General features: G+C 42.4%; 7 protein-coding genes and 2 non-coding genes across 16 annotated transcripts; 4 read left to right on the top strand and 5 right to left on the bottom strand.

The window, feature by feature from the left end:
* Nucleotides 1-650: 650 nt before the first annotated feature.
* MAS1 (MAS1 proto-oncogene, G protein-coupled receptor) lies at nucleotides 651-18,791 on the bottom strand. 3 transcript variants are annotated; one of them, XM_074333772.1, is made up of 2 exons: nucleotides 18,307-18,791; nucleotides 651-8,284 (listed from the first exon to the last, which is right to left on the bottom strand). In XM_074333772.1, exon 2 carries the CDS (start codon nucleotides 8,246-8,248, stop codon nucleotides 7,271-7,273), a length of 978 nt encoding a protein of 325 aa, XP_074189873.1. In that variant the 5' UTR covers nucleotides 8,249-8,284; nucleotides 18,307-18,791; the 3' UTR covers nucleotides 651-7,270. The 3 variants fall into 3 exon arrangements, with proteins under 3 accessions (XP_074189873.1, XP_019605236.2, XP_074189874.1); XM_019749677.2 differs by having other exon boundaries at nucleotides 18,357-18,790; XM_074333773.1 differs by lacking the exon at nucleotides 18,307-18,791 and adding an exon at nucleotides 11,578-11,728.
* A 14,378-nt stretch (nucleotides 18,792-33,169) lies between these two features.
* Nucleotides 33,170-48,876, bottom strand: PNLDC1 (PARN like ribonuclease domain containing exonuclease 1). The gene is made up of 19 exons (XM_019749650.2): nucleotides 48,801-48,876; nucleotides 48,323-48,380; nucleotides 47,960-48,033; nucleotides 46,408-46,447; nucleotides 45,696-45,819; nucleotides 45,439-45,527; nucleotides 44,059-44,159; nucleotides 42,477-42,553; nucleotides 42,182-42,325; nucleotides 41,590-41,659; nucleotides 39,840-39,925; nucleotides 38,555-38,610; nucleotides 37,688-37,752; nucleotides 37,142-37,195; nucleotides 36,913-36,955; nucleotides 35,230-35,329; nucleotides 34,736-34,911; nucleotides 34,505-34,603; nucleotides 33,170-33,414 (listed from the first exon to the last, which is right to left on the bottom strand). Exons 1-19 carry the CDS (start codon nucleotides 48,874-48,876, stop codon nucleotides 33,351-33,353), a joined length of 1,596 nt encoding a protein of 531 aa, XP_019605209.2. The 3' UTR covers nucleotides 33,170-33,350.
* A 1,561-nt stretch (nucleotides 48,877-50,437) lies between these two features.
* Nucleotides 50,438-57,088, bottom strand: MRPL18 (mitochondrial ribosomal protein L18). Of its 2 annotated transcripts, XM_019749636.2 has the most exons (5): nucleotides 56,971-57,088; nucleotides 56,386-56,797; nucleotides 55,913-56,099; nucleotides 51,301-51,532; nucleotides 50,438-50,814 (listed from the first exon to the last, which is right to left on the bottom strand). In XM_019749636.2, exons 2-5 carry the CDS (start codon nucleotides 56,558-56,560, stop codon nucleotides 50,743-50,745), a joined length of 666 nt encoding a protein of 221 aa, XP_019605195.2. In that variant the 5' UTR covers nucleotides 56,561-56,797; nucleotides 56,971-57,088; the 3' UTR covers nucleotides 50,438-50,742. The 2 variants fall into 2 exon arrangements, with proteins under 2 accessions (XP_019605195.2, XP_074189872.1); XM_074333771.1 differs by lacking the exon at nucleotides 56,971-57,088 and having other exon boundaries at nucleotides 50,610-50,814; nucleotides 51,450-51,532; nucleotides 56,386-56,685.
* TCP1 (t-complex 1) lies at nucleotides 57,089-64,941 on the top strand. The gene is made up of 12 exons (XM_019749625.2): nucleotides 57,089-57,342; nucleotides 58,350-58,435; nucleotides 58,642-58,770; nucleotides 60,137-60,234; nucleotides 60,597-60,707; nucleotides 60,985-61,166; nucleotides 61,561-61,687; nucleotides 62,784-62,959; nucleotides 63,359-63,482; nucleotides 63,790-63,982; nucleotides 64,088-64,251; nucleotides 64,640-64,941. Exons 1-12 carry the CDS (start codon nucleotides 57,279-57,281, stop codon nucleotides 64,854-64,856), a joined length of 1,671 nt encoding a protein of 556 aa, XP_019605184.1. The 5' UTR covers nucleotides 57,089-57,278; the 3' UTR covers nucleotides 64,857-64,941.
* On the top strand, nucleotides 60,388-60,527 carry LOC141571981 (small nucleolar RNA SNORA29). The gene has a single exon (XR_012497015.1). It is a non-coding gene; the product is annotated as a small nucleolar RNA SNORA29 (small nucleolar RNA).
* On the top strand, nucleotides 63,543-63,672 carry LOC141571975 (small nucleolar RNA SNORA20). Its single transcript, XR_012497009.1, has one exon. It is a non-coding gene; the product is annotated as a small nucleolar RNA SNORA20 (small nucleolar RNA).
* Nucleotides 64,850-75,723, bottom strand: ACAT2 (acetyl-CoA acetyltransferase 2). Its single transcript, XM_074333770.1, has 9 exons — nucleotides 75,566-75,723; nucleotides 74,778-74,912; nucleotides 71,336-71,517; nucleotides 69,775-69,892; nucleotides 68,164-68,307; nucleotides 67,318-67,440; nucleotides 66,577-66,731; nucleotides 65,688-65,798; nucleotides 64,850-65,249 (listed from the first exon to the last, which is right to left on the bottom strand). The coding sequence occupies exons 1-9, from the start codon at nucleotides 75,618-75,620 to the stop codon at nucleotides 65,079-65,081; spliced, it is 1,194 nt and encodes a 397-aa protein (XP_074189871.1). The 5' UTR covers nucleotides 75,621-75,723; the 3' UTR covers nucleotides 64,850-65,078.
* Nucleotides 75,724-84,415: 8,692 nt separating this feature from the next.
* WTAP (WT1 associated protein) lies at nucleotides 84,416-109,365 on the bottom strand. 5 transcript variants are annotated; one of them, XM_019749584.2, is made up of 9 exons: nucleotides 109,078-109,238; nucleotides 106,799-106,932; nucleotides 101,741-101,778; nucleotides 99,476-99,531; nucleotides 96,783-96,841; nucleotides 95,580-95,707; nucleotides 92,173-92,351; nucleotides 86,862-87,016; nucleotides 84,416-85,660 (listed from the first exon to the last, which is right to left on the bottom strand). In XM_019749584.2, exons 2-9 carry the CDS (start codon nucleotides 106,809-106,811, stop codon nucleotides 85,077-85,079), a joined length of 1,212 nt encoding a protein of 403 aa, XP_019605143.1. In that variant the 5' UTR covers nucleotides 106,812-106,932; nucleotides 109,078-109,238; the 3' UTR covers nucleotides 84,416-85,076. The 5 variants fall into 5 exon arrangements, with proteins under 5 accessions (XP_019605143.1, XP_019605136.1, XP_019605155.1 ...); XM_019749577.2 differs by lacking the exon at nucleotides 109,078-109,238 and adding an exon at nucleotides 108,769-108,957; XM_019749596.2 differs by lacking the exon at nucleotides 106,799-106,932 and having other exon boundaries at nucleotides 109,078-109,365.
* A 20,720-nt stretch (nucleotides 109,366-130,085) lies between these two features.
* SOD2 (superoxide dismutase 2) lies at nucleotides 130,086-143,285 on the top strand. Its single transcript, XM_019749569.2, has 5 exons — nucleotides 130,086-130,246; nucleotides 130,656-130,858; nucleotides 134,166-134,282; nucleotides 138,310-138,489; nucleotides 140,448-143,285. The coding sequence occupies exons 1-5, from the start codon at nucleotides 130,224-130,226 to the stop codon at nucleotides 140,591-140,593; spliced, it is 669 nt and encodes a 222-aa protein (XP_019605128.1). The 5' UTR covers nucleotides 130,086-130,223; the 3' UTR covers nucleotides 140,594-143,285.
* Nucleotides 143,286-243,793: the final 100,508 nt, after the last annotated feature.

Here is a 243,793-nt window from a genome sequence, read left to right as displayed (position 1 = left end):
TACTCAGGGAACTAGTCCTATTTTCAGCAGTATATACCTGACCTGTCAGGGTTGCTTATTGGAAATAAATTTGGAATTTATAGTAGACTGATGGGGTGTGGCAGACTAGAGAACGGGGAGTAGTCACACACACGTTTTCTACCTGCGTAATACAGAGTATAAAACAGAGGGGCCCCAAAACTAACCGGCTTCCTTCGAGAACAATGTCTGCCTACATTGCTCAAAACTCACCAGTCAATCTGAAAAACTGAACAATGTTCTCATGTTCTCATGTTCTCATGCAGAAGGGGACATTTTGGAAACTGCATCTCAGCTTTGGGCTCCTCCAGAAAAGAATGTCTCATTGGTGCCTGCATTTGCCTGTGTCATTTGAATCATTAGCTTTCTGTCGGGTACAATCTATAATTCACATTGAATCTGCTTTGGCAATTCAACCTTTTGTGTTAACACTCATACATACACACTTAAAGATAATAATTAGTGTGAGAGGATCTCCTTATCTAAGGACGGATAGTTTTAGTAAACATCTGTTAAAAGAGAATCTTGTTAAAATGAGGACCAAAATTTTCACAGTAAACCCTGAAAGAAAGAAAGAAAGAAAGAAAGAAAGAAAGAAAGAAAGAAAGAAAGAAAGAAAGAAAGAAAGAAAGAAAAAGACCTTAGTACATTATCTTGAAAAGTAAAATTAAAATTATCAAAAAAATGTTTTAGTTTGCCTTTATCAAAATGTATTGCAATTTCAACCACATGCTAATTCTTTTGAAAAAGTGAGAAACTGGTGGTTGATTTGGGGCCTTTTGGAAAAATTCATTCACAACTCTACTGTTTTCAGGAAGGTGCCTCTCAGACGCAGTTGTGTTGAAAGCAACTAGGCTCAACGAGAGGCCATGTGTAGGAACGCTGATGGCCTCTCCAGCCAGGCCCCCGAACCAGGCGAGGGCGCCATCTTGGTGTCCCACCCAGTCCAGCCTTCAGATCACCACTGCCTCAGTCAACATCTGACTGCGATGCAAGAGACCCCAAACGAGAAGCATCCAGCTGAGCTCAATTAATTCACAGAACCTTGAAAAATAACGATACATTGTTGTTATGTATATATATCATTATATACACGAAAAGAGTTAATGTTTGGCATATTTTTTCTGTCAAAATTGTGCAATATAATATGATGTTCTTTATTTCATAGTGATTTTTCCTGAATATCAAAACAATGGATAATTTTTGTAAAAATACCTGAGGACTTCATTAGCTTTTCTAAGAGCATCCTTCAACATTTGATATTAAAATACTGCTATTTAGAAGCTCTCACCCCACCACCATCCTTGTTTATTTTCCTCTGATTCAACTGCTAACAGGTACAACTCTGCCCGCATGCTCTTTTGTCAATAGTTTGCAGCAGTTATTGCAGCAGTTCTCTGACACCTCTCTTACCAACTTCAGGGAATCCTGAATATTTTGCAAACAGGGAGGGAGGCTTGGTGGGAACCAAATTTATAAGTGATACATTTGGTACTTAATGTTTTCATGTTTTGAGGACTTTTATTTTCCACACATCCTCGTAATGTTAGAGTCAAATGCGAAACAAAAAGAAGCTTCCTGTATGCGGTATCCAGAGATTAGTACTTTATGGCTCCCTCATCCTCCTTTCTGCACCCCTGTCCCCCACCCCACCCCTGATTCAGCAGCCTTAACACTTGGGTATCTAGCCTTGTAATGCTCCCTCCACAAGGAAAAGCACTGGAAGAGCGATATGTGATTTGGTGTGTTTTCCCTTCCAGGGAAGATTTCTAATTGTACAAGAGTTGAGTGAAACGTCAAACTTAACCTAAAGGGATTATTTCATGAGTGGTTAAATTGTAGGAACCCCATAAGGCATCTGCTAGGTGTTCCTCACACAACTCCATGAAGGCAACTAACTATTCCAAGAATGTCTACATTGGGCAGCAAGATGGTGACAAATGAGTGACATGGGAAGGCTGGGGCTCTCCAGCTGTTACCTCATGGATACAGTGTTGTATACAGAAAAACAACAGGCACACATTGTGGGGGCAGGTAGTCCAGGCCAATGAGACAGTTCACCAACCCTCCCCCATCCAGCTTCTTGAAAATCTGTCCTCTCTTGGTCTGGACTAAAACCGATGATGCAGAACAAAGAAGGGAGAATTACTGGAGAAATGTCCTTGGGCAGGAACCAGGGGGAGGGAGCTGGAGCACAGGTGTGGGCGTTCACCTCAGCCAGGAGCACACTGAGTTCCACCAGCGTAAGAAGGGGAGATGCCTCTATGCAGAGAAATGCAGCTGATCAGTGGATAGGATGTTGGTAATGTATGGAACATTTCTTCTGGTTGCTTCCCTTCTTGTGAAAAGGGATGAAAGCCATCAGCTGAGAGCGAGGGCGACAAAGAGCTGTTGAAAGACTAGAAGAGAAGGTGTGAGATGGTCATTCCAGGAAGGCACTCCTGAGACGCCGACTCTGAGCTGGATGTAGAAGGATAGCATTTGTTAGATTAAAAAGAGGGAAGGGCAATCTGTGCCAAGGGTCACATCGTTTGGGTGACAGGGTGACTAGCGGTGTCATTCACTGAGAAAAGAATAGAGGAGAAATGGTGGGCAACCGGACGGGTTGCATTTGAAGTGTTGGCAGGGCATCAGTCCATGCAGGAGACACAGCGCAGCAACAGGTTCTGGTCAGTATAGTTCTGAGGGTCACTAATACATGAGTGATCATAGATCAGCACACCCAGGGGGAGGGTGGCGAAGGAGAGTGCAGAGGCCCAGCCCCTGAAGCCACAAAACATGGCCATTGAAGGGATGAGCCAAAGAGCAATGAAAGAGGAAAGACTCTGAGAAGGCAGGACGGGATTCAGATGGGAGCAGAGGGAAATGGCTAACTAGAATCAAGAAAGGCACATTGTCAAGAAGAGTGGTTGCCGTGTCAAGGGCCACCGAAGGTAACAGTAGGGAAGAACCCATAGGATGTGGTGATGCAGAAGTCACTCGTATTCCTAGCTGTGCCAATTTCAATGCGGTGGGAGGGTCGCCAGCCAGCTGGCTGGGCGTGGAGGGGTGAATTGCAATGGAGAAAGTATGGACAATGAGTGTGGGAGAAGCTTTCCGGAAGGCTGTTCTGTGAAGGGAGGGAGAGATGGGACAGGAGCTGAATAGGACTGTAGGGAACGGTTTTAGTTTGTTGCCTGTGTTAAGAGGGGAGCAATTTAAGCCTGTGTATATGTGGAAAAGAACTCTCCCAGAGAGGGGACAAGTGGACCCATCACTGCAGCACAGAAGGAGCATCTACTCTTCCAGGGGCTAGGACCACAGCCAGGAGCAAAGGACAGTCTCTGCACTCCAGGAGCTTATCCTCTAGAATGACAAATCCATGTGTAACATGAGGGTGTGATGAGCACGGAGGAGAAACGGGGGTGGTGGCTGGGTGTGAGGGGACAGTGAGAGCCTCCCTATTGAGCTGACATCTGATCAGAAGCCTGAGGGAAGGGAGGAGAGGAGCACAGACCTGGGGGAGTCACTCCAGGTAGAAGGAAGTTGAAAGCCCAGAAGTAGGAGTGCACTTAGCACGTTCGAAGAATTGCAAGGACGCAGGAGTGGCTGGAGGAGTGAGCCATGCCAACCCTGGAGGCCATAGGGGGTGCCAAGAGTTCCACAGGGGCCAGGTCACCTAGAACCTTGTAGCCCACTGTGAGGACCTGGTTTTTACTTTAAACACACACACCCTTTGGTTGCTAATACAGCAGTAAGATTATTGACTGGGAGGCCGGTGGACAGGAAAATTGGGAAGAGAAGTCTTCAGACAGGAGAAGAGGAGGAAAGCAATGGTGTTGAATGGGGTTCTCCTAGATGGTAGGGAGGACCTGACAGTTGTCGCCTTGTAGCCTTGGTGCTATTTCGTTTCTTCAGTGATCTATGAAGCAAGCTAGTGAGGAGATAAGGCCAGTGAGGGAAAAGGTGCCAGATAGAGAGTTTGAGGAGAGAAAGGGAGTTTGGAAGAGCTGCCCAGGGGAGGGAGAACAGGTTTCTGGGGCCATCATGAGAGACCAGCTGTTAAAACCATGACTGCAGGAGCCCTAATCTGATGGCCGTGAGAGCTCTCTGCACTGCACAGAAGGCTGTTTGGTGGCAGAGGCAGACCAGGAGGGCAGGATGAGAGGGCAAGGGGGCAAGAGCATCAAGGAGCATGGTGAGAGTGCCTGGACCAGGGACGACAGGGGTCTGACTGACAGGGACAGAGATGCCACAGAAGGGACTCACCGATGTGGCAAACTCAACGGTGAGAGACAAGAGGTCTCAGTGGTGTAGAAATCCAGGGGCAGTGGAGGTAAGAAAGTGAATGATGTGAAGGACAGGAGATCACAGTCAGACGGGACTGAGGAATTCTAGTTTTCAGAAGTAGATTGGTTTGAGATGCACCAAGGCTCAGAGTGCAGCTCAGAAAGGAGAGGAGCTGAGGTTACTTGAGTTGACACAGAGATGGAGGCCAGGGCAGGACTTGTGGAGATAAGAACGGTCACTACAGCAAGGCTGGGTGATGAGAGTGGATGTGGACAGAAGGCCTGGCAGCCATACTTCAAGGAAGTTGAAGAACGTGGGGCCAGAGGACAAAGATAACAACAGCAAAGCAAGGGCAGGGGTGGTGAGCAGGAACACGAGGGTCTCCAAGGGTCTCTTCTCCAGCCAATCCACAGAAGTGAAGTGACTGGACTTTTCCCGAACCCTCGAATCCTTGCCTGTCGTCTGCCTGGAATCCCCTCCCTCTGGCCTTTTAAAATCCTACCTGCCTTCAAACAACCCAAGGGCACCACCATGAAACATTCCTTTACTGCTGAACATATGATTTCACCTTCCTCTTGACTGCCACACAATTTTGTTTATAATGCTCTCCTGACATTGATTTGTGTGCAGCTTGGAGCTGCATTGATTTGTGTGTGGCTTCTTCTGCCCCAGACCCCAGAGGCTCCCACTTGCTCCTCTGGGCCTTGCTCACATCATGGAGTTTGGTGGAGAAGGCCATCCATGAATATTTGTAGCATGAATGTTACAAACCCTTCCTCTTTGTCAAGGAGAGGCATCATGCCCAACACCCTGCTCCCCACACCCAGGGAATTCTCAGAAATGGCACCTCCTAACCTACGGTGACTTACGCATATTGTCAACGGGTATTTAGTTTACGCTCCATTTGTGCATATGTTCTTAGATCTTGTTTTCATTTTTACCTTATGCTTTACTTTGGGGGATGAATCTAGGTGAAGAAAGAGAGGAATTTGTCCTTACAACACTGCCAAAGCCTGAATCCTACCTCTTTGCAAGTCACGACTCTTTAAAACATTAGAAGAACTTTTATATTCATTAAGACATTCAATTCCGCCACTTTATCTGAAGAAAGGCAATTAATGGGAGCTTCCAATTAGTTCACTATATTTTCCTTGGGTGAAAATTCCTTGTTTCTAAGAGTCTTAAAGTTTCTCTTCAAGACCAGCCTCCCTTTGAGACAAGAGGAGGTTGATCCTATTTTCACTGACCAAGAGACCAGCGCAGCATCTGGGAGATGACAGCAAACAGAGGAGGGCCACTCTGACCTCCAGGTTCTCTTCTTTCCCAGTGAAGATGCTCTGTTTTCAATCAAAAATAAGATCGTTCTGAATGTCATCTCTCCACACCCATCTGGGGCTCCTCAAAGCAAGCTGCCTCATTTCTGAATCAGATGTCATCACCCACTGAAAAGCCGTCTGTATCCAAGCAGGAGAGAGTGGCACGTCTCCCGCAGCGAAGCTGCCCCCATGCTTACAGGCAACTGTCTTTCGAAAAGGAGAGGATGGAAAAAAAACAGGAGGCAACAGAGAACCTTTTCATCACACCTTCTCTGACCCTTTGAGACAGTTAAAATCAATACTAATCGGCGTGAACACTTGACTCCCCACAGAGCCACATGAAGCACTGCCATTTTCGTGGGGTGCCTGGAAGAGGCAGAAGGAAACTAAACCTAATGTAGTCTAGAGGCCATGACGGGTGTCCAGGCTCAAACCTGGGGTGTGCTGTCTGAAGACCCAGACACAAGTCACAGCAGGTGAGCAGCAGAGCACCAAGATGCTGAGGAATTCCTGCCAAGGTTCCTCCAAGATGTGGCCACCCTCTCAGCAGCCCCTGCCAACGAGCCTCCTTCCAGGAATGACACCCACAAATGCTCAGAAGGCGGGAAGGCCCAGAGGTGCAGAAACCCGTGCCTGCCTATAGGTGAGAACTCTGTGGTTATAAATAAATAACCCACTGCTTCATGGGGAGAGGGCCTCCAAAAGCACACTCACCCTCATGAACTTGTGAATTAAATTCCATTCATGAAAATTTATGTCAAGCAAAGGATGTCAAAACAGACTTCCCCTGCATCAAGCATTCCCACAGAGGGAAGGGAAGTCATGAGAAACCCCTCTACTGGTGGCCAAATGTCTGTCTTCACAACCTGAAATGATGCTGTAACACAGAGCTGGTTGGATGTGGTAACATCTGCAGACGTTTTCAATAGCGGTGCTGTACCATGAAAAGCTTTCATATTGCAAGCAGAGAGAAGACCTTTGTAAATTTATGTTCAACACTTAAAAACACATAATGATATTTGTATGACAGAGCTGTGTGTGTACTTTACAGCACAGAAATACGTATTTCTTCTTCCATTTAAAGGAGGGAGGAGAGACTGACATTTGTTGAACATTCCAATGTGCCAAGTGCTTGGCACACGTTATCAGCCCATTTCATCCTCACCACAAGCCCAGGAGGTATGGACGATCACTGTCAAACATTTTATAAGTGAAGAAACAAGGTTCTGAGAGGTTAACCCACTTGCCTGAGGTCACACAGCCAGCAAATGCCAAAACCAACCTGAGTCCAACACCCGTCTTCTTCCCGCGACATGCCTCCACCTCCTCAAGTTCCAACAAATATTTTTGTTACCTTTTCCTGTACACATCTGCAGCCTTTCCTGCTAGAATAAATTTTATAGTTCATGGGAAAATGCCACTGGAAGGGCTGAGGAGGAAGAGAAAGTGCTTTTTTGATAGGTATGGATATGACAGAGGTACGACACATATTTAGGCATTTCCAAAAGACAGAGTACAAGAGTACAGTCTCGTGGTTAATTAGCATCTCATGCATAGAGGATGGGGGGTCCTTCTATATTACTTAGGAGACAGTTAAGTTGTCTTTCGAGCACAAGCTACAAATGACCTGTGTCCCACCATTTCTGCCGACTGTTCCCCCACCATCCTCAGACGACCGTCTCGATGGCAGCGGGATTGCCATTGCTTTCCTGGTGCCTGGGCTGCATTTCATCTTTGAAAGCCCTCGTGAGAACCACCTTTAAGGACTCCTTGAACCGCTTCTTCCGACTGCTGCCCACAAAGAAGTAAATAAAAGGGTTGGCACTGCTATTGATTGTGGAGAAGAGGAGAGAAATGTGATGCAGGTTCCCAAACGTTGACCAATTCTCATGGTACAGCAGGTAGAAGAGTCTCGTGGGCATGACGAAAATGAGGAAAATGACAATGGTGACCGTGATGATGATGTACAGCTTCGAGGAATGGGACGTCCGTGTGTTCTTCCGGATCTTAACCACCAGGACGGTGCTGGACGCCACCATGAGTGGGGTGAAGAGCAGGAAGTTCAGGATGGCGATGAAGATGATCACCGCCTGGCAGTCACTTTGCGAGGGACTCCGCCCTTCACTGTCAATGCACATGACATATTCCATGGTGGTCACTAAGCAAGAGAGTGCCCACAGGAGGGTGCACACAAATGCCGACTGGTGCTTGGGGCGATGACATCGGTACCAGATGGGGTACAGCACGGACAGGCACCGCTCCACACTAATGGCGGTCAGCAGATAGAGGCCCATATTGTAGCCAAACAGAAACGTCACCAACAATGTGACAGTTGTGTAGTAATAGCCAGAAGAGAGCTCATAATCTGAAGCATAGTCGACAGTCAGAGTAAAAATACAAAAAAGCAACGAGATGTCCGCGATAGACAAGTGGGTGATGTAGACCGTGAAGGGATTTCTTCTCATCCGGAAGCAGAGGAACCAGAGGAGAATTCCATTTTCAACAAACCCCAGAGGGGAGATGCTCATAATCACCCAGGACAAGACTGGGATCTTCTGATGTGTATCCCCAGAGGAGGTGTTCCTGCTGGCTGAGGAGTTCGCGGACTCCTCAACAACAAAGGAGGTCACGTTTGACTCATCCATGAGGACGCCTCAGGCTAGGGCTCTTCAGGTAATTTTCTGTAAGTAAGTTAAAAAAATAAATGGACATTGATGAACTCGAGTAAAAAGGAGAATATCAGCTATGGATCACAGCCTTCGTGTTACGATCACACAAAAGTTATGATCATATAAAAGGTTGCATACATGTAACTTTATACAAAAAAATGTTTAATAGACTGTACAATTTTCTTTTTAATGATGATAAAATTGGACAATTTCACAGAGAGAGAACTGATTTAATAACATTTTTGATCCCCCCCTAAAGCCCTTAATTATGTATTATTATTTGATTGTGCCCAGGTGCCAAAGGATCCAGCAAAGAGGGTCCACCAAAGAGAATCCTTTCCTGGCTCCGCTTCCGTTCTGGCCCAAGCTTTCTGAATGGTGTTTTGAAAATCATCTCATCTTCTGTACCTCCAGCTCCTGGCCCAAGGAACTTGGCACATTGTCAATGTTCAACCATTAAAATGCAATGACGATATACATGTTTGGGCAATGTTGTTGCTGTCATTTTTTAAGGCACAAAGTGCCATAAGTGTTAGGTAAATGAGAGTGGATGGCTGGCAAAATTATGTTCAATAGTGTACCAATATATGCGAAAGGGTGAACAATCAGAAAGCATTTCTTTTATGTGGTCTCAGGATCTGTGACAAAGATGGGCACCTCCTCAGGCTAGGTGTGCTGTGCAAACCAACCCTCTACGGTAGATGGTGAGCTTTTACGAGATGTCATCACACCCCCCATACCACAGGCCAGACCCACGCAGGAGAACACTACTGACAGACATTAAACAAAGCCCTAACCCGAAACCAACAGAAGCGCTGAATATTTTAGACTGCAAAGCAAAGATTCTCAGAGACTTTCCTTCATACTTTCTGAATTGCAAAATAAATATTTGCACGGTCCCCACCCTCTTCCTCTTAAATAACAAATATATATAAGTCACTTATACCACAGGAGAAAGACTGGGAGGCAGCCCATGGCGATTATCTCCCTTGGGGTGCTAAAATATTGATTTTTGCTTTTTGAAATTTGTCCTTGCAGACCAGGACCCCCACATGTGCAAATAATTAACCTTTAGGAAGTTGATCAAAACAATATTTTAAGTTAGCAGATACCTGCCTTTTGCTCAGAGCAGGACATCCATGTGGTATTTTGTGTGGTAAATGGTCTGATACTAGACATTTCCGGGATGGAGTCAGCAGAACCCCAGCATTGGCAGGGCTCCGAGTTTGGGTCTCAGTGCCGCTGTTACCCCTCCCCAGTGGTGTGATGCAGAAACCCAGAGCGGTCCCTGCCTCCACTGTCCTGACCCCACATTCCCACTAACACTTCCCTCAGCCATTCCGATGGGGTACTGGACATTGTTCTCACTGGGGCAGAGTCTTCTTTCATTTTATGAGACAGAAGCTATATCTCAGGACCCCAACACCTCAGGAGCCCCACACAAGAACCAGAGTCCACAATACTATGGCATGGCTGACCAAAGACTTGTGTAGAGACCAGCTTTGTTAGAAGTGTGTAGGTACGACAGCCCTGTTCCCAAATTCACCCATCACGTATTTATTCAGTGCCCACTTCCTGCCAGGCACTGTTCCGGGCACTGGGATACAACAGTGAACGGGGTTTGAAGAGTCTGGCAGACCTTGGGTGGAGGTCTGACTACCCAGCCAGGGAGGAAGTGAACGGCTGGACTGAAGCATGAAAGCAAAGCCTGGTTATGATACTTTGTGAAATGTCAAGTTTATTCTACAAGCCATGCTTATCCAATTTTAGAGCTTAAAAATTACCTGGGGTTGCTTATAAAGAATGAAAATTCCAGGGCCCCCCTATTTCAGAAAGCCTGGGATGGGGCCCTGGAATCTGAATTTTCATAGTCCAGGGGATTCTAACGCAGGTAGTTCATGGGCCATGGTTTGGAAAACACTGCCATTTGCACTAGGGAGCTGTTAAAGGTTTTCAGGCAGGGCTGCAGTATCACTTGAACTGTGTGTCTGAGAAAGTTTACCCTGGTTGTGGTCTAAAGGCTGGGTGGGAGGGGATGATGGATGGAGCTATGAAGCCAGTCAAGGGCTGTGGAAATATTCCTGGGGACAAATAATAACGAGCATAATGGCTGAAGGAGAGAATGGATTCCAGAGACATTTCAGAGAACACTGGTCAGGCCTCAGTGACCGTGAGGGGAAGGGACAGGAGGAGTCAGAGGGCTGTTTTCCACTCGAGGAGGCTGTGTAGATGAAGTACTGGCTGAGACCAAGCACAGGAGGGCAGGGGCTGGGAGAGTGGAGAGCCAGGGGTCAGTGTGCGGTGCGTTGAGAATGAAGCCTCAGGATCGCGTGGGTGAGGATCAGATCCCAGGTGTGCTTGACTTTGTGCGTCCTGCTCTCAAGGGTCTGCATTTTGTAATAAGCCGAACTTAATAAAACAAAGAATATAGACACACACATGAGATCTTTAGAACATTCCTTCTTGTAGAGTTAAAATGATACCTCCCCCACTAAACAGCAAACTCCTCGAAGACAGGACTTTATCTCACTCATGCCTGGGTCTCCAGCACTTGGTGCAGACATTCAATAAACACTTACTGAATTATTCCACGAAATAAAGCCCATCACTACAGTCCTGACAAGCACTCTGGTCACCTGTGAGAGAAAACCACTGCCCCAAAAACCCATGCTATTGCAGCTAATTAAAAAGTTCTCTAATGATTGTTAGAGTAGAACTCATGAATCACACATTAGGCAGATTTTGATCATAATGTAATTGGAAAGCAAATAAAAATCCCATTAAACTAATCTCATTAAAAACTAATGATAACTCTCCAAGCCGTTTTGTTATAGTGGTGTTTCATTTAAATGAACACATTGTAAAAGTCACATTCCCAGTCTTACTGGACCAAATCGAACTTCAGCCCCTTAAGTGCAACAGAGGATGGCAAGAAGCGCCTAGAACGCAGCTGGTCCCACCTGCTCACCACCCGCCGAACCCTTTCCTCCTCTGGGCTCCTCAGTCATTTTGCAAATTCTTCATCTTCATGGGTGGATGACTAGAATATTTGAGGTTGGGAAGGGTAGGAGAATAGAAGGGCAATTGCTGCTAGCTGACAAAACAGTCTAGCTCCGAATAATTTCGTTTTGGCTTGAACACAGTGAGTGGTCAGTGACAACGAGAGGAAGCAATTGTTCTATGGAACTAACCATTGTGGGAACCTCACCTTCCTGTCAACCCAGTTCTAGTACCGTGAGCTCTCTGCCCAGACAAGCAAAGCTCTGTGTTTAGACAGCAATCCTATCTGCGGGGATGCATGTTACCTGGCAGTGACAGTCCAGGGTGGAAGGGAGCTCCTCCTAGCAGCCCTCTAGGCCCCTGATGTGGTCAGTAACACAGCAACATGGCAGAGGAAACAGCTGAGAACAGAGAAGACGAAGGAGAGTAGGTGATGGCACCACTGCTGTAAGCACCACTGGCAGCCTCATAGGGCATCTGCCCATCCTCGTTTCCTTCTCATAACAGGAGCCCTGTGGAGGAAGCAATACCCTGGAGCACGAGAAGGTGGCTGTGTAGGACTTTAGAGCCCCAGCACCTACCCTCCCTGCCAGCTTTGCATCCTCCAGCCAGCTTGGAAGGCTGATAAGGAAGGTGTTACTGCTCCCACTTTATAGAGGAGAAACTAAGGACTGACAAGCAGGCCAAGTTCAGAGCCACTGGGTCACTGAACTCCTGGGGTCCCCCACCCCCGTCCTTCACCGTGTCTGGTGCGGCCTGGTCCCTGCAGGGTGTCAGGACCCAAACACTCACAGGGATCCTGACCACAGAGCCAGCTAGCAGGAATACAGGTCCCCACTTCTCACTGAGAGCTGAGCCAGTCTCCCACTTGGAAAAAGTCTGAAACCGCTGGTCTAATCAAACACCCCACTTCCCCGACCACTGCGTGGAAGCCAGAGACACTCAAAGAGAGGCCAGCATTCACAAGTGCTTGGAGGGAGCCGGGAGCCGGGTGCTCCTCGCTCCAGAGACCTTCGCACTCTGCCCTGGGGCCTAATCCTATTTTTAAGACCTTACCTTTTATAGCCTCTCAGTTACATGTTTTCCAATCTAGTTTGCCTCTGTTGCTTCCTACTTAAGGAATTGAAGGCACGATATTCCCTGATGTTATAGGGAATTTTTTCTTCCCCAAAGGCTTGTTTAATTTCTATCTGTGACTTTGCCAGCATAAGCATTTAAATTCCACTGGGAATAAAGTAGCCGTAGGTACTGACTAAATGGCCCTGCTGTACACAAGGGCTCGCCTCTGAAAACATTGCTCACCCAATAGGGTCCTTTCACAGTTTGTGTAATCTGAACATCAAATGGGTATTTTTATTGCCTTGTTTTCTTTATTTCCCCCCCCTTTTTCAGCCTCCCTCCCCCCACTCCGGTTCAAGCCATTGTTTCTCAGTCTAGTTAGTTGTGTAGGACACAGCTCCCTGGCCCATGCTGGTATTATGAATCTTGCACTCCCCCCGAGTCGGTCGCCAGTTGTTGGTCGGCCACTCACGGCGGCTCACTCCAGCTCTCACCCGCTGCCGGCCATGGCCATTGGCAGCTCCTGGCAGCACACAGTAGCCCACAGCAGCACATGGCAACTCAAGCCAACCTCCAGCTGTTCACGGCAGCCCAGCTCCAGGGAGAGCTGTTATTCACAATCTTAGCTGTAGAGGGCGCAGCTCATTGGCCCATGTGGGAATCGAACTGGTGACCTCGGCGTTAGGAGCACAGTGCTCCAACCACCTGAGCCACCGGGCCGTCCCCGAGATTGCATTTTTATAACCTGCTTTTGTTCACTCTATCATATTATAAACATGTTCTTTGTCAGTATATACTTTAACAACATGACTTTAACAGTCACTATTTGGATGTACCGTAACTTATTTTTAATCGTCTTCTAATCTTGAACATACCAGTTGCTTGTGATTTTCACTTTTTTTTTTTTTAAAGCAAAGCACTATAATGAACATTTCTTAGATTTTGTGCACATGTTTAATTATTTCCGTAGGACACAGTTCTAGAAATGGAATGGCTGGATCAAAGGGTATAAATATTTTTCAAGATTTTAAAGCATAGGCTGGCCCGGTGGCTCAGGCAGTTGGAGCTCCGTGTTCCTAACTCGGAAGGCTGCGGGTTCGATTCCCACATGGGCCAGTGGGCTCTCAAACACAAGGCTGCCAGTTCAATTCCTTGAGTCCCACAAGGGATGGTGGGCAGCGCCCCCTGCAACTAAGATTGAACATGGCACCTTGAGCTGAGCTGCCTCCTGGATGGCCCAGTTGGTTGGAGCACGGGTTCTCAACCACAAGGTTGCCCGTTCAATTCCTCCACTCCCACAACTGCGCCCCCTGCAACTAAGATTGAAAGGACAACAACTTGACTTGGAAAAAGTCCTGGAAGTACACACTGTTCCCCAATAAAGTCCTGTTCCCCTTCTCTAACAAAATCTTTAAAAAAAAATTTTTTTTAAAGCATATTAACAAATTGTCTTCCAAAAAACTGTACCAATTATACTGATATCAACAGTACACAGATTTTGTTTTTCACAGCACATATATGCTTTTTCCCCCACCACTCCATTTTTTTTAAATTTCCAAAGTTATGGTGATATAAAAATTTTCATGTTCTAATCTGCATTTATTTGAGTGCTAATGAATTGAGATGACCTTTCGTGTTAATGGTCACTTGTATTTCTTCTATGATTGATTATTTTTCATGTTTTTTGCCCATTTCTTTTATTGAGTTGCAAGAATTCTTCATAAATATAACACTTGGTCATGTTACAAATTGTTTTTCCCCAGAAACTGGGGTATTTTTATAGAGGATGTAAGAGCATGCAGCTTGGAGTCTTTTAAAAACCTCTTCCTGATAGTTAAAGCCTGCCTGGACGCCGCTGGTGCTTGTGGTTTAGAGGTTGAAGGAATCACGTAGACACTGCAAACCACGCTTAATTTTACAGGTGAGGAAGTTAACACACAACCAGCCGAGCTTTCATATGTAGTTCACAGCAAAGCCAGAACCGAGCCTAGATTGCCCACATGGGCACTATTTCTACTCCTCACACTAGTCCTCTGTCAACAGTCACTTATACGTGAAGTCACCCATGCATGTGACTAGAACTTTTGGGACATTTAACAATGGCTTTACTGTCACCAGAAGCCATTTCCACAATCAACTTGATTGTCACTAATGATAATTATTGAAAGCTTCAAAGAATGGCCTTTTGTTTATTAAAGAATGAGTATCATTTATTAGAGGACAGATTTTTATTTATTAAAGAACCATCTACCCAAGGTCAAAGCCATAACAACAATATACACAAACAGAAATGAGTTGTCTTCAGTCTCTTTTGATCTTCTGTGAAATGGAGTGACCCACAGTCATCACCTCTGTTGAAAATATTAGAAATGAGCTGGTCCACTCGTCATGTACTTTCAGACAAGTCCTCCGACAGGCAGGAAAATGCGGTCTTGTTCTCCCCTCCCCAAGTATATTATGGAATGCTATTCCATCTCTTCCATCTCCCCTCACTGCCATCTCTGAGATGACACCATTGCCTACACATGCTTTCTCCTCTGCAGCTCTCGTCCTGCCTTTCTGCAGTTTCTTCTCTGTCTCCTTTCCTGGATCTCTGTGTACACTGCCCTTTGGGCCTCCAGGCTCCATTCCTGGCCCTCTTCCCTTCTCACTCCATAGTCTCTTCCTGGGTGGCCTCATCCAACCCCCTCATTTCAACTACCACCATATACCGATGAAATTCAAATCTATAGCTAAAACTCAGACATCTCTCCAAAATATCAGACCCTGCAACCAGAAGCCCTGGACATCTCCAACTGGGCCTCTCATGACAGCACACTAGCCTCAGCTGATTCAAAACAGAAATGAGACCGTCCCTGCTTTTCCATGCTTCCGCTGGTATTCCCAGTCTTCCAAGGCAAAAAACTGGATGTTTTACCAGGCACTACTCATCTTGTATGTTCGCCGCCTCAGTCCCTAGAATCACCATTTCTCCAAGCAGTAGAGAAGGGTATGTAGAAGCCAAGATCTGGGTGCTGGGTGTCCCCTTTGCTATCAGGGCGTCACTGCTCCCAGGCCTCCTCAGTAGATGGAGCTAAGGAACATATGTATATAAATACATATATACAGTCATACATACACACATGAAGATCTGTATTCCTATGTCTTTCTATATGTACAGTTGACCCTTGCACAACCCAGGTTTGAACTGCGTGGTTCCACTTACACAGAGATTTTTTTCCAATAAATACTATAAACGTATTTCTCTTCCTCGTGATTTTCTTAATAACATTTTCTTAAAGTGTATAGCTTACTTTATTGTAAGAATACAGTATACAATACATGTAACACACAAAATACATGTTAATCAACTATTTATGCTATCAGTAAAGCTTGTGGTCAACAGTAGGCTATTAGCAGTTCAGTTGGGGGGAAGTCAAAAGTTCTATGTGGATTTTTGACTGTGTAGGGGCCGGTACCCCTAACTATGGATTGTCCAGGGTCAACTGTGTATATTGAATGCCAATGAATTCACACCAATATCTCCAATTTTGATCCCACACCAGTGAGCTCAGTTTAGTTTTCTCTCCCTCCAAATCTGTAACTCCCTTCTCTGATGGTGAGAAACCTGACCCCAATAGCCTCAATGTATTTACTTATTTGATCAATCCACCCATAGATACACAATCTCCTATGTCATCACTGCCTGTTCCCCGTCCTTGCACAGATGTCCTTCTCACTTTATGGGGCTCTGTCACCACATGTCAGCCCACTGCAGCCACTGCCCCCCGCCCTGGGACACATTCCTCACCTAGCAGAAACCCTGAACCTGGCACCAGGTCTCTGCGGCCCCCCATGAAGACTCTTCCATGTCATCACCACCAGCTTCACCCCAGCTGGACTGCCCCCATGTGGGTTTTTTTCACCCACTCAGGCTCCAGTGCCTCACACAAGCCATGGCGAGGCCGGCTGACTATAGTATGAGGTATACTTAACAGCCACCACCCTCCCGCAAAACTCAACAGAACTGTAGGCAGCACGGCATCTGAATGCAGAAGAGCGGTTTGGCATTGTTCAAGTTATGCTGCAGAGGGGACTGCAGTTCTGCCGGTGCCTGAGGCTGCTTTGCCTGGAAGCCACTCTTTCCATCAAACGGCCCACTTGATGTGAGTCCTAAGCGAAGCAGTGGGGCCCCTCGGACCTCAGCTCCTTCACATAGTTGGCAGCTTAACGCATTTCTGGAAGGCTGGGGGGTAAGAAAAGCTAGAGACTGAACAGCACTTAGGCAATACGAGTCTCATGGAAATGTCAAACTGAGATAATGAATCAGCAAGCAGGGAAACAAGTACGGTGGTTTCGCAGATGTGTACGGATGCGGGCTTGGCAAAGCCTGTGTCTTGGCCGGGCTCCTCAGGATTGCTGCCTGCATTTCCCTCTCAACAAAAGTGAGAAGATGGGAAAGTAAGGAGAATCAAAGAAGGCAGAGTTAGTTGTAGTGTTTGTTCAGCTTTATTGAGGTATAATGCAGAGAGTTTTAAATACTACACATTTGTGTTTGCTCAAGTTTTCTCTAGGGATCTAAGAAATGAATATCCCCTTCCACATTCTTGTTTAGTTGGCCATAGTCCACCCATGATTCTGGATTCCCAGGCCAGCACATCATTCTTAGAAGGAAGGAGGGAAGGAAGAAAGGAAAGGAGGGAGGAAAAAACAAGAAAGGGAGGGAGGGAGGGAGAAGGGAAGGAAAGAAAGAAGGAAGGGAAGGGAGAAAAGCCAACAAAACTAGGGTTTCAGGTCGGGCCATCTGAGACCTTATCTTGCTCCTAGGCAACCGAAAAAGAGAGGCCTGACCCTAGGCTGGACCTTCCAGGTGTGCAGGTCCAGAGAAAAGGGCAAATTCTTCTGTGTGTGTGTGTGCAGTGACCTGGACAAACAGAAACCCATATGTGAGCTGGAATGTCCATGGTCGGCAAAAGAGCTGACGGGAATGTGCAGGGCAGGGACATCTGCCCTGGCACTAAAGGCCTCGTTCACATCTTCCTAACACTTGAGCCACCAGCATGGAGAAGCAGAAACTTCTCACTGCCTTTCCAAGTGTACAGTCAGATCAGCTTAGAGCACTGGTCTCAAAAAAGGCAGGGGCTGTGTGTGATCTTTGTGCCCAGGAGACATTTGGCACGTCTGGAGATTTTGATTGTCACAACTGAGAGGAAGGGGTTCCTGGCACCTAGTGGGTCAAAGCCCGCGATGCTGCTAAATGCTCTGCAATACGCAGAACAGCCGCCACAACAAAGACTTGTCTGGCCCAACGTGTCACGGTGCCGAGGGTGAGAAACCCTGCTCTGGAGGAAGGCTTGTTTCCACCTTCTCATTGCTGCCTACAGAGCAATTGAACAACATTTTACACATTCTCTCCCCAGTTTCCCCCCACCCACCCTGCCTGGGAAACATCGCCAAGATACATCAAAGATCAGGAGATTCCTTGTAACAGACACCTGGCCACCCAAGCACCGCACACCTGACTTTAAAAGCAACAGAAGCCAGTACTATACCCACTAAGGAAAGGCAAAGAAAAATCAATCCAACTTGCCTCCGGCCCTGCCCAGCTGCTTTTAATCAAGCGATTTCCCCAGAGGAATCAAATATGGTAACTACCCTTTCAAACCCCAACTCCTTTATTATTCATAACATCTAATTAAACAACCTTGAACACATCCAGGTCCACATCAGATCCACGAATTGATCTGAAGATCCTTGCCCACCTCACCCCCACCATGAGTCAAAAAAAGAAAAAACTAATGCAGGAGTTTCAACCCTGAAGTTGAAAAGCAATGTTTGGGGACAGTTAACCCAGCAAAGAAGCCAATTTTCCAAAACAAAGGCAGGAGGAGACAAAGGTCTTTGCCAACACACACCAAACATCTAACACGCTGTAAAAACAACCAGCACAGAAAGAGTTGCCCAGGCAATAGCTTTCTGAAGAGGGAAAATCTTACTTGGGCAGTCAAGGGCAGCTGAACAATGAAAAAGTGGGGTGCAGACTCACTAGCTCCATTCGCTCAGGAGGGTCAGAGGTGGTAGCAGGGAGGCTGTCCCTTCGCATCCTGGGGCACCGCTGCCCCACCAGCCTGCAGGGTCTCTGGTCCCAACGTCTTCTCCAAGGATGGCTGCAGCCTCCCTTCTCTGAACAAATCAGTGCTGCTCTCCCACTGCTGAAAATATTTGAGATGTGTCAAGCAGATGGTCCCACGCTTATCAGCAGAAGCCGTGTTCAAATGGCATCGTTCAGTGACACACTCCAGTAAAAATCTTCACGCTGATCTAGAGTGGGAACAGGCTGGTGATATGGAGGTGGCTGACCCCTTAGGGCCAGACAGGGCTAAGGAGAGAGATGGCCCAGAGAAAGGCTCTATGGAAGCACAAAATCACGTGTATCGGAAGGATGGAACCAGCTCAGATTCCTGACTCGGCCTGCAACCAGCCATGCGGGCTCTGCCAAAGCTCAGTTTTGTCACCTGTAAAATGGAGCCAATCATATGACCGCAAAAAGTTGCAATGATTACCTTCAATAATGGATGAACAAAGATTTATCCACATCACCATTTTTTTGTAATGGCAAAACACCCCACCAAGTTGCACTGATTCAATGAGACGTCTGTATACACCTTCATAATGAGGGTCACACTGCTCAATAATTAAATATTCGTTCTCTCCCTACAACGCATTTTCAGAGTCTCGTGCACATCAATGTGTAAGTACAATGAACAGAGGAGAGGGAGAAAGCCCGGGACCAAGTTCCAGGACTGGAGGGACGCTGTCGGCGTTGCCCAGGTGGGATCTCAGCCTCAGTGACTGCTGCTGGGAGCAGCTGTGTCTGGTAGGTGCACATCCCCCCCCCCCCATGCAGTCAAGAAGTGACTTTCCCCCTGACCCCTGTTGCCATTTTCAACAGACCCAACATGAAGGCGCAAAAGCCGAGCAGGAGAACTCTGGATGGTTTGACTAGCCAAGCCCTGTGGTGAAGACCACCCCCCCCCCCCCCGCCATCATGGCAGCAGTTCCTCATTTTCAAAAGTATTCCTTCATGGTTAACTGTGTCAAAGTAGTAACAGACCCCTGGGACCGATTAGATCAAAACAGGGTGAGAAGGCAATTTCAGACTCTGTGGGAAAGCAGACTTGGGAACCTGAATATGAAGCTTTCCTCAGACTGTTTTCATAAGCAGCAAGACCAAAGGCCAGCCAAACGCTCCTGTGGGAAGCCTGACCTGTGGGAAGCAGAAAGGGGAGACCCGGGGGGTCCACCTAAAGACCTTCAGCCACAGGCAAAACAAAGTGAGGACCGTGGCATCTGCCAGGTCGGCAGGGGCTGAGCAGCAGATCAAAAAATCAGGTGACCTCAGTCCCGAAAAGCTGGAGGTACGTTTTTGTTACCTGGTTATGGTGTTCCAAGGGAGGAGAAGGTCAGCCTCCTGAAGAACTTTACAATCCCCAGAGGATAATCAGAAACTGAAAAGAAAACCAGAACCATCTGCAGCAAGCTGCGAGGCAGAAATGAAGGAGCACTTAGTGGAAAGGGAGTCAGACGCACGGCAGCTAATATGAGGAGGACAGAAAGAACGGGCTGGCGGAGATGGCCCCAAAGTCACAGTCGGGAAGGAAGTGCTCCCCCCGGGAGAAAGGAGGAATGAAAAAGAACAAGGTGCAATGGCAGGACTTGCCCTGCTCTTCTGCTCCACATTTGCTGCTTCTCAGAAGCTCAGGGACTGTCCAGATTTGATGAACGTTTCACCCTGTCCCTACGGGGCTGTGAAACCCTGAGCAGAATGACCAACTGGAAGGAAGACTCCAACGTCACTATTTAAGTCAACAGGACAGAGGGCCTCACCAATTTGCTTTTTCCAGCTCCTGACAGAACAGAGAAGTCTGCGCATTAATACTGGCAGAGAACAAGTCACCCAGTTTGGAAATTGATAGTAGTCACAAGGTGAATGAGGACCGAGCCGCCAGGAAGCTGGAGTGGCCAGATGGTGTACAGGTAGACGGGGGGGCAATGGCTAGGCAGGGGGGGCCTGGGAGAGACCGCGCTCTCTTCCTCCAGATTGAGGGGGCAGTAGAAGATGCCAATTGTTTTGTGACTAACTGGCACCACTAACAAAAGCAGGAACTATTGCAGATGGAGCTGGAGTTTCATTTGTGATAGATAAATGAGTTACACTGAGAGGAAATATAGCAATTCTCTGTAAAAATAAAACTGCTTGCATTTAAGCCACAAATAGGTGGGCTATGTCTGTGCCTGGCTTGTCTTTGTGAGTAATCCTTCTCCTGGAGAGGTAAAGACAGTTGGGGCGAGGGAGGTGTATAGAGCCAGCGGAAGTGAAGTGTGGTCGTCAAAGTCCCATGTGGAGGAAGTTCTAGATTCACCTCCACAAGTCAAGTCCCACCTTCCAAAGTTTCCTAGAGAGACATCCGTCTTTCTCTCATAAAACAACAAGGAAATATGGTGGAGGAGGCCTGGGAAAGGACCTTATGGGAGCAAGGAAGGAAGTTTAGTAACCCAGAAGGCTGTAGACCCGTAAGTGGTAGATCCCACCAGTTGGTGGAACAATACGTACTAGACCTCATCAGTGGCAGAATTCTTTTCTTCCATCAGGAGTTTACTCTTAGGTTCCAAACTCTCTCAATGCCATGGGGGCTTTGCTCAGGGCTAACCCCAGGGAAGCAAAGTGAATTCCATTCGCAGACTATAACATATGCCTCATCTGGAAGGAACTCTGCTTTCCCCTAGATGCTGAGCTGTTAGGGACAAAGCCATTAATTACGACTTCACAAACCCCAGTACTACCCTTGGTGTCAGAAAGAAGAGACTTCGAGAGCAAGGGGCTGGGCCACCCCTGGAGAGAACGGGAATGGGTGGGGCAGGTGGGAGTGTCCCTTCTCATAGCAAGATGACAGGCTCCAGAGTAAGGGCTGGGAAACAGCAGGTATGCTAGAAATTTGGACTTGCCAGCTTGACTAGAGTGATGAGTGATTCTTTATCCCATCCATTTGATTGACAGGATCTCAGAGCAGGGCTGGCCCCGCCCTCTGCCCTCCAGTCCTGCAAGAGACTTCAGATCTCACTGGTCAGATAAAAGTCCAAGATAAAACCCTGAGAACATAACTCTCCCAGGCTCATCTGAATCCCATCAGCCTTGGGGAATCTTCTCCAGGCTTCTCATAGCCTACCCTATCCTGGGATTTGTTGGGTCTCTCCCAAGTAACCATCTTTACTTTCAGTGCACTTTTCTTAAACAACAAATCTTAAAGAGAAATGGCATTTTCTCCCCCATGTCATTTGTTTTCTACCAACTAAACAGGCCCATCTGCTGATGCAAAAACCACAGCAGGTACGACAACAGGAGAAAGCAAACCCACGAGGAAGTTAAGAGAGCTGATAAACTTCTGAATAAACCCTGAGAAAGGTCCAAAACAGACTGCGGCTGCAGATTAAACCCAGCTGTGGGAAGCTGGGTCTCCAACCCTGAGTCTCCCCCAACTTCCCCTCCCCCCATTTGGAATCTGCTAGAAAGGAGACTCTTCCTGTCTTTGCCGAGTGATGAGGAGAATGTGAAATGACCCAAAATGAGGCCAGCAGTGCTTCATCAAAGACAGCTGGCTCTCCGTGCCAAGGGGCAGTGAGAGCACGCATGGCAGTCATCCTTATAGACACAAGTACTGAGCAGGTTCCCTCGCTTTAATAAATGAAATGTCTCCTTGCCCTGTGAATCAGCACCTAATCAGCTATACAGACACTGTGCCCTCTGGATTCCCTACCTAGATTGTAATCGTGTGCTCTCCCTTGTCCAAACACCACGAAAACATGCAGTTGTGAGAAAGAATATTTTTGGAGCATTGCCTTGGGACATGGAGTCTATCCATTCCTCTAGCTGTTCTAAATATTACCCTGGGTTCAGCCTCGCATACTTGGCCAGCACTGTGTTGGCTCTTCATAAGACTGTAATTTCTAAATTATCCTTTGGAGATATTCATCAGCTAGCATTTAGAGGCTTTAAAAAAGAGTCATAAAAAGATCAAAACTGCGTCCCTGTAGGAATTGGCTAGAACACTTCCCACCCCACCTAGTCTCGAGACTCTTGGAGATTTCTACACCAGGAGGAGCTGAGTTTCTCCTGAGCCGCAAGCAGCCAATGTTTGTGCCAACAGAACACCAAAAAGTGTGTCGACGTTTTTTGTTTTGTTTTTTTTCTTTTCCTGCCAGGAAGCCTGAAGACACATATTTAACCTGCTTTTGGAAATAGACCACATGGTTACTTAAAAGAAAAATGTTTGAAATTACTAATTTAGTCAAAGATCAAATCTGGGCACCATTAAACATGTATTCATTGTTTTTTCTGCCACGACTCTGAGTTTTGGCAAACAATGTTTTTTCACCTACCATATCCTCAAGGAGACTAAAAACAATAAGTCACCTCTAAATGATAGCAACTTACACATTGGGACTACTACAATTGGCTAACTTAAACAGCAGTGACTCTGGGTCCATGAGAAAAGAGTCCTCTAAATTCTATGACAGCACGTATTAAATTATATTATTAGTTACTTGTTTGTGTCTGTTTTCCCCACAAAACACAGCTCCTTGAGGCAGAGGCATTGTCCCATCACATTTAGTAGTGGCCAAGCAAAAGGATACGTTGGATAAATCCACTATGTTTAGAATCGGCACCACAATTTTCAATATTGGTTGTTTTCCCATGTTTCTTCAGTGTTACTCTGATTTCCCCAATTAAACTGAAAGTCATATGGGGAGAAAAACAGCATCTACACATCCTTGTGTGGCCTTGTACGGTGCTGAGAAGACGCGGGGCTGAACACTGATAGATGGTTTGATAAACGCCTGGCTCCACGTAATGGAGAGCAGACCTACTAGCGCCCTAGGCTGGCGTGTCGCTGAACCAAGCTGTCCCAATTGACCATAAGTGGCCCCTAGTAAACCCTCGCATGCATATAACACGGTATCACACTGATGGCTCGTATTTGTTTTGGGTGTGTGGGGAACCTCTGTCATTACTGCCTGTTGTATTTTAGAGGGTAAAAGCTTGTTAACTCTTGTAAAACCAGAGTGTCTTATCGTGGTCTAATATGCACTTACTAGACGATTTTGATGGCAGATTACAAAGATGAAAATGTACCCAACTAGTTGTCTGAAAGCAACCTGTACAACCTGAATTCCATCAACGGGGCTCATTCTTGGTAAGTCAATATCCACACGGCGCCCTAAGGAGGAACACTCAGCATCTGTAGCCAAGAAAATAATAGCTGGGTTTCTGGCAACTGTAGCTACGTTAGAGCTACCCAGTTACCCTCTGCTTAGTTACACAAATTTTATCAGGAAAAAATAAAAATATTCAGCCTACAACAGTGTAAATTAGGCAAAATAAATAAAATCAACCTTCTTAATTTTGTCCCAACTTGAATCACTGCTCAGGATAAAGAGGAAAGTCCAGTCAACTTCCAGTGGGTCAGTATGGACCACTCGGTGTGGCCCTCCCAGTCCTTGACCTGGTCTTTCAGTGTTTGTTCATTCCTCATTTCCACAGACCCACCGCTATGTAAAGGTGAGCCAAAAAAACAAGATGGGTAAGCCCGCCATATTCGTGTTCTTCTTAGAGAATGTGCTGGAGAGGAGGGTTGTACTATTGGCCAAAATGAGATTGAGGGATTTTCAATATTTTCCATTGAACATTTTCTCCTTGTGCTCTGCTGACACGGATGTGTTAGGTCACCTCACGTCACCATCCTGCGTCAGAAGATCTGACCACTATATGTCTTCCAAGCCCTGAGGTGAGGGGGAGCGGGAAGGGGGACTGTGGTACAGAAGTAGATTCCTAAGTGCTGAGAAGGAGAGGATGATGAAGAAAGAAGGCCTCCATGAACAAGGTAAAAGCGAGTGGCCCCTGGGATGTGTACTTCCAACCCTCAGGGAACCCCCGGAATCCACAGGGAAAGGTGACGTGTAGTGGGCAGAGACCTATTGATATAGGGCAAGCTAAGCCCAGCCTCAGTTGATGTCATCATTAATCAGAGTTACACTCACATCCCTTACAGTATTCTGATACCCTGGAACTGTAAAGGAATAATCTGCAGTGAAAGTTCTAGAATAGCAACGTTCTAGGATCAGAAGTCTTTCCTGACTGACTCCTCAGGCACGGTCCTCCAGCCGTATGTTCTCCCTGACCTGGGTGCACAGCGTCAATGAGAGGCCATGTCATCCAACTCAGTGCTTCTCTGATGAAGGCGCCCTGCCCCCACCCCGGGAGCTGCCCTGCTAGAAGACTAAATTTGAGAGATTCTTCTCCCCATCAGTACATCAGGGAGCCTTGGAACAGGATATCTGACTGCCTGCTGCTACCAGAAGGTGGGTCTTTAAGTGCTGCTTGGGCCATTTATACCTCAAACTGCACTGGGACAATCCAGTCACACATATGGGCAAGCCTGTTCCCCATGTTCACCCCGGAGCAGACCTTCACACCGTGAGGTCCTGTGGACAAGGTAGGGACTCAGAAGGAAAGGGGGAGGCAGGGGGACGAGGGGGCCCACAGAACACGACAGGCTTTGTGCTCGCACGGCCCAGGGTTTCAATCCCAATCCCACTTAACCACTGTCGACCTTGAGCCAGTTAATCAAGTTCGCAAAACCTCAGATTCTTCATCTGTGAAATGGGGACAATGCCACACACCTAAGGATGTGTGAGAATTAGCCGGGGAGAGGTAGGAAGGTCGCATAGTAAGTACTCAGGAGTCCTAGCTTTGTTTTGCTGTTGCTGCTTCTGCTGCTATAGTGGGGTGTTCCAGTGTGGCCCAGAGAATGTGTCACCTGAAATTCGGTCTATATTTTCAATAAGTCATTCAGTTGTTTTTATAATACATGCAGTAAAAAAAAAACCCAAAAAAACAGGGCTCAACAAATTCTTCTTGGCTGGTGGGATAGAGACAGCAGAATGGGACTGCGTTGTGGGTGGCATGATGTGTGTACTGTATCAGTTTCCTGGGGCTGCCGCAACCAAGTCCACAGGCTGGGCAGCTTAAAACACCAGGCATGGATTCTCTCACAGTTCTGGAGTCCAGAAGTCCAAAATCAAGGTGTCTTGCAGCTAAGGGTTGCCCAGGCAGCCCCTGCACTCCCAGTACCCCCAGCACATGCCCCCAACTCCCTGGTCCATGTGGTTCTACTTGTGCTTCTTCCCAGCCTGTTACCATTTATCCAGCCACTGTCAGTGGAAAAATTGCTCTGCAAATATGCGCCTGATCTTTCCATCTTGGGAAATTGCAGCCTTTTTTTCCGCCTGTAATACCAGTAGATAATTATGTTGAGCAATGCGGGCTGTGGAGGAGCCTTCAGGGGAATATTAGAAAATCTTTTTGTCCTATCCCAGCTTTCCCCAACGAGAGAGGAGCTGCGACACGTCCCCAAACTCTTTCTCCAGAGCTGTTTTCCCGTGTCCCAGCACACACCAGCAAGAGGCTGTGTGAGCCCTTCCGCTCGTGCCCACCCTGAGCCCACCCTGTGCTGTGCCCAGGGGCTCAGTCCTGCCCGTGGCCCACATGCACTCTGGCTTCCTGATGCAAAGGTCAGCGCTCCCTCCCTCCCCACTGTGGCCGACCACTGCCCACCCCCAGACTCCCCAGGGAGGAGCAGAAGCTGAGACCTTCTGGGAAAGCTGTCAGGACCTCTGAATGGCCGACCCGATCTGACTGGCATGCACCAAGGATGCCCCTAACGGGCAGGTTCTTTTCTGCGGATTATGATATTTTGCCCTATTTTACTCTCCTCCCCTACTTTGCATGGGTATATTCATTTGATGGGGCAGCTATAACGAAGTACCACAGACTGGGTGGCTGAAAGAACAGCAGTTTTTTTCTCACAGTCCTGGAGGCTAGAAGTATGACACAAGGTGTCAGCAGGGTTGGCTCCTTCTGTGGCCTCTCTCCTTGGCGTGTAGACGGCTGGCTTCTCTGTCCTTCTGCGTGTGTCTGTGTCCTGATCTCCTCTTCTTATAAGGACACCAGTCATACTGGATTAGGCCACCCCGATGGCTTCATTTTAATTTAATCACTTTTTTAAAGGCCCAGTCTCCAAATACAGTCCTATTCTGAGGTGCTGGGGCTTAGGGCTTCAACATATGAATCTGCGGGGGGCACAATTCAGTCATAACAATGGCCAGTTAGGGTAAGGACCTAAACTGTTCCGAGACAAGACCAAGGGGTTTCAGCAGATGGCCGTTTTGACCAAGCCCTGGGCTCCCAGCAGCTCGCTGCCCTTCAACAGCACCAAAGCCTTCATCCGTCATCCAGCCGGTGCCTCTTCCAGTCTGACGTGCTCCACGGTATGTCAGTGGCTATTCGTGGCAGTTCGTGTGTTTCTGAAATCAGCAGCCACTGCATCATGTTTCCTGTGTCTTGGCTCTTTCCAGACAGACATGGGCAGCCTAGTTCCCCAACACGAGAAGTCTTGTGGCATTGCCTCCAGAGACATATGGACATGCTAATGCCCAACATTTGTAGAAGTTCAGTTAGATCTCCCCAGTTGAGGTTACCTTGGGAGTGTCGAGTGGACGGTTCTAGATTTCTGCCCTTCGCCAGCTGAGGTACGTGCCCTGTCCAGCACCTGAATGGGAGAGGATTCCATACTGTGAAATGTTGGAATTCTGGACCAGGGTGAATGCACGACAGGCGACCTGGGCAGACACCAACGCATGCCCCAGGGACGAGGGTCTGGGCACAGCAACGCCCCTCACATCCTGCTCTGAAGAGCCTACAGCCAAGTGGCGCCGCGGTCAATCCTACTTGTCTACGAACAGCAGGCCCTATGTGCTCAGAGTGGCCACAGCCTAGCATCTTGTACCAAACGTGTGCTTTCCCAGAAGTCCACAGTCGTCATTTGAGGCCTCTAGAAGCGTGAATGTTTCTCAAGAGGAAAAACTAGTTGTTTGCCACCCACCTGGCACCCGGTTCAGAAGTGCCCAGGTCAACACTGCATTCTACTTAGTTCCACAGTAATACTTTGAGGCCCTTGGAGACAAAGCTTTGCTCTTTGTTTGGTGACTCCCTCGGCGCAGGACCACCCACCGGCGCCGGCGCCATTTCCTGTCCTGCCTGGTGCGTGGAGTTTTCAGCCGTGACTCCTCAGTCAGGCTGCAGCAGGAATATCTGCGGGCCCGCGGCCCAGCTGGAGCCCTTCCCGGGGAGGTGTCAGTGATCCATACATGAGACCTGCGGGAGCGGCACCCGTTCACCGCGGCAGCTCCGTCACACTGAATCCTGGGCTCAGGCAGGTAACGTGGCCGCCCGCCTTGGACCGCGAGCACCTGTTCTGGCCCACTGAGCAGCTATGTAAAGGGCCCTCTATCATCCTCACCACAAAGATGACCCCATTCTCCTATCCTGCACCCCGTTTATATAAGGGATGACTTGAGCGCTGGGAAATCTAATTTGATATAGGGTTCAAGTCTTGCTCTCAGACAGACTCTGATACACAAAACTGTCCTTTGGAGGACTTTTTTTTTGCATGTAATTACTTATGTTAAAATATATATACCATAACATTTACCATTTTAACCATTTTTAAGTGTACAGTTTAGCAGCACTAAGTACAAGCACATTGCTGTGCAACCATTGCCACCATCCGTCTCCAGACCCTTTTCACCTTCCCAAACTGAAACTCTGTCCCCATTAAACACCAACTCCCCATTCCTCCCTCCCCAGCCCCTGGAAGCCTCCAATCTGCTCTCTGTCCCTACAGTGTTGACTACTCTAGGTCCCTCATGCAAGTGGAGTCATGTAAGATTTGTCCTTCTGTGTCTGGCTGATAGCACTTCACATGATGCCTCCAAGGTTCCCCGATGTCACAGCCTGTGTCAGAGCTCTGTGCCTTTTAAAGGCTGAGTATCGTTCTATGGTATGGAGTGGAATGGGTCTGTCCCACATTTGTTCCTCCATTCGTCCACTGGTGGACACCTGGGTTGTTGGAGGACGTCACTTCTACGAATGCTCCACTAGGGGGCAGGCTCATCAAGCAACGCCCAAACACCCTTCTTCCCATCGAGTTTTCCGGGACGCTTTTGGAGTCAATAGTGTGGTGTATACTTCACCTAAAACTGCAGAGAAGGTACTTTGCAGATACTTCTGGCCCTAAACGCTACTTGTGCCAAGGGACCTGTACCAGTTGGGGTTAATTACAAACAACAAAAATAGGCTCCAGTTAATTTGAGTAGAAAGGGGATTTATTAAAAGAATATCAGCTAGCTCACAGAGTCTCCAGGACAGAAAAATCCAGCCTAAGTCAGGGTGCCAAAAACAACTGCATGATGCTAAAATTGTGCAGAATTGGTTCCGTCAAGACGCTGCAGATGCCTCGGCCAAGCCACGGGTGACTCAGTTGCTCCCCCACGGCCACCGGCACCCAGAGCCCAATGCACTGTTAGCGCCAGTCCTGCTGCCCTGGGCTCTCAGTCTCCCGAATCCCACCCCCGCCAGAGAGGACTCTGTGTCTTCTCCCTGGTCACCAGCAGCTGAGGCAGTCAGACACAGACAAATATGGCCGGCCATGCCAACATCAAATGCCCACAGCCCACAGGAAGCGAGGTCAGGAACGTGAGCCTATCATGTGGCGGGGAATCCACACCCCATGCCAACCGTGTGTGAAGACGTCCAGGTTCTGGGTGACCAACAGGAGAGACAAAGATCCATGCCAGGTTTTAAGGGCCTCTCCAGCCCCACCGCAATCCTTAGCACAGATAGCATGTGCCCCTAGCTATTCAATACTGCACAAGGCCTGATTAAGTGGGGCCCCTGCCCTGTGCCCTATACTTGAAAGACCCGCAATGGCCCACCTCCATCACGTCCCACCCACAGGTCCGTGGGATGCAGACCACGGGCCTGCCTGCACGCTGTGGCCCTCCACAGCTCTGGGTGCCGGACGTCATGCTCTGGGTGCCCGGGACCCTGGTTCTCTGGACCGAACACACGGAGCTGCTCCCAGGGCCTGTACAGAACGTGGCCCTGGGCCGCCCTCGGTGGTGATTACGCTGCCCGTAGGTCCACCTGAGCCGAGGGGCGGCTATTCGCAGAGGATGTGCACGCAACTCAGATGTGCAACAGGGGCACCCACACGTGTGGCTGAGGCCCCTCATGGGGACAGCCAGGGCCAAATGCAGGAAGAGAAGAGGGCTGCACAAGGGCCAGGGCCAGCTCTCAAGTGTGGCCGTGTTCCAGCACAGAAGTCCACGCAGTCCAAGCATTCGAAACTTGCACCTGCTCTTCCAGTCATTACAAAAGTGTCTTTGTCAAGGCAGAAGGCGAGAACATGTTTTATATAACAGTTCGATAGCTTGTATATATTTTACCACCAAAGAAACCCCATAAAATTTACCATTTTAACCATTCTTTAACTGTATAGTTCAGTGGTATTAAGTACAATCACAGTATTGAGCAAACGTCACCACCATCCATCTCCAGGCCTTTTGCAGCTTCCCAACTCTCCATTCCTCCCTCCCCAGGCCCTGGGAACCTCAAATCTGCTTTCTGTCCCTACAAGTTCACTGCGCTATGCACCTCATGTAAGTGGAATCATGCAGTACTTGTCCTATGTCTGGCTTATGGGACCTCATGGCTTTAGGGGGTGTGTGAGCCAGTCCCTAGGAGTCCAACACAAGGTAGGGGTGACATGCAAGCACAGGACTGCGGGCAACACCTGTGGGAGAGAACGGACGAGAGCAGCAGGCCAGGAGAGCAGATCTGACACTGTGCGAAGGGACAGGAAGGATGGCTGGTGGACGGGTCCTGGCCTGCGTGCAGACGAGGAAGGGTCAGCAAGGCTGATGGGACACCCCTGAGCCCAAGTGGGCTGTCAGCAGAGTCCCATTTGCCCAGCATCCCGCAGCTCAGCCTGGGCTGGGAACCGCACCTAGGAAGCAAGACTTCAGGGCACCTGTGGGGGCGGATTACCTGCCACTGCCACTGCCCTCCCCAAAGCTGGCACCCAGCTGCCGGCCTCTGGCCTCTGCAGCACCCTCCCAACGTGGCTGGAGGACATCTTGCTCCATCCCACCTCCATCCCCAGCAGTAACCTAAGTGCTTCTCAGCCCTGCACAAGGCAGGAGGCCATCCCAGGCTGCTGAGGGACACACGACGGCACTGCCTGGCCCACCTCTGCCACCCCTGGTACTGCACAGGGCGCCCCCGGACCCCTCCACCCAGGGTCCCAGGCAGGAAGCAAAGCAGGGCCACCTCTCCTGGGCTATCCACGCCCTGGGGTTTAAACATGGTGCCAAGTGTCTCACATTCCTGCCCCCTTCCCTCCCCAGGCCGTACGCCCAGCTCATCTCCATAGAGACTTCATGGCCTCCACGCCACAGTCTGTCTGAAAACAGACACTCCACGTCTCAGCCCTCCAGGTCAGACCTACGGACATTTACAGCTCTGCCTTCAAGAACAAGGAAAACCTCTTAATTGTCGCAGCGATCATTGTTTAAACTGTTTTAAACTGCAGCCTGGGCAAAGAGGTCTGTCCCAGGCAGGGGAAGAGAGTCAAGGACAAGCTCTCCCAAGAACTAAACAAACACAGTTCACAAAATAGCATGCGTCCCTCATATCCGGGGAGAATGGAGTTTTAAATGACGCCACCAGGAGGCGAGCAGAAGCCCTTTGGGTTTCTTATTGTTTGGTGCCATCAAGTGGTGATTTAGGTTTTCAAAACATGGACATTCTTCCAGTGATTATTTTTATTCTACTGTCTCCCTGCTTCTACAGGAAGTTGGATTTTTGTTATCTCTTGAATTATTATTTTAGGGGAATTTGCTCCCAAAAACCAGGGAAGATTCCTTTACCTTGGCAGACCCCAAATTAGTTAAATAGGCTATTTTAAAAAGTCAGTGACTCAATCGGTAACCACAAGATTGATACGAGGATACGAAAGTCAATTTGGGAACTGTAATCAATAATGTTGTAAAGATTTTGTAGGGCATCCGATAGACACTTGTCTCGTTAGGGAGACCACCTCAGGGATGATGTAGATGCCTTATCACTGCACTATACACCTGAAGTGGAAACTGAATATTAATGAATGTCAACTACAATTATATATATATATATATAGTCACAAGAAGTGGAGTACAGCATTAGGAATAGAGACAGTGGAAATGTAATAGCTGTGAGCGATGGCAGAGGGGTAGTGGATGGGGGAGGGGGGTTATCACAGTGTGAGGGATATAAATGATAAATGTCTATTACATTGTTTTGTACACCTGAAACTAATACACAAAAAAAAACAAAATTAAAAAAAAAAGTCAGTGACTAAGAAACTGAATTTCTTAGAGGCCATGCTCAAATGGGATTTTTAATAAAGTCCCTTTGTTTTCTACTCAGGGTAACATGACAGTGTTCAGATCTCACTCACACTGCTTCCTACACCCTCTCATCCATATTTCAACTTGAGTTGTCCAAAGGTCCAAGCAGATATCGGAGTGCTGCCCACTTTACCAGGGTAGACAAAGGTGGACCCAGCCCAGCCACTGCTCCTCTCCCATGAGGTGACTTGTCTCCCTCTTTTAAGCCCCAAGATGACTGACAATGATAACATCCAATTACAATGTCCCTTTCTCCCTTTGGGGGGACTGAGACGTGGGCTTGTCCTCTATCACTTCAGAGACCTGACAAAAGGGCAAGCTGAAGTTATCATGATGTAAAGAGAGCTCTGAAAACTGAAGCACACCTTATATTCTTGTTCCGTTTCATCTTGTCTTTGGAGTTCCCAAGGAAGATCTCCAGGGCACAGCACAAACAAAGCCTTGTGGGGCCCAGCTCTCCAGGGAGCAGAGAACACAGGAGGAGGTTCTGTCACGTGGCCCGTGAAGCCCCAGCTTGCCTCCCACCAGGAACATCTGTGGTAACTGAAAAATTCAGAATGACCCTCGAGACGTCCACAGGTCCTGAGACTGGGGATGCCAAGTGACTTAAACAAAATACTAGACAAAATTGCTTAAAATTTCACACACACAAAGTAAACGCTCATATTTATCTATATTGCATTTTGTCAATGCATTTCTCAGGCAGAAAACACAAAAGCAGAGTATCTGGTTCAAAACTAGAGACTGGCAATCCTGAAGGTGAAATGACCCGTATCTTCCAGGAGTGGGAGGTAAGCCCTCAGGCAAACAGGACTCCCCACATGGCCAAATAAGCGCAGGGTTCCTGACGGTCCCCCTCCTTTCCCTTCCCCACCTACCACAGGGACACCCTTCTGCCCAGACCAGTAGGAATATTAGTCCTGTACCCACAGCAGTTAAATCGCTACAAGGAAAGGAAGGGGTAGCCTAGAGATGCAGTTGCAAGAAATGTCCATCCATAAATATTTATTTTCTACTTTGTTTTGACCCTTAATTACACAAGACATTTGAGATGACGTAAATGAATGCTTATAATAAATGATGTAGGTGAAATTAAGATTTGATAATATAGTAAAACAATATGATTATACCTCGACTTTATGGTATGGGTAATTTTGTTGTTTCTAAAGTGAATATTGACATTTTATGGTTTAGAACATTTATCAAAAGCATCACCAATGCACATGGACACTTGGCTTCACTTTCTTTCTTTACTAAACTTGGGCCACTTCTCAGGCCTAATCCTCTACCAGCTGCTGGCCATTAATTTCTCTCCCAGAAACAACGTAGCCCTTTGTGCATTTGCTGTCCAGCTCCTACAATGTCTGTTTGTAAGACACTCTGGAACATTCAATTCCCAGATGTGGGGACTGCTCCCCAATCAGCGATAGAAAAAAAAAGTTTCGGCCACAAAGGTACCAGAGCCAAGGATTTCTTTATCATTGATAATATTTACAGAATTTCTCATTCAAAACACAACAAAATTCCTTGTAAGGACCATACAGTTCCGTCTGCAAGTAGGAGTCACACAAACCACCCAGGACGGCCGTCCCAGAGAGGCGCGGAGATGGGACCTAGCTGTAGACGCCTCGCCGCATCAGGGGCTAGGTCTTCCCAGAAGAAACGCCACAAGGGCCCAGGCGGTGACTATGCCACAGACTCTGCAAGACAACAACAATGTCAGTTGGCCTGGGGGTGCGGGCCGGCTGTGTGCCCACCACGCCGGTTTGAAAGATTTGACACACAGCCTCACCCCTCTTTCTTCCTGACTTTGTTCACCCCAATGCTAATTTCTTCCATGGTTCTCTCAGCACCAACAGCGAACTCCTGCCTCCCGAGGCCAGAATGGCTCTGGGACACACGTCAGTCATTTGTCCTAGTGATTTACAGTCGAGGTTGACAAAGGACTGCATAGCAGCCAAGTGTTTTTCTTCAACAACACTGTGTTCTGTAGCTCTGGCTTCAAACCAGAAGCCAAAATCTTTATAAAGCACATCAACAGCAACTCCATCTTTCCAGTTGCTCAGGCCAAAAACTCTGCATTCAAACTTGACTGTGCTCCACTCTGCCAGTGACCCCACTGTCACCACCCCCACTCTGCCACCAAGCAATCCAAGCCACACCGAACTGTGACCCGGTGACTTGGCTTCCCGACTTCCTCCCCCACCCTGTGTCCTCCATAGTCTCAACACAGAGCCAGGGGTCACCCCTCTGCTAAAAACCTCTGACGACCTGCGGTTTCTCCTGCGTCCTTCCCCACGGCCCTCCACGCGGTCGGGACCCACTGACTCCTTTAGCCTCCTCTCCTTGCTCGTTCACTCCTGTCACAGTGGCCTTCTCACCCGGCAGCTCCCCTCGACATAGGGCCCCCCATCTTCTCCTTTAACCAGCAGTCTCCCCCCAGGCACTCTTCCACTCCTACTTCCTGACCTGCTCTCACTTTTAATAAACACTTGTCACCTAAAAGGTCATGCAGTTCACTCATTTACTTATTGTTACCTCCCACTGGAGACTGAGCTCTGTAAGAACAGGAATGTTTGTTTTACTCACTGCCGAGGCCCTAGAACCTGCGACAGTGCCCAGTACAGCAGATGCTCAATAAACATTTGTCAAACGTTACTGAATAACGTGCAGGTCACCACACTTGTCAGCACGACTCCTTTACAACACACACCAGCTACTGAGCCGTGCGTGGCTCAGAGCAAACGGGGAGCCCAGGACAGCAGGACGAGCTCAGTCCCAGTCACTTACTGTAACAAGCAGTTGACATTCGGCGAGTGTCTCCAGTGCCGATACAGGGCGACCTGCAGGGTAGGGTGGGATTTGTACTCCTTCAGGATACTCCGAGCACTGCCGAAAGAAGTGTTCTCAGCTCAGGCACGTGAGCCTCAGACCTACTGCTCCACGTAGGCGCCAGTGGCTGGGGGCCAAGAGATGGGGTGGCTGGGAGGCGACAGGATGGTTTAGAAGCAGGACACCTACTCCTTAAACTTATTGGTCAAGAGCAGGAACTGGCTCCGTGTGAGTCGCCGGACATCGAATTTGCAGAAATTCTGGAACTCACGGTATACTTGCTGCTCACTGACCCCAGGCCACCTCCTGACACTGAGGATGAGGATGGGAGGTCGGATACTGGGATAATCTGGACCCGAAAAATTCTAGAGGACAGGGAGAAGAACAGAAGAGATTTTCCTCCATTCCTACTGACAACCTACCCGCTTTTCAAACCCTGAGAGATAAACTAGGAAAGGCTGTGTCTGGGGTTGGGAGAGGGAGGAGAAAGGAAGGAGGGCGAAGAGCCACGTTGGTTTTGGCGGGAAGACACAAGAAAAAATAACAAGCTCAGTAGGACGTGAGTGCCCTCTTCAGCCTTGGTTTCATTATTACCGGAACACCCCTAAGATACCCCAGAGAACCAGGCCGCTTCCTGGCGCAGCCACTGAATAGGCAAGAGAAGCAAAATGAAGGCTACTCACGATCTTAGGGACGCCAGCTCGTATCAGATTCACCTGGTTCACATAGGGAGCCAGCACGTCGAGGTACAGGGGGAAGGAGGGCTCAGGTATGGAGCCAGCACTACACGGAGAGAAGCCCAAAGCACTCAGCACCCAGGCGTCAGGCCCCGCACGTGTCCTCGGCCCAAGCCAAGGCTCTGGGCACGGAACAGGAGAGCTGCGGCCTCCGACCGCTCTCCCTTCCTCCCGCCCCACGTCCGGGGCTCAGGTCAGTGTGCTTCCCCGACGACCGATCGCAAAATGCTCCCCCAGGGGCCCAAGCCAAAGCAGAGCTTCCAAGCAGTGACCATCTGGTGACAGTTTGGTGAAGAGCCCATCCTCTGACGAACATTAGCAACAGGCCCAGAGAATTAGTGAGAGGCCACGGTGCAGTGGAAGGTCCCCTTTACCACTCCTTGACATGACATCACCCTTGACTCCAATGGCCGTCCCTCAGCCACAGCCTTTTTCTACCACCAGCCCCGCCTCCATCCAGACACCGCCACATACCCCAGCGCAGGCCATGAAAAGGCACAGGCTTGGAGCCAGGCAGGCCGGGGCCGCTGCGGAACTTCGCTAAACCTAGGAGGGTTTTTAAGTCGAGAAGATTAAAAGGAATAAAGGGTGCAAGGCCCAGGCGCCAGAGCACTGAGGGGCTCCACAGCTGTTAGCGCCTTCACAGTCTGGCACATGCCCCTCCCAGTGGGCACTCAGATGCCATCGAGGCACGGGAAAAAGGGAGCTGGGGCGGCAGAGTTCTTATTTAAGTTGTAAGCCTCTCATCAGTGTGTCATCGACTATTGGTGCATAGTATCCATTACTCATACAGACAAATACAGGCCGTGCCCAATTTAACAAATTCTTATCCACACCTGTTTCCAAGTCAGCCTCAAAGGACACACGACAACAAGCCCCTTCGCCTGGCCTGAGTCCTACTGAATTGTGTCCCCAAGGACGGCGCTGTAGACGGCGCACTTCAGGAGTGCAGTCAGTGCCTGTGAGCCGAGGTGAGCACCCGGATGACACTGCCACGGGGAAATGTAGTTACGGTTCCAACCTGGCGTTTAAGAGCCTCTCCCGTGTGCCTGGTGCCAACTCGCCACCCTTGCCCCCACCTGACTGTGGACCCCCCGCCAGTGGCTGGGGGCCAAGAGATGGGGCGGTTGGGAGGCGACAGGATGGCTTAGAAGTAGGACACCTACTCCTTAAACTTATTGGTCAAGAGCAGGAACTGGCTCCGTGTGAGTCGCCGGACATCAAATTTGCGTCGTTTACTGACCCGTACACTCTGTCCTCCTACCTCGATGGGACTTACATGGTTATGAGAAATGTGGTGACAGGCAGAGCATGCGTACCTCTCTGGGCAGCACTGCAGCGGACGTGAGAACCTAAGCCTGACCCCACTGTGCTGGTCTCCTGACACGTGGATTTTCCCAACGCCACCAAGACAGGAGGCAATGGGCCAGGACCAGCACGGGGCAGGGGAGCAGGGCAGGCCATCCTCGGGAGGAAGCTGCTGCCCGGTCAGGGACTGTATTTACTCAATGTCACTCTGCGTTCTCCCTCCTCTGGGAGAGCGTGGGAGCCCCGAGGTCTGGGCTGGCAGCGAGGGCTGAACAAATCCTGACCACAGAGTGATCACAGGATGAAACAAGGAACACTCACCCGTGGACTCTCCATAGAAGCAAGTGTGCCACTTTCAAAAGAACTGGAAGAAAGAAGCTAGAGAAGTAATAGACAGCAAGGCTCAACCTGATCACCTTATCAAAACGCACAAACTCACACTTTATTCCCATTATGTGTAACCCACCCGGACATAAACGGAGAGCCTAGGGATGGTGGGGGATTACCACAAATAAAACACCAGTCTCCTTTTAAAAGGACAGCCTCTCACCTGATCCACAGAGGAAGGCATCGTACGCTGCTTCATGAGGGTACTTGGTCTCAACTGAGACATTGTTCCAGAAGCAGGAGAGAGAGTCAAGCCGTGATTAGAACGCGAACTGGGAAAGAAGCCTCGCCCCCACGCTAGTGCCACACGCACAGGCTGTGCACACAGCACCATCCCCACCTGGGTTCCATACCCCATAGCCATGCACACACAACCACCAACCCTCGTCCCTCCAGAAAGCCCCTCCCACCCACACCCCATCTTCACCTCGATCCTCCCCACAGCGGCATGAGCACCACGGGAGGAGGACGCAGAGAGCTGAGTTTCCCGACACACTAACCACCACGGCCAAGACAGCAGATGCCCCCTCTCCCCAGGACCTCCAAGGCCTCTGGTATCGCTCTTTCTGAGGGAGGGGGCTATGGGGACTTTGGCACAGGAAAACGGTGGAGGGAAACCCACACACCTGCCGCCCGGGGCGACGGGCCTTAGCTCCAGCACCTCAGTGCTTTGCCAACTGTGGAGGAGCACGCACTCGTGGGCACGTACCGTATTTTTCACACTTGCTTGCATGAATAATCACGGGCCCAGAATTCTTGGTGGGATTCAAGTCACTATTAGAGAAATGAAATAGAGACATATCACTGAAAACAATCTTCTTTGTTTTCTCTTCATACTCTTAGGTTCATATAAACAAAAATATCCTCAGTTCTGGGACATCTTTAAAAAAAAAAAGAAGTAGGGATCTAGGCCTGGGCAGACCAGGTCTGGTAACCAGGCCACAGGACAGGTGAAAGAGAACGGCAAGCATGGGGCTCGTCCGGGTGGCTCTGAGCATCTATCGGATGCATGACTCAAGCCCGGGCACCTGGGTGAATGATGTCAGCTGTGCCCTCAGGTCTGCTGTCCAGCGGTCTGAAGGACAGAGAGATGAAAGTGCCTGCATCCTAGAAATGCAGTGACGGAGGTGCGTTCCAAAGGTCAGGGACGCACCTAGGTAATGGCATCATTCATTCACACAAATGTTTAATGTGTACCTACTACACCTGGCACTGCTGGAGGCCCCAGAGAAGCATCAAAAGAAAAAAGAAACAAAAGACAACCCTGTTCCCATGGAGCTCATCACTCCAATAATCGGAAACAGATCAAAAGAAAAATAAAACCCCGCTGACAGAAATACCACATCATTAAACCCTCCCCTTTTGAACAGGGTTTCTCAACCTCAGCACCAGTAGCAATTTGGGCTCGAGAATTGTGTGTTGGGGACTGCCCTGTGCATCCTGGCCTCTACTCACTAGATGCCAGTATCACCTGCAGTTCTAATGACCAAAAGGCATTGCAAATGTGTCTTGGGAGCAAACCCGCCCGATAGGGAATCCCTGCTCTACAAGCAGCTCCAAATGACAGCTTCCTTACCTGTTTAGGACTTCATAAACTTCGGAAAGATTGTAAACCCTTGGGAAATTCAGTTCCTATAATTATGGAAAACAAATTGGGGAGAATAAAATGCTTTTATTTATTACCCGCTTTAGGAATTATCAAATGGCCATTAAAATGACCTGGAAAATGCTAACTCACACAACCTCTTCTTTCTCTTCAAGCAGGGCCTATCCTCATTCCTTATTTATGATGCCAGGATACCTACTGTCCTTGGATTGGGTCCCTAGAAGGGACTCAAATGACCCAGGCTAGAAACAGCTGCTGCAAACGCAGTTCATACCATCTTCCTTCAAAGACAAGCGTTTAAGGAGCTCTGGAAACACAGAACTCCAAGGTGCCAGCCCCAGGCCAAGGACACAGGGGTAGGACAGCAGACATTCTAAAGATCAGAGGGCCTTGGAAAATGCCAGGTCACCATATCCTCGAGTTCATCTCATCTTGTGTGGAAGGGAACACCACTGATTTCCTCACATCAGCCCCCACGCCCCTCCCCCTTCGCCCCAGGACTCAGTTACGTGGAGATGAGGAGCAGCACACAACACCATCAGAGCTGGAAATGTGTGAAGTACCAAGAGTACATTTCTGGGCCAAGATGTACCAGGCAGCCCCAACTCATTTTTTGTGGCTCCCGTACTGAATAATTAACTTTAAGTGATCAGCGTAAGGCTTTAAAACGTTGACCCAATTCCCCTTTCTCTGTTCCTCAGTTTAACTTCTAAACAGCCTTTAAACCAGTTGGGTGCTTCCCTTTTCCATGTGTGGTGCACAACAGAAGTCACCTGTGAGCTTCAGGTACCACCCGCTGCCCCTCTAAACCACAGAAGCCAACAGTCTGGCCCAGGTGTCAGTACTTAGCTTCCCAGGTGATTCTAACAGGCTCTCAAGGTTGAAAACCCAGGACCTTAAGTTAAGGCTCAGATATTTTCTCAAGAGAGGGCCCCCTACCCCGACAGTCTTGAAGCATGTTGGAAATACTTACTAGGTATGTTTCAAGCTCTAGAACAACTTCTGTTGTCCCAGCTAAATAAGCACATGAACTATACACAAGTAAGTCAAAGCACGAGCACTTGAAAGAGGGAAAGGACAAAAACATATATAAGCTAATAAGACCCAGCGGTGCTGAGACAGAAAAGAAAACCGATACTGGTTATAAAATATGAGAAAAGAGTACAAGGAATAATTTTTTTAAGAGCGAGAGAGAAAGCTAAGTGTTACTGGGACAAACAAAGCATTCCTTACCCAAAGCAATTTCATTCGTTACCTTCCAGATATCCTTTGTCACATTCTTGGTATCGAAGAGGACAGGAAACAGGTTATGGATATTCAGCTTAAACTGATCGTAGCTTTCTGAGGGGAAAGGCCCAGTTAGTCAGAAGGGAGTTTGTGGGTAAATATGGGAAGGTCAGTTCTCCAACCCAGCTTGTCAATAACCGGTTAATAAATAAAGCAAATAAAATAGGAACGGAAACATCCTTACTCCTAATCATGAAGGATTTCTAAAATCCAACCTTCCACCATCATTTGTAACAGTAAAAGCCAAATGGTTTTCCATTAAATTCAGGATACTGTTATTGCCAATATTAACATAGTTTGCAAAGTTCTAGCCAATGGAAAAAGGAGAAAGAGGTGTTATTGGAAAGGCAGATATGAAATCATCATTTGTAAATGACTGTTCAAGAGAAAAATCAACTAAAAGTCATTATAATGAAAGCCAAGTGCCCTGATTAAAAAAAATATCTTTAACTACTAATTGGTATATTTATCAGAATTATACCTGCATGTAGTTGAAAAAGATTTATTGCAAAAACGAACTGGAAAACCCCTGCTATCCTCTCACTACACTCCCTTTCCTATTCCCCAAAGGCAACTGCTTTCACTTGTTTTCTTTGGGTGTTTATCCTCACATCTCTAAACCACACATTGTTGCGGACAGGAGATTCTTCCAGTTTTGGGCATTTAACTACTGACTTCCCACCATGTAAAATGACAACTACCTTTCATTCCACCGCCAGCATTTCGTCACTGCACCACCCGCACCACCAGCATGTTATTCACAGGAGCCGTGCAGGAGTCTCCAGCAACTTTTTCTTTTTTGCACAGCGTTTGTTCTCCCAGCAAATTTTTTGTTTTGCAGTTTGGTTTTGCTGTTTGCTTAGTGTTTTAGTAAGTGCTTATAATTATTAATTTTCCCTCTAATTCTCCCCCAGTTCTCTCAAGATGCTCAAACTAAGGTGTTTTATCAATTCATTTCTTGGGGAAATCTCTCCTAGAACCTTCTCATCCGTTTGAATCTAGACCAGTGTTCTCTGTACATTAGTTCATTTAATCTCAAACAACTCTATGATATTGTTGCCATTACTTCCCTCCCACACACTTTAGAGGCAAGGAAACTGAGATGGGTATGTTAATGTAACTTGCTGGAGAGCACACATGTTACACGGATGAGGACTCAAGCGTGGCTCCTAACTGCTGCACCACACTGCCGTATGTCCAACAATGGCATCAGTTGTTCAACGATGGCAACGGAAAGCTATGCTACAGCCATAACACAGGGCCACACAGCCATTAAAAGCACGTGCATTAGGTTAATGACACAAACGCTTTTGGTAAGTGAAAAATAGCCAAACAAAAAATCAAATACACAGTGTGATCAAATATGTAAAAACGCACAACAGAGGAAAAGCAGTGTCAGGATTATAGCTGACAGTACAGGTGGCTTGTCTCCTTCACACATTTCTGATTTTGCCAAGTTTTATACAAGGAGACTAAACACTTCTGTGATGTAGGGAGGAGTAGCAATTTAACGGTAAGTTTTCTCCCTGAGAAAGTCCCCTGGTCTTCTACTTGGGGAAAATGGTAAATGGCACAGATCTGCCGGACCCCCCAGAAACGTACAGACCGTGGGGAGCGGTGTGCACGTAGGGCTACTTCAGGTACATGACTCTGGGCCAGTCCCCTTGCCAGATGGCCAACTAAGATCAAAGGAAGGAGACTGACAGGTCTGACCCTACCTGGGAGAGGTCTGAAGAGCTTGTCATGGAGATGCAGCAGGTCCATCATCATATTATGTCCCACTAAGGGCTACTTGGAAGAAATTGACAGGTGCAAGAAATGAAATTTTAAAAAGAATATAGACAGCATAGACTAGCAATCTCTTGCCAAGTGTGTAGCTTTAGAACCCACTGCCATTCTGACCACATGGTAAGTCCATCCCCTCATTCCATCCCCATGAAAAGTAGCCCAATTGCTTAAATTCCAGCAAAGACGAAAAGCAGTGTGTAGGAGGGACTTGAGGCCAGGGCCACAGTGGGAATCTGAACTGTGAAGCAGACACACTCAGTTCCCCAAGTAGTTTTAGGTCAATTCGTATTGGAAAGCCTATGTGCCTGAAAGGAACAAAGAAATAGTAATATTTCATATGGACAGTCTTTCCCCAAATTAATCTATTACAATTTGGTGAAAGCCAAGTTAGATCCATAAGGCTAGTTACCAATAAGAAGGAATCACTTATCTCAAGGAATTTTATTGTTGGCAGTCCCATCAGTATTATAGCCAGAAATACAAAAGACTGCTAAAGACCAAGAAAAGAGATATTTTTCCTACCTTCTGGGCTTTCACCAGCATCTGGAAAAACACAGAAAAACCCCTCGCAGAGAGAAGAATCTTCTCCTTCCAGCAGCTCTCTCGATCACAAGAGTTGTTCTCCAGGTACCAGCGATGTTGTTTACTCACTTTCTTCACTATCACCTGAAATGAAAAGTAAAGACCAGTTCCCTGAGTCCTGGGAATGAAGCCCAAGTGGTTCTTCATCTCACAGAGAAAGGGGAGTGGGGAGGGGGCAGGTGGAGACAGAGAGGTGGCCGAATGAGAGAGAAATGCTGTCTAGGTGACGACTCACTCCTTGGTCTCGCAGCACCGTCCAGATGTCGGGGAGGGCCTGCCGCAGCAGTAGCTGGACCTCGAAGGCCTGGAAGCCTACAGCAAGGAAACACAAGGCTGGCACAGAGCCACCGCAGACCCTGGAACGGCAGGCAGTCTGCCTTCCCCTCAAGAGAAGCCTGACAGGAATAGAAGCTGAGGGATGGATGGATCAAGTGGAAAAGCAGCTCGCAGGTGTGCCTAAGTCCACGTGGCAGGAATGGCACAGACTGTCACGGCGTGATCTAGGGCAGCGTTCTCGAAGTCTACCTCAGGGCTACTCTTAAATTGAGGACCCCGAAGAGTCTTCTTGTGTGGGGGTTATACTGATTGATATAGACCATATTAGCAAGTAAAACTATACATTAAATTTAAAATTGGAAAGTTTTCTTTCAAAATAATAAACCCATTCTACTTTTGCCCAGGATTTTGTAACATCATACACTGGTAATTGGAAAACAGTGGTTTGCCGAGTTACGCAGATTGTCCAGTGTTCACACATTTCCTTGTACAATACCAACAAAAAACACTTGTAAACATGGCCTCTGACCTCATTGGAAAGGGCTCAGTACTGGGAAGTCGTCGAGCTTATGGGGCAGACTCAAGTTTTCCAAAATGCCAGTTTCTGATTGCAAGGTCCCATTTCATCACTAGCAAATACTGGGAGTTATCCTCCTTGAAGTGACAGGCTTACTTTTTTTATTTGAGAAAATGACTGAAAATACTCAAGTCAAAATAACCAGTCAGTTCCTTTAAGTAAAAATAATATTCCATGAAAAACAAGAAGCTAATTCAGCTCTCAACTCAAAAACTTGCACGAGTGCTTTTCCTCAAGACAAGCCCTGTACTTTGGTAAGCAGCAGCGTTTTATGCATATTTATTTTTTTACATAGTCATTTTGATACATAAGATCGTTAAAAGATGAACAAAGGTAGAGATTTAATAAAATTAAGAATTATTACTCCTCACCAACGAGGTTCTTAAATTGGTTTTTTTTTTAACTGAGAGAAGTGGCAAGAATCCAGTGACGAACAGCGTGGTTTGACGCAATGCCTTAATCTGTGCCAAGGTGCTGACAGGCTTACCACCAGCGTTTCAGTACCATCAGTGCAAATGGCACAGTGACTATGGCAATGAAAGTCGAGTGATATTTTGACAATAGCTTTGACCTCATGGACGCCTTGGAAAGGGTCTCAGAGACGCCTGGGGCCCACAGACCAGGCCTGACAACCACTAATCTAGGGTGTGTTCACTGTGAGTCCACATTGCACCATGGGAAAAACTCAGGGGTTAACGAAAGCAAATAAAAGTACACAGGACACTCAGGATTGGGATAAAAGGATGGTTCTGAATGGAACTTCAGTTCCTCAACCTTAAAATTCAGAACAGGTCAAAAAGCTTTCAGCTTCTGAATTGAGAGCAGAGCTGTATCTCCCGCAAGGACCACACATCTGCTGAGCCAATGCCCAGATCCACGGAAGGAGAAGGGATTGCCCCTGAGCCCTGGTACGTGACAGTGACGGGTTCCAACACTCCCAGGTCAGGCAAGCAGCCTCCTTTACCAGCGATACCAGGGAGAGTCATCCAGTCGCCTTCCTCTGCCAGGTCCAGCCACCGCGTTACCTTATCAATCACCACCTTGATTTGGTCTTTATCCAGAGAACTGAAAATGGGCACACAAAAGGGGAAATGTTGGAGAAAACCAGCAGAACCGTGACAAGGTTAGCACTGTCTCCAGTTTTAACACTGTGGTGTTGGCAAGAAAATGGACCCCAAAAAGACCATTTATTTTCCAAGTTTTGTTAAACAATAAGAAGCCAAGCACTTGGCCTATTCTCTCCCGTATGTCACAGGAGAACGTTCCATCCCTTTCTGCTTCATAAGGACGTGTGGAGGGAAAGGTACTGGGAGGCAGCCAGCACTACGCATTACTATCAGGCCTGTCTTCCTAATTGAGCTCTCAGAGGTGCAAAAACACCATCTGGTGAAAATAAGGAAAAGACAGGAACTTTGGTAAGTACATCTTCTCCTGTGTCAGAAATATAAGAACATGATGTTATTTTGAGATACAGAAGGACTTTTCTCCAGCATCCAAAAATAACAGAAGGTTAAAAATTCAAATTGTTTTTTTTCCCCTTACAAAAAGCTACACTTTTATGTGAAAACCACAAATGAGGATTAAGAAGAATACCCCCCAAAACTCCAACATGACATAAGATAATGATCTGGACCAGATAATTAATCATAACATTCCAGAGTTAAAAGCAGTCTCATTTAACCCCCTTCCTGATAAAGACAAAGAATCTAAAGCCCAAATTGCTTAAACAACTTGTTCAGAACCACACGGGGCCTGCAGGACAGGGCGGCCTGCTCCTTCTAGCACACAATGCTCCACTCACTGCATCCCTCCTGGCCCCGCTCTAGGGGAGGACAGGGTTTCAAGTAGACAACTGGCACCAGGGGTCAAAGGAAAACAAAGGAAGAAATCCTGCCCTCAGGGAACACAGCAGGACCAAGCACAGGAGGTGACATGTTCAACATGAGGCATGTGACTTGCATGGTCAAGGTTACCCGTGATTTACTCCTGAAATCCCTAAATCGCACTGAAGGCCAACATAACATCTCACAGCCATCTCTCACCTTAGCACTGGAGTGGACTTCCTGCTTCTCTGAGTACCAAATTAACAGTCCGTTCTTTTTCTTTTCTCCCTTCATTTTCCAACACTGAAATCACCCTCAATGCAGTGAGTGGTTTCTCCACTCAGGTGCAGGATGGAAGCACCAGCACTTGTTTGGCTGAGTACATGCCGCAGAAGCCACCCCAGTTAAAGGTGATGGTGCGAGATCACCACACTCTGGAGGGAGCACGCCTACCCACAGGACATGCAGAAAAACACCAGTGACAAAGAAACCCCCCAAGCACTGGGAGAAACAGGCTTTACCCGCGAACTTTCCAGTTCCCAGTCAGGATGTTGTGTTTAATTTTCTTCTCCTGTTCTTCATTCATATATGGGATTCCATTTTTGAGAAACTAAAGACAGGAAGAGAGCAAGGAAGTCTCGTAATGTGGTCTGTGCCGGGGAGCAGAGTAAAAAGAAGGCTTCCTTGTCAGGTTTCACGTGAAAGGGGAAGGTAATGGGACTCCAGCTGGATAAGGCAACCTTTAAAACCGCCCCACGTCCCTCTTCCAGTGCCATACCTTGTTATAGTCAAAGCCATACTGATTCAAAAATTGAACACTAGAAGCCTGGAAAGAGAATTCTGAATCCAAAATCCCAAACGTTGTAGGGAAGAGAAAGAAGTTACACGAATGGGCTACGTACCTATAAAAAACAAGAAACATAAGGAGAAAAAGCCAAAACCACTTTTAAAACTCTGGCTCAGAGAGTAAGCTTCAGGGCGGGCTCTTCCTTTCACTTGAGAAGTATTTGAATGTCAGTTGCTTCCAGTACTGTGACTGGCCCTGGGGGGCAATGAAAAAAAGGCAGAGGTCCCGTCCTGCAAGAACAGAGTCTGCCCCCCTGTGGTGAGCCCAGTGGGACTGCCATCCAACATCCTCTCTGCTGGGCCTGGGCCCACATCAGCCTTGGGCATAACACTGTGTTCACTGCTATTCTAAAGAAGCACATAGAAGACACTGGAAATGGGGAAAGGAACGCCTAAGGGCCAAGGCAGGATGTCAGGAAAGGCCACCCCCCCCACCCACCCCCACGAAAAGGTGTTGCTTCAGAGACTTGAAGGACAGCCCGAGTCTGCAGGGGAGAGAGCAAGTGCACAGGCACAGAAGCAGGAGAGAGTGTGGAGCATCCAGGGCCAAAGTGGGTCAGAGCCTGACGCAGACTCTGGGGGGAGCAAGTGGAGAAGATAAATGGGCAAGAGCCATGGGTTATGCAAAAGGTGTTTATACATACTTGTTTGACTCTCCTTCGATACTGGAAAACACGGACAATCCTAGAAGAATGACAGGAGGGGGAATGAGGACCGAAGTAGAGCAGCCAGAAGTTAACTACTAAAACAAAACATTTTGAACGGTATTTTGCATCCAAAGATACGGTGTGGGCTTTAGAAGATGAACTCTTAGAAAGAAGAGGGGAGAGGGAGGAAGGGAAGGAAGAGGAACAGGAAGATTAGAAACACGAGAACTGTCAATCTGTAACTCACACTGAAATTACTGAAATATAATTGTGGATGGCTCTTCAAACACAGAAGTAAAATTCAATGGACATTTTTATAGTTTTAAAAGTATCCAGAAAAAAACACCACCAAAAACCAAGATTAATAGATTTAATTGCTTTAAAATGTCTGCATTGCAAAAAAGACCACACATAAAGTGAAAAAGAATTCTCAGTAGGGGGAAAAAATAGAAACATATCTAAGTGCTGTTTCCCGTAGTTTTGAAAGAGGTCTTACAATCAAGAAAAACAACCACAATAGCAAAGGACAAGTATAGACAGCAAAACACACACAGATCTTCACTACCATTTATAAGAAAAGCAAGGGTCAGTAAAATCCGTCTCATGGCCTGTTTTTATAAATAAAGTTGTACTGGAATACAGCCATGCTCATTTATTATGTACTATCTATGGCTAATTTCCCATTAAACAATGGCAGAATTGAGTAGTTGTAACAGAGACCATGTGGCCTGCAAAACCTAAAATATTTAATGTCTAGCCTTTTACAGAAAAAATGTGCTGACCTTGTATTAAAAACGTAACTCAGAAAAAAAAAAAGTAACTCAGAATAACAATTAGATCATTTTTCCCCTACTAGGGTGGGCAAAACATTTAAGACTGATAATAGCCAGTGTGAGTGAAGGAAAGGCATGATCATTGCTGTTGGTGTGGGTCCCTCCTTGCCAGCTTTGTGGAGGGGTGTTAGGAGGAGGGATAGTTTGGCAACACAAAGCAATACTTCAACACATATATTCTCCCGCTCTGCAATTCCACTGCTAGAAGTACACCAAACACATACTCACAAAAGTACAGTGATGTGTCAATACTAATATAGTCAATGCAACCTCGTTTTATCACACACAAATGGTAACCAAAGGATGCATCATTACAACACTGAGTCAATAGATACATTCAATTTGAAATACTATACAACTGTCAAAAATGAACAAAAAGATCTCTAAACCCCATGAGTGAAAAAAACAAGATGTAAAACAATACGTGTGTGGAATCACCCTATTTGTCTAAGTTTTCTCTAAATGAAAATCACACACACACATTTTTCCTTGAAAGATGGTACAGGTTCCTTAACGTTGATTTATTCAGGCATGGAGACAATGCTGCTAATTGTTTCTGCTTGTCCCACAGGCATAGCATGGCTAAAACCCAAACAAGTATGCAAAATGACAGCCAGGTTCTTTGAGAGGCGTCAAAGTTGTTTGACCAGTAGGAAACAAAAACAACACAAATATCTCTCAGTAACTCATGACAAACAGCTGAAGATCAGACTCACCAATTTGACAGATTGTGAATTGCTGAACACTCTGACGGGTCTTTAGATACCACTCTGATGGCAAGTCAAAGAGACTGTGAAAAAACAGGCATCTCACTTCATAGGCAATGAGATGGCGTGGAGGCGCCCAGCCTCCAAGCTGAATCGGCACCTCTCAGCCAGTATTCCTTGTCACAACTGGGGAGCACTACCAGCGTTTAATGGACAAAGGCCAGGTCCCTAGACCCCCACCCAAAACGTTGACGTGCCAGCCCAGGGCCAACAGGGTGCTTTCTGAGAAACAATGCTGGCGTGGCCAGGATGCCACCCAGAGGGACACAGGTGAGCCTCTCCATCTCAGTTCTAAGGCAGCTTTAGCTTTACCTGATCTGCTGCGGCCTGGACAGGTTAGAACGAAGGCCGGTGAACTCTATGTCCAGACCTGCGGGGGAGGCAAAAGAGACAAGAGTGCCCAGATGCAGACCATTGCCACGGCTCTTCACGCTGTAAATGCCGCAGGTGGCACACCTACGGCTCACCTCCTTGGTGCTCAAGTGGCCAGGTGAGATCAAGAGGGGAAGACGGAGGCAGCCAGAGCAGGGACAACGCCGCCACCCCCTTCAGTCGGCTCGGCTTCTCCCGGGCCACAGCAGAGCCAAGGGGGTAACCGCTGCTTACCGGCCCCCTGCCCAGGCAGGGAAGGAATCTCCCTGCCCTTCGGAGGGCCGCTTTGAGCCCCCCGCAGACAGGCGACCCTCGAGGCTGGGCCTCACCTCTCTGCCCTGTCCTAGCCGCGCCACACCCTCCGCAGGATGGTCCGGCCAGGGGCTCGGGCGACAAGGCCCGGAATCCGGGGTCTTACCCACGAAGTCCGCGCCCAGCACGAGCTCCTGCAGCAGAGGCAGGCTCTGCTCGAACTCGTCGGCGCCCACATCCATAGCCACGCAGCTCGGCCGAGAGCGCCCAGTGAGGCCACGTGCCGCCACGCACTTCCGCCGCTGACCTTAAAGGGCTCGCGCGGAGAAAACCGGCCGCCTCCGCGCCTCCAGCAGTCCCGGGAGCCTCCAGATTGGGCCTGGGCTGCTGGCTGCGCACCACCCGCCCGCCCACAGGTGTTTAGTTTCACACCTTCCGGCCAGGGTGAAGGGCTGCTTAGACTCCACCTTTGCAATCAAAGCCCATTTACCTTGCTCCGCGGCAATTTCTTTGCAGTCCCTACAAGGTGAGCATGTCATATACGTAGACATAGGATATTAAGAGGCATGGACGGACAAAGTAGAGCCTGGAAAACGGTAAAACTAGACCATAAACAGCACCTGAAGGATTGCAGTAAGCAGGTACCACAGGTGCAGCGTGGGAAGAGGCACACGTTTCCTAAATCACTTCTTCCCGACTTCACCATTCTTGCCAGTATTGGTCTGTCCCCATCCCCTTCCCAACACCTCGTCTGTTCCTCGCTTTACTTTGTCTGCATCATAGCTGTCTTCAATGCCTTGTATCAAATGCCACACAAAGCCTCACGAATTGCCTATCAATCTGAAGGAATCCTTGGTGCATAATGATCTAGGAGTCACACTCCTTGCAGAAAAAATCCGACCTACAGCATCACTTTCAGGTGAACTGCTCTGTCAATTTCCAAAGTTACTAGTCCAGTCCATCTTCTTCCTCCCTTGAATTCTAGATTTGTTTCAGTAGCCTTCTAGAACTGTGGTTTTCAAAGTGAGATGCTCCGACCAATCTTTAAGATGAGGGAATATTAGAACTATACTATATACTTTTAAATGTCTCCACTGGGGTATTTATTATTCAAAAGGGAACTACTAAGCCATTGCATTCTGAATCACTCATACATTTTAAAAATGTTGGTGCATACATGTTACCTTTAAAAATAACATTTACTCAGATTGACAGTAACGTTATTTCACTTCTATATAAGCATATAATTGAGTACACATTTAATAATTGGGGGTAAAATGCTCTCGATGCCACTTTTAACTGCTTACAGGTTCTTCCTCTTCACACTGTAAACAGCCAGAAATGGCTAACTCACATTGACTTAATCAACTCGTTTAAAGAGAACTGCCATGATTTCCATCTACCGTAGCTTCAATTTTAAATTAACTTGAATGCACTTCAAGTTTCATCTCCTGTCTAACAAATTTTCACTTCATGCAAACTTAGCATACACTAACACTGTCCCTTTCCACTTCTATTTGCAGCTCTTCGTTGCATTCCTTTCTCCTTTCAAATCTGCTTCTTCCTGTTGGGATCAGGAGCCCAAATGAGGTTAGAATTTGTCCCTTTTACCTTCACATTACTGTTTATAATAAATTGATTTTCCTATTTTAAAAAAACACCACCCTCCCTGAGCAGCAACAGCTGTCATTTACTGAGATCACCCACTATAGGCTAGACACAGTAACAAGTGCTTTGCATAAACCTCATGTGTACTTCTGCTACAGTGAGCTCAAAGGCAAAGAAATTTAATATAACCAGAAATCAAAGAGTTCGTAAAATGCCTTTATTCTTTACTTATAAACATTTAATTTATCCTTCAAGTTAATTATAATTGGTGACAGTTTTTCTCAGATACTTCTCTCATGTCCAATGGAGGGGAAGAATTTAGCCCTTGACTAAATAAAAAAACAGAAAAAAACGGAAGGATGGGATGCCCTTAACTACTAACAACATTCCGCAGTTACATTATTGCATAAAACTTCCAAGCTGGCTGTGCTTCCAGATGCTCTCTTCTGATGGAGGTAACAGCTGGCAGCTTTACATTTGTTCCAAACAATGCTGCTATTTCATTCATAGATCCTCCGTGGCTCCTGTAGTGTCACGCCACCTTCTGTCATAGCATTCTGTAGTCGTTTCATCTGGTTTTAACGATCAGAAAAAAAGGGAAAGATTAAGTCAAGATCACAAGTAAGCTGGCAATAAACAGTTCACTTACCAAGAAAGAAAAATAAACAACTGACTTGCTTTTTGCTAACTTCCCAGCCTACACTGGTTTTACAGAAAGTGATCTTAATAATGACATAGATAAGAAAAACGAGAATGAAGAGTTGCCAAGGATTAGTAGCATTTTAAAGTATCACCCAGAGAAGATGAAGCAGCCTGGTTGACATCGTTGCTGTGGATCATTTGCCGTGGGTTTGAAACCTGCCCCACACTGACTCTGGGCAGGTTACTTATATACACAACAGGGAACACTAGTCCTGACCCTTGGGCTGCTGTGAGGATGAAATCAGGCAATGTACCTCAGAGGCTGACCCATGAAAAGAACTATTATTATTATGTAGGTACCTAATGTCAAGAATTAACACAATACCTTTCAAACAAGTACATGAAAACAAAAATACCGAGTCTGAGGCTGCCTCCCAAGGAGTTGGTTGATAGACCATGAAGTTGATTCCGGCCTCTAAGCATCGTTCTGCCAGCACTCGGCCTACACTCTCACAAGCCACTACGTTTTTAGTGCTGTAAAGGTGCTTTTTAATAGCCCATTCACGAGTGGATGCCGAAACCACAACCTGGCCGCTGCGATGCTCAACAAGCGCTTCTACGTGATGCTGAGTCCGTACAACTCGCAACCTAAATGAGGTGAGAAGAGAAAAAAATCATAAAAGAATCGTAACGGTAAGTGACCTCAGGTGAATAAATGCTTAAATATTTCGTTCATTTACTTCAATGTACTTAACCTGGAAAGGTGTTTTTCCTCTGCCTTTATAAGGGTGTTCTCAACAATAAATAAACCAAACATTCCCACTTAACCTCAAATATCCAAGAGAAATTTGGTATTTCTGAGAGCTGAGACTTATTTACACAGCATCTGCTTCAAAAAGGATTTAAGGAGGCAGAGCTAAGTTACTGACCCTATAATAGGTAAATACTTACTCTATGCTTTTATTGTCCAGCTAACACCAAAATAAATGTAAGATGGATCAAACACTTAAATGTAAAAACAGAAATCTGGAGTACTAGAAGACAACATGGGAGAAATTTTTTATAATCTAAAGAAGGGTAAGCCTATTTAAATATGACAAGGAACAATGTCATATGGCTTTTGTAGAAGATTGACCAAGTTTTCTACACGGTAAAATACAAAAACTAAACCCTTAAAAGGAAGTCAAAACACAAGCAATGAAACAAAAAATATTTTAAACTCAAATACTGTTCAAAGGGCTAATTACTGTCATATGTAAAAAGCCTCCTATAATCAAAGAGAAAATAACCACTAACTTAATAGGCAAAGGATTTGAACAGACTATTTACAGAAAAGTATTAACTTAAGTCCATAAAAATATACCCAATCTCACTGATAAAATGCATACAATTCATTGCAACATTGTTTGAAATCATAAAAGATAACCATCAATAGGGAGCCAGTTACCTGAAAAACCCATGCAATGGTATTCTATACAGTTACTAAAAAGAATGAAATAGCACTTTATGATGATGCTAACATTTACTGAACACTTACTGTGCCAGGCACTGTGATAACTGTTTACAAGTATAACTCATATTAATCCCATTTCTTTTCTTTCTTTTTGGCTGCAGAAACAGGCACAAACATTTAAGTAACTTTAGCAAGATTACAAGTAATGGTAAGTAATGGAGTTAGGATTTAAGTCCAGGAGTCTGGCTCCAGAGCCAATGTCCTTAACCAATCAAAGGATTTCCAAAATGTATCGTGCGTGCGTGTGTGTGTGTGCACGTGTGTGTGTGTGTGTTGGAGGGGAGATGCAAAACAGTGTGCATGGTGTGCTAAGATTTATAATTTAAAAAACTACAGTTTATACTTACGTGCATAGACTCTCTAGAAGGCTACACAAGAAACTGTATTTCTTTTTGGATTTTATAACACATGCACCATGTTTCCCCGAAAATAAGACCTAGCCAGACCATTAGCTCTAATGCATCTTTTGGAGCGAAACTTAATATAAGACTCAGTATTATTATATTACATTAATTGTAATATATTTATATATTATACTATATCATATTATATATTACATTATAGACCCAGTTTTATATTGTATTAAAATAAGACTGGGTCTTACATTAATTTTTGCTCCAAAAGACGCATTAGAACTGATAGTCTGGCTAGGTCTTATTTTCGGGGAAATGTAGTATATATTACACATTTAAAAATTAGGCTCATGTTAAAGAAAACACCAAAATTACAGATTACACTGAGATTCTTAGTGTGAAAAAGCACTAGATTTAGAGACATGGGTTCTACTCGCGGTTTTGCTGGGAGCCCTAGTAAAAATTACAATCTCTTAATCCAGGGGTCAACAGACATTTTCTGCAAATAGTCAGATGGTAAATGTTTTAGGCTTTGTAGGCCATATGGTCTCTGTCACAACTGCTTAAATTAATTTAGCGATACTAGAACAGCCAGTTGAGAACGAGTGATGGTTATGTTCCAATAAAACTTTCTTTGTGGATAATGAGATTTGAATTTTATATACGAGGTGTGATAAAAAAAAATACAGTAAATGTTTAAATCAAAAAAACTTATTACTATAAAAGTCACATTGCCATTAACCTCCCTCAAAATACTCCCTCTCACTTTTAACACCCTTATCCCATCATTCTTACCACTTTTTGAAGCAGTTCTGGAAGTCCCCTTTCGTGAGTGTCTTTAGTTGCACTGTTGTGGCTACCTCGATGTCCGGAATCAATTCAAAACATTTATCTTTCATGGTCATTTTGACTTTGGGGAAGAGCCACAAGCTGCACGGTGCCAGATCTGGTGAATAAGGTGGATGAGGACACACCGTAATGTTTTTGTTTGACTTTAATTACTTAAATGACCCAAAAATTACTATATGAGAATCGATGTGACACGGAGCATTGTCATGATGGAGGATGAAACCGCCTGCCCACTTCATGTTAATGCGTTGCTCATGATCCATGATTTACAGCACTTTAAAACACACCTTCTCTCAACCGTAGCTCACACCCAATTGACTGCACCAAATAAGTTGAAAGTTGTCACACAACTTTCACACAAGTTTTCACACAAGTTGAAAGCGCCACTTCCCGTATTGAAGACCCCCGCCTTTCCACTGGATGGCACTCGGCAGCAGCATTCACCATAGTTTTTTATCATAATGGAAAGGCTCTGTGTCATACATCACTTCTGGTACGGCAATTTCTGTCAAATAAAAAATTATGGTGTGTCCTCATCCACCTTATTCATGGGATCTGGTACCGCACGACTTCTGGCTCTTCCCCAAAGTCAAAATGATTCAGGGCATTGAGGCAGCCACGACAGCTCAACTAAAGACACTCATGAAAGAGGACTTCCAGAGCTGCTTCAGAAAGTGGCAAGAATGATGGGATAAGTGTGTGAGAGGGAATATTTTGAGGGGGATTCATGGCAATGTGTTTTTTACTATAAATTTTTTTATATTTAAACATTCACTGCATTGTTTGTTCCCACCTTGTAATTTTCACGTCACAAAATGTTATTCTTTGGATTTTTTCTAACCTTTTTAAAAAACATACAAATGTTCAACTTGCAAACAACGTTGGCCCATGAGCCAGTCTGCTGATCCTTGTCTTAACCCATCTGTTCAACAAACGGGTAAAGTCACTTCCTACTACATTATGCCAAAATTCTATACTGATAATACCATGAACAGAGCAGATAGAGAAAAATATGGAAAAATAGACTTTAATTACTTAAATGATCCAAATATTAAGTGACAGTAATTGGTTGTTTCAAAAAATTTTAGATTTAAGATCCCGATTATTTCAAAATGGAACTGCTTACTCCCTTTGACTCCTCCCTGTACACACTAAATAAAAATGCATCATAACAACTGTAACACTTTATTATTCCTATCCCATGTTCCACTATGAAACTGTTAAGACTTTTGCTGACAGGGATGACAACTACCTTATCTTTGCATTTCCTGCATCTAGCACAATGCCGAAGAGGTAATACAGGACTAATGTTTGCTGAATGAATATATCACACAGTTATGATTTCTGACTTGCTTTTATAACTTTGTATAGTCCTTAAGAAATATTCTATTTTTAACAAATCCTCACCAAGTAGATACCGTGTTTCCCTGAAAATAAGACCTAGCAGGACAATCAGCTCTCATGCGTCTTTTGGAGGAAAAATTAATATAAGACTCAGTCTTACTAGGTCTTATTTTCGGGGAAACACGGTAAGAGTCCTGGCTCTTGGGTCAGACAAAATATGTTTGAATCTTAGCTCTGGTGCTTACTAACCCTATGTCCCTAAGCCTCAATTCTCCTGCTTCTGTAAAATGGGGGACATTACTGAACATGCTTAGTAAGGTAGTTTTAAGGATTAAAGCAACTAGCATAGTTCCTGGCAAATAGAAAGTGTTCAATAAATAACCACCTTTATAACAGACTCCTAACTGATCTTCTCACTTCCACCCTTGCCCCTTAAAAATGTGTTCTCCTGAAAGCAACCAGAATGAGCTTTAATTCAAGCTCAAGCTTTAAATCCTCTGATAGTTTCTCACTGCAGTGAAAATAGTCTCAAGTGCTTACTTTGACTTACAAAGCTAATAATCTGTATCCTGCCTACCTGTCCATTTTCATCTTACACCATTCACTCCTTTGCCCACTGAGATCCAGGTAGACAGGCCTCTTAGTTCCTCAAAGACACCAAGCTCTTACCCCCACCCAGTTTCCTCTGCTGGCAATGCTTTCCTTGGCAGACAGTTTGGCTTCTTCCTATCGCTCAGCGGGGCCTTAAGAGACACCCAGTTCCCCATTCAAACACCACCCTCTTTACATTTTCTCCCTGACACATGCTGTTTGTTTGTTTGTTTCAGACCGCCTCCTTCCGTTAACCCCTCCTCTACCCTCTGCACCTCAGCTTCCTGAGAGTCCCCAGCAGCATCCGGCACGTTCCTTGAATGAATTGATGAAAACAATTTGTGCATTGGTCTTGCAATAACTAGCAGACTTAGTTACCTGTGCCAGAACTCACGGGAGGGCCACACTGTCCTCCAACCTCGCTCTTTCCTCGCTACGGCTAAGAGCTCCAGGTTCCGGGGGTTCCGGTTGGTGAACTCTGGGGCAACAGCTTCATTTTCCAGAGGGTGCACTTCAGGCTTCACCTCTGGCTTCGAACTGGTTGAGAGCGCAGCGACCCCACACCCTAAGAATAAAACCATCGCAAACGGATCTTTAAAAATGACGAATACGTTCAAAACAGGAATATTCCCATCCACTCCCCCAATCTCTTCGCCTGGAAGGGGAACAAAAGGTATGTTTAGTCACAGGGTGTAGTCATCACAGACCCCAGTCCTTAATTTTCTACGATTGTCATCGCAATGCTCGTTTACTCTTCAGCTGGGGTATGTTGACTATAATGTAAGAAATGCAAACGCACATTTACTGTGCAGGCCCCGGGGAGTAATGAGAGAAGTGGAGAGATTAATTACCGGGGTTCCTGCAAACCGACAACAACTCCCAAAACCGCGACCGAAGCGCCATCGTTGAGAGGATCACCCGCAAAGCCTCGGAAAAGCCTCGCCTCCTTTCCTCACCGGCGTCCCTGCGACTCGCCGGCCGCGGCCATGTCAACTCAGGGAAAAGCCTTAGGGTCGCGTAGGTCATCGACACTTCGACCCGGAACTAACAAGTTCACTGCCACTGAGTGGCTGAGAGGACAACCTGTTATCTCCGCTCCTCCAATCATCGCTTACGCTGGGATGCACGCAGCCGCCGGAGTCCACCAACCACCTCGCAGTACCGCACTTGGGGTGGGGCGTGACCCGTTAGCCTGTGCAATGGTCTTTTTGCAATTTTTTGCTGGGGTCCGCTGAAGGCACCGGGGACTCTCCGAGCAAGTTCCTACATTTAAGGAAAACAATTACTGTATAAGCTATTGCGCAAGACTGACTCAGAACCGCAACTCTACCTCCCTCGCACCGTATGCCAAGCTCCACCCTACGGCACCACCTTTTCTAGAAGGCGCTAGAAAGTGCAAACGCGCACGCGCAGCCCGTACCTTGCGGGAAGCTTACCCGAGCGCTTTCTCCCTCCAGAGGTCTAAGAGCCTGACTTCCGTTCTCTTACCCTCGCGTCCCTTTCATTCGCTAATTGGGCGAAAGTACTGAACCCTCTTCCGGCTTCGCACTTCCTATAGTTCTCGCCTCGTCCCATTCTTTCCCGCCCTGCCCCGCGAGGAGCGGCGTTCCCAGCAGCCCCTGTGGCGGCGCTTAGGCCCGTTCCACGCTGTCGCTGCCGCTGGTGTGGCCGCCTCCCGGCCCAGAGACCGAGACGCCAGTTGTCCGCCGTGTGAGTGAAACTCGACGTGTTCCCTGCCGCGAAGATGGAGGGGCCTTTGTCCGTGTTCGGCGACCGCAGCACTGGGGAGGCGATCCGCTCCCAGAACGGTGAGTGCGGGCAAGGCCTGTGTCGGGCCGACTGCGGTGCGGCCCCCCCCAACCCCCGCCCATCCTGCTCGGGCCGTGGCTACAATCCTTGCGTTTCTTTCTCCCCAAAAAAGGGTCTGAGGGGTGGGGTGCGTGTCCGACCCCCGGCGGCCTGGCCACTGCTAGGCGGACCGGCAGCGCCCTCTCCCGGTAGGGAACGAACGCCAGCGAGCGCCGCACGTTTTTCAGAGCAGCGCCGGAGGGACGTGGTTGGCGGTGCGCGCTCAGGCCCCGATGTTGAGAAGCGAGGCCCCGGTCCTGACACGTGACGGCCACGCCTGGAGTCTCCTTTGGTCCGATTGCTCTGCTCCCCTTTTGCCGCGATTCTAACCAGTGGAGCGTCTCTCTCAATCTCTAGGTCTCGGTTTAGGACCATTAACCAGAAAAGAGGAGTTTCAACTGCTCGTTTTCACTGAGGAGCAGACGGCCAGTGGCTTGCCCAGTGTACCCTACCGGTTATCGGCAGTAGATGCCGGGGTCCCCATGTCCAGACCCAGTGCTTACCTCCCCTGTCGCTGACAGCATAAAATAGAAAGAGCAGACGAAATTTCAGTTGGATGTTAGCATAGCGTTACTTGAAATGAATTTATTCTAGTAAACAGTACGCGTTAAAGCATTTGTTGTTGAGCCTCTTTTGATAGTGTTTAACTTTGACGTCATGGATGCCTGTCGGTCTTACCGTTATTTGATAGATTCTTAATTTTTGTCTTACTGTTATCTGATTGCTAATTTTTGTTTTGAATGAATTCGAAGTAAAGTCAGAACTTTTGGGTTCCCACTTTTTTGATTCACAGGTGAAGACTTAAAAACTGCCAGTTTTAATAGCTAATTTTTTAAATAATTAGGTCAGATTTGTACATTTGGAAAATTCAGAAGCTGTTGGATGTCATTTACTTTCTTCAGGCCGAAATGATTGTCCTTTGAAGTAGTGGATTTTTCTAATTTCATTATTTTCTTCATTTATACAGTTATGGCTGCAGCTTCTATTGCCAATATTGTAAAAAGTTCTCTTGGTCCAGTTGGCTTGGATAAAATGTTGGTGGATGATATTGGTGTAAGTACAGCTATGTTTTTACTTTACATAGAGAGAATAGGTCTTAAATATTTTGCTGTGTAAATTCTTTGTATTTAATCAGAGTGCTGGTATTGGAGGATGGTGTGGTAAAGGTGGGGTTTACCACAATCATAATGGGGTTGTGTTAATTAGGACATCCTGTTTCTGTAAGATAATTGTTTTTCTCTTCCCTGTAAATGTCTTAGGATGTAACCATTACTAATGATGGTGCCACCATCCTGAAGTTACTGGAGGTAGAACATCCTGCAGCTAAAGTTCTTTGTGAGCTAGCTGATCTGCAAGACAAAGAAGTGGGAGATGGAACTACCTCTGTGGTAGGTAGTTGCCGGTAGATGGCTAAATACTAATTGTTTTCCTAAAATCAGACTTTCAGAAAGTGAAGCCATAGTGAGTTATTTTGCTTCTGAGTCAGAAACAAGTTACATATTTAAGAGGGAGAAAATTTAATGTGTTTTTTGGGTAGTGATTCAGAAACAATTTGAAGGCTGAATGGTTATAGCTAGTTTGCACAATTTAAACAGAAAAGAAACTTGAGATGATTTAATGTGATCCTCTCATTTTAAATGTTTCCACAAGTTTTATGAGTTTTTTTCCCTCAACTATAACAGTATTCATACATCACAGTTTTATTAATACTGTGTTTCCCCGAAAATAAGTCTTAGCCGGACAGTCAGCTCTAATGCGTCTTTTGGAGCAAAAATTAATATAAGACCCGGTCTTATTTTACTATAAGTCTAGGTCTTAAATAATATAAGACTGGGTCTTACATTAATTTTTGCTCCAAAAGATGCATTAGAGCTGATGGTCCGGCTAGGTCTTATTTTCGGGGAAACATGGTAGTTTCTTTTAAAAACTTGTCCCCCTCCTCCCCATGACCTGAGACTTGGAAATTTCTAAAGCCTTCCCTTTGTAATTATCTAAAGAAGAAAAATGTTACCAGCTTATAAAAACAAGGTGTCTTTATATTTTGAATGCTGACAAGGCAATCTCATGAGTTCAAAATGGGAGTATGAAAAAATGTGATCAATAGCATGACATAAACTTCAAGGTCATCATCACATTGATGTAGTAGAAGCACTATTTGGTGAAGAACAAATAATAATTTGTTCTGAAGAAACAAACAGTAGTTTGTGGGAGGAAATGTTGGTATTTCTAAATTAAACTGCAAGCCATGAGAGAACGGAATCTATCTCGTCTGAAATAATAATAGTCTTTGACCAAGTAACTTATGATTTTTTTAATAAAATGATTATAACCTCCCCCTGGAAGAAGCAGCCAGAATTAATGAAGTCTTTTTAATTTAAAAAAAAAAATTTAATGTCTTTGTATGATTTTTAAAATAAACCAGGTAATAAATAACCTACCATAGTACATGTCATTTGAGTAGTTAGACTCATTTAGCGTCTGTTGTATACTTAATCTTTAAAGGTAATGGATATATAATATAGTCCTTTACTATTTTACTGCAAAGCTAGTTTATTAGCCAGAACATTTTTCTGGCTATGGCCATTTGTGTATTGAACACTAGTTATCTTTTTTCAAGTTTCTAATAATTAGTTATTCATTTCACTGCCATCACCATTCCGGTGAATAATATCTGATCATTTTGGTGTTTTTACATATGCATTGTGCATGTTGAGTGACAGACTAATATTAGAGCAATGAATGTTTTCTCAACAGGTAATTATTGCAGCAGAACTTCTTAAAAATGCAGATGAACTAGTCAAACAGAAAATTCATCCCACATCAGTTATTAGTGGCTATCGACTTGCTTGCAAGTAAGATTGTCTGCATTTGGAGATAATTTTGTGTTATTTGATGTAATAATTGGAAACTGTTCAATGTTTGATGACTAAATTTTATTTTGGGAAAATTGTATTTTAGCATTTAGGTAGTAATATTTGAAGTAGAGCCAGTATCAGAGTCTTTTTTTTCCCATTTGACTACCACATTTTCTCCTAATGATAGATTTTAGTGGCTATGCTTATGGGATAGATTAAGATTGCCATGATCTGAAGAGGGAGGAGTTATTTGTGTCCTCCCCCTATATGAAATGGCTGAACAGAAAATTGGTGTTTATGACGTTTTGACCCTGATAAAAGTTTGAGTAATGAATTTATAAGTGTTTTCTCCCTCACAGGGAAGCAGTGCGTTATATCAGTGAAAATCTAATTATTAACACAGATGATCTTGGAAGGGATTGCCTGATTAATGCTGCTAAGACATCCATGTCATCCAAAGTCATTGGAATGTATCCTTGTGATGGTCCATAAAGAACTTGGCGTTGGTTTTGTGCCAGGTGATGCTGTATTGAAATTGCTTGTTCCCTTCCCTGCTTTTCTAGGGGAAAAGGTAAAGTGTGTGTAAAAGTAGTATGAATTGCAGATAGTACTCTAGCATTTTGGTGGCATGAATAATGCTTATTTCTTTGATGAGATTGCAAAAAAGGAAGTGCCTTTGAATTACCCTTGATTTTCATGTGCACACATTGTCCATTCCAAGTCTGTTCTCCTTAACTGTTGCCTTAGGAATGGTGATTTCTTTGCTAATATGGTAGTAGATGCTGTACTTGCTACTAAATACACAGATGCAAGAGGCCAGCCTCGCTATCCAGTCACTTCCATTAATATTCTGAAAGCCCACGGGAGAAGTCAGATGGAGAGCCTGCTCATCAATGGCTATGCACTCAACTGTGTGGTGGGATCCCAGGGTAAGGCTCGGGATTGGGCCCTATAACAAGAGGACTAAAGATTAAAATCAGCTTTTTGTGGACTGCATACCGTTCATCTTCAGGTGAACTCGCCAAGCTGTGCACTTCCTGTTCTTTAAGGAAGCCCAGGGAAAAAGGAAACGATATCACTTTGTCAGTTTCTCTTTAAGTAACTTAAGCACCTATAACTTGGGGGAAATGCAAGTTAGAAGTACATGTGTTTAATGTCATAAAAATTTGTTTCTAAGGCTTAATGTAACAAAATCTGAATTTGTGTTTACATATAACATAGTTTAATATTTTTGCTGCTTTTTATTACATTTTAAGGATAGATGTTATAAAATGTAGCATTAATAGTTACTATAAAGGAACTTAATATTATATTCAATTACAGGCATGCCCAAGAGAATAGTTAATGCAAAAATTGCTTGCCTTGACTTCAGCCTGCAGAAAACAAAAATGAAGCTTGGTGTACAGGTAGTTATTACAGACCCTGAAAAACTGGACCAGATTAGACAGAGGTATGTTGAGAGATTGTTTTTGACTTTGAAAAGGGGTGTTTGTAAATCACGCTTCTGTTAGAGCAGGTGATGGTAAACTAACAAAAATGAGCACTGCATCTCATGGTTAACAGTGCAGGTGATCAAGCAGGTAGTATTGTGTTTCCCCGAAAATAAGACCTAGCCGGACAATCAGCTCTCATGCGTCTTTTGGAGCAAAAATTAATGTAAGATCCAGTCCTATATAAGACCTGGACTTAATATTATAATAAAATAAGACCGGGGCCTTACATTAATTTTTGCTCCAAAAGACACGAGAGCTGATTGTCCAGCTAGGTCTTATTTTCGGAGAAACACGGTATGTCTGCCTGCCTCCTGATAGCTTCACCTGAATAAATAACACAGGGGCTTCAGATAAAACTGAACTCTCATACTGCCCCCAACCTATCAGGATTTATTTTACTCCAGGAGTCACTGGCTGAACCTCCCAGTTACCCAAGCCATACTTAGACTTCTCTGTTTTGGTCATCTGTATCTCCAATTATTGTTTTCCTTTCCTGTCCTTCACCTTTCCATTGCAGTTTCTACAATGACATCAGGAGATCCTTTTGAAAACAGATTTGATAATACTGTTGTTTAAAATATTAAACTTAGTCCAGACTCTTCAACACACCTACAAGGTTCTTCATTTTTTGGTCCTAACTGCAATTTTAACTCTGGACCCCTCTTGACTCCAGGCCTTTAGACTTTCCTTGTCCCTCCTGCCAGGCTGCATTTCTGCTTCTTGTGTATAATCTCTGCATTCCACTGTAGAAACACTTGCCCGGGACTGGGTTGAGTCTGCCTCCCTGCTAGATCATTGAAGGCAGGGACATGGTTTCCTTTCTAATTCTCGGTTAGGAGCTCAAAAGGGGGAAAGTGAGACCTGAGTGGTAATTTTTAATTCCTTGAACTTCTCTGTAATTGGACTGATTTAAATTCTGGTCATAGAAAGGAATGGGTGGTTAATATAATTTAATCTGCAGTTGTTTGTGAAACATATTTAATGGAAGTTAGAGCTATGTTATATAAATGCAGAAGATAACTTTTGGTTACAACTCAAATACTTTATCTGCAGAGAATCAGATATCACCAAGGAGCGAATCCAGAAGATCCTGGCAACTGGTGCCAATGTTATTCTAACCACTGGGGGAATTGATGACATGTGTCTCAAGTATTTTGTGGAGGCTGGCGCTATGGCAATTAGAAGAGTTTTAAAAAAGGATCTTAAACGCATTGCTAAAGCTTCTGGAGGTATGTCTTTTGCCATCTCAGACATACTTTGTGACCATCTCTTCATATTGGAATGTCAGCACTAAGCAGTTTCAAAAACAACCATTTTTTACTTCTCCTTTTAATGATTTGTGTTACAAATATATTTCTAGAGTCATTTTTCATGTGACTGGAATTTTTTTCACCTCAAAATGACAGTTCCAACTTAGGACAAAGCTTGACATCTAACTAAAACCCTTAAATATTAGGTTGGTTCAAAAGTAATTGTGGTTTTTGCAATTTTTAATCACTTAAACCGCAATTACTTTTGCACCAACCTAATAATTATGTCACTATTACAAATGTTTCTGAATCTAAGAAAGGATATGAAAATATTCATGGGAGAACAATATTCACAGATCTTTGTAATTACCTTAATAGCAACTATTCTGTCAACCCTGGCCAATTTGGAAGGCGAAGAAACTTTTGAAGCCTCCATGTTGGGACAAGCAGAAGAGGTGGTACAGGAGAGAATCTGTGATGATGAACTGATCTTGATCAAAAAGTAAGAGCTTTCGAAATTATAAAGCTATACAGATTTTGTTAATGAATCAAAATGGATCACCTTCCCATTTATTTGCTGCTGTAGTCTTTCAGTGATATGAGCAGTTATACGCATGGGATAAAAAAACATTGGGCCACAGTAAATTGAGGTGGAATAACTGTTTCATCTCTTCTGCGTGGTCTAGACATTGCTATCATGTCCACATGTCACAGAAGCAGAATTTAATCAGGGTGCTTACTGTGAATTCCTCTGTAGACTTATTTTAGAAAAGTACTTTTAAGAATTTCACTTTATTTTTTTTTAATAGCACTAAGGCTCGTACATCTGCGTCCATTATCTTACGTGGGGCAAACGATTTCATGTGTGATGAGATGGAGCGCTCCTTACATGATGCTCTTTGTGTGGTGAAGAGAGTTTTGGAGTCAAAATCTGTGGTTCCAGGTGGGGGCGCAGTAGAAGCAGCCCTTTCCATATACCTCGAAAACTATGCAACCAGCATGGTAAGAACATCTCGAGCGTTTTGGCAGTATACTTCATCTGAGATCTTATCTGCTGCTGTGGGCTTTAATTTTCTTTTTGTGAAGACACATTTTCTTTCTTCTTAGGGCTCTCGGGAACAGCTTGCTATTGCAGAGTTTGCAAGGTCTCTTCTTGTTATTCCTAATACACTGGCAGTTAATGCTGCCCAGGATTCCACTGATCTGGTTGCAAAGTTAAGAGCTTTTCATAATGAGGCTCAAGTCAACCCAGAACGCAAAAATCTAAAATGGTAAGTATACGACTTCCCTGTTTTTCATTGTCACCTGTGTATCATATATCAGTTTTCTAGTGATTTTATTAGCACTGATGTCTTAGGTTTTCCTGACCTCTAGGGAGTCACTTCACCTACGGCACAGTCTCACAGAGGTAGAGGGGAGGCTATTTAAGATGCTAAATGATGTTGAGACTATCATCTAGGCTTTTCTGCAATTCAGTGCTGATTTTGTTATTTATAATTGGCTACTTTCGTCTTAAAGGGATCTACCATAAAGTCCCAAGATTGACATATGGAGTAGCTGGAATTAATGAGCCACCTAATCAATTAAAATTAAAGGAATGAAATGAGAATGTGTTATATAAGAGGCCATTTAACAGTATTTTTTTTTCCTAAATTGTAGGATTGGTCTTGATCTGGTCAATGGTAAACCTCGAGACAACAAACAAGCAGGTGTGTTTGAACCAACCATAGTTAAAGTAAAGAGCTTGAAATTTGCAACAGAAGCTGCAATTACCATTCTTCGGATTGATGATCTTATTAAATTACATCCAGAAAGCAAAGATGATAAACACGGAGGTTATGAAGATGCTGTTCATTCAGGAGCCCTTGATGACTGATCAGATTTCTTTTATTTATAACAATGTTAGCTGCAGTTGTCTTGTACCTTCCGTATTACACATTAAAGTACAATGAGCTGTCAAACCTTGGGTTCTTGTGAAGTGGGAGATGGCTTCCATCTTCACATTGGTCCTCTGATTTCATATAACCTCGTGCCTTATTAGTTTAGAAAGAAGTGAGGTTCAGGCTTAGTAATGAGCATGATTAATTGTTAAGCAGTTTCATCCTCTCTGAACACACATTGCTATTCCCATCCCACCCCCAACACACAGGGCAGCAACACCACGACGCGCAGCCTTTCGCTCCATTGTGTGTAACAGGGTAACAAGGATCCGACAGCCAGATGCTCCAAGAGGATGGCCCAAGGCTATAGCCCCTCCTTGAATGTTGAGCTAAGGGGGAAAAAGATATTTATTCTATGAATATGGGGTTAAAATCCTACTTTTTCCTCTTAATGTTATACCAGTAAATCAGCTACCCTTTCAAATTCAGTATTTTAATGCTTTGGAACTGATTTATACCTGTGACACCTGTCCTGACTACCTTCCCTTAATTAGATTAAAAGGTTTAAAATGCCCTGTTAGTGATAGAAGTAAACTCATGCAACCAAGGAGTTTTGCCTTCAGAAGCAACAAAATAAGTGAACTCCCTGGTTGGTTCCAACAGGAACTTAGTAGCCACCCGTCACTGTATAGCCAGTACTTGTCACTGTATAGCCAGTACTCGGGACATACTACCTAACTCCTTACACATGGTTTGCTGTTTACAATCTTAAACTGATACTGGGAATGTTCATTTGCAAGCGCTCTGGAGTGCTTGCTCACGTTTACCTTCTCCGGGTTTAATCCGAGTTCTTTAATTATTGCAACAGAGAGGGCTGCAAAGGCTTCATTTATTTCAAACACATCCACATCTTCCAGTGACCAACCAGCTTTTGCAACCTAAAGGAAAGATTAATGGAAAAGGTCTAAAAACTCAGGTGGAACCATTCTTCATTGTAGCTATAGAATATGCTGTGTGATACTGAAGGATCTCTAAAAACCCACTGGGTTGTTCCTACAGCAGCCTAGTAACACATTTTGCCTTGGTGACACCAATTCTAATAGGTTAAGGATAAACTCTTGGAAATTCTAAACTATCTTCAGTTTTGAACCAGTAACATCTGTTATGTGTGAAAGGTGATCTAGCAGAATCAGTTCCTCTAAAAAGCATATGATCCAACTGTACTTGGCTGCTTTTGTGGGAGGGAAAGTAAAGAGACTGATATGAGCTCATTTAAGGCTAATAGGAAGACTACCAAAAGGGACACAAAGCAAATGAAACCTGATAGGAATAAATACGAAAACAAAATCCAGCTCAAACCTGCCATTTTGAAGTGGAAAGGATCTGACAAAGTACAAAGGGGGCCAAAAAAATGTATGTACATTTTAAGGAAAACAAAATTGTAATAATATATATCAAAAAAAGATGAATATAAGTCACGTTTAACTTCTGCAGTTACAAGGGTTGCTCAAAGTGGTTACCATCAGCGTCCAGACACTTCTGATTACGGCGAACCACTGCTTGAGCAACATTGACCCAAGTGTCCACTTGTATACATATTTTTTGGCACCCCCAGTATAAAGGGCAGAACTTAATACAGAATAACATTACTGGTCTTGTAGTCTCCAAAAGGTATCAACAAACTAAAGGACAGACACCAACATTACACACACTCACAGCTTGCTTTATTGCTGGAATTGGTCCTGTTCCCATAACAGAAGGTTCCACACCTGCTTGTGACCAGGAAACTATCTGTGCTAAAGGTGTAAGCCCTCGTTTATCAGCTTCTGACCTCTTCATAAGAACCACAGCTGCAGCACCATCATTTACTCCTGTAAAATATGAATGTCTTGATTTCTAAAATAATGTTCGTTAACTTATGTACCTGTGTCTACTTTCTCTAAAACCTGAAGACACGAATTAAATTATTAACACATTTGGCAAAGCCATTTGCCATATTTTGGACTTTACAGTGTAGTTTAATAGGGTAAGTTGGGCAATATGACATAACTGACCACAGAACATTCCAATGGGAGAAAAAGTTGAAAGAGAAAAGAAGTGGGGGAGGGGAGACTAACGAAATGAAAGACAGCTTGGACCTCACAGGAGGTACTGGGAGTTTCCGGTATTGGAAAAGTACAAAGGTAAACTCAGAGGTTCCCTAATTTGCTTTTTCATATGTACGTCTGGGTAAGATACTGAGAAACCACAGAAACCGTATCCATTATTTCAGCATATATAGTTGTCAATAAATATGGAGAAATTAATAAAATACGATCTATGACCTTTTCCTATAAAGCAGCTAAAACAAGGTCTTAGAATAATTTGCACATAAATAGCTAATGAGATGAAACTGTTAAAAAGGTATTAACTTGGTAGAATTTGGGATTCCCCCAACAGCCCAACAGAAAATCTAACCGGAAGCATTAGCTGGGGTGACTGTTCCTGTTCCATCTGTAACGAAGTAAGGCTTTAGCTTAGATATGGCTTCTATGTTGCTTCCATGGCGAGGAAACTCATCTGTTTTAACTTCAGTAAGACCTGAAAAAAGGAAAATCAATTGGCTAATTAGAGCCAATGGTAGTCAGCATGCTAGGAATGGTAGATTCCTCAGACATGATACCTTAAGATTTTTATTTGGAAGAAAGATTTATTTAGAAATACTTTCATTGCAATAGGAACAACACACTAATAAAAATAATTTCCATATCCATAGCTCTTTCTGAGGAAGTTAGTTACCATCAGTTCTTTGTACAAAATATTGCTATGGTTTGGGATATAGGACTTGGCTGGTTACAACGGACTGGATGGGGGAGTGTCAAAGCCAATCTCATAAGAGATGTCAGTTATCAGTAATAGAACTGACTGGAGCACTCTCTATTAGGTGATAGCAGAGTGGCCCGAGAAGGTCTACCCAAGAAATATGAAACGCACACAGAAGCAACAGGAGGTAATGGATGTTTACTTCTGCGGAGACTTAGCCTGCAAGGGCAAAAGGTCAGCTGATGCCTCCTGACACCCATGAGCCAATGCTCCTCTTTCTCATGAAACCCGCTCTATGCTGGCACAACTTCCCATGTTTCCTCACCCCATAAACACCCCCCCCACCCACACCCACATTCAAGTGTATGCAGGATATATCTTTTCTTTGCAACCTGCAAGATATAACTAAGACAATTTATAAAGTCCCATATATTATTCTTTTGGATATATTCCTCTTCCCTATAAACAACAATGCTAATGTTTAAATCATGATTTACCCACCTTTTCTAGAAGATACAAAAACTGGTACAATCTCTTTGTCAAAATGGCCAGCTTTCTGTGCCCTCTCTGTCCTGTTCTGGGACAGAACTGCAACCTGGTCCTGCTCTTCTCTACTCACTTGCCATTTTTTGGCTACATTTTCAGCTGTGAAAGAAAAAATCAAAGCAATACACATTTTCAGGAACTGGCTTTTGGTAGCTCAAGTTTGTCACATCTAAACAAGCACTGACCCCGCCCCAACACTAGCAGGCTCACTGGTGGGCTGAGACGTGTGTGTTGGCAATCTTGCCTCCCACTGGCAATGGAAATGTTGCAGTGACTCAAGCCATTTTCTTTTTTTGCTTCCTCTTCCTCTCTTTTCCTTTGTGTATAATTTTAAACTCAGAAATTTCCTTTGTGCAGGTTCACCGATTGTTTATTTTTGCCCCTATTGCTTCAGCATTCTCTTTCTGAACTGAGAGAAAGTTGTAGACATTATAGTCCTTTATCCCTAAATTTTCAAGTATTTCCCCCAAACAAAGCCATTTTCATACACAAACCACAGCTATCAAAATCAGGAAATTCAACATCGATAACAATACTAGTACCTAATTCTTGGTCCATGTTCAAGTTTCACCTGTCATCCCAACAATGTCCTTTATAGCTAATGTATTTGTTCAGTCCAGGATCCAGTCTGGGACCATGCACTGCATATTTCACTGTCAATCTCTAGTTCCCTCTTATTTGGAACAGTTCCTCAGATTATTTGTGTTTCTTAACCTTGATATTTTTGAGAGCAGGGGCCAGTCATTTGGAAAGATGCAAAACAGCTCATGACACCTCGGAAAGGGCTTGAGAGCTGTATTTTTAATGACTATCTCTGGTGATGTTGAGGCAGTTGGAGTATCACACTTTGAGAAACTCTGGCCCAGACATTAGGACAAGTAAGACTGGTCCAGCACACAGCGCCTTCCATGGTTTGCCCGTGACCTCCAGTCTTCTCTGCTGTGGCTCTCACTCGCAGTGGTGGAGATGCCTTGAGCCTTTCAGTTACCCACATCTCCACACCCTTCCCTCCCTCTTTGGATTTGCACACTGTTCCCTCTGCTTGGAATCTTGCCCTTTTCTATTATCTCAGCCATAATTTATATTGCTCAATGACCCAGACTCATGGCCACATACCTTTGAGCAAGGTGCTCAAACTCGCAGGGTTTGTTTCTTTAAACCTAGGCCACAGAAGCCTTCTAGATGGGTGACTAATGAAGACCTGATTGTGTAATGCAAACAATACAGTTAGGTACCAGACATACTCGTTTATCTCTGATACTGCCTCTACCACAAAACCACAATTTGTGAGCCCTTGTTTTCTTCATCTAGTAAAATGACATTGATCCAGAAGAATTCTGAGGTACTTCCCACCTCCTAAAATTCCCTAATAAACAAGGATTCACAAAGGATAAAGGGTTATTTCCTCACTTCAGTTCATCAAAGGGAAACTGTCCGTGTCATCAGGGATGCAAAACGATTAGGACATTGTCCCTATCCTTAATGAGAAAAGCACCTGTGAAGTCAATTACTATATGATTTTTAACCTTTTTACAGTAAATATGATTTCGACTATGTCTGCCTTACCTGTAACGCCCATATGATAGTTGTGAAATGCATCCGTAAGCCCATCATGGAGGATACTGTCAATTAGTGGTGTTTCCCCCATCTTGACTCCTGTCCTCAAGTGAGCCAAGTGAGGAGCCTGGAAACAATACATATGGATTGAGGCTTGATTGTAACTACTCCTTCCCTTAGGATTCCACTCAAAACTACCCAGTGGTCCCTCAGTCCTCAGCTAGTCCCCCTTGTGACCCTTCTCCCCAGGTCTGGCCCATCCTCTTCCTCACCTAGGGTCCAGGGCCCAAAAAGCGCTGGAATCAGCAGACCTCTCCACCCTGCCTACTCTTGGGAACCTGTTAGTCTCCTACCTGTACACTTCCCATCAAACCTATCCCTTCTGTGCCCTATTTCCTTAAGAACTTCCTTTATTCTTTCCAAAGAGGCAACTAGTTATCTGTTAAATGAAGAACTCATCTACGGGCTTAAGTGACGCTAACAATGTGATACTTATTTTGATGGGAGATGTATGCCCACAGTGAGAATAATCAGGTTGTTTAATTAACTGATGGGGAGGGATTTCTGGACAGGGAGTCCTGTTAACTCCTACCAATGTAATAGCACGTATAATACAATGGGAAAACTTGGAGTCAGAGACCTGTATTTGAATCCTGGCTCTGGGCCTGAGCGTATTTCACTGGGAATGACACCATCCACCTATAATAGCTGTGGTGACTGCAGGTATAAAAGCAAGCACCTCATAAAGTACTACACAGATATTAGTTGGGTCACCTCAGAATCACTCTGATTGTGTTGGTTACCTTCAGCCTACTCTCTCCTGGGCCTCAGCAATGCCTGAGCTGAGTTGGCCTCTGCCCAAGAGAGCCCCAGGTCAGACCCTGAACTATATTAGGAAACAGGGCTTGAATATACACACACTCCCTTGTAAAGACAGGGCAGAACATGGGCATTGTTCACATTTCTAATTAGGCTGTGTGCTTCTGTGATCGTGCCTTAAGATAGTTGGGAAGATAAGAGGGTAACTTAAAGAGGTAAACCTCCTTTTCCGCTGTGCCACTTGGAGCGATGGAACTTAGTGAAACAAATGCCACCTGGAAAACCTATTTGAGAAGGGCACCTCACCACTCCATGGTCCTCTTTTCTACATTCTATGTCTCCCAAAGGTCAACAAAATGTAGTCCCTGGGGTCCTCCCTGTCACATGCAGGAAGGTAAGTGGCAATATCTGTCTCTCACTTTTCCTCTCAATGAGTAAGAAATGTAAGACCAAGGATATCTACCAACTAATGTTATAGGCATACCTCAGAAAGTATCCGACACTTTGGTAACATTTTAGAAAAACTATTTTGTTCTGATCACACTGGTTGATAGGCTTTTTCTTCAATCTTGATTTCCCATCGAAGTTGAAAGTAATTTACATTCAGGTAGGGCTCAAAGCTGAATCCATTTTTTGTTTATTTGTTTACTGTTTGGTTCCAACTCTGATATGCATCAATTTACTCCGCTATGGCATGGACATGAACTTATTTGCAAGAGGTCAGTGAAAACCGTCTCTTCAGAGGCCTTACCTTGCTCATACTTTCCATGCCTCCTGCAACCACAATGCTGGAGTCTCCTATCCCTATTGACTGTGCTCCAAGGCACACGGCTTTTAGGCCAGACCCACAAATCATTTGGCAGGTCCATGCTGGAACAGAGTAGGGGATCCCTGCAGCCACACTGGCTTGTCGAACAGGATTCTGTCCACAACCTAGAAGAAGGAACACATAGTAATCACAGCGAAAAATAAAATGTTTGGGTAGAAGTATATGCAAAATCAGGCGACTGCCAGCTGGGTCACCTGCCACTGCCAATCCAAGCCCAACTCCACCAGAGGCAAAAAGGTCTATGTACACTCGACATCTGTCATAGTCTAGCCTTAAATAGGTATTATCTTGTGCTGTTCTACACGTTATGGATATAAGCTTTCTTCATCTGTTAAGAAGGAACTGTCTTCTTGACCTTTTGATAGGGCTTGAATATACACACACTCCCTTGTAAAGACAGGGCAGAATGTGGGAATTGTTCATGTTTCTAATTAGGCTGTGTGCTTCTGTGATCATGGCTTAAGATAGCTGGGAAGGTAAGAGGAATACTTAGAGGTAAACCTCAGACAAGATGCACTTGTTTTCTTGCTTAATATTCACCACATCATGTTTAACTGGTTATGTAACAAGTTATGTACAACATGAATACTGACAAACACATTTCTAGAAGTCAACTGTGGGGGATTCCTTCAGGGAAGAAACTTATCACACACTTAATTTAATCAAAGAAGCAGAAAGGGGGACGGACTTGAAAGTTTCAAACATCCTCAATCACCACTATCTGTTATCACAGGGTCAATGTTTATACAATTTATATTTATACACTATTGCAAATTCCAGATATATCCATACTTAGCCCCTTTCCTTGGTGAGTTTGTTGGAGAAAAAAAAAACTAGCAAATGTGTCATTGACAAAAATTTAGAGATTTTTAGAGATCATAGTGTTATTAATCTGGGATTAGGCTAGAAACTAAAAACTAAACATTGAGAATAGCTGCAGGAAAAATATTTTAAAAAATAGTATCAAAATATTCTCTGAATTAAACTTATAGGACCCTAGTTAATAAGACAATATTTAAGGTTCCTGCTTTTTAAGCTACAATGAATTATGAGATGTAGTCAAAGAATATGGTGAATGTAAATTTAAAAAATTGTATTATAGTAAAAAACACATTGCCATTAATCCCCCTCAAAAATACACCCCCTCACTTCAAACACACTTATCCCATCGTTCTTGCCACTTTCTAAAGCAGCTCTGGAAGTCCTCTTTCATGTCTTTAGTTGCGCTGTCATGTCTGCCTCGATACTGCGAATCGATTCAAAACGTTTACCTTTCATTGTCATTTTGACGTTGTGGAAGAGTCAGAAGTCACACGGTGCCAGATCCGGTAAATAAGATGGATGAGGACACAGCATGTTTATTTGACAGAAACTGCTGTATCAGAAGCAATGTGTGACATGGACACTTTACATCGTGAATACAAAATATGGTGAATGCTGCTACCGAGTGCCATACAACAGAAAGGTAGGGATCTTCAATATAGGAAGCAGCACATCGAACCTTAGTAACAGTGTATGACAAGTTTCAACTTGTTCGGTACAGTCAGGCAGATACGAGTTACAGTTGAGAAGGTGTATTTTAAAGTGCCATAAATCATCCTCCATCATGGCAATGCTCCGTGTCACACATCGCTTCTGGTACAGCAATTTCTGATAAATAAACACATCACGGTGTGTCCTTATCCACCTTATTCACTGGATCTGGCACCGTGCGACTTCTGGCTCTTCCCCCAAAATCAAAATGATTCAGCACATCGAAGCAGCCATGACAACACAACTAAAGACACTCATGAAAGAGGACTTCCAGAACTGCTTTAGAATGTGGCAAGAATGATGGGATAAGTGTGCTCCAAGCAAGTGGGAGCACTTTAAGGATTAACGGCAATGTGTCTTTTACTGTAATCATTTTATTACTGTATTGTTTAATCATACTTCGTATACATGCATTTAAGTAAATAACTCCTCATAAAACTTTTATGTATTTATTCATAATCCCCGTCTTCAGGTACTTAGAGTTAACAAATGAGCATTGAACATAATTAGTAGTCTAGCATTTAGTCATCATTCTCATGAGCTCCATGAGAACGAGGCTTTCTATCTGATATGAACATTGCTTATCGCTTGCTGATAGAACAGTACCTGGCACATAGCAGGTACTCAGTAAATATCTGTTATGTGATTGTGGAGGGTACCTGGGCTTAAGGAGGACAGATGTGGGTTCAAGGGCTAGCTCCACTTCAAACTGTGACCCTGGAAAAGTTACTTGATCTCTCAAAACCTCATTTACTCATTTGTAAATGGAGATAATCCAATCCAATAGACTTACTGAGAGGATTAAATAAGGTAATGAAAGGCAAGCACTAAGCACAGTGCTTTAAGGCCCAGCACTTAGCAGGACTTCGATAAACATAGCTATTATTTTTTTTATAATTATGTGGAAATATTATAGAGGTGAGAGGTGGAAAAGATAACAGAGAAACCAGTAGTTAAGTACCCTAGACAACTGAGTAAGTCTGAGTCAGGGGTTTGGGAAGGACGGAGTGACTGAAGGTAGCCAGCCTGAGGGTGGTACTCATACTTAAAGCCTTGAAGAGTAATGAGAAAGTGGTAAGCTGTGACCTTAGGCCCAGAGGGACAAGTCGAGACAGGAGAATTGGGAAGAAGAATCACAAAACTACAAAGTAAATACAAAGAAAAATGGACAGGTCTCAGGGTAAGGACAAAGGTCGGCCGTTACTGAGCATGACGTAATATCGCTACAAATAAGTAGAATTTATGCTACCAAGTGAACAAGAAACTAGTTATAATTAACTAATTAGGAATTGTCAGGGGTTGCTGGTTTATCAAACCAGGCGAGATTGAAGCACATGGGTGACTCACCTACGCCCCTCCCAGGAATGGTCTACCCTCTCTGTGAGGAGATGAAGCACAACCTACCTAACCAGCTCAGGAGACCCACGGGGGGGAGGACGTTACCTGTGTTGTTGGAGCCCTAGTCCCAGCACATAGCACAGTGCAGGGCACAAAAGAGGAAATCAATGCATTTTTTATTGAATGTGTGACCCTTTCGGGAAATATGGAGGGTGGCGCATCCTCGCCCAAGGGTCAGGCTGGCCCTGCTTCTAAAGAATGAAGAGGAAAGTGGAAGATGGTCGTCTAGATTCATTCACGAAAAGCATATTACAGACACTGAGCAGAGAGAAGCTATTCTCAGACTTGGCAGAGAGGCGACAGAAAGCATTCCAACAGAAGAAACTCCCTAAGCAAATATGTGGACGCAAGACCGTAAGCTGGGGCGGGAGGGAGCCGGTCGTTGGTGGGCTGCTTCTAATACACCTGACCCCCGCCGGAGTCACTGAGTTACCTGCTGCCAACACATGTCCAAATATGACCTCTGACACCTCTTCGGGAGACACAGCGGCCCTTTTCAGAACTTCTTTGATGACGGCCGCGCCCAGGTCGTGGACAGGAACGGTGGACAAGGCACCATTGAAGCTGCCTAGAACAGAAGGGGACGCGAGGGCGATGAAGGGGCCGCCCACGGCGGGGCGCGGGCAGACCCGGCTTTCCCCCCAGCACAGGCGCCCACCGCAGCTTGTCTGGGTTGAAAGCGGAGCGCGTGTGACTCGCAGCAACCGAGACCCGGGCCGGCGAGTCCCAGAGCTCGGGAAGTCGGGGACCCGCGGAAAGTTTGCCCGTCCTTGCCTCAAATTCCAGAGGATGGGCCATGATTCCCTAACAAAAGCAGGCGACCCTCCCGAGCCTCCAAGGGCTTTGAAAACTCTGCAGCACTAATGAGACGGAGACAATTTGCAGTAATCCTCGTCCGACGAGCAATTCCCCTGACCCTCGCTCCGGCTGAGACCACCTAGCAGCCCCGCCCCTACAGCCACCACGCCGACGGCCACAGGGCTGACGTGACCGAGCAGGGAGCTCGCGAGGGAGCGCCTCTTTCCGCCAGCCAATGGGAGAGTCGGACGGCTCGGTGGCTCTACCCGGGGAGCCAATCAGCACGCGGAAAGGAAAGACCCACACCGGACGGGGGGCGGGGCTGTCGGCGGCCGCGCGGAGGGGGGGGGTCGTGAGGCGTTTCTGAGGGTCCCAGGCGTCCCCGGGGTCCCCGCGGCCGCGCCAGGCGCGCCAGCCACTCACCTATGGCGGTCCTCGCCGCCGAGACAATGACCACGGCAACCGAATCTGCACTCATCCTGCCACAGGACCACTTCACGCGTTGCTGTGGTCCCGATGCTGCCGCCGAGTGAAGCAAAGCCTTTCCCACCGCTGATAGACTATCGCGGGGGGCGGAACTGCGGGTCGGCCCGCCCACCGCCCTCTTGGCGCAGGCGCGGGGGGGCCCCGTTGGCGGAGCCGGGCAGTGGGGAACCCAGGCAGAAGGCGGGACCAGAGAACCCAGTGAGGGAGACACACGCATCTCACCACCATCTCAGACCCTTCTGTGAACACGCCAGTGTTGTATTTTCTTCCCCCTCATTTCTTCCACCTCCCACCCCACTCCAGTTCAAGCCGTTGTGTCTCAGTCTAGTTGTGTAGGACACAGCTCCCTGGCCCATGCTGGTGTTATGAGCCTTGCGCTATCCTGGGTTGTGGCAGCTGGTCACTGGTCGTAGGTCCAACTGGTTGTTGGGCCAATGCTCACACCACAGCTCTTGCCGGCTGTCAGCTGCTCACGATGGCCACCAGCCACTCACGCTGGCTGCCGGCCACTCATGGTGGCACCGGGTAGCCCACGGCAGCGCATGGCAACACGTTTCAGCACACCACAGCCCACAGCAGCTCAGGACAAGCTCTGGCTGCTCACCACAGCCCAGCTCCACAGAGAGCTGTTGTTCACAACCTTAGCTACAGAGGGTGCAGCTCACTGGCCCCCGTGGGATCCAACTGGAAGCCTGGCATTGGGAGTATGGTGCTCCAATCACCTGAGCCAAGGGGCCGGCCCTGTAGTTTCTGTCATGATGTTTTTGGTTTTTTGGGGGCGGGTGTTGGTTTTTTTTAACTTAAGTATTTTTCGAGTAAATGAAAAGTGGGAGTGATAGAATGTCCCGTGTTCAGCCCAGGACTGGAATCCCACTGGCGAGAATGCGCGAATTCTACCAACTGCAGGCATGCGGGTGGTTCAGATGTGTGGTTTTGTTCTCCCTGGCTTCACAAGCTCCTTCACGTTTTACGTGGGCGCCCATAATCATTCTCGTTAGGGGTTAACTTGGTTCTCCTGTATATAGACCTACCTGCAGGAGGACTCCGTGCCCTTCTGTGGGGTTGGCAACACTTGGCTGTCTTATCCTGGAATCAGCTTCAGGTGAAGCCAGAGTGTCTTAATGTCCCACAAGTGGAAAGGATTTCCTCTGGCTGACAATTTGGACAATCTGTACAAAAGAAGCACGTAATAAATAAGTTGGGTCAGTCTTCTGTTTAAAACCCTTTACAACTTTCTATCCCCTACTGGGCAAAGCGCAAAATCTTAAAGCTCTGCAGGAACCTCAGCATCTGGCCTCAGTCATTTTTCCCACCTCAGCTCTGGCTGTTCTCCCTGGACACACCTTGCAGTCTAGCCTTGTCTGCCAGAGAGAGGTCTTGCTTTGCGTTTTTCTCTGTAGCACCTAGAACAGTGTTGGACACTCAGTAGGACTTAATTAATGCTTATCAAATGTTAATAATTTTTAATTTTTTAAAATAATTTTTCAATTACAGTTGATATACAATATTAGTTTCACGTGTATAACATAGTGATTAGATATTTATATTACTTATAAAGTGATCAGCCTTAAAAATCTAGTACCCATCTGACACCATACAGTTATTGAAATATTATTGACTATATTACTTACGCTATATTTTTTACATCTCCACGACTATTTTGTAACTACCAATTTTTACTTAATTCCTTCCCTTTTTTCACCCACCCCCCAAAACCCGTCCCAGCTGTCATCAAAATGTTCTCTGTATCTATGCATTTGTTTCTGTTTATTCTGTTCTTTATATTCCACACATAAGTAAAATCATATGATGTTTGTCTTTCTCTGTCTGACTCACTCCACTCAGCAAAATAACCTTTAGGTCCAGCCATGTTGTTGCACATGGCAAGATTTCATTCTTTTTTATAGCTGGGTAATATTCCATTGTTTATATGTATCTCCTCTTCTTTATCCATTCACCCATTGATGGACAGCCAGGCTGCCTCCATATTTGGGCCATTGTAAACAATGGTGCAATGAACATACATGTACATTGGATGTACATACATGTCCCTTCAAAGTAGTGTTTTGGGTTTCTTCAGATAAATACCCAGAAGTGGGTTTACTGGGTCCTTGTCTCTTGTCATAGCCTTTGTTTAAAGTTTATTTTGTCTGGTATAAATATTTTTACCCCCACTTTTTGTTTGTTTCCATTTTGGTACCAAAAGGAGAAGAGAGAGAGCAAGGAATTGAAAACCCATTAGAAGACATAATGATGGAAAACTTCCCTAACCTGGTGAAGGAAATAGATGTACAAGACCAGGAAACACAGAGCTTCTCAAACAAGATGAACCCAAAGAGGCCCACACCAAGACATATCATAATGAAAATGCCAAAAGTTAGACAAAAAGAGAATCTTTTTTTTTTTTTTTTTGAGGAGAGTGCAACTCACGGTGGCCGTGTAGGGATCAAACCAGCAACCTTGGTGTTATTAGCCCCACACTCTAACTGAGATAACAGCCACCCAAAAAAGAGAATCTTAAAAGCTGCGAGAGAAAAGCAGTTAGTTACCTACAAGGGAGCTCCCATAAGACTGTCAGCTGATTTCTCAATAGAAACTTTGTAGGCCAGAAGGGACTAGAAAGAAATATTCAAGTTGATGAAAAGCAAGGACCTACAACCACAATTACTCTACCCAGCAAAGCTATCATTTAGAATAGGACAGATGAAGAGCTTCCCAAACAAGAAAAAGCTAAGAGTTCATCAACATCAGATCAATATTACAAGAAACGTTAGAGGGACTTATTTAAGAAGAAAGAAAAAAAGATAAAAATATCAATAATAAAATGGCAATAACTACATATCTATCAATAAATACTTTCAATGTAAATGGAAAGATAGGGTAGCCGAATCGATAAGAAAACAAGACCCTTACATATGCTGCCTACTAGAGACTCACTTCATATGGAAAGACACACACAGACTGAAAGTAAAGAGATGGAAAAAGATAGTTTATGAATTTTCATGATTATCATCTAAAAGCTTTAACAATCCCCAGAGCTGCATGAAGTCTCACATAAAGAGGTTAAAATCAGCTACAGATACAGAGCTTTACAACCATTTGAATAATAATTAACATTGAACAACCATCAATTGTCAATATTGGCAAGGTGTATTTGAGTATAGGGTAAATACTTGGGTGGGGCAATTAAAAGAGCTGGAATTTCATGGCTATTACAGAGACTTGATACATTTCACCTCTTTCCATGAATCCAGTTATAGTGATTGATTCCCAACACCCATTTTATTCCAAATAATTAGTCTTAGCTTCGCCAATGGACATGTGACCCAATATCTGGTACCAAAATGTGAAGGTTGTGGAGGATGGCTCTGGGACAGGTATTTTAACTTCTAAGAGATACAAAGTAGTTCCTTTTCCCTTTGGACTTTGTGGTGTCTGGGTGTGAGGCATGGAACTGCGTGAGAAAAGCCAGTGTGACTGCCAGGCCAACACACTGAGGAAAGCAGAGCGGAGATGAAAAGAACAGTCTTTGAGGATATCTTTGAGGCCAATCCTAGAGTCCCCTCAGCCTCTGATCTTCCAACTATGAAACAAATTTTCCTTAGTGTTTAATCCAGCTTGAGTTAGGTAAGCTGTTCTGTTATATGCAACTGAAAGCATCCTGATTTCCCCAGGCTGACTTCTTGGTAGGAAGTCAAGATTTTTAGATACTTGGTAAGTCAAGGAGAAACAGCCTAATATGCTAGCAAGGAAAGGGTTTCTAGGCTGGCAGCGCAGCTTGTTGAGAACACTGGTGCAGAGAACTTTGTCACAAGAATGGGGGGCGGGGGGGGGGAACGACAAGCCTAGGGAATCCTGAAAAACTTTCAAGTGGATTGAAAATTCATTATGTCCTGGGAACCTACATCAACTTTGAGGAGATGTGTGGATGGGTCAAATAAGCCAGAGAAGATAACTAGAGTATAAGCCTCAGAAGCAGGGTGAAGGAGAGGGGCAATCTTGGATAAGTATTTCCTTTGGCAGAAATCCTGAGGGTCTGGAATAGTGATGGAATCAGCTGTCCTCCCCCAAAACTCAGCAACACTCTAAGGCTCTTCTGTCTGGAATATATTTCCTGTCCTGAAACATGGGAACGTAAGGAAGTTAAGAAACTTGTCCCTTGGCTTCATGCTCTATTCTATCCTATGGCCCACTTACATCTCTGGCCATTTCTGCCTCCTTTGTGGGCTTACTTTGACTGCTTAATATATTCCCCCAAGGTTTTTACTTTGCACTGGCACCCTGGGTAATAACCAATCCCTCCCATGGCTTTAGTTACCACCTATGTGCTGACAGCTCTGAAATCTAACCTAGTTGTCTCCTGAGCAGACAGGCGTCCTCCATTACAATTTCCCACAGCACATCGAATTTAACACATCTACACCTAACTCATTACCTCCACCTCTTTCAGTGCTTTTTCTCTGTTCAAAATGTCACTGAGCAGTGTAACTATCTTCTGTTCACTAATCTACCATGCAGCACTGCACTTAGGAAGGCTGCTTCTGGAGGAACTAGTATCTACTCCTGCATTTGGTGCTCCTTGGCATCTTTATCTTTCTACTTGCCACGTGTTGTAATCCCGTTTCATCTGTCCCCTCTACTAGACTATATAAAGTTTTCAAGACAATCCTGTCATATGGCTTTCTGCACAGCACCCTGCACATTACAGGCAGCAAACGTGAATACTAATATTCGTTTGGCCCAGTGCCTACCGTGCTTCCCCGAAAATAAGACCTAGTCGGACAATGAGCTCTAATGCGCCTTTTGGAGCAAAAATTAATATAAGACCAGTCTTATTTAACTATAAGACTGGGTATAATACCGGGTCTTCTATTTTTTGCTCCAAAAGATGCATTACAACTGATTGTCCGGCTAGGTCTTATTTTTGGGGAAACATGGTAATACATCTGAATATGAATGTATTCTTCTGGATGCAAGGAATGTATTCAATTGTTTCCTACTTGAAGGCTCTATCCAGACCCAACTTAAGAGCAAAAACTGAGAAGATAATTGCTTGCTTTTGCTGTGTGGCCACACCACACCTGTCCCCTGGGGAAGTCCTCAATACAGTTGCTCATCAATTATCTACTCAAAGCTACGTATGCGCCAGATGGGAACTAAGAATAATAGGTGAAAGAGGACATCATTTAAAAAAATTACACCTGGATTTAGGATCATGTGCTACCTTGGCTGGTGAAATAGCACACCATAATCTCCAAGTGCAATGAGGAGCCACTGTTAGTGTGTTGCTGAGCCAGTTTCAACTGAAGGGGGCCTTGCACCCCTTGTGGGTTGTTTCAGAAACAGGGTGTAGGAGTTAGGGCCAGATTTTAGCAGAAGGCAGAATTCACCAGCCTCCCATGCAGCAAACTCCCTTGCTGGTCTGAAGGGAGCAGTGATCACCAAAGTGGACTTGCACAACTGGAGTTCACAGCAAGCTCTTTACCATAGGGGTACCGCTCAACTCTCCCATGATGGGGCCAGATCAAATGACATTACTCAGGGTTGCGAAAAGTGTTAATTACCACCACAGGAATAAATGAACTCCCAAGAAAATGTCATAGAGAAGAGCAGTACAGGGGACAAACTGCTATTTAGAAATAAGGAACATCTAAGAAAAAATTGTCAAAAAGAATGGCTTTGAATTGTTTGCAAGTGTCCCAGAAACTAACTGGTAAGTTGCATCAAATACAGCTGAGGCCAAGGGAACTGACACCTAGTGAGCCCTAACAAGCACTTTTACATTTTTGTTCTCATTAAAATCTTCCCAACAGTAAACAGTATCCACTAAACCTTGTGAAACGACGGCAACTGGTACCTCCTCCAATGCCAGACCTTTGAGAAATGTTCTTATTCCGCTTGTCCAAACTGATAGCATTTCCTTGAAGGACCAAATTAACCATTTCAGACTAAACCCTCTTCTACCTTAGCCAGCCAGCATCTTGAACTACTTAAAATCTTTATAACTTACATTTTTTCCATCGTTGCATTACCATTTCATGTGACTGTTTCCAACTCATACGTATGTGGCACAGCAACCAGACTGCTATGTCATCCTCAGCAGCTCAGGTAACATTTCTTCTTGTCACTCGAGGATGAAGGCCGGCAGGACACAGCGCCAAGCCTGGCCCCTTGGAATCAGATGTGGTTCAGCTGGCAGCTTTGAGGTATTGTCCAGGAAGCTTTTATGACAGCACCCTAGAGGGCAGCTCCAACACTTACCAACACTTTGGTAGTTACATAAGCCCATTTCCTATTCTGTAAATGGGGATAACACGTGCCTATCTCATAGGGTGATAATGAAAATCCTAATGCACATAAAATACCTGTCAGTTTCTGGCATGTAAGTACTCAGATGTCAAAAAAATGTTAAGGCATTTTTTACTACCTTGACGCTCTCTGGAATAATGTTCAAGTAGAAACATTGAAACTTGCTTACTGTAGCTTGGGCTTTATCCAAGTTGACTGCCCTTAAAAATTAACCTTCTTTGGCAGTACTCATCAAACTTTTGCCAAATTCTGGGTATCTCCTTTCCAGGAGTCATCTAACGAAGGCTTAGCACTCCCACCTGTCCTGCTGAGGAAGTAACACACTTTTAACAGAGGAAGAAAGTAAATACAGGCAGCTCTCCACTTTCACATCAAAGATCACAACCCATTTAAAGCTACTACCGTGTTTCCCCGAAAATAAGACCTACCTGGACAATCAGCTGTAATGCGTCTTTTGGAGCAAAAATTAATACAAGTCCTGGTCTTATTTTACTGTAAGACCGGGAATAATATTATAAACATAACATATAATATACATAATAAATATAGTATCATGTAATACCAGGTTTTGTATTAATTTTTGTTCTAAAAGATTAATCAGAGCTGATTGTCCAGCTAGGTCTTATTTTTGGGGAAAGAGGGTACCTTTTCTTTCCGGGGAAACTATCCAAACAATAAAAATTTGTGTCCGGAGTAGTTTGACTGAGGGAGATGGTTTGCCATCATGGCTGGAACTTCACTTCGAGGAAACAGTAACAGCTAACATTTACTGAACAGTCACTACACACCCAGTGGTAGGTAAGTAAGCACAATACATGTATTAACTTATTACTGAACGCTCTTTCCAGGGAAAAACTAAGCCACAGAGAGATTAAGTAGTTCACCCAAGCCATGAGGCAGGCAAGTAAGAAAGCAAGCATTCAAACCCATTAGCTCCAGAGGCCACCTTCTCAGCCTGGATTATGATTTACCACCTGTCTCATCACAGACATACTGGCAAATAAAGTATTCAATTCCAGAAACTAAGACTATTGACTCTGCACAATCTTAAATTCTCACTGCCCAAGTTAATCATACATTAATGTAGATTTAACAGAAATGTGAAAATTGGTCATGACACATGATAGGTGTATATTTAATTTATAGTCACAAAATTATCACTTTAAAAATTAATTTCTTACTGCACAACAATCATTACTTAATACCAAATGAAATTCATTTTTGTTTAAATTGGGCAAGTAAAAGGACACACATGACAAAAAACAAAAACCAAGTACTTGATAAATCAAGAGAATATTTAGTATTTTAGTACAAACCAAAATGTCTATCATTACCAAACTTATTTCAAATTGTATAGGCTTTCTTACCTGAAGACTGCACAAAAGATTAATCAAGACAGGAAGAGCAGTCTTTAAATGTCATATAAGAAAAAACTCGCACGTTAGTTAAACCAGCAAAAACACAGGTGTTATTATCAAGTAAGTTGTACCTCAGTTTCAAGTGTCATAACTCCATTTCTGAGGTTCCTTGATTATAATTAAAACAAGGTATTTTGCTTTCAGCAAAAATCACATTTCATCTCAATCACATATATGAAAAGCTATAGATTCTGTAGCTTTCAAGACTATAGACCTTGATACTTAATATTTAAAATGACAGGAAACAAACTTTGAGCCTTACATCTTAAAAACATTTTCTCCTTCATTCTAACACCCCACACAGCCTTCCTATGTAGATTAGCAGACATATTAGTACAAATCAGTACGTTACCCCCAAAATAAGACCTAACCACAAACAAGCCCTAGCATGATTTTTCAGGATGCTCGTAATATAAAATAAGCCCTACCATGTTTCCCCGAAAATAAGACCGGATCTTGTATTAATTTTTGCTCCAAAAGACGCATTAGGGCTTATTGTATATTACGAGCATCCTGAAAAATCATGCTAGTGCTTATTTTCTTAGTCTTATTTTCAGGGAAACACGGTAGCACTGGCCAATATTTCAAAACAAACACCAGTGACTACACAGATATCCTAATTACCTGAAATTTCACAAAAATAAATTCTGCTTTTCAATTAAAACCTAATAAAAGTTGACTATTTTCCTTATACTTTTCTGTATTTTCTATTTTATAGCATTTATAAAAATTACGTGCACAATCAAAACTGACGCCATGGGGGCGATTGGTTAGCTCAGTTGGTTAGAGCGTGGCGCTCTTAACAAGGCTGGTGGTTCGATTCCCACATGGGCCACTACGAGCTGCGCCCTCCACAACTACATTGAAACAACTACTTGACTTGGAGCTGTTGAGTCCTGGAAAAACACACTTAAATAAAAGTTTGAAGAAAAACCCCGATGCCATGGACTTAAATTTCACTTTGTGGTATGATACTGAAGGATAATGAGTAGAAATTAAGCAATTCAATTAAAATAACAAGTGCTAAACACACAAAAATAAAAAAAGAACAACTAATGCACGCGTTACAATAAAAATCTTTATTTAGGTTTGGTCAGTACAGGTTAAGATATACTGGAGTCACAGAGCAATATGCATTAACAGGGTACAACAGTTCATAAAAACTGAGTAACTATGCACACAAATTTCTTAAACATTCAGTCACCTAAAGAGAAAATGCACAAATGTATGGTGGAAAAAACTGCATCTAACACTGAAACTACTATAGGACTCCATCAACAAGTCCAACTTTTAGTGATGAACTACTCTACTGGGCAAACTTGGCAGTCACAAACCCACATCTACTCTAACAGGTCTGAATGGTGCAGAGGTCTAGGAACAGCGTGAGTGAGAATGCCCTCACACAGCTCAGGTTCTAGATAGCCACAGATTTATACAGACATCATTATGTTATACTTTAAGGAAAGATTTCCATTTACAACTTCACATTAACTCATATAAAAATAACCTGACCGTACACAAAATGTCCTGTTAGCAATAAAATAATTAACTGTTACCATTTCCAAAGTGGCAGAGGTATTGAAGCAAAGGCGGGGGAAAAAACAGAAAAACACACCCACAAAAAAAAAAAGGCAAATTGTGACAAAAGTATGCGTTAATTTTCTGGACAGTATCCTCTCCCAAATTAAATGACACTGTATAAAAATTTGCTGGAAAAAATATTACAAAACTGAACCCTGTACATTGACACTTGAGTCCAAGCCATTCTGAACATGGCGGGAACCCGCAGTTCGGTTACCTTTCCCACTCACTGTTTTCTCCTCTTGAGGGTCATGATTGGAGTCTGTGTCATTTGAGTGGTGTGTGAGAGAGTTTTCACTGCCCGTGGGAGAGTCTACACTTTCATACCCCGCACTGAGTTGGTTTACGTAACTACTACCTCCTCTGCCAGTTCTCTCCTCCGAGCTGTTGGAGGCCTTATTACCATTCCCTGGAGAAGAAGGCAAGTCATCTTCAGTTGTGTCCCCCTCCCTGTGAAATCCAGACCCAGACGTCCTCTGCCGGGAGGAACTGCCATTACTTGGTCCGTTGGCCAGCCGACTGCAGTCTTTACCTGTGGCCTCTGCCTGTCCTACAGGCTCAGAAGCTGTAGTCCTGCTGGTACTTGGGGCTGAGGCTTGAGACTGCTGTTGTTGGTACTGAGCCAGCTGTTGGCGTGTCTCCTTCAGTTGTTGCTGAAGAACTAGAATGGTACTCTGCATACCCTCTACTTCTTCATCAAGTTGAATGATGAAGTCATTTAATTCTGTGCAAAGGAGAGTCAGACCTACTTTAGTATCTCTTATAACATATTTAAAAATGTTTCTTAGTCGCTGCCACAAAGCCAGGCAGTCAATAAATATTTAAGTGAACAAATATAATTCTAAAATCGATTTTAAACTCTGCTTGGAATTTAAAAATAGCCATTCAAGAAGGAGCTGTTTTTTTGGGGAAGATGGATGCTTAAAACAAATATATGAAAGCATCAAGTTTAAATTGACTCAGACCAGCTAGTCACATACCACTGATAATAGCTGCTTCACGGTTGTTTAACCTGTGGGCCCATATGATTGGTCCCCTTACTCCTCCCAGTAGTTTAGTCCCTAGGGAACAATGCGGTCCTCAAACACTCCAAAGAGGCTGTGCTGTAACCAAGGACTATTCCACAACCAAGAAAAAAAAAAAAATCAGAGAAAATAACCCTAGAAAATTGATAGACTACACATGTCCATTAAGTTCTAAAAGACTTTTGGAGGAAATATTCCTCACTACTATACAAAACCTATTTACTATGTTTACAAATAGTAAGAGCTAAGAACTATCATTTGAAAAGGTAGTTTTAAAGATATGCTTGACTACCAGTCTTTGCAATTAACTAAATTACACTGATTCACAATTTAATTTTCAGACTTTGGTTATTTTTCTTACTATTAATCTTTCTCATAAAAAGGAGAAACAGCACGAATGCAGCCATACTTACTTGTCGCCCAAAAGGGTGGCAGCTGACAATTAAGTTTTAAATATTACATCTTACTCATTAAACAAGGCCTTAATAGAATAATTATATACTTTCAGACCACTGGAAATAACCAAATACTTCCAAGATTTACAATTAGAGAAATTGGTTCAATGAAAATATTCCCTTTTAAGCACTGAATACAAATTTGTGTATTTATATAATACCTTTGTTATAGAACAGTATTTCTTAATCCCACCCCGTGAAAATCAGAAACTTCTTATGAAATTTACAAAGTGAACAACCAGGAGAGTGGCTGGGAGTAAGAGGAACCAATAAAATTAAATGGCTTTGTTTACTGGATCAACTAGAAATGTTTCATTCATAACTCTATAGAACCACTGGCCGCAGATGAACATATACAGGACCTGATCTGTAATATTCATGCCTGGCAGATTTTTTAAAGCCAGTGCAAAGTGAAACCAAACTTTTCAAAAAAAAAAACCCTTACCATCCTGACTGCTTTTAAGTTCCTCACTATACTTCTTCTGTAAAGCCAATTCTGCTTCAAGCTGTGCAATACGACCCTGGGACAGCTGCCTTCCAAGCTCTTGGTTCTCCTGGATAAGCATTCGACACTTCGCCATTAACTTTTTGCCTGTTTGGCTGCAAAGGAAAGAGCCATCCATCACAAACTGAAGACAAAACTCTCTATAACCTTCTTTGCTTGTAATTATTACAACGAGAGAAGTATCACGTACAGAACATAACTATGTCACAGCAGATGCCTCCCTATAATTACCATCTTCTTTTCTGGAACACGTCCATCTTCTGCATTTCAGTATTTTGCCAATACAGCAGCAAAAATAAACCCTAAACAAAAAGTACCCAAATGGCCACTTTTTATTTTTATTACATTAATAATTTTGAAATCTATTTTCATCTCAAATTATCATTTGAAACAGAAATGGGCCAGTTAACACATACCTGATATATACCAATATTAACAAAACACCAAGGTACTTAGCTTTATGGAACAGAAAAGCTCTTGAAAAGGTAAATGTACAATTCTTTAAAATACCTAATATATGAAAATCAGAACCTATAAATTTAAACGAATGAGTGCATTTTTTTTCTTGCCAGAACAGCATTTAATAAGGATGCCTCTTAATAAGCAGTTCTCACAAGAACGTTATTGCATTAAGTGAGGCATGTTCAGTAATTGTTTTTAAAGAGGCTTTTAAAAGTCTTAAGACTATTTATTTCTATTCATCAATCCCTCATTTAACTTCTTTATATGATATACATACTTTGAGCTGTCTTAAATTGTGACATTAAGTTTTTAAAAATTTAATACTGATATGTGATTAAGATTTTATTCATGTTATAAATGATTATCCTTAGAACACAAAAATAAGATTTGGGTTACTTATCACAAATAATACAAATATTTGCCAAAATTAGGAGTGCCATACTTTCAACAAATTAGTTACCAAGTGCTAGTGCAATCAATATACTACTGTGTTTCCCCGAAAACAAGACCTAGCTTGACAATCAGCTCTAAGGCATCCTTCGGAGCAAAAATTAATGTAAGACCCAGTATTATATTATGTTATATATTATACCCGGTCTTACATTATAGTAAAATAAGACCGGGTCTTATATTAATTTTTGCTCCAAAAGATACATTAGAGCTGATTGTCCGGCTAGGTCTTATCTTCAGGGAAAAACACTGTATAGAATCTATATGCATATACAGCAATTGCAAAAATGCAATCAAAAGCCCTAATTGCCATCTCTCAATAAACCGTTACTGCTTTTCTTTAGTCTCAACAATAACAATAGAAATGATCCCTTTTATTTAAAAATTATTTTAAACTTTTATAAGTTTATTTGAGCCGAACTGAGGACATACGCTGGGAGAGATTTGAAATGCTCCAGAAATGATCACTTTTAAAGGGTTCATATAATTGTGATGTTACCTTTGAGACTTGAGCAGTTTCATATTCTTGTGATGGCATTAAGTTCAGAATGACCTTACTGGTTAAAAAAACCTTTTTTGTTCACACTTTCTATTCCTTCTTTCTTTTAGTGACGCTTTCACTTGCCCGATATATCAGAATGCATATAATCGTATTAAGTCTAATAACTTCTAAAATGGGAGCACTCTGTAAATGATTCGCATTCCTTGACTCAGTGTTGCAAGTTTAACTGAGAACACGTGCTCTACACCCTAATATAACTGAAGCACGAGTTTGTAATTTAAGTTTCCTTACACAAATGTGTAGTACAGTACAATCTGGGTTACTACTACTCAAAGGAGCCTCAGGTGAAAGCCTTGAGCCAGCACGTGGTTAAGGGTTTAATTCTCCACAAGGCAACTTTCTGAGCTAGTGTTCTTGTTCACTGCACTGTTGCTATTCATATCCCCGGTTTCCCATTGGCACCCTCAATGAACAAGAGTTTCGAAATCGAGTGAGGAATCAATAGGCAGCACTGTCAGACAGTGGTGTTCCTCACACTTTACTGTCTATGCTCCCACAACTTTGCCTGGCAAAGTATATACACATCAGTGTTTTCCAACTAACCTGAAATATCTCCTTTATATGAATTTAATAAAGACTAGAAAAAACAGAACTAAAATCAATCAATTTGTCACCTGACTTTACCTCATATATCACAAATTCTAATGCAAAACGTATTTCATTTATGAAGTTGTACCTTTTTAAAAATAAATACCTGTTCTAAGGTAATCTTGTCACTTCTAAATTGATTACTAAAACAAATCTTAACAAAACTGCTATTCCTTAAACATCCTGTAATTTTATGTCATTTTACTAACTATGTCATATATAATTTGTGTTGTGTTTATTACATCACAAAAACACGACGAGAATCCATGTCTAAGTATCTGTCTTTGGACTAATATTTTTAATCTAAAAAAAAAAAATCCAACCCATTCCTAAAATCAAATAACCCACAAAGAAAATATAACAGGAATTAGTTTTAAAGAAAAAGTTATAAAAAAGAATGGATACTGTACATTGTTTTGTTATTAAGGGAGCCAAGGTTATCTTGGAGAAGTGTACACACAATTACCTAAACAGTTAAAAGCAAACTGAAAACTGCCAAAATACTGAAATACATCCCTCTAAATACTCTAAAATATATGCACTGTCACATGTATGAAATATTTTAACTAAACTGGACAAGGTAATTCAGAGACTCTTTCTCTCAAAATTAAAACAGAATAGGAAAAAAAAATCACCCCAAACCCACAAGTGATTCTACTTGATTTATTCCAGACACAGTATTAAGCACTACTTGTTTTAAATTAATGGTGTATTTATAGTACCTGGAATACCCTGGCTTATGGCCTATTTTTTAACAGAACAAAAATTCATTTATAAGTGATTAAAATAAAATACGATTCATTAATACAATGACAGTATTACACAACCATTAAAAATGAAACTAAATGAACTAAAAGTGGAAAAAATGCCCAACGAATAAAGTGGGGTGAAAAAAACACCAAAGCAGCAAATCATCTGTATGTACACATTTGTTTAAAACCAGTATATAAAATGACTGTATTTGCATTGAAATTATCTTGATGATACCCAAGAAATTCTTAACAGTGGTTACTGCTCCCAGAGAATAGACGGGGAAGGCCACACACATCCCAGGACTCTCACTTTTCGTCTTCACCTTTCTTCAGTTTCAATTTTATACATGAACATGTATTATCTTATTAATTAAAAAATGTTTTTAAACAGTAAGAAGAAAAAAAAACAGATCCCAAAGTGACTGTTACCTAAGTGGCAAAGAAAGATACTGGCTGTATTTTAAGTACATGTTAATACATTTTATAAAGTATGTCTTGGCCGACTAAAAATATTTAGGCCATTTCTAATGTGATCTTAAATGGCATAAAATATATACAAAAGCCTTAATGCGGGCACAATAAGCTAATTTCAAACAGATTTGGTTACTTACCACTCCAACCCTCACAAATAATGAGAATTTTAGAAACGGGTTTCTTGCTGTAAAGTCACACAAACCACTTCTTTAACCCACCATATGCCCCACAATCAGTTCCTTAGAGCATAAACATACATGATACTTACAATTGATTTGAATGATTAAGAGAAAACTTAAGTCACCCTTGTTAAAACTGCACTTAAACGCTGGGACAATCTGGAACATTTATCTTCCACTCATCTTAGACTTCATTATCACCAAGAAAAAATTCGAATTGGTGACTTATAGAATGATCTGACGAAAAAATTCACCTCCAGGACTGGATGGAAGCATGAAGAAAATAATGCCTCATTTATCTAAATGATCAAATGAATTTGCTAGAAATGATCACTATACCTTTTTTTTTTTCCAATTCACAAAATGTCTCACTTAGGCCAGCCCACAGTTCCAATACATTATTTCCCCAATCTTCTGGCAGGCACCCTCTGAAGCTGTCCCATGTTAATTTCTACTGCAATATCCTGGGACAAGGTGTCAAAAAGTACCAAGTGTCAAGTCTCCTTGTCTTTTATGATACCAGCTGGAAAACAGTAGGTCTTTCAAAAATGAGACAGAGCCTTTTCCTTCACTTTGAAGAGCACAGCAACAATTTTTCCAAAATCAATCGGCTCTCCACAGCACCCCCCAATCAACATGTTTAAAAGTACAACAAAGTCATCATAGTATTATTCCTTGAACTTAAAAAAAAACCAAAAACCAAAACCAAAAAAAAAAAAAAAAAAACCCAACTATTTCAAGGCACATTTAATTTAATATCAAGAGTGTGATACAAAAGGCCCAAATACAATGAAGGAACACACTCCCCCATTAACACCAAAGACAATTCTCTTTCAACATGTGCCTGTAGAATGGAATGGGGATTTAATAAATTTCACTACTGAAAAAAAAGAACGCAGTGAGTCTCATCACAGCCAATATCCTTATACAATCTAGTTGTGAAATGAATGTTTATAATGCTTCAAACAGTTTAAACCTGAAGTTTGATACCACACCTTCATGTTTGTACAGTCCTCAATGAGATTATCTACAGTATTATTAGCAACCATTCAAAGAACAAACCATTGATTAAAACCACATTGATTTAAGGCTCAATCAAGTAATATAGAGGCTCAAACTAAATGATTAAATATATGAACTACTTGTACTGACATCTATTAGTTGATGCTCTCATAGCTATTAAGTTGTTTCTTAGGAAATAAATCCTTTAAAGGCAAAATTCACCTCATTTGAGTTTTGACCCAGAAGTTCAACAACAATCACAAGTCCACAGTCTTATTGGCAAAACTGTATACAGTGTCTCTAAGTCACTATGCTCAAGGTTAAGAGCGATGCATTCCATTTTTACATTTTACTGGAATTTTACATGTTCAATTCATGATTTTAAATCTCTAGGTTTTCATTCCTCCAAACTGTCTGAAGACACAGTGTGCCACAGACTTAAGACTTCTGTTTCTCCCTCTATTTTCTTCAAACAGAAACATTTCTCAAGTGTCTACATGTTCTAGAAGGGGAATTTTTCGGAGGTGGCCACTTCTTCGGAATAGTCCGACGCCATCAGGCCTCTGAAGCAAGGGGAGGGGGAAGAGAAAAAAGCTGAAACACAAGGTTCATCTGGTAAGTTTTACATTAACCATTACAAGCTGGATAGTATAAGAATGTGGCTTTTTTTGGCTCAAAAAGTCTGAGTCTTGGTGTGGAAACGAGTACTTGGCTGTCCCACCACAGCTTTCTCGTAGTGGGACTGTCAGGGAAGTCTTGACTGGGGAGTATGATTTGTTTACCTATCAGGCGTAAACTTCCAGGCACTCAGTTCATTTTGGGCTTGTTCCAGTTTGTCTTTAGTCTGTTCCAGTTCACCTTTCATTTTTAGGAAAAACAAGTTGATGGCTGGGTCCACCATTGTTGATCTCAGTTGGGCCACACTAGGCTGCTGGACTTGCTTCAGGTACTGGATTTGAGTCTGTACAAAGCAAAAGAAACAATTACTACCAAATCAAAGAAAATGTACACAAGAAGGTAGGGTAAAATCCCTTTCACTCACTGGATTTATCACTTATTAACCCCCCGCCCCTAATCTTAAAATCCTCTAGAAAAAGTACAAATTGAAAACAACCATTTAAGGTCATCCATGTAAGAATTAAGGCCACTTGATTGCATTTCCATATTTAAAACCTTTAAATAAGGTGATAGCTTACTGTGCAACCAAAACGACTATAACATATACAGAGGATAATATATACTACTATAATATATACAGCCAAAAAAATGTATACACATTTTAAGAAAGGAAAAAAACTGTATTAAAATTGTAACACTCAACATATACCAAAAACAAAAGATGAATACAAGTCATATGTATACATTTTTTGGTATCCCTGTATACATATTTACTAAATGTTACAGTTCCTAAAAATGCTGACCTGACACCCACTGGGAAAAAGCCAAGTTTAAAAATATTAATTACATAAGACTACAGTGGTTTACTCGCTCAAATTTGTGCCTATGGAAATTATTCTATGTACAAGTTCCCTGAAAATGCACAAGGTACAAGATTATAATTTAAAACACACATTTACGTTTCTAAATTAAAAATGTATATAGTATTAATATTTATTTACATAGTTGGCATTCTTTATATGTAGCACCTTATACATTAGCTTTATAAATATTATCTAATGCCAAAATAAAATATTACGTTTATTTTTTTCCCCTGAGTAAATCTGAATCATAGAATTGTAAAGCTGGAAGGAGACTGACCTAGTCCAAACTGCTTATTTTTGAGAAATTAAATAAGGATACAGGCGTTCAGTGCCAGAACTGGAACTAGAAATCTAGCTCTTCAGCCTCCTGACCCCAGTGTAGGGCTTCGTCCACCATACCAGAACCCCTCTACTTACACATGAAACCTTCGATTTCGACTTCAGTTGTACTATTTACTAGCACACTAAAAATACATTTCTAAAACATGAAATAGTTTATTAGCATTAAATGCATCACTTTCTTCACACCCAAAGGAGATATGGTCCAAGATCCTGCTCCATACTAAGGCTTAAATAGGATTAAAATTAACATTTCATAAGCAGCTAATTTCTAGCATAAATTTAGTAAAAGCTACAAGTACACTAAAGGGATTGGGAATACATTTAATTACTATTTCACTGAGCAAACATAACTAATGTTTACTTAGCTTAGGAAGATTTTTTAAAGTAACTCATTTTAAACAATGTATTATTCAATGTAAGGCCAGTTGTTAAGACATTTTAACAAGAATAGAGCATGTGGTATAGCATATGCCACGTACCACTATCACTGAAGAAAACATCGCCTCTCCAACACTGACATAGTTACTATTTAGATTTACAAAGTAACTGCCCTCATCTGCTATATAATCTTGGCCTTTCCTTGTGTTTTTGTTCCTGCTGCCCTTTCTGTAAAACGTCACTCTGTATCTAACTGAACAGGGCAAGAACAGCGAACTCCCTGTTTAGTGGGCCTGTTCAGGGGAGAACTGTAAAATAATGCGGCCGGCCGGAAAAGGTTAGGTTCCAGTTGAAATAACCTTAAAATCTAGGTTGAGAAGACAAAAGAGTGATGGGGTATCACCAAAGGCTTTGATTAGGTACGATATGATCAAAACTGCCAATGTATATAGAACAGCTGAAGAATCAGAGGTGAGTCAATAGCACGTCTTGTCTAAGCGAGTGGTGGGAAGTACCTGAACTAGGATATCAAGAGTTGGACTTAAGAGGAAAACACACTAGTGTTATGAGGTATTACCACGGCACCATCCATTCACACTCTATCTACCAGGTGTTAGCACTTGGAAGGTAAGATCCAGCCTTTGCATATGCAAGTATCTAGCAAAATATCATCCAAACAGGGAGACCTAAAACTATTAAATCAGTAAATGGTAGAATCTAGAATGCTAAATGTCAGAAAGAGAAGGAAAGAAATGATTTTGAGACTGAGCACCTGAAATACACTGCCCACTCCATTAGACATGAAAATCATAAGAAAAAAGTTTTTGGAAGGGTGGGATGGGTGTTACATAGAAAAATAATATTCAAACTATTGGTGAGACTGCTTGGAATGAAGCGCCCAGCTAAAAAAATAGCCAAAGGTGGGGATGGTCAGTAGTTTCAAATACATAAAGTCCTATGACTACTGAGAAAAAGAGAAATTTGTTAATGTATTTGTTATTAACCTTAGAGGAAAAAAATCAATGGTAGTGAAGACGGAAACTAAATTGGTAGAAACAAAAGAAGAAAAAGTGGGGGTGGCCAGTTAGCTCAGATGGTGGAGAGTGGTGCCGCGAGTAGCACCAAGGTTGCTGGTGCGATCCCCGCATGCCACTGTGAGCTGCACCCTCAAAAAAAAGAAGAGAAAGAAGAAGAAGGAATAAAAAGTGGTGAGAAGGTAAAGAAAATGATGGAAGATACTCTTTTCTTCAGCAAAGTAACAGGTGAAGAAGTCATCCTGAAAAAGAGAAGGAAGAGCAACTAGAGACTTGTGGAAACATGGACAATCTCTGCACAGGAAGGATGGATTGTGATTGAGCCCTAAAGAACATTTTATTGATGAGAGAAGAAATAGGAATAGGACTGTGCTCCATACATTAGTCTCCAGTGACCAGAATATTGCCTTTTAGAAAAATGGCTAAGACTGTAGAAGACAGCATAAAATTGAATCTAAATTCAACCAGAGCTAAATGATGAAATATGTCACCACATTTCAGATCTATGTAGTAGACATGGCAAATAGCACAAATGAAAGCTGCAACAATTAAAAAGGAAGTATGGTAGAAGTTGCTGATACTAAGAAATATAGTTTTATGCAGAGGTAAAGAAAGCAGAGGAAAAACTAATCAGACTATTGGCTTATTTACTAAAGCAACGTTACTTAGACCCTCAGATATCAAACTACTAAAATATATCTGAATCAATGTACAATAACTTAAAACTTTTGACTTCTTGCCACAAAAAAGTATTACAAATCCAATGATAAGAGGCTATCTACCAAAATTTTACATTTAGCATATTTACAGCTCAAAGCGTTATCTACCTTAACAAAACATGCATTTATAATTAGTATTAAGTATACAGAATTAGCTTAATACTAATTAACACATGTAATAACGTGAACTAAAACCCAATTCCTCACAAAGACTTAAAATATTCAAAATACTTACAGTACACTCTTGCATCTCTTGCTCCTTGGTTGCTAGTCGCATTACAAGGATGTTTTCTCTGCGTGCAGACTCTTGCTGTTGTTGCTTTAGTTTTTCTTCTGACTCCCTTAAGCCAGTTACATCATTAGCTAATGATTAAAAGAAAAAAATTCAAAACATCATGAAGTATAATTTCAAGATCCAACTGAACTAACCAAAAGAAAGTTCTGATTGTCTTTGTCAAGGATAATAAAAACCAGGGTAAAAAAATTCATCAAGTCGTTAGTTTCCACCTTAACTACTTTTAGAACAAGGAAATTTATTCCCAATCATGAGTGCTCTTTAGGAGGTAGTGGGATATCTTATAGTAGTCCAAAAACACCTAACACAGATGGAATTATGTTGTTATTGTCTAATCTGTCCCCAACAGAACACAGGAAACTTCATTATTTGCATGTTTACATTATGCAATATTGACAAAATCCTGACTAGTATTGTTTTGAACCTATTCAATACAACAAACATGCCAATAACTGCAAGGATAACTATTAAACTTTAAGTTTTCATAAAGTTCTTAACTTCTGTGGATTATAATGTAGTTATAATAATTGAAATTTCAGGATATTAAGCTTTCTGGGCTTGGAAAATTATATTGTTTTTTATATTCACAAATAATGTTACTCTCAGTGCAAAGTAACAGACTACAACAGTTTGAAATGATAAACTTTGTTGGTATTTTTAGCAGATTTTGAAAAATCTGTAAAACTATAGCTATATCCTATTATTACAATTTAAGTAACAAGTTACAATTTAAGTAAATTACTGGTTGCTTCTATACACCGCCCTTCTACTATAGATTAATACCTAATGCTTTATTTCATATTCCTCTGTGGAAGGGATTAGGAACAGATCAAGGAAAAGTTTTAATTCGTTGCGAGTTACCCTATCTATGCCCTCTCAGTACCTTGTACATAATTCTGCTTAAAAGAGTCATATGATTACTGCATGTTGGTCTTTCCCAATGACTGAGAACTCCCCAAGGAGAGATCATGTCTCCTTCGTCTATTTCCTAGCATCCATTATAGTACCCGGACACAGTTCTTTAATAAAACGTTTAAATAAAAATTACATTTGCCTCGTAAAGCCAATTATCCTGCATGTCTATAACAACAACCTAAAAGGAGATCCTCAAATGGTCTTTAGGAAGCTAAAATTCAAACTTACAGTTAAGATCTGTGTATTTGCCCTCCAAAGCTTGCACATATGCTTCGTACTGTTTCCATCTAGTAAAAAAATAAATTCATGTATTAGATGTTAAAATCACATCCATAAACTTATACATTTAATACTGAGAATACCGCTACATGATTCTTAAGGTCTCTTCCATTTTGAGATACTTATAAGTCTAGTTTAATCAATAACAGTCACTTCATTATTCCTTCTCAACTTATAGGAGCTATATAAAAGGAAACAGAGAAAAGTGTTCTCTCCTGAGCATATACCAAGTGTGCTTCTCTGGGCAGATCACACATCATACAGGACTTCGTATCATTGATGCTTGGCACAATGCCTGGATTATCAAAGCTGAGTAAAAAACTTACTACTACTTTCACATATCCTGTCCATTTCAAACAAAAGGCATATAAAAATATGCATCATTATAAGGGACTATGGGTTCTTTATCTTGGCTCTGTTGTGAAAATACCATGTGGCTCTCTCAAAGTAACATTTTTGCCTGTACAAAAAGGGGAAAGAATATACTATTTTTCAAGATGATTTTTAAAGCCCATATCTAATTGGCAGAAACAACTTGGATAAATGCCATACACTATCAAAGACTTTTCTTCCTCATTATATTCCTCTTCTCTCAAAATATAGGTTTTATTAGCTGCTCTTGGCAATTACTGCTGATAAACAACAAAGCCTTCCTAGTCTTTTAAGCAACTGCTAATGCTAAGTAACCTGCCCTGAATGGCGCTTTCTCACTGAAGAGCTATGTTTTCAAACTGCTCTTTAGTTATATCTAATCAAAATTTAATTTTAGAAAATCTTTTCATAATCTTAAAAAAAATCTGACAGGTCTGCTATGAAATTTATTAACATTACAACGTAACGAACAAAAATACTTTATGATACCAAGCTAATCCACCTTCCATATAAAGACTACTGTTTAGCCAAGAGCATGCTTATTTTTATGGCCTGACAACGTAGGACACAAACAGAGTTCATTCACTGTTTGGAGATGAATAAAGGTTTTTGTAGAGGCTATGTAAGACCTGTTTGTTTTAGAGGTACAGAAAAATGTAAAAATACTCAACTAAGAACATCCTTATCAAGAACACAGAAAGCTGGGGGGAAGAGAGGTTGTCACTGTGTGAGGGATATAAATGATAAATGTCTAACTATAAATTGTTTTGTGCACCTGAAACTAATAAAATAATTTAAAAAAAAGACAGAAAGCATAGACTAGTTAAATAAGCAGCAGTTGATTTAAGGTCACCAAGAGTGTTTAATGAAGAAAAAAACTCACTAAAAGTCATAAATGAGAATTCCCTAAAGAAGTTAAACTGACCTCAAGAATATACACTGCACATGATTTAAAAACCTTAAAGGTAACTTAACATTAAAAATTGCTATGATTTTTAAATTAAGATTATAGTACTGATTCCCCCTCACCCCCAACAGTTTAATCAAGAAAAAGACTGCACAAACTAACCAGAGAAATTGTCTAAGAAAGGGTAAAAGGCAAGGAGTGTACCATATCAGAGGTACAAAGAGAACAGGTGAGTCACAGTATATCACAAGTGAGTGCCTGCCTCAGCAGGAGACGACAAGAGTGTCTAAGAATATTAAGGATTTAAATTTTACATATGGGAAAATAAAGGTATGCAATAGAAAAACCGTCCCATGCATGAGATTATGGCAAAGGAAGATAAAAAGCCTGCCCATAATACAGTAGCCAAGCAGAATGAGGGTGGGAAACTAACAGACTCGAGCAAACAACAGAACATGTCATTTGTGTCTTCCTATCTTACAAAACACCTTTCTCTTCCCCACTTCCAGCCTGTTAAATTTACTTAGTTCTTCTAGTAAAAATTCTGTCAAATTTCTAAAGAAAGTTCAATGACCTTGTAAAGGTTGCCTTGAAACATATTCATTTTATTTTTATCTAAAGTTATGTAAAAAACTCACCAACCATGGTAATACAGAAAGAATATATTTAAGTTATAAAACATGAAATGTGCAATTCCCTTTTCTGATTGCTTAACATTTAAAAAAAATGAATACCATAATGCTGTACTTGACAATTTGCTTTCACAAGACATTTATAAGATAACCACAGAAATTCAGAGCTGCAGGTAACATTTAATCCAACTCCTTTAACTTGCAGATGAGAAAATGAAGGACATAGTTAAATGAGCTGACCAAGGTCAGTCATGAGAAAGAGTAACTTTGCTTCATCAGTAAATAATGTATTTTTTCCATAACTAGAAATCTATCTCCCAGGACTACTACTCTTTCACGTTAAACAAAAAAGGAAGAAGTGTATCTAACCAAGCCAATGTATCTGTTAAACTGAAAGCTGCGTCTTTTCCCACAGCAAGTTATACTCATGAAGTACAAATGCCTTTCAAGTTAAAATTCTGAATATCTCTCTTTTGTTAAGAAAAATAATTCAGGTTACCTGTTAGTCTAGAATTTATCCAAGCGAGTGCTTTAGATATTTAAAGGGTTATGCTTTTCTCAATGTTTATATAACGAAAAAACAAGACATAAAAATACATTCCAAAAGTACACTAAATGATTTGAAGAGGTATTCCCATTAAAAAGATTATCTGACATAAAGATAAACATAGTAGAGTCATAATATAATGTTCTATAAAAAGATTTTTACTTTTGATAAAAGAACATTTTACCTCAGAATTAATTCGTCTCGTGCCATAACTTTGAAGTCTGTTTCACTCAGTCGAACCTATAAAAAGAGTTAAAATAAGAACTGTGTGTTCTTCCTAAAAATTTTAAATATTAAATGCCACTGGCATGTATGCTCTTCGTATTTTATGAAGACAGGACCATAAATTTTTTTTTTTTAATTTATTGGGATGACAATGGTTAGTAAGGGACCATAACTTCTAATCCCTTAATTGCTGGTTTCCGTTACTAGAAACTGCCTGCCTTGTTACTGAAGACATACAAAGCCCCTTCCAAAAGGAGCTCTGTACTGAGACATACAAAACATCTCCAGAGTGTGAGACTCAGCACATATAATGTAAAAAAACCCCAAAATCTTTTTTATTGGAACGAAGTTTTAAAAGGTGAACTATTTGTTATCTTTAACAAGGGCATCATTAGGGAAATGCAAATTGAAACCCCCAATGAGCTATCATTACACACCTATTAGAATGGCAAATAAAAAAATAGTGGTTAACACCAAAAGGTGGGTGAAGATGCAGAAAAACTGAACTTTCATTTTATAAATTGCTGGTGAGAATGCAAAATGGTACAGCTGCTCTGGAAAATAGTTTGGTGGTTCCTTTTAACTAAAAACGGATGTGCCATACACCCCAGCAGTTGTACTCTTATGCAGATACCCTAAAGAAATGAAAATTTTCACACAAACTTGTATGTACATAAGTGTTCACAGCAAATTTATTTAACAGCCCAAACTTGGAAACTACCCAAATGCCCTCAACAGGTTAACAGTTAAACTGTGATACGTCCATACCATGGTATAGTAAAAAGAAACAGACTACTGATACATGCAACTTAGATAAACAGCAAGGGAAAATATACTGAGTGAAAAAAACAAGCTCAAAAGGATACATCTACTGCATGATTTCACTTATATAACTCTTGCAAAGCTGCATAATTAGAGAAATGGAAAACTGCCTAATGGTTGCAGGGTGTTAGGGATGGAGAGGGAGGGGATGGGCATGGCTATAAAGGAGTGGCACAGGGGAGGCTTGTGGTGATGGTGCAGTGAACTCGTTTGGTTGTGGTGGTGGTTACACTAAGTTATACGAGAGAAAACTGCAGAGCTACACACAGTCCACGTATAATTGATGAAATCTGAATAAGCTCTGCAGATTGTCCCAATGTCAAATTTGTGGTTTTGATATTATGCAAGATGTCTGATAGTTATGCAAGATGTTAACACTGAAGGAGGCTGGATGAAGAGTGCACAGAACCTCCCTATACATTTCTTTGCAACTATTTGTGAATCAATTGTTTCCAAATAAAGTTTTTAAAAATGGGCATAATAGCCTGGCTAGCTGAAATTGCTTTGTACACTGAGGACTATCAAGTGTCTTCTCTATACCAAATGAAAAGGTGAAGCACCTCTCCTATTTTAGTATAAAATTATGGCTATGTTATAGTTTCCCTTATATGATACTTAAAATATTTTTCCTTTATAAAAATGTTTTAAATTGTAACATTAACCAATAACACAGTACCATTATATAAAATGGAAGAGAGAAAATCATTACACAGGAAAACATTAAAAGTCTTGGAGAAAACAGTAATCACCAGATTATTAAATCACTGTACAATTCTTTATTTCATTAATAATCTGATTTCAAAAGTAAAGACAGAAATTTCCGTAACACTTATCTCAATTGTTCACTTAAATATTCACTACTTAGTAAGCACATACTCTGCATTCCCAATTGAATTATAAATTCCTCTTAGAAACTGTTATTTCATTTGTAACTTCATGTATATATAATAGTGACTAAACTGAACTACGGTAGGGATACAGAACAAGGAAAAATGAGACTACAAAACTTCAGAGAAAAAGGTAGAATTTAAGAACTAGCTGTAACCTTTTTTTCAGAAAATACAGAAGCAGTTTTACATTATAATCAAAGGGATTTAAATTAGGATAAAAGTAACTTATAGGAGGAACCTATGAAACAATCTTGACATTATTTGTATATTTGTAATAAAGTCTAAGAGTAGACCATGGGGACATAACAAGTTTTCCAAAAGCTGAAAATGTTTGAAATATATATTGCATACAAGATATAATGTCTAGTACATTATACACTCACAATGCATGATGCTTTTGTCATAAGGCAAGGGAGTGAACAATAAGCAAACAATTCAGAGTCCCTTCAACTCTATTATACAAAAAACAAAAACAAAAAAACTTAAAAAACATACCGCTGGAAAAAACATACCTTTTTCGGAAGAGGTTCCTCGTTGGTCATCTTGAATCCTAGAAAAAGGGATAGAGAGAAGAGGTTCAATTGATTTTTTTCCATTTAAAGTAGGAACCAAAAATACTAGCTCTTTTTCAAACCAATTTATTAATTAACTCAGTTATGACCAAATCACTGTGATTTTTAATTTAAATAAATCTTTTCGTTTGTTTTATTGGGGAATATTAAGGGACTGTGTTTCTCCAGGGCCCATCAGCTACAAATCCTTGTCCTTCAATCTAGTTGTGAAGGGCGCAGCTCAGCTCCAAGTCCAGTCGCTGTTTTCAATCTTTAGTTGCAGGGGGAGCAGCCGACCATCCCATGTGGGAATTGAACCGGTAACACTGTAGTTGAGATCTCGTGCTCTAACCAACTGAGCCATCCCGCCGCCCCTAAATAAATCTTTTATTTTAGAATAATTTTAGATTTACAGAACAGTTGCAAAGATATTACAGGGTTCCCATATACTCCACTCCCAGTTTCTACTTTGTTAACATCTTATATTACTTTTATTACTAGGTTAAAAAATTTTCTTTTGTAAAAAAGTTGATCATTCTTTTTGATGTTGCCATAAAGGATTGAGAGAAACGTAATTTTTCAATGCATTCTTACACATCTTGCAGCAGAAGTGATAGCTTTGCGCTGAAGTCAGACACTGATCCCAGGCATCTTGCTGAGAGGATACAGAAGGGTAGGACCAGTTGCTAATCCTTGCCTTTTATAGCATCATGTTGTTAGTGAGGTAGAATCTATCACTATCAAGGTAATTACTATACAATGCTTATGTATATTTATACCTTAATAAAAATATTCCTACACTAGTGTTTAATTTCATGTCATAATGTGTATCTCAAAATTACCATTTTCCCGAAAATAAGCTAGGTTATTGTCCCGTAGCCGGACAATCGCATCTAAAGCATCTTTTGAAGCAAAAATTACTAGAGCTGATTGCCCGGCTAGGTCTTCTTTTCAGGGAAACACGGTAGCTTCTTCATAAATTTACACAAAACTGACTTAAGCCTGCTGCAAAAGGTAGGTTAATGAGAAAACTACTCTCATTAACTTTATTATGCTTACTGAAAACACTTCCGATACTTTCTAATATTCAAATTTAACAGAGACAAACTAACTTAAACTTATTCCTAGATATAATTTCTAACAGCATAGTCATGAATGTTTCTTATATTTTAAACTTTTGTAGTTTATTTTACTTGCCCATACTTACTACAAATTCCAAACTATTAAAAACAGAAATAAGTCATGGATATGTAACGCACAGCATGGTGACTATAGTTAATACTGTACTGCATATTTGCAAGTTGCTGAGAGAGCAAATCTTGAAAGCCTTCATCAGAAAAACTTTTGTAACTATGCACGGTGACAGATGGTAAACTAGACTTGTTGTGATCACCTCGCAATGTATACAAATATTGAATCTTTATGTTGCACACCTCAAACCAAAGTTATTTGTCGTTGTCAATTATACCTTAATAAAATTTAACCAAAGAATTTATAGTGCAAAAACTGAGCTTTTAAGAGTTACTTGACTTCTTAGTGAATATTTGATATTCTTCCAAAGGCATCTCAAATATTCCACTACCATTTTTATGTTACATTCAATCCACTCTGTAAATCAGATATTCTAATTATACTGTAATTAAACTCCGATTTTCAGATTAGGTACATTGTATTGAAATCAGTACATTTTAGAAAAAAATCATAAATTGATATCATAAATTATTGGTTTAATTCTTTCCTCTTTAATAACCTTATCAGATACAGCTAGCAAGAACCTGAGTATATCATTGTTTCTGAGCTCATGGCTGCTCAGTGACTACCCTAATATATATCAGTGATTCCAATCATGTGGAAAACAAATCTTCACCATGTTTCTCTCCACAGAGACTACTTTAGAACTCTATTTTAGCATGGTTTTTTTTTTTTTTTTTTAAACGCAGATGATGCAGATTCTGGGTAGAGTTTGAGAGTCTATTTCTTTTGTTTTTCCTTTCCTTTAATTTTTTAAATTGGGGAATATTGGGGCAGTGCGTTTCTCTGGGGCCCATCAGCTCCAAGTCGTTGTCCTTCAATGTTGTGGAGGGCGCAGCTCAGCTCCAAGTCCAGATGCCATTTTTAATCTTTAGTTGCAGGGGGCGCAGCCCACCATTCCATGTGGGAATTGAACCGGCAACCTTGTTGTTGACAGCTCCACTTTCACCAACTGAGCCATCCAGAGGCCCCATATTTTAGCATGGTTTTAATGTGCATAGACTGCAACCTCTTGGAATCCAGAAAACAAGTTTGGCATTTACTTGGAATTTCTTATTTTTAAATAACTAAATATAGTAAACATGAAAAATCTATTTAATAAGAAAACCTGACAATTTTAGCCATTTGAAGTTTCAGCCATATTTAACTAGTATATAAACGTGTACCAATGTATGTCACTATTCTGGTAAAATCTTTCTAAAGGCTTCCCATCTCACTCAAAATAGCCCATGCCAATTCCTTGTATTCCCTTGCATGGGACTTTATTTTTCTTCATAGCTCTTATCACGACCTGATATTTTATATAACTTATCTGTTTCTCCCAGTTATGAAATGAGCTCCATGAGAAAACTGTTTCGTTCATTGCTGATGCCTCAGTACACAGTAGGCACCCAAACATGCTAAATGAACAGTATGAACAAATGAATTTGCTTCAGTTATTGTTAAATCATAAAAGTGAGCTAAATAAGCCAATCTAGTTTTTCCCCCAAAATTGACCAAGATCACCATACTGTAAAATTTTGAGACTATACGTGGAACTTAATAGTAACAGGTATTGTGATAAGAGTTCTATGAATGACAGTTTGTAAACAGCCAGATTTACCACTGCAGATAGGTAGTCTTCCTGTCATATAGTTACTGGGCCCCACCACAGCTACTCAAACTTTTAGTAATGAAACTTAAATATTATGGATGCTATTTAATACAGATTAAACTCCAGTTTTATCAACTAGTATATGCTTCTACAACCTGACACTTTCCCATTTATTTGTTCATTCTTTTTTTAACACAGCTATTCCTATTCTTATTCCATTACAATAAAATTAATTGCAACCTTAATTTAATTAGCAAGACATACACCAAACTTTTTAAAGGACTGAGAAACAACTGAAGAAGTTCTAATAACCCTGGCTTTTCTAGAACAGGGTGACAAACTGAAAATAAAAAAGGGAGCATGACCTCTGAGCCTCAGTTTCCCAATCTCAAAAAAGGTTACATCAAGGCTCAAAATTATTGTGCTATTTTTAAAGATAAACATTAGTCTTTAGCATGGTGACTAGCACAAAATAAACATTGATTAGTTTCCTTCTCCCCATAAAAAAATCCAAAGACTTTCAGTCACTATTTCTTGAAAAATCTGGAGAATTGACAGGTTAAGTATAACTATCTTCGTTTCTAAGCTCCACTGCAAAATTCTTGGTGCTCTCCAATTTTTAGAATTCTAAGCAGCAAGTTATTTAAATTTCTAACGGCTTATGTTTTCTTTCCTTTTAAAAAGTTTGATGCTGGGTAGATTTTAATAACACGCTGCTTAGAGAATATTTATATTTTCTTTATTAAAATAAATTTCTAAATTTGTAATGTGAGTCAGGGATAAAAATGTTATACAGGTTTTGTATAAATGTTTGTTTCACATGTCGATTCTCAGTCACTGATTATCCCACGTTACGAGATATGTAACATGGGAAATCAAAGCATAAGCTTTTAGAAAGAAATTCCTTATCTTTAGCTGATGAAAAGTCAATCTTTCCTCGAGTCCAAGACTTAAATGGCCTGTCTGGCAAAAGGCAAATTGAACAGGTTTAAAGTTTAAAAAGCATCAACATTCAACTATTTAGTCAAAATAGAACTTTGGTTCTCGATTTTGGCTTTCACATTGCCATAAATGTGCTAAGAAATTTATTATTTCCAATGGCAATTTTTTTTTTTTTTTAGCACAGCTGACAGCACAATAACCATCTAAAGTCAATTCTAGATTCATAAGGACAATTCTAGGTTCATGGATATTCCAAGTTCTTAGCACAATCTATTGTCGTACCAGAAAAATGGAATGACCGAAATATCATTTGGAGTTGAACCCTGAACTTTGATGGAAAAAAGTGAATATACGTTCTGTGCTGTGAGTCAGTTATTTAATAATGACAACTTTTCAAAGTTAAAGTTGGTCACTTTTCAGATGATGAAATGACAGAAGTTGGTAACTGATGAAGATGGATAATTCTCCTACTCTCCCATCCTCAATAATGATCAAGCAGCTTAAAGATAGCTGAAGTGGAGAATGCAGAAAAGCAAAATAAAATTCAAACTTGGCAAATTTGGTTACCTTTTATCAGGTTTAATTGGTTAAACATGTCCCCCTACCCCCGCTTCTGCCTCCCCCACCCCACTCCGCTTCAAGCTGTTGTTTCTCAGTCTAGTTGTGTAGGACACAGCTCCCTGTCCCCCAGGCAGTCGTAGGTCCGCTGCTCATGGCAGCCCAGCTCCAGGGAAAGCCATTGTCTTAGCTGTAGAGGGCGCAGCACAGTGGCCCACTTGAGAATTGAACCAGGGACATCAGCGTTAGGAGCATGGTGCTCCAACCACCTGAGCCACTGGGCCAGCCCCAACATGATTTTAAAATTATGTTAACAGTTTCAGTTACTAATATAGATAATTCAAAAATATATCTCAAGTTTAGAATGTCAGAACCACCATCTACTCTTGATGCCTTAACATTGAGAAACAGCCTACGATGGAGAGCTCAGATTTGGATGGCTGGGTACCTAGCATCTCAGATCCCAGGAGTCCCTGGCTCTTATCATTATGATCCTGAATTATGCAACTCAGTTCTCTCTAAACAGAGGTTAGCACCAGCCAACACAACTTCAGTAAGAAAACATGTACCTCGTTGAAACTCATCATAGCTAAACACAAGAAACTAATAATGTACTAGCCTTAGCCTTGTAGAAAGGGTACTAGTTAGGAATTGGAAGACCACCTTTTGCTCACCTTTATTAGTCATGTGATCCTGTGCAAGTCACTTAACTTTCTGGGCTACAGTCTCCAAACCACCAAAAACGGTACCAGTTTTGGCTAACTCACAAAGTGCTGCAAATCTCAATGCTTTAAGTGCCATACAAGTGCTATAAAAAGAAAAGATTTTTTAAATAAAATACTAACATTAGTATAAAAGTTAACTTTAATGTGCATTTAGGAAAAATTAAATTCTACCAACTACACTTTCGAGAGTGGAGAACATTTATTTATAGACTGAGTTCTAGCCTGATTCACTACCTTAATATCCAATATATTGTTATGGGAATATTGATAAGTTTTTCTCTCGTAAGTTTAGTAACAAAATTATCCAGAGGCAGAAGAGTGGGAGATAATTGAAAAATAATAACACTAAATACTATCTAGGTCTTGTTTTGCTAAAGGATCCACTAACATAAAATTTTTAAGAACAAAAAAAAAATGTTTTAAAAAGTAACACAACATACAATTATATGAAAATGATCAAGATTACTAAGTAAAGAATATTTTCAAGGGGATTCTATACTACATACATGCAGGACTGTAAGGGACTTTGAAAGCTGTAATGTATTGTACAAATGTACTCATTACAACTCTCATCTTCACATCATGGGGCTGTTATGTATCAACTCATTTCTTACAAATACACAAAAATATTTTAAGTAAACGACTCAAAATTTAATCAGGAAAGCTAGATATTATAAAGGTCTATAAATTAGATGAGCCAAGTAAAATATCATAAATGCTTGGGACACACTTTTATTATTACTTTCATCCTTTGGGACTTAGAAATTTAGGCAGTTTGCCTAAGTTCCACCACTGAGAAGTAAATGAAAATACTGATCACTTAGCTATAGGAATCTACTTAGGATAACGTAAAATCTAAAAGAACTCTAGAAATACATCAACCCAAACACTTAAAATTTAACCTCATCCTTTCTTTCAACTTGTCTAATCAGATGCTACCGAATTGACATGAGTAAATTACAGCTATCTTGAAAAAATTTTCGTACAGTTTTTAAATGGGGTTTGAAATATCTACAATGCTTACCTATTACAGAAACTTAACGGTCAAAACACAAAATTCTTCAAATTCAAAAAACGGGTGAATGTGTGGCGAGAGACCAGATTTCCACTAACCTTCCTCAGCAATGGAATTGTCTAAATTCTAAGGGATGGAAAACTAGATAGACAATTCACGACTATGACATGCTCATAGAAATACTATCCTACCTCGAGCAAAAGAATCGTTTTTCACTATACAAACACGGTTATTTAAGATTTTTAACAGAGAGAGCCCTTTGGGATCAAACATCCAATTGATTTCATCAAGACAAGAACTTGGGAGTCGTGTTCCCTATTCTACTGCCTAATGAGACGTAATTAAAAAAAAATTGAACTAACAGCCTTACAAGGATTCAAGATGAAGACTTTAAAATTTCACGAAAATCTGGAATTCAATAAAAAATTACTTTTTTACCCAGAATACATCAATCACTTAAAAATAGAAGTCTACAGGACAACGCAGCTGCAGCAACAACCTACTGCGCGATGTGAAATTGAGTCAACGAACGCTGCTTTCCTTCCTTTGCTAACTCGTTAGCACCGCTAGTCCTCGGGATGTGGCCGAAGGGGGTGGGAGGGGGCGACACCAAGGCGGGGACAGGACGCGCGCGCACCGAGGGGGCGGACTCCCGGTTTCGCCGACCCGTGGGAGCGCCCACCACACCCCGGGCACGGAGGACGGAGATAAAATGGCCTCGGAGTGGCGGAAGTGTCCCCGCAGACTAGAAGGTGGCACGGCTAACGGGAGGCCGGCGGGCCCGGGCCCCCCGATGAGCCCCTCTTCGCGCCCCTGCCCACCCCTTCCCAGGTCAGGGCTACCGCGCCTCAGCCCTCGGGACCCAGAGGTCCTGCGGCCGCTTCCGCCGGCGGCCTGCACCTACCTCTCCAGGCAGAGGCCGCGCTGGCGCCGCACAGTCACATAGGCCGAGGCCGCGCTGCCCGCTCGCCGCCCAGGCCGCCCGACCGCGCTGCCGCCGGGCCCCGCGCTCCTCCTCCCACCGCAGCCCCGACGCACCCCTTTATTTGCGGGTCTCGCTGCCACAAAATGGCGCTGAGGAAGGAAGCGAAGCTCCGCTGCCCCACCCCCTTCCCGCTACTCCCGCCCCTCGCGCCCGCCGTCCTGCGCCCCGCCCGAACGCGCCACCGCCCGCCCACTCCCGCCCCGTCCGTCTCGCGTCCGGCCCACTCACCGACCAGTGGCCTCCCGACGGGGATGCGACCACCGGCCGCAGCCGGACCCCACCGCGGAGAGAAAAGGAGGAAGGATCAGGGGCCTCGAAGCGCTGAGGAAGGGGCTGCGCCTCGGGGGCACGCCCCGCGGCCCCCGGAGCGCCGGGGGCGGGAGAAATACTGAGCGCAGGGCGGGGCGGGCCACGAGGTCGGAGGTCAGCCGCGAGGCATCCCGGGAAGGGCGACGGGGGTCGCGATTGGTGGCGATGGCTGGACGCGCTCGCCAGCCACCTGCGGCTGCGGGGCAGCCTCTGGCGGAGGAATCTGAACGAAGGCGGCGCGTGATTGGCCGTCGACGTAAAACGCCTCTCTGTGATGCTTCCGCACGCCGGCGGCCCAGGTGCAGGCGCGGAAGCGAGGCCGTGGGCGGGGCTTAGGCTTCCTTCAGCCTCACGGTTAACGAGTTTTGAGAGCTGATCCCGGTGTTACGTCTGGCGTCTTGAAGTGCAGCCCCCAGCCACGTGGTCCGTTCCTGCCTTGACATCTCGAGGAGAAACGGAGGAGCTATTGTCTAGCAGATGGAGGTTGTGCCTTTGTCAGCAACTCGAGGCGCACCTTGCTAACTCAGAAAGGAGGGGAAGGCGAACCCTGTGTGATGTAAATGACCCCGGTAAAATAAGTTTTGTAATTCGAATACACTCCTTAACGCAGAACTTTGTGTCACCCGGACCATTGCATAAAAATGATGGTGTTACCAGTAAGCGTGAAACAGTCTTACACTTACCTACAAGGGTTAGGTAATTCTTTCGATTGGTCTGCCCTTATCCGGCTTTACCAAAGTTGTTCATCCCCAAAGGAGGTGTCCTGGAATGAATGAGGTGATCTATAAGGATAAGATTAAAGTATGCTCCAGGTGGTCAAAGGGATCATGGTATATTCCCAGCAAGTTAGATCAGAGTGGAGAAAATACTTGCAACTTACATCAGAGGAACTCTTCAAAACAGAAAAGAAAATGACCAAAATCCAACGAGAAAAAGGGGCAAAAACATGAACAGACAATTAACAGGAAAGAATAGCAGTGGTCCTTAAAAGGCTATTTGTCCTTATTTATAATGGAGTGCACATTGAAACAAGGCTCTGGATAAACAGTTCTCCTAAATTTCCTGGTGGGAATAGGAAAATGATTGGAGCCCTATATGGAGTACCAAAATTCCATATGCATTTATTCATGTAGCTCCAAATTCCACTTCTAACCCTAATCTTCACCTTCACAAATAGAAACAAAATGTAGGCAAGGTATTTATTGCAGTGTTATTTGTCATAACAAAAGTTTGGAAATAACCCAATTTCCGTTCATAGGAAACTGGTTGGACATGGTACATTCATATAGAGGAATACAATGCAGCCATAAAAAAAGAATGAGGATATTATTTTTGTGTTGCTTTGCAGTAAGTCCCAGGTTATATGGAAAATTGGAAGGCTGTTGTAGGAATAAAAATGATTATCTATAGAGGTGGTGGGGAAGGGTGGAGGGGAAAGAAATAGAAGAAGCAAACCTCCTCTGGCTTTGAACTTGTAAAGTTTTACATAGCCAAAAAAGTAAAGAAGGAAACAAGTATAAACACAAAGTTTAAGGCAAATTGAATTAGGTCAAATTGGTAACATAACTATGTTGTTAAACAGAGAAAAGAATTATTCCCCAGTTCATGAAAAAGAACTGTAGAGGAATCTTCAGCTTCACTCAGTGGTTTATAATTACTGGTAATATTGTTGCTGTTGTTTTGAACCTATGTATATTGTGGGATAACAAATATTTTAATGTTATAATGTACAAAACTTTCAGTGTAAGAGAAAATGAGATACAAATATAAGATCAAGGAAGTTCAGAAAAAAACCTGTATTGTGTTTAAATCAGAAATATGAATTTGAGCACATGATTTTTAAAAGAAATGTCCTACTTTTAAGTACTGAAAGGGCCTAGAAGCCCTAGGTTGACCAATTGTCCCAGTTTGCCAGGGACTGAAAGGATTTCCTGGGATGCTGGACTTTCAGTGTTAAAATTGGAACCAACCAGGATGGCTGGTCACCTTACAGTAGCAATGAGCAGACTTGCCAACTAGATCGTGTTCCAAAATTCCATTTCCACTTCCCACTAATTCCAATTCCATTTCCCACTAAATAGATCCAGAGCACCTTGGAGAAGGCTGACTCGTTATGGGGCAGGGGAAGTACAAGATAAATCAGACAATTTGTTGTTCCTAAATGCAAAGGAAGTGTTTAGGCTAATGGAGGTATGTCAGCAGGACGTAGGAGAACAGGCAAAACTAACCTATAGGGATAGAAGTCAAATCCATGCTAGGCTAGGAGGAGAAAGAAGCAGGAATCGACTGGAAAGGAACATGGGGAAACTTTGGGGTAATGAAAATATTCTACATCATGATGAGGGTGATGGTTGGCCCGGTATGTATGTCAAAATTCATTAAACGGTACCACTAAAAATGGGTGCACTTAATGTAAATTGTACCTCATAAAAATTATACCCTCATATGTATGTAAATTATCCGTCAATAAATTGTGGAAATGAATGAAGACCAACAAAATGAGAAAAACAAAGGCTGCGTATTCAGAGTTTGCTGTAGCAAGGGAGTCAGCCTTCATTGTTTGCATTTGGCAGAGACGCAAAGGTGGGCAGAAGAGGGGAGAGCTCCTCAGTGAAGAAAGGGGCGGCTCCAGGGGTGACCTGATGGGTGGAGGTCGTTGGCTTGGGGAAGCTGGAGGTAGCTGACTGGAGGTGGGGGCGTCATGTGATAGGTTAGGGGTGCATGTATTACTTTCTCTGATTGGTCCTGAGTCGGAATCAGGGACAGAAATTAGGGATGCTGTCAGTTATTAATCAAGTCCTGGCCATTTTGAGCTGATTTTTATAGAAGATTCCTTTAACTACATGGATTACTAGAGATAGCAGTCTGACTTTCTCCAAGTTTGACTTATAGGAGGGTGGCTTCCTGGGCTGGTTACTGTAGATTAGGGGAGTCAGTTTCCTGAGCACTTTGCTGCAGGTGGTGGGTCAGACTTCCATCTTTATAGGTGGTTGTCTCCTGTCATTTGTATATTCAGTCTGCAAAAGTAAATTTTAAAAAGACAAGCCAGTCTAAAGGGTCTACCACAGACCAAGTTTAGGGCAATGTTAGCATTAAAAAGAAAATGACTACAATTGATTGTAAATACTGAATAGATAAAAATCTGTATCTCTATAGTTATACTTGATGTGAGAGAAAGGGGGCAGCAGACTATTTTCCCATCATTAGAAATGACTATTACACCAACTTCTAACTCTGAAAATTAATTGTTAAAGGGAAAAATAGTATTTGCCCTGCCTTTTTGTTTGTTTATATGAACAAGTATGATTTATTATGGGCAAACAGTAAGAAAAAAATGTTACTAATATCCATAGATACGTTCCTTAAGTCATGTGTAAAGAGACACTGTAATTAAAATTTTGCTTTATTTTTCTGCTGAATCAAGTACTAGCTCCCAGTTAACTTAGATTTTTTTTTATGCCTTCCAGTCAAGAGCACAGTTAGCATCACCTTACCAATAACCAAATAATTAATCAAACCGAGTCCCAGCCGTTATATTCACATCTAGGTTGTTCAAATAATCAAGAGCTCTTATTTGTTTGCTTTAGCTTGTAGTTTTGGTTATATCTCCAAATACGAAAGAGCTGGGAGGCTCCTGCTTTCCCAACGAAGAAATTAACAGCAAACAGACTCCAGTGTTTTGGAATAATGACAAGTGAGTATCTTGACCAAATAAGCCCTGTAGCCATCAGAACAGCAGATTGAGCTGTGCTGAGTTTTTCCGCAGGTCTGGCCGTGTCAGCCAATCCAGCACACACCAACCCCCATTTCATAATTGGAGCCCAGAAAAAAAACTGTTTTGGGACCTGCCGGGTGGTAGTATAACGGCCTCAGTTTCTCAGGCAGCATGAGCTCCACTTTATTGAGGACCTAGTGGTAGGTTGGCCCTCAGGCTCCGGATACCGCAGCTGACGTTTCTGAGGACGCGTGATGGTGGCCGGCCAGGCAGGAGGGTGGCTGCATACTCATTCCTGGCCGACTACGAAGGGCAACTCATCACTTTTCCTTGTGCTGCCTTTTTTAAAAAAGGAGAATTGTTCACACCTGGTTGACGAGGAAAAAATATTTACAATAGGGTGCTGGCAAATATATGTAGAATAAATTATTTAATTAGAAAATGACTATTATGCAAATTCTAAGCACATAATTGGTTCAGGCAAGGATTATGAATGGACTTAAAAACCTTTAGATGTCAGATTGCTGAGAAAGGTGAGTATTCATGTGGCACCAAAATGTCACTCCACAGGTTATCTAATTGTAAAAGAACACACTTCTATAGTGGAGCCATCTGGTGGTCACCTCCTGACCAAACAATCAAATTTAGAATCTGAAATAGTGGGACAACCTCTAATTTACAGAAAATACAGAAGAAAGCATAGTAGTGCATATCTAACAATACCTGCAAAACGAATTATTCTCCACAACAAACTTTATGCAACTATCAACAATAAATATTTCTCGAGCACCTGAGTTAGGCCTAGCACAGCCCTCAGTGCCAATAGCCATGCCAGCTCAAGCTACAATTTCAAGTAAGATATCAAAGTATGATGAAAGTTACTTGCCCATTACTGTTTTAAATAGCACATGCTATCAAGTTAGATTGATGTTAAGTAAATTGGCCATTTCTTTCCCATCAGCCTACTACTTAGCCTAAAACCTATATTCCTACTATTACGTTGGTGCAGAAGTAATTGTGGTTTTTGCAATTGTTTTTAACCTTTTAAACCACAATTACTTTTGCACCAACCTAATACTTCGATATAGGAACCACCTGATAAAGTATGACTAGGGAGACGAGAGAAAGAAAGAAAAAGTCATTTGCAGTAAGTCTGGCCTTTGTCCTTGGCACTCAAAAAGTCCAGGGGTCCTTGACATGGGCAGAATTGGCGGTGAAAGAAGTTGGTGGTGATTCATGGACACCCCCTGAGCTCAGCTGGTGTGACCCTGAGCATGTCATGCTCTCCCAGGAGCTGGTACCTTTGCTCAGTCCATTCTTTCTGTCTGCAGTGCTGTTTCCATTCTTCCTCACCAGGTTATCTCCTAATTAGTAACTCGCTTTAGAGAGGTTATTTATTTAGCTTATTATGTGTCAAAAATAGAGCTTTGTGGTTTTACAGATACGGGAGCTAAACCAAACTTTCTAGACTAGTTTTCTCTTTCTCAGCCACTGTGTTTTACGCTGACTTTCTTACAGAATTTTTCTGTGAGCAGGAATGCAATATGCCAAACCAATGTACCTAATCATTCAGATTGTTAACATTTAACATTTTAAACCATAATTAAAGCTAATGATGTTTAGTCTTCATTTTCTTTTTTATTTGATTATTTAATTATTTTTCATTAAATTATTCAATTAAATAATTTCTCCATGAAGCAGGTGATACATTATTTTAATGTACTATTTGTAAGGTAGCACTTACTAAATTATTCTTTAAGCATTTGGGGGGCTGTAATTGTAAGCATGCTTAGATCTAGAACATCCTAAGTTGCCAGGCAGTAAGAATAACACTAAGTTTCATTTCCTGGGCCCAAACTGGGCTCGGTGCTCTCTGGACATTCCATCTAGCTGTCTAGCCTTCATTTTCTTTGTGGACCACAAACAACTCCACTGGCATTCTAAAAAATATTTTTAAAATAATATAATTAGATTTCTAGCATAGCTTTTACTAATACTATTGTAAAATTGCTATTTCATTGTACCTATATCCTTGAACATAATGCTGAACAATTTTCTAGGCTTTGTTTCCCTGTATTGTTTTGAATCATTGTTTTTGTCATATACCCAAGAAACATTTACTAAAGACCTGCCACATTGTACTAAGTACAGGGTCTACAAAGGAGACTTTATCCCCCAAATGTGAGTATACAGTTGGATTTAATCATTCCCAATCCTTGGTGGGGGCAGGGAGCAGAGATAATAGAGGTGTGGGGAACTCAGAACCACTTCTTGGAAATAGGCTTGTCTAGTTACTGGGAAATCCCTTTATTAGAAAACTAGAGGCAGTGCTTGGAGACATTATCTCTATCTTAACTTCTGTAGTTATTTCCTTGTCAGCCATTCAACACTTTCTGAAAAGGATTAGGTATGCCAGCATGACTAAAGACTAAAGGAGCGTTGCTGTGCTCCTTCCAGCTTCCAGCAGGGTATCAGGGTACATTGTTGGAGCCATGTTCCTCTTCTTGCTGATGGTCCCTTGATTGTATTTGAGTCATAATGTCTTTAGCCTGTAAGGGTGATTGATGGTGTACTTTTCAGGATTTAACAATTTATTTTTATTTTTTTATTTTTCCTTTCCCTCTTACCTGATTCAATCACTATGTTTTCTCAAGGCTACATGCATACCTTGTTAATCTGGTTAATCGCCAAACACTGACTTAAAAGAAATTAAGTTAGCCCTCAGCCATCCTGGACACCAGCAACCTGGATGCAATTCTGGACTGCAATTTTCTGTCAGATGACATATGAATCACCCCTAAGACCAGGTTCGAGACAACCATTGCAGAACAAACTGGACCCCAGAAGACTTCTCCTGGATGTCAGAACCAAGGAGTCGCATGACTAACTCCCCTTTTGTTCTGCTTCTTCTTGTGTATCTATAAAACCTCCTGACTCTTCTAGGAATGGGGAAGTTGGTCTTGGAGACAATAGTTCGCCATCTTCTGAGAATGCCGACATTTTGAATAAACCTACTTTTCTCTCCACCAACCCTCTCTCCACCAATGTCTCTCGATCATTGGCTTATGAGTGGCAAGCAGCCGAACCTGAATTTGATAACAAACCCAGGAGATAAATTATGGCTGCTCTAAAGCAGTGTTTCTTAACAGGAGTGGTATTAGTATTTGGTGTAGGATGAATTTTTTTTGTGTGTAGAAGTGTTCTGTGCATTTTAGGACATTTAGCATCGCTAGACCAACCCACGAAATGCCAATAACACCTCTCTATCTGTATGACAACTGAAAGCACTCTCTCTATATTTCCAAAACCCCTGGATTGTCAGGATGCCTCTGATGAGAACCCCTGGTCAATTCTGGGTACTGGGATCTTCTTTACCAAATCATTCTTCTTCCAGATGGAATTAGCCAGTTGACCAGTTCTGGCTAGGACCGGAGGAAATCTTGTGGGGTTTCTGAGAAAGATTTTCTTCTCTGATAAGAGAGATGTGTGTGAGGAGAAAGCGCTTTGTTCCCCCTCTGTTCCTTCTTGTCTCTTCACAGGCTAGGAGAGGTGGTGATGCTTGCGTCTATAGAGACTTATGATCATGAGGCACCAGGTGGGGAAACAGAAGCCAGCCTGCTGAGAAAGCAGAGTAGAGCGTGGAAATCCCTAATCCTGGTGACACTGTTAAGCTTCCAAACTAACCCTGGGACTGCCAGTCATTGGGCTTTTTATGAGGTAAAATAGAAATGTCCTTGTATTTTAAGCCACTGCCTATCAGGATTTCTGTTACCCGTGGCCAAACACCTTCTGACTTACACAGTTCGAGAAAAAAGAGTATTTACAAGATAAACAAGTTAAAGAAAATGGAAAAGTATCAGCAAAGCTGTGTTTTTCTCAGGAAAAAAATATATATAATAAAGCATTCACCTGCAGATAGTTGAATAGTTGAAGTCTCAGTATATGAATTGGTTTCCTTTACTGAACCCATGAATCAAAAATAATTGTTCTCCTTGTGGCATTTTGCTTTATTGTTTTTGCATTATATTATGATCACATCTCTTTGCTCAGCAATATGATAAAGCAAATATTTAAATACCATTATTCACTTCCAGAAAACCAAAGACCTAGCTACATTAAAAAGGTAAGGGGCTTGGACAATCTTGTTTTTAGAACTTTTCAAAATACTATTCTGTTTGCCTCTGCGGCTTGCTAAATGTGTTTAACCTAGCGTGCAACAGGTGAATTCTACTGGGTTGAACTCTCAGTGAAACCTCTTCTAATTTTTAAAACGGACAGCTCTTTATTCCCCGTAAATTAAAGGCCCACGAGCTCAGGAGACAGTCCGTCCAAAAGCCATGTGCCTGTTTCACCCTGGACGAATTGCAGGTCTGTACAGTTCAGAGAAGAGCACTGGGCTTCAGGCAGTTCTATTGAACATGCTGACCGCCTGCTAGAGACATCTGTGAGGAACAACATAAGACTTATGTTCATTGCTCTTTCTTGCCTTTACTAACCTCCTAAATATTTTCTTTGTCCTACTCTTCTGTGTCCAGTGCTACCAGCCACATCCAGGTCTTCATTTTTTCCCATGGGCCACTGCAACAGTCTTCTAGTTGGTCCCCTGCCACCCATCAAAACCTCGTTCCACACAGCAAGCAAACCTGCTCCTATTACAATTCTGGGAGGTTTCTAATTCTGGGGAAATGGAGTTCCTCTCATATAGCACATCCAGAAATCCTGGACGTTTTCTATGAAACAAGTACAAGGAGGCACACTGGCTAAGGACCCAAGGATGATGAGGTGAGTTCTCTGGGCTTTCTTTTTGCTTCATAAACCCAAGAAGTGGGCAATCTGGAAATACAAACACGCGTAGACAAAACATGTGCCCCAACAAAAGTCTAGTTCCTGTAACCAAAGGACCCAGGAAGGGACAGCCCAGCAAGAGAGAAAACTTTGGGCAGCAACCACTCTGTTTAGCCAACACAGGATTTTGGTCAAAGCACCGGTGACCCAGGAGGTGGTGAATCAGGGTGACACCAGGGCACGGTTATCTCACATCCTGGGCACCCTGAATCAGAGTCATTTGGTACACCTTTCCAACAAATTCCTAAACAGGAAGCACTTTATAGGACTCTGGGAAAGAGCACCTTCCAGTGATGGAACAAAAACGAAAAATGTAAATGCTGTGCTTCCGAGCCCTGGGTCAAATCTAAGACAAAATGGGCTCTTGGAAGATAACTACCCACACCCAGCCGGGGCCGGGAGACTGGTGTACAGTAAGCAGAAGGGACTGATGAAGCCCAAATGGAATGTGCTAGAATGTTCCAGGTCAAAGCTGGGCTCATCCCTCTTGAGGAGGGAAAAATCTAAAGACATGTCACCTAGTGGGGACTCAGGGAAATCTGAGGTCTCACTGTGTTTCTAGAGACAAAAAAGAATAGGGAGAAAGGTGTAGACAGAAGGAGAGATGGGAAATGATGGCTAACACTTTGCTGGATAATTTACCTGTGTTGTTTCATTACTTCTCACAACCAGGCATCTAAGGGAGTAAGGGCTTATATTGGTCCTATTTGACAAGTGGGACAGCGGAGGCACAGAGAAGTTGAATGACAGCAGATGGGATGGGGTAAAGCCTCAACTTGGATGAGTTAAACTTATTTCACAATCTAGTTTCAAACATACACGACAGTCTTCCCTTAGGGACACACGCAATACTAGAAACCTTTAGCAAAATAATGGTACAACTGCTGCAGAGAATGTGACTCAAAGGATGTTTCATCTCATCAGACTGATGTTACGATAAACACAAGTGTCCCTGTTTGTGATATCCTTATGTTGTACCCGTAGACCCTTGAGCTGAATAACAAGTCTCTCTCTCGGTGGGAGAAAGCTAAGACCCAGGGGCAGGGGATTTTGTCGTGTGCTTAGGAACTAAAAGCTCCATATAGCCAGAAGATCCAAGAAGTTTGAATAGCACTTCCGCCAGGAAAGAAGAATAACCAAATGTAACGAGGGCGAGTCTGGGTAGGAGGCAGCTAAAATGGGCTGCGGTGGCCACCGAGGCTTTCTTAATGAGGAAAATCACGCTGTCCAAGGCTATGTCCAGCAGGCATGGAAACTCCGGTGTGTTTAGGCAAACAAAAGTTTCCAGAGACGCTTTCCCTGAGCTGGACCCAGCAGCGAGGGAACCCTGGAGGTGCTACAGGATAGAGGTGGGGCCCTGTGGTGGTGTTGGCTAGATAAATCCAAGTAGGACTCCGGCAGGACGCCCAGCCACAGAGAAGGGGATCCAGCCCCTAGAAGGTTCTGGTGAGGGCCAGGAAGTATTCCAGGGCCTCAGACATTGAAAATAGGGAACGAGCAAGATATACTGGTTAATTGCCAGCAGATAAACATGCTTGTTCTGCGTAGGAATCTTTCTAGAAGGTATTAAAGAGATAATAAATATTTAATACTTTTATAAAGGATAAACCACTGTATGGCTTTGACCTAAGTATTTTCCAAAATTCACTGTGTGTGTGGCTTCAGCCTTGGCCTTTGGAAAAGCTGGAGTCACATCATGAGGGACAGTAATGACCTCAGTGGTAACCTAGCAGCTGACGTGCTGAGAAATTATTATAACCTCATGTTTAAAATTAATTTTAATCCAAACTACTACTACTAAATGTTGTAATAAGAGAATAATTTTATTTATTTTGACTAAAGCTTCAGATTTATTCTTGAATTTCTAAAGTTCATTCTGTAATGATGCTATTTGTCTTTGACCAAATATTCATCATACGTACCAATTGGCCATTTAGGCATTTAGCTAAAGTTTGCATTTATTGCGTTTCTAAATTCTTTAGAAAGTGACTGAAGGGGAACAGAATATGCCAACCCAAAATGTGCCACTTTGGCATGTAGATTATCCTGAGCTAAAGTCAATCAAGGCGCAGCAGGCTCGAGAAAAACTTTTACCTCTCCCTTATCTACTACCTAAAAGAATTTAGACAGGAGGCCTGGTCCAGAAAGAGAGCTATTGCCAGAGACAACTTTTTATCTGAAAAGCCTACCTGTATGGCAGGGCAAACATCTAATTACCAAACATCTCTTCTTATCATGCCGTGAATTACCCTCCTCCCCACGGAAGCCCCATTCCTTAGCTCAGGATGGCATATGAGCCTCGACTGCCTGCCTTGATCTTGACTCGCATATCTTTGGGCTTCCATGTGTATGAAATTATATTTTTTTCTCCTGTTAATTTGTCTTAGGTCAATTTCTGTATTAGACCAGCCAAAAGACCCTAGAAGAGCAGAAGAAACATTTTCCTGCCCTACATGACTAATAGACTTATGTCATCACATTTCTTGGTATCCTGTGAATATTAATTTGCATCTTAATATTTATTACAATCCTTAAATACACTTTGTCTTTTTTTGTGTGTGTGTGACTGGACTTGTTAAATACTCACCAAGCCCATTTTCTCTTCTTCCTGGTCAGAGAGGTGAGCTACATGGTCCCACTTCTCTTGCAGTCAGATGTGGCCACATGGCTGAGTTCCAGATAATAGTATGTGAGCAGATGGGGTGTATGACTTTCCAGGCTGGGCCCAAAACAGCCTTTCTCCTTCTTTTCCTACCTGCCAGCTGATGGAGGGAAAGGCAGGGAACAGGCACGCTGGACTGTGATGGGCATGGAAACTCTGGAGAAGTGGGAATTTATCTGTCAAAGCAGCTAGTGTTCCTCTTAACACTCTTCTGAAAGAATTTCAAGAAACATTTGAAAACAACCCAGGAAGCCATAAAACGTCTACAAGAACCAATGTTATAACTTTGCTTACTATTTTCTAATTTTAAAAGTCACATTTGTTCTGATTGGGGTTGGGTGCCCTTACGCAAGATGATGGCATAAGCTCTGAAATCCCCACTGAACTGACCCATGAAACAGACTCATAGGGGAAAAAAACAAAAAACAAATTAGTGCTGGAAACCTGGTGGCATTCCATTCAGATACCAGAAATAAGGAAGAATTTCTGGTAAACGTAGTGTTGATGTGTTACAGTACATTAAGTACCAGTGATTCATCCATCATGGGATGTGATCACAACTTGACTTCCCTTTTGTCACCCACTGTCATTACATTGGCCTGGTGGGCTTGTTTTTTCCTTACCCCTGGCCCAAAACGCTGGTCCCATGACTTTTTTTTTTTTTTTTTAATTTTTAAGTAATAAAAGGTCATATCATCTCTTTTAAGTCAGAAGGCAGGCTCAGTCTTAAAAGCCCAGTCCTACGTAATAAAACTCTGACTCTGATTTAACATTGAGACGTCTCCCGCTTCAGTGCAGCCCGAGGTGGGGGGGTTGGCAGGCAGCTCCTACCTTCCTGCCTTGTTCTTCCAGTCCTCTGCTTTCTGACTTTCCCAGGGGTTGAGCTGAAGGAGGGAGGAAGTGTGGGGTCACTGTCCATGGTAATGGCTTGTGGGGGTGCCTGCGGGGGGTGGGATCTTACTTTGACTACTGTTGTCTTGCCTGAGTTGTTTGAAGTGGACTCTTTGTCTCCTGGTTTTGGAGACCACTCTGTCACCGAGGGTTTGTCACAAGGAGTTCAGTCTAACAACTGGGAGACTACATTGTGCTCCAGGGAACCTTAAGAAGAGAAAACCAAATCTCCCCTTTGGACTTGAAAAGGTTACGGTGAAACTGAAAGAAAAGTAGGCCAATAGAAAGTCTAATTTTAACAAAAATAGACGTTACATCCAAAGACCAGGCATTTATTTTTTTTCCACTCTCTCACAGTTTTGTCGACTATACCTCAATAAAGCTGGTAAAAAAAAATAAAAAAAAAAAAATGGAGTAGCAGCGGTCTGCATATGAGTGCCATGGCCCAAGTGGAAAGACAGCTCAGACTGATCTGAGACACCACAGACCCCAGAATTTATACAACCAAGAGTTTTGTGTGCCAGCACAGACCAGACATTTAAACAGCTTCCAGGGTGTGCTCACGGAGATACATATTTGTTCTTCACTTAGCACTAAGAGACGACGTCTTTTTTTCCCTTGTGATCAAAAAAGTTGGAGTCAGAATAAAATGTCACATACTTACCTGAAACAATGCATTTTAACTTAAAACATGCAAATATATATTCATTCAATACTTTTGGGATGAAGAGCCAGAAAATGACTGTATCTACCTACCATCACCACACTCATAATGCATTATCTGTAAGTTACATTTTCAATTGTCTGAAGTGGGACCTTAAAAAACACCAGCAAAGCAAGCTGATCCTCTAATTGTTTAATTATTTTCCCGATTTTATATATTTCTTTTGCCCACATCTAACTGAACACGATTATTTTTAGTGGCTTACCTTTATTGAGACTTTACAAAGCATTTCATTTAGTATTTGTTAAAATAACTTTTTTCAAACTCATTTCTTACTTAGATTACACAATTTCAGTAACAAGTAAAATTAGGCATAAATCTGTTTGGGAGACACGTACCTCTGACTCTTGGTAAGCATCCAACTCAACTGTTGGGGGCAGTAGTGAGTGACCAGGCCCTGATCATTGGAGGGCTATGGGCCTCTCTCAGTTCGTCCCACAGAGGACCTACAAGTATGTCTGTTAATCTGGAAAGTTGTTGAAGTGGACTATGCATTAAAAAGCTTCAGGGGCGGCTGGCTGGCTCAGTTGGTTAGAACATGAGCTCTGAACAACAGGGTTGCCGTGTTCGATTCCCACATGGGTCAGTGGGCTGCGCCCTCCACAACTAGATTGCGGGACAACGACTTGGAGCTGACGGGCCCTAGAAAAACACACTGTTTCCCAATACTTCCCCATAAAAATTTAAAAAAAAAAAAAAAAGCTTCTACTATAGGTTGGTGCAAAAGTAATTGCGGTTTTTTTCAGTTATTTGTAACCTTTTAAACTGCAATTACTTTTGCACCAACTCAATATATTTATTCCGCCTGGAACAACATGGTAGGGTGGAAAAGCATGGGCCTTGAGATCAAGTTGACTTAGGTTTAAATCCTGTATTTGTTTCTAGCTCAGTGACTTGGGGGAAATTACTTAATCTTTCTGAATCTCGGTTTATTTGTAAAACTTGGCAAACTATTCATGAGGATTAAACAAAACCAATTAGTAAAGATTTTGGCATATAGGTATTCAATAAATAATAGCTGTTATTATTATTATTTTGTGTGTGTGTTGTTAATCTTCCTTCCCCCAATTGAATATCTCGTTCACTATTCTGGTTCACTATCCTGTTTCCCCCCTTTGCCCAATACCCAATATTTTGCACACAGCTGTTCAAACAATGCCTGACGAATGACATTCGTAATTGTTCACAACTGCATTTACCCTTTTGATTCAGAAAGTTGTGGGTGATGGAGTACATATCTTTTCATTTTTTTTGCAGGTACACAATTCTTTCCCAGATTGTTGTCATCATTCAGCCTAACTTTGTTATAATTTATTGGTTTTCACCAACTGTTTTTTCTTTGTAACAAGTTCTAAGCACTTCTTATTTTTCCTTAGAGGTTATTTGTCTTCCTATGAATCGTAAGCTCATCAGAGCAAACTTCAGGTCAGGACTGTGTTGAGGCTGAGTAGACTTGAACATGGAGAGCTGGAGTATTGTCACCTGCAGTGAGCAAACTGTGCCCCATGCATCACCCATCTGGCATGTCAGGGTGGAGCCAGACATTTCTCATCTTCTGCTGTTCCCTTCTTGGTCTCTGATCTTACTCCTCATTTTTGTAATAGTTTTACCTCTAGGACAGTGGTTCTCAGATGGGGGGGTGAAAGGAGGGGTTGTGATTTGGGGGGCAGGGGACATTTGGTAATATTTGAGACAGTTTTGGTTGTCAAAACTGGAAGTGGGTGAGTGCTACTGGCATCTAGTGGGTGGTGGCCAGGAAGATGGGTAAATATGCTACAATACACAGGACAGCCCCTGCAACAGAGAATTAACTGGTCCAAAATGTCAACAGTGCTGAGGTTGAAAAACCCTGCTCTCTGGGTTTCGTACTTTGAGCCCAGACTACAGTCTTTGGGTGGCCTCACGTCTTCCCGCCAGCACTCGCAGACACCACTGTCCTTCCAGGGCAGCAGTCTCCCCGGGACTGTGACAGAGCTCCTGAGGATGGGAGTGATGGCTGGTTCTACACCCAACTCAGAACAGGCTTAGCACCTGGAGGACAGTCAGTACCGCACTATTCGATGAATAGCAGTAGAACATGAAGGCTGAAATCCTTTCTCATTCACCCTCCCACTTCAGCTAGTGGAGTCCCTGCTACTAAAGGCAAGATTATGGATTCCCCAAAGTCTGGCTCAAAGGTGGAGAGGCTCATGTTCTGGATAGGCTGTGCTTTCCCTTCAGGAAACATGGAAGGGGGCGATGGGGGCGAAATAAGAGCTGTCTGAGGCTTTACCAGAATGTTCAGCTCAATCCTTTCCCATTTTGCTCCCCTCTCATGCTCTAGGAGAAAGGGAGTCACAGGACCTCTGCACCCTGAACATTAGGGGTGAATTTGGACACTGGTGTCCCCTTTTCATCAGGACATTTGTAAGGTAGAGGCACAGCTGGTCTTAGGGATTACAGTGAGGAAGCATGAACGAGGGTGCCCCAGTGGCTGCACAACTGACCAAAGGAACCTGGCAAAGGGGCAGGCGCGCAGAACAGAGGCATGGACACACCTGGACAGGTGCAGGGGGTCTACATGACAGAGAACCTGTTGGGGTGAAGCTGAACCAGACCTGTCACCTGTACAAAAACTCCCACACGTGGGCGCCATCAAAAAGAAGTTGAGACAGATCAAGATAGAACATAGCTCTTCTCTCTTAGTCCCTGACTGTGGCTGGGGCTTGTGTCACTAGTACCTGGGGCCCGATGACACCAAAACAGGAGCCAGCTGAGAAGGGCCATCTCTCCTGAATGCAGACCCTTCGTCCCCTCCCTGCAGGTGAGTACCAGCAAGCCCTTGGAAGGAGCTGGCTGTGGGGGGCCGTGCAGTGGAGGAGGTCCCAGGAGGGAAGCAGACCCTGTGATTCTGATTATAAACTCAACAGTGGCTGACATTTTGATAACCGGATTGGATTATAGAAATCGCTGAACTGCTGTATTAGTTTGCTAGGGTTGCCATGACAAAATACCGTAGACTGGGTGGCTTAAAAAACAAATTTATTTTCTCACCGCTCTGGAGGCTGGAAGTTTGAGCTCACGATGTTGGCAGGGTTGGTTTCTCCTGAGGCCCGTCTCCTTGGCTCGCAGGTGGCATCTTCCTGCTGTGTCCTCACCTGTGTGCATGTCTATGTTCTTATCTCCTTTTAAGGACACCAGTCACACTGGTTTGGGACCTACCCTAGTGATCTTATTTTAACTTAATTACATGTTCAAGGCTCTATCTCCCAAATATAGTCACTTTCTGAAGTATTGGGGGTTAGGATTTCAATATATGAATTTTGGGGGAAACAATTCAGCCCATAACAACCAGGTTTAGTTCTAAACTGGCCTGGGACAAAACTAAGATGTCTGCTCAAGGGGGCCTGGAATGTTCAGGGTCAATGTTGAGATTAAGAGAGCTTCTAGTTTGTACATCACCGATAGGACACTTCAAACACAATACAGGAGTAATCAGTCTTCTTGCATAATTAATCAGAGTACCTTGTGCCAACATATAGCTGATACTCTTAGGGTAAAAACACGCACAAGCTTGTGTTAGATGATTTTATCCAGTTTCCCAGCCAGGGCCAGCACAGATATAAGCCAGCACCAGAGTAGGGTAACGTGGGCCAGGATGGGCTGTGTTCTGGGACATGCCTGAGATGGGACCCAATGTCCATACTGTTCCCAGTGGACCGAGTTCTGGCATGAAGCTCCATGGTATATGAGCCTACGCCTCCTGCATACCTACTCTGTTTCCTCAGCGTGGATCTCGTGATGTGGGGTGCAGCCCCTGGCATGGCTGGCCAGGAGATGTAGCCAGGCTGAGGTCCTTCTGCATGGTCACTGCTCTCAGGGGTAGAGAGTTATTCTTAGGACTGTACCCATGAATTCAATCCCACTCTGTGATGAATCCTGGGAAACTAATTGGAATTTTTGGTATAATGACTGACAGACATCCCCACCCTTATGGAGAATGTATTAGCCATGTTATTTTTTACCTGGTATGATGGTCAATTTTATGTGTCAAATTGGGAGGGTGTTTTTGGATGAGATTAACGTTTAAATCAATGAATCTTGGTAAAGCAGATTGCCCTCCATAGTGTGGGTGGCCCTCATCCAATCAGCTGAAGGCCTGCACAGAACAAAAACCAACCTCCCCTGAGCAACAGGGAAGGCATCATCCGATTGCCTTTGCATTGGAACTGCACTGTTGGCTCTCTGAGATCTCCAGTCTGTGGGTTCACAGTGCAGATTTTGGACTTGCCAGGCTCTATAATCGTGTGAGCTGATTCCTTATAATCCAGCTCTCTCTGGCTTTATATGCATCTCTGATTGGCTCCATTTCTCTGGAGAACCCTGACTAATATACCTGGAGTAGTAATGATGGTGGGCTTTTTGGGGCAGACGTGTGGTCTTTATGGAGGGATCTGCTGGACTCTAAATATGGGACAAACTTTCTCTTTACCCTTCCTCTGTTCTGTTTTGGTTTCCCAGGTTCGTGGCCTGCAAGTCTGATTCTCTCCATAGACAAGGACGGGAAGAGTCAGTCAGGTGGGCCAGTGCCAAGGGCAGCTCCAGGAAGCTGGGTCTTCACTGAGGCTGAGAAGCAAATGTGACTAAAGAGGCAAACAACTCAAGGTGAGAACCGAGGAGCAGTATCAGGCTTCAGTCCAAGGGTTATGACCTGGGTCATATGCAAGAGATGAGGCCAGAGATCAGTCAGGAGTTGAGAAGACAGGATGTGTTGGGAAGCAGCATAGGGGGAAAAAGTTTCAAAATTTGGGCTACACACAAAAAGATTGGGTTGAGCTCAATTTTATTGTGTTCAAGGAATGTGGGAGAGCCGTTTAAAGGCACAGAGTGATGTCAGGGTAACAGAGAGCAATGCAGTCAAAGCCCACCTCTACTACCTACTAGTTCTGTGTGTGACCTTGGTCAGGTCACTTACTGTCTTTGTGCAAAAGAGGAATAATAAGCCATTTCACAGAGATGCTGTGTGAATTAAGATACAATGTAGAGTATTTGACCTGGGACCTAGCACATGTTGAGGGTCTAATCAATAAAGCTGTATCCATAAATTTATGAATACACCACACGTCTTGTTCAATAAAACACTTCAGTTCTGAGCCAAGCTCCCCTTTTCCTTTCCAGGAGTTAATGTGTTCTAATTAAAATTAGCCTGACGATGTGTGGAAAAAAGCTCACTTTGAAACCCTTGTTAATGATACGTATCTTTATCATCACTTTCTCTTTCAGCCTGAATCACTGATTTTATTTTAGCAATTTAAGTACTACTCTTGGTCCTATTAACAATCCAAGTTATGCAAAGGGAAAGTTGGTATAGCAATTCTCATTGAGATTCCTGCCTGGCTAAGATTTGTGATGCAAAGGTGGAAAATGAAAAGAGAGAGGAAAAAAGAGAGAATGTAGCTAAGATCATTCCAGTAATGGTCAGAGTTCATATCCAAGTATGTGGAAATGATACCTTGTAGAAGGAGGCATGGCCGAGACTGCTATTTTCCAACCCGTTACTCATTTTTCCTTTAGTTACAGAATTCCACTTTTTTTTTTTAGATTAGAAATGTGCACGGCTAAATGAGTACATTTCCCAACCTCCTCTGCAGCCAGGTGTAGCCTTGTACCTAAATTCTGAATGGCATTTGTTGGGCGACTCTATCACAAAGGATCCTTAAAAGGGAGACAGCTGGGGCCCAACCTTCTGTCCTTCCCTGATCATGGATAGGAGGTGAGATGGCAGGTGCTATACTCGTAGAAGTTGTCATGGATCGTGAGGCAACTCTGAAGACAGAGGAGCCTGGGTCCTTGAGGACTCGTGGCCCTGTCATCCCAGCCTTGGACTGCCCACTCCAGATCTCTTTTACGTGAGGGAATACACTCTTCTGTGTTTGAGACACTGGGGCTGGATCTCTGATACTAGAATATAATAAACACAATTAATAACTGGCTCAACATGATTTCACCTCAACCCACATTTTGCCTCCTCCAACCAGTATGTTGGCCTACACTGTGGTGAGTCTGAAAATGGCTGTGAAGTGACCTTCAGAAGTTTATTCAAGGGAAATCCACAGTCATGGAGTCCTGATATGGCCTGAGCTGGCTGGAGGAATTTGGGACAGACCCTAGTTAACTGTAATCTATTTAACTTCTTGGGCAAATTGAATGAGTACTGCTTACAGTGGCCACTTAAAAAGAAAGAGGTCTGTTTATTGGGTGTAGTAGACAAAGAAGCTAGGAAACTTTCTTCTCATTACTTCCTGTACCCCAAAAATTCTTGGTCTCAGATACTCTCACAGTCAGGCTTGTTTCCTGGAAGGATGTAGCTGACGACAGATATAATGTTAGAGACAATTCTACTTGACTGTTACTGTCAATTCCCTACTCCCTAATCTTTGCTGCTTGTTCAAAAGGGCATGTCCTGGGGGTCCATTTAAGTCTCAAAGTCTCATCCTCTGTACAAACAAGAAGTACATCAATGCAGCCTGACTGGGCTGTCTCCTTATATTTTGTCTCCTGTGATATTTTGTTCTCACCAGATGAAGCCCTTTTACTAGCGATGGATCTGTCACTGAATTCTGTTGTTTTATTCCTTTAAATCCTCTTTTCTTCCAACTCTCATAGCTAGCACTCTAGAACTGGCTCTTGGTACCTCATGCTAGGATTCATGCAACAGCTTCCTAACTAGCCTGCCCCTTATGGTATCAATGCCAGACTACCTTGCCTGAAAAACTACTTTTGATGTGCTTCACTTCAGCTAAAAGGCTTCTCAATTTCCTGTTATCAACCATGTGTTTATTTTAAGGACATCCATAATTTGTTCCCAACTTGAATTTCCTCCTTCACCCCAACGCGCCCTTGGTTACATTCTCCTGACTGCCAGCAAGCCCCAGCCCTCTTGCTGGGAAGTCATGCTGGGTGATTCCCCCAGCTAGTCCCCTAATCCAAAGCCTAGTCATCCTTGGGGGGAGGATAGCAGTGGGGGATGGGAATTGTGAAGCAGGTGGAAGAAAGAAACTGAAAGTATTAAGCACCTACTATCTGCTTCCTTTTATATTAATCTATTCAATAAGGGCCCAACTCAGGCCAATAACAAAAGCTTTCCTAACTTCTATATATAGGGAGGATTCACACAACTCAGAATTTTTTTTTTTAAATTGTTGAGAAAGGATTGGATATTTACAATTTATTGGACCATAAGACACTGGAGGAAAGAACCCTCTGCTGTACTTTTATATTCTCCCAGTGGTTGGTTCATGGAAGTCACTTCTATTAGGTTGGTGCAAAAGTAATCGCGGTTTTTGCAACTATTTTCAACCTTTTAAACCGCGATTACTTTTGCACCAACCTAATAAATACTCAAGGCTTGACTGGTAGGTCTTAGTGTTCAAGAAAGTATGAACTTTGGGTTCTAATCCTGATTTATTAACTGTGTGACCAAGGCAACCTGCTTAACCTCAGTGAACTCATCAACTGTCATCTGGAGTCGACCATACCTACCCTCAGGGTGAAACAAAGATAAATGTATGCAAACCCTGCAACGCGATCCGTGGCCCACCCTTAGTGTTCAGGAACACTACTATCAGGCCTGGAGGAGGTCCCAAGGCCAGTTCTCTCCGAACGAAAGGTCACTCGGGGCAGTATTTGAGGCGCACTGGTCCTACAGCTTCCCAGAGCCCAGGACCCACCTTAGGGACGCGGTGGCGCGTGCCAGGGCCGTTCTGGAAAACAAGAGTCTTTTCTCTGGGGAGTTTACCCCAACCACCTGCAGCCCTAGCACCGCCACCAGGAAGGTGTAGGGACCTTCCCGCGGACCCGGCGACCCCGTCTCCTCCCCTTGGCCGGGTTGGGCGGTGCCGACGCGGACGTAGCTGTGGACAGTACCATCTCGCACCGGAGGGGGGTTAAGGCCTTCCCTCGGGTGTCAAACCGGGAAGCACGACAGGTGGGCACCGCAGTTCCCTCATCCCACTGGAAAATGTCTCTTCAATCTCGTTTCTCGCGTTCCCTGGGCTGAGGGAGCGGGTCGGGCGAGGGTGGGACAGACCCCGGGGCCGCGCACCCCCCTGAGTGGGAGCGGCGAGCAGGGGGCGGAGCCTGCGGCGGGCGGCGGTGTCCTTGCACCGCAGCCTGGGTCGCGGCTTTATTCCCGGCGGTCAGCGCTGCGCAGCGTCTGGAATTCCGAGAGGCCTGCGGGTGGCGTCACCATGTTGTGCCGGGCAGCGTGCAGGTGAGTCGCCCGGGCCGCGCTGCGCGGCGGGGACGCGGTCCCGGCCCCACGGGCGAAGGGCGCAGGCAGCAGTCGGGCGGCGGGGTCCTCCACGATTCCCTCTCTCTCCCCGCTCAGCCGCTCCCGGGCTGGGACCCGGCGAGTCGAGGGCACTTTCGGGGCCTTGGTGTCGCGGGGCGGCGGCGGGCGGCCCTGCCCGAGGACAGGTGTCAGTTGAGCGCATCCAGGTGCTGCCCAGGGGCAGGATAGAGGCATTAGTTTAATGCTTCAAACGCGGCCGGCGAGCGAGCAAACGATAGAAAGGCCCAGATGCGCTCCTGCTCCTGCAGCTTCGTCTGCGCAGACGGTCGCTCGCGTTAAAGCGAACTCGCGGCGTGAGCGGGTGGGTCTGTGTTTGCTCTCTTTCCAGTACGAGCCGGAAGCTGGTGCCAGCTTTGGGGTCTCTGGGCTCCAGGCAGAAGCACAGCCTCCCCGACCTGCCGTACGACTATGGCGCCCTGGAGCCTCACATTAATGCCCAGATCATGCAGCTGCACCACAGCAAGCACCACGCGGCCTATGTGAACAACCTGAATGCCACCGAGGAGAAGTACGGCGAGGCGCTGGAGAAGGGTAGGTGCGGGGCTGCCCGACACTGAGAAGCTGGCTGGAGGGAAACAGGAAGGCAGGCGGGTCTCCATAAAGAAAGGCTCCTCAAGGCAGTTTTTAGGTGTAACCTGCTGTCTTCTTAGGCCACCGGTGTTCTGATAATAAATGCTTATTCTATGGTTTAAAAAAAACACAAAGGAAAAAGAAAAAGAAATGCTCCTCTGGTCAGTAGAACCACTTCACGTGTTCCAGGCCGAAATTCACAAGGAAAAGACGCATTTTGTGGGAAACTGAAACAGGCTTGTGTTTATTTACTAATATTTACAATTCAATTAAAATACAATGTGGTGTTGCTTTTTTTTTTAAGAGCTCAGTTGACAAAACCAGTAAGTGTGTGGACTTTTCTGTGTTTTGTGTCTGGGGGTGTGTATGGGAATACTATGTTTTAATGTTTCTGTGCAAAAAACTTACACTTTTCAATCTACTAGTTAAGCAGTGTTTGCAGAGGAAATAATTGACAGTCGTGTTTCCAGACTAGATGTATGGCTTCATTGGCTACACAGTTAAAAAATGTGTTTTTTTCTTAATTATTCCCATTTTTATTGAATTTCAGTACTATGATATTTGTTGAGTAATTTTAAGACAGTGACAGGTTGTTGACTGGGGACATCTAGTGGAAAAATGTAAGAATTTCAGCCTGATTGTGTATGAGGTAAATAGCTAAAAACAAAAAAGAGGAGAAAGTTGCCACATTCTGGAAAATTTATTGTGACAGTGAGAAACCTCAAATACGGCAAAAGATTCTGAATACGGGAAAAGTTTTGGTGATTTAGGAAATAACAAATTCTGGAAGGATGTGGTAATAGTGAGGTTGGGGAATATCCCCAGTTGTGAAAGTGTTTCCTGCATGACAGTATCTGAAAACCTATGAACCTGTCTCTTCAATATTTTCAAAACAGCTTTCAATCCTTTTCTTGCGCAATTGAAGCTTTGCTTGTTTAACAAAAGCCACCAGAAAAAAAAGCTTTACATTATATTCTACTACATTGCCCATAAATTAATAAGTATCTATGGAGGTTTCTTTTATTTAAAAAGTTATATTTTAAGAATTATTAAAGAGTTACATTTTCATGTTTGAAAATTTGGCAAGAAAGGAGTGTAAGTAAAATAACATCATCAATTTCATCATGTGTAAGTAACATAAATACTTTTCAAACAAAGTATTTAACACTTATTGCGTTTAACAGAAGAAAACACTGAAGTGAAACCAAAGGAAATGTGTTCAGAAAAGTGTTCTTAAAAGCAGATACTAAATCCCACAAGTTTCTATTAAAATTTAAAAATGAATAAACTTTAAGAAATTAAGATTATTAAACTATTTCTCAATAAGCATGTTTTTATTCAATTAGAAAAATTTAGTTATTGATTTATTAAAACACAATTTAATAAACCTACATTTATTTTTAGGGTTACTCGCCAAGAAAAATTAATGAGGGAGATACTGAACTGTAAGAAAATTATTTTGTAAACATAACAACAACATAAAGTTGGCATCTTAAAAAAACTCTCAAATATTATGTATTCAGATACCACGTGGTCCTCTCCTCCTTTCTGAACTGCTAACCGACTGGAGGTTTGGCCTTGTTTCAGAAAGCAATATTTCTTACGTATGTTCTTGCTGTGTGTCCTAAGAACAGAAGTAGAGAGCTTTTTTTATTATGTAAGCTCTGAGCAGAGCACTCGGTGGTTCTTTGTGTCCTTCTCTTTGCTGTTTGGTATCTTGTGAATAATAAATACTCAATATGTATTGAACAAGGGAATTCCCATTTTTCCTAACAGTTCAGTTCATCTGTAGCTTCTGGAAGGCATAGAAAAAATATTTTATTTCGTCTATTTTTTTTAGCAAGGTTGAAAAAAATGTCTTCAAACATGGCATTCTTTCTTTTGAAGTCTCATAGATGTCAGAGAATTCTTTACCTTAGAAACTACATTGAGTATATTCAATTATGTACTCAGCCAACAAACATTCATTGAGTACCTGCTACGTACGAGGCAGTATATCGGGCCCCAGGACATAGCAGTGCAGAAAAGTCCTTGTCCTCACCGGACCTTTCATTCTAGCGGGGAGACGGATGAACACTAAATATGTAGTGTGCCAGGAGTGGCAAGTCCTATGGAGAAAGACAAAGTAGGGGAGTTACCCATTTTACCCTGTGGTTAGAGAAGGCTTCACTGGTGAGGTTGACATTTCAGTAGAGACTTGAAGGAGAGGCGGAACGCAGCATGAGGCTGTGTCTGGGAAGAGTTCCCACACAGGCAGCAGGGGAAGCCCTGAGCTGGGAGCCTGCTGTACTTCTCATGTAAGTGCAAGGAGGCCAGTGTGGCTGGAGCCGGGCCAGCCGGGAGATGCAGAGGGTCACGACATCCATTTCTGTAGCCGATTGTAAGGACTTGGGGTTCACTCTGAGAAATGCAGCCATTGGAGGGGTTTGGCTAAAGGAGTGCCATGATCAGTTTGGGGTCTAGAGGAGCCCTGTGGCCACTGTGTTGAGAATAGACTGTAGGGGATGGGTATAGAAGCAGGAGACCAGTGCCAGACTGGCAGGAATGCAGGTGGGAGATGCTGCTGGTCTGCACAGGAGGTAGGAAGGAGGGATTGGATTCTGGATGTGTTTTAAAGGAAGAGCTGCTTTGCTGGTGGATATGCTGGTGGTTTAGACGGGGGGTGTGAGAGGAAAGGAGTCAAAAATGACCAAAATCTCAAAAATGTCCTGAGAAGACAGCTGGCACTTATGAGACAGGGAAGGTCACAGGAGGAAGCTTGGGGTTGAAAATCAGGAGTTCAGTTTCGAATATGTTGTATTTCTTGTTAATGTAGCATTGAAATATTTCCCGGTGAGTAGTTGTCTATCTGGAAAATGAGAGTTGAAAGTTTTCCATATAGCCCATATATAGAACCGTACAGTTTAGCATTCCAACATTTTCTTTCTTTTTTCTTCATTCTTTCATTTGCTGGAATTTTTTCTATTCAAGAAAACTGAGTTCTTGGAAGCTCCGCAGTGAATTTTCTACTAGCTTTGCCACACCTGCTGAGCCTCTCACTAGTTGTTTAACATGTTATTAATTGATCTGAAAAATCACTGGGGCAAATAATTTTGGGAGGGTTTTTTTTTTCTTTTGTAGGATCTTGAAAATGTGGAATTTTAGGACCTATAGGGATGTTATAGATAAGCTGATTCAATTACCTGACATTTTACAAAGAATAAAATAGTATATAGAATGGTTACAAAAGTAAAATTTTAAAAAATGTATTTGCATTTTAACATTTCAGGTGATGTTACAACTCAGATAGCTCTTCAGCCTGCACTGAAGTTCAATGGTGGAGGCCATCTCAATCATAGCATTTTCTGGACAAACCTGAGCCCTAATGGCGGTGGAGAACCCAAAGGTTGGTAAAAATTGGTGCATGCTTAGCTGCATTTTGTGTATGCTAAGAAGGACTGTTCATTTCCTTATGTTACTTTAATTCTCTCTGAGGTATCATAATGGCCTATTTTTCATAGCAAGCAGTACAACCAAGTTGTAACTGTCAGAGGGACATATGTAAGAATAGAGAACGCATTCAGGGAGTTGTGTCATCAGATTTTATACACAAACACAATATCATATACAGTGTCAATATCACATACTTTTCTACATTAGGGAAAGACAGAGAAACACTTTTTAGAAAAGATAAACTTTCACTTACTAGCTCTAGGACTTGTGAGATACTTAACCATTCTGTAGTTTAATTTCTTCATCTCTGATACAGAGATAATAATAAACTCTTTTTTTTTGTTTGTTTTTCTTTTTAAAAGTTTTTTGGGGTGACAATTGTTAGTAAAGTTACATAAATTTCAGGTGTACAATTCTGTATTACATCCTCTATAAATCACATTGTGTGTTCACCACCCAGAGCCAGTTCTCCTTCCATCGCCATATGTTTGATCCCCTTTACCCTCATCTACCACCTCCTTCCCCTCTGGTAACCACTAAACTATTGTCTGTGTCTATGAGTTTTTGTTTCTCATTTGTTTGTCTTGTTCTTTTGTTTTTGGTTTATATACCACATATCAGTGAAATCATATGGTTCTCTGCTTTTTCTGTCTGACTTATTTCGCTTAGCGTTATGATCTCAAGATCCATCTATGTTGTCACAAATGGTCCTATTTCATCTTTTCTTACTGCCGAATAGTATTCCATTGTGTATATGTACCACAACTTCTTTATCCATTCATCTATTGAAGGACATTTTGGTTGTTTCCATGTCTTGGCCACTGTAAATAAAGCTGCAATGAACATTGGAGTACACTTGTCTTTATGGATAAATGTTTTCAAATATTTTGGATAGATACCCAGGAGAGGGATTGCTGGGTCATACGGTAAATCTATTTGTAATTTTTTGAGGAACCTCCACACTGCCTTCCATAGTGGCTACACTAGTCTGCATTCCCAACAACAGTGTATGAGGGTTCCTTTTTCTCCACAGCCTCTCCAACACTTGTTGCTATTTGTCTTGTTGATGATAGCCATTCTGACTGGGGTGAGGTGATATCTCATTGTGGTTTTTATTTGCATTTCTCTGATGATTAGTGATGTTGAACATTTTTTCATATGTCTATTTGCCATTTGTATGTCCTCTTTGGAGAAATGTCTCTTTAGGTTGTCTGCCCATTTTTCAATTGGGTTGTTTGTTTTTTTGTTGTTGAGTTGTTTGAGTTCCTTGTATATTTTAGATATTAGCCCCTTATCGGAGGCACTGTTTGCAAAAATCTTCTCCCATTTGTTTGGTTGCCATTTTATTTTGTCGATGGTATCTTTTGCTATGCAGAAGATTTTAGGTTTGATGTAGTGCCATTCATTTGTTTTAGCTTTTACTTCCATTGCCTTTGGAGTCAAATTCATAAAATGCTCTTTGAACCCAAGGTCCATAAGTTTAGTATCTATGTTTTCTTCTATGCATTTTATTGTTTCAGGTCTTATGCTTAGGTCTTTGATCCATTTTGAATTAATTTTGTACATGGTGACAGATAGCAGTCCAGTTTCATTCTTTTGCACGTGGCTTTCCAATTCTCCCAGCACCATTTATTGGAGAGGCTGTCTTTTCTCCATTGTATGTTTTTTGCTTCTTTTTCAAAAATTATCTGTCCATATTTATGTGGTTTTATTTCTGGGTTCTCAATTCTATTCCATTGGTCTATGTGTCTGTTTTTCGGTCAATACCATGCTGTTTTGAATATTGTAGCCCTGTAGTACAAGCTAAAGTCAGGGAGTGTGATACCTCCAGTATTGTTCTTTTTTCTTAAGCTTGCTTTGGCTATTCGGGGTCTTTTGTGGTTCCAAACAAATCTGATGATTTTTTTTTTTTTTTTAAAGATTTTATTGGGGAAGGGGAACAGGACTTTATTGGGGGAACAGTGTGTACTTCCAGGCCTTTTTTCCAAGTCAAGCTGTTGTCCTTTCAATCTTAGCTGTGGAGGGTGCTGTTCAGCTTCAAGTTGTTGTCCTTTTAGTCTTAGTTGTGGAGGGCGCAGCTCAGCTCCAGGTCCAGTTGCCGTTTCTAGTTGCAGGGAGCACAGCCCACCATCCCTTGCGGGAGTCGAACCGACAACCTTTTGGTTGAGAGGACGTGTTCCAACCAACTTTGTCAGTGGCAGCTCAGCTCAGGGTGCCGTGTTCAATCTTAGTTGCAGGGGGTGGAGCCCACCATCCCTTGCAGGACTCGAGGAGTTGAACCAGCAACCTTGTGGTTGAGAGCCCACTGGCCCATGTGGGAATCGAACCGGCAGCCTTCGGAGTTAGGAGCATGGAGCTCTAACCGCCTGAGCCACTGTGCCGGCCCCAATCTGATGATGTTTTGTTCTATTTCTTTAAAAAATGCCATTGGGATTTTGATGGGGATTGCATTAAATCTGCTTTGGGAAATATTGCCATTTTAACTATGTTGATTCTTCCAATCCATGAACACGGACTGTCTTTCCAATAATAGGCTCTTTTGAGAATTAAATAAGTAATTATATGTAGTGCATACAGTAGTACCTTTTGCTATTATTTTACCACTGTTGCTAACTGAAAAGAAGTCAGTTGTCCCGGAAAATCAGGTTTTCCGGGACAACTGCAGGTGATGAGAGGGGTACGGAGCTGATGGTCTGGCCTGCTCTCCTCATGTACTTGATTTCCTGTGTAGAGTGTGGAGGCCCAGATGACTAATTATCCTCCTCATCCCAGGGAAGGTATGGGGCACAGATACAGCTCCCTTCCTTTATTTCTGGGCTTCTGGAGTGTACCTTAAGTTTATGGGCTTTTTGTTTTTTTAAATTGTGTTCTAGAAGGCATCATATGCACTTGAAATAAGCAATATCATTAAGAAGTAAAGATGGATGGGGGTGGGTAACATGGGAAGTTGGGCAATTTATTATTTGTGAGTTAGGTTTTCAGACCACGACCTATACTTTTTTTCTTTTTTAATTTAATTGGGGAATATTGGAGAACAGTGTGTTTCTCCAGGGCCCATCAGCTCCAAGTTGTCCTTCAGTCTAGTTGTGGAGGGCGCAGCTCAGCTCCAAGTCCAGTTGCCATTTTCAATCTTAGTTGTAGGGGGCGCAGCCGACCATCCTATGTGGGAATTGAATCAGCAACCTTGTTGTCAAGAGTTGTGCTCTAACCAGCTGAGCCATTCGGCTGCCCCGACCTAATACTTTTGAGGTTTTGTGAGTCACCAGAGTATCAGATACGCCCCTATTCAACCAACAGGTGTTGGTATTCTCTGCCTTCTTGTGTTATCTGTACCACTTTATTCCATCGTTTGTGCTTATAATATGATTACTTTTAAACCAATAGAATGAGAGAAATGATGTTTTTGGTCCAGTTGATTTGGTTGATGTGCTCAATCTAAAATTATAATTATATTCTGTTTTACTACAGAATAAAAAAGGGTTATGGCTCTTAAAGTGTACTCTTAGTTCAGAGAAGAAAATCACTCTTTTTAAAATGATATACTTGAGAGGGGAAAGATCTAGACTGCCTTGGAGAAGAACCAGATAGCAGCCATAGCATTTTATTCCCCAACTGAGACAGAGCAGGAAGGGTAGAAGTCAATGTAAAATTTTCACTAAGAGGACAAAAAGAAAGCTAATGGAAAATATTCTCTCTTTCCTGATGGCAATAGCACAGTGAGTGAAGAAACGCCCCCTAACATGCTTCAGTAACAAACATGTGAATTCACATTGTGAGACCTGTGACACTGGTGTCAGGGCAGAGTAACACAGTGCTATGTAGGCTCACTGGGTTTTGTTATATCTTCTGTATGATGTTGTCTTCTTGTATCTTGGGCCATATGACAAGATTATTTTAATACATGTACTACAGTATTTTACTGTAATTGTTGCCATCTATTCATTTATGGGTGTTCTTTGGATTTTTTTTTTCTTTAATAGGGGAATTGCTGGAAGCCATCAAACGTGACTTTGGCTCCTTCGCCAAATTGAAGGAGAAGCTGACCACTGTATCTGCTGGTGTTCAAGGCTCAGGTTGGGGCTGGCTTGGCTTCAATAAGGAGCAGGGACGCTTACAGATTGCTGCCTGTCCTAACCAGGATCCCCTGCAGGGCACAACAGGTGAGACTGCAAAACTGTTACACATTCATTTGGGAGAGATGGTTCACTCTAAAGCAGGGGTGTCCAAACTGCGGCCCGCGGGCCAACTGCGGCCCGCCATCCATTTTTAATTGGCCCGCAGCAAATTCCAAAAATATATTTAGTTTACTTAAATAAACCAGGTGAGGCAATACGTACTTCACCTCGAGTGAGTGGCCTGGCTGTTTGTGTATTTTACCACATATGGCCCTTGGTAAAAAACATTGAAAAACGTTTGGACACCCCTGATCTAAAGCATTTAACTGGAAATAAGCAAAACCAGCAGTGTTTAAATCTATCATCTGCATGTACTCATTTGAGCAAATCTTAACAGATATGCCCAGAGTCTTATGTGAGCTACAGTACTTTAAAAGTCCTTGGTATTTTGAAATCTTAAATCTTATAAAAAATAAGCACATGTAATTTTACAGATACATTAACAAAAAAATGTCTTAAACTCTGCTTCATTTGTCAGAGTTCATATCAGCTTACATGTTAGGTTGATGCAAAGGTAATTGTGGTTTTTGCAATTACTTTTAACCTTTTAAACCGCAATTGCTTTTGCACCAACCTAATAATTATATGCACTAAAAAAAACCCCTAAAGTTAGATAAACAAGAGTGAGGAAAAGATGTATGAGCTGAGTGTGACCAGACCTTGGACTCTCACTACCTCTGTTGACACTTGTAGTCTAACTGGACGAGGGAGCTCGGGTTTCCAGAATTCTGCCTTCCTGGGGGGGTTTAGTCTATGAAAATATTTGGCTTAGAAGCATTAGGCTGGGCTCACCCAGTCCCTTTTCATGTTGAGCCAGATTGAATTAGAAGCTGAGTAGGAAGAAGAGTCCTAAGTTATCCAGCAGGTAGCTGGAACTGTGATCTTCAACGTGAAGAAGCCCAAGTGACACCTTAACATCGAACAAAGGTGGCTCTCAGCCACCTCTCTACCACTACACAAGTCAGAAGACTTGGTTCTGTGACTCACTTACCGATATACTCAGACTTTGCCAGCATCTAAATGGCTCTTTTAGGAAAGTGAGATACCACAGAATTTGTAAAAGCAACAAAAGACTTGTGAGCACTGGCTGCTGTAGAGAGTCAGGTACACCTGTGAAGGTACCTAACTGGAAAGGCTCTGATTTCCAGGTGAATCCTGGCAACATCTCCTCTCCCACTTGAAGAAAGCCCATGGGAATGAAAATAAGTGAGAGTCACAGCAATTTATTTGTGGGAAAAATCATTTGCAAATTTCACTACCTTAATAATTTATAATAAATTATTGGTGACATACCTCACAACTGATCGACATACTGGTTGAGAATTATTTTCTAGAGGAGAACTCTCATTTATTTAGTTTGAGAGTTTTTTTTAAAAAATGTTTTATAGATATAACTATTTCTTCATTTACACTATTTTGCTTCTGAAACCAGGATATCTTTTTCTTTAGTCCTATTCAGTTTTTCTGACTAACCTGTTCTTTCTATTAGTGTCTCATAAATGCTTTTATTCCCCAAGACTAACACTAGCCTTGCGGAGCAGCAGGGCAGGTTTCTCACAACCCCCTGTGGAAGGTCGTCAGTCACCCCCACAAACAACACACCCTTCCTGAGACCCCCAATGAGGATGGCTAAGAATGGGCTCTTGGATAAATCTGTTAGTATTTTAAGAACAGCTATTAAAATATTGTAGTTCATTGATTTTCCCAAGTCTACTTTAATTATTTTTACTGTTTATCACCTTTTCTTCCAAAGAGTGAAGTTTGAAATCTTTTTATAGGAATATTTATTCTTATGCTCATTTCCTATTTATATGAGAAACTGAAAAATGGATGAGAATGCTGTAAAGATAATTTTGTATGCATAGGATAAAGATTAAATTGAGAAGATGCAGTGTTTCAGATTGAAATTTATAGTTTTTGCTTTTTTCTCTTCTTTCCGATAGGTCTTATTCCACTGCTGGGAATTGATGTGTGGGAGCATGCTTATTACCTGCAGTATAAAAATGTCAGACCTGATTACCTAAAAGCTATTTGGAATGTAGTCAACTGGGAGAATGTAACTGAAAGGTACATGGCTTGCAAAAAGTAAAACATGAGCTTTGCACGGAACACATAAAGCTCTTTGTGACTACTTTTGTAGTAGTGCAGAGTACCCGATATACCTGTAAGCTGCTCTATTGTAGTGCTGAATGTAGCTTATTCAAATATTTGACACACATAATGTAGTGCTGTGAATCATTTCTTTGTTATTGAGCAACCGTTTGAAAGTGTTAAATGCTTTGTATGATTTAGTCTTTTGATTGAACATTTTCTTCAGAGAGCTGAAATACCTAGGAGGTTATGAGTGTCATCGTAAAGCCATCAAAAATATTGTATCCCTATTCTGTTGGGGCCTCTAGCAAAGGCTTTCTAATCCTGTTTTATTGCATTTATTGAAAATCTAGTCTTTTGCCCCAGTTGTGTAACAATAAAATATTAAATTTATTCCCCAAGAGATAGTTTTCTACTAAAAATTTATCTTTTTGTAAGTAATCCTCTGTTTAGGATATCACCCAGTGGTCTTTAATTATTTATGGTCACATGTTGCACAAAGTTAACACCATTTGTCGTTTAAAAAAACATAACTTGATTGCTAGTTGAGACTTGCTTTATTATGAGAAGGAAATAGTTGTGCATCTGAATTTTTTTGTAGGAAGAAATACAAAGACCATTACATGGAATTTTGTCCTCAAACATATGGGTCAATTTGGGCCTAGTTGATGAAATCAGTGACAGGGATGAGGCCACCGGTCATTGGCCAGGTACTGGCCCCCTTCTTTCACGCCTGTTCTGAGCTGCCCTCTCAAGAGCACCGGCCTGGTCAGGCTCTGCCTTCCCAGTGATGAGAGAGGCAAAGCGGCTCCTAGACACGGTCAGCTGCGCCTCTCACAGTAACATTCATTGTCAAACACTTGTTTTAGAGTTACTCTATCCATTTGATGCTTTTTTTTAGAAAATGTACAATCACTTACAGGAGCTTTATATTGCTGAGTTTTTTCAATAAAGGAATACTATACGCGTAATACAGAGACACAGCATGTCAGATTATGTTCCTGTTCTGTTGTAAACGGAGCTCTTTCCCTGTAGCAGGGGGCCTTGGTGCACTTGGCTCAGTGTTCATCCCGTTTCAGCATCTTTCTCCTCACCTTTAATGGCTATATAATGTTTTATCAATTGGACATTTCCTACTTTATTTTACAGTTCTATTACTGAATATTACATTTGTTTCTAATTGTTTATTATAAATAATGCTGTAATGAGCAACCCACATAGGTTTTACTTTCGACTGGAATGTTTTTTCTAAATAGGTTTATTCTTAAACCTATTTAGTAACAGGATGTTTTCCCAAGTTTTTTATCTTTTCCCCACTTTATTTTCCTTTTTTTTTAAATGGAAAAATGGAGTAACTTAGCAATTTCAATATTGAAGACTGAAGTTTAAAAAATAATTAAATTCAAAGCACTTTTCTTTTAGAATTCAATTAGAAAAGCATTGAGGCCTTCTGAATTGTCAGGAGTATTGATGAAACTGATGATAACTGTGTGTGTGTGTGTGTGTGTGCGTGCGTGCGTGCGTGCGTGCGCGTGTGTGTGTTTATGCTTATGGATTGAAAATACTTGAGAGACTTATTATCTTTATATACCAAAGTTAAATGACTTTCATGGAGGGCAAGTGGGAGTCATGTGATTACTGCTTACATATATAATATATATGCTTATATATTTATACATAAGGCATTGAACTCTTGAAACTGACCTTCTAGAAAAGTAGGACCTTTTGAAAGATGGGCTTTTGAATACAAGTAGTCTGCTAGATCATGGTTTGTATGGAACTGAGAAGTGCATAGACCACTGATTTATATAAAACTTTTTGACTCTTACTAAGCATTAAGATTGCAAAAAAAAATTCAATATTGAAATTTCTATGGGGCTCCATTTTTGCTTTGGCTTTATGTTGAGGGAATGAGGGAAAGCACACTGTCCTCACTAACGTTTTGCTTTTTCCTCCCTGTCGGATAGATTTTAAGAGTCTAAGATAATTTACAGATTTTAATCATCCAGTGGAAAATGAGACCAAGATTCTGTTTAGCCCTGTGTTTCATAGTAGAAAAGAAACAGAAAAGGTGGAATAGCCGTTTCTTTTGAAAAGAGCATGTGTTGTTCATCCAGGAAGGCTACTTGTGACTGAATCAGCAGTGCCTGCTCTAGTCTAGATGTGCTTCACAAACCTTAGCATGATTTGCGCTGCAGGGGAACAGGACACCAAACAAACACGGTCTCTGAAATAGTATCTGTTGCTTGAACCATTGTGTAATAATTCAACTTTAATGTTGAGAAATTACAACTTGATTACACCTCAAATTCAGGATCTTAAAATGAGATTTGAATTTCTGTTGGGTACCTTTAAAAAAGTAGCATCAAAATTATAAAATTAAGATTGATGTGTGTTGTGAGTCATATCTAAAACTAGGTATAAACAAATTTTATTTCCTAAATTTCAAGGGTACTACTGTTTGGGAAACCTATTACATAACCTTTATAAATCACTATCACTCATCTTTAGTCATACCCTAATGATCCAGCAAGCTAGTGTCCTGTCTTCTAAGATACGCATAGTACATAATAAAAATCCAATAAGGTCCTGGATAGTTTTCACTTGATTATTCATTAAAGAAACATTTATTTTCCTATTGTAAGTGTGAAATTTTTTGATTGTTAATAAAAATCTTTCAACTGTCAAAAGAGGTCTGTGTTTTGCATGTGTGTCAAAACTTGAATCCTACATGCTTTATCATTTTTACTGTGGGAAGGGAATACTAAATGACAGGTAGTTGAAATTTTAGTCTTAAATCCCAGATAGGAACTCTATCTCCAGTCATATCTGTAGTAAGTCACCTGAAAATGTAATAGCATAATATTTTATTTTTTATTATTTTTTTACACTTTATTTAGACATTCAATATTATATTAGTTTCGGGTATACAGCATAGTGGTTAGACATTTCTATAATTTAAGAAGTGGGCCGGCCCGATGGCTCAGGTGGTTGGAGCTCCTAAATGGTTGCTTGAACCATTGTGTAATAATTAAACTTTATTACACTGAAGGCTGTGTACACTGAAGTCTATAACGCTGAAGGCTGCCGGTTTGATTCCCACATAGGCCAGTGGGCTCTCAATCACAAGGTTGGCAGTTCAACTCCTCGACTCCCGCAAGGGATGGTGGGCTGTGCCCCCTGCAACTAACAATGGCAACTGGACCTGGAGCTGAACTGTTCCCTCCACAACTATGATTGAAAGAACAACAATTTGACTTGGGAAAAAAATCCTGGAAGTACACACTGTTCCCCAATAAAGTCCTGTTTCCCTTCCCCAATAAAAAATAATAATTTAAGAAGTAATCCCCTTGACTAGTCTAGTACCCACCTGGCACTATACATAGTTATTACCATATTATTGACTATATTGTCTATGCTGTACTTTATATCCCATAACTATTTTGTAACTACCAATTTGTACTTCTTAATGCATTCACCTTTTACACCCTACCCCTCAACCTCCCTCCCATTTATCACCCCAATAAATCTAGTTCCCATCTGATACCATACATAGTTACTAAAATATTGACTATAATCCATATGCTGTACTTTGTATCCCCATGACTACTGTGTAACAACAAATTTGTACTTAATCCTTTCCCTTTTTCACTCATCCCCAACCCACCTCCCATCTGGCAACCATCAAAATGTTCTCTGTATCTATGAGTTAGTTTCTGTTTATTTTGTTCTTTGGGTTCCACATATAAGCGAAGTCACATTGCATCTTTCTTTGTCTGACATACTCCACTCAGCACAATACCCTCTAGTTCCCTCCATGCCACCACAGATGGCAAGAACCCATTCCCTTTGACAGCAGAACAATATTCCATTGTATACATGTACCACCTACTCTATCCATTCTTCCATTGATGGACACCTAGACCACCTCCACATCTTGGCCATTCTAAACATTGTTGCAATAAATACATGTATGCACACATCCCCTCGAAGTAGCATTTTGGGTTTCTTTGTATAAATACCCAGAAGTGGGATTACTGGGACCTTCTTTGTCTCTTGTTATAACCTTTGTTTTAAAGTCTATTTTGTCTGTTATAAGTATTGCTACCCCAGCTTTTTCATCTGTTTCCATTTTCATGGAATATCTTTTCCCCATCCCTTTCAATCTGTGTGCCTTTTGACCTAAAGTGAATCTTCTGTAAGCAGCATTATAAGGGTCTTGTTATCTATTCAGGCCCCCTATCTTTTGATTGGAGCATTTAGTCTATGATAGATATGTAGTTATTGCCATTTTATTCATATTTTTGTTTTTTTTTGTTTTTTTCCTTTTCATCTTAAGTCCCTCTAAGATTCCTTGTAATACTGGTTTGGTGGTGATGAACTTCTCTAGTTTTTTCTTGTCTGGGAAGCTCTTTATCTGTCTTTCTATTCTAAATGATAGCTTTGTTGGGTAGAATAATATTGGTTGTAGATCCTTGCTTTTCATCACTTTGAATATTTCCTGCCAATCCCTTCTGGCCTTCAAACTTTCTGTTGAGAAATCAGCTGATAGTCTTATGGAAGCTCCCTTGTATGTAACTAACTGCTTTTCTCTCGCAGCTTTTAAGATTCTCTCTTGGTCTCTAAATTTTGGCCTTTTAATTATGATGTGTGTTGGTGTGGGCCTCTTTGGGACTCCCCTTGTTTGAGACTCTCTGTGCTTCCTGGGCTTGTATGTATTTCCTTCACTAGATTAGGGAAGTTTTCCATCATTATTTCTTCAAATAGGTTTTCAATTCCTTGCTCTCTTCTTCTGGTACCCCTATCATGTGAATGTTGGTGTGCTTAACATTGTCCCAGAGGCCCCTTAAACTCTCCTCAATTTTTTGGATTCTTTTTTTTTCCCCTCTCCTGATTGGGTTTTTTCTGCTATCTTATCTTTTAAATTGCTGATCGAACTCTCTGCTTCATCTAATCTATTTATTCCCTGTAATGTATTCTTCATTTCAGTTTTGTGTTCTTTATTTTTTTATGTTTTCTATCTCTTTGTTGAAGTCCTCCCTGAGACCACTGAGCATCCTTCTAACCAGTGTTTTGAACTCTGTGTTTGGTAGTTTGTCTCCATTTTGTTTAGCTCCTTTTCTGGAGCTTTTTTCTGTTCTTTTATTTGGGACATGTTTCTTTGTCTCCCCATTTTGGCTGCCTCCCTGTATTTGTTTCTATGTATTAGGTAGGGCTGCTATGCCTCCCGGTCTTAGTAGAGTAGCCTTATGTAGGAGGTGTCCTGTGGGACCCAGTCTCCCTTGTCACCTGAGCTGGGTGCTCCAGGTGTGTCCCTTGTGTGGGTTGTGTGTCCCCTCCCATTGTAGTTGAGCCTTGGTTGCTGTTTGCACATCAGTGGGAAAGACTGACCCTTACACTGATTGGTTGTGAGGACTGGCTGTGACTACAGTGGAGGAGCTGCAGTGCAAGGGCTGACCCTTCACAGCAGGGTTCACTTTAGCAGGTCTCTGGGGCCTGCCCAATCTGCCCTTTGGGTGTGTTGTCCTTGGAGGTGGCTGTGTGATGCTATGCCTCAGTCCAAATCTGGCCACCAGGCATGCCAGCCCTGGGGCCTCCTGGGAGGGGACTTGCTGCAGGCCAAATTTAGCTGCAGCTTGTGCCCTGCCCCGGGCCACGTGATATGAGCCACACTGCATTTGGAGGTGCCCGAAGAGGCCAATCTGTGAACTGAGGCTGGCTCTCACTAGTGCCGGTTTTAGGGCTGCTTAGCCAGAAGTACAGAACACACTGAAGCCAGATGCTGCTTGTTTGGGTTTTGTGAACCTTTGAGACATTTTAGGACAGTTCTGAAGCATGAGCTAAGACAGGTTGTTTGTGTGGAAAAGCCACTGGAATTGGCTTGCATGGCCCACTTGGGCGGGTCTCAGAATCACTAGCACGGGGCAGATGAAAGGTGATAGCCAGTTTGATGGAGACTCAGATGTGGCATCTATCTGCATCTGGGCACAGGGAGGGGGAGGGCTCAACAAAAAGCAATGGCTTCTGCCAGCTCCTCCCTCCGGGAGAAAGCTGCCCCTCCAGTCGTCACCCTGAAGTGAGACAACTCAGTCCCTCACCATATGTCCATGGCACATTTCGAGCTGTTGCCCATTGCAGGAGTTCAGAGCAAGTGAGTCCGCCAGAGAGTTAAGTCCACATGTGGTCTGTTTAAGAGGAGCACCTGGGAGTGCAGCTGCCCTCCGTCTCACTCAGACACAATTTCTGCTGGTTTTTACAGCCAGAAGTTATGGGGACTTTCCTCCCTGACACTGAGACCCTGGGTTGGGGAGGGGTTGGGACCCCTTGCTCCTCTGAGGACCTTCATATCTCTTTGCGTGTGGGACCAGTGTGTTTCAAATCTCTGCTCCTCCTACCAGCCTCAAGGTGGCTTCTTCTGTATGTGCTTAGATGTAGGGCTTTGGTTCAGCTAGACTTCCGTTGATTCTCAATGATGGTTGTTTTGTGATTTAATTGCAATTGATGTGGTCCTGAGAGGAGGTGAGCATAGCGTTTACCTACTCTGCCATCTTGACCAGAAATCTAGTATAGTGTTTTATATACTAAATTATAAAGTTATTATAACATCTTAGAACATTAACCAGATATAGAATATTGCCTTAACTCTGGAAAAAAAGAAGTAATCTGACTTTTATCACAAGATGTATTTTACATAAAGTTCTGGACTGGTGATATTTTGTTTACTCTGGTATGGGGAAGTACAAGCATACCTAGAGCCCCTTTCCCTGGACTGCTAGAAAAATGTCTTTGGAAAGCAAAGTGAGGTTCACCTGTGTTTGGTGAAGTCATGCTGTCTGCGGTTCCACGAGTGCTTATAAGAGTAAGTGCTTCTGCTCTCAAGATGCTTCTGAACACATTTTGAAAAATGTTAGTTTAGTTTGAAAGGGAAAGAGAATGAATGCTTTTGAGTTCCTGCTTCATGCTAGTCATTTTACTCTCATTGTGTCTCATTGTGGCACTCAGTACTTCTCTTAATGCACAACTTAGTGCTAATTCCATGTTCTTTTCTGCTCCCACTAAAATAAGCTTCAGAAAGGCCCTGGACAGAACGTTCTTGCTTGTTTGTGTGTCATTGGTACTGAGCACACAATTCTGGGCTTATATTCAAATACCTTTATTAAATAATGTGATTTAATATAATCATATAATATAAATAATAGGTACCCTTGAGGCTCAGAAATTAACATACCAAACCCACAAAGACATTTGACCACATAGCTGCTGTGACTGCAAGGGCCTTAGCTTACTCTTCTCCATGCCACTTGTCTTTACATGTGGCATGGAGGTAACCAGGAATTGGGTACTGGGAGGCCTGGGTCCTGGGCCCGGTGCTTTTACTCGGCACTGTGTGGTCATAATGCCTGATTTGGGTCCTATTCCGTTTATGTAAAATAATGGATTTGGAGCGAGAACCTTAGGTGCCAACTCTAGCTTTTTATAGATTTATTTGTGTATTGACTAAAATTATGGTGGATAAATACATACTGATGATGTTAAATGTCCATGTCATTTTAAAAAGGCGTTCAATTTATATCCTTTAAACAAGGGTTCTCCAACCAAGAGAATACTTACTGGTAGTGTTCACAGTTGGCTCCATCTTTGGGGCTCAGGGAGGAAATAACCAAATGAATCTTTTTAGCTCCTAGTCCCCATCAGCATACGAGGGTTATGAAAAGCAGCTTTTCCTAATGATACCTCATGTGTGTTCATAAGGAGTGGCATAGCACAGGATGCAGAGCCAGGATGCCTGAGTTTACATCCCAGTTCCACTACTATTTTTAGTTAAGGTAAATGCAGTTGCTATACTGAAACTCCCCAAACAAATGATGCCTAAATGAATAAACTCTGGTAGAAGTAATTTCTCTCCTGTATAAAGCTCCAAGTGCTTTATCTGGTTGGTGGTCTACTTCCTTCCTATTAGTGATTCACATACCAAGCTTTCTACTGTGGCCCAACCATTTTCAGTATGTAGCTTCCAGGATTTTTGTACTTGTCAGCAGCAAGCTGGCAGGAGGGGAGAGAGCCTGGAGAGTTGCTTATGGGAAGTTCTAGGGTCTGGCACACAGCATTTCTGCTCACATCTCATTGGCTAGAAATTAGTCACATGGCAACACCAAACTGCCAGGGACACTGGTGGAGAATGCAGTCTTGCATGCCGGGGAAAAAAGGAAATGGGTGTGCTGGGCAGGTCCCCACTGCCTTTCTGGATACCAAATCTGTGTTCTTCTCATTTTTAGAGCACTTATCCCTTCTGGAAGGGAGAAAATGCAAAGTCCTGACTCCAACTGTACAATTTTCTCCATTAGATTTATTTGTGTGTCCTCCATCCTCCATGATCTAGTGACTTATGAACCAAAAAGTCAAGGTATCTGCCTGACTTTCCCATCCCAACCCAGCATACATGGAGGTGCATGGACAGAAAACTGCAATAAAAAGTCCTATTAAAAAAAGGGGGAAGAAATACTTAGTATTCACCAGTACCTGGCTGGCACTGGGAGGCTTTCTCATAGGGTGAGAGAAGTTTCCTGACCAGACCCTGATTTCGCTCCCTGGGAGGAATTATTTGGTGCATTGTTCTCATGGCTGCTGGCTCCATGCCCCCAGAGGTTCTGATATGTGTGTGCTTCAGGATTCATCTGGAGTAGGTGGGCAGTTTCCTCTCCTGGAGGATGCACAGCTCTCAAGGCCTGATTTCTGCCAGTGCAAGTTTGGGAGGTCTGAAGGTTATTTTAAAACTCAAACAATAAAGTCCATTGTTTCTTTGGCAATACAATCCCCTTAAAACACTTTGTGTGTTTCCAACCTATTTGCAGCCAATTTCATGTGCCAGTATCCACTTCTAAGATTTTCAGTAGATATAATTCTCAAGATTGATTTAGATCCTTGTTTCCTCACCCCATCAAGGTAACTATAGGTACCTTTAACTGGTTAAAACCACAGACTCACTTCATCTTTACATTGGGGACAAGTCTTGAGCCTTGGTTGCTCAAAGCCTCTTTTCAGTGTTACATCTCTCTCTATTTGGGATGTAGAAGCAGTTACCTTTCCCAGCCTATGAGGCCCCCAATTTCTGAACTATGTTCCCCTTCATTTCTGCTTGCAGACAGATCATTTCTTTCCTGAGTGCACCAGTAACACCTTGTTTGCTAGTGGGGAAGATAAAAATCAACATGAAGTATCAGTCTCATTCTTCCTGAACACCTCTAGTGCTACAGTGGCCTTGCCTTTCACGTTACTGCAGAAAACAGTTTTACCGTATGCTTTGCAACTGGGAAACACGACTTTCCATCTTGGCTAATTGCCCATTAAGCCAGTGTCACATTGTTTAACTTTTTTGCTGGGACAGCACCCACCTCGAGGTCCTAATTTTCAACTAATTGTGTAACAAACAAATTGATACTTTGACAACAAACCCCCAAATATATAATAGCTCAAATACAATAGATTTTTTTCCATGCATGTTAAAAATGAATGCTACAATGATTGTTTCCTGGTTAGCAGGGAGCTTTCCTCCAAGCAGCGATTCAAGGATCTAGGCTCCTTCAGTCTTACTGCTTTGCTGTCTCAGTAAGTGTCATCCAAGGTAGGTCTTGTCATTTTCCTTAAGCTGATGGAGTGCGACCGAGCATGACGATCTTGAGTATGAAGGTTTATGGGCCAGCCATCGAGAAGGTGCATCTGTTTCTGCTCATATTTCGTTGCTGACACCAATGCACCTAATTGCAAGGAAGGCTGGTAAATGTAGTTTAGCTCTACTCCTGTGTTCAGGACAAAGAAACAGGTTTGTCAATAGCCAGTCTCCCTATTTCTTTGGGACTTGGAGCGATGTATTTGACCTCTCTGAGCCTCCGTTTCCTCTGCTGGCGATAATGGGTTGTTGTGAGTCTTAGGTGCCTTAATATGTGTGAGGTGCTTAGAACGGTGTCTGGCATGTAGTAAGCACCATTACGTGCAGCTATACTAGCAGTTGTCTAATGTGTCTTCTCAATTTTCACCTTGTCTGGTTCAGTCACCCTGCAGGGAAGGCATGGAAGACTCAGGCCCAGGGCCCTGGTTCCAAGGGCCCGTTCTGGAATCCCCTGCCTGCTTTAGTGTTCTTCCCACAACAGTGTGTGATGGTCTGAAAGAATGCCTTTCATTTGTACCTTCAAAGTCAGAAGGGAAAAGCATCTTCATTTAAAAAGCTGCAATTCCCTGATTAAATTAAGCAAGTCCACTGATGTTTTGATTTACTTCTCTGTATACATGCATACATGTACCTCCCAGTACCAAAGTATACAATGGTTTATGGAAACAATCTTTTCTAAAACGCCTTATTTTTATGTGTTAAGGCTTTTGGTGAGAACACCTGGGACAAGCCAAGAGTGAATGTGCTCATCCCTGTAGAGAGAGTGGGTGGAAAGGTGTGTGGCTTTATTTCCATATTTTCACACTTAGCCACCAGATTGTTAAGGATTAAGATTCCTCACAGGGTCCTTGTAAGTAAAATGAGATTTTCTTTGTTTCAAAGTGAGACTTTTCAGACGAAATGGGACATTTGGAGGCAAGTTGTGGCCTGTACACCGTGTGTACTCTGATCCATTTTCTCGCTCTAGGCCTTTCCAACCTCCTCTGACATAGTGACACCACTTGTCCAGGCCCTTCTCTGTCAGTTTTGCCCCTTTTTCCTTTATGCATCAACCTAGATCTTCTCGGAATGGTCTCTTCCACTGCATAGTCCCTTTCAAGACAAACTCCCAGAAAGAGTTGTACTTACAGTGTGTTCTCCCCTCCTATCCTCTGATCACACTGCCACCTTCGGGGATCCATCCCAAGCCTCTGATGACCCAGTGTCACATCCAGTGGGTGCTGAGCCCTGTGGTGAACCTTTGTAGATGTTCAAATTCTTCCTTATCTCATCCCTCCAGTGATACTCCATGATCTAAGATGGACTAACCAGTGTTCTTCTCTCATATTTTTAAGACCAGAATTTTAAGACAGATGGTTGCTTTCTTTATTACTTAAAACGATTAAGTAAATGTCTTCCCTTTATTTAAACCAATGGCTCTCAATGCTGGCTGCACATTTGAGTCCCCAAGGGGAACTTCACACAAGCAATGATGCCCAGGCTTCCTCAGAGATGACTCATTCACACGGCCGGGGCATGGGGATGTTTTAGAAGTTTCCCAGGTGACTGTAGTGCACCTCCAGGGGTGACAACTGTGACCAGAGCCCCGCCATGGCAGAGAGGGACCAGCCCAGGGAAGTATGTGTATCACGTGGCTCCTGGGGAGGTGGGTCTCTGCTGCCTGTGTGTCTCAGCACTTGGCAGCAATGTCCTCTGCTCAACGAAGGGCCAGGCTTCTGTCCCAAAGTATAGAGTTGTTGGGGGAAGTGGCCGCTCAGCCAGGCACTGCTTTTCCAAACCTTCCTCACATCTCCATGGGGCCACGTGACTAGTTCTGTATTGTGACTGGAGGTGGTTAGGAAGTGGGGAAGCCTTCTGGACCTTCTCATGTTCCTTCTGCCGGCTTGCTGGGCACGAGCGCTACGATTTTGAAAGCCTTTTGTTGACGTGTTACTGAACTCAGGTTCAATGCCACTTGTCCCTATTGGTTCCAGAGTTTGTAATCCTCCTGAATTAAATGCAAATCAAATATGATATCTTGATTAATATTCATGTAGGTTGGAGTCACACAAGGACACGTAACCGGGTAATTTAGAATTGTAACTCTCTTCATGGAGTCAATTTTCTACCGGGAAAGTCAACACCATGTTTGTCTCAGTCGGCTTGGGCTGCATAACAAAATAGCGTAGACTGGTGGGTTAAACAACAGAAATTTATTTCTTACAGCTCTGGAGTTTGCCAAGTATAAGATCAAAGTGCTAACTGATTGAATTCCTGTGACAGCCCTCTTCCTGGCTTGCAGAAGGCCACCTTCGTGTTGTGTCCTCACATGACAGAGACAAAGCGTTTTCTTTCTCTTCTTATAAGGTCACAGTCCTATTGAATTAGGGCCTTATGCCTATGACCTCGCTTAAACTTAATTACCTTCTTAAGACCCTGTCTCCAGATGTAGTCACCTTGAAGGTTAGGGCTTCAACATGTGAATTTGGGGGGATACAATTCAGTCCACAGTGATCTCTAATCTCTTTAAAGTCTTTTTTAAAAAAAATGATACCTCAGTATTCCAGGTGAGTAATGGATCTTTGTATGAATCATAATATTACTATAAATAGGTCCAGTCCTAATGATGCAAGAAATCTGGCAAAGGAAATACGTTTACGTTTTTAACCTTTAGACAACTGGATAAAACCTGTATTCAAACACCTGGTCTCTGTTTAAGGAACGTTTGCACTCAGAGAATTTTTAACATCGAGGATTTCTAGCCTCTTGAGGCTTTGCACTAAGCACAAGCTTAACTTGCTTTTCTCGATTTTCTTTTTTGTTACTGAGTATAAGATTTCTTGTACATTTCCTGATTACAGAGTAGGAAATAAAAGAAGTCAATACTTCAATTTTGTTTTAATTGAATACTTGTGAGAAGTTTCCTCCCCCCTCCTGCGCCCTGTATTAAAATTTAACCCAAACACCTGAATTTGTAGCACTGTAAATGCTGGAACTCTGTGGGTAGTTATATGCCCAATTTTCTATTGTTGTCTCTATTTTGGCTATATCCAGTTGTCATTATGATTATTGGTGAAACAGAGATGGAATTTAAAACAGGCTTGACTTTTTAGAGCAGTTTTCTAGCAGAAAGTACAGCGATTTCCCTTTTATCACCACCTCCACTTCTCCCACTGTCAACACTGCCCCCCACCCCCAAGTGGTACATGTGTTAACAATCAATGAACTTCCATTGACACATCATCACCCAAAGCCCATAGTTTACATTAGGGTTCACTCTTGGTGCTTATGGAAACAGAGGCCCAGAGAGCAGTTTCCAGGCTCTCGGCCTCACGTGGAAAGGTGTTGGCTCGGTAATTAGGTGGCCATCAGCTGTTACTGGTTAGCCATTGGCCACTGATATACCTGCCGTGGCTACGTTGGTTGGTTGGTTGGCAGAGAAGCAGGTTGCAGATTGTGCATCGTGTGGCTCCTGCTTCCTGTGTCTCCAGCCCAGCCGCCAGCGAGACTATAGTTGTATGACTCCCCTGTCTATGGCTCCGTGGGTGTTCCTTTTTGGCCTCACCATGTTCTGCGTTCTTATGTGGGGAGCGGGACCAGAGACCCCGCATGACACCCCACATGACACATGGCACAGCAAGCAGGGTACGGTGCAGGCCAAAGCTCTCTGAAGGGCAGTGGAGCAGTTTGTGCTCATGAACACTCAGTCTCAGGAAGACCAGGAGGAGCAGCTGCCGGAGAGCTGGACCCCATTGAGCGGTGGGAAGATGTGGACGGTTCCCCAACCAGCATAGGCCAGAGAAAGCGAAGGTTGTTGTGGCCCTGTGGGCTGGGAAGTGCTTGCTGAGGCCCTCACCCCCAGGTCGGGGAGGATTTGGAGCCCTCACCCTGCGGAGGGGGTACACATTGTGGGGCCAGTGCACAGCCCTGGCGAATGACTATGGACTGTGGGGAACTGCTGTCCATCCCTGATATGATGGACTGCTTGACTGTTTGGGAACATAACACCATGCAGCTGAACCAGTGGATGTTTGCTTCCTGTGTCTTGACCAGCCGCCATCGAGAATATGTGAAGAACCCTGGCTGTGCCCAGGAAGACTGGCGGTACCCTGAGAGGCCCTGGCTGTATCCAGGATGTCTGGCTGTGCCCAGAAAGACTGGAAGTGCCCTGTGAGCACTGGCTGAGTCCAGGAAGTCTGGCTGTGTCCAGAGAGAGTGGCAGTGCCCTGAGAGGCCCTGGCTATGTTCAGGAAGTCTGGCTGTGTCCAGAGAGAGTGGCAGTGCCCTGAGAGGCCCTGGCTATATTCAGGAAGTCTGGTTGTGCCCAGAAGGACTGGTGGTGCCCTGAGAAACCCTGGCTGTGCCCAGAGAGCCAGGCTGTGTCCAGGATATTGCATTCACCTCCAGGGTCCTCGCACAGGGCCCCTTGCAGAAGACGCTTGTCAGGTAGATTGTGACGCGAGACCCTGCAGGGGTGGAGTGTGGGGACAGAGCCTGGAGTGCAGTTTCCAGGTTCTCGCTCTCATGTGGAAAGGTGCTCACTTGGATAGTAAATGGCCATCAACTGTGATTGGATGGCCATAAGCTGTGGCTAGTTGGCTGTCAGCTGTAACCAGTGAGCCATTGGCCACTAATATAACTGCTGTGGCTATGCTAGCAGAAAATGGGGGCTAGCAAGAAGATGTTGGCTGAGCTAGCAAGAGCGGATTGCAGTTAGCACGGTGGATTGCAGCTAGCAAGTGAGGTTGGCTGGCAGAAAGAATGGATGGCAGGTTGCGGATAGTGTGGATCCTGCTTCCTGTGTCTCCAACCCAGCTGCCATCAAGACTATAGTGGTATGACTCCCCTACCTATGGCTCCGTGGGTGTTCCTTTTTGGCCTCACCATGTCCTGCGTTCTTATGTGGGGAGCGGGACAAGAGACCCTGCATGACACCCCGCATAACAACTAGAGATAGTGATTGCTGGATCATATAGTAAGATTATATTTAGTTTTGTAGAAATGGAGTTTAAAAAAATTAGCAAATAACTTTTATTTATTTAAAAAAAATTATTATTATTATTTTTTTAACTGGGGAACAGTGTGTTTCTCCAGGGCCCATCAGCTCCAAGTTGTTGTCCTTCAATCTAGTTGTGGAGGGCACAGCTCACTGGCCTATGTGGGAATCAAACCAGCAACCCCGCTGTTCAGAGCTCGTGCTCAAACCAATTGAGCCATCCGGCCACCCGACAAGTAGCTTTTAGATGTTTAAATGTTTACCCCAGGATACGGAGACTGTTTCCGATAGCCAGGACCTCTGCATGTGATTGGCAAGCTGAAGGGTGTCTGGCCAGGAGCATGAGCACTGGGCTGAAATCCAGCCTTCCCCCTGCGTTGGTGTGGGGCAGCACCTGCTCAGTTCCCACAAAGCTGCCCTGTGAGCTGGCTTAGACTTGCTAGCACTCTTCTCTCACCTTGGTTCCTGGCCTGGTACTTTATTCTTGGGGCTAGTTCTCCCATTTCTTCTGTGTTCTAGAGCATTCATCTTCTTCAAGGCTGCTGAGGGAAATTTATTGTGCCCCCTCAAATTATCCCTTCCTCTTAAACTCCCCATTCTAGAATATGCCCTGGGCTCATCTGAAATCCAGGGCCATCTGCCCACTGCTCCCAGGCTCAGGTGTACCTTGTCTGCAGCCTCAATGTTAAAAGACCTGTTTCCCATGCTCTCCAAAGCCTTCAGGAGTCAATCCCCATAAAAAGCTCTATTCTTCCCTCATCCAGAGGAAACCTGAGTATTGCCTTTTTTATTACCCTAAATATATTTATTCTAAAACCAGTAGGTGGCAGTATTTCTACACTTTTCTCCCTTCCACACTCTGCTAAAAGCAGGATTTAGGTAGGAGCAGAGTGGGTCCAGCATGTTGGAACAGTGTTAAAGGAGGCCCTCCAAGGCTCACATTACTTGGATCTTTTCTGTTTTGTTCATTTGAGAACAGATAACCTTTTACTTTTTTCATTTTTAAACTTTTAAATTCATTTTATTTTGAAACAATCTCAAATTTACGTAAGTTGTAATTATACGGGGTCGGAGAATTAAGTTCGCAAACTTGTTGCAACGATGTTTCTATCCTTTTTTGATATTAGAGGGATTATTCAGTATGAATTTGTACCAACTGGACAAACAGGTAACCAAGTTTACTATTTGGAAGTGCTGAAAAGGCTGCGTGAAAAAGTTAGACGACCTGAACTTTTCACCAACAATTCATGGCTCTTGCATCACGACAATGCAGCAGCTCACACAGCACTGTCTGTGAGGGAGTTTTTAGCCAGTAAACAAATAACTGTATTGGAACACCCTCCCTACTCGCCTGACCTGGCCCCCCAGTGACTGCTTTCTTTACCCGAAGATAAAGGAAATATTGAAAGGAAGACATTCTGATGACATTCAGGACATCGAGGGTAATATGATGACATCTCTGATGGCCATTACAGAAAAAGAGTTCCAAAGTTGCTTTGAAGGATGGCTTCAGTGCATAGCTTCCCAAGGGGAGTGCTTGAAAGGTGACTGTGGTGACATTCAGCAATGAGGTATGTAGCACTTTTTCTAGGATAAGTTCATGAACTTAATTTTCCGACCTTGTAGTACAAGAACCTTAGTTTTCTTGGAATCTTCCGAGTAAGTTGCCTATATGATGCCCCATCACCGCGTAGTACTTTATCTGTATTTCCTGCAAACAACGACATTCTCTTACATAGCTACTAGACAGCCTTCAAAATCAGGAAATGAACAATTATACACTACTATCCTGTAATTTTCAGATACCATTCAATAATTGGTCCAGTAATGCCCTTTAGAGCAAAAGGATCCAGTCCAGATTCACCGCTGTATTTGGTTATCATATCTCCTGCCTTAGATGCTGTTATGGTGTCGTAAGAAGGTGCCCACATTACAGACTGTGTGCTAATGGTGATGCAGGAAAAAACACTCGTTTCTTTGTATCTCCAACACATTTGACTGGGTAGTTACCTACATGCACAGTCTTGTAAAGGCTCCAAACAGAGAACCGCTAAATTTGCCAGAGGTGGGTTTCTATGGTATGCCGATTTCAATTCACCATGATCAGTTTCCTCTTTGTTACTCATCTAAAAAATAATTTCCTTTAGGCAAGAGCTCATGCTTCATGTTCTTTTTTCAAAATCTGACTTATTGGTTCTGACTTTTTAAGTTACAAGAATGCCATCATCAGTTTTCAGACATTTTGAAGAGCACCCCAACCAGAGTTGAGGAAGAGGGGTGTCAACCATGATGCTGCATATTGATTTTGTTTCTTCTACTTCCTGCCAGGGAGTTTCTTCTCATGAGAAGGTAATCAGATTTGTATAGGTTTTAATTCTTATTTCTTTAAATAGTTCATTTGTTCCTTCCCTCTCTTTTTCTTCCTGGGAAAATCCATTGATTCTCTAAGATTTAGCATAAAGGGGACTATTTTTGACATCCAGGCCAAATCGGTCATTCCTCTGTGGTCTGTCTGCTCTTCTCTCTGTTCTGGTACTTACTGGTTTATGTTGTAACAAGTTGCTTCTAGATCTATTTTCTCCATGAAGCTTCGAGTTTCTCCAGGGTGAGAATCAGGTCTTTATTAATTCTGTACCCCTAAGCTTATCACAGGGCTTGATACCTACCACATGGTCAATTTAAAAAGGGGGATACTTAACAGGTCTTTCCTTTAGATATATTTTTTTACATTCAATATTATTTTATATTAGTTTCAGTGTACAGAATAGTGGTTAGACATTTATATAATTTATGCAGTAATCCTCCCAATTAGTCAAGTGCCCACCTTGAACCATACATAGTTATTAGAATATTATTGACTATATTCCCTGTGCTGTACTTTGTATCCTGTGACTATTTTGTAACTACCTCTTTGTAGTTCTTAACACCTTCACCTTTTTCACCCAGCTCCCCAAACCCCCTCCCCTCTGGCAACCATCAGTTTGTTCTCTGTATCTATGAGTCTATTTCTGTTTTGTTTGTTCATTTTTTGTTTTGTTCTTTGTTTTATGCTGTTGTTTAGATTCCACATGTAAGTGAGATCGTGTGGTATTTGTCTTTTTCAGTCTGGCTTATTTCACTTAGCATAATGTTCTTTAGGTCCACCCATGTTGTTGCAAATGGTAAGATTTTATTCTTTTTTGTGGCTGAGTAATATTCCATTGTATATATGTGCCACATCTTCATTATCCAATTGTCTATTGACGGGCACTGAGGTTGCTTCCATATATTGTCTATTGTAAATAGTGCTGCAGTGAACATAGAGATGCATGTATCTTTTTGAATTTAATGTTTTGGATTTCTTCAGATAAATACCCAGAACTGAAATTGCTGGGTCATAAGGTAGTTCTATTTTTAATTTTTTGAGGAACCTCCGAACTGTTTTCCATAGGGGCTGCACCAATTTGCAATCCCACCAACAGTGCACAAAGGTTCCCTTTTCTCCACATCCTCGCTAACAATTGTTGTTTTTTGATTTATTGATGGTACCCATTCTAACAGGTGTGAGGTGGCATCTCATTGTGGTTTTAATCTCCATTATTCTGATGACTAGTGATGTTGAGCATCTTTTCATATGTCTATTGGCCATCTGTATGTCCTTTTTGGAGAAATGTCTATGCAGGTCCTCTCCCCATTTTTTAATTGGATTGTTTGGTTTTTTTTGGTGTCGAGTTGTATGAGTTTTTTTAAAATAAATTTTAGATATTAACCCCTTATCAGATGTATCATTGGCAAATATCTTCTTTCATTCAGTAGGTTGTCTTTTCATGTTGTTGATGGTTTCCTTTGCTGTGCAAAAACTTTGTAGTTTGATGTAATCCCATTGGTTTATTTTTTTATTTTTTTGTTTCCCTTGTCTGAGGAGATAGATCAGAAGAAATATCACCAAGAGCAATGTCAGAGAGATTACTGCCTATGTTTTCTTCTAGGAGTTTTATGGTTCTGGGTCTTACATTTAAGTCTTTAATCCATTTTGAGTTTATTCTTGTAGATGGTGTAAGAAGGTGGTCCACTTTCATTTTTTTGCATGTATGTCCAGTTTTTCCAACACCATTTATTGAATAGACTGTCCTTACTTCCCTGTATGTTCTTACCTCCTTTGTCATAGATTCGTGACCATATAGGCATAGTTCATTTCTGTGCTATCTATTCTGTTCCATTGGTGTATATGTCTGTTTCTATGCTAGTCCATGCTGCATTGATTACTTAGCTTTGTAGTATAGTTTGATATCAAGTAGGATGATACATCCAATTTTGTTCTTTTTTTCTTAAGATTTCTGTGGCTATTTGTGGTCTTTTGTGGTCCCATATAAATTTTAAGATTATTTGTTCTAGTTTTGTGAAAAATGCCATTGGTATTTTGATAGGGATTACATTGAATCCATAGATTGCTTTGGGTAGCATGGACATTTTAATGATGTTAATACTTTCTATCCATGAGCTTATATAACGGTATATGCTTCCATTTATTTGTATCTTCATTTTCTTTCTTCAATGTCTTATAGTTTTCTGAGTACAGGTCTTTTACCTCCTTGTTTAAATTTGTTCCTAGGTATTTTTATTCTTTTTGATGCAATTTTAAAAGGGATTGTTTTCTTAATTTCTCTTTCTGGCAGTTCATTATTGGTGTATAAAAATGCAACCAATTTCAGAATATTAATTTTACATCATGCTACTGTACTGAATTCATTTATCAGTTCTAATAGTTTTTTTTTTTGGTGGAATCTTTTAGGTTTCCTATATATAGTATCATGTCATATGCAAATAATGACATTTTTACTTCTTTCTTTCCAATTTGGATGAATTTTGTTTCTTTTTCTTGCCTGATTGCCTGGGCCAGGACTTCCAATACAATGCTGAATAAAAACGGTGAAAGTGTTCACATTTTAAGGAGATGAACACATCTTGTTCCTGATCTTAAGGAGAATGCTTTTAGCTTTTCCCCATTGAGTATGATGTTAGCTGTGGGTTTGTCATATGTGGCCTTTATTATGTTGAGGTATGTTTCCTCTATTCCCACATTGCTGAAAGATTTTTACCATAAATTGATGCTGGATTTTGTCAAATGGTTTTTCTGCATCTATTGATATGATCATATGATTTTTATCTTTTGTTTTGTTTATGTGGTGTATCATGTTAATTGATTTGCAGATATTGACCCAACCTTGCACTCCAGGAACAAATCTCACTTGATCATGATATATGATCTTTTTAATGTATCACTGAATTAGGTTTGCTAATATTTTGTCGAGGATTATTACATCTATCTTCATCAGAAGTATTTGTCTATAATTTTCTTTTTTTGTAATGTCTTTGTTTGGTTTTGGAATCAGGGTAATCATGGTCTTGTAATATAAACTTGGGAAATTTTCCTCCTCTTGAATTTTTTGGAATAGTTTGAGAGGGATCGGTGTTAATTCTTCTTTGAATGTTTGGTAAAATTCACCTATAAAGCCATCCCATCCAGGACTTTTGTTTGTTAGGAGGTTTTTGATTACTAATTTGATTTCATTAGTAGTAATTTCAGTGGTACTAATTTCATTAGTAGTAGTAAGATTTTCTGTTTTTTCTTGATTCAGTCTTGGGAGACTGTATGTTTCTAGGAATTTATCCATTTCTTCCAGATTGTCCAGTTTGTTGGCATATAATTCTTCATAATATTTTCTCATAATCCTTTGTATTTCTGTGCTGTCAGTTGTCACTTCTCTTTCATTTCTGAATTTATTTATTTGGGTCCTCTCTCTTTTCGTCTTGATGAGTCTAGTTAAAGGTTTATCAATTTTGTTTATCTTTTCAAAGAACCAGCTCTTGGTTTCATTGATCTTTTGTAATGTTTTTTTAGACTCGATTTTGTCTATTTCCACTCTGATCTTTATTATTTCCTTTCTTCTACTCATTTTGGTCTTTGTTTGCTATTCTTTTTCTAGTTCCTTTAAATGTAAAGTTAGATTATTCATTGAGATTTTTCTTGTTTCTTGAGGTAGGCCTGTGTTGCTATGAATTTCCCTCTTAAGACAGATTTCACTGTGTCTCATAGATTTTGGGTCATGGTGTTTTCATTTTCATTTGTCTCTAGGTATCTTTTGATTTCTTCTTTGATCTCATTGTTGACCTAGTCATTATTTAGTAGCATGTTATTTAGCCTCTATGTGTTTTTCAGTTTTTTTTTCTTCTTGTAATTGATTTCTAGTTACATACCATTGTGGTCAGAGAAGACACTTGCTATGATTTCAATCTTCTTAAATTTATTGAGACTTGTTTTGGGGCCTAACATGTGGTCTATCTTGGAAATGTTCCATGTGCACTTGAAAAGAATGTATATTCTGCTGCTTTGGGGTGAAATGCTCTTAAATATCATTAAATCTATCTGGTCTAGTGTGTCATTTAAGGCTGCTGTTTCCTTGTTGATTTCCTATCTGGTAGATATATCCATTGATGTCAATGGGGTGCTCTACTGTGGATTCTAGGCTGCTGATAATGTTCTGTTTTATAACCTGAGTTGTGATTACATTGGTTTATTCACTTTATGAAAATTCACCAAGTTGCATACTTTGGAATACTTTTCTATATGTTTGTTATACTTCATATACAACACATGCTACAACATGGATGAACCTCAAAGACATTATATTAAGTGAAATAAGACAGACACAGAAGGACAAATATTGTATGATTCCACTCATATGAGGTACCTAGACTAGTTAAATTTATTGAAACAGAAAGTAAAATAGACAGTAGCAGTAGAATAGTAGCCCTGAGGGAAGGGGGAGTGGGAAAAGAGGATTCAGTGTTTAATGAGTACAGTTCAGTTTGGGAGGATGAAAAGTTCAGGAGATGGATGGTGATGATGGTTGCACAGCAATATGAATGTACTCAATGTCTCTGAATTGTACACTTCAAATGGTTAAAATGATAAATTTTATGTTACATATATTTTGCCACAAAAAAAGTGGTAATCGTAATGAAGTGTGATATATGTTTTTTTTAAAAAAGTACCCTACTATGTATTACTGTTGATCTCTCCCTTTATGTCTCTCACTGTTTGCTTTATATATTTAGGTGCTCCTTTTTTGGGTGTATAAATGGTTATATCCTGTTGTTGGATTGATCTCTATATTATTATGTAATGTCCCTCTTTGTCTCTTATTATAGGCTTTGTTTTAAAGTCTATTTTTTCTGATATAAGTATTGCCACTTCAGATTTTTTGTTTGTTTCCATTTACATAATATATATTTTTCCATCACTTTACTTCCAGTCTATGTGTGTGTTTTGATCTGAAGTAGGTCCCTTGTAGACAGCGTATTTAAGGGTCTTGTTTTCTTATCCATACAGCTACCCTATGTCTTTTGATTGGAGCATTTAATCCATTTACATTTAAAGTGATTATTGATAGATATATAGTTATTGATGTTTTATTATTTTTTCCCTTCCCCCTTTCTTCCACCTCCCCTCTCCCACTCTGATTCAAGCTGTTGTTTCTCAGTCTAGTTGTGTAGGACACAGCTCCCTGGCCCATGCTGGTATTATGATCCTTGTGGTGCCCCTGGCTGAGGCAGTCGGTCGCTGGTCATTGGTTGGCCACTCACAGCAGCTCACGGCAGCTCTTGCTGGCTGCTGGCCGCTCATGATGGTTGCTGGCCACTCACGCTGGCCACCGGCCACTCATGGCAGCACACAGTAGCCCACAGCAGCACACACCAACCTCTGGCTGCTCACAGCAGCCCAACTCCAGGGAGAGCTGTTGTTCACAATCTTAGCTGTGGAGGATGCAGCTCACTGGCCTATGTGGGAATGGAACCAGCAGCCTTCAGGGTAAGGAGCTCGGTGCTCCAATCACCTTAGCCCTGGGCCGGCCCCGATATTTTATTATTCATCTTTCTGTTCCTTCTTCTTCTTCTTCTTCTTCTTCTTCTTCTTCTTCTTCTTCTTCTTCTTCTTCTTCTTCTTCTTCTTCTTCTTCTTCAACTTCTTCTCCTTCTCCTCCTTCTTAGAAGTACTTCTAATATTTCTTGTAATACTGGCTTGGTGGTAATGAACTCCTTTAGCTTTTTCTTATCTGAGAAGCTCTTACCTCTCTTTCAATTTTAAATGATAGCCCTGCTGGGTAGGGTAATCTTGGTTGGAGGTCCTTGCTTTTCATCACTGAATAATTTCATGCCAATTCCTTCTGGCCTGCAGAGTTTCTGTTGAGAAATCAGCTGACAATCTTATGGGAGCTCCCTTGTAGGTACTAACTGCTTTTCTCTTGCTGCTTTTAGGATTCTCTCTTTGTCTTTAATCTTTGCCATTTTAATTATAATGTGTCTTGGTGTGGGCCTGTTTGGGTTCATCTTGTTCAAGACTCTTTGCACTTCCTGGGCTTATATGTCTATTTCCTTTCCTAGGAAAGTTTTCATCATTATTTCTTCAAATAAGTCCTTAATCCCTTGCTGTCTCTCTTCTCCTTCTGGTACTCCGATGCTGTGAATGTTGTTATGCTTGATGTTGTCCCATTGGTCTCCTAAACTATTCTCATTCTTCTGATTCTCTTTTCTTTTTGCTGTTCCAGTTGGGTGTTTTCTGCTACCTTCTCTTCCAAGTCACTGATTCGATCCTCTGCTTCATCTAATCTACTGTTGATTCCCTCTAGCATATTCTTCATTTTAGTTATTGTATTCTTCATTTTTGACTGACTCTTTTTTATGGTTTCTTGTCCTTTTTTAATGTTTACTATTTCTTTTTTGAAGTTCTCACTGAGTTCACCTATTCTTCCTCTTAGTTCATTGAGTATCCTTATAACAATTGTTTTAAACTCTGTATTTAAATGGAGGTAGATTGCCTCCATTTTGTTTAGTTCTTTTCCCGGAGTTTTCTTCTGTTTTTGCATTTGGGATGTATTTCTTTGTTTCCTTAAATTGACAGTGTCTCTGTGTTTGTTTCTATGTATTAAGTAGATCACTACATCTCCCAGTCTTGGTTTGGCAGCTGTATGTAGTATGTGCCCTCTGGGGCCCAGTGGAAAAGTCTCCCTGGTCACCTGAGCTGGGTGCTCCAGGAGTGTCCCTTGTGTGGGTTGTGTGTCCTCCTTTTGTAGTTGAGCCTTGATTGCTATTGGCATATCAGTGGGTGTGATTGACCCTTAGGCTGACTGGTTGTGGGGTTTGGCCACATCCACAGTTTACAACCTGCTATGTGGTCAGCTTACCCCATGGAGTGGGGTTTATCCCAGTGAACTCTGGTGCCTGTTGAGACTACCCTTTGGGTCTACTACTTGGAGGGCTAATTGGGTGATGGTCTGAAGCTGATCTCCAGGTATATTGTTTCTGGGGCCCTTTGGGAGGGGCTCTAGTACAGGCCCAGGTCAGCCACTACCTGTGTCTATTCAGGGACTAGCTGGAAGGAGCCACAAAGCGATCTGTGGTTGGTTGCTGCCCATGCTAGACCAGGAGGTGTGTGGGAGAGGCTACAATGAGAACTGAGCACAGCTGCCATGAGTACCAGGCCTGGAGTAGCACCGCCAAAAGCCCAGGATATCTTGATGCCTGATGCTGCCTGCTGGCTTCTGTAAGGCTCACCTGCTGATAAAGCCTGATTCAGTATGTGAGCTTGGTGAGGCAGGTCTCAGGGAGTCACCAGGAAGGAGCGGTATTCACTAGGCTAGATTCTGGTTTGCTGCCATTGCTGAACCCAGAGCTACTCTGCAAAAGTCCCAGAACACACCAAGGCCAGCTGCCACCCACCTGGGGCCCATGGACTCCCATAGTTGTCTGAGAAAGAGTGCAAAGCGGGCAGCGCTGGGTGCTCCCTGAGAAAATGCCTCTGGCATTGCAGGAGTTGGGTGGGGCGGGGTCCCAGGAAGTTACCAGCCAGGCCAATTCAGATTCAGATTTCAACATGTGGAGGAGGGTTCAACACAGGAAAGATGGCACCTGACTACCGGCTGCATGGGAAGAGAACTGCACACAGGGAATGTGGCAACTGTTTCTCCAGTCCTCGTCTTGAAGCCACACAACTCAGTCTCTCCCCATATGTTTCTGATGCCTCCTGAGTCAATATCCCTCTGCTGGAGCCCCCAGTGAGAGCCTGCGTGTGAGTGAGTCTGTGCGTGGGCTCTTAAAGATGATGTCTAGACTTCCTGAAGCCTTCTGTCTCACCTGGACTGTTGGAGTCCCCACTGTTTTCTCAGCCAGATGTTGTGGAGCCTCCTCTTCCTGGCACCAGTACTCCAGTCTGGGGAGCTCGGTGTGGGACTGGGATCCCTTGCTCCTGGGGGAGACTGGGAGATCTCCATGGCTAATATCTCCCTCCAAATTCTAAACTGTTATAGCAGGTGTGGGGTTGGACCATTCTTCATCTTTGCCACTCCTACCAGTCTCAATGTGACTTCTTCTTCGTATTCTTAGTTATAAAACTTCTGTTCAGCTAGACTTCAGGTGGTTCTCTAGCTTGATTTTTCTATACTTTGGTTATAATTTTAATGTCACTGGAGGAGGCAAGTACAGCATTTATCTACTCTGCAATCTTGGATCCTGTAGATATTTTCTTGTCACATTTTAGTCTAGCATTTTTCTCAATTTAGATAACATATGTCTTTAGTTGTGGAAAATGGAATAGAAAGCATTATCCCATATACTGATGACATAGTTTTATTATCAATACCTAGGAGTTGTCTTGATGTACATTCATTGTTGTCAGAGAGCATAACATAAGATAGTCTCTTTGAAAACCCAGACTATTATTTTAAGGCTCGTTGCTAACCACATTACATAGTTCAATTCATTTAAGTTTCTTGAAAGTTAAAATGTTTCAAGACATTTTTAGTTCTTTGCTAAGAATTTTTTAAAATCACTACAAATAGCATTTGGTAAGTAAGAGTCATTTAAAAACACTTTCCTGGTGAGAATTATTGAGGGTATTCTAAGTGGCCTACAACTTAGACTTCAAAGGTCCATTTGTCTGTGTGTTGAAGTCAACTTATATTGTCCTTTGGGGACGATGACGGATCTACCTCCTGCTGTCCCCTGGGCCACCTCCCTGTGGAGTGAGTAGCCTTCTGCTTATGCATATTGTGGTTTATTCTATAAACCCCACCTCAGCCCAACTGATGATGAAGGGGTATAGACCTGCCTGTTTTCTGCAGTATATAATTTGCACTTCAGATTGTCAGAGTAAAACCCCCAACTATCTGCAGACCAATATTTATAAAAATAAAAAAAATAACATCCATAGCAGTTTGTTTGAGGCATAACTTGGTATATCACATGGACATTTTTCATAAGGGATAGGCTTTGCTCTCTTACAATCATTATCATCTGTTTCTTCCTCCTTGTATTATGATTATGCTTATGACAAAGGTGGTGCTGTCCATCTGTTCTCTAGATTTTGGTAGCTCCACTAAAAACTGCTTGGACTATGCAGCCCTCTGGCTCACTGCCCATGTGCTCTGCATTCTTTTGGCCTCGTGTAGACCTCCATTTACTGAAAAGGTGAGCAGTGTATGAGAGGTTGAGAACTTGGGTTTTGGGGACAGACATTCCTAATTTTAATCCTGCTCTAAGACTGTCTCTTTCTTTTGCCAACTGTGTGACCACTGGCAGATTACCTGATATCTCTAAGTCTCAGTTTCCCTGCCTGTAATATAGGGTAAGAATACCCCTGAAAGGCAATATTAAACAAACAATTCATGTGCAGCATTTAGCACAGTGCCTACCATAGTAAGTACTTAATATATATTTTAAAAATTTGACATAATTATTAACTGCAGGTTGGCTTACTATCACTGGCCTGCATGAGGGTAACATTGTAAGACAGAGGTCCAAGTCATGTTTTGTTAGAAGTTTGCCAAGATGTTCATTCATTTTTTAATTTAACAAGTATTTGTTGACTGACTATTACTGCCAGGCACAATTCTGGTTGGTGGTGATAGAACAATGAATTAAACATTACATAGTCCTGCCCTCAAGTTTATTCTAGCTGTTGGTAAGTGGGGGATGCAATGAGCAAAAAAAAACAAAAAACAAACAAACAGTAAATTATTTAATACCTTATAAGATGACAGTGCTACAGAGTTAGAGCAAGATTGGGGGTGGGCAGAGGGTTTAAGAATGTGGTCATTCTAGGCCTTACTGAGATGTCGTTTGAGTGAACACTTGAAGGAAGTGGGGGTGTAAATAAAAGAATTTAGGAGACTTAGTTGAGTGTTTTGTTTTTTAATAATTTATTTTATTTTATTGGGGGATAGTGTATTTCTCCAGGGCCTATCAGCTCCAAATCATTGTTCTTTAATCTAGTTGTGGAGGGCGCAGCTCAGCTCCAAGTTAGTCACCGTCTTCAATTTTAGTTGCTGGGAGTGCAGCCCACCATCCCATGCAGGAATTGAACCAGCAACCTTGTTGTTCAGAGCTCGCACTCTAATCAACTGAGTCATCCGGCTGCCCCTCTGGAAGCTCAGCGGCAGCTCGTTGTCTTCAGTCTAGTCGTGGAGGGTACAGCTCACTGGCCTATGTGGGAATCGAACCGGCAACACTGTTGTTAAGAGCTCATGTTCTAACCAACTGAGCCATCTGGCCGCCCTTATTGTTTTTTTTAAACTAATAATTTTAAAATTATATTTAATATGAATATGTAAAAATACAAACCTACATAAAACTCTATTTTTACAGGCCTTCTGCTGGAGCCCCCAGTGAGAGCCTGCGTGTGAGTGAGTCTGTGCGTGGGCTCTTAAAGATGATGTCTAGACTTCCTGAAGCCTTCTGTCTCACCTGGACTGTTGGAGTCCCCACTGTTTTCTCAGCCAGATGTTGTGGAGCCTCCTCTTCCTGGCACCAGTACTCCAGTCTGGGGAGCTCGGTGTGGGACTGGGATCCCTTGCTCCTGGGGGAGACTGGGAGATCTCCATGGCTAATATCTCCCTCCAAATTCTAAACTGTTATAGCAGGTGTGGGGTTGGACCATTCTTCATCTTTGCCACTCCTACCAGTCTCAATGTGACTTCTTCTTCGTATTCTTAGTTATAAAACTTCTGTTCAGCTAGACTTCAGGTGGTTCTCTAGCTTGATTTTTCTATACTTTGGTTATAATTTTAATGTCACTGGAGGAGGCAAGTACAGCATTTATCTACTCTGCAATCTTGGATCCTGTAGATATTTTCTTGTCACATTTTAGTCTAGCATTTTTCTCAATTTAGATAACATATGTCTTTAGTTGTGGAAAATGGAATAGAAAGCATTATCCCATATACTGATGACATAGTTTTATTATCAATACCTAGGAGTTGTCTTGATGTACATTCATTGTTGTCAGAGAGCATAACATAAGATAGTCTCTTTGAAAACCCAGACTATTATTTTAAGGCTCGTTGCTAACCACATTACATAGTTCAATTCATTTAAGTTTCTTGAAAGTTAAAATGTTTCAAGACATTTTTAGTTCTTTGCTAAGAATTTTTAAAAATCACTACAAATAGCATTTGGTAAGTAAGAGTCATTTAAAAACACTTTCCTGGTGAGAATTATTGAGGGTATTCTAAGTGGCCTACAACTTAGACTTCAAAGGTCCATTTGTCTGTGTGTTGAAGTCAACTTATATTGTCCTTTGGGGACGATGACGGATCTACCTCCTGCTGTCCCCTGGGCCACCTCCCTGTGGAGTGAGTAGCCTTCTGCTTATGCATATTGTGGTTTATTCTATAAACCCCACCTCAGCCCAACTGATGATGAAGGGGTATAGACCTGCCTGTTTTCTGCAGTATATAATTTGCACTTCAGATTGTCAGAGTAAAACCCCCAACTATCTGCAGACCAATATTTATAAAAATAAAAAAAATAACATCCATAGCAGTTTGTTTTGAGGCATAACTTGGTATATCACATGGACATTTTTCATAAGTGATAGGCTTTGCTCTCTTACAATCATTATCATCTGTTTCTTCCTCCTTGTATTATGATTATGCTTATGACAAAGGTGGTGCTGTCCATCTGTTCTCTAGATTTTGGTAGCTCCACTAAAAACTGCTTGGACTATGCAGCCCTCTGGCTCACTGCCCATGTGCTCTGCATTCTTTTGGCCTCGTGTAGACCTCCATTTACTGAAAAGGTGAGCAGTGTATGAGAGGTTGAGAACTTGGGTTTTGGGGACAGACATTCCTAATTTTAATCCTGCTCTAAGACTGTCTCTTTCTTTTGCCAACTGTGTGACCACTGGCAGATTACCTGATATCTCTAAGTCTCAGTTTCCCTGCCTGTAATATAGGGTAAGAATACCCCTGAAAGGCAATATTAAACAAACAATTCATGTGCAGCATTTAGCACAGTGCCTACCATAGTAAGTACTTAATATATATTTTAAAAATTTGACATAATTATTAACTGCAGGTTGGCTTACTATCACTGGCCTGCATGAGGGTAACATTGTAAGACAGAGGTCCAAGTCATGTTTTGTTAGAGGTTTGCCAAGATGTTCATTCATTTTTTAATTTAACAAGTATTTGTTGACTGACTATTACTGCCAGGCACAATTGTGGTTGGTGGTGATAGAACAATGAATTAAACATTACATAGTCCTGCCCTCAAGTTTATTCTAGCTGTTGGTAAGTGGGGGATGCAATGAGCAAAAAAAAAACAAAAAACAAACAAACAGTAAATTATTTAATACCTTATAAGATGACAGTGCTACAGAGTTAGAGCAAGATTGGGGGTGGGCAGAGGGTTTAAGAATGTGGTCATTCTAGGCCTTACTGAGATGTCGTTTGAGTGAACACTTGAAGGAAGTGGGGGTGTAAATAAAAGAATTTAGGAGACTTAGTTGAGTGTTTTGTTTTTTAATAATTTATTTTATTTTATTGGGGGATAGTGTATTTCTCCAGGGCCTATCAGCTCCAAATCATTGTTCTTTAATCTAGTTGTGGAGGGCGCAGCTCAGCTCCAAGTTAGTCACCGTCTTCAATTTTAGTTGCTGGGAGTGCAGCCCACCATCCCATGCAGGAATTGAACCAGCAACCTTGTTGTTCAGAGCTCGCACTCTAATCAACTGAGTCATCCGGCTGCCCCTCTGGAAGCTCAGCGGCAGCTCGTTGTCTTCAGTCTAGTCGTGGAGGGTACAGCTCACTGGCCTATGTGGGAATCGAACCGGCAACACTGTTGTTAAGAGCTCATGTTCTAACCAACTGAGCCATCTGGCCGCCCTTATTGTTTTTTTTAAACTAATAATTTTAAAATTATATTTAATATGAATATGTAAAAATACAAACCTACATAAAACTCTATTTTTACAGGCCTTATACAACTATAAAATCAAATAAATGCATCATTTAATGCAAACAAAATTATGAGACCAAATGGACAGCATCAGTGAAACTAAACCATACCTTTCTATATGAACATCACATGGGCTGCTCCCGAAACTTCTGTGTTTTCCTTTGTAGGCTTCTACACCATTCCCTGAGGTGATCCAATCCTCCTAACCCACTCATTTACTCAAAATATTGCAAAATATATATTCCTTCTGCCATGTGAAATGCAATAGAAACCTTTTACCTTTACTGGGTTAAAAATGCTTCATTTATCTGTGACAATGTTGACGAACCTAGAGGGTCTTAGGCTAAGTAAAATAAGTCAGACTGAGAAAGACAAATGCCATATGATCTCACTTATATGTGGAACCTAAACAACAAACTTAAAATGTTATTACCTGATGACCATGTAATCAATACGCATACTGCAAATGGAATCATCTTGCTGTCCTCAGACATAAAGCAGACTTTCAAATCACCCAGAAAATGTTTACATTAAGAGTTTTACATTACTACTGAAATTAAAAAATAAATAATTTACTGATTTCTGTAGAAAAGCTTGAGAGTATTTAAAAACATATCAGAGGATTGTAGCTTAAAAACATTAGGAGAAATAGTTATTATTGCCTATTCATTCAGACCCAAATAATCAATTTGGTATTTTTTCTTTGTGTGTGTGTGTGTGTGTGTGTGTGTGTGTGTGTGTGAGAGAGAGAGAGAGAGAGAGAGAGAGATTCTTTACATGTAATTTGTTTCTTTTAAATTTTGGTGGATATATAATCTCTCATAGAGATCTTTGAGGACAATCTGCCTCTGGTTATTTTCAAAGTTTTTAACATTAAGTTGGACTTCTGAGATGAAAGGTACTATGAGTTCTGGTAAATAAATACAAGAATTTGAGAATGCATGTCTTGGGCAAATGCCAAGACTATTGTTTTTTATTTTCCACTTAAGTCAAATATTTTAAAATTTACTTTGCATATGGTGTTTACCATTTTTTTATATTCTATACTATTCATTAGATAGTTCATCTAAAACTTACTGATGTTTATTTAGATTACAATAATGAACAGGTTAATTATCTGTTTTTAAGTCTTTGGTAATTGTCATGAGGCCAACTTCAGTGAAAACGTCAAGCTATTTTCTTTTCTTGACTTTATACAAATGTTTTCTGAAGTGTTCTATGAATTCTTCAAAAATATAGTATACACTTTACTACTGCCAAAGAATGTATTTGTCTTAAATTTGAGTTTTTGAACTCTAACATCTGTGAACATTTGAAATGGATATATGTTTCAAAATCAAATTGTGAAATTTACGTCTTGAAAATGTATGAAAACCTCAATATTTAGATGACCATATTAACAAAAAGTGTAGGGACTTCAAATTCAAGTTCATGTTTTATTTTCTAGTTCTATTTATAAAACAATTACACTGGTTTACAAATAAAATATGTTAGATATTAATTGACAAAATGCACATGTGTTAAAATTTAGTTTTTAAATTTAATTCTGACTTTGATAAGGAACAAAATGGTATTATAGTTAGATCATGAAGTAAAAACTTTAACCTGTGAATATGAATTTCTATTTCATATTCCAAATCCATGACTGTTTGGAGACACCCATTATTATTAGATTATTTTTAGTTTTCAACCAGATGTTTGGTATTATGTGGGCCTAGCCCCAGTAACATAGCTAATAGACATATTTACTTGTATGGAAACTTTGCCATTGTGCTATCCTCGGTTATGCCTCTTTATTGTAAGTTTGGCTCACTATTTTTATTAGGGTCCTAATGGTTATTCGGATGGCTTTTAAAATCCCATCCTAAAACTTTACCCCAAAGCATTTAAGCTTCACTGCCACAGGAAGGTGCTGTTAAAGTAATTTTGATAAATTGTCATCATTCTCTCCAAACACTGATTTTTTTCCCTCCTAGTTAAGATCAGCTAAGTTGATTGTATGTGTGTGCATGTGTGTGTATTTGCAGTTGTACATTTATTCTGTACATCACTATTTATTTTGTTGATACATTGTAGAGTATGCAAATACAAACTTAAAAATCATATGTTGGACGTTTCAATTTGCATTTCATGTTTTCAAGGTGTTTATATGGGGGTATAGACAAGCATGCACATTCAGTTAACCATTTGATGACAATCGTGTTGAGTCATGAGACTGAAGGCTGGCTCAAATCAAGGGTGGACCAGTTAGAGTGTTATAGTTGCCAAAAAGAATCCCAATTCACACTGGTGTAACCAATGAGGACATTGAATGGCTCAGGTAACAGAAGCCCCAGAATATGCTAGACTTCGGGACTGGTCAATCCAGCGGCTCATTGTAGTCTTCAAGGATCCAGGTATTTTCTGTCTGTATCCTCCAATGTCCACAATATCAGCTTCGTGTGAAGGCTTGTTTTCTGAGTAGTTGTGGTTTGGCTGCAACTGAATCAGGGCTTTGTGCTTCTTTATCACATCCAGCAGGAGACAGGTCTGGTGTCCTGGGTTCTCTGAAAAGTGAGAAATCCAGAATGCCAAACTTCTTTTTTATAAAAGATTTTGATTAAAATATAGCTAACATACACTATTATATTAGTTGCAGGGGTATGCCATAGTTTTTCAACATTTATATACCTAAAGAAGTGATCTCCGTGATAAGTCCAGCAACCACCTGACACTGTACCACGCTATAACAATATTATTGACTATATCCCCACGCTGTACACCACATCCCCATGACTTATTTTATTTTTAAAATTTTATATTAGTTTCAGGCATACAGCACAGTGGTTAGGCATTTATGCAATCTATGAAGTGATCCCCCTGATAAGTCCGGTACCCATCTGACACCCTACATAGTCTTTACAACATTATTGATTATATTCACATACTGTAGTTCACATCCCTGTGACTATTTTGTGATTACAATTTGTAATTCTTATCTCTTCACCTTTCTCACTTATACCCCACCCTCTCCCATCTAGAAACCATCAGTTCATTCTCTGTATCTATTTCTGTTTTTTTTCATTCGTTTATTCTGTTCTTTAAATTCCACATATAAGTAAGATCATATGGTATTTGTCTTTCTCAGTCTGACTTACCATGTTTCCCTGAAAATAACTAGCCGGACAATCAGCTCCAATGTGTCTTTTGGAGCAAAAATTAATATAAGACCCAGTCTTATTTTACTATAATATAAGACTGGGTTTTATCTAATGTAATATAAGACCAGGTCTTATATTAATTTTTGCTCCAAAAGACGCATTAGAGCTGATTGTCCGGCTAGATCTTATTTTCAGGGAAACACAGTATTTCATTTATCATAATATTCTCTAGGACCATCCGTGTTGTTGCAAATGGTAAGATTTCATTCTTAATGGCAGAGTAATACTCCATTGTGTAAATGCACCACAATTTTTTCATCCAATTGTTTATTGATGGGCATTTGGGTTTTTTGTATATCTTGGCTATTGTGAATAGCACTACAGTAAACAGGAGGGTGTACATATTTTTTCAAATTAGTGTTTTGGATTTCTTCGGATAAATGGTCAGAAGTGAAATTGCTGAGTCATAAGGTAGTTCTATTTTTAGTTTTTCGAGGAACCTACATACTGTTTTCCATAGTGGCTGCAGCAATTTGCAATCCCACCTACAGCGCACGAGGGTAGAACCCCAGACTTCTTGCATTGCCTGGTTTGGATTGAGCCACATGCCTGTTTCTGAACCAGTCTGTTCACAGATGGGCTTAGGCCTAGGTTCCTAAACCAATCTCTGCTAAGCGGGTTGGATTACAATTGCTTGGTGTAGACCAGTGGGAGCCCTTCCCTGGAGGTGCACCGATCCCTCAAAGCACAGGACTGCAAGGCTCCAGGAGAGTCAACCATAATATTCACCTCAGGATGGGGCGGGAATGGAGAAAAGATAGGTGAGGCATGCACATTGCTCCAGGCTAGGTGAAGGATGGGGCAGAGATATTGAAAGCAGTATCTTGTGGGCCTGGGTCCAGAGATAAGAATCCAGTCACTATGGTTGGGAAAATCAAAGAGCGGGTGAGGAATTTTGTCTCTGAAAGTGCTGGGGAAAGAAGGTAGTGGGACACAGGACACCTTCGGTGGGAAGAGTCGATGTCAGTTTCAGAAACCAGAGGATTCCAAGGATGAGCAAAAAAACCTGCCTTACTATGGAATGGATGGGATGCGACGTCAGAGTTTCTTATCTTCCTGCCTTGTTCTAGAATGGGGTGCAGAGTGGGGCTGAAGATGCTGGTTGGCTTCTGTGACCCCAGGTATAATTTGGAATGCAAGCCAAAGCACGACACTGCAGGAAATATGTGATATAGGCAGGGGGATTATTCTGGCCTGAACATGCTAATTAAATTAAGATGCAATGAAGAAATTTAGCTAATGAGATAGACTGCATTGAAGATAACATGCGGCAGGATGTTAAAATGGGACTCTTTTTTTTTTTTTTTAATTTTATTGGGGGAGGGGAACAGGACTTTATTGGGGAACAGTGTGTACTTCCAAGGTCTTTTTCCCAAGTCAAGTTGTTGTCCTTTCAGTCTTAGTTGTGGAGGGCGCAGCTCAGTTCCAGGTCCACTTGCCGTTGCTAGTTGCAGGGGGCGCAGCCCACCATCCCTTGCAGGAGTCAACCTTGTGGTTGAGAGGAGGTGCTCCAACCAACTGAGCCATCCAGGAGCTCAGCGACAGCTCAGCTCCAGGTGCCATGTTCAATTTTAGTTGCAGGGGGCGGAGCCCACCATCCCTTGCGGGACTCTAGTTGAACTGGCAACCTTGTGGTTGAGAGCCTACTCGCCCATGTGGGAATCGAACTGGCAGCCTTCAGAGTTAGGAGCATGGAGCTCCAACTGCCTGAGCCACTGGGCCGGCCCCTAAAATGGGACTCTTTAAATTCAGTTTCAGCAGAGGCCCCAATGCCAAAACCAAAACCCAGGTGCCAAGTACTCCTGTTGTGAAGTGAAGTGTAGAATGCACATGTGGGACTTGCAAAAGGCCCCAGATCAGTTCTGGGAGCACCTCCCACTTCCAGCCTAGATGAGAACTGAGGGGCAAGTGATGATGAAGAAGAGGATTTTTCTGGAGAGAGTGGTGGGAGTGCTGTGGCGTTTCTCCTCCTCATGCAGGCAGGAGTGGAGTTGGTGCCCCACCTCAGACCAGGTGATGGAGGGGGTGTATTACTTTCCTGGGCTGCTGTAACAAAATACCACAAACTGGGTTGTTTAAAGCAGTAGATATTTATTGTCAAACAGTTCTGGAGGCTGGAAGTCTGAAACTGGTGTTGACAGGGCCACACTCATTCTGAAGTCTCCAAGGGGAGATCGTTCCTCGCCTCATCCAACTTTGGGTGACCAGCAATCCTGGGCACTTCTTGTTTTGTGGCTGCATAACACCAATCTCTGCCTCTGTTGTCACATGGCCATCTTCTCCCTGTGTGTCTTGTCTCTTCTCTTCTCATCAGGCTGATTGGATTTAGGGCACTACCTACTCCAATATGACCTTATCTTAACTTGATCACATCTGGAAAAACTCTATTTCCAAGTAAGTCACATTCACAAGTGCCAGGGGTTAGTACTTTGATGTAGCTTTTTGGGGGACACAATTCAACCCACAAGAGGGGTTTCGAGAGGACCCTTGGAGAATTTGATACAGGTTCCCTGGAGGGTTTGGATCACATGATTAATGTCAAGTGCTTTATAAGAGAAGTTAAAAGGTGAGAGAGTGTGGCCGTTGCCCCCTCAAGTCAGTGCGGAGTGAGGAGGATGCTTGCTGCGTAATGATCTGGCTGCTCCTGAGTCAACAGCAGGGCAAAGGTGTGTGTTTCCAGGAAGCAGAAGTGGAACCTGCTGACAAGCTGGCCTGGGGTCTTCTTAAATTAGATCCCTCCACAGATGACACTTGCAGGGGTGCTGTAGTCCCCAAAGAGGGGTAGCTCACAATTTTTTTTGGGGGGTCTTGATAGCTTATTTTTTAAATTGCTGAATAATAGCCTACTGTATGGATGTGCCAAAGATTATTTATCCATTCACCTATAGAAGTACATTTTATTGCATAACACATCTGTAAACATTCATGTACAGGCTTTTGTCTAGACACAAGTTTTCCAGTCAATTGGCGAATTCCTGGGTCATATGGTAAGAATATGTTTATCTTTGTGAGAAACTGCCAAACTCTCTTTTAAGTGTCTGTACCCTTAGTAATCTCACCAGCAATGAATGGGAGTTCCTGTGGCTCCACATCCTTGCAAGCATTTAGTGTTATCAGTGTTTTGGATTTGGGCCACTCTAGTAGGTGTGTTTTGGGTATCTCACTGTTGATTTGATTTTCAGTTCCCTAATTACAAATGATCTGGGGCATCTTTTCATATGCTTATTTACTACCTGTGTATCTACTTTGGCGAAGTGTCTGTTCAGATCTTTTGTAGTTTTTAATCAGTTTGTTTGTTTTCTTATTGTTGAGTTTTAGAAATTCTTTATATATTTTGGATTCAAGTCCTTTATCAGATACATGTTTTGTAAACATTTTTCCCCAGCCTGTGATTTGTCTTTTCATTCTCCTAACAGTGTCTTTCCCAGAGCAGAAGTTTTAAAAATTTTAACGAAATCCAACTTATCAATGTTTATTTCCTAGATTATGCTTTTTGGTGTTGTATCTAAAGAGTCATTGCCAAATTCACAGTCATATAGGTTTTATTTTATATTTTCTTCCAGAAGTTTTGTAGTTTTGTATTTTACATTTAGGTCTATGGTGCATTTTGAGTTAATTTTTGTGAAGAATTTAGTTTTAAATAATTACTCATTATAGTAATCCCTTTGTACCATGGTGTGACTACTTTGGGTTAATCTGTGATATTTTCCTCCATACTCAAGCCACTTAGGAGTTCATGGAACATACACGTTTTGTTATTATCAGTGTTCACGCTAAGGCTGTTGTTGTGTTTTTCTTCTAGGTCTCCTTCAAATTGTGTTCTTTCTCACCAGCTCAGTTGGGGTGAATGCTCTTTCAGTACGGTTGTGCTTATTAAATTAAAATTGATTCCCTTAGTCAATACCTCATTAAATGGCATCCTGTAGAGATAACTCTAGAGCTAGAGAACATTGGGAAGGGATTCTTCACTTTTAAATTTACATATTCAGGTAAAATAAAAATGGACATATTCAGGTGAGGTGATTCCTTCTGTTCGCATTGATAGTTTTCTTTCCTGATGCAGACTTCTGCCCACCTCCCTTCTTAACCTGGGAACCTGCATCCACTTGACCCCTGACTGTAGCTTGACCCCTGTCACAGATTCCTGGACAATCCTGTCTCTAATGAGGAAGATGCAGAAAACTAGTTCAAAAGCTCTGAGCTCATTATCTAGTTATTGTTACTGCTAGTTCTGTTCCAGTCTCAAGGTTGAATTGTCCATCTGAACTCTGGCAATTTTCTGCACAATTGCTGCTTAAATACCAGACACATTAAATTCAATTTACACCTTTGGTTAGTGGGAGCCATGTTTTCTCTTACTAATTCTTAGTGGGCTCATCTTTCAGTTTCAAACCTGCATCTGTTGTTGTGAGTTCCAATTAAAATCAGACAGTATGCTTATGCCCAGGCCCTCAGCTTTCATCCTGTCTATGGGACTGTGTGGATTCTGAATCTCTGTCTCCTGAATGCCAGGAAGTAGCGGGTGGGAGTAGGAGACCAGGTGAAGAGTGGAGATTAGTGAGGGCATAGGGAGCATGGGGAGTGGACACTGGGTGGGGGTTGGGGACGAGTGTCCGTGCCCTGTCCAGGGCAGCCTGGCAGGGAGCATGCTGGGGACTGGCATGAGGAATCGGTCATTTTAGTGGAATCCGTGGGCAAGCGGATTCCTCTGGTGTCAAAGGACAGACTCCACTGCAGTAACAGCTAATGCATGTATTCCCAACGGGAGTGGTGTCACAAAAGTTTTTCTTGGGAAGCAAAAAACCTTAGATTATTAGAATGGCTTATGTCCCTCCAAAGGGCCTCAGTTCATGAACAGATGGACAGTATGTCTGTGGTATTAAAATTTTACGGTAGGAACAATTGGGAAAACAAAAGGTCTAAAAAGACTTCCTGGGAGAAGGATGCTAATGCAAAGAAGGTTGATAAAAACTGGCCTAATAGTTGGTCTCGAACCTGAGGAAGAGGGATTCTGGCCAGAAATGCCCTGAGAAATGGTGACGTTTCTGCCCCGCCCAACAGTGCCCCGCTGAAGGGCGAGCTGGACTGAGGTCAGCTGCTTGGTGGTCCAGCCCCCGCCACGTCCACCACAGTAGGATCCTTTTATATGTGCACTCTGCAGCCCAGACTCCTGGGGGCCTCGTCCTGGCAGCCCTGACTGCTCGTGCTTGGGTCTGAGCTGGCAATGCTGACTATCTTTCAGACTAAATAAGAGCTGAATTAAGGCCAGGTTAGCTTGGTAGGGATCTGATTCACAAGGGCCCTGCACCATTGCTGGAATAAATCAGAAATATGGGTCATTCTAAGGACATGTGAATTCTTCTATAACTGGAGACATATTGGTCCTGCTCCCCCAGGTAGAAAGTGTCCTGGAACAAAGTGGTGGTGTGGGAGTGAAGCAACACTCTTGGTGACAGCAACTGTCACTGCGTTTTTGTGATATGGGGGTTCTCTGGAGGTTATCAGCTGAAAGTCAAGGCGAGTGAAAACTGATGCATGAGTTATTCTATTTACTGGAAATCAGTTATATTATCCTAAATCAAAACCTTCTAATCTTGAAATCATCTTCTGGAACCATCTAATCCTGGAAGTCCTAAGGGAAAACTGAAAAGAGAAAAAGAACTGCAGATAAGTGGGAAACTTGCCAATTTATTTTCCCCCTGAAATATTGACTCTGAGTTGGTCTGTGGAAATGAATTAATAACAAACCTGTTTATGTACAGTCATGAGTCGCTGAACGATGTGAATACATTCTGGGAAATGCATCCTTTGGCGATTTCGTCATTGTGCAAACATCACTGAGCACACTTACACAAACCTAGATGGTACAGCCTGCTACACACCTGGGCTATATGGCGTAGCCTATTGCTCCTAGGCAAACCTGTACAGCACGTTGATGTACTGAATGCTGTAGGCAATTATAACACCACGATATTTGTGTATCTAAGCATAGAAAAGGCACAGTAAAAATGAGGCATAAAAGATAAAGTGTGTAACTGTGTGTGTGTGTGTGTGTGTGTGTGCGCGCCCATGCGCGCACAGAGCCAGACAGCGGCAAGCTCGTGGGCTTCCTACCTGCTCACCTCGCTCCTCTTGCTCCCTCACCAACTTGGGCCCAGCCGAGGGCGAGCACAGGGCAGGGAGACAGCACGCCCAGCCTTGTCTGTTTAAACCATCCAGAGCTGGCAGTAAATTCAACATCGTAGTCCATAGTCGCGTCCAGCTTTTTCTTTCAACATTGGAAACAACCTTTTTGCTTATAATTCATGACGATCTTATGGAACTACCATCATATGTATAGTCCATCTTTGACCAAAATGTTGTTATGTGACCTATGACTGTATACACAGAGACTTTCAGTGATAGAAAATCAATGAATAAATATTGGTCTCAGTAAATACATATGAAACAAACATTTACAGACAATCTGTTTGACAATGATAGGTGCACACGGACATTTGCAATTTTGTGTTGTAGATTATAGGATGATGAAAGTGCTGACGTCCCTCTCCATGCACTAGTGGGCTGTCTGGAGCTGGTTAGTTCCGAGGGCCACAGAAAGGCACGGGTGAGGTCAGGGCTCTGGGCTCCCCTGCTGCGTGGCTGTGGGCTCTGCTCCATCCCACACCCACATCAAGCCCCTCCAAGGGCCATTGGGTGATGAGTGTGGGTATGCTGGCACAGAGCCACCACCCTGACTAGGGAACAGCTCCAACTTTCAGCTGTAATGAGGGTGGGTCAGTGAGGTAATTTTCATCTGAGACCAGCGAGCTTGATACCACGGACTGACAAAACTGTCTTTGCTGTTTTCTACAAATGGAAAAAATTGGATTGTTTATTTTCTTGTGGGAAGCCTGTTTAGTTCTGCTGGTGAGGATGAAAACTCTCTCCCCGAGTTTTGCCTGATCAGACATGATGCCTGGGTCTGTTGTAAATACGTATCTTGTGCTCAGACTCATTACTGTCTGACAGGGTTGAGCAGTGTGGTGGCCACAGTCACAAACATGCACTGAAACAGGCCTAGTCACACAGAAGGGCAGAGTGTGGCAGGAAGAGAGGAATGTCTGGGTCCAGAGTCCAAAGAGGCAATGTACATAAGCAAATAGTAGAAGTCAGAGGAATAACAGAATGGCCTTTTTCTTTTCATCCTCTCCTGCATCACCCCATTTTGGCCCCGTCTCCTTTCTTAGCGTGGTGAGAATATGATTTACTTATAATTTGGAGCTTGTGAAGACAGTCTAGATCTTTCAAGGAACACAGATGATGCAAACTTTCTGGACTGTTGTTATTCTCCTCTTCCCCACTCCACCAAATAAAGTCACTGGGTTGGAAAATAAACATATTTTTAACTTTATTAGATAGTGCCAATCTGTTCTCCAATGCAGTTGTTTAAAATTTACCCTCAGGATTGTATGAGAACTCTCATTTCTCCATATCCTTCTCAACTCTTGATATTTTCACATCTTACATGTTTGCTAGTGTTATGAGTGAGAAGTGCTATGTCCTAGTTTTGATTTGCACGTCCCTAGCTACCAGTGGAGTTGAGCATTTTTTGTTGTTGTTTGTTTGTTCACTGTTTGGATTCTTTCCACTGAGGATTGTCTAGTCATTGCCTTTGCATATTTAATTGTATGTTGGTCTTTCTCTATTGATTTGTAAGTTTTAAAAAAGTATGTATTTGGATATTAATCCTTAGTTTGTTCTAAGGGCAAAGACCTTTTCCCAGCCTGTGACTTCTCTTTTAATTCTGTTTATAGTATCTTTTGAAAACTGAAGTTTTACATTTGATTAAGTCAAACATTGATATTTTTCTTTATTATTTATGCTTTTTGCATCTTAATTACCCTGAAGTCATAAATATATTTTCTTATATTAATAATTTCAAGCCATTTTTCTTCTTTCCACATTTGGTCTTAGATCAATCTGATATTGATTTTGGGGGTAGGCACCTAATTTAACTTTTTTTTTTTTCTTTTCTAATTTAACTTTTTAATATGAAAAGTCAACTGCTCTAATACTGTTGGATGGTTCATCAGTTCTCCACTTGTTGGTAATGTCATCTTTATTATCTTTATCATATACCAACTGTATACACATATGCAATATGTTATATATATATATATACACACACACACACACACACACAGAGGGAGCCAAAAAATGTATACACATTTTAAGAAAGGAAAAACCTGTATTAAAATTATACTCAATATAGACCAGTAACAAAAGATGAATACAAGTCACGTTTGACTTCTGCAATTACAAGAGGTGCTCAAAGTGGTTACCATCAGCATAATTTTAATACAGTTTTTTCCTTTCTTAAAGTGTATATACATTTTTTTTGGCTACACACACACACACACACACACACACACACGAGTTTCTGGGCTATTTTTATTCATTGTTCTTTTTATCAATTCTGCACCAACACCAAACTATGTTTTGAACAGGTTTTATTGAGGTATAATTAACATACTGACACTGTATGTAGTTTTTAATTTCATTTGACTTATATGCTCATGAAATTACACTGCACTCAAGACAATGACCATACCAACGCCCTTGGCAACCCCTTCTCTTTGCTCCTCTCTCACTTCTCATCTACAGACAACCACTGCTCTGCTTTCCATTGCTATAGATTAGTTTGCATTTTCTAGGACTTTATATCAATGGAGTATATACTCACGTAGTATATACTCTTTTTTGTATAATTGATTTTATTTAGCATAATCATTTTGAAATTCCTTCATGTTGTTGTGCATATGAAGAGTTCATTCCTTTTTATTACTGAACAATATTCCATTGTATGGATATACCACAGTTTGTTGATCCATTCAAAAACATGTGTTATATAATTATAATATATATTATTATATTTAAAAATATATATCCCGTATACACCTCAGCATGACAGTGACCTTAGAAGGTTTTAATTTCCTTTTGAGTTTATCTTCTATTGTTACCTATTATTTTAGTCCCACCTTTATAATCTCAAAAATGAGTTATCTTTATTTTTGAGATGGATTCTTATTTAGATTCTTCAAGTCTTTTGTTATTTTTAGCTCATCGCTTCAAGCACTCTTCTCCCTTCTGGGCTAAATTTTCCTCTTGCTGAAGTAATAGCAGTAATTACTTTTGACTTTAAACAAATAGACAGCCAGCTATTTCTCCAGCAAAATGGGTTTATTCCAGAACAACAACGAACTGCATTTTGGGACATGCAGGTCTAAAGGCAAACCACATGAAAGTAAGTCCACAGAAACAAAGGAGAGGAAGGCACCATGGACTTGGGAGGGTTGTTGTAAATGAAGATTCCATTGGAGGAAAGTAAAAGTTCCAAGTATTGTGGCTTCTCATTGACTGAGTTCTGGCGGCCTCCCATTGGCTGAGCTGATACTGGGCAAGGAGGAATCTTTCCTTCCTCCTCCTGAGGTAGTGAAGTGGCATCACTTCCTGTCAGAGATGCAAGGTCTGTCTCTTCCTGTGGGGTCAGTGGTCTGCACTGAGTGGCAGGTATGTGAGAGTTGTTTCTCCCAGCCTCCTGACTCCATTTGAAATGAGGTTCCTGTTTATTAATTTTCACGTTACTCTCGGTGGGCCAGGCCCTGCTCTAAGTGTGGTCACCTATTGGCTTTTTTCATCCTGCTCCAGGTGCTGGGTACTTATGGAAGGGCGTTCCACCTGTGCCTCAGCCTCCTCATTTACAAACTGGGTAATTTTCTGCCCGCAATCCCTCTGTGCAGTTTTCTTCTTTGTCTTTTTGCCAGTATTTTTACTTTTCATGCTTTTGAGCTTGGCTATCTATTCGCGAATCGACCATGACACCCAGGTTTCTAAGTGTTCAAAGCAGGAAGGGCGGAGGGGAGGGTTCTCCAGCAGAACCCTACGTTGTTCTCAGAGAGAACTTTGGCTGAGCAGTCAGTCCTGGTGGCAGAGGAACTTCTGTGAAAGGGCTGCATTTTCTGTGACTTTGTTCTTGCTTCCTTGTTTGAATATATGAGCTCAATTACAATGGAAACGAGTGAGAGTATCATGGGATTTAAGACTGGAATCAATGATTCTCACATCAGTTCCTACAGTTTTTCTGGGATGGTTGTTAGAAATAAGTACAATATTTAATCAGGGAATATCACTTCTGGTCCTTATCACTCACAATTGAAGTATGGTAATTCAGTTTAATATTGTGTTTTCCTGAAAATAAGACCGGGTCTTGTATTAATTTTTACTCCAAAAGATGCATTAGGGCTTATGTTCAGGGGACGTCATCCTGAAAAATCATGCTCAGGCTTATTTTCCGGTTAGGTCTTTGTGGGGACAGAGCTAGGAGTGCAGTTTCCAGGCTCTTGGCCTCACGTGGAAAGGTGCTGGCTCAGGTAGTAAATGGCCATCAGCTTTAACCAGTGAGTCATTGGCCACTAATATAACTGCTGTGGCTATGCTAGCAGCAAATGGGGGGCTAGCAAGAAGATGGTGGCTGAGCTAGCAAGAGTGGATTGCAGTTAGCAAGGTAGGTTGGCTGGCAGAGCGAAGAGGACGGCAGATTACAGATCGTGTGGCTCCTGCTTCCTGTGTCTCCAACCCAGCCGCCAGCGAGAATATAGTGGTGTGACTCCCCTATCTATGGCTCCGTGGGTGTTCCTTTTTGGCCTCACCATATCCTGCATTCTTATGTGGGGAGCGGGAGCAGAGACCCTGCAGGCCGCCCCGCATGACAAATGGCGCAGCGAGCAGGGTACGGTGCCGGTCAAAGCTCTCCGAAGGGCAGTGGAGCAGTTTGTACGTATGAACACTCAGTCTCAGGAAGACCAGGAGGAGCAGCTGCCGGAGACCTGGACCCCATTGAGGGGTGGTAAGACGTGGACGGTTCCCCAACCAGCAGAGGCCGGAGAAAGCAAAGGTTGTTGCGGCCCTGTGGGCCGGGAAGTTCCTGCTCAGGCAGCCGGATGCAGGACTTGTAGTCCCAGGAGGAAACGCTTGCTGAGTCCTCTGTAGGAGATGCGGGTGAGCTCAAGGTCATCCCTCATCCCCAGGACAGCCCTGGAGAATGACTGTGGACTATGGGGAATTGCCTTCCAGCCCTAATTTAATGGACCTCTTGACTGTTTGGGAACATACCACCTGTGGATGTTTGCTTCCTATGTCTTGACCAGCCGCTGTCGAGAATATGTAAGCACCTTGGCTGTGAGCCACCATTGTTCCAGCACGGTACCCTGAGAAACTCTGGCTGTGTCCAGAGAGCCAGGCTGTGTCCAGGATATTGCATTCACCTCCAGGCTCCTCGTACAGGGCCCCTCGCGGAAGACGCTTGTCGTGTAGATTGTGAGGCGAGACCCTGTAGGGGTGGAGTGTGGGGATAGAGCCTGGAATGCAGTTTCCAGGTTCTCGCTCTCACGTGGAAAGGTGCTGGCTCGAGTAGTAAATGGCCATCAACTGTGATTGGATGGCCATCGACTGTGGCTAGTTGGCCATCAGCTGTAACCAGTGAGCCATTGGCCACTAATATAACTGCCGTGGCTACGCCAGAACCCTGGCTGTGCCTAAGAAGACTGGCTGTGTCCAGAAAGACTGGTGGTACCCTGAGAAACCCTGGCTGTGCCCTGAGAACCCTGGCTGTGCCTGGGGAAACTGGTGGTACCCTAAGAAGCCCAGGAAGTCTGGCTGTGCCCAGAATGACTGGTGGTGCCCTGAGAAACTCTGGCTGTGCCCAGAGAGAGTGGCAGTGCCCTGAGAGCCCTGGCTGAGTCCAGGAAGTCTGGCTGTGCCCAGAGAGAGTGGCAGTGCCCTGAGAGGCCCTGGCTGTGTCTAGGAAGTCTGGCTGTGCCCAGAAGGACTGGTGGTGCCATGAGAAACCCTGGCTGTGCCCAGACAGCATGGCTCTGTCCAGGATATTGTATTCACCTCCAGGCTCCTCACACAGGGCCTCTTGCAGAAGATGCTTGTCATGTATATTGTGAGGCGAGACCCTGTAGGAGTGGAGTGTGGGTACAGAGCCAAGAGTGCAGTTTCCAGGCTCTCGGCCTCACATAGAAAGGTGCTGGCTCAGGTAGTAAATGGCCATCAAATGTGATTGGATGGCCATAAGCTGTGGCTAGTTGGCCGTCAGCTGTAACCAGTGAGCCATTGGCCACTAATATAACTGCCGTGGCTACGCTAGCAGAAAATGGGGGCTGGCAAGAAGATGGTGGCTGAGCTAGCAAGAGTGGATTGCAGTTAGCACAGTGGATTGCAGCTAGCAAGTGATGTGGGTTGGCAGAGCGAAGAGGATGGCAGATTGCAGATCGTGTGGCTCCTGCTTCCTATGTCTCCAACCTAGCCGCCAGCGAGAATGTAGTGGTATGACTCCCCTACCTATGGCTATGTGGGTGTTCCTTTTTGGCCTCACCATGTCCTGCGTTCTTATGTGGGGAGCGGGACCAGAGACCCTGCAGGCCTCCCCGCACGACATGAGGTCTCTGCTCCCGCTCCCCACATAAAAATGCAGGACATGGTGAGGCCAAAAGGTAACACCCACGGAGCCATAGGTAGGGGAGTCACACCACTATATTCTCACTGGCGGCTGGGTTGGAGGCACAGGAAACAGGAGCCACACTGTTCACAACCCTCACTGCTCTGCTTGCAGGCTCAGCCACCATCTTCTTGCTAGCCCCCATTTTCTGCTAGCGTAGCCACTGCAGTTATATAAGTGGCCAGTGGCTCACTGGTTACAGCTGACGGCCAACTAGCCACAGCTGATGGCCATGCAATCACAGCTGATGGCCATTTACTACCTGAGCCAGCACCTTTCTATGTGAGGCCGAGAGCCTGGAAACTGCACTCCTGGCTCTGTCCCCACACGTGGATCCTGGAATACATTTGTACCCCAGTGTTATTGAGGGAGGAATTTAAATTGAGAGGACAGGCATGTGTATTTATATCCATCTTAGCCGCTGAAATATAACTAGGTTGGTGCAACAGTAATTGCAGTTTAAAACGTTAAAAATAATTGCAAAAACCGCAATTACTGTTGCACCAACCTAACACTTTCGCCTTTCGCATGTATTTCTTCTGTAAAATAAGGCCAGGCACAACACTAGTGTGTCATCAAAATAGTGATGTAAAAAGTTCTCATGACTGAAGTCACTAACTGAAAGAATTTTAAGGAAGGCAGGCTAACACTTGTTTTGTTTTTTAATTTTTCAATTACAGTTGACATTCAATATTATATTAGCTTCAGGTGTACAGCACTGTGGTTAGATAGTTATATAATTTATGAGGTGATCCCCCACCTGATACCATGGGTTATTACAGTATTATTGACTATATTCCCTATGCTGTGTTTTTCCGTCTCCATGACTATTTTAGATATGCTAACACTTGCAATTAAAAGATGGTAATTTAGGCCAACTGTAAACCTACTGATTAAGAGTGAACTTTGCTTTTACTTTACAGCATGGAAAGCTGTTAAAAAAATAAAAACAACTAGCCATCTTAATGGTCGAACGGTCTCTAATGCCAGAATATTTCCCATTCTGTACTTGAGACACTCTGGCTCAAAGCTGTCTATGATGTCTTCCTAATCTTGGAGTTCCCCTTCCTGGTAAGCACATTGTTTATCTCCTAGTGTTATGTAACACCTACTTCTTAGGATTGTTGGGGATTTGATAAGTTAATAAATATAACGTGCTGAGGACAGTGCCTGGAGTATAGGTCAGTGCTGTTTAAGATTTTGCTATTATTATTGGGCATTACCTGGATGTCACGTGACATCCTGACAAGAATACCTGAAAAAAATAATCTATTGAGGATCCAAATAATATGGCAAGTCATATTTTAATATGTAGAAGAGGAATGAAAAATGTATTGCTTAGCTTGACAAGTAGGAGAACGCATCTGAAAGCAATCAAGGGAGTTAATAAAGAACAATTGGGTAAATTATCTGTGAACAATGGTTCAATCAAATATGCCATTATGAAAAACTGGCTTTGAGCAAAAGGGTGAGAGGGTGAGGAAGAAAGGAAGTGGTGACTGGAATAGGCTACAATGGATAAATCAAATTGGTTCTTATGGAACATGAGTCAACGATAGGATCTAAATACCATAAAAGGCAAAAGCCACATTTGGACATGGTAACAAACCTGGCCTGAATAGCAGAACATGCTCCATTATTCCATTTCCTTTGGCTCTTGCTGTGCCCCAGCTAAAAAAAGCCTATTCAGACTTTCTTTTTGTTACATTTCCAAAAATCACATGTTGCATAAGGTTGAGAGGAGTGCAGCAATCTTGACCTGGAGTTTGGAAAAAAGGAAGATATGAAAAATTTAGGATAAGTACCCAAACTAGCTTGATGCTGACTTAACAACCTGTGGCTCATGTTTGGATAGAGAGGCTTCGATTACTCTAATTAGTCCAGAACGGTGGTATAAGAAACCACAATGTAGAACTGCCAGCAGGGGGAAGAAATATTGAACACTAAGAATAACCTAACCACAAGAATGAATTGGCCAGTGGGACCGGCGGCCAGTGGAGGCTGGGAAAGATGACGGGAATACTATGGGTGCAGACAATTGCCTCTCAGGCTGGCTTTTGCATAAACATGAGCTCAAAGTTGCCCTGAGAAAATATTGTGCTCAGCTAAGTCCAGTGAGCCTCTGTCTGTCCTCAGTATTTCTCTGGGTATAGACTTCCTTTACTGGTCCCCAAGCCAAGGATTGCCAGGGGAGAATAAAACCTTGTCAGGAACTAAATGAAATGCAGGAGTGTGTCATTTCAGGCATCTGTAGCCTTCTTACGCTGATGGATAGTGATAATTCCACTCTCCATGGTTTTCCTGCATGAACAATTCTTTTGCTTTTCATCTGTATTCATTCCACTTCATGAGAAAACCAAGAGGGGTCGCTTCCACTACTATTAACATGTGTGGTCTACATAGACTGGGAGGAAATAGGACAAACTGGAAACAGAATTAATGCTGACCCGTGAAAGGGGCTTGTCACACTGGCCAATGTCTATCCTGGAGTCAGATCAAATGTCACCTTTTCAGAAATGTCTTTCCTGATCTCTCTTATTTATTTTTATTTTTTATTAGTTTTAAGTGTACAAAACAATGTAATAGTTAGACATTTACATCCCTCACATAGTGATAACCCCCCTCCCCCAATCTACTACCCCTCTGACATCGTATACAGCTGTTATAATTCCATTAACTCTATTCCCTATGCTGTACTTCACATCCTGTGACCATATATATATAAAATTATAGTTGAAATTTATTATTATTCAGCTTCAGGTGTACAGTGCAGTGATCAGACATCTACACCATCCAGGAGGTGGTCGCCCTAATAAGACAAGTGACCATCAGATACCCTACCAAATCTTTACAACATAATTGATTCTATTCACCAAACTGTCCTTCGTATCCCTGTGACAATCTTGTGGTTACCAATTGTGCTTTCTAATCCCCTCACCTTCTCCCTCATCCCCACCCCCCTCCCATCTAGCAACCCTCAGTTTTTCCTCTATATCTCTGAGACTATTTCTGATTAGTTTGCTTATTTATTCTATTCTTTCAAGTCCACATATAAGTGAGATCATATGGTATTTGTCTTTCTCCGTCTGACTTATTTCACTTAGCATAATGTTCTCTAGGTCCATCCATGTTGTTGCAAATTGTAAGATTTCATTCTTCTTTATGGCTGAGTAATACTCCATTGTTAAATGTACCAGTTCTTTAATCCAGTCATCTATCGAAGGGCATTTCAGTTGTTTCCATGTCTTGGCTATTGTATATAGTGCTGCAATAAACATAGGGGTGCATATATTTTTTCAAATTAGTGTTTTGAATTTCTTTGGATAGATACCTAAGAGTGGAATTGCTGGGTCATAAGGTAGTTCCATTTCCAGTTTTTTGAGATACCTCCATACTGGTTTTCATAGTGGCTGCACCAACCTGCAATCCCACCAATAGTGCACGAGTTTTCCCTTTTCTCCACATCCTCGCCAGCACTTGTTGTTTGTTGATTTATTGATGATAGCCATTCTGACAGGAGTGAGGTGGTATCTCATTGTGGTTTTTATTTGCATTTCTCTGATGATTAGCGATGTTGAGCATTTTTTCATATGTCTGTTGGCCATGTGTATCTGACCTCTCTTATTGAAGTGGACTCTCCCCCCATCCCAGATGGAGGATAGTACCTGAGTCAGGAAGTCTTACAATGATCTATTTGCTTACTCATTCATTGTCTGCCTCCCGCACTGAATATATCCCCTGGGTGATGATTGTGTCTTTTTAAAAGCTGTTCACCCAATACCTAGAAGGGTGCCTGGCATTTAATAACATTTTTTTTTTAATGAACAAGAGGCAGCTCTCTAAGGTAGGATGGTTTTGAATGGCTAATCACCTGCATCCTGCTAGAAAACATGTCTCCCTGAATCTCTGTGAAATAAGGGTGCAGGTGGGAAAGGTCAAGAATATGCATTTATAGGATTGTGACTTAGAATTTTCTAGTTTTGGCAGGGTCCATCCAAATGTCTGGGAAAACCTGGGTTTTTGCTTTGAGTGATGGAAGCTGTCTCTACAAGAGCAAGAGCATGTGGTAAGATAAAAACCTGATTAGAACAAAAGGCGAAGGTGAGAGACACAAGCATTCTCTTACACCTTGCAGCCTCGCAGGTGTTCAGATGTACTGGTTCACCTGGGACAGTCCTGGCTTCCACCTGCTGTCCTGGGGTAGTTATGATAGTGCTCCCTTATGACCTCAGCAGTTTCCTGATTTGGGGGATAATTTATATGGTCATCCAATCTGTAAGGTTCTGTCTACTCCTTTCACTGTCTCCTCGTGCAGGGACCTCAATGTCTACTGAGATGAGGATGGAATATGTGTAAGAAGGGGTAGGAAGTGACAGTAATTTTGGAATTCATAAATTATGTAGGAAAATCTCAACTGTTTCTTGACACTCACAATACGATTCTCCTGAGGTTTTGCCTTTCAGGTGGTCTTTGTGTTTGCTGCTTTTCATTACTTGAGGACATGTGGGGCCACTAGCTATAGGGACATTGGGTTGGGTGTCAACGTCAGGCTACACCATGCTACATGATCTTAAGACAGCAGCGCTGTGTTGCACTGTCTGCCTGGGATGTTCATAAAAACATGGTCAATTTTATTCATAGCCCTACTCTCTCTAGGGCCCAGGCACACCTGCTCTTGGGGAGCTCTTTGGGGGACAATCAGAGAGATGGGCTATACTTGTAATTATGCCTTCCTTTAATCTAAGAGTTTTTCTTGAAGCAAGCTTCTAAATACCAATTTCTTTCTTCTTGAAGATGAGTCTTTTTCCAGAAGGCTTTTGGTCCTTAAAGCAAAGAGACCCCTGGAGAGTGCTCAAGACATGCCCAGATATGTCCAAATCCTTGGGTCCATAGACAGGGGGCCCATAAAGTCTGGTAACACAGACAGCTGTCTGACATATTTGACTGCTTTTAAGTGACCAATAATTAATGCCTGCCTTTGAAGGGCTGGGGAAGGTCACTGAATGGTTCCCACAGGACAGCATGTCACCCCACTATTCCAGAGTGGTTAGATGATTAATTGCCCAAACCAGAGTGGATGATGTAGCCAAGGGCAGAGGGCTGCCTGCTTGCTAGATCTGAATGCCCTGGATTACTTCTGGGAGATGCTGAAAGCACAGGTTATTTAGTGAAAATCGGAGACACAGATCATCTGAGGCAATGCGTCATCCGCTGGTACAGGAGCAGGAGGAAATGCTGCCTCAATGCCCTGTGCCCATTGCAATTCACCTGTACATTGTATTAAGAGAAAGACGTCGAATACAGCATGTGACGTCATTTCACATACCAATAAATCATTTCCTGTGTTAACTTGCTTATGTATCCGGATCTCGTGGCCACCCTGTGCTCTGATTTTTCAATTTTCCAGTCTTCATTACCGTTATTTAAAATGTTTTCACAGTAGTCTATTGTGTTGGCATACCATAATTGAAGCATTTTTCAAGTTTTGTATATTCAGGTTGTTTCTTTTTCTTTTTCTATTGTAAATACTGTAAAAGCTGGAAGTACACATGCACGGTTCTTCATATTTTAGATTAGTTAATTAAGATGAATATTCACAAAAAGGAGAAAGATTAAGGACCATTTGAAGAGCTGCAGGAGGCAGAGGCTCCAAGGAGCAGGGACTTGATGTTTAAGGCGTTTCCTTGTCTATATGACACTTCTCCTGGTCTTCTGTCATCTGTTTATAAGATGTCCCCAAAGTTCTTTGGAATGTATATTAGGCTGATGATGAACTTGACAATCTGATAATAAATTACTCTGTGGACCTTGAATGGAAAATATTGCACCCTAATTCTGGTCAGCGAGGAGGCAGTGAAGAAAAATGCTCCATCTATATATAAAGTCCTGCTTTTTTTGTGCAACAGAATATGAAATAGTTGCATTTCCATGTTATACATCTTGTTTCAACTTATACATTTATTGTTTTCTTTCCTTTGTAATCCTTTCGAACCATGTTAATGGCTGGAGGAAGAAAATATTTCCCTGGGTAAATAAGCAAAAGGAAGTTGTGCAAATGCAAAAGAAATTTTACTGTACGTCTTTCAGATGTCTTACCTTGTTTTACTGAGTGACTTTAAAGAAGAGTTTACTGTTTTTCTTTTTTTTATTAGGGATCAAAATAGGAGACTTTGATGGGGCTTATTTTTTAAGAAAGCTATTTTCTTTGAGAAAAAAGGGTTTTCCCCTTTAGATGCTTGAGGTAGATGTGATGAGGTTTAGGAAAAACTTATTTGGCAGTTGCTTGATCTTTCTGCTGGATGATTTGTTTAGAGATATGTGTGCATCTAAATTGCTTAAAGATCTCCTTTATGATAGATTTGTCACTTTCATGTGGGGTATGTAACATTGTAGGCTGATGAGATTTTGCAGCTTCTGGTTGCCGGGATCGTCCACATTTGTAGAAGCATTGGAAAATGCTGAGAATGGTCTTGCAGAGTTTTAAAATACAGTGCCAGGCCGACAAAGTAAGGGAAGAGAGAACGGCTGAGTGAATCCCTGCTGTGAGTTAGGCTCAGAGTTGCATGCGTTGCAACTGTCAACCTGTTTCATTCTCACTACGACCCTAGGATTAGGTACCACTATTTTCTCCCGTTTCACTCAGCATCAGTGGAAGAATTTGGACAAAGAAACATGATTTTCTACTTAAATGCTCGATCCACTGTATGGTACTTGGGGCCAAGGCTGCCGTTCTCCACTTGCAAAAGCTGCTGCTGGCTTGAGGGCTTCCCTGGGCAGCACCGCTTTCACCGGGGTGCGTTCTAAGAAAAGGAGAAAATCATTATCAAGGAGAATGGTTATTTGTCCTGGTTTCAGCAATTTGCGAAGTCCAATAAAACATAAATCCCAAGGCGGTAATGTGTTTCAAATCTGAGTGTTAACAGCTGTGCTCTTATTTCTTTGCCGAGTATAAATGTACAATTCTAAGCCTTTTCTCTGTATTTAGAAGAAACTCTACCTTCAGCTAATGTACTGCTCATACCCCCCAGTTGTCTATTCCAAATTTAGACCCAATTCCTTATTTCTTTCTATATGCATATTTACTTCTCTTTAAAGAGAGATCTATACAGAGCTAAAGTTTTAAAACAGCAAATTGCTAAACTCTTAATCCTCCTTCCAACAGCTGTTTATGCTTTTGAAAACATACATATTTTAGTAATGTTTTTAAGAAGTTCCCCTCCCTGTCCAAAGAGAAACTCCACTCCAATTTTTCTTTGTTTCCTTCTTTCCTTCTTAAACTTTCTTTCCTTCCTCCCCACCCCTCTCTTTTCTTTTCTTTTTTTTTTTTTTTAAAGAATACTTAAAGGGAAAATAATCCCTTAATGTCTGTGCTAGAAGACTGAGTGATGGTTGGATAGTTTATATTCCCCTCTGGTCTCTGAGTCCTGAGTTTGTTTTGTTTTCTTTTTTTTTTGAATTAAAATTTATTGGGGTGACCATGGTTAGTAAAATTACATAGGTTTCAAATGTACATTTACATAGTACATCATCTGTACATCACATTGTGTGCTCACCACCCAGAGTCAGCTCTCTAAGTCAGCATTTATGGGCAAAGTTGCTGTCAAAACTAAACTAGTCTCCATGATTTAAAGTGCCAACCAATCAGTGAACCAAAAAAAACCACACCCCCCTCTCCCCAAATGAACAAAACATCCAACCCCTCAAATCTAACCAAAAACCTCTCCAAATACCTCTGGTCCTCATTTTCAATTAAAGCCAGACAACCCTTTCCCTAATTCCTCTTGCTCTACGTAGAGGAGACATCTCTAAACGTGCCAAATGGAAATTCAGAAATTAGCAACTCTTTAAAAATTCTTATCCTTTAAATATCCATGGTTTCCAGTTCTTAATTATCACATAATTCTTATTAGAAACAGCCCAGGGAAGGAGCGAGAGTTTGGGAGGCCGCTGCTTTTCTGCTGCTCCGCTTGTTCAGAAACTTTGTTGTGGGATGAATGGCGGGCCCTCTGGCTGTACGTGCTCCAGAGCCCAGTTTGAATCTAAGAGGAATCAAGACGTGTCCCTCCAAACCTATCACGTGAGTTGGACAGGCCCCACTGAAGCCTCTCTGGTGGAGGAGAGGGTGGAAACCCTGGGAGGCAGACATGCCAGAATTTTTTAAAGGATGGGCCTAGGATGACTGCCAAGCTCGGAAGGCGTAGGACTGGGGGCTTGTCTTGCAGCCTCCTTTGCGTACTACTTTATACATGACTGAGATGATATTTCTTTTACTTATCAGAGAATATGGCAGAGGGATGCTGATGAGGATGGTGGGGTGCTTTCAGCCCCTTGGCACGTCCATTGATGAGGAGCCTTCTGGGATAGAATTTGAATTGTGATCACACTGGGGTGTGGGCATATTTCACACTGATGATGGGAGAGGCCGAGGCTAGCGTGTTTGCTTGAGTCTGCAGGAGGGGCAGTCCAGGTTGGAAAGTGTCCATCGCTGCAGGGGAGAGGTTCCTCCAGGTCTCGTCATGCTTGCTGTGACTTGTCTCCCTGGTTAAGTGTTTTGGTCCTTGAAGCTGTTTTGCTAACAATCTCTGTAAGACGTGGAGAACCCCAGAATCTCTCCAGTGATCTTGTCCACGTGCTGGACTGTGAGGCAGCCTGCTTCGTTTTGCTTCAGAACGGTTTGGGCACTGTGAGTGCCCAAATGCCCTGGGGCAGGGCGCATGGTGTAGATGGAGGGAGCTGGAGGCAATGGCCAGACTGAGGAGGGAGGGGCGTGGGGCAGGGCTGGAGGATGAAGGGGTCTCAAGTTGGCAAGCATAGGCCAGAACCAGTGTAGTTTTGCATACTTGCCATTGATGTGACCTCGTTTGTACCCATAGACGGGTGACGCTTTGAGGAATCTGGAGTTACCTATATTTATATTCTAAGTAAGCCCACTGCTACCTCTGTGACTAGATGCACTTTTGAGTCCCCATGGTGAGCGTCCCCTGCCTCCCGTCCTGCTGCGTGTGTGCGTGTGGAGGTTGGTGATTAGACAGGGCTTTGATCTGCTTCCACAACGATCACCAGGTTTAATCTCCTTTCTAGTTTAGCAAAGATTCCTGCCTTCCCTCCTCTCTACCACCTCATACCAATCTGCCCAGGCAGTCGCCCTGGCAATTGTTTCTGGGCTTTGGGGGGGACATTCCCCTGGAGACATCACTCTGAACATTTATTACACAGAGGAGCTATTCCAATCACATCCCATGAGCAGTTCTCTTTAACCAAACAAAGCTAGCCTATAACAAAATTGTCAAGCATGGAACCTTGTGGATAGGACGCAATAGACTTGTTGTCTTCAAATATGATTGGATGAACCAAAGTCAGTTTGCCATAATGTGTTAGGTTTTCAATTCCAGTTAATTTAGTAAGTATTTCGGAGAGTCTACTATGTGTCAGGCTCTGAGCTATGAGTAAGTATTATTATCGTACAAGAAGGTCTTTCTTTGATTATATTCCTTTCTATAGCCATAGAAAATCTTTTTTCTTTATCCCTAGTATCAACTTGGCATTGTTGATACTTTCATAATGAAATGTCTTTTTTCATTTTATATATATGAAAGTGTATATATATATATATATATATATATATATACTTTTTTTTGCTGGTATATTGGAAAATTATTTAAATATTTTTCTTACTTCTAATCACTTTATTGAAAACCTTCATTAATTTCATTTTCCTAATCTGAATTTTTACTCTTTTTTGTATAGGATTGTGTTATTTGCAAATAATGATTTTTTCTCTTTATTTACAATATTTAGTTCTCTATATAAAATTCATAAGTATGGTGTAACTCAGTGAAGACTTTTAATTCAAATTATAAAATGTGCCAAAATTTAATTTATTTCTATTAGAACTAATTTGATACATTTTGATATAATATGTAATAAGGAAGTGCACGTATGTTCTTTGTGGATGGCGGCAGTGGTTCAACATAATTCAATTTTATTTCTTGTCAGAGAAGCATATATTCCAGCCTGTGAGTTACTTTTGAAAGTTACATTTACATATGCAGCAGTACCAAACAGTGAGTTTAATACAAATGTCACCAAAAACTTGATTAGGTGATCTGTATAAATTCTCGTAGTCTTTGCCTTTTTACCCTGAAATAGACTTTGCAGAAAGTTTAATCCTCACATTGGAGACTTGTCAAACGTGTTGGGTTTTTGCTCATGAGGTAACAAGGCCGGACTCTGGGAGAAGGCGAGACAGGGACTGGGTCCTGGAAAAGAACAGGAGTCTCTGCTGTAGGTCTTTCTGGGAAGGAGCAACCGAGGTCCACAGAGATGACACCCGCCCGAGATGGCACCCTGGCCTTAGAGACAGAAACGGGAAGGAAGGCGACTGAGTGTTATTGAATGTCGATCATCAGTGCCCAAGCGTGTGCACAGGAGGTCCTGTGGTGATCGAAAACATTGTTAGGGCTCTGTGTGTGTGTGGCAGTGTTCCTTTCTTTTCTTTTTTTTTTTTTGATTCAATATCTTTAATAGATGTAGGCCTGTTCAGAATGCCTGTTTCTTCCTTTGTGAGTTTTGGCAACTTGTGTCTTCGAAAGAATTGGTCCCTTTCATGTGTGTTACTAAGTTTGTGGGCATAGAGTTGTTCACAGTACTCCTTTATTACCTTGTTTTTTTTTTATTAGTTTCAGGTGTACAAAGCAACAGACTAGTTAGACATTTATACCCCTCACAAGGTGATAACTCCCCCCGATCTACCCCTCTGGCATCGTATACAGCTGTTATAATTCCTTTGACTCTATTCCCTATGCTGTACTTTGCATCCTGTGGAGATACATACATACATACATACATACATACATACATATGTATATGTACATATATATATATATAAATATGTAATTATAGTTGATATTCAATATTACTCAGCTTCAGCTTGAGGTGTATAGCACAGTGGTCCGGCATTTACTCAGTCTAGGAAGTGATCACCTGATAAGTCCAGTGCCCATCTGCCACCCTACATGATCTTTATAACATTATTGGTTATATTCCCCACACTGTATTTCATATCCCTGTGACTATAGTGTGTGACAGTTATCTTTTTATCATGAGTTATATCTTTATCTCTCAGATTAAGTCCATTCTTCATTGCCTGATGAGGGACCTGGACCTTGTAAGTATCTCCTCCTTGCAGCAGTCATGTTGTTAAGCTAGCACCATGTTGGAGAGGGTGCTAGACTGACAGTAAAGGAGGGTGGGCATCACTTCCTGGTTGTGGTGTGATTCTGTTTAAAAAATTTTTATTCTACTGTGGCAGTCAGTGGCACGAATGGGGGACATCCAGTGGTGCTCACTTCCATCGAGTTTCAGTAGTAGTTTCGCTGCAGGTAAATTCTCAGCGAGTCTAACAGGCACCCTAGTGGTTGGCTTCTTAGCCTTGAGCCTCCTACACGCTGGGGTGGGGAGTATTTCCTGTTTGCTAGTCCCAGCTGTGATTCCTAGGCTATAGCTTGATCTAGCAGCATCCCAGTGGGAGGCTTTCAGTTTCAGTCTCAGCCCACTTTACCCTGCCTTCAAACCGTTGTCCAGCCACTGTGGACTCACAGCTCTGGCTCAGGTCAGCCCAGAGAATTTCTCCACCGTCCAGTGGGCAGCAACCACACCTTTTCCAATGAGATCTGAATCCCAGCCTTGGGGCAGAGAGTGCTCTCCTTTGCAAGTTTGTTCTCTTTCATCCCTTTGGTAGTCTTTAGAGTTCTCTTTATCCCTTAATAGATAATCCTCTGTGATAGTTAATTCTGTATATTAAAGTTTCCCTGTTAAAATTATTAAGTGGTTTCTGTCTGCTAATTAGACCCTGAGTGATACAAGACAATAGTAGGATTATTGATAGAAATACCGAGTTTGTTCCCTTATGTGTTTTGCTTCCTTTGTATTTGAAGCCTAGAGCAGAGGGAGTTCTGTGGTCCTGGTAGTGACAGGTGCCAGCCCTCAGAAGCGCTGAGTCGCACCCAGCGAGACTGGATCCAATGTACCTGATACACAGATTCACTGAAGATTTCCACACTTGACAAAATCACTGGGGAAAATGGATGAGAATTGATGGTGTAATACTAGCACTGCATGTGGGTGACAGGAACCCAGAGAAAGATAGCATGAATTTCCTGCCTGTCCAGAGGGATGGGAACTCAGAATCAGAATTAGGTTGACTGAAGAAAAAGAAAGAAATGAGACATTTCCTGTTACTCTGTTTTATGGTAGTTATATATTTTTTAATGTCAAATCATTGAAAATATAAATATAAAAGCTAATATGAATTTAGTAATGCTTTTATAAAGTGATATTTTATTATTTATAAAGCATTTACAAACATTTGAAAAGGTGGTACTTACATCACTTTATTTATTATTTAGTCTATACACGTGAGGATTTTCTGTCTGAAGTAATAACTCCACAGCCTCACCTAGGATCAGAGGCTCCCAGATATGCAGCTATAGTTCTAAGAATAGAAGTAATACTGATAGTCCAGCACTCATTAATACATCATCTTTGATCATAACCATCTTTTAAAAACTCTTAACAGAAGATGCAGAAATCTGCTTTCATTTGTATTTTTCTTTGTTCATATTTGGAAAGGGTAAACAATCATTGTTTGTTTGTTTTGCACTGAAACATTATTCCTGAGAGAAGATGCTGCTCGATGTGAAATGCACAAGCCCTGCCCGGGCAGGTCAAGGACCCCACTGACCAGGCAGCTGACTTCCTGCTACTGGCCGGGGTTATACAGGGGGACCCAGAGCTTGTTCCTCTACCCAGCTATGCGTCTCCTCATCCTCATAACCTTGTTTTTTTTGTGTGTGTGGAACTAAGGGAAGCCTCTGATGTGCTCTCGGTCATGCTTTTCTCCTTCCTTTCGTATTTTAAAATTAGGATGCTAAGATTTATAAAGACATGAACTGATATTTAACCTTTTCTGGCATCCAGTAAACATGCTTATTTGGTTATAGCGCTGGTCTAACACCATGAAATTAATCCAGATAATTGAAATATCAATAGGAAAAAAGAAATGAAGAAAGCAAATGCACTGTTAGCTAGACAAGCATTTCATTTAACAAAACTCAGGGAATAAAGCATATATCTTTAAGGTTCATGTGATAAAATAAAATGGTAATACTTTGGTGGTTTCTTTATTTCATTTTCTCTGCTCTGTTTTCTCTTTGACCCTTAACAACACTCACCTGTGTCCCCTTTGTGACCTAATGTCTATGTGCCTGAGAGCTCAGGGCCATTAAGAAGTGGCCCCTTTTGCTTTCCTACCAATTTTCAACTTCTTGTCTTCTGTCACCTCCAGCCCTGAGACACAGCCCGTTGTCTTGTGAGCCTCGTGTGCCACTGGACTGGAGAAGGGACTGCATTGTGGTACTGGAAAGACTTCCTTGACAGAATTCACGTTCCGGATCCAGAAAATAAGAATTCATGGTTTCATGTATGTGACTTATGGGGCAATTAGGCATCATGACAGCTCTTTTGGGTCCAGTATGGATGTCTGGAAAGTATGTGTTGACTCCCACCCTCATTCTGGAGTCTGAAGTCTTCTGGCTTCCTCATGGGGGGACATGGTGATTAAATAAATGATCATTGAAGGAAAGACAAAAAGAAAAATAAGTGATTTTATAAAATGAGAGACTAAAGGAAAAATGGAATTTTTTACATGTTGTTATCTTTTCTCCCTTACACTTGTACCAAAATCTTAGTTCCCTTAGTGCTAAAGTTTTGATAATTCTATGTCATGACTTAAGAAAGTCACACTACATGAATGTTCTCTAGTTAAATGCAGACATCTACACTGCTCTCAGTAGTAGGTGCTGGGAGGTTTGTGTCCACGCCTGGATGGAGCAACTGTGATTGTAGAGGGTGGATTTAAGAGGAGTCAAGGATATAATCTTTCCTTACTCTTCTTTTATGATAATGAAAATATGAATAACCTTAAACACCAGTTGAAATTGGTGATTGGCTGAGGTTTGGGAAAGGGGTTTCCTTTGCCTCCCATCCACCGTCACCCTGGCGGTGGTCACTCTGTGGGCCTCAGTTTGTCCTGTACTATTATGTACATGTTATTGCTTCTTCTTGGTAGACGGGGAATATCTCCTAAAGTTGCTGGAAATATTTACAGAATTAAGTGGGGTTGGGTCATATTGAAAATGTTCAAAAGAAACCTAAATATTTTGCAAAAAGGAAAACAAAGGAGAAATATTGATTATGTTTCCAAAGAAAAACCACATAACATTTTCTGAGTTATGGAATAGTTTTAGGAACCGGCTCCAAGCACAGGTTCTTGGCTGTGTTCCTGAGCCAGCCCCAGGGCCTTCTCATAACTTAGCCAATACCTGTCCAGTGACCTCTTGGGCTTCAGTGTCACCCCCTGTGAGGAGCAGTTGTGGAGCTGAGGGCTCATAACGGACAAATAGTGAGGCCAGTGAAGGGTGTGTCTGCCCGGCTCTCTGGCTCCTCCTTTCAACTTTGTTTCCTTTCTTCTAGCTTTCCACACCTCCCACAGGGACTCAGGGTTTTTGGAAGTGTGTATCAGGGCATTCTAAGACAGTCCTGATTTTATTTTTTGTGTGTGTGAAAATGGTGGGTCTTCATTGCTTTTTTAAAAAGACAGTTCTGATTTTAAAAAGTCAGTGTGAATGTTCCCTGAACAGTTGAACTTGTTCAATCATGAGTTCTAGTTTTAGGCTTAAGGAACGTGGTGGTAGGGCTTATAATGGGGTCTCATTGCCCTGAGATGTCCCGTTTGCTTAGGACCCTGAGCAACTTTTTGCTTAGCCTAGTTACCTAAGGTGCTAGTGGTTGAGAATGGCTTTATTGGGTCAACTTGCAGGAGGAGTCACATTTATAACAGGTAAGTCAATTTCTCAACTCAGGGGTAACCAAGTGTTTTTGTGTTTTCAGTTGTGGGCTACACACATGATCAGAAATCCAAATGTATGTGAACTTTGTCAACATTTTCTTTGTTAGAAAGATGATTTGAGTATTAGGTGTGACTTACGCAGGAGTCAAACATGTAGAGTGTTTGGTCATATCCTTTTGCCGGATGTCAGTAATCCTGAGTTTCATGATTGAAGTTTAGTGATTAAAATGTGAGAAGCTCAAAATTACATGATTTATTGAAGATGTGATGTGAACTTGCCAATGTGAGCCCATAGCGATCACTCAGTAGAAGCAGCTTGCGTGTCTATGTGGATATCTGGTACTGAATTCAGGAGCAAATAGCTTTGGATAGTGGTGTTAGGTCATGTGTGCTACTTACTAAGGAAACCTGTTTTTATTTGTTGTTGGTGGTGGCATTTAGGTTGCCCAAATGTCATCTAAGCGGTGGTTCTCAAACTTTTTATCCATCAGGTTTTCTTTACATGAAATGTCACTCTAAGTAGGCTAATATTACAACAAATTTAACAGAACTGCCCTATGTGAAGCCTGGGTTGGAAGCTGGTTTTTCCTTTTGAAGCAGCCCACGAGCACTTCTGTGGAACTGCCGACCCTTAAGGAATGGTTGGGAAGCCATTCATTGAAAGGAATGACTCCTTGGAATCTATCTGGTAGATTTGACTCCTGCTGGGCTAGTCAAGTATCCCTCCAGTCTAGTTGGCCCCTGCAATTCTGCTGCCTATAATACACTAAAAACAAAAACAAAAAACTGCATTTGGCTGTAAGATAAAGCTGTGCCATTTTTGCCTCAGGAAAGACTTTCACTCATCCTGGGTGGGTGTTAAATGCAAACCATTTTCTAAGTGACCACATGGAAAAAGACCAAAGCTTTACCCTAATTGGTTTGTTTCAAATGGAGAATAAAACCTGGAAGCTGGTAGAAAGGAAGGCTGGTACCTCTGAGATGTAATGTTCAGGGCAAATGAAATGGATGAATTTCATGTCCTGATCTATTCGCTGGTGTATGAGGTTGAGGGATGGATAATACATATTTTCCTCTTTTCGTAAAAGGTCTGGGTTGGGCCAGATGACATGTGGAGGCTGCCCTCAGAAGGCTGTTTGGAAGGCTGGTTTGTATCACACGATTAAAGCTGTGGGGATGGTCACCAGGCCAGTTATTCACTGTGCCAAGCTGGTCTCCACAACTTTAAATTCATTCCAATATAATTGAAAACATGTGTTCAAATATGCATTTTCTTAAGGTTCAAAATTTCCTTGTGATGTATTTTCCATACCGTTTTGATTTAAAAGCAGAGAATGACAATGCTGTGGTCAAAAATTTGTGTGTCAGTATATTAGTGCTTTAAAACAAACATTTTAAGAATAAAAATCCTGAAGAATGAACAGATGATTGAATCGTAGTTCGTTCTGAGAATTGTGGCAGGTGAGGAGACTAAAGGAAAAGGCTTAAAACGATATTTCTCAATGCAAAATCATGAGTTTTGTCATTATAGTTTACAATGTAGTACAAATATTTTATACTCTTGCTTCCTTAAAAATGATTCTTACATCTGGACGTTATGTTTGTGACATCCACAGAGAGAAAAAAAAAGCAACTACCCATATTTATCCTGCACAAATTTTTATCCATGGCAGAGGTAGCAATATCAGATGCCTACCCAGCAGGGAAATTTCTGTGAGTGAAACCGGCAGGTAGACCACGTTCTCTTGGACACGAATGCTCCTGTAAAGGAACTTGCCGTTGAAAAAGGCAAAGCCAGGGTTCCCATAGCTTTCGATGTTTCAAGATAGACTAGACGTTAATATTTTAATGGAACAATCTTCTGACTTTTAAAGTTTTGGAAATTAAAGATGTAAATGCAGCGTATGGTCTCATAAATCCCTCTGAAGGCCAGACAGGCCTGGGCTACCAGTTTGCAACCTCTGGTCTGCAGAGTGTGACACTGGTTAGCAGCAGAGCCTTGCAAAAGGCCTTGAAAAAGGATGGGAAAAGTTCCCCTGTTGTGGTAGGGCGGGGAGGGGGTGCAGGGTTACCATTGTTTAAGTGGGGACAGTGAGCGGTGAGGGCCCACTTCAAGGTGAAGTCAAAGAAAGGTGCGTAGAGGGAAAAATTCAGCTTTTCCACTTGTGTTTCCCTCCTGTGTGTCTCCTCTACTACTCATAGCACCTTTCACGTCTGACGCATCAGGTCACCAAATGTGTGGGGGAGTTTTCCCACACCAAGCAATTCTTTGTGACACCAGCGGGCTGTCCTACAATTTCACTCAGTTCTGATGCTCTCTCCCTGGAGATAGGGCCAGATCCCATAGGTTAAGGGCTCAGTCCCATCAGACTGCCCCCCCACTTTAGGTGCCAATTGCAAGTACTAGGTCCCCAGGTTCCGAGAGCCATCCAGGAACCCCCTCAGAGTCACCTCATTAGAGCAAAGGGGGGTCTTATAGGGTATTCTTATTGCTTAGGAAATTACAAGGGTTTTAGGAGTTCTGTGCCAGGAACCAGGGACAGAGACCAATATACAAAGAGTGCCAAAAAAAATGTATACACATTTTAAGAAAGGAAAACTGTCATAAAATTGTAATACTCACTATATACCAATAACAAAAGATGAATACAAGCCACGTTTGACTTCTGCAATTACAAGAGGTGCTCAAAGTGGTTACATCAGCATAATTTTAATACAGTTTTTTCCTTTCTTAAAATGTATATACATTTTTGGGGCATCCCCATGTATATATTTTTTATTCTCTCACAGGTAGCAATTCAAATATGGGTAGAAATAGGTGAGGTGGAAAGTGAGCTTCAGTGAGAGGAGGCAGGTCTGTAGCCATGGCTTGTGTCACTGCTGCCTTGTCACTGCTGGCTTGTGTCACTGCTGCCTCCGAATGGCTGGGGAAGGGCCTTGGAGAAAGGTCAGAAAGGTTGGCTCATGGCAGCACCTCAAGAGTATTTACTTCTGGGTGGTACTTTTAGATCCCTTAATATTGAAAGCTAAATGTCTGTTGTCATTAACGCATTGTTTTCAGGGAAGCTTGGTCCCTTCTTCTTCCTCACCAGCCTCCCTACTCACGCAACTCCACTTCCTCCCTCATGTTGGCCATGAGGAGAATGGTCAACACAGCAACCTGGCAACACCCAGGCAGGACAGATGGGGTAGGCTGCTGTTTGCTGGATGTTCTTGCTGTCATTCATCTACACATCACTTGTTCTTCTGACTGGTGTGTGTGTGTGTGTGTGTGTGTGTGTGTACGTGTGTACGCAATCTTGCTGGAAAGGGAACTTCTCATCAGAGGTGGCCCGCTAACCATGGGCTTCTCTTAAGCCAAAGGGACATCTCTCACTCTTCTAGCCTCCCCAAGACTGAGTGTCCTTTTGTATTTATTGTTTCATAGAATTATGTAAATAGTGAAAGGGGAATACTAATTCTATGGGTGTATCTTGCAGCTGGAAGTGAAAGTGTTATCTGCCTTTTAGCTAGGCATGACATCCTTCAGCTTCTATGCCTGTTACCTTATTCCATGTGCATGAAGACCTTCACAGACAAGGGGCAGGGGGCAAAGGGTTTAAAAATTTGGGGGGAAGACCTCTCCATTTGCAGAGAAGGAGGGAGCAGCTAATTCCATAGCAATATATCCATCACTAGGGGAAGATCACGGCTCGTGTTCCAGGGTGTGTGCTATTTGGCACGAAGGGGAGAAACCCATAATTCCCAGCAGGCAAAGCTTAACTCTGTTTCCTGGTGTATTGGATGCAACCTAGATGTGAATTAATGGTAACTTGCAAAGTCTTAAATTTAGTCAATAGAATGTAGATCAGTTAATCTGCACCACAAGGACAGCCACTTTTGTCTTGGTTTTCATGTGGTCCTAGAGGTGAGCGGTTGGCCTGAGGGCAGGCTGAGGGCTGAGGGGAGAGCAGAGGTTTTGCCAGAGTGTTTTCCAGAGCAGTTTCATAGCTAGAAACAGATGTTTCAGGTGGCTTGCTAGCCAATAACATCATGCAAAAGACATTATAATGTATATCCTTCAGAGCATTCTTAGCTTTACTTCCCTGTTCTTAGTAGTTTCTCTCATGCCTTAAAAATGGAGAGGAAACCAGCCTTTCCTGGTCCACATTTTGTAGGCTTAGCTTCAGACCCCGTTTCTTCAGTTGTGTGTTCGGCTGGCCTCGCTGCGTCCCTTCTCCTGTTTAGTCTCTCATTTTCTTTCTTTTTGTGGAGCAGCAACTTGAAACTGCGGAAGGAGCTTAGTATCTTTGGCAGCTCCCATGGAGAAACTCTGTCTAACGTCCACAGGAGCTGAAAGGATTGAGTTATTTCCCAGTGGCCTCGTGACTGGTGTGGTTTCAAAAGGGGCGTGTGGCAAGGGTCAGAAACTGGCACCCATTGACTGACTGCAGCCCTGGAAAAACATAGGCTGCAGCTTTCCCAGAATTTATTGGGGGTCTTATAGGTTCTGACACTTGGAATCTCACTGAGATGGAGTCACAGGCCAAAAAAAAAAAAAAGAAAAAGAAAAAGAAAAAAAAAAGAAACAAACAAACAACAACAACAAAAAACAAAAGAAAAAACCAAAAAGAAAAAGCAAGAAAAAGCCATGCTGGAAGGGAAATGAATCTTGTCACATCCCCACACGCCCCTTTCTAATTTTTAAGCCTGATGCTTTTGATTTACAGACTGTGAATTATGGAGCTGCAGTGATTTCAGACTTCAGAGATCATCCACTTTAAGCTCGTTCTTTTCTGGATGAGAAATCAAGGACGCGAGATACTAAAGGGGTTTCCTCAGGTCTGTGGTGGAACTGGAGCTGCAGCCCAGCCCTCATCCTTTTCTGCTACGTCAGTCAAAGTTCCCTAATCGCCCTTCCCCCCCTTTTTTCTGCACCAGCACACAAAAACTGTGTTTTCTCATGTCTTCGCGGAGACGCTTACACCAGACCCAATCTCCGTCCTGGCTAGCCATCCTATAATCTGGGGCACATTTCCTCCAAACAAGCACAAAACAGGGTAGAGTGAGATGCGTATAGCCTGTGTCTAGAGGTTACTCTGAGAAGGCTGAACCTAAAAACGCTAAGTGGTTTAGAGAAAACTCTATTCAAACCACAGAGGCATGTGCTTTCCAGGTAATAAAATCATTTGTCTTATTTTGCCAAGTTAGAGGGCGTTCTTTTGTACCTCTCACTCTGGCCAATGGTTCATAACACTTTCTCCACTTCTCTCCTCCTCTACTTATCCTCTGACCCTCATACCCACAAGGCAAATTTCTATAATTTACTAACATTTCTCTTTCAAATTTAAAATTCTGTTTGTATTGGAAAAGAATTTTCTGAGGAATATGGCCAGCTACCAGCCCTTGCTAGTCAATCCTTGCTTCGTTGGTGTGGCTTTGTGGGAAATGGCTCCTCCATCGATCCTTTGTAAAGGGGGCGTTGGGGTCTAACTGAGTGCCCCCCGGCTGGTGGGTTTCCTTGACCCTGGACCCAGTCGTTTCATTGCACACTACTTTCCATCTTTTCTAATTGTAGTGCTAAGTGTGTCTTTTCTTTCCTAATCAATGCTTTACGATGGATTCCTGGGATTTGTTTTAGCCATTTGGAAGAAGCGGGGTGGACCCTCACCCCAAATCGAATGTGGGTGTCGAGACTGCTGATGCCACAGCCACACCAAGAGGGTGTGTGAAAAATTTACTGCACATATGATGAAGCTTTTGGGGAGAGCAGGTAGGCTGACCAAGTTGATCTAAAATGTCTTGAGAGGCAAAGGGAGACCAGATGGGGGTTTATTACAGTTAAGGGGCGTGGCTGGGGTGAGGTTCCCACATGGGAACAAGCTTGTGTGGATTGGCTCTCCCACCAGGGCAAAGGAGGGTGCTCCTGGACTTTGTGATCAGGTACCCAGATGTGGGTGGAGCGGAGACGGAGAGGTGAGGCTTAGAAGCTGTCAGCATCCAACATCCAACAATGGAGCCAGACTCTTTATGGCAGGTTTATTTTGGATTTAAGAACAATTGTTCAAAATATGGAAAAGTTTTGTCACGTCAGACAAGATTGCCCTATCCTTGACTGATGACCAGATTCAGAGGTTTGGAAGTCTTTGAGTAACAATGCCAGCAACACATGCTCCACCTTCCTTCCTCAGATTTCTGATGTCAACCCGCTATCCACAGATGAACTGACATCATTCTCTGGTTAGCTGTGAAGTTTCTCTCTGGAAACATAGGAGGTGATTAAAGTAATCTTTATCACTTATTTCAAAATTATTTCCTCATTCAAAATCTCAACTGTCCCCCTCATGATGAAACTCAAATTAACACAAAAATCCTTATGCTGCTAATTTCCAGATGTGCCTCTTCAGCCCTGGTCTCTCCTCTGAGATACAGACACGTAGATCCAAGTGCTTTCTTGACAGTTCTAGGTGCAGGTCCAGAAGGCATCTCAAACAGAACGTGTTCCAAATACAGCTATTGATTTGTCCTCCAAACCTGATTCTTGCCATTTCAGTAAATGGCACTACCATCTGCCCAGTCGTGTTCTCCAAAGTTCTAGAAGTCACTCTTGATTGCTGTCTTGCCCTCACCCTCCACAAGTCTTGTGGGTAGTTACAAACCATAACCCAAATCTTACCTCTTTTGCCCTCTGCCTTCCCCAGGCCATCACTGCTGCCATTCTCCTGCCTGCATGCTGTAGGAGCCGCAACAGCCCCCTATATCTGCTCCTGTGCCCCTGCTGTGGGTGAAACAGTGTCCACAACAAGATATACTGAAGTCCTAACCCTTGAAAATGTTGAAAGTGACCTTATTTAGAAATATTTGGTTAATTCAGGAATATAATGCATTTGTTGACCAATGTATATATTTTATGTATTTTTAAGATCAGTCAGAGGTCTTTGCAACAAAACAGGGCAAAATTAGCATGCTGTAGGTATGTCTTATTCCTGCTGTGGAAAATCGAACTGTAGTTTTCATGGGTGAATGGCACCCAGGTATTGTTCTCTCTAGGGACCCTCGGCCCTCAGAGCCTTTCACAGAGGAACTGGCCTCTGTGGAACTTAAGGTGCGTTTCCAGGTGTTCTTCCTGGAATTGTGTCAGGTGACCCCAGACGCATGAATCAGGACTCTTCCATTTGTGTTGAAGCTTTGTCCCCATTTCTGGAAACTACTGGGTCTCCAGTTCTCCTCTCTGGACAACTGAAACAAAGAGTAAAATTCTAGAATTCTCTCAGGTATGGTGACACAAAAATTAACAAAGTTTCTCTTAGAAGGTATGAAATGGTCTGAAAATTAAGCAACGCACCAATCATGGAAGGCTATAATAGAAGTAGTTAAAAAAGATTGATACTCATTTTTCTTAAGGACTTCTTGTCCAAATATGATGTTTGGCCTTCTGTCCTGGTAGTCTAAAGAAAAGGAGAGGCACAAAAATGGAAAAATTCTTCAAGTTACATAAACTATGACAGAGAGAGCTAAGGTTTGAAGTTATCATTGTGGGCTTTGCGTATTGAATCACCTGATGACGCGTGAAAAGGATATGGTTTTGTCCATCATCTCTTAACCGGTAGACAGTCTTTTCCGTCACAGAGTGACAGGTGGTGGCAGCCAGGCTGAGGGATTCAGTGTTCTAGTGGTCTCTGGAGTGAGGGTAACAATCAGAACCCATTTGTGTTGTGTTACTGAAAGGACAGCTTGGCCTTTCACCATCTCAGCCTCACTGGCCTGTAGTTTCTTCTGCCTGAGACAGAAATTGCACTTGGGTTCTCATGTGTCTCGTGTCATGTAGCATTAATATTCTTGTAATTGGAGACCACTTCTGCTATAATTGGATGGAGTATAAAGGTTTATTTTTAAAATGTTTTTTCTTACCAAAATGTGATAATGCCTTGAGTTCCTGAAAATCGTCACCCCTCAGGGTCTTGGTCGACTTGCTTCTGGTGCTCAGACACACGTGGACAGGTCTGCACTCACATGATGAGAGCAGCTTAAGTACAAGTGGGGGCCCGTGCTCATAACGGAGTGACAGGATGAGCTTTTCAGACTAGGTTAGAATGTGATCGTAATGTCAGCTTGGGCAGGGATTAGACGAGAATGTTCTGCAGGATGGGGAGATGTCTTGGTCGGACAGCTCCTCGTGGGGTGACAGCAGAGCTGGCTTCCTGCACCAGACACGTGAGCAGTCAGTCACACAAGGTCTGACTGTTCTGAAATTCTTAATAATTTTATCTGAGTTTGTGTTTTGTAAGTGACGTTGGATGGGACAGTGCAGCATGCATGGGGGCCTTGCACTGCTTCCTTGGGACCCTCGGTTGCCTGCACCCTGCCTCCTGGGGCCTGGGTCCTGCCTAGCTCTGGGCTCTCCACCCCTGCCACTCTGTCCTGGGACATTGGTGGAGGAGACCCGTGTTCCTATATCCCACTGCCGCCTCCAACCCTGGAGGGCTCTTGGGTGTCTCAGACCTGGCAAGGTGGTGGCTGGCCTGCCCGGGCTGGCGGCACCCAACTTCAGTGGGGTCCCTCACCTCCTCCGTGTACAGGTACCCAGGATGTCACCACACAGAGGTTGTCATTTCTTGGGGTCATGCATTCCTCATGGGTTGGGGCTGTGGGCCCAAGGAAAAGAAATGTTCTCTTCTCTGCTCTCCTCGGACACTGTGTTTTTATTTTGCACCGGGTTCTGCAAATTCTGTAGCTGGCCATGTATGTTGGGAACCTGGGGCAGCAAAGCAACAGAGGAGAGGAGGTAGCGCAGCCGAGAAACTTCTGTTTACTATTTTCATCAGTGGTTGGCCCTAGTATTGATGAGCTTTCCTTTAGGAAACTTTACTGACGCTGAGCAGATTTCTTGCCTTCATTCACATCATTTTTCTGCTCTGGAATGTCTTCTCCTAGCCGCTCTGAGTTTTCAACTTCTCCATATTTGTTAAGGCTTAAATCAATACTCACATCTCCCACAAGACTGGCAATCCACTCCAGGCAACATTGCTGATTATCCACACTGAACTCAGGGCTCTAGCTTTCCTACTATTTGAGAATCAAACATAGATTTCTTATTGTATCTCCAGTGTTCATTGGTTGGCATTGTTGTTAAACTTTTCATGTGTTTAAATTTTGTTTACATTACTCTGTTCTTGGCTCAGTCTCCTAGGTATGCATGCAAAAATATTTGTTGATTGACTGATGCATTGGGTGTGTCATGGCATTTTTGGAAAATAAGGGAAGGATTAAGGCCGTGCTTCCCTTGGATATTACTGGTTGGTCAAAAATCTAACTTCCAATTTCAGTGATTTGGGGAAGAAGTAATGATAAATTAGAAACTGACAACTGAAAAATGAATACTTCAGCCAGAAGATGGTGGTTTCTACTGCAGTGGGTTCACTTGATTTGAACCCTGTTTTTAGCAATCATGAGGTTATTATAGCTCTGAGTGATTAACTGAATTGTTACTGTGAACATGAGCACGTGTCTCCTTCCAGACCCAGAAATTATGTTTTGTGCCCCCAGGCATGAGGGTGAGTAAGATTCTGGGGACACAGGTACTACTGCCTCAGTCATTGCTTCGCTTTTGAAAGTCCACCCAGCCGGGTGCAAATGTACTTGGGCAGGGCTCTGCCTTCCTGTTGGCCAAATTCACCTGAGTTTGTGATTTCCTACATCTCTTAGGTGACTGCAGCTCCCACTGTAGGATCCATCCCAGGAGGGCCCCCGGGACTGTGAAGCACCCAGGACTCCAGGGCTTTCATCTCATCCAAAGATGCTCCTTTTCTGTTTCCTTCCAAAGACCAAGGTGAGCACCCGAGCCGTTAGCTCCACTTTCTGAGGAGTTTTCAGATGCTGCTTGAACAATCGTGAATGAAGCAAGCATCTCCATTTGCATGGAGCAGTGTCCAGCTGTGTCCTTGTTTTCTTGCTTGGGTGGAAGAGAGAGCTGCAGAGTGCTTTCCTCCCGGGACCTCTTGAAGAGTTTAAAAACAGAGGCTTTGGGTTGCGTAAAAGGTCTCTACTTTTTCTTAAAATAGTCACAGGATCCCATGCCAGAAAACAAAACAACATTGTTCTATTAGTCTCCCAACAATGAAAGAAGCCAGCCACCCATTCTCCAATGCTTCCTTTCAGAGTAACCTCTGTGACCCTGACAGACTCATGGAATTAATTAGAAACAATAGGAACGATGCAGGGGTTGCATAGCCTTGTCTCTTGAGAACATTTCAGAACACCCCTGAAGATCTTCCGTTGCCTCAGGGCCACCTCACTGCCACCCTAGATCCAGACCCCGGTCCTTCCTGCGAGTGGCCCAGACGCCCCTTCCCCAATGTTGCCTCTGTCATCGTGGGCCTTCCTGGGACCCACAGACCCACCAGAGGGGCTGCCTGCTCTACTCAGGCCTGTGGGGGTCTGAGCTCAGTCAGGTCCTGTAGCCTCCTGAGCTCTTGCCCTGGACTGCAGCCCCCCAATGGGTTCAGATTGGTTGACTCCCTCAGGGCTCATTTACTGGCAGAGGCCATGTCCTGTTAGGAAAGGGAAGAGATGGAAAACTTAGTTCTCAAGTGTTCACTCTGGGCTCGGCACTGTGCTAGGAGGAGTCTTACATGTAATCATTTTATCGCGTAAGTGACCCTGTGAGGCAGAGATGACTGTTTCAATTATGTAGGAGAAGCAGAGAGTCAGATGGATTAAAAACCTTGTTGAAGGTTGTATTACATTCCAGTGGTCTCCAAAGTGGGGTGGGTCCGCTCTCATGAAGGCGCCCGATTAATTCTTGTTGATTCACCACTAACCACATGACGGTTATCAGACTGCTCCATTTCTAGTTGAAATTGTGGCTGGTCAAGTATTTGGGGAAAAAAAAATGGAATCTATTTCCACGCGACCACATTAAATCTCTGTTAATTAATGACTGAGACAGTTCTGTATGTTCACGTAGTATTCCAAGTTTACTTTTAAGAATTATTCAAATATGGGAATAGTTTCAGCTACAAAACGCAAACTCGCAGTATTTGGAATATGGACATATTATTTGGCCTAAAACTTAAAAACTCCATTGAAAACACAAATATTATTCAAGCTCCTACCTCACTGCCTGGCTCTTTTTCCCTTGGGAAAGAATTTCCAAAATATACAGTAGTTTGGGCATATACTTTATTCGTGGGCCTCGTTTCTCTTCTGTCGGGAAATAATCATAATGGTTTGCTAATACAATCATGCACTGCTTAATGGTGGGGATGCTTTCAGAGAAATACATCGTTAGGCGATTTCATCATCGTGTGAACATCATAGAGTGTACTTACACAAAGCTAGATGGTCTAGTCTATATGGCACAGCTTATAGCTCCTAGGCTACAAGCCGGTACAGCATGTTACTGTATAAAACAACATGAGCTGAAATCAAACACAAGAGGTGAAGATGCATTCAAGAGATGCAGTAAATATGAGAGCTGTGTGAAGCTGCTGCCAGCGTAACAAGGCATGCTGTTTTACAGCAACCTTTAAAAAAAATAGAAATAGAAAAAGCGTACTATAAAATAACAATAAAAAGTATAGTAAATACATAAACCAGTAACATAGTCATTCGTTGTCATGATCAAGTGTTGTGTACTGTACATAATTGTATGTGTGATACTTTGCTGTGACTGACAGCGCAGAAGGTTTGTGTACACCGGCCTCACCACGCTCACATGAGGAATGCGCTGTGCTCTGTTACAATGGTGTAGCATTGTAATGACGTCACCTAGAGAGAATAATTGTTCAGCTCCATTATAACCTTATGGGACTTCTGTCATACATACGGTCCGTCGTTGACCTAAACGTTCTGAGGCAATGACTATATTTAAATAGCCCTTATGTTGTGCCAGGCTCTACCTTCCATGCTACTCATTTAATATAGTCACTCATTTAATCATCACAACAATGCTGGGCGGTGGGTACCATTATTACCTCCGTCTCCCATGTGAGGAAATTGAGGCCCAGAGAGGTTAAAGGACATGTTCAAGGACACACAGCTGGTAGATGGTGGGCCAAGGCTTGCAGCCAGGCAGGCCATCTGGGCCTAGAGTATGCTCTGTCCTTGGATTATGACAGATGGGGGATGGTTGGGTGATACTGGTATTTTAGCAAGCCAAAGTCAACTGCAAGTGCACCGTTATTTAACAATAGTAGTTTATTGAGAGCTGACTAAACTCCAGGCTCTATGGTAACATTTTTAGATGAATTTAATAGTCATAACCACCCCAGATCTTGCCAACTACAAAGCTTGTAATTTTGACCACTACCCTATACTATATAGCCTTGGCTCAGAGGTGCTTTACTTTGAATTTCTTAGACTTATTATTTTTCCCTGAGTTGGCTTAAGGTCTGTTTTAGGTGAAGTTTATAGTCAATAACAAGTATGCAAGATGGACAAATCTGAACCAAATGAAATGAAGTCATTTCATTGGCTTTGAGCACTTAGAGGATCCATAGCCAGAAGGGATCTTAGAGATCGTCTATCAGGAGAAAGTCTCTCTTGTTGAACTAGTATGCATTCTTGTCCCAGTTAGTTCAGATTACAGAATCCACCATATTCCCTTTGTTTGCCAACCTCCCCAGAAAGCACATAGTCATTTTGGTTGCTCAAAGTAAGTGCATGAGCTTGGATTTTTGGTGCCTGATTTTTCTCCTTTCATCTACTTTCTGTTTCTCTCTCAATGGTGTTATTATATCTATCTCTCATTATATGTAACCCTGCGTTCAATACGTTTTAAGGCAGAGAAGATGCACGTTACTGCTTTTGGGGCCCAGGTGGGGAAGAGCCCTCCTTGCTTGCGAAGGTGAAGAGAATTGCGCGTGAGAGTGGGGGTAGCGCCCGGTGTGGAGCGCCAAGGCCCTCTTCCTTGCTCAGCTGCTCTCATCCCCATACCCAACCTGCTTCTGGTTTTGACGAGCAATTAAAGCTTAACCTGAACTGAAAACAATTATGAGAAAATAATTTACTATTGTAAACCAACTAGAGGAAAACGGACCTTGCTGGAATCATGTCTGTATCTTGTTTTCTGAGCTGTTCGTAGCCTAAAGGGCCCAGATTCCTTTAGTTGGAGGGAGAGGGATTACCTACTTCTCATGGATCAAGCCCCAGCCAGACCTGGCAGCTCACTGCGTTGGACAGTCCAGCACGTCCGACTTACAAGTGCAGACTTTGGAGTCATACAAACCCAGATGAAACCTGCTGCTGTAGAGTTGCCTTGGGAAAGTCGATTCACCTCTAGAAACCACATATGCTCCTGTGTAACATGGAACACTAATAAAAATCTACAGTTTGGGAATGGAGAATTTTAGTGCATTCCGTGTACAATATCTTCATGAATAGGTCTCTCTGAGAAGATGTGCCAGATGTTCACCAAACTTGATTCCTTTTCGTCCTGGGTACACAGTTAGATTACATTTCCAAGCCTCCTTTGCAATTAAGTAAGACCACATGACGGTGCTCTGGCCAATGAATCAATGTGGATAATTTCCAGGACTGGCCCAGAAAAACCTCCCATGCAAGAGTTTGATCTTTCTGCTAACTGGATGTGGACTCCTCGAATGACCTTGGGTATCGACTGTTGAAGAAGGCAGAGGCTCTGTCCGACTCAGGCCCTGAATGTCTACATGGAGCACACTTTACTTCAACTGGATTTTATGTACATGAGAAATAAGCTTCTATAATGTCAAACCGTTGAGATTTGGGGGTTTGTCTGTTATATAGCATATAGCTGCCATACACTGCTGTGGACTGAATTATGTTCCCTCAAAATTCAAATATTGAAGCTGTACCCCCAGTGTGATGGTATTTGGGGATGGGGCCTTTGGGAGGTAATTAGGCTTAGGTGAGGTCATGAGGGTGGGGCCCTCATGGTGGAATTGGTGACTTTATAAAAAGAGGAAGAGCCCTTTCTCTCTGCCATGTGAGCATACAGGAAGAAGGTGCCGTCTGCAAGCCCGGAAGAGGCCTCTCACAGGAACTGAGTTGGCTGGCGCCTTGATCCTGAGTTCCCAGCCTCCAGAACTGTGAGAAATGTCTGTTCTTTAAGCCACTCTCTGTGCTCTCTTGTTACAGAAGCTCGAGCAGACACACACACTCACACACACACACTAATCTGCTTGACTGGCTAAGAGCTGTAGAATCAGGTAGTCATGCTCTGAGCATTCCCTTTAAGGACCTTTGTGTTTCCAAGCATCGGTGTCATCGTGTCTGACTAGTCTGACTTCCCTCTTCTGCCAGGTTTTAGTGGTTCTGATTTTCTCAACTGTCCCCACCAGAATACCATCAATAGCGAGGGAAAACAATGTGTACCCCTGAAGTCTTAGGGGTTTCCAGAAGCTGCCCCTGCCTGGACTTGTATTTAAAGTCATGATTTGTCTGAGGGTTCATTCTTGGACTCTGGGAGGCTCCCCAATAAACATAACACCCCTACCCTCTGTTTCCAGTAGGAAAACAGTCTCTGTTTCCAGTCTCTCTGCCCTTTCTCTGCCTTTTCCTAAATGACTGCTGCACTTAGTGAGAAACTGGGTGCGAGGGGAACTTGAGTCTGAGGGGTCCCCAGGAGAAGGTGGGTGTAAGTTCTTTGTGAGTGCGCCGGAGCTCCCTGCCCATGAAGAGGCCAAGAGGCAACTGAATGGCTGGGCTGGGTCTTTCCTGCCCTGAAGTTGGACCTGAGGCTTTGTCCAGGGGCCTCAGCAAAGACTGAAAGCCTCTGCTTGTGTGACCTAGACCACACAGGCAAGAATGCTCAGCCTTTTCCCACAATGAGACAGCTGCCATCAGGGTGCATGAGCCAACAAAGCCCCTCAAAGTGCCTGGCACTGGAGAGAGGGTGATGAGGCAGAAAAAGCCGACCTGCTGGAGGAGACACAGGACAATTTGAATTTAAAAAATTAGGGAGTTGAGGGGGGTTTATATATAGCACAAAAAGACTTTCGGAGCTAAAAATCATAATTTCCTAATTAAATACAATTCAGTAGATTAATTGAAGGGGAGGAAGATCACCTTGGAGGAATGAGTTAGCATCCTGGAAAATCAAAGGCAAGAAACATCTTGATAAAGAGCAAAGATAAGAGATGGAAAACAGGGAAAAGGAGAAGGAACTTGGAGAATAGATCCTAAAACTCTGAACTATGAATAGAAGGAGCAGAAAAAGAAAAAGGAGGCAACAGAGAAGAGGCAACTGTTATACTAACAATAAAATAAAATTTCCCTGAACTGAAGCAAACCTAAGACTATAGTTTTTTCTTTTTAAAAAAATGTAATAAGCTATTTTCTAAGAGTAGTTTTAGGTTTACAGTAAAATTGAGCAGGACGCACTGAGCGTTGCTATACACCCACTCCACCTTCACGCACAGCTTACCCTGCTATTAGCATGGCGCCAGCCGGGACGTTCGTGACAGTCAGAGAACCTACACTGACACGCCATTATCAACCAAAGCCCCTAGTTCCCATTGGGTATCACTCTTGGGGTTGTACGAGTTTGGGCCAATGTATAATGACATGTATCCACCATCATAGGATCCTACAGTGTAGTTTCACTGCCCTGCACATTCCCTGTGCTCCCTCTATTCATCCCTCCCTCCCCTCTAACCCCTGGCAAACACTGGTCTTTTCACAGTCTCCATAGTTTGCCTTTTCCAGAATGTCATATCGTTGGAATCATACAGGGTGTAACCTTTCAGATTGGCTTCTTTCACTTAGTAATATGCGTTTTAGGTCCTTCCGTGTCTTTTCCTAGCTTGATGGTTCGTTTCTTTTTAGTGCTGAATAATGTTCCATTGTCTGGATGCACCACAGTTTATTTATCCATTCGCCTACTGGGAGACATTCCAAGTTTTGGCAATTACTTATAAAGTTGCTATAAAGATCTGGGTGCAGGTTTTTACGTGGAGATAAATTTTCAGTTCGTTTGGGTAAAGATTAAGGAGTGCCATTGTTAGATTACATGGTAAGAGTATGTTTGGTTTTGTAAGAAACCACTAAACTGTCTTCCAAAGTGACTGTACCATTTGCACTCCCACCAGCAGTGAGTGAGAGTTTCTGCCTCTCCACGTCCTCACCAGCCTTGGTGGTGTGAGTGCTCTGGATTCCGGCAACACTAACAGGTGGTATTTACTGGTATCTCATTGTTTTAATTTGCATTTCCCTGATGACATGTGATGTGGAGCATCTTTGCATATGCCTGTTTTTGCCATCCTTATATCTTTGGTGAGGTGTCTGTTCAGATATTTGGCCCATTTTAAAATCAGGTTGTTCATTTTCTTAGTGTTGAATATGAAGAGTTCTTTGTATATTTTGGTAACAATCCTTTTTCGGGGATGTGTTTTCTCTCAGTCTGTAGCTTGTCTTCTCATTCTCTTGGATCCTCCTCTTAAAAAGAGTTTACCAGTTTCTAAGCTAATTCCATGAGACAAAGCATGTGTCCAGGCATTTTCCGGTAAAATTATAGTACTCTAAGAATAAAGAGAAAATTCTTTTGCTTGGCTCCTGCATGCCTCTCTATTATCCCTTTTTCATGTTTTTATTTTCTTTGAAACCAATCTTTATATATTCTGGATATAAAAAATATATATCCTTTGACCCAGCAATTGTACTTCTAAAAATCAAATCTATAGAAATAAAAATACCAGGAGGCAATGACATATATAAGGATATTTCTAGTGGCAAAAATATAAACAAAAGGAGTAATTATTATTGAGGAGATAGTCAAACAATTTATGGGATATACTGAAGTATCACGTAAGCATTAGTGAGAATGAATAGAGCTAAACCAGTTGATTTGACAGTGTTGAGTGAGAAAGGCAAGATTCAGAGAGCTGTCTAATATATCTGCAGTATATATACTGTATGTTTATATGTATTAGTAGATGCAACTCTAGAATGCAAACTCAAATAGTCGGGGACTTCGTTTATGGTTCACCACATAATCTACCGTGCTTAGAGGAGCAATGTAAACTTGGAGAAAAAATTAGAAAGGCAGATACTAGATTGAGAGATGACCAGCGCGTGTGGTTATATGGGTAAAAGAGGCCTAAGAAAAAGCAAACCCCAAGAGCTTTATGTTACCACATTTATGTATTTATGGAAAATTCTATGTGTGCGTTTGAAGCAATTATAGCAAAGTAAAACAAACCAAAAGATTTCATGCAAATTCTGCATTCTTCATTATATAGTTATGCTTATACATAATGTTGATATTCACTTTAATTTAAAAGTATTTTAAAATATTTTAAATTACTTGTATGGAATTCTCTCAAAAGATTCATTCGCAACTCAAACAGTGACTGTGGTAGTAAAGAACAATTAATATTTAGATGTGGTAATAGTGTTGTGATTATGTTAAACCACAAAATCCCAGTGAACTTCTGATCTTTGTGACATGCGTCCTGAGTTATTTACAGATGAACTGATGGGTGTCTGAGACTTGCCTCAGTGTGGCTGGAGTGGGCTAACGTGGGAAAGGCACGTGGAGCAAGACTGGTATGTGTGTGCTGACGGTTGTTGAAGCTGGGTGATGGGGGCATGGCGGATTTGTCGTATTGCTGTCATTGTACTATTGAAATGATATACTTTTGAGCTGTTGAAATTTTTCATATGAAATGTTGAAAGCCAAAAATGTACAGTTTCCATGATCAGCTTCTTTATCTAACACTCAAATTTGTAGTTCATAGCAATAATCTGTTCTGGAATGTTCCTTAAATCTCCATGATTTGCTTGGTAGTTGTTAATTCAGATTATTGTTTGGAGTACTTCAGAATATAAATAAAATCTGTTCAGTACGTCAATTTTGAGGGTCACTCTTTATTATTAAGATAAAAAATAGGTCAATTTATTGAATTTCCCCTTTTATCAGATGATTTTCTCTTTTCCACTTGAAGATAAATGACAATCCCACCCTACATTTGAAAGTTCTGACCACCACTTCGCCTGGCTCCACTTTTCCGTCTGTGTCAGAATCACTTGCTGATTTCTGTAGAAATTTCTTAAAATACAGGCATTTTCAAACTATTCTTTTGTGTTGTTTTAAAAAGAAGGTCCTCTTTCCAGCAACCAACCAACCCATCACCCAACTCATTCACTCACTCACTCACCCAGTTAGTGGCACTGTCAGCGACAGAGAGGCAGAACTAACTGTAGGTGGGAGATGACTCTAATTAATTGTCATTGCCTCGTAAGATGGGTTAAAGCCTAAATTCTGTGGGCAGACTGTAGATGCTAAATCAGGCCTAATAAGTTCCTTTCTCCTGACCCTTTTGTCCCCAAGACCAAACCGTTTGCCACAGGCGTCCTTTCTAACCTGATGCGTAGGATGATCTGAGAGGGATATGTGGCTGGAAACTAATATGTAGAAGATTTCCGTTTCTCTTAGGCCATTTCACTTCTCTATCCTTAAAACTGAAATGCCCGTACTGACTACGGGAAATCCCACTGAGCCTAACTAGGAGTCAGGGGACTTCTACTGACATGAATGTAGGACTCTTTCTTGCCGTCTCCTGCCAAACAACACATCCACTTCCAAGGGAGCTTCTTACTCGGGGGAAATTACCTCAGCATAGGATGAGTGTACTGGGAGAGGTTCAGCCCTTTGTTTTTATTGAGAGGGTCATTAGGCTCAGACAAATGGGTAACAGAGTTAAATCATAAATTCTTAAAGCATTTGAAATCCTCTTATTTGGAGCTGTAATCTGGTTGCCTCCCAGGGCAGCTGAGAGTCTCATTGTTCTGAAGATCCTGAATCTCTGCTTTGTCTGTTGGCCTATTTGTTTTCAAAGTCCAGATCTTGACTGATCATATAAGTCACTTGATAATCCTTTAGGGTCTCCTAGTGAAGTGTTTCTGTGAGGATGTCGTTTTGTCTGTAGATAGCAGAAAACCCAAATCAAATGACTTAAACAGGAAGATTTATCACCTTACGTAACAAGAGATCATGGGTGAGACATTTGTGTTCCTACCTAAATCTCACTCTTCTGAATTGTACACTGACACACTCCCCCATTTCCTACCTAAGGATTTTGCTTATATCATTATCACCCTTCCCTTTCTTCAAAATCAAATTTACATTCTACTGACTAACACACACACAAGGTAGCACGTACAGGAACCCTGAAACATCGCCCACCCCAAAAGCTCCGTTTCTCTTATTTCCTTTAGAGCAAAACTCCTTCAAATGGTTGCCCCAACTCACGACTTTCCTTCAAGTTTCTTTTGAGTCTTCTCCAGTCAGGTGTCCAAGTCCTGTATTTACTCCACTGAAACTACTCTTATCAAGGTCTCAAATGTGTTGACAGATCCAGTGGATAATTTCCCTTTCTTGATTCATCAGCATTTGACACAGTTGATCACTCCTTTCCCTTGAAACACTTGTCACGTGGCTTCTCCTGTTCGCCTCCTAGAACACTGATGTTGCCCCTTAGTCTCTCTGTGGGATCCTTCTGATTTTCTGGACTCCAAACATTGACGTACGCTGGGTCCAGTCCTCAGACCTCTCCTCTCTATTCCTGTTCTCTCTCGGTGATCTCACCCTATCTCATGGCTTTAAACATCATTTATGAGCTGATGACTCCACAATGTAGACCTCCAACTTGGACCTCTCCACTGAACTCCAGACTCATAACTACACCTTGTAAATCCACAAATCCAGCTTGAATATGGAATGCCAAACTGGCATCTTAAACTTAATGCATCAAAACTGAGCTGTTGATTTCTTCTCTGCCCCAATCCCGCTCTTCCTCCAGTGGTCCCATCTCAGTAAATGGGAACTCTATTCAATTCATTTCCTCCACCCCCAAATCTTGGAGTTGTCTTCAGTTCCTATCTCTGACATCTCTGAAGCCCCAGCAAATCTTCACATTCGATCCAGATTCTGACAGCTTCTCACTATCCCAGTTCTCACCTCGGCTGCTGCTACCTAGTCTATATGATTCCACTCTCGCTCCCTTTCAGTCTTGCCCCACCCACTTCAGTAGTTAAGACAGATCGTGCCATTTATTGTCTTCAGACCCTCCAGTGGCTTCTCATCTTGCTCAGCTTCAAAGTCAGAGTCCTTATACTAGTTGACTAGAAGGCCCCCCCTGATTTAAACCCCTGCCTCTCTGGCTCCAGTCCTTCCTGCTTTCCCTTCATTTACTTATTTAGGCTGCATCACCTTCGTTGCGTTCCCCAGACGCCCCACCGCCCCAGAAGTCCCACTTCAGATCTTTGCACTTGCTTTTTCCTTGGCTTTGGATGCTTCTCACAGATACTTATGTGGCTCACTGCTTACTTCCTTCTGTGTCTGCTCAAAGTTCGCACCGACCACTCTAAAATAGCACTCTCCCCACCCCATCACTCTATCCATGTGCTTTCTTTCCTTTGTCCTTATATTTATAATTTTATAGAATTTTATAATTGAAAATTGACTGCATGTTGAGATGATAATATTTTGGATATGTTGGCCTAAATAAAACAGTATAGTTTTTAAAAAATTTTATATTACTTTTTTCAATGGGTCTATTGGAAAATTTTTAATTACATAGGTAGCTTGCATCTGTGGCTCACATTCATTTCCTTTGGCCAGTGCTCGCTTAGACCAATAATACTTTACTTGAATCCTGGAAGGGAGGGGCATTTGCTAGTATAAAACTGGGGTTCTGCAAGATCGAGGAGGAGGGTAATGGCAGGTAGAGGGCACTCAGCAGTGTTTGCTACATGGAAGCAGGTGTTTGGCATGTGGGTTTTGGAGCTGGATAGGCATTTGCATGCTACTTCCACTACTTATCATTGGGTGACATCTCTGAGCCTCAGTTTCCTCATCTGTAAATGGGGATCACAGTATCCACCCTATAAGGTCATTTGAGAATTAATGAGATGTTTACACAATTCTTACCATCGCACCTGGCATGGAGTGAGCACAGGTAAATGGTAGTTACTATCCTCATTCCTCAGGTCTCGCTGGCCCCTCTGCTGGACATACTGTCCTTGGGTGGCACTCCCAGGTGCCCTTGGTAGGTTCTGAAGTTCCAGCTTTCTAAACTGCGGTCTTAGAAGCACTTGGTCATTCCAGAAACTCATTTCTGGCTTATCAAAACATTGGCTGGGTAGCTGTGAGGTATATTATTCCCAGGATTCAGAATTTACTAAAATTACAGGCTCCTCGGGGGTGTTATTTTAGCAAAAGAATCCTTGGCACTGCAAAAGGACAGACATCCAAGCGCATAGCTAGAGGGGTTCAGTCAACAGGTAATTTCACAGGATACTAAATGCCAGTCTCTGAGCCTATCAGTCGTCAGTAGTAACACCCTCACCTGCCCTCCAGGGGTTCAGATCCTGTCTGGCTTTCTCAGGTTTAAGGGTACCCTTTGAGCCAACGCTTTTTTCCAAGCTTTGTGAACTGATGCTGGAGGTGGAGACTCTCTGCACCGTAGCAATTCACACGGAAGCTGACAGCTTCACCTCTGTGGAAGGAAGCTTTCTGTACAACTTGCTGACATGTACCGAAATGGGGATCTTCCTTACAGTTAGGCTGGTCCACATGATGCATCTTGCCAATGGACCATGTGAGCAGAATTGACCTGAGCCGATTTCAGGCTAACGTAGTAATTAAGAGCCTGGAATCCTTTTCCGTCTGTCTTCTTTCCTTGCTGCCAAGTGTTCCAGATGGCACACTACAAGATGGAGGAAGGCCACCGGCCATGTAGGTCTTTTTGTGTTAAGCCAATGTGATTTGGGGGTCCTGGTAGGCAGATTAACGCCCCTCCCCCAACTATTAGGTCCTAATCACTGGAACTTGTAAATGGAGAAATGGTCTTTGCAGGTGTGATTAAGAATTTTGAGATGAGATTATCCTGGATTATCTGGTTGAATCCTAACTGCCATCATAAGTGTCCTTATAAGAGACAGACAGAGGAAGATTTAGACCTCTGTCTGTCACACAGAGGAGAAGACGATATGAGCAGGGGGGCAGAGATTGGAGTAATGTGCCCATAAGTCAAGGACATTTGTTCACTTACAGTACTGGAGGCCAAAAGTCTGAAATCAGCATCATTGGATCGAAATCAAGATGACCGCAGGGCACCTTCCCCTTGACCTCTAAGGGGAATTCTTCCTTGCCTCTTTTAGCTTCTGGGGCTCCAAGCATTCGTAAACTTGAGGCCGCATGACTCCAATCTCTGCCTCTGTCTTCACAGGAGCTTTTCATCTGTGTCTTCTCCCCCATGTCAGGATCTTCTCTTCTCATAAGGGCACATCGCTGGAGTTAGGGCCCACCCCAGACAATCGAGGATTGTTTCTTTATCTCAAAATCCTTAATGTAATCATATCTGCAAAGACCCTTTTTCCCAGATAAGGTCACATTCACAGCCTCTGGGGGGACATATCTTTTGGGGGACATTGTTCAACCCACGGCAGATACCAGTGTCTCTGATAGCAAGTCTGAGAAAGGTAGTGTTTGCAAAATACAGTTTCCATGAAAGATTTTATTCAATGAGCACTTGGCCTTTATTTAAAGAGCATATTCTTTAAGAAATATGAAAGCTATCTTCCTGTCAGGATAGGTGTTGACCAGTTATTGCTGTATGTAAAACACAACATCCAGGACTGCCTGCGCATTATTTGAGAATGTTCTGCTTTAGGTTGAACATATGTCCTACCTTGTAACTGCTTTCCTGGCTTTGTGTTATTGCTCTCGAACGGCGTCCGTGGAGCTGACATACCAGTCCTTTCTTTACCATGATGATTTGATTGAGTCTTGTTTTGAGGATGAGGTGCTGCACGAATAGTTTATGATTATAAATCCCAGACTTCAGATACATCAAAGGAGATGACAAGCACAACATGTTGACTTTATGACCCTAAACTCAAAGCAGAAATTGACTTGAAATACTATTCTAAATATCTTAATGTCTGAAATCCTTTGGTTCAGTTGAGTTACGGTTAAGTTAGGCATTCTTCAAATGTTGATAGCTTCAATGCTAAAAGAATGTATAGTTGACCCTTGAACAATACAGGGGTTAAGGGTGCCAAACCTGCATGCAGTTGAAAATCTGCATATACAATAATTTTGACTCTTCCAAAACTAAGTTGCCCCTTGGTACCCACAGGGAATTGGTTCCAGGACCCTGTGGATTTCAGAATCCCCAGACACCCCAGTCCCCTGTGTGAAATGGCGTAGATCAATCTTACAGTCGGCCCTCTGCACCCACGGACTCCCCACCACGGATCAAAACAGTACAGGGATATAGTGAACAAGATCTGCATTTAAGTGGACCTGCACAGTTCAGTCCCGTGTTGTTCAACTGTATGATTTGCTCCAAAGAAGTAGAGAAATTTAGAGTACCCAGAGGTTTGAATTGTTTTTAGATATCTCTATTTAAAATTAAAATATTCAGAATCAATTTTGAAATCAGGCTCAACCGAAACCATAGCGAGTGTAGGGATTTATCCTGTTGAGGCAGAAAGGATTCTGCGCCTTGTGGAGACCCCGCACCATTTCTGACTCTCTGACGGGATTACTGTGGAAGCCTGTGCAAGTTACTTAACCTCTCTGGGTCTCATCTTTCAGCAATGAAAGCAGAGTGTGGACTAGTTGATCTCTGAGATTCCTTCCAGCTCTAAATCCTATGCTTCTCTAAAGGGGGACCTAGCTTATAACAGACCACCCAGGTGGAAAGTTAACTCTCTAGAGCACATGTCATCATCTGACCCAAGAGAACATGTAGCAGCAGATTATTGCGACATAATCATGAGCAAGGGCAGACCACAAAGCAAAACAACTGAAACAGAAATTTGGAACTGATTTTGATTTATCTCTATGATGTGTTCTTCCATTTTCTCTGGCAAATTTGCTCTCAAGTAGAATCAGCTGCAAAAGTGCAAGCTGGCGGCTGCACACAGGCCTTTCTGCTTGGGGAAGGTTTCAGAGTCCCGGGCCCCTCTGAGAGCAGCTCTAATTCATCACTTTCACCACCAGCTCTTCTGAGGGAATGTCGTCCCTCCTGAGTCTTGCTGCACAGACAGAGGCTTCTCACGGGGCTCCAGTCACCTTGACACCTTTCCTCCCCAACAGGAGGTGTGGTTACCCTCCCCCTCCAGCAGCAGAAGAATGTGTCTTCCGAGAATGTCCAGGGCACGGGGAGAGTGTCGAAGGGGAGCAGGTGCTTATAATGAGCTGGATGAAGGGATGCATTGGATGGTTTCCTGAGGGTGAGAGCAGACAGGCAGTTGCGTTTTGCCAAAACGATATTCTATAGCTCGAGGAATGACTCGGCCTTCTAAGCCAGGCGCCTAACATGCTCAGGCCCGGATGACTTCATGTAGACAATGACAACTGGCTTTGTCATAATAAATAGCTCTGAGCAAAAGGCCTGGCAGACTGTGTGTGTGTGTGTGTTTTCTCTGTTTTACAGGTTGGAGATATGGAAACATGAAATAGGCGGCTTTCCTTCGAGGAATGTATGTTTCAAACTTGAGAAGTTTGGGGGAATTTGAAGTTATGTATTTTTTTTTTTTTTAGGTTTTTTCTTAGGCTATTTGACATCCATTGGAGGGAAGAACAAATGATCCTTGTCTTGGGATCTTCCCACTTGTAAGATCTCATGAGAAGACTGATATGTCTGTCCCTATGAGAGCTATGGGTACAGTGGTGACAGATCTGAAAGCAGTCTTCCACGTGGAGGGTGGCGTGTGCACTGCTTAGGACCTCTCGGCGTTTCCAAGTGCATATGCTCTTGGCAACATCAAACCCAAAGTCTCCAGGAGACAATCGGAAATCACTTCACCAGACCAAGAAACAGGAAAATCTCCACTCACATGAGAATAGACAGGTTTCTCTGCCCTTGGTGCTCACAGTAAGCAAATGCTGCTTCCGGTCACAGGCCTCTTGTCTCTCCAGGGCCTGAACTCCCCCTCAGTTATTTAGCGCTTATTGCAGAGCTGGTTCCGTTCTTCAAGTCGTCCCCAAGTCAGGTGTTCTAAGGGCTGTCCCAGGATGAATCCCCGCTATGACCTCTAAACCTGCTGGGTCCTGATCAGTGAGCCGTTATTTCATGATGATACTTTATACTTTCTCTGGAATGCATACCATAGAGAAGGAGCCTGTACCTTTTCCAAATATAGTCTTTTCTCTGATATGCAGGGAAATGTCCTCCATGGATATAAAAGGAACAACTTGGGGTTCACCATCACCTTCATGAACTTAGTCAGTATATACCAATAACCTTGGAAACCACTGCTAGTACATTTGGGGAAAGGGCACAACCTTCATATGGCTGCCTAAGGTCTAGCTCCTTTGGTACTCTGGATGGAGTATATATTTAAATCAAAGTTTAAGGTTTAGCACGATAAACTTGAATCTGGATGGATGCTAGCCTAGGAGTACATTGGCTGGAAGAACTTTTTGGGCTCAGATATCTGGATGGCATATTATTTCTCTTTTGAATAAATTTTTGTGCCCTTGATGTTTAGGAAATAATCAGTCAAAGAGGTTATTTGTGTTATTTCTAAGAGGCCAATTTGTAGCTAATTTTGGTATCAGAGAGGCAGTAAAATGTAGTGGATACACTCTGGACTCTGGAGCCTGAATGCCTGGGTTTCAGTCTCAGCTCAGCCATTTACCGTCTCAGTGTTTCAGATTCCTTATCTGTAAAAAATTAAGAGCAAGTTGTGAAGACTTATCTATATGTACAAATAGTGCTTAGAATGAGACCTGGTAGGAAATATTTGATACTTAGAGGTTAGCTTTTATTATTCATTTGAATGAAAATGTATAATATATATCAGTTTATTCGCATTTATAAGATTCAGAAATTATTTAAGCAGAGTACTTTTAATCTGGAAAGAAGAAACCAATGACATTTGAAAGCATGAAAGTCTGTGGTAATAGCTGACAGCCTGCAAAGAAAATCTTGTTAGACTGAGGGCTGAGCTCCTGGGTGCAGCAATGCTGCCTTTTGAGGGTTCCAGTCTCGCCTTGTGTTGGATTGTAAATAGGCACAAGCCTTTTGGAGGGCATTTTAGTAATGTTTATTAGTATTTTAAAGAAAATTCTTACATCCTTTGGCTGGGCAATTTTACTTCTAGGAATGCATCCAAATGAAACATCAAGGGTGCAAGCCATATTTATTTACAAGGATGATCATTGAAGCAATACCTATAATAGGCAGAAATAAGAAACAATGAAAATATCTAACAATAAAGGCTTGTTTGGTAAAAAAAATTAAGTCATGTACATATACAGATTGAGTAGCCATTAAAAGTAATGTTGAAGATTGGTCCATGGTGAAAAAATATCAACAATATATTTTAGGTGAAAAAAAAGTGTACAGAATTCTGTTTAGTTGATGTTTGTAGAATCTACCACTTGCCCACTGGCCTTTCCAGTCTTCCTTAGCGGCACAGGTACAGGATGGAGGTGTTCCTGCCTCGGGCATTCAGCCCCACACCTGCCCTGGAGTCACCCCCCTCCCCTGCTCCATCACACACAGCAGGAGGGCTCCCACACAGCGATTTCAGTAAATGTTCCCCACCATAGTGTGATAGCAAATGAATGCTCAGACTGTTTTCATAGGAAACAAAACGGTTTTGTTTTTCTGTTCATTCTCTGATGCACTAGAAGGATGGAACACAAATATTTCTCTATACCTCCTAGGAGATTTAAAAACTTAATTTCTCTTTGCCTTTGAGGATAAGGCATTTTGTTTTGTTTTATTTTTCTTTCTGGTAGCTAATGGTTAAGAATCTGGATTTAATAGGCTGTTAATATCTACTGTGGAAAGAGCAAGACTACAGAAAAGGGTTGGGGAAAGAAGCAGTTTATTTTGGAGAAACAGAAGTAGATATTACCCTGGAATAAAAGCAGGGAAAGATCTCTGAGTTCCTGACAGCACCCTCGGAAGATGGTGAGACCCCAGAAAAGCATGATGTTGGGATGTGAGAGGACAAGTATTGGGAGCCTTGTTAAAAAATGACTGTGTCCCAAATGTGACCCTAAAGAGCAGAGGGGCCATATGTAGAGGGAAAACAGATGTCTTAGTGATAACTTGTGTGGAACAGAGGACCCCTCTGAATTTCCACTCCCCCTTGGAATTTCATGGAGTTGCATTCAATGTTAGGGTTTGAAATTGTCAGAAAACTGTTGAAATTACTGCTGAGGGACACAACAAACCAGGCTCCTGTTTCAAATCCTCTTGCAGAATGCTCAAATAGCACATTTTATAAATGATTTCCATTTGTACCCTATTTCTGACACAATATTTTTAAAAAAGCTTCTCTAGCTTGGATGTCCATTCACATATAGGTAGTTTAGTTTATATTTGAGATGAGTGAACACAGTGTCTTGTAGTAGAACAGTGTAACAAGGGGAAAAAGACAATTTGAAAAATAAAAACAAAACCCGTCACTTGTGATGGAGTCCAGCACATGAAGTTTTATCTCACTTGGGACCTTTTTTCAGTTGATGAGTCAGCTCACCAAGTCTGTTTACTTCACTCATTGTAAATATTCTAGTTTCTTTTCAACAAAGACTTAAGTCATTTTACATCCCAACATCTGAGTAAAGTACTTTTAGGTCCTGGTGGTATACTTTTCACATTTCCCTTTAATGCTCACCAGGGGATGATGGGCATGAAAAGGCCGCAGAGCACAGCTTAAGCTTCCCAGGTCTTCGTGTCCCCAGAAGACCTCTGCTGTGGCTAATCCTGCCCATTTGGGGGTGGAGAGACTGTCAGGCCCTACACGATGTCCCTATCCCGTTCACACCAGGAAGCCCTCCAGTTTCCTCTCAACTGTTGTGGAGTCTGGCTCCATGTCTGTCCACCCATCAGGGGCAAGTGACTAATGACAGCTGTGGCCCTGACTGAGCGTCAGCTCCAAAATGGGAGAAACAGTGGTCAATTTCCACAAGTTCCATTTTCCCAGTGGACCTATGGTTTAGATCTCATTTTTTCAAACAGATTTTCTTTTCTTTTCTTTTTTTCTTTTTTAACTTTTATTTATTTAAGTGTGTTTTTCCAGGACCCATCAGCTCCAAGTCGAATAGTTGTTTCAATCTAGTTGTGGAGGGTGCAGTTCACAGTGGCCCATGTGGGGATCCAATTGGCAACCTTGTTGTTAAGAGCACCACACTCTAAACAACTGGGCTATCCACCCACCCTTAGATCTCATTTTTGATCCTAAAGAAATTCCAGTGTTTCACCATTGAAATGAGGTTTCCATTGGTCTTGTTTCAGATTCTCTTCAGCAGAATAAGGAAGTATTTTTTTCCAGGCTTTCTGACAGATTTTTTATTTTATTTTTAAATAATTTTTTATTTTTTAAATTACAGCTGATGTACAACATTGTGTCAGTTTCAGGAGTACCACCTAGTGATTAGACATTTGTATAACTTATGAAGTGATCACTCCAATAAATCTAGTACCCACCTGACACCATACAAAGTTGTTACAATATTATTGACTATATTTCTTATGGCATACTTTATATCCCTGTGACTATTTTATAACTGCCAATTTATACTTCTTAATTTCTCACCTTTTCACCCATTCCCCCAACACCCCACCCATCTGGCAACTATCAAAATGTTCTCTGTGTCTATAGTTTGTATCTGTTTTGTTTGTTTATTTTGTGCTTTAGATTCCACATATAAATGAAACCATATGGTATTTGTCTTTCTCTATCTGATGTATTTTACTCAGCATAATACCTTGTAGGTCTGTCCATGTCACAAATGGTAAGGTTTCATTTTTTATTGCTGAGTAGTATTCCATTGTATATATGTACCACTTCTTTATCTATTCATCTATTGATGGACACTTAGGTTTCTTCCATATTTTGGCTATTGCAAGTAATGCTGCAGTGAACATATACACATGTCTTCAAGTTAGTGTTTTGGATTTCTTTGGATAAATACCCAAAGAGGAATTGCTGGGTCCTTCTTTGTCTCTTGTTATAGTCTTTGTTTTCAAAGTCTGTTTTGTCTGGTATAAGTATTGCTACCCTAGATTTTTTGTTTGTTTGTTTCCATTTTCATGAACTATCTTTTTCTATCCCTTTACTTTCAGTGTGTGTGTGTCTTTCGATCTGAAATAAGTCTCTTGTAGGCAGCATATGTAAGGGACTTGTTTTCTTATCCATTCAGCCACCCTATGTCTTTTGATTGGAGCATCTAATCAATTTACATTGAAAGTAATTGTTGACAGATATGTAGTTACTGCCATTTTATTATTCCTAGTTTTTATCTTTTTCCCCCCTTCTTCTTATAGAGGTACCTTTAATATTTCTTGTAATACTGGTTTGGTGGTGATGAATTCCTTTAGCTTTTTCTTGTCTGGGAAGCTCTTTATCTGTCCTTCGATTCTAAATGATAGCCTTGCTGGGTAGAGTAATCTTAGTTGTAGGTCCTTTCTTTTCATCACTTTGAATATTTCCTGCCATTCCCTTCTGGCCTGCAAAGTTTCTGTTGAGGAATCAGCTGATAGTCTTATGGGAGCTCCCTTGTAGGTAACTAACCGCTTTTCTCTTGCTGCTTTTAAGATCCTCTCTTTAAGCTTTGGCATTTTAATTATGATGTGTCTTGGGGTGGGGGCCTCTTTGGGTTCATTTTGTTTGGGACTTTCTGTGCTTCCTGGGCTTGTATGTATATTTCCTTCACCAGGTTAGGGAAGTTTTTCATCATTATTTCTTCAAATTGGTTTTCAATTCCTTGTTCTCTCTCCTCTCTTTCTGGTAGTCCTATGATGCTTGACGTTGTCCCTGAGCCCCTTTAAACTCTCCTCATTTTTTTTAAATTCTTTTTTCTTTTTGCTTTTCTTATTGGGTGTTTTCTGCTATTTTATCTTTGAAATTGCTGATTCTGTTCTCTGCTACATCTAATCTACTGTTGATTGCCTCTAATGTATTCTTCATTTCAATTATTGTATTCTTTATTTCTGACTGGTTCTTTTTTATGTTTACTGTTTCATTTTTATGTTTCCTTTCTCTTTGTTGAAGTTCTCCCTGAGATCATTGAGCATCCTTATAATAAGTGTTTGGAACTCTGCATCTGGGAAATTACTTGTCTCTGCTTTGTTTAGTTCTTTGTCATGAGGGGTGTCAGGTGGGGCAGCCCACGGGATCTCTGCTCCCACTCCCCACATAAGAACGCAGGATATGGTGAGGCCAAAAAGGAACACCCACGGAGCCATAGGTAGGGGAGTCATACTACTATATTCTCGCTGGTGACTGGGTTGGAGAAACAGGAAACAGGAACCACAAAATTCTCAACCCTCATTGCGCCACTTGCAGGCTCAGCCACCATCTTCTTGCTAGCCCCCATTTTTCTGCTAGCGTAGCCACAGCAGTTATATTTGTGGCCAATGGCTCACTGGTTACAGCTGACGGCCAACTAGCCACAGCTGATGGCCATCTAATCACAGTTGATGGCCATTTACTACCTGAGCCAACACCTTTCTATGTGAGGCTGAGAGCCTGGAAACTGCCTTCTGGGGCTCTGTCCCAACATTCTTTTTCTGGAGTTTTGTTCTGTTCTTTTATTTGGGACATGTTTCTTTGTTTCCCCCATTTTGGCTACCTCCTTGTGTTTGTTTCTAGGTATTAGGTAGGGCTACTATGTTTTCTCCATCTTAGTAGAGTGGCCTTATGTAGTAGGTGTGCTGTGGGGCCCAGTGGTGCAGTCTTCCTGGTCACCTGAGCCTGGTATTCCAGGTGTGTCCTGTGTGTGGGTTGTGTGTGCCCTCCTGTTGTAGTTGCGCCTTCGTTGCTGTTTGCACATATATGGGAGGGATTAATCCTCTGGCTGATTGATTGTGAGGACTGGCCATGACTACAGTGGAGAGGTTGTGGTGCAGGGGCTGACCCTATGGAGCAGGATTTGCTTTAGCAGAGCTCTGGTGCCTGCCCATTCTGCTCTTTGGGTGTTGTCCTTGGAGGTGGCGGGGTGATGCTCCAGCTCATTCTGAAGCTGGCCACTGGGCATACCAGCCCAGGGCCTCCTGGGAGGGACCCCACCACAGGCCAAGTTCAGCCATAGCCTGTGCCCTGCCCTGGGCTACCTGGCATGAGCCACAAAGCAATTCACAGATGGCTGCTGCCTGTGCTGTGCTTGAAAGTGCCTCAAGAGGCCAAGCCATGAACTGAAGCTGGCTGTTGCTAGTGCTGGGCTTAGGGCTGCTCAGCCAGAGGTATAGGATATGCTGAAACCATATGCTGCTTGTTTGGGTTTTGTGAACCTTTGAGAGATTTTTAGGAAAATTGGCAACATGTGCCAAAACAGGCTGTTTATACAGAAAAGCCACTGGAAGCAGCTTGGGTGTGCCCAAAAGTTGGGTGGAGCAGGGTCTCAGAATCACCAAAGTGGGGTGGATGATGGTGTTAGCCAGGTTGATGGAAACTCACATATGGCAGCCCCCTGTGTTTGCATGCAGACAGAGGGAGGGCTCAACAAAGAAACAATGGCTTCTGCCAGCTTCTCCTTCTGAGAGAAAGCTGCGCCTCCAGTCGTCACCCTGACGCCAGACAACTCAGTTCTTCCCCGTATGGCCCTGGTGCCTTTCCAGCTGCTGCCGCAGCACTGGAGCTCAGAGCAAGTGAATCCATCAGAGTGTAAGTTTATGCATGGGCCCTTTAAGTGGATCACCTGGGACTTCAGCTGCCCTAGTCTCACTCAGCCAAAATCTCCACTGGTTTTCACAGCCAGAAGTTATGTGGACTTCTCTCCTTGGCACTGAAACCCTGGGCTGTGGAGCCTGGTGTGGGGCTGGGACCCCTTGCTCTTCTTGGGTGGTGGGGGGAACCTCTACAGCTAAGGTATCCCTCCAGATTTTTAATGGTCACACATGGTTGTGGGATTGGCCTATTCTGTGTTTCTGCTCCTCCTACCAGTCTCGAGGTGGGTTCTTCTATGTCCTTAGGCTTTGGTTCAGCTAAACTTCAGGAAATTCTCAATGATGATTATTCTGTAGTTTGATTGTAATTTTGATATGGTCATGAGAGGAGGTAAGCACAGTGTTTACCTACTCTACCATCTTGACCAGATCTCCTAAGAATCTCTCTGATGCTTTTTAATATTGGCAATACTTAAAGTTGTGTCATTAATTGTACTTGTGATTTTTTTCTTTTTCTTTATTTATCATAGGCAATGCTTATTATTTTATTAGTCTTTCCAAAGATTGTACTTTGTTCCTCTCTCATATGCTTCTTTTTAGTTTCATAACTGTTTCTTCTTATCTTTGTTGTTTTCTTCTTTATACTGAATTTGAATTTATTTTGTAGTTCTTTTGCTATCTTGTGGAGATGTATGTTTACATCATTAAATTTTGGTCTTTCTTGTTTACTAATCTAAAGGTTTAAGGCCATGATCTAAGTTCTGTTTTATCTGTATCCTAAAAGTTCTAATATGTAGTATTTTCATTATTATTCAGTTAAAATGTTTTCAATTCTCATTTTTTATCTATAAATTATTTAGAAGTATTTCTTAATTTTTAAATATGTGGCAATTTTAATGATCTCTTTGTTATTGATTTTTATTGCTAGCACTTTTATAAAGTGTGTTCTTATGATATCAATTTTAAAAAAAATGTATTGAAATTATCTTTATGGCACAGTATATAGTCAGATTTTATAAATACTCTGAGTAGCTATTGGGTGGAATATTCTATCTGCCATTAGATCAACATTTTGTTTTATTTTTCAAATCATCTACATCTTTACTGATTTTTTTGAATTTTGGGGCTCACTATTTCTGAGAGTGATGTACGGAAATCTATTGCAATGGTGGTAGATTTATCTGTTTTTATACATTCTGTTTATTTTTATTTTGTGTAATTTGAGGCATTTTGACAAGATGCATAATAGTTTAGAATTATTTTAACTTACTAGCAAATTAAACCTTTTATCTATATGTAGTGACCCTCTTTACCTCTTGCAATCCCTTTTGCTTTAAAGTACTTTTTTTTTTTCCTGAAGTTACTATAATGACAATAGTTTTCCTTGAACTAGTATTCACCTGCATAGAGATTTTCACTCTTTTCCTTTTAATGTTTTTGTATCCATATGTTTTTGGTGTGTTTCTTTAAAAAATATCTGTTAAATACTATAAGTTATTGTTTTCAAAGTGGATAATTCAGTGGTGTCTAGTCTACTCACAAAATTGTGGAGTCACCACCACTACCTATTTCCAGAACATTTCATCACCCAAAAAAGAAACTTCATAACCATTAGCAGTCACTCCCATTCTGCGACCCTTCTAGCCCTTGGCAACCACTGATCTAATTTTTGTGTATTGAATTGCTATTTTTGATATTATATAATAATAGGATCATTAAAAATTTTGTTGATTACTGTCTTATAACTGGAGAATTTAATCTGTTTACATTTATTGTAATTACTGAAATGTTTGTGTGTATCTCCCACATTATTATATTATTTTGTGATATCTACTTGTTCTACTATTTCCATGCTCCTTTCTTTCTCCTTTCTTATTTTCTTTTGGATTGATTGGTTAGTTTTTCTCATTTTTTCCTATAGTAGTTTAAAAATTATGCATTGTACTTCTGTTCCTTTCACAGCTACTATAGAAATCTCATATACATAATTTATCAAAATATAAAGTTAATCAATACTGAATCATCTTTCCAAATAACATGAAATCCTTAAAATGCTTCAGTTTCAGTTACCCCTTTTAACACTGTGCTGTTGTTATTTTGTATTTTAATTCTATTTTTAAATTACTCCTCAAGAACATTGTTATTATTATCTCATTCTTCCCCTTCTCATTTTATATATCATTGTTTTTCTAGATTTATCCACATATTTCCCCTTTTTTTTGTTCTTAATTTTTATTGTATCTCATTCTTTCCATCTGGGATAATACCCTTTACTCCTGAAATAATGCTTAAAGATTTCCTTTAGTGAGAGTTTGCTGCTAGCAAATTCTTTCAGTTTTTGTTTTTCTTAAAAGATCTTTATTTTATCCCGTACCTTGATAGGCATATTTGATGGATACAATCTTCTTTCCTTATGCCATTATTATATCTTTCTATTAAAGTGGTCTGTAGCAGATGAATATTTACAAACCACCCATCAGTGTGGCTGACCTCACATGGACGCAAGCTGCAGCTTTACCTAGATGGAACAACCTTTTTCATTGCAAAGAACAAAACAAAACAAAAAAACAAACAACAAAAAAACACCCCTCTTGCCCAAATGTCACAGAATTGGAAATGTCCATCTCTTGATTAAAACACATGACTCTAAAAGTCTATTACAATGCAACTTCTCAACAGTAGGGAGGAATAGTATTAGTCATTATTTAGTCATTATTCACTGTCAGCTTCACACAGTGAGTTAATTCATAGAGTGCTTTCCATTACAAAGGTAGGTAATGATGTCAGCTTGGGGTTGGGTCACAAAGGGGTAGACAGGAAAATTAATTTCTTTTCTTTTTTTTAATTAAAATTTATTGAGGGTGATAATGGTTAGTAAAATAACATAAGTTTCAAGTATACAATTCTGTAATACATCATCTATATATCACATTGTGTGTTCACCACCCAGAGTCAGTTCTCCTTCCAGCACTATAGATTTGACCCCATTTACCCTCATCTACCACCTTCCTCCCTCCCCCCCCTTACCCTCTGGTAAGCACTAAACTATTGTCTGTGTCTATGAGGTTTTGTTTCTTTATTTGTTTGTCTTGTTCTTTTGTTGCTTTCAGTTTTACTAATATATCTTACACATCAGTGAAATCATATAGCTCTCAACTTTTTCTGTCTGACTTATTTTGCTTAGCATAATAATCTCAAGATCCATCCATTTTGTCGCAAATGGCACTATTTCATCTTTTCTTATGGCAGAGTAGTATTCCATTGTGTATATATACCACAACTTCTTTATCCATTCATCTATCAAAGGGCACTTTGGTTGTTTCCATGTCTTAGCCACTGCAAATAAAGCTACAATGAACATCAGAGCACATATGGATAAATGTTTTCAGATTTTTGGGGTAGATACCACGGAAATGGTTTTCTGGGTCACATGGTAATTCTATTCTTAATTTTTTGAGGAACCTCCACACTGCCTTCCATAACGGCTGCACCAGTCTGCATTCCCACCAACAGTGTCTGAGGGTTCCTTTTGCTCCACAGCCTCTCCAACACTTGTTACTATTTGTCTTGTTGATGATAGCCATTCTGACTGGGGTGAGGTGATATCTCATTGTGGTTTTTATTTGCATTTCTCTGGTTATTAGTGATGTTGAGCATTTTTTCATATGTCTATTTGCCATCTGTATGTCCTCTTCCGAGAAATGTCTATTCAGGTCTTCTGACCATTTTTTAATTGAAGCGTTTGTTTTTTATTGTTGAGTTTTTTATATATTTTGGATATTAGCCCCTTATTGGAGGTGTTGTTTGCAAATATCTTCTCCCATTCGGTTGGTTGCCTCTTCATTTTGTCAATGGTTGAAAATTAATTTCTGATAGAAGGAAGGGAGGCGTTCAGCTTCCGAGTAAGGAGCACAGCTCCAGGAAGTCTGTCCAGGCTGAGGAAATGAGGGAGGACAATCTAGACAAGAGCTGCCAGCAGGAGAGCACTGGTTCTTAGTAGAGGTGAGCTGGTAGTGTGCTGACCATGTGTTTCACTGTTCTTGTCAACTCCCAACTTTGTACTCTTCAGCCCATGCCTCCTCGCTTCTCCCTCAGCTGTGGCTCTGTGGAAATAAAGTGTCAGACGAGAGCTTCCTCCACTAACCTGAATCCCTGCACTCCCACCTCCCTCAGAACTTTGCTTCACAAACTGCCCCTTCTCCTTCTTCTTACCACTTCTCTTTGGTGTTTTGCTTATAGACATGCTTGAGTCTCTTCCACTAAAAACCCAGACTGAAACCTTGTTACGGTTACATGTGTAATACAATATTCACTGTAGAAAATTTGGAAAATAGAGAAAAGTATGAAGAAGAAAAATAAAACTCACATATGAACTTACCACTAGAAGATAATTGCCTCATGCATATCTATTTTCTAATTTACTTTGTCCTCCCATTAAAATACCTTCCCTGTTGCTATGTTTCCTCTGTCTCGTTGCTGGGTTTTCTTGTCTTCCTTTCCCTCATAACCATCTATGCCCCTTGTCTACACTTCTGCCCTCTCATTCAGTCCTCAGACTCTCAAAGGCTGTATTCTACACCCCCAAGTCCTCCCCTCTCCACCCCCCACAGCTCGCAAATGCTGTCAAAAACCTTGGCACTGGCAAACCTGACAGACCTTTATCTTTCCTCATTTTATTGAACTTCAAGTGACAGTTGCAGCTATTGGTGACTGCCCCCTGGAAACTCTCTCCTTCTTTAGGTTTCATAACAATGTCAGTCTGCTTTTCTTTTTTTCTTTCCTTTTTAGAATACATTTCCAGCTTCTTGGGATAGTCTTACCTATTATATTAAAGGCTTGTGGTTTTCATGGATCTGTCCTTTGTCCTTTCTTGTTCTCTAGTCTCTGGGTACTCATCTCTCTATCAGCGGTTCTATCTCAAGTTTATATTTTTGTCCTGAGCTACAAACCCGCATATCTGGATAGCTCACTGGCATCTCAAACTCAGTATGACTAAAGCAGAACTGTCACTGTGTTTGGGAGGGTTTTATGGGTCAACCTGAAAATGTTGTACATCATTCTGCCCATATCCTTTATCTAGAACTCAGTGTCCCAGCAAGGGACACTGGGAAATGGAGTAACTGGGTGCCCAGGAGGATAAGGGACACACCTTATCCCTTGAGGGAGATACCACCAGCCAGTGTCTATCACAATTACCTATGAGGAATATTACATAGCCAAACTCACCAAAAGAGTGACTTCTGCAGAATGGGAGTACCCTGGAAATAGTCTTTCAGGGAAGTCTGAAACTGAAACCACTATGGAGGTTTTGCACAGAGAAGTCCGAAGACAAGGACAGATATTAAAAACAGCACATCAAACGTGATTTGCTTCTCCACGAAGCCGTCCAAGATGAGCTCAGTGAAAGAGCATGAGGTCAGTGCGGGATGTCTCCCAGCCGTCAGATGGGGCTTTTCTCGGCATGGACACTTCCAGCACCTCTCCAGGAAGACACGCAGGACAGCTGAGGCACTGCTTTGGGCATGCTTACATTTATCACTAGCCTTTTTTTCCAGTTCAGTTGCAAGTTTAAAAATGTTTAATGCTTTTAGATTTCTGGTCATTTTCAAAGATTGCTGAAATATTTCAGTTCTGTGTTTTTTTGTTGTTGTTTTTTTACTTGATTCCTCTCCTTAACTCTTTCAGTCTTTGTATTTTTCCATCTCTTATTGCCAAGTATCTTCTAGAAAGCATGGCCTCAGAAGTTGAAGGAGGCTCAGAGAAAACACAGCTTGGGTGCCTGCCCTTCCTGGGTTCCCTTTGCTTGAGTCACGGCTTACGTGCTGTCTGTGAGGCATAAGGCATTGGTCCCATCAGACCAAATAATGGGTTCAACAGATACAAGAAAAATTCTTTTAACATCTGTGAATATTTCCTTACCTGCAAAACACGGATGAGATGAAAATGAGTCATTCTTACCAAACTCCTTCTACTTATAAAGATGTTTAATGAAAGATGTCTTTGATCTCTCTGGCAGGTAGATTTCTACAAATACTAAATAAAAATCTTTAAAAGTCTACATTTACTTATTCTTAAGTCTTCTTTCCCTGCCTTTTCATTTTCACTACCACCGTCTCTTAACTGCTGTGCCTGCTTTTTTGTTTCTTGGGAGGGACCAAGAGTTGTAATTAAGAGCTTTGTCTGTCAAGCCAGGCCACCAGCAAATCCTGGCTCTGCCACATGCCAGCTATGTGACCGTGGCAAATTCTCTAACATTTCTGCCCCATTTTCCTCATCTGTAAAATGAAGAAAATGATAGGACCTGTCTAAAGGGTGGCTATGAGGATTAAATGAGTTAATTCTTTTTTTATTGCGGTATAATTGACATAAAGCATTGTATTAGTTTCAGGTGTACAACATAATGATTCAATATTTGTATGTATTGGAAATGATCACCACAATAAGTCAAGTTAGCATCCACTGCTGTGTATAGTTACAAATATTTTGTGTGTGTGATGAGAACTTTCAAGATTCACTCTCTTAGCAACTTTCAAATATGCCACACAGTATTATAAACTCTAGTCACCATGCCGTACATGACATCCCCAGGGCTTATTTCTTTTATAACTGGAAGTTTGTACCTTTTGACCGCCTTCACTGGTTTTTGCTCCCCACCCTCACCCCCCAACTCTGTCAATCACCAATCTGTTCCTGTTCTCTGTATCACTTAGCTTTTTTTTTTTTAATGAGTTAATTTTTGTAACGATCTTAACACATATATTTAGTTTTTTATTAATATTATCCTCATTTTAATCCATTCAGAAAGCCAGGGTCAGAGTGTTGAAACTATTAATTTTCTTGCTAACAATCTTCGGTGACTCTGCATTGTCAAACAAATGAAGTCTAAACGTTATTCAAGGCCCTTCACGATCTGGCCAGGATGCTTCCTTTCAGCATATTCTCTTACTTAGTAGACTTAACTATGAGCTTATTCTTTGGACACACCTCTTTCCTGCCTCTACATCTTGGTACGTGACATTCTCTTTGCCTGGCATTTTCACTTTCTAGATAGAAGTTTTACTTCTGGCATGCTATTTTCATCTCGTCCTGAGCAGATTATGACTGGAATTAATGGTTGTTCACCTGAGGCTTCTTCCCAGCTCCCTGCACTACCTGGGGAGAGGGCAGCTGTTCACTGATGAGTTGATGGTCAAAGTGAGAAGAGCAGGAAGGTGTGTTTGTTGCAGTTTGGATACTCAGATGTGCTCAAGGCTAATCTTTACACTTCTATGCAATGCAATTCCTTCATCTACAAAGTGAGCAAACAAGACATTCTCTGCCCCCTTTGTAGAGTTGTTAAGGGGTTTAAACGATGTCAACAACATGAACATTCTGTGGGAAGAATAGGCTTTGCAAATATGCGAACGACCATCATTATTATAATAGACAGGACTGAATAGAAAGAGTGTGCCCAAGACTTTGACTCAGTACCAGACATAATCAGTACAGCTTGAATGTCTACTATGTACCATGCATAGTCCCATTTAATTTTTAACAGCCTCTCAGTTGTAAAGGCTGAGCCAAGACTCAGAGAGGTGTAGAGACTTGCCCAAGTTCCCATGGTTGGTTGGCAATAGATAAACTAAGGCTACGAATTGAATCCAGATCCATCTGGCTCTGGAACCTGCGTTCTTCACAGTGACCTCCTGCCTCCAGACCCTATAAGTGATGTCAGTAACGAGAGCGCCTAGAATTTGGAGCAGTATCTCCAGGGCACAAGCTCTCAACCCTGAGCGGCATCTGACTCATCTGGGGAAACTTCTCCAGAATATGATTGCTCAAATGCAGCCCCAGAGATTGAATCCAATAGGTCTTGGGAAGGGCCAAGCACTCTGCATAAAAAAAGAAAAACAAACTTTTATGTATTGTATGTGTGTTTTTCCAGAACCTATCAGCTCCAAGTCAAGTAGTTGTTTCAATCTAGTTGTGGGGGCCGCAGCTCACAGTGGCCCATGTGGGGATCGAACCAGCAACCTTGTTGTTAAGAGCACCGCGCTCTTACCAACTGAGCTAACCGGCTGCCCCCAGGACTCTGCATTTTGAAAACAATCACTCCAGAAAATGCAACTGTTTATCTCTGTTTAAAAAAACGCTACTCTTACCTATGAATTAGTTGGGCACAGCAATGTGCCAGTCTTTGTGCTATGCCCTGGGGTAGAAACATGAATGAATCTGACTCTTTGTGCTTAAGGATCTTGCATGTTAGAAGATAAGGGATTACACGGGGTTTGCAACACAGAGCAATGGTGCCGATCACACTTATGCGCAGTGCTGTGGGATTGTGCAGAAGTGAGCGCCACACGGTGTCTAAGAGTCCAGGAAGGCTGCTCCAAGGAGGTTAACCCTTGAGCAGGGGCTCGAAGGATGAGGAAGCATTTGTCAGTTGAAATAAGTGGCACAGATGGCATTTAGTAAACTTGCAACAGTTTAGTTCAGAATTTGCTATTGGAAAGATCACTCTGGTGATTTTAAGAAGGATGGGTCGGAGAGGGAAAACTAGACCCATGGCAATTCAGCCTTCTGGTTGCAAATGACCTTCACCTGCAACCTCGGGCAGCTCTGCCTTTCACTCTTGGATCCATTATCATTAGGATCTACACTACATATGAACTTGGCCTCTCCTTCCTGAACGTTTTCTCTACGTCCTCTCTCCCCTTCCTTATGCCCTGGAAACTGCTCTTTTATTTATTTTTTTAAATAATTTATTTATTTATTTATTTTTGTAAAATTTATTGGGGTGACAATTGTTAGTAAAATTACATAGATTTCAGGTGTACAATTCTGTATTACATCATCTATAAATCCCATTGTGTGTTCACCACCCAGAGTCAGTTCTCCTTCCATCACCATATATTTGATCCCCCTTACCCTCATCTCCCACCCTCCTCCCCCCTTACCCTCTGGTAACCACTACACTATTGTCTGTGTCTATGGAAACTGCTCTTTATGTTAACCGTCCTCACTATTTCTTCCTGGTCCTCAGACCATCCAGTCTCCACAGTTCACGATTCCTTTTCTGAGCTCCTTTGCCTCGCCACGCAGCCTGGAACCCCTTTGATAGTCATTCCAACGACACGTTAGCTAATGCGTCCCCTTTGCCCAAGTACAGAGAACAGTTTATTTTGAATACATAAGTGAGTCATTTTAATAGCATTATTTTTGGGAACCCCAAATGTTTTATGTAAGAAACATGGTCTAAGGAAGATAAAACATTAAAATTAAACGAACAGACAATGTTCTGTCAATACTGACACATTTCAAAATATAGAACTTGGGTGTATGTACTTGTATTGGGCTGTGTAAGAGGGGTGCTTTGGTGCAATGCAAAGTCTGAACAATTTAGGGTGAACTTGTCACATGCTGTACTTTATGGAGATGCTGTTTACAGGATTGTGTTTATAATTTCTTCAGAACTATGCAGTTTGCTCTTGTTTCTGTTTAACTGCTTGTGAATTAGGTAGTTGGGACTTAAATTTTACTGCACGATTGACAAAATAATATACAGAGGGTGCCAAAAAATGTATGCACATTTTAAGAAAGGAAAAAAAACTATTAAAATTGTAATACTCAATATATACTGATAACAAAAGATGAATGCAAGTCACGTTTGACTTCTGCAATTATAAGAGGTGCTCAAAGTGGTTACCATCAGTGCAATTTTAATACAGTTTCATCCTTTCTTAGAATGTGTATACATTTTTTTTTGGCACCCTCTGTATTACTTTAAAGATTCTTTGAATAGCAGATAGATAGAATTTCTCCTATTCTATTCCATAATCTTGGTGGTCCAGGGCCCAATTAAATTAGGTATGCCAGTGCCAAGATCCTAAAACAGATTCTGAAGGCATTCTAGCCAAATTTGAATTATTTTTCCCAATTATTTCATTTGTCTGCTAATGATGCTGTACTGAGTTTTAATGCAGATACTATTAAAACTAACAGTCCTGTCGAATGGCCCTTGTGGCCCATAAACTGTGAGGTAGCTCACTGCCCCCTTGCTTTGTCCTTTCACTGTCCACGCTCCTGGTTCTCTTGCCCCTGGTCCCTCTGCTTTGTCCCAGATGGTGGAGCATCCTGGGGAAAGTCCCCAACTAAGGCTTCTTAATTCCAGCAGCTGACACCCTGTGCTCCGTTTTGGTTTATTCTTATTTGACGCGGAAGCATGTTCTCAGTGTGCTTATTCTAAATCTTTTCTGACCTGTCCAATTCCTGACCTTTCTCCCTACTTGCTCATTCTTGGCACATGACCTTGCTTCCCGCTTTCCAGAGGAAATTGATGTGGCATCTGAATCCCCTTGCTCCTTTCCATCTCAACCTTTCTGTGGAGCCTTACTTTGGCTCTGCTTCCCATGCATGTCAAAGGACTGGGTCTCGCCTCCAGGGTCAACATTTCCATTTGATCGCTCCTCCCTCACTTCCCCGGACACCCCCTCTGTTATATCATCTACAGTTGTTTTCTCTCCATCAACTCTTACAATGCCCGTCTCCCACCTCCTCCAGGCTTCACACATGCTCAATTCTTTCCAACATTATACACCTGCTTTTCTAATAGCGGCCCTGTCACACTGGCCCCTCTTGCTCTCCTCTTTTCCTTGTCAAGCTTCTGGTAGATAACGGCCCTTTTCTCACCACTCTGTCTTCATTCTGGGACCCACCAAAGCCATTTACTTATATGTATTTCTTTAGAGTTAGCATGTTCTTTCTTTCATTGCTATTTATGTTCATCTTTTCATCAGTCTTTTATGACTTCAGTCCTGTGTGTCTTCTTGAAAATATTCCATCATTAGGTGACAAACTTCTTCAGCTCAGATGTTATATCTACTACATACTACTACTTGCAATATCTTCTACCGTGAAGTACGATCTTTACCCAAATGTTAACGTCTCATAGGTGTGCTGATCATCCTACTTAGAATTCCAACTTGTATCCCACCTCTAGCATTCCCGATTCCCCTTACTCTGTATTAACTGTAATAAATTTAATTGCCAATCAGATT

Source organism: Rhinolophus sinicus, linkage group LG05, assembly GCF_036562045.2.
Source record: "Rhinolophus sinicus isolate RSC01 linkage group LG05, ASM3656204v1, whole genome shotgun sequence".
Taxonomy (NCBI): domain Eukaryota; kingdom Metazoa; phylum Chordata; class Mammalia; order Chiroptera; family Rhinolophidae; genus Rhinolophus; species Rhinolophus sinicus.
The sequence above is the reverse complement of the archived record's forward strand: the minus strand, read 5'-3'. Positions and strand labels throughout refer to the sequence as shown.

Coding starts and splice junctions, on each gene's coding strand:
- PNLDC1 (XM_019749650.2), bottom strand. CDS start 48,876: ATGGATGTGGGCGCCGACGAGTTCGAGCAGAGCCTGCCTCTGCTGCAG. Junction 41,660..42,181: donor TGCTGGTGAAAGCCCAGAAG/GTAGGAAAAATA, acceptor TCTTCCAAGTAG/CCCTTAGTGGGACATAATAT. Junction 36,956..37,141: donor TGCCTTCCTCTGTGGATCAG/GTGAGAGGCTGT, acceptor TCTTTCTTCCAG/TTCTTTTGAAAGTGGCACAC.
- MAS1 (XM_074333772.1), bottom strand. CDS start 8,248: ATGGATGAGTCAAACGTGACCTCCTTTGTTGTTGAGGAGTCCGCGAAC.
- MRPL18 (XM_019749636.2), bottom strand. CDS start 56,560: ATGACCTACGCGACCCTAAGGCTTTTCCCTGAGTTGACATGGCCGCGG. Junction 51,533..55,912: donor TCCCGTGAGTTCTGGCACAG/GTAACTAAGTCT, acceptor CACCTCATTTAG/GTTGCGAGTTGTACGGACTC. Junction 50,815..51,300: donor GGGAGGCAGCCTCAGACTCG/GTATTTTTGTTT, acceptor CGTTAAAACCAG/ATGAAACGACTACAGAATGC.
- TCP1 (XM_019749625.2), top strand. CDS start 57,279: ATGGAGGGGCCTTTGTCCGTGTTCGGCGACCGCAGCACTGGGGAGGCG. Junction 61,167..61,560: donor CTGTGTGGTGGGATCCCAGG/GTAAGGCTCGGG, acceptor ATTCAATTACAG/GCATGCCCAAGAGAATAGTT. Junction 63,483..63,789: donor GAACTGATCTTGATCAAAAA/GTAAGAGCTTTC, acceptor TTTTTTTAATAG/CACTAAGGCTCGTACATCTG.
- WTAP (XM_019749584.2), bottom strand. Junction 92,352..95,579: donor AAGAGATGCAAGAGTGTACT/GTAAGTATTTTG, acceptor TGCTTTGTACAG/ACTCAAATCCAGTACCTGAA. Junction 87,017..92,172: donor TGGAAGTTTACGCCTGATAG/GTAAACAAATCA, acceptor TTTCCTTTGCAG/CCAAACAGGCAAAAAGTTAA.
- SOD2 (XM_019749569.2), top strand. CDS start 130,224: ATGTTGTGCCGGGCAGCGTGCAG. Junction 130,247..130,655: donor TTGTGCCGGGCAGCGTGCAG/GTGAGTCGCCCG, acceptor CTCTCTTTCCAG/TACGAGCCGGAAGCTGGTGC. Junction 134,283..138,309: donor TGGCGGTGGAGAACCCAAAG/GTTGGTAAAAAT, acceptor TTTCTTTAATAG/GGGAATTGCTGGAAGCCATC.
- ACAT2 (XM_074333770.1), bottom strand. CDS start 75,620: ATGAGTGCAGATTCGGTTGCCGTGGTCATTGTCTCGGCGGCGAGGACC. Junction 74,913..75,565: donor GGCGGCGAGGACCGCCATAG/GTGAGTGGCTGG, acceptor CTTCTGTTCTAG/GCAGCTTCAATGGTGCCTTG. Junction 67,441..68,163: donor TTTTGTATCTTCTAGAAAAG/GTGGGTAAATCA, acceptor TCCTTTTTTCAG/GTCTTACTGAAGTTAAAACA.